Source organism: Aedes aegypti, chromosome 2, assembly GCF_002204515.2.
Source record: "Aedes aegypti strain LVP_AGWG chromosome 2, AaegL5.0 Primary Assembly, whole genome shotgun sequence".
NCBI classification, from domain to species: domain Eukaryota; kingdom Metazoa; phylum Arthropoda; class Insecta; order Diptera; family Culicidae; genus Aedes; species Aedes aegypti.
In genome coordinates, this window is record NC_035108.1 from 428583092 (window position 1) to 428871449 (window position 288358).

At 37.5% G+C, this 288358-nt stretch overlaps 10 protein-coding genes across 21 annotated transcripts; 5 read left to right on the plus strand and 5 right to left on the minus strand.

Moving 5' to 3' along the window:
* Nucleotides 1-946: 946 nt before the first annotated feature.
* On the minus strand, nt 947-129629 carry LOC5573900 (intracellular protein transport protein uso1). 6 transcript variants are annotated; one of them, XM_021847647.1, is made up of 6 exons: nt 129609-129629; nt 129496-129554; nt 36381-36531; nt 10380-10511; nt 1229-1939; nt 947-1168 (listed from the first exon to the last, which is right to left on the minus strand). In XM_021847647.1, exons 1-6 carry the CDS (start codon nt 129612-129614, stop codon nt 1085-1087), a joined length of 1143 nt encoding a protein of 380 aa, XP_021703339.1. In that variant the 5' UTR covers nt 129615-129629; the 3' UTR covers nt 947-1084. The 6 variants fall into 6 exon arrangements, with proteins under 6 accessions (XP_021703339.1, XP_021703334.1, XP_021703335.1 ...); XM_021847642.1 differs by lacking the exons at nt 129496-129554; nt 129609-129629 and adding exons at nt 94899-95207; nt 117144-117381; XM_021847643.1 differs by lacking the exons at nt 129496-129554; nt 129609-129629 and adding exons at nt 94899-95207; nt 113019-113050.
* Nucleotides 74579-85547, plus strand: LOC5573901 (cathepsin L1). Of its 5 annotated transcripts, none has more exons than XM_021847652.1 (5): nt 74579-75049; nt 75619-76047; nt 76118-76270; nt 84494-84916; nt 84968-85537. In XM_021847652.1, exons 2-5 carry the CDS (start codon nt 75943-75945, stop codon nt 85007-85009), a joined length of 723 nt encoding a protein of 240 aa, XP_021703344.1. In that variant the 5' UTR covers nt 74579-75049; nt 75619-75942; the 3' UTR covers nt 85010-85537. The 5 variants fall into 5 exon arrangements, 4 of the variants coding, with proteins under 4 accessions (XP_021703344.1, XP_021703343.1, XP_021703341.1 ...); XM_021847651.1 differs by having other exon boundaries at nt 74580-75049; nt 75619-75867; nt 75927-76047; nt 84494-85537; XR_002500931.1 differs by having other exon boundaries at nt 74581-75049; nt 84494-85411; nt 85485-85547.
* Nucleotides 129630-131861: 2232 nt separating the features above from the next.
* Nucleotides 131862-132849, minus strand: LOC110677059. The gene is made up of 2 exons (XM_021847653.1): nt 132725-132849; nt 131862-132660 (listed from the first exon to the last, which is right to left on the minus strand). Exons 1-2 carry the CDS (start codon nt 132728-132730, stop codon nt 131962-131964), a joined length of 705 nt encoding a protein of 234 aa, XP_021703345.1. The 5' UTR covers nt 132731-132849; the 3' UTR covers nt 131862-131961.
* A 23670-nt stretch (nt 132850-156519) lies between these two features.
* On the plus strand, nt 156520-157494 carry LOC5573902 (predicted GPI-anchored protein 58). The gene is made up of 2 exons (XM_001654888.2): nt 156520-156608; nt 156667-157494. The coding sequence occupies exons 1-2, from the start codon at nt 156603-156605 to the stop codon at nt 157402-157404; spliced, it is 744 nt and encodes a 247-aa protein (XP_001654938.2). The 5' UTR covers nt 156520-156602; the 3' UTR covers nt 157405-157494.
* Nucleotides 157495-200410: 42916 nt separating this feature from the next.
* Nucleotides 200411-201230, plus strand: LOC5573903 (adult cuticle protein 1). The gene is made up of 2 exons (XM_001654889.2): nt 200411-200565; nt 200638-201230. The coding sequence occupies exons 1-2, from the start codon at nt 200560-200562 to the stop codon at nt 201013-201015; spliced, it is 384 nt and encodes a 127-aa protein (XP_001654939.2). The 5' UTR covers nt 200411-200559; the 3' UTR covers nt 201016-201230.
* Nucleotides 201231-212446: 11216 nt separating this feature from the next.
* LOC110676047 lies at nt 212447-213072 on the plus strand. The gene is made up of 2 exons (XM_021842529.1): nt 212447-212567; nt 212627-213072. Exons 1-2 carry the CDS (start codon nt 212562-212564, stop codon nt 213008-213010), a joined length of 390 nt encoding a protein of 129 aa, XP_021698221.1. The 5' UTR covers nt 212447-212561; the 3' UTR covers nt 213011-213072.
* Nucleotides 213073-216217: 3145 nt separating this feature from the next.
* Nucleotides 216218-223226, minus strand: LOC110677060 (adult cuticle protein 1-like). Its single transcript, XM_021847654.1, has 2 exons — nt 223090-223226; nt 216218-216703 (listed from the first exon to the last, which is right to left on the minus strand). Exons 1-2 carry the CDS (start codon nt 223093-223095, stop codon nt 216404-216406), a joined length of 306 nt encoding a protein of 101 aa, XP_021703346.1. The 5' UTR covers nt 223096-223226; the 3' UTR covers nt 216218-216403.
* A 13498-nt stretch (nt 223227-236724) lies between these two features.
* Nucleotides 236725-250845, minus strand: LOC110677061. 2 transcript variants are annotated; one of them, XM_021847656.1, is made up of 2 exons: nt 250544-250845; nt 236725-236865 (listed from the first exon to the last, which is right to left on the minus strand). In XM_021847656.1, the coding sequence occupies exons 1-2, from the start codon at nt 250800-250802 to the stop codon at nt 236774-236776; spliced, it is 351 nt and encodes a 116-aa protein (XP_021703348.1). In that variant the 5' UTR covers nt 250803-250845; the 3' UTR covers nt 236725-236773. The 2 variants fall into 2 exon arrangements, with proteins under 2 accessions (XP_021703348.1, XP_021703349.1); XM_021847657.1 differs by lacking the exon at nt 236725-236865 and adding an exon at nt 250403-250537 and having other exon boundaries at nt 250568-250845.
* A 9833-nt stretch (nt 250846-260678) lies between these two features.
* Nucleotides 260679-265776, minus strand: LOC5573904 (adult cuticle protein 1). 2 transcript variants are annotated; one of them, XM_021842531.1, is made up of 3 exons: nt 265669-265776; nt 265225-265605; nt 260679-260952 (listed from the first exon to the last, which is right to left on the minus strand). In XM_021842531.1, exons 1-3 carry the CDS (start codon nt 265672-265674, stop codon nt 260938-260940), a joined length of 402 nt encoding a protein of 133 aa, XP_021698223.1. In that variant the 5' UTR covers nt 265675-265776; the 3' UTR covers nt 260679-260937. The 2 variants fall into 2 exon arrangements, with proteins under 2 accessions (XP_021698223.1, XP_021698222.1); XM_021842530.1 differs by having other exon boundaries at nt 260679-260948; nt 265221-265605.
* A 17110-nt stretch (nt 265777-282886) lies between these two features.
* LOC23687822 (adult cuticle protein 1) lies at nt 282887-284003 on the plus strand. The gene is made up of 2 exons (XM_011495263.2): nt 282887-283045; nt 283375-284003. Exons 1-2 carry the CDS (start codon nt 283040-283042, stop codon nt 283750-283752), a joined length of 384 nt encoding a protein of 127 aa, XP_011493565.1. The 5' UTR covers nt 282887-283039; the 3' UTR covers nt 283753-284003.
* Nucleotides 284004-288358: the final 4355 nt, after the last annotated feature.

Below are 288358 nucleotides of genomic sequence, written 5' to 3' on the forward strand. Positions count from 1 at the left end.
GGCGCGATAAAAATATTATAAAAATACTCATCAAAGCAGATATAACCTTGTGTCGGCGATTTTGGGTTAATTGGAAATTTTCAAATTTCGCTTCATTATCCTTCAATTGACTGTCTATACTTAAGCTGGAAATATTTGTATAAAGTTTTTGCTGCAGAGTTGACCAGCAGTTGGGGAAGCTTTTGCGACTTGAACAAATTTCATTCAGCTGAATGGTGACTGCTCCAAAACCATCTGCATTTGTTTTCTGATTTAAGCCAAATCGAAAGTCCATTTAAAAAATAATGTCAGTTATTTGTCCTACTTTCAATCAATGGTTATTGTTGTTTTACATTTTGCATGTTGATGAGTTGAATCTTAAATGCCCAAATAATTAGGGCTGAAGCTCTAGTTTTGGCCATACGCCAGTTGAAGCCATAGGGGATTATACACCGTTTTACAAAGCAAATCAGCATGAAACCTGTTGTGTTCAGTAGATCACATTCACGTGATAGAGCTACTTTTATTTACTCGTTCAAATTGATTCAAAACATAAGAAAAACAATTATTTTCCTTATAATTTTAATTCTCATACACCTAATTTGGCTAGGGTACTCCTAATTTGGCCACTCTCATAAGAAATCAATGTGATTGGCCAATTTAAGAACCGAAGTTAAGTCTCTTGCCAAAACTGGTTCTGGCGGTCTATATTGACCAACGATATTTTCGAAGCGAAACAATTGTTTTAGCTCAGTCTCGATATTTACAAACATAATATGGATTGAGGGCTTGACATATTTGTAGTATAAATACAGCTTCCCATATATTTTTTAAAGACATTTTCTGGCCAAAATTGACATTGACTGGCCAAAACCAGTGCTCTTACCCTATAGGATTATTTCTTATGTTGTTCCGATGTGAAGTGTTACAGTTCCAATGATTTTAGACATCATCAAATAACGCAATGTAAAAGATTCAACATAATATATTTGCTACAAACTGAACTATTCTACGTTGGGTCACTCGTTATCACAATCAATTTTTTATATGCGCCCACTGAGCACATAGACTAGAATTTTTCAAGGCCGTCAACTTGAACCCGCATTTACTTCATTCCGAACCCTTTCTTGCCCTTCTTCTTTTCCAGTATAATTATTTCATCGGCGATGCTGTAGATTTCGTTCACGGTCTGAAAGAAGAACTGAAATCAGTATGTTTCGATTGACATTAGATTCAATCAGATACTCACATCCGCTTCCTTCAATCTGGTAATTTTGGGATCCTCATTGCGAGCCTTAACCTTTTTCTTTTCCAGCGCCTTGTTCATCTCTTCCTTCATGGCTTCCGCTTCGGCCGCTTCCGACGGATCTACAGCTTCACTGTTATCGGCATCTTCCGCTTCCGATCCTCCGGCACCTTCCGAGACCTCAACCGTGCTTACATCGTCCAGCGCATCCGTGTCATCTCCGGAGTCCTTACTGTCTTTGTCAATCTTGATCATAATCGAAGTTTCCAAATCGCTAGCCAGCTCCGGTGGGTTCATCGAACTGTAACCCTCTTCCGGCGAGGAAAGTTGCGTATCCCCTCCCTTCTTCGCCATCTGCTTCTTACGGCGGCGCTTCTTCTCCTTACTCCGATCGGAGTCCATCCGTTTGTCATCGTTCAAATCGAAATCACGCTGCTGAATTTTCTCGCCCAATTCTTCCCGCTGTTGCATCAACAGAGTACGCAAATCCATGTCTCGACAGGGACCCTTTTTGGTTTTCATTCGTAGCAAATTCAACGCCCGCTCGTTGTCCTCTATCATGTAGAGCTTTTCCTTTTCGAGCAGAGCTTCCCGTCGGGATTTGCGTTCGATTTCCTTCTGACGGTTGTAGTCCTCCATCTGTAGGCGCTCCCGTTCCCAGCGGAGACCTTGCTTAATCAGCCGTTCGGCATTTTTCTCGCGGATGGTTTTGAGCTGCGGGATCAAGAAACGATGCATAAATTAGGAATCTGTTTGCTACATTATCAATGTTTTGCGATTGGGCTGAATTTTTTCGGTATTATTCTTCTACAGTGACGTAAAAGGAGCAACTCACTAATTATTGTCATATTTGCATGATTTATATAAGGTTTGCACATTACTATTGTAATTTAGCATCTATAATTTCCCAAATGCATTTGCAGAACATAACAGAAGTATAAGCATTTAACAGGAATTAACGGGAATTCTTGGCAGGATAATGTAAAATGAGACGAATTTCATACCAAATTGGTCAGTCACAGAATTTGATCATCATCGATTTGTAGTAAATTTTGCACATGTTTTCGGTATGGTAGAATAAGTGTTTTCCAAATAAAAATCAATCATTTTGACTCACGATTAACTTATGAATATGGCGTTTAAGTTTTTGCATACAATTTATTTGAAAAATTCTAACTTTGAAACTGTTCATTCTAGAGAAAAACGTTCTACGAAGAAAATGTAGTGAACCGCTTGGACTATAAGAAAAATATATAGGCTTAAAAAATATTTTATTTGTTTTCGTGAAAAAATAAAAAAAAACTTAAATTTCAAATTACACAAAAAGCTCATTTTAAATGTTTTTTTAAATTTCAACCATAGAATCTTGATAAGAAACAGATGCTTGATACAAACTTTTATGATAGAGAATTTTTTTTATAAAAAATTGTTTTTAATAACAACTTTCGGTTAATTTTCAAAGTTTTGGTTTTTGGTCAAAATAAATACGTTCTGAAGATACAATAAGAGTCCTAAAATTATTCTAAACCATAATGATTATCATGATCATTTTTCTAAAATTAGCCACTTATGAATTATGTATATCGAGCTCAATGCAAAAGCTTATTATTAAAATAAAAAAAAAGGACATTTTCATTAGTCATTCGCAATTCTCCATCAAGAACAATACGGTTTCAAGAGTATTGGCCATATATATCTCTTCTAACTTATTTTTCTTCACGGAGAATCACGAATAACTATTTAAAATGGCCTAGTTTTGTAAATCCACCAAAAGTTTGTTTGATTCTTTGGTGAACATTTGAAAAATATTCAAAAATTTTGTGGAATTTAAAATTTAAATTTTATTAATTTTTTTTTCATGAAAACAAATAAAATATTTTTCAGCGTATATTTTTTATATGTAGTCCAAGCGGTACACTAAAACTTCACATTTTTCTCTTAAATGAACAGTCTCGCAGTAAGAATTTTTCAAATAAATTGCCTGCAAAAACTTGTGGGCCATTTACAAAAAATATTCGAAATGATCGAGTTTTCTACGGAAAACACTTATCCTACCATACCAAAAACATGTGCAAAATTTAATCCAAATCGAAGATTATCTAGAATGGTTTTTACTTTTTTGACTCATTCTGGATGGAATTCGTCAGGACAGACTTTTCACGAAATTTTAAGATTCTGGTATAATTCTGAATATAAGTTCCAAAAATTACATGGGCAAGATTCTCACAGAAACTTTAATATTGTGAAATCACAGAAACTTTAACATTCTCAAATCTGTAAAGGTTGGATTTTAAAATAAAGATTGGACAAAATTCTGAAGGAAAGCTATGTACAATTCTTGAAAAAAAAACCGGTCTAGAATGTATTATGGCGAACAAAAGTTCTTGCTGGAGGAATCTCAGACAAAAGCCCTTGTGGAAAAATTGTTGTAGGGATTTCGATAGAGATAATCTTTAAGGAATTTCTGGTAAAATATTCGAAAGAATTCCTGGAGAAATCTCTAGAAGAGATCTCTCTCTCTCTGGAAATAGGAGTTTTTGGAGGAATCCGGATTGTGGCAAAACCCTTACCAAACTTTTGCGAAAAAATGCTCAGAATCAAATAAGAATTCTGTTCAATCATTAGAGTTTTGAACAGAATTCTTATTTGATTCTGAGCATTTTTTCGCAAAAGTTTGGTAAGGGTTTTGCCACAATCCGGATTCCTCCAAAAACTCCTATTTCCAGAGAGAGAGAGAGATCTCTTCTAGAGATTTCTCCAGGAATTCTTTCGAATATTTTACCAGAAATTCCTTAAAGATTATCTCTATCGAAATCCCTACAACAATTTTTCCACAAGGGCTTTTGTCTGAGATTCCTCCAGGAAGAACTTTTGTTCGCCATAATACATTCTAGACCGGTTTCGATAGGGTTCCAGGGATACCTCAGCAATTCTTCCAGGGATTTGACATGGAATTCCTCCAAGAATTCCTGCAAGAAAATATCTAGAGGGATTCTCTGAAGGATTTTGTAAGGAATTCCTGCAGGAATATCACCAGTGATTCTTTAATAGATATTCCCAGTAAAATCTGGAATTCTGCCAGGAGTTTCATCCAGGATTTCTCCAGAATCTGTTTCAGGAATTCTTCCAGGAATGATCTGGAATTTCTCCAGAGATTTCTCCAGGGATTTTTCTTCTAGTATTCCATTATAGAGATTCCGCTAGAAAATCTTCCAAATACTTCTCCAGGAAAATCTCTACAAGGATTTCTCCAGAACTTCCACCAGGAGTTACACCAGAACAATCTCTTCAAAGATTACTCAAGATATTTTTCTAGTGATTTCTTCCGAGGATTCTTCTACGGATACATACAACGATATCCCAGTAGTCCTCTCGAGATTCGCCTAGGAATTATAACGAAGATTTCTTTCGGGATTCCTCCACGGAACGCTGCAGGGATTCTGTCAGAATTCCGTCAGGAATTTCTCCAGGTATTCTACAACTCACGAATCCCTCAAGATTTTCCTCCAGGTTTTCTCGAATCGTGCTACATGGCTTACTACAAGAATTTTTCCAGATAATGCTTCAGGGATTCCCCAATTATTTCTCCAGGAACTCGTTTTTGGCCTCTCAAAACCCTGCGGAGATTTTTCCACGAGTTTCTCTTGAAACTTCTCCAGAGTTTCTTTCACGAATTGCATTGGAAATTGTCCTAAGAATTTATGCAGGGATTTCTTTCAAGATTCCTCCACGACTCCAGGGATTACATCAGGAATTCTTTCAGGTGTTCAACAACTCACAAATTCTTCATAAATTTCATCCAACAATTCTCTCAGAGTTGCCACCAAAAAATCGCTACATGACTTACTCCCAGGGTTTCTCCAGATAATGCTCCAGGAATTTCTCCAGGATTTCGTTCTTGGACCCAAAAAATCCTCCGGGGATTCCTCTAAGAAGAGTTCCTGATGAAATTCCTTCAGAGATTCTCCCATGAATTCCTGCAGGAATTTCATCAGAGTTTTTTTCAGGGAAACTTCTAGAGATGCCTTCAAGAGTCTTTCAGTAATTAACTTAGATAATCCTTCGGAGATTCCTATAGGAGTTTATCCAGAGACTCTTCCAGGGATTTGTACAGGATTACTGCAAAGATTTCTTTAGCTTTTTCATCAGGAATATCTTTAAACAAAAATATGTTTTTCGGCTACGTAGTCTTCATTATACAACAATCGGTTGGAAAAATAAAGACTGCGTAGCCAAAAATCATATTTGAAGTTCCAGGAATTCCTCCATAGGCTCCTCCAGAATTTCTCCAGGGATTCTTCCAGGAGCTTAACCGGGGATTCCTCTAGGGGTTAGTTTAGATTTTTTTTTCTATAGGTTCCTTCAGAGATTGCTCCAGGAATCACTCCAGGAACTTTTCCAGGGGTTTCTCAAAAAACTTCTTCCAGAAAGGATTTCCTGAAGAAATCTCTAAAAAAATCACGGAGGGAACTTTGGAGGAAATCTTATTCTTTTTTATGAAATCCCCAAAGGAATTATCGGGCAAATCACTGTAGGAATTTCTAGAGGAATCCCCGAAGGACTGTTTGGAGGCCCAGAACGAATCTTTGTAGAAATTTTAAGAAGAATCCCCAAGGAATCCTTAGAATAATTCATGTGGCGAATTCCCTGAAGAAAACTCTCGAGCAGTCCCTATAGGAATTCATGAAGTTATATCTTGTAGAAACCCTGATTGAATTTCTAGTGGAATCCGGAAGAATTCCTAGAGCGATCCCTGGAGAAAATGTCAGGAATAATTCCTTGAGGAATGTTCAGAGGAGCACCTGAAGAAAAGCTGGAGAAATATTTGAAGTAATCTTTAAAGAAATTGAATATCTGCAATAATTCCTGGAAAACTTCCCTGAGAAATCCTTGGAGAAATTCTAGTAAAGATTTACTGGAGTAACCTCTGCAGGAATTCCGGCATAACCTCCTGGCGAATCCCTGTAAAAATATCCCTGCAAAAAATCCTGGAATAATTCTTGGAAGAATCCCTGGAGAAACTCTTGAACGAATTTCTGAAAGTATTTATGAAGCCCTATTGAAACCGGTCTAGAAAATCTTGTAATGAACAAATGTTCTTCCCGGGGGAATCTCTGGCAAAACCACTAGAGGAATCTCTAAAGAAAATACTGTAGGAATTAAGGTTATCTTCGAGGAATTGTTGATAAAATTCCTTGAAGAATGACTAGCAGAGTGATGCCGATCTCCTATAATACCGTTTTTTTAAATTTGGCCATAACAGAAATGGTATTCGGATTTAATAATATTATCTTTAGGAGGCCCACATAGCCGTAGTGGTAGACGCGCAGTTTTTCAGCAAGACCATACTAAGAGGCATGAGTTCGAATCCCACCTGTCGAGGATCTGTTTGGATAGGAAATATTAACGACTCACCGAAACATAGAGTATCCTTGTATTTGCCATACGATATACACATGCAAAAATGGTTAATTAGTAAAAAACGCACTCAGTAAAGTTCTCAAAAGAACACTAAACTGAGAAGTTAGGCTCTATCCCAGTTGGGAGGTTACATCAGAAACAAGAAGAAGAACTTTATGTTTGACTTTTGGCATGGAGTCTACTGCCCTTCTATGCCTATTTGTCCCATGTTCTATGTAAACCTTATGGACCGCGGGACAAATATGCGTAGAACGGCAGTCTATTGGAATCTTGATGAAAAATCATGACTTTCGAGTTGTCGCACGATGGAACTATAATACCTCCACTATTAGTCTACCTTTCCTTTTAATAGAGATGGGAAAAACGGATTCGATCTGAATCACTCATTTTAGTGAACCGGATCTTTTGAAAGGTTCAATGGCTTAGCGGCTCGCAAAAGAACAGCGAATTGAACCGAGTGAACGGAAAAAGATCGGTTCACTCCTTGTTGCGCGACATGCGTCGTTCCTTTCGTATATTTCTCTCTCTCATTCTTCCCCGAAAACTGACGATACATTCGGCCGATGTATTTGCCATTCAAGTGGGCACTTTTTCTCTCTTTCTTACGTCTTCCTGTGCGCAAGTGGGTGGGACGAATTTGTCTGTCTATGCTGAGAGCCCAGAGAGCACGGTCTGGAGAAAACAATACTTGCATGAGATAATGATCATCGATTCGATCTGTCGAAAACAAGAATCCTTGACCAAGACAGCCGATTACAAGCGTTGCAAATCCTTGAAATGTGTCACATTTTCTGTGACACCAAAACGGTCAATTTTAGGACCGATACAAGTAATTTGAGCGTTGTGTATTCAGGTTTTCTGCACTCAATCGCAAATTGAGTGGACAACAGAATACTATTACTTTATGTTTAATGTGTTCTTGTCCTTTTCGTCTGTTCCACACAATCTCCCTGAGTTGGCCACTCATTGACATTCTGTTTTAAAACTGTTTAGATGTGCTCGGGTGAAAGCTGTGTAAGTTTGTGCTCCGTTAAAATGATACAAAGGTAATGTAAATTATATCATTATGTCCGAAATTTATTTGTAATTCCAGTGTAATGTTGTTAGCCGTTCGTTCCATGTTTGTTCATATCCACTTGACTTAAAAGCAATTGACGATGTAAGTAATTTTAATTATTGTTCGGACTTGACTTTAACAATAGCATAATTTTGTAAAATTGTAGTTTGCCCTGAAGATGAGCAAATAAATGCTCGAAACGTCGGCTTTAATCAAAACAATTGTTTTATTAAGAAACCCGAGGACCGAAAATACGCCAGGAAATCTCGAAAAGCAGTCTCGACGGTCGATATCCCACCAAAACTGTTTTTCTGATCCGTGCTGCTCAAATCAATCGGCTCTCGTTAAAAAAGAGCCACGGATCACTCGTTCTTTTGAGTGAATCGGATCTTTTGAACGGCTCCGATTTTTCTTGCCCATCTTTACTTTTAAGATTCTATCCCATTACCCCGAATGCCATTAACCCAAATTTCATTGCCCCGAATTCCGAAACCCCGAACGACTTATAACCCCAAATGACATTACCCAGAATTCCAATATCATGGGGGAAATGTTATCAATGTCATCATGTCAAGAGAACTGTAAATTCAGGGAAATAGCATTCGGGGTGATGGAATTAGGGGTAATGGTACTTTCGAGGTAATGGAATTCGGAGTGATGGCCTTCGGGAACATGGAATTCGGGGTAATGGGGTAGAATCGACCCTTTATGACGAGTACCACTTCTCCGGTAATGTAACTCTCTGTATCGACAGTGCATTAAATTACCGGTACTAGAAGATTTGATTTTCAATAAATGTAAAGCATACAGTATTAAACAAAGAAAAAGTATTCGTCAATAAACACTTGTATTCTGGAGATATCATCATGCTAATTATTTATATTTAAGAATTATAATAATAACAAAATAAGGTCTTAAAATACTAATCAGTAAACCGTTCTTATTTTATAGCTTCATACTCAGAAATTTGTGTTGAATTTTAAGTTTTGTTTGACGTGGTGGAGTAAATGATCCCATTGTTGTGGATGCTCCTATACTTGCGGTAGTGTCGTTTTCACTGATTTTATTACATTAACCACAGAACCGACACTGCCAATCGACGTATAGGCTTCTTGAGACACGGAGCAGTTGAAAAGAGTGTTCAAATTCCTTTAAAACTGATGAAATATCACTAAAATAGCTAAAACTTTTCTTGCTTGTACTAATAGTTGCGGTAAAGTGTTCCTATATTGGAGGATCCCATAAGAAATCAACGGATACCACAACTACCCGAGTAGATGAAAATAACTTCTGAATACCAAACTAAGGTATTCCATACCAGATAATTTCGAATACTTACAACCTGAATGAGGTATGAATGAGCCCTGCATATGAAGTAAAATACCTCAAATAATATCTCAAGCATATTCTATGAACATCAAACTGATAACTAGATCAGGTATTGTAATACCTCAATAATACTTGATGGATTTTCATATAAAATTGAAATTTTTCAGTAGTAGTTCAATACCTCCAGCAGACCTCAATAGCAGTTTAATACCTCAATGAAGTATTTTTGATTCTTTCGAAGATTTTTTTCAATACCATTAAAATACCAAATTGAGGTATTGACAACTGAACAATACCTAATTTTGGTATGATACCAAAATATGGTATGTATAAGTTATTGGGGAGTTATTTGTTCCTCCTCGGGTATAGAAACACAAATTAAAAATATACCGCAACTAAAGAAACAGTGTACAAATAGTGGAGGTATTATTTTCACTGACATGCCGTGGATTACTGCGATGAAATCATTTGTCTCTTTAAGTCAATGGTCGTTACTTCTCGTTACAACATTAACATGTACATTCATTAAGCATCATAAATTTGGGTGTTAAAATGAAGTTCAATCGTGCTTAGTACTTCCACTATTGGTACATCCACCCTAGTGCGGAAAATTGCTTCAGTATTCTGAAACCTTCCTTTTATGTGTATCTAGTTGTCTAGAGAGCTTGATATCCACCATCAGCCACTTCATTTGTATTCGATAATCGATAATTCGAGAATCCTGTTGAATATTTACCGTTCAACAAATTCGCTCTAGTTTTTTTATTTTATTCTTTTCTATTATAAGCGCTTGCATAGCCAATTTTGAAAAGCATCCAGGAAATATAAGATTTTTTTTTCTGGTATTTTCTTGTCAACTTTAATATTTGCAACACATCGATAATGTAACACAAATATTAAAATGGCCAGGCCTACTATCGAGACTTGGTGTTAAAGATAAATCGATTTTATTTTGATGTTCCAAAACATGTTTTTAACATAAATAATGTTCAATCAAGAGCATGTTTCTAACGTTTATACTTTGCGCTGAAAAGATAATAATTAGAATAAACCTTTATGCAAAACGGTATTTATCATAAAAAAATAGCAGTTCATTATAGCAGTTTTTGTGATTCTGCTTGTTTTGTGACATGACATTTTTAGAGTTTTTTGTCCCACTATCCCTTAATATATAAATTTGATTTTTTGCGAAATATTTTCTTTATATACGAGCAACCCCTGAAACTTTCAGCCTGCTCGAAGATCAATGATATTACATCCCTTGAAAAATGGACTGGCTCCTAATACGCAATTCCGCAATTAAAAGATTATCGATGGAACAAAAAATAAAATAAAATGAAAGCTAACCTTCTCGCGTTTGTTGCAGATGTGTTGGTTGGTTTTCTTGTTGACGGTGAAAACCGAGCTGCTCATGTCCTCCGGGATGGAGTCCCCGGCACCGGAAAGGATAAGGTTGCGTTCCCGTTCGAGCTCCTTAGCCTTTAATTAGAGGAAGAAACAGAGTAGGGAATGATTATTAGAAACTGTTCGACGGGGAACGTGAGAGTTTTCGGATGCACGGATAATTGGTGGAATTATAACGTGGAAGGTGTAATAAAAAGGCAAGTTGATAGATTCTATATTTATGCAAATATTTTCTGTTCAGTTGAGCTAAAAAATGTATTATAGAAGCTTATTCTCATATTTGATCTACTGGTCTTTAAATGATGGATATTTGAAAATTCAAGGTCTGTCCTGGGACGTTAAGGGTTAACTGTAACTGGTTTAAGCGAATTGTGAAAACTGATAACCGGCTTACAGTTACTAAAAAATCCCAAATTAATTTCGTTTTCGATGAATGTACTCTGCGTAGATAAAGCTCCCGAGCAACGTCGTCACTAGGTACCAATTGGGTAATTGAATTCTTACCAGAACGACACTATGCAGCGGAATCAGCGCCCGGGGACAATTGCGCAGGCTGTATTGCCCATTCAGGATCAGATACTTCTGCCGCTCGATTTCTTCGTACTTCAGTGCAGGACATCAGGAGGAGCGGTTTCATTCACCAGTGCGTCGTCCATTTGTCCCCGCATGGTGGGAGATAGGGGCCAATCCGAGCATATGGTTGATGGTGATGAGGTGAAGGTGGGTGATGGGTGCCGCCGGATGATGAAATGCCAGGTGAACGTGTATGAAAGTGAAAATGAATGGATAAGATTAAAGTAAATAAATAAAAATTGTTGTATAAATAATGATAGTGGGAAATGAGCTAAATAAATGAAAGGTAATCAGCTTTAGTCTCTGCAATGGGGGACTCTGGTCGCACATATGCTGTTCGTTACAGATGCCTGCCTTGTGACTTGTGCTGCAACGGCGGATATGTGTGTCTGGGGTAGTTTTGTGCAAACAATACGAGTTGCCATTGTCGTCGTCGACTTCGGTTCCTATCTGTGAGCATGGCAAGTGGCATCCGTCAGATGCCATAAGGTTGTTCTTTTGGTCGTTTGTTCATGGCCCTAACCTACGCAAACGCTAGACGACATCGATGAGGGTCTCGTGTGAGCTCTGCTTTAGCATTCAAGCTGGGTGATTGTTGGTGATTTTTGCTCCCTTTGTGGGCTAATATCGGTGCCATGACTGGGGTAATGGAAATGCATAGATGGAGTGAAATGTGTAAAAGTCTAGCATGGCATTTGGTTAGGAAAAAACTTTAATAAAGCTATTGAAACGATAATTTTAAATATGTAAATGCCTCTAATTAGTATGAGGTCTACAAAATTTTCAGGCTTATGAAATATTGGAAGTTAAGAAAAACATGGTTGGAACATCAAATCAAAGCAGCCTCCAGCCCAGGCTGTTTGATTCAAGCGAGGAAACGAAGAATGCCGCCTATCGTGGTCAGTTGTTCCGAATTTGGAGGATTTAGGCAGAAGATTTGAAACTCTATTAGGGAAATCAAGGTTTCCTTCCAATCAGCGAAGTCAGGAGACTGCACTTGCTACTCTTAAGCACATGATCCTTTACGTGCTTTCCAACCGCTTTAGGCTTCTGCTCGTTCTAAGCGCTTTGGACCAGATTGATCCTCCATACCTTAGTATGGATAGCGCCACGCTTGCCAGGAGCTTGCGTTTGTAGTGTAATTATTTAACCTTAACATCCCCACAACATTATTAAATCAAATCGCTTACGCTTAGCAACGCTCAACCATTTTTCATTAAATCAGCACTTTATCATTTCCATAGAATTCTACGTTTTGAAGCTTTCTCACGACCATAAGTCTTCAACGGAAAATGTCTCCAGTTTCACAGTCTACACGCGCCATTCTAGTTGCGCTAAGAATGCTTACGTAGTAGAAAACCATACGTGGGAATATAGTATTTTTCGAGTCTCACCTAATCCACATTCCATCAATATGTAACGACAGAACTAATGGATAAAATAAACGACACTTGTGTTTTAACTTCAAACCGAGACAGATGTGTATCATCCGAAATCCACGGAACAATTATTCGCGACGGTTCACCACATGGCGACCTGTGAGCAGTGATTTTTGTGATACGAACTTTGAACCAATCAATACTGAAAATGGGAAAGTCAAACTCCAAGATAGTGAACAACAGCGGTGATCCACAAAATGTGATAATTAACCAATTAGAAGAACACTCGGAACACCACACTGTGCACGACCTAAAACTGACAGTGATTCTGGTAGCGGTGGTACTTCAATGTCTGCTCATTTGCTACCTATTATTAAAAAAAACATTCCCGCAAGCAAGCGCTCAAAGCAGCGCGAAGTGTGGCCCAGTTGCAACATGTGTGAAAAATACTAAAATGGGCCGACGGAATGCGTTGTGTTTGGTTTCAGTCGGAATGAATAATGAGTGACAAAAACAGTTAAAATATCCAGCACAGAGAAAGCATCCATAATGTTTCGAACTGGTTCTGCGAAAGTTTTGAATGGCAAAACTAGTGACTTCTAACAGTGGCAATGATTTGCGAAAAAAAGCAGTGCCTAACTGAAAAAAAAACAACAGTGTGCATTCAACATGTTCAGAACTGAAGGTACGAATGTTGTGAATCAACAGCAGAAAATCCCTTCAATAGAGAATAGTTCAAGTTCAATTCAATGCTAATAAATTCAAACAGTGTTGAGTGAATTCGTTTTTAAAAATGATATTGACGCAGACTGTTGCTCCATCAGAAAATAAGTGAACCTTTTTATGAAACATTGAACAGCTGAAAACAGTGACATGTGAAAAAAAAAATACTTACTAAAAGATTCATGAGAGAAGCCGTACACCAGAAAGATGAACCCAGAAGAAGGATCCCAACCAGCATGTCGAGACGAATCATAATGTAAGTTACTTTAAGTTTTCTTATCTTTGTAAAAAGTATAATCGTATAATCATGACCTATCAATGGGTGTGACACAGAATAAGCTAATCATTGAAGAAGGAATAAAAGTGTTAAATTCAATCTTAAGAAATTTGAATAAAGCTCCAAATAGGAGATACAGAAGATTAACGCTAGAATTAAAATTGAATAAAGCTAAATTGACTTACAATAAAATTATAAACACTCTAGCTGAGGTAGAAGCTGATCTTGATGAATCAGAATTCAATTTTCTCAACAAATGCTCTCGACAAGTATACGGTAATATACATGTCTTAATATCGTCCAAGTTGGAATGGGCTGGAACACACAAAATTAGTTTGTTTTCGATAACATATGCAATTCTTTTTATAAACAAATTAAAACAAAAATCCAAACTTGTGAAGCCTGTAATACAACCAAAAATGGCAAAAATAGATATCAAAACGGGTACCTCACTCATTGAAATATATGAAGGTAACCCGGAAAAGTTGGACAATTTTCTTGATTCAGTAGCGCTTTTCGTTGACTTAGTCGACAGCACAAACGCAGAATCTACACCAGCGGCACAAGCAGCAGCTAAAGCTGTCGCGATTCGTTTTATCAAAACACGTCTCGCTGGTGCTGCAAGACAGGCAGTACCAGAAAACGCCACATTAAACGAACTTGTAGATGCCTTAAAGCAAAATTGCTCTTCAAGAAAAACCGCCGATAACATTTTAGCTAAGCTGAAAAATGTTAAGCAATCTTCAAACACAGAAGCATTCTGCAATGAGATTGAAAAACTTACTCAAGAACTAAAATCAGTTTACATAAACAACAAGATCCCGATTGATGTAGCGACAAATATGGCCACCAAAAGTGGTGTTGATGCACTAATTTCTGGGACTAAAAACCCAGACACTAGGATTATTTTGAAGGCTGGCACGTTTACCAAATTAAATGATGCCATCCAAAAACTGCAAGAAAATGAAGTGTCGACTTCTGCCGGCCCACAAGTGTTCTATCAACAAAAGAACTGGGGTCGTCCATCTAACAGAGGCCGTTCATCTTACAGAGGTCGTTCCTCTTACAGGGGAAATGATCGACAAAATTTCCGATCTTCACCACCACATCAGCATTCCCAACGCTATGCATACCCACAACAGAACTACAGCCGACCACAAAGAGGTTTTAACAGACCTTTTAATAGAAATACGGTTTACTATGCACAAAACAATCAGGCTCAACCAGGGCAGCAGAATAATAGTGCGAATCCGCATGCGCCTGAACAAAATAGAAATAATCATCATGCTCATCCCCAACAGCAACAAGTACCAATTGGACAAACACAACATTTTTTATAAATCCATCGAGGACAGTTTTTACTGTTAACTTGTCCTCGCCTAGTTATGTACATATAAATGCAGAGTTTTCAGATTCTCAATGTCAACTCATTGTTGATTCTGGCTCTGAAATTTCTCTAATTAAGTCTAATAAAATTAGAACAAATCAAATATACAATCCTTTTGATAAATGTAAAATATCTGGAATAGGAAGTGGTGTTACCGAAACTCTTGGAAACACTTCAACATATATTAATTATGATAACATTAGATTTAATCAATCATTCCACATTGTAAATGATAATTTCCCAATACCAGCAGACGGCATCCTAGGAAGAGATTTTCTAACCAGGTACCGGTGCTGTATAGATTATGACAGTTGGCTACTGTCGATTAATGGCAATGATGATATAATTACTATTCCAATCAATGACAGGAATAACAGAAACATTATTCCGCCACGGTGCGAAATAATAAAATTAATGCACTTACCACAAATCGTTGAAGACAGTGTAATAATAGCAGGTGAAATTCACCCTGGTGTATTTTACGCAAATTCAATTATCAGTAAAACTAGTTCGTTTGTCAAATTTTTAAATACAACGGACGATTCTGTCGCGGTTCCAAGTAATTTCAACCCGCAAATATTCCCACTAACCAAATATGATGTAAACGGCAATCTAAAGGCCAATAAGTCGACGAAAAATAGAAAACGAAAATTATTGAATGAATTAAAGCTTGATCATTTAGAACCCAGCTTAAAAGCCAATGTAGAACAGCTTTGTACGCAGTATAATGACATTTTTTCACTCGATGACGACAAATTGTCTACGAACAATTTTTACAAGCAAGAGATCAAACTAAATGAGCCAACTTCGGTATACATTAAAAATTACAGAATACCGGAGTGCCACAAGGCTGAAATTGAACAACAAGTAAAGAAAATGCTAGATGATGGTATAATCCGCAATTCATATTCTTCATTTAACTCTCCGGTTTTGCTAGTCCCTAAAAAAACATCGGAAGGAGATAAGAAATGGCGATTAGTAGTGGACTTCCGCCAATTGAATAAGAAAATCCTTCCGGACAAATTTCCATTACCACGAGTTGATGAAATCCTTGATAATTTAGGCCGAGCGAAATATTTTTCGACGCTTGACTTAATGTCAGGATTTCACCAAATCCCACTGGAAGACGAAAGCAAAAAGTTCACTGCCTTCTCAACTGGCACTGGACATTTTGAATTTAATAGACTGCCATTCGGTCTTAATATAAGTCCTAATAGCTTCCAACGCATGATGTCGATTGCGTTGAGTGGCCTTCCATCTGAATGTGCATTCCTTTACATTGATGATATCATCGTAGTAGGATGCTCGATAAAACACCATATATTGAATCTACAAAAAGTTTTTGACCAACTAAGAAAATTTAATCTGAAACTCAATCCTCAGAAATGTCATTTTTTCAAGAGTGATGTAACGTATTTGGGTCATCACATATCAGAACAGGGTATATTACCCGATAAATCTAAATTTTCAGTTATATTCAATTACCCGGTGCCCAAAACTGCAGACGAAACAAGAAGATTTGTTGCTTTTTGCAATTATTATCGACGTTTCATTCCTAAATTCGCAGAAATAGCTTGTCCACTTAACAAACTGCTTCGAAAAAATGTAATTTTTAAATGGGACGAAGACTGTCAAAATTCATTCAACATTCTAAAGAACGAATTACTTTCACCGCGTATTTTGAAATTTCCAGATTTTAAACGTGACTTCATACTGACAACAGATGCCTCCAAAATGGCTTGTGGAGCTGTCCTTGCTCAACGGTATGGTGATACGGAATTTCCTATCGCATTTGCCAGTAAGGCATTTACAAAAGGAGAATCTAATAAGTCCACACCTGAGCAAGAGCTTCTAGCCATTCATTGGGCTATTACACATTTTAGGCCGTATCTTTATGGTCGAAAGTTCTATGTTAAAACAGATCACAGACCGCTGATCCATTTATTTTCTATGAAAAATCCATCCTCGAGACTAACTCGCATCAGATTAGACTTAGAGGAATACGATTTCGAAGTTATTTATATAAAAGGAAAGACGAATGTAGTTTCCGATGCATTATCTCGAATACAAATTAATGCAGAGGGTCTTAAACAATTGTACGTTATAACACGTGCAATGAAAAAAAGGCAAAATGGTGCAACCCGTATCAGTACTCAAGCACAGGAACCTGATCAATTCCGAGTGTATGAGCCACTTGGTAGCCAGGAAGCATTCATGCTGCCAAAATTATCATTTGTGAGAAACAGTGATAATACTTTAGATGTTGTAATATACAAGAAAAATTACACCAAAGGAACAGCTTTAGGCATCAAGATTCCGATAAACGGAAATAAAGAAACAATATTAATGCATATGAACAATATTTTAAAAGAAATTGAAAATGGGGCGCCCACGATAAATGCTAGTTATACCAGAGAAAATACTGGACGGAACATACCCAATAAGATAGCCATGGCAAAAAGTGACATAATATTCAAATATCTAAGCATGGATCTATTTAAGAAAATCGGTAATTGTATTCTAAGGAATACTACCGTATTATTATTTAAAAAACCCAAGGTCTTGACAAGTCGAGACCAGGTAAATAATATACTACAACAATTTCATAACTTGCCAACAGGAGGACATTTAGGTATTAACCGGTTATACCGAAAGGTGAAATCTATGTATACATGGCCTAATATGAAAAAATGCATTGTTGAATTTGTCAATGCATGCACATTATGTAAACACAATAAACACTTTCCTAATGTGAAAACAAAACAAATAGTAACAACAACCCCAATGAAACCGTTTGACGTTGTGTCTATAGACACCGTTGGACCGTTTACAATGACCGAAAACGGAAACCGATATGCGATTACCATGCAATGCGATTTCACAAAATATGTGATAATTGCCCCAATACCAGATAAATCAGCGAATACCGTAGCTAGAACTGTCATAAATAATTGTATCCTTCAATTCGGTCCCATGAAAAGTATCAAAACGGATCAAGGTACCGAATATAAAGGAGTATTCGATGAAATTTGCGATCTTCTTAAAATTGACCACACATGCTCTACGGCATACCACCCACAGACTATTGGTGCATTGGAAAGAAACCATAGGTGTTTGAATGAATACCTTCGGATTTTTTCCAATGAAGCGAGAAATGACTGGGATACATGGATGCCTTATTATGCGTTCTCTTACAATACCACTCCTAACGTAGATCATGATTATACTCCCTTCGAATTAGTTTTTGGAAGGAAATGTAATACCTTACAATCAACTGATTCTAAAATTCAACCTTTATACAACTTTGACTCATACGAAAAGGAACTAAAATACAGAATGCAAGTAGCACATACAAGAGTCTTAGAGGAAATCCAGAAAACAAAGAGCAATAGAACAAAATTTTTAAACGAAAATTTACATACAACACCACTTCAAGTCAACGATACCGTTTACCTAAAATTGGAAAATAGCATAAGCATAAGCATAAGCATAGATGACCGTACAATTCGTAGTTGCTACTCCGTGATTGACCAGAACAATCGAAGTTGCACAGGGAATTAATGAATGGGGCTTGGGATTAGCTTACCATTCTTCAATGTGCACAAATCGAGAGCTCAAATTTAAAAGTCAATAACGGCGCCGGCCACGTCCTTACGGTCATCGGGGAAGGGAAGGAATGTTAGTGTGACTACCGTTGTTACTAGAGACCGAGATCACCTCTGCATCTCCACGGTTGTCATGGAGAGGATATTGGGTTAGTGGGATAAGGTAAAGATCTGGGAGTCACCAATGTTTGGTGATGCGATCCATGATATAATCACGCCTAACCGGATTCGCTTAATAATTCGATAATCGCATTAAACGCCGAACAAGTGTTCGTCACTCGCCCACGCAAGAGCCAGCGACGCGATCAATAGATCAAACACTACTAGCGATCCGCGGCGTTTTTTCATTTCTCTGAGCGAACGACGCGCGACATGTTTGATCCTGCCCCCATCGCCCGCCCCCGCAGGAGCAAGCGTCAAGGTCGAAGGATCAAACACTACTAACGAACCGATCACTTTTTCACCGCTTCACTACCGACGCGTGACAAGTTTGATCCTGCCCCCATCGCCCGCCCCCGCAGGAGCAAGCGTCAAGGTCGAAGGATCAAACACTACTAACGAACCGATCACTTTTTCACCGCTTCACTACCGACGCGCGACATGTTTGATCCTGCCCTCATCACCCGCCCCAGCAGGAGCAAGTGTCAAGGTCGAATGATCAAACACTACTAACGAACCGATCACTTTTCCACCGCTTCACTACCGACGCGCGACATGTTTGATCCTGCCCTCATCACCCGCCCCAGCAGGAGCAAGCGTCAAGGTCGAAGGATCAAACACTACTAACGAACCGATCACATTTCCACCGCTTCACTACCGACGCGCGACATGTTTGATCCTGCCCTCATCACCCGCCCCAGTAGGAGCAAGCGTCAAGGTCGAAGGATCAAACACTACTAACGAACCGATCACTTTTCCACCGCTTCGCTACCGACGCGCGACATGTTTGATCCTGCCCCCATCACCCGCCCCAGCAGGAGCAAGCGTCAAGGTCGAAGGATCAAACACTACTAACGAACCGATCACTTTTCCACCGCTTCACTACCGACGCGCGACATGTTTGATCCTGCCCTCATCACCCGCCCCAGTAGGAGCAAGCGTCAAGGTCGAAGGATCAAACACTACTAACGAACCGATCACTTTTCCACCGCTTCGCTACCGACGCGCGACATGTTTGATCCTGCCCCCATCACCCGCCCCAGCAGGAGCAAGCGTCAAGGTCGAAGGATCAAACACTACTCCGTTTACCTAAAATTGGAAAATAGACAAAAATTAGATTCACTAAATGCAGGTCCTTTCAAAATTTTAGATTTAACCGAGTCTAATGCAGTAATAAAAATTGGTAATAAAATATCTACAGTCCACAGATCAAGATTAATTAAACGTTAATTATTTCAAATATTTGACTCCAACGTTCCCGAGAGGGGGAAGGATAAGGTATGAATGAGAAATTTATACGAACAAACTAAAAAAAAATAAAAGAAAAAAAAAATAAAAAAAAAAATAGGAAAAGACAAAAATGTTAAATCACAACATCAGAAGCGAAAGATCATGTAAAGAATAAAAGTGTATTTTTTAAATTGTTTGTAAAGGCTCGAACTCATTGTATTACGTTGTTCTCCGCTAACGGGGAAGGTGTAGTGTAATTATTTAACCTTAACATCCCCACAACATTATTAAATCAAATCGCTTACGCTTAGCAACGCTCAACCATTTTTCATTAAATCAGCACTTTATCATTTCCATAGAATTCTACGTTTTGAAGCTTTCTCACGACCATAAGTCTTCAACGGAAAATGTCTCCAGTTTCACAGTCTACACGCGCCATTCTAGTTGCGCTAAGAATGCTTACGTAGTAGAAAACCATACGTGGGAATATAGTATTTTTCGAGTCTCACCTAATCCACATTCCATCAATATGTAACGACAGAACTAATGGATAAAATAAACGACACTTGTGTTTTAACTTCAAACCGAGACAGATGTGTATCATCCGAAATCCACGGAACAATTATTCGCGACGGTTCACCACACGTTTGCTGGCAATTACAGCAGAGCTGTTACACATCATCCTCGAAAGCGCCGCTATAGCCGGTATATTCAACGTGACTAGCGAAGCTAAGCCATTGTCCCAAGATGCCAAAAAGATCGCTTGGGAGTCCAAGCATGGTGCAATCACCTACCGAGATAAGCGCCCGTTGCTCGGACTTGCGATTATTGACCATCACCCTCAGTCTTGTGACGAACCAGTACTAGTTTTCTACACTTCATCCAATTCTCGACTGGATATATAGTGCGCTGCTGTTAACTCTACTTCCTCCATCGATTCGCCATAGATCACTATCGCCATCGTATATCGCATTCCATAACATCGGGCCCAGGATTGTACCTTGAGGTACTCCCGCGGTAATTCGAACGCTTTTCTGCCCCTCCTCTGTGTCATAGAGTAGACCCCTACCATCGAAATAGCTTTCTAGAAGCTTACACAACTGCACCGGTATCTTGAGTCGGTGAACGACCGACTGGATAGCGTCCAGAGGCGATTCACCTTTCCTGAACCTAAACTGGTTGTTGGACAGCCCATCCATACCTTCCGTATAAGGTATTAGCCTATAGAGGATCAACCTCTCCAACAACTTGCACGTCGAGTCAGCGGGGAAACCAACAGGGGACCCGTCGGCGTATAGACCTATCTGTCTACTAGATAGTAGACAGATAGGTCTATACGCCGACGGGTCACCTGTTGGTTTCCCCGCTTTTGATAGTAGCACCGATTTCTGTCGCTTCTATATATCCGGGAAGATTCCTTCATCAATGCAGCGTTGCATCGTGGTTCTAAGCATATATATGCGCCTTTACTGCAGTTAATTAAATGCTAGCAAGCCGTATGTGCGCCTTAAATGCTACCAAAATGCAGGTTTTGGCCCGATATACTGCTGCTTGGCTGCTAGGCCTTCAAAAATTTCGTATCAGGTTGTCAAAAATGATACCGTCCAGATACAGTGCCCGAAATTCCTATAAGCGCATGACCATTTTTCACCGGCACATGTAGTATGAAAGTCCAATACTTCAATAAATCATCTCTGCTTTTAGGTATTCGGATAATATGATATTTCTACCAACTACTAAGACTTTTCTTTCAAACAGTTTGGAATGAAGAGGAAAAAACGGGATTTGAGTATGGAAATTCTTATAAGCGCACCTTTATTTTCAGATCACAAAAAATCATATCACAAGAACACAACAACTTTAGTACTTGGTTTGTTTACCATTTTTCAGAATTGTTTCATAAATTCGTTTCAGCATTGAATCGACGAGGTTCTGCAGCATTGTCAAAGGAATTTTACGCCGCTCCTCTCTAACAGCTGCTTCCAGCTCTCGAACTGATCCGAACTGCCGTCCTCCACTGTAAACCCGTCTTGCGAGGATTCCCCAAAGATTTTCGATTGGGTTTAGGTCCGGACTCCGCGCTGGCCAATCCATAACTGGGATGTCCCGCTCCAAAAACCATTGTTTGGAGGCCTTGCTGACATGGATCGCAGCGTTATCTTGTTGAAAAACAAATTCGTTTTCCATCACATCCTCCGTAAATGGGATCAAAACACTGTCCAGAAGCTCAACATAGTTTTCGGACTTCATTCTGGTAGTAATTGTTGCAATCGGGGTTTTACCTCTACGTGAAAATGCAGCCCAGACCATCAAACTTCCTCCACCGAAATTTCTGCTCAGCTTCACTTGCGGATCCTTCCGAAGATCGTGCCAATAATACGCGCAGCAGTCAGGACCATCAAGATTAAACTTCTTCTCGTCGGAAAAAATCACGTTGTTCCATTCCCGCTTCCAAGACATATGGTTTCTGGCAAAATCCAGTCTTGCCTGAACATGCCTCGGAGTAAGGTTGGGTTTTTTGGCCTTTTTCGTGTACACCATGTGTACAGATCCACGTAGTATTTGAGATACTCGCCTTGTTGTGATGGAAAGACCCAATTCCTTCTTAATACCGGATGAATCCAGCTCCCCGGCTTCACCAAGCTGGATAATTCGGTTCCTCTCACGGTTGGTGATCTTGGAGTTGCCCTTGTTTTTCTTCCGGATGCCGTAATTCTCACCTTTCTTCAGGAAATTTCGCACGACCGTCTCTCCTCTACCGATCCTCTTGGCGATTGCATTCCTTCAATTCAAGGATTAATCTTCGCTCCGTTTCGTCCAAGAACTTTCCTTTCGGCATCTTGAAAACTGTCAACAAACAACACTGTGCACGAATCGCAAAACTTTCCGCACGCATCCATTTACATCGGCAGCAAAAGAAAATGACAAGTTTTTGTAGTGTGAGTGAAGCAAACACAAATGGCGTTAGCTTGGACACTGTGCGCTTATAGGAATTTCCTGGCCAAAAAATGATATTTTTATTTCACAAAATCGGAAAATTATTATTTTTGACTGTCTTTCATACAACCAAGTGGAAATATAGTAAATATCATTTTAGTAACAGATCGTCAATGTTTTATGTAATAACTAGTCGCAAATGTTGAAAAATGCGTGTGCGCTTATAGGAATTTCGGCCACTGTAGTAACGTCTCACGTAGAGCAAAACAAAAATATCCCTCTCTCACTCTCTTCCCGCCCTCCTTCCTTCTTTCGTACCTATCTGTCTTCTATTAACTCTTTGTCTTCGTCTCACATCGCTGCTGTTCTAACACTTGTTTTGTTGATATGTGTTGCTAATATTCGTTTTTTGTCAATCAACTGTGATTCGAACATACGATCCTACTGGTTGGTGACGCACCTACAGGATGTGCTATAGATGAAGCAGTAATGCGCGTAGATTTCTTGCAATCAGAGTTGCTCGCTGTCGCTATCAAGGCTTAAAATTCGCCGACTGCGATACAACTCAGATCATTCTGTATACCTTCAACATCATGCTGGTTATTCCATCAGCAGTGCATTGATGGTGGTAGAATATGGATATCACTGAAAGGTTAAATTTGGTCTTTAATTAAGTTGATTAAATGGCAACTTATCAGTTCGATATGTTTGACAGTACACTGGATGAATGGTAACTATTTGTTGGTCACCGAAAAACATTAATAGCTTGGATACTTACCACGTGATTACTCATTCTGCAGTGATTATGATCTAGAGGGCGGTATCGCTTTACTGCTGTTGGTTGTCAAATCAAAATGATATTGATAGCTCGAGAGTGATATTGATAGTTTTAGTCCATCAGCCATCAGTTGAGCTGACTGATATTCTGCAACTCTGCTTGCAATACTTAAACTTTGCTGCTACAGGACTTCATTTCTACTTCGGCAACATTTGCATTTTGGGCGATCGAATGATTTGTCTTCTTTTGGTTAGATCCATCATTAGTGGATAGTAGAAAAACAGAGAAGGAGCAAACAAATAAATCAGATAACATTGTGTTTCATTATTATAGTGTCCTCTCTTATATTTCAATGTTGATTTATTATCTATATTAAGATTAAGTTCTCATGAATTCTCTTAAAAGGCATGAATGGCTGTACTTTTGCCAGCGCAAATGATGACAGTTTGGTAGCGTACAAAACTATTCGCCTCTTTTGGCAGTATACAAGCAATTGAGATGCCTGGAAATCATAACATGTTGTGCATTCGAAATGCTGATTAACAGTTGCAAACTTTTAAATGGCAGTGTATTTGCTATTTTCAGGCAGCTGAGCAATCAGTCTGCTATATTAGGGCAGTGAGCATATAGAATGCAATACGAAGGCTGATGTATGTCTTATTCAAATGCTTATTGGTTACCTGGGTTGATTTCCTTTTTGAGAGCTAACTTTGTCTCTCTGAATGCTGCACCACGTTCCTTTCTTTGCGCTTCTGTGCGTGCGCTTGCATTCTTCGTCTAGCGGTCATTTCTGCGGAAAGTACTCACTGTACCCACTTTTGCCAGCTCTACATTCTCGCGATTTTTTTCAGCAACAGCGACAAAAGATCGCCGCGATTTCGACGTTGTGTCGCTGAGAGCGCTCTTTATTGAACTATCTAAATTGACGCGACGAAAATAGTTGCGATATTGCGTTACTCTGGTTAGACACGCTCATAAAACTCTACTGCATGTGAAATCGCGGCGGTTGATTGTCGCTGTCGCCGTAAAAAATCGCTTTGATTTGGGGAAGCATACACTTGAAGCAAACTTCAGGAGGCTATTGTTTGCTCAGACGGCAAAGCGACCAGCCAACTTTGAGTATGCCCAAGCTCTTTGCTTTGTTGGCATCTGCAACCGCGGGCCCTTTCTAAGATAGATGGCCTTACTGGCTACGTAGATGTCACACTGCTCTTTGAGGGCTTCGAGGTCTCCGCTGCAACGGTGATTTCATCCAGATTTATACACTGGAGAGTCGCTTCTGCAGTCAAGGATCTCACATCAACTTCGTCGCCAAGTACTTCTTGTGCTAGTTGCTTATAAGCTGCACCCTTTTGCTCGCCAATCCCAGTCCGCCTTATGCTCCTCACATCTGCGCCCAATGGCGACAACTTCTCCGTGCTTCGCATCGCCTTCAGAATCTTGTACACTCGCTTGTTGCTTTGGAAGCCAATTTGGTTCAGATTGAGAGACTGATTCCACAGATAACACGAGAAAAAGTCGTTGCGCTGGTTGGTTATAGCGAATAGCACCAAAATGAAATAGATATTGCCAGCTTTCAGCGGTGTCCTGGAAAGGTGTCGAGTATCCACGTATGGGACATTTCCATCAGCATCGGAAATAGTGTAGTAGATCTTCGTTCTCGGTGAAAGAAACTCCGCTAATGATCAAATTGTACAAAAGGTTCGATCGAGCAATCGCGTTGGCATTGTCGAACACATCTCGTCGCATACAGCATAATTTGGAATTGACTTCAACCAAATCTGCCTTAATCTCATCCATTCCTTTCGAAAACACTGCATGCAAATTGTTCACGAGTTTATTCACTTGGTCCTGCATTGTTTTGCCCTGGTTTGTAATCAATCGTGCCAGTTGAAGATCTTGTAACCGTGCACGATCTCCTTACGCTTGGAATCGAGTTTTGACATCTCGGTTGTTCGGATGCGTAACCACAGTTGAACTGTTATTAAGGGGACACGGGAGACCGTGTTATTTTCCCTATCTTTCGTCTCACTCTAACAATAATCATCAAAACTTTTTGGAAGCAAATCTCGAGTTTTAGTGAACCGATGAAGCTGAAACTTTATCGGGTTGTGCACTACATATATAGAATCATAGTGATACATTTTGGCATCGATATATGGAGTGGTTCTTGAGATTTGCTTCTTGAAATGGATAGGGTGATTATGATGACGTCCCGTGCGGCCTTAAACTGAAGCACACAACGACGAACAGTACTACACAAACAACAGCAATGGTCAGATGGAAGCAGCAATAGCATATAACATCAATACAGATAAAGCGCACAACACAGCAACAACACCAACTTGTAGACTTTATCTCGCGGAATGTCCAAGTGATGATATTAATCACTTTTCTTCCAAAGGACCTCCTCAATCGCTGAGATTATGGTTTAATGTACAGCAACACGATTATAATCAACGGTAGATCGCAGATAGCGAACACAACAAGATGGATATACGCGTTATTTTCGCTCTAGAATCTCAACGATATAACCATATCACCTCATTCTACCACTGTTGGCTTTTACCACATTCCGCTAGATGTTTGTTTTGATGAATCATCTTTTGGGTCCTTCTCAGAGCCGCTATCCATCTCCGATGGAATAGTTGCCTTTATGATCCCATGGTTTTCTATGCAAGCAGGGAGGGCGTGCTAGGGTTGACAGAGTCCTTTATGCGCTACTACGTTCAGAGACGGATCGGCGCAAGTCAGGTAATGGCATCTGACTCCCGTCTAGTTGGAACAACCAGGCGACGGATTTGGAACGTACTCTAAGACCTGCCACGGTTTTACGGAACCAGTGCAGCCTGCACCAGCACTGGGTTCAAATCAGTGTCACCCGACCTTACTAAGGAAGTAGAATGTCGCGCTGCCAGTATACATAATTGGGGCCGTACTGGCGTTAGTCTCAATATGCTCGAAGTACTCCTGCTCGTAGTTCCATGTCTTGTCCGTTTGTGTCGCGACCAGTATGCCATAATTGGGATCTTACTGGCATCGATCCTGATGTGCCGTTTGGCACTTCTATTAGTTGGGCTAGGATCCTTTGTTACTGTAAGCGGCACCGGTCGCTTTGGCAGAGTATCATTCGGATTTGTGTGGTTATTATGAAGGTTTATTAGAGCTCACTATGAACTCCACCACATTCTGGGCAACACCCCAACTCGCAGAGGTCCTGGGGGATGGCTCCTTTAAGCCCCTGGATTTTAGTCCCGATTGCCCCTAACGCAAACGAATCGTTGAGGTTAGAATCAGGCAGATTAATCGCAACGTATTTTGTATCCGATATTCCCCTGGCAGAACCTCCAACAATTCTCATTCTCGATCGTTTGCCTAATAATCATACCCATCAGGTAAATTATAACCATGCTCATTCCCAATCTAACTTTCTTCCGTCGGGTAAGTGAACATCTTTTGACTTGGAATACCACTATTGTCGCAGGAAATTTCAGTTCCTCCCCATCAAATTAGCTCCCTCCGGGTAACCATTCTAATTGTTTCAAATAAAAAAAAAATAAAAACACCCAAAATACCAACAGAAAATCACCAGAAAATGTACCTACTTCTAGTAGCATGTCTCCCTCTGATTTTGTTTCTGAAAGGACAATTGAATCAAATTATTGATGTTATGTTCAAAACCACCACTCTAGCTGAAGTAGTCTAAGTTGGTGTAAAATTTTCCAATACAATTGTTATTAGATAACGTTTCTCTAATGGATACAAAAAATGTTTCGTTCTTTGAATGGTAAAGAGGACATGCTGTTTCATTTTCTAACGGCTAATAACAAACATATAGCAGTTATAACTGAAACTTATTTAAAACTTGGATTTTTGTGTATCGTAATGATCGACTGGGTTAAGCATGTGGTGAAGTTGCTGTCATCATTCATAGGCGTATACAATTTTTTTCGTCATTTGAAACCAAACTTTGGGTGTTTCTGTTTTAACACAACTTAGTGAATATGCTTTCATAGCTGCCTATTTGCCTTCGGCAGTGCACTAGGCAGCTTTCAAGTTGCTTCAAACTGACTTGCAAAAATTGGCTCAATTTTTTTTATATTGGTGACTTTGATGCAAAACATCGCTCATGGAATAATTTGCAAAGCAATTCCAATCGTAGATTGTTTTTTTGATGAGTGTTCTTCAGGATATTTCTCAATTTAATACCCTGTTTTTCCTTTTCTAGAAACCCTTCTACGATTGATATGGTCTTAACCGACTCTAGTTTTTCTTTGTAGCCAACTGATAACGCTGATTTTCATTCAATTATTGTCGAAGCAACAGGAATACTCATGAAACATATTGATAGTAATCTTGATGTGATTTAATTAAAACCAAACAGTGTTTTCTAACACAAAACACTTAGATGTAAGAAATGCAAGTAATGTTTGGAATAATGTTAATAAAGAAATAAAATAGGCTCTCAATTGGCGAGGAACGTGCACCTGGAATCGGTATTTTGATACCTGGATGGTATTCCGTGTGGGTAAAACTTATTTGAAGCAGTTTAAACAATGTTATTGAAGATGTCAATGCCAGTATTTGTATTCAATTCTAAGCCCTACAGATCATAAGATTAAAAACAGCAAATCTAAGCCTTTATCGTTTATCCATCGTCATACATTCAACAAGTGCCTCGAGGCAGTAAAATGCATTCGGGAAAAACCTTAAAGCCAATCGTAACTGATCAATCCAGTCACGTCTTCGCCGAAGAATAAAACAAATTTATCCCCCCGAACAGCTAAACAACGCGACAACCATGGTAATACACGACATATACATTTGACGCCTCCTCGAAGAGCACTCAAACTTTACCCTGCACAAACATGACCGATGACTAGAATCCCCATTCGGGTCATACATAGAAGAACGTACACTCCCGTGCAAGAGTTTGGGGTCATACACTAAAAATATACAAAGGTATTTCGTACGTTACAAGTATAATTGAAACTCTTTATGGCGTTACGTAATTTGTGCATAGATATCTTCGCCCTCGCCCTGACCGCCCTCACTATTGAAAAACCACAGCATGGGAACAACAGCAGCGAGGACACCGTAACGCACCGACAGCAGACAGTAAACGCATCTTTACGGCCCAAACGTGTCCCATCTTGATAATGCGATTACCGAGTATGAATACATGTATGTGCTAACAATTTTACGAGGTCCACCTCCGAAGCACTTGTGGCACATAACCTCAATATTCGTCTTTCAAAAGCGCCCAGTGGAAAACGTGGAGCAGGATTTGCACAGCAGTGACGCACGTGATTGGCGTTTACAAGCAGTGAGAAGAGGACCTTCTGTACCAACCATGTGTTGCTGGAAAAAGTAGCTCTCGTTGTTGGCTCTAACGATAATCGTTAGCGATGAAAGCCTTTTCACATCTCTTTCAATTTATTTACACCTTTGCAACCTGTTGATTGTGGCCTACAACATGGTAGAAGTCTGGAGCAGTTTGTCTCTGTGGGATTTTACATCTTCGTTTGAGTGTATCATGAATAAGGACACAAGAGTGCCCTGTTATGGCTTCGAACTTTAATGAAAGAGGATCTGGAAACAATGTTGGATATGTTACTGAAGTTTTGTACTGGTGAAATCGAAAACAAGCTCTTGATGGCAGATGTGCTCTTTTCAACTTTTGCATCGAACCATAAGCATAAGAGACAACAAATGCTCATGGACATAAGAATCCATAAAGCTATGTCTCATATGAAATCTTTTCATTCCTGAAGCACAGACAGATGTAAAAAAGAAATTTATTTATTTCTTACTTGCAGCAACCATCCAACAGCAAGACTGTAGGCTAATTGGAAAGAGCTTAGGGGACATCCATTGGGAAGGTAAATTTAGGCCAAAAACCACGACCCATACAAAATCTCAAAATTTTATGTGAACGAAATACCACGATGAAGGAAAGGGAAGGTCCGAAAATCCAAAAAATGACCACGTGGTTAATGGACAACCCCTTATAGTTCTTTGCCTAACATTGAGATCTGCCGTGCGTCTCCATCTGTTTTATTAATTTGAAAGTTTATGAGAACGCATGATCAATTTCATCAATTCAACAACTGTGTGGATACGAGTTAAATTGATTCTCTGATTATCACTTCATCTAGGTATAGATTATCCACCACTCAACAAGCGTAAGGGTTTGAATCTCGTTGGATTGACGAGCATCATCAAAATGTGAGACGAAGATAAAAAAATAATAGGAGAGAGAGAGAGAAAGGTACGAAAGTTGTAGGGGAAATAAGTAGGATTTTTTTTTCTCAAAAATCGAGTGATTATAGAAAATTTGTTAGCAAAAGTCTCGACCTCCTATGTCGTATATGAAGAAACTTAGAAATTCATTGAAATTTTTATCTGAATTTTCTAGAGTTTTGTAAAATGGAATCTCAAAAATCTAGAATGTACCAGACAAATCTGGAAGCAGGAATGCAAAGTATTTTTTTTCAAAAATCTGGTAAACCAATAAAAAGTCTGGAAAAGTCTGGATCTCTTTTGTCGTATATGGAGAATCTTACAAGTTCAGTGAAATTTTTATCTGGATATTCATTTTTTTGTAAAATGGGGACATAAAACCTGAAATATTCCAGGCAAATCTGGAGAGTTGGCAACGCAGGAAATAGGAGTCCTCGTGAGACATTTCGTTATAGACGTCATCATTATTGAAAGCCGGATACGAAATTTCTGAAGGCCTAGCATTGAAAGTGAAGACGATTTGTGCTCTAGGAAATTTGAGTCAAGTCAAGTCAAGTCAAGTCAAGTCAAGTCAAGTCAAGTCAAGTCAAGTCAAGTCAAGTCAAGTCAAGTCAAGTCAAGTCAAGTCTCGCTCTAACAATTTTCATCAAAACTATGCAGAAGCAAATCTCGAGTGCTAGTGATCTGATGAAGCTGAAAATTTATGGGTTGTGCACTACATATATAGAATTATTTGATAATTTTTTCACATCGATAACTCTATATATTGGTCTTGAGATTTGCTTCTTCAAATGGATTGGTTGCTTATAATGACGCCCTGTGCGGCCTTAACAGTCTACTCAATTAGTTCCACATCAACTACAGCGCAAGCAACAAGTACGTCAAACACTTGTAGCACCAGGTCAAACGAATCATCGGCTCCGGAATGGAATTTCCGCTCCCATTGAACGGGATATGCGATAACATTTCCCCACCTAATTTGTATTCACAACAGTTCACAAAACACAAGCAGGACAAACAAAATGCCGCTCCTCAACCACATCCATCACTTTGCCACCGTTGGTACCCCCTTTTCATCCGCGCCTTGATTGATGGTTCAACCCCAAAAAAGTTAGCTCTAATTAGCGTTGACATCCCACGCCGTTGACAACGGCACGCAACCTAACGCGTGCCATCCAACAAATACCTACACCACATTACCTAACCCGAAACGGCTGGAAAAATTTCGCCAACCTTTGACAAAAGATGTCGTTTGCTCGCAGCATTACCAGGATTCCCAAATTAAACCACTCACTCAATTGATTAGGCAATCAGTGTCGGAAAATTCCTCTCACACACATTGCACAGTTGGCAAAACGGGATCCGTAATCGAACTTATTGGAAGTCCGTGATTTAGAATCTGAATTTCCTGAATTTCTGAATCTGAAACAATGCTCAATAAATCGATTGTGACAGAATTTTATGCTTCTACTAATCGAATTATTTTTCATAAATAGATATGCGTGGCTTTTAAATAAAACTTATTCAGACCGCTTTCTCACTTTTGTTTCATATTCTAAACATTTTTATGATTCAATCATTGCTTGAACTTATCAAGCTATTAGAGAATCGACAGTTGAACATTCTCAATTTTTGGTAGGTTCACACAAAAATAACTTCAATTTGAGCAGCATCTCAATAGAGAAAAAAAAAAGTTGATTGGAGTACCTTGTACCTTTCAATTCCGCCTTAATTGCTTATCTTCGGCTATGTTCCAGTTTAACACCAGATCGAAGAAGAAAAAGTCTTTCACCTGGGCGAAAATACCAAAACTATCATAGATAGCTAAGTTACTACACAATGGTGTCATGATAAACAATTTCGAAATTTATTAGGCTCCGTAATACAAAATGCTGCATGGGCTTGAAAAAAATAATAATGAAATGTTCATTTTTTCTTCTTTACATCCTTTCCTCTTTGTTTTTTTGTATCTCTTAGTCATACTTAATCTGATATGTCGACCGCCTAGAAGTTTTTCATTTAAAATAATAAAATTCAGGTTATCTTCTGCGTCCATGAGGCGTAGGGGTAACGCGCCCTAACTAGAGATCAGGGAGTCGTGAGTTCGATTCTCACTGAGAAGACGTGTAATTTTTTCGCGAAACTTCACATCAATTTGTCCATATAATCCAATTGCAAAGTATATGTTATGTTTAGCTTTTCGATAGTTGTTAATAAAATTTGATTTTATCCATTTTTCATCGACATAATATTTTGAGCCAAGGATTTTCCGAGAGGTTAGACCAGAAACTAAGGCCCTGTGAAAGAAAATTTTAGGTTCATCCATGTTAAATAACATCGTTGTTTCAGGTATGCGTGAAGTATCGATGTTCTAGGTCCTCCATAGAGTCCATGGAATATAGGCCAAAGGATCTGCAAACTGATGGTTTTTGATAATGGCATAGACGCTTAACCTTTCATTTAATGAAAATGGAGTATTGTATTGATTTATACCGATGTCTTAATCCTCTAGTGATTCCTCCGGGTAGAACTTTTGATCACATTGATTTTAAGGTACAAGTCTCGATTGGGCTCCAATAATACCTTCAGTAATTCCTCCATCCAGAAGTTTCTGCAAGGATCTCTCCAAGGATTATTGCAGGGATTTCTGCTTGGAAATCTCTACATAAATTTCTCTAGAAATTTCACCTGGAGTTTTCGCAGGAATATTTCCAGTGAATCCTTCATAGATTACTTAAGCAAATGTTTACTGGATTTCTTCCAACGATTCTTTCAGGAATGCTTCTAGATGTTTCTCCAGGATTTCTTCGAGCGATTTAAACTGATATTATTTCAGAGATTCCTTCAGACACTCCTTCAAGAATTCATCCTGGAAAAACTCCTTAGGGATCCTTGCAGTAATGTCTCCATCTCTTTCTCCAGGGGTTACACTAGAACAGTCTCTTCCAGAATTTCTGCAGATATTTCATCCGAAATTCCTCCATGGATTCCTCCAAGGATGTATGCAGGGATATCCCCAGGTAGTCGTCTTCAGGGCTCCATGGATTTCTCAAGGGATTCTACCAGGATATCCTCCAGGGATTCCACCAGGGATTCTACAATAAATAACTTCATGATTTTTTTGAGGGATTCCTCTAGGAATTTTTTAAAGAATACCTCCTGGAAAATCGATACGTGAATTATTCCAATGATTTTTATTCAGGTAATTTTCCATGGATGCCCACAAAAATTTAATCAGAGATTCGTCATGTCTTTCTAAAAATTCATCCGGGGAATCATTCAAGAATTTGTCTAGAAATATCTCCAAATGTTAAGCATTGAATCATCCTCCAGGAATTTAATCGGAAAATACTCTAAGTTTTTTTCAGGGATTACGTTAGGAAAATTTCTACTTAGATTCCACTAGGAAGATCCTTTTACAGATTCCTCTAGATATTTATCCAGAAATAACTGCATAGATTCTTCCCAATTTTATCCAGGTATTTCTTCCGTTTAATCTTAACAATGATTCTTCCAGGGATTACTCCAAAGTTTACCCCAGAAATATTGCCAGGGATTCCTCCTAAGATGCTTCCAGGGATTCCTTCAGCAATTTACATAGGTAATCCTTCAACGACCCCTTCATCATAAACCTAATTAACCTTTCATTGATCCATTCAGCATCTCACCCAGGTAAAGGGATTCTTTTACGAGTTTCTCCAGAGACTCCTCCAGGGATTCTTCCAGGAAAATCCCAACCAGAAGTTTCTTCACGAATTTCTCCAAGAAAATCTGCATAAAAATCTCAACATGCGTTCCTCTTATAGGTAGTTCTGCCAGAGATTTCTTCAGAAATTGCAGAAATTCCCTAGGGTTTTCATCCAGAGACTCTAGCAAGATTTTTTTTTCTAAGGATTCTCCAAGGAACCTTCCAGGGATTGGGCAAGGATTCCTCAAGGGATTCTCCTAGATATTCTACAGATATTTCTCCATATATTTTCAAGAGGAGATCATCTTGAGATCTCTAAGGATTACTCTAAAGATGTTTTCATGAAATTTTAGAGATTCATCCAGGGATAGCTCAACATATTCTCCAGCGATTCCTTCAGGAATTTATCCAGGGGCTCTTCAAAAACTTCTTTAGTAAAGGAGTTCCTCGATCAATTTCTGAAAAAAAATTCTTGGAGAAATCACTGGAGGCACTCTTAGGGTAATTTCTGATTAAATCCTTGGACGAATTCATGAGGGAGTCTCAAGTGGAATTTGTACAAGAAATCGGAGGCCAATAACAAATCGCTTGAAAATTTCTTGAGGAATTACTGGAGGATTACTTGGAAAAATCTTTGGAGTTCTTCATGTAGCGATTTTTTTGGATATATCCCTGGAAGAGTACTTGAAGGGAAATCTTGAAGATCCCTGAAGAAATTCTTGGTGGAAAAATCTCGGGAATAATTCTTGGAAGAATCCCGAGAGGTCTATCTGGGGAAATTTCGGCTAATATGCTTGGAGGAATTTCTGCAGAAATCATTGGAGAAATATTAGGACTAATTCATTAAGATCCATGTGAGAATTCCTATTTAAAGTCAAAACCTTTTGCAAAGATTTTTCTGGTGGAATCCTTGGAGCAGCCTCTAAGAAGATTTTTGGAGGAAGGATACAAACTCTAGTGGAATTAAATGGTATAGTACTAAATTCGGTTTTTTCATCTACTCATAGGTATTCTACTAAACAGCTCGAAGATTTATTATCTTATATATTTCCAAATGTAAATCACTGAAATAATTGTGGACAAATCAATGCAATCAATGCTGTTCAAAATATGATTTCTCGAAGATATCCATAGATAACGCTTAACATTATTAAGGATATGTCTTTGAAGCAGTAGTAGTTACCTTGGAAATCCCGCCTAGGTCAATGTTTTTAATCAAATTTCTGATCAAACCCATGAAAAAAGCTCTGAGATGAATGCTTCGATAACATTATTTTGAAACTGCATAGAATAATCTGGGAGAATTCAATTTGGTGTAATTTCTGTACGAGTTCTAGAAGGAAAAAAAGAGGAGTTTTCAGAGGATCCCAGAATTTTTTTTATTGTTCTCAGTTTTTTTTCAGCAAATATTTCTAGGGAGAATTTAAGAAAAAATGATTTTAGATGCATCCTAGATTAAATTTATTGTATTTATACTCACAATCCTCATATTTGCGTGTCTCAAGGATCAAATTATGTGGACGGGGTTGGTGGTCTAATGGCTATCGCTTCTGCTTTGCAAGCAGAAGGTCGTGGGTTCAATCCCAGGCCCGCCCTTTCACATATTTGTAACACTCTTCCTATTAGCTGTCTTTCTCTATCTCTCTCTCATGGCGCAAACATTATTAGTTCTATCTATCGCTAGAATTGAATATATCGACTTAACCGCTTACCACAGTGGTATCCATACGGTCGAATACCTCATCCACCATTAACAAAACACTCTTACTTCCAAGATAGCTGTGGAAAATGCAGTCACAACGGTTAACCAATTAACTTCCTTTTTCTCTCCGGTGGACATAAGGACGTGGCCGGCGCCGTTATCAATCGAAAAATATCAAGGGTAGTGTGATTAGAGATTGAAAATGGAAAAAAATTAAAACCCAAGCTTCATCTGAGTGGTTCTCTGTGCAATATCACTATCCTGATTGATCACGGAGTAGCAACTACGAAGTGTATGTTTTTTTATCGTTTTTATCGTCTCAAGGATCAAATTATGAGTCTCCAGTAGATTTGGGGTTGCTGAATCTGGTGCCGTTCTAGGAAATGTTTCAGCATGCTTTAGCTACAGGTCGCCAAAGTTGTATGAAACACTGGTTTCATTGATGTTTACATAAAATTTAAACAATGATTTATCAATAAAAAAAAGTGTGACCTAATCCACCAAGAAAGCAAAATAGAACTTTAACATAGTTTGGTTTAATTTGCTCGATTAAATTTAGATTAACGCAATTTTTTAAACATGCTTGCATTCTCCATAAAAATTCGTCGTTCCTCTAATGTAGAAAAATACAATACTTTTCTTAATCAACAAAAAAACAACTTTTAAGTATCGAAGGTATTATTAACATTGTTGATAAGTATTGTTATACACATGACGTTTGAGTTTTGAGGCGCTGCGCTGAGTAGCTGGCTTTGTCCCAGTGGGAACGGACGTAAATGCCAAGAAAAAGAAAATGTCTGATGATTCCTTAAAAACATAATTTCTGGAGCTGAATTTCTGAATCGTTTTGCCAGACGCAGACAATCTGACTTGAAACTGACCGAATTTCCATCGGTCAAGCTTTAATACGTTATTTCAAATATTATACTTTATACTTTTATACTTCCCAATCAGATAGTATGTTCTTTGATCGATTCCATAGAAAAGATGATGCAAAAAAACGAAACATATTAAATGTATCTGGATTTTTGACGAGAGAGCACACAATTTTGATAGAAAAATTGCACATATGTGTGATGTTATCCACAAAACTTCTGAAAAGGGGAATTAGAAGAAAAAGAGAAAAAATGGATCACTATCTGCATCATCTGCACAAGATGAAACTCAAACACAGCAGCTTCCAAATTAGTCAAATTATAAGTCCAATTCTTCCCACCGTGATTGTGTCTACGCCGACGTTTATTGTAGTCCAGAAACACTCACCTCACGTTCACTGATCCTTTTCTCCAGGGTGACATTGTAATCCTGCTGAATGCGGCGCTGCAGCTCCTGCATGTACTTCCGGTCCGTGAGGCGTACCACATTGGTTCCCATCAGTTTCTCCAACTGGGCGGTCACTCGTGGGAGGTTCACACTGTTCGGAAATGAAAGGACGTAAGGCAAAAGGTGAGAATACGATCATCAATCACTGGTGGCGATTATCACTTCTAACCAAACGGAGAGCGTGGTGGGAGGTTTCTATGTTACAGGTGAAAAGTGCAATCGTGGTGCATTCTCTACCTTGCAAAAGAGGTGCTCTGGGAATCGAAAACACAATTGCACTGTTGGGAACGGAGCTTGAGTTCGATTGGTTAAATATCACCACGAAGACTGGCAGAAATAGTACAACATTTAATCGATAGCATTTTGGGCACGTGCTCCTGTATCAAGTTCAGCAAGGGTAGGCATATTTTTATTTTTATTTTGGGGATTGTTATGTACTGGGGGTGGCTGCAATATGGAAGCTCTAAGTGGAATGACAATGAAACCGTTTCGATTTGTTTAGCTTCAATGTATGATATGATATATGTAGGGCAGAAAAGACGGCTACATGCATCGCGTGGCCAATGATTTGTGCGCTACATACGATGGATGCACGTTGGCGTGCCAAGGAATATGCGGGAGTATTCTCCTTTCTATGTTGTTTTACTTGTATTATACATGATGGAGGCATGATAAAAAAATATGTAGTGAAATTATTGTTCAGACAGCTCTCCATAACTTTCTAACTTGATAACGAGAAACGGAATATCGAGTAAGGGAGAGTTGACTGCATTTACAAAACTAAACCTTATTTCAAGAAAACCTGAAACACTTGTACTGCTGTATCAGCAGCTTTTATTCATCAGAGGACTCTGAAGGCGAAAAGCACTTCAACACAATGTCTTATGGCACAGAAAACAGATTACCGAGTATTTAAAGATGCATTAAGGACTATAAAATGGGACTGTCTTCCATGATTTTCTTTTTTATAATTATTCATTTCGTTGAATGAATAAAGATAGTATACATTCACATACAGATAGTATACATTTAAATAATGATAGTATACATTTACATACAGGTGTGTTTCGTTTTTATCACGTTCCGATTTTGTCAACAACTTATTTGTTTTTAGCAACACATAAAAATTGATTTTCGAAATTTTCTAAATGTTCAGAATATAAACTAATGACTTATTTTGAAGCAATTAAAATACTTTTTAATTGTTTCAGAATTTTCGACATTATGTTAAGGCTAAATAGCCCGTCATTCGTTTTGCTAGCAATGATGACTTTGCTACTTGCAATTTCAAAGTGATAAACTCAGTCTTGATAGTTTATATTGTCTTGAAAAAGTATCACTGTACGCGCTTACATGCATAAAGTATGCTGATACTTTTTCAGCTGTGTCAGTGCAAAACCAACTGATTTTATTTGATTCGAAATCGTGAGATGAATTAGCAATAATCATCAACGACAGGTACAAATTTCAATGACGGCCTACTTCGCCTTAATGTTGAGCATCTACGATACATGGTAGGTGTCAAGTCACATACCATACAATAAGGTTTGACTTCTTCTTATCCACTAATCAATTGGAGTTTTCAAACTTAAAATGAACTGTTGGACAAGATTGACCCATCCTTCAATAATCGAGAGTTGCCCTGGCCACGTCCTAGCAACAACTGGAATTTATGATTAGTTGAATACGTACTTAAGAAAGATGTAGAGACCTCTCCTCTTTCTCGTATAACATAGCATAACAGAATTTTCTATGTAAATTTGATAGACATAAGGGCTGTTCATTTATTACGTTAGACAATTTTGGCGGTTTTACGCCCCCTTCCCCCTATGGTATGATTTTTTGTATGAAGATAAAAAAAATAATTTGTATAACTCCCCCCATAAACATGACTAATGGGCGATCCCATACATGTTCAGTTTTTCTTCACTTAAGAATGAACTCAAGAATGTTTGGGCAACGGCAGGAGATATGATCAAGTTTATTTTTTATTGTTGATTAGACTGTCGACCCCGTCATATTTTGGACATTATGACATTTTGACGTTCCCACGTCACGCACATTGCCATCCCAAATTTGCTGGAATCTTGATCTTTGAGCAGACATGAACCCCTTCCACGCTTCCCAACATGGAGACTAATAGGTCAATGTTAAATAGGAAGCTCATACCACCAGCCCAACGCTTATTCAAAAAAGTTTACAAAAGTGTTTCTTACCAAACAGTTCTAATTTGGTGATGCTTATTCTATAGTTTGTACACATTTGCGGTTTGAAGAACTTCTATATAAATAGGAGAAGGTATCGACCGTGATTATTTTATATTTTTTATGGCTGTAGCGGTCATGCGACTCAAAGCAAGCTGTATAACACCGAAGCATAAATTGGCTTTTGAGTGAAATTTCAAGCCAGCGAACGTAGCAGACATTAGAAATAACTAGCCTTATAGTTATATTTATCAGGATCTTTGGAAAAACTGTTCCGTTGACGAAACTTTTAATAACAGTTTATTTTCAATGAAATACTTTTCTCTTTTTCAGCCATAAAAACGACGGGCTGTATTTGACGTTTCGTGACAGCGGAATCTGGGCTGCATATGACGTTGAATTTTTCCCACTTCGCGAGTCTCTCTAAGCTGAAAACTAATCTGTCGTTTTGTATGGGAGATTGCATGCCATTTTTCAGCAGCCTACTTGATGGCAAAACGAAGTTCGACAGGACCACTAGTGTTCAATATTATTTTTACTTAACAAAAAACTAGATCTTAAGGTTAGTTCATTGCCAGTCTATTTGTGATCTAACGTAAAGCTAAAAGGTTATGGTGGTGCTGTTCTAGATTTTAGTACATCCCTGTCGAAGTTAGTAGTAATAACTTGCCAAAAATGCAAAAAAACAAAAATACCTTGGCAAAAAAGCTCTCAGTTGATTATTGTTGAAGTGTTAATAAGAACACTAAGTCGTGAAGAAGCCTTTGTCTCAGTTAGGATGCAATGCCATAAAGAAGGATGAGGATAAACAGTTAAAAAAAGAAGTTGTTCCCACTTCCTAGTAGTTATCTTTACAAATGTGACGCACCTTATGATGCAAAGGACATTCATGAGATTATCGTTTTTATATGCTTTATTACATTTATTAAAATTCTATCCAAGAAAACTAAAACTATTAATTATTTATTACAACATCATATTGATTGATATGAGTCTGCAATCAACTTTCATTACAAACCAATAAGAGTGGCGGTCCTTACAACACGAATTCCGATATTAGCGGTCCCCTCGCCTCGCTATTAATATGTTAACAAGCAGTCCTCCCAACTCGCTATTACTTCACTATTAGTAAAAGGTGGCGGTCCTAACAACGCGCTCTTAACCTATTTACTGATTTCTGCGATCCTCTCAACTCGCTTCTAATCTTTTCACAAGCAGTTCTCCGAACTCACTTTACAATATAAATGAAAAATGGCGACCTTCACAATGCGCAGTTATCCTATTTTCCGATCTCAGCGGTCCTCTCAACTCGCTTTCAATCAAATTTCAAGTGATTTTTCCTTCGACTAAGTCACACAGATGGAATACTTAAGTAGTACAGACCTTGGATTACTTAACATAGGCAATCGCCCAACCTTCATGGTTTCTTATAGAGAAGAAGTGTTAGACACTGAGAGAGAGGAGACAGCTGGCTTAGATTGCGAACTCTCAAAAGTCACGAGAACCTGTCATCAACTGTCACTGGAAAACCGCACATTCGAAGGGCAGAGCGTGAAAAACCGTCAAAATTTGGCCAAACTAAAACTGGATATGACTGAAAATTCAGGTTGTTTTCCTGTGCTCTCGCATCTAAAATCTTTGATTATTTAAATATTGTCGATTGGACTCAAATTGATATTGAATTTTTTGAATTTTATGTTTTTATTTTAACAAATGGAATGTGAAAATGGTTTTGACCCAGTTTGCGCTCTCTGAACCATTGTGCACAACCCAAACATGAGAAAAAGAAATCAAAGAAGCCGAGAAAACAAGCCAGTTGTCAGTAAGCTGTCTCCTCTCTCTCAGGTTAGACATAACGCTCTGCTCGAATAGAATCAGTCACGAGTTGACGAATTGGCATGTATCAGATGAGGAATCATTATCTGATCATCGCTACATCTTCTTTGAACATTCAAATGTAACTGCGCAGACTTTGCGTTTCAGGAATCCCCGGTCAACAAACTGGGAACTCTATATTGAATTGGTTGCGACCAAATTTCATGGATATTCTCCGTCCATTGAAAATCCAAGTGATCTGGATGATGCCGTTGATACTACAACATCCTACATTATGGAAGCTTTTGAAGAAGCATGTCCTCTGCGGTCTGTAAAGACTACAAGAGGGACCCCATGGTGGAATTCCGATCTGACTAGACTCAGGAAACAATGTAGAAGGAGTTGGAACAGACGCCGTTCAGCTGGATCAGAGTCGTTCAAGTCGGCTCGCAAGGCTTACAAGAAGGCTCTTCGTTCTGCTGAACGATCCGGCTGGAAAAACCTTTGTACAAATGTTTCCAGTTTGAGTGAAGTCAGTCGGCTGAACAAAATCCTTGCAAAGTCTAAGGATTTCCAAGTGAACGAAATTCGCTTACCTAATGGTGACTTTACTTCTTCCGATGAAGAAGTTTTAGAATGTATATTCAATACACACTTCCCCGGATGTGTGGACATAGCATCTACGGATGAACCAAATGTCTTTTCATGTAGTTACGAGTCTCTGGCCTCGGCTCGCAGTATCGTAACTACTGAATCGATTCAATGGGCACTTAATAGTTTTGCTCCTTTCAAATCTCCAGGAGCGGATGGGATTTATCCTGTTCTGCTCCAAAAGGGGTTTGAGTTTATCAAACATGTTTTGAAAAAGCTACTTGTAAGCAGTTTAGCTACCGGGTACATTCCCAAATCCTGGCGTGATATTACTGTAAAGTTTATCCCAAAAGGAGGATGTGCGTCGTATGAGGAAGCGAAGAGTTTTAGACCAATCAGTCTGACCTCTTTTCTTCTGAAATGTCTGGAACGCATTATCGATCATCACATCCGTGATGTTTATTTGGCAAACATGCCTCTTCATGTGAATCAACATGCTTACCAATCTGGAAAGTCCACAGTGACTCTTTTACACAAAGTTGTATACGATATCGAGAAAGCATTCGCTCAGAAGCAATCCTGCTTGGGTGTTTTCTTGGATATTGAGGGAGCCTTTGATAACGTGTCTTTCGATGCCATATTGGAAGCAGCACGAAACCATGGGCTACCTACAATGATTACCAATTGGATTCATCAAATGCTCAAAAACCGACATCTCTTCTCGACATTGCGTCAAGCAGCGATTCGAAAATTGAGTATTTGCGGATGCCCCCAAGGGGGAGTCTTGTCACCACTTTTGTGGAATCTCGTAGCAGATACGCTATTGAGGCAACTCAATAATAGCGGTTTTCCAACATATGGATTTGCCGACGACTATCTAGCTCTGATAGTTGGTATGTGCATAAGCACCCTATTCGACCTGATGCAAAGTGCTCTTCAGGTAGTCGAGGGTTGGTGTCGCCAATATGGCCTTTCGGTTAACCCGAATAAAACATCTATTGTTCTGTTTACGGAAAGACGAAACCGCGATGGAATTCGACCTTTACGTCTTTTTGGCACTGAGATTAATGTGACTGATCAAGTAAAGTATGTCGGAGTCATTCTAGATTCCAAACTTTTATGGACAGCTCCAGTGTTGACCAGACTCATTTCCCCGAAATTCGAATTGTGAAGCCATGAACAGTTATAACTGTGCGTTGTATTCCTGAGATGGACATGGGATCCGACAGTTTCGATCTCGGTGGGCCGCAATTCAAGTTTCGGTGAAATGATTCGCACTCACTCACTCACTCATTTCATTTCACCGAAACTTGAATTGTGGCTCTCTGGAATCGAAATTGATCGATTTTGTGTGCAGTACTCAAGCTTAACCATCTGCTTTTCTATCTTAGGAGGATAGAGCATGGTTGTAGTAGATCGTGGCTTCGTAGTTCGGAAAATGTTATTTTCGGGGAAATGAGTCTGAACAACACTGGACAGCTCACATTGATTTCAGAGTCAAAAAAGCTTGCATGGCCTTCGGTCAATGCCGGCGAACCTTTGGTAAAACTTGGGGCCTCAAACCCAAATATATCAAATGGATTTACACAACAGTTGTTCGACCAATATTGGCATATGGATGTCTTGTGTGGTGGCAAAAGGGCGAAGTGAGAACAATCCAATCAAAATTGGGTCATCTCCAGAGGATGTGCTTGATGGCGATGTCTGGTGCGTTCTCTACAACTCCCACAGCAGCGCTTGAGGCCATTTTCGACGTTGCGCCACTACACATATATCTTAAACAAGAAGCACTTTCTTGCTCTTACCGTTTATGGGTACTGGATCTACTGGAGAAAAATCCAGTGAATCGTAGATCTACACACACTTCGTTGTTTCCACTTTTGGTGAATTGGGACAAAATTGTCCTTGCTCCAAGTGATCTCACAATTGCTTGTCACTTTCCTTACAGGACATTTATCACACAATTCCCTTCACGGGAAGAGTGGACGTCTGGCTATTTGAAAAGAAGTATATCAAACAATATAGTATGTTACACTGATAGCTCCCTTCTTGAAGGAAGAGCTGGTGCAGGAGTATATTCTCGTGAGCTAAGGCTGAATCAGTTTTACTCACTTGGTAGAAACTGCACCGTTTTTCAGGCGGAAATATTTGCTCTTATGTGTGGAGTGCAATCAGCACTTCAACAGCGCGTAATGGGTAAAGTCATATACTTCTGTTCAGATAGTCAGGCTGCTATAAAAGCTCTCGCTTCGGCCAGCTCAAGGTCGAAGCTTGTTATCGCATGTCGAACTCAAATTGAGGAACTGAATTCAGTCAACTCTGTAAACCTTGTATGGGTACCTGGCCATTCTTCCATCGCTGGAAATGAATTGGCTGATGAGCTAGCTCGCGATGGAGCATCGCATGACTTCATTGGCCCTGAGCCGGCTATTCCAATTTCGAAGTGCTGGGTGAAGCTTCAGATAAACTCTTGGGCGGCAACTCAGCACAAGCAATATTGGAATAGTTTGGAGTCATGTCGTCAAACAAAATTGTACATTACTGAGCCATCTCCAAGGGTGGCAAAGTATTTAACAAATCTGTCAAAGCAGAATTGCAGTCTCTTGGTCAGAGCGTTGACAGGCCACTGCCGACTCAACTATCACATGGCAAATATTCAGCGTGCTGACTCATTTGTGTGTGATAGTTGTGACTCTGATTATGGAACTTCGTATCACTTGATATGTAACTGTCCAGTTTTTTCGCAAATGCGATTCCAATTACTTGGTAAACACTTATTGAGTGAAACTGAATTCAGAAGCCTGAATCTTCAGGACATTCTGTTATTCTTAACCCGCTGTGGTAATGAGCTATAGGCTCTCTACGCTCATGCGTTTTGCAGTGCCCTTTTTAGGGCGCTGTTCGAACCCATTGTGGTATGGAGCTACATGCTCTCATTTCGCTTATGCGATTTTCCCTCTTCAAGGGACCCCACTCCTATTTCCTCCCATCTTTCCCTTCCCTTTCCTCTCCCATCGGGTAGATGATGAAATAGGCTCAAATATGGCGATGGCACAAATCTCCCAACTGGTGGGGAACGTGCCTTTGGAGCCGGCCTTCTGATATCCTATTTTCCGATCTCAGCGGTCCTCTCAACTCGCTTTCAATCAAATTTCAAGTGATTTTTCCTTCGACTAAGTCACACAGATTACTTTCTTATGTACTAATTTAACAAGACTTAACGTTCATTCACCAAATGATATACAACATCTTTGAAAAAAAAAAGAAGAATCAATACGACATTTCATTATATAACTACAGTCACTAACAGTTAGCAAATGAAAAAAAAAACCTCCACGCGATCATAAAACTGTTTATAAATTCACGGCATCTTATTCTTTCCGGCCAAATGGATCGCATGGCAGCAGTTTTCGGAATCTATAGTTGACGGTAAATTTATAAGACACGTAGTCTAGTTCGTGAATATTCGTTCCAGCAGCAACAAATCATTTGACACGTAGAACTTCAATTGCTCCCAAAGATTTACACACCATTAGGACAACTTCATCCTCGGGCCTGGCCATTTTAATATTTGTATCAAATCATTGATATGCTACAAATATTAATGCTGACCAGAAAATACTGGAAGATATTTAGGTGTTTCCAGGATGCTTTTCAATATTGGCTGTGCAAGCGCTTAGATTAGATTAGATTAGATATGTTTGCAACTTAGGGATGGTACACAAATTATTTCACGCAATTGTAAGGGACCTCAAAGAATAATCAGCCAGCATACTTGATGGCAAGACGAAGTTTTCCAGGACTACAAGTATACCATAGAAAGCGTTGTGTTGGGATGGGCATGTAATTCATACGAAAGAGGTGCGCTTTGCGAAAGAGGACCACGTTGTTATTGAGCTGAAGTCAAATTCAGGTTAACTTCTGTTCCAATGAGTCCTATCGTGGTGCAGGGGTAACCCGCCCTATCTAGTGAACAGGGCGTCGTGAGTTCGATTTTCACCGAGATGACGTATTACTTTTTCGTAAATTTTACATCAAATTGTCCATTGAATACAATTGCAAAGTATATGTAGCTTTACGGTATACCTACAGTTTAAGTTATTTTTCCAATCAAGTGTGCAAAAGTAATAACGATTTCAATTAAATGAAATTTTCGACGGTAAATTGAAAACGATTCATCTGAAAATATGAAAGCCTTATTTAAAAACTGTTTTTAGCAAACTTGCTAATCTGATTTAAATCTACAAATTTGCTGAAGATACAATTCCTTTAATTTTTTGAGCTATGTGGATTATGAACGATGATCAAAAAATCATTTAAGTCAAAACGTTACTGATTGTGAACCCGTAATTGCAAAAATCTCTGGAATATCTAAAGAATTTTTGAAATTTCTTTCAAATCGCACGATAAGTAACTCAGATCTACCATTTTGTATTGAAAATCAAAATAGTTGCAAATATATTGTTCAGTACTATAGGATACGAAAGAATTGACTGCATAATCAATTCGAATCATGAATTTTAGAGAAAGCCAACAACCAATAAAATATACAGTCATCTCTCCCTTACTCGATATTGAAGGGACCATCGAGTTAGGGAGATATCGAGTTACAAAACACAAAACCAGTGCAACTGCGATCCAAGGGACCATCGAGGTGGCCATGAAGACCAACTTTTACTATATCGAGATACAGAATATTGAGTAAGGGTTAACTGTAGTTGAACTAGTATATGCGAGAGGAAATTGTTTCCATATACGGTAGATGTGCCAATTATGGCGATAGTGAAATGAACTGAAATGCCATCAAGAATGAATGATACCAATGCTACGCTAATAAATAATGAAGTTGTATTTTATAAAAAAATTCCAGAAATGTTGTGTTAAATAGATAATTAATCAAATTAATGGGTTCATGGGCGTAAATAAATTATTGAAAAGAAGTAAAAATGTAGCGAAAATTTGAAATATGATACAAAACAGCATAAATGAACTTACATTGCTTTTCCATTACATAGGTACATGATTTTGGGAACAAAGTGACAATTAAAAAATCGAGCATCGTTGAAACTACCATGAAATTAGCAACTACCGTATGTAAACGTTTACGAAAGTATGATTGAAAAATTCTAGTATTCGAGGACAAAACATGAAGCTGATGCCTTACCGAACCGTCTCGGAACCTACTTGTTTTATTCCACTGCACAAAAAAGAAAGACAATCCGCCACCAAAGTATTGCAATAATTGAATTCTCATATACTTTTTGTACCAGTTATCGCCATAGTGGATTTCTTTCACCATTTCCAACTTAAAACGGGAAATTTGATTGCTACTCAGCTAAATTTGTTCTCACTAGGCAACATAAATTAATCGGTTGGAGTAGTTCGTAAGATCCGTTGGAGTACGTGCCGTTGACGAACTTGAAGCCGTTTTCCATGTAGCTACTGTAGCCGTAGATTTCGTCGATCATGTTCAGGACTACGCGGTGGGGATTGCCCGTATCGTACGATAAGGCTTCCCACTGGTTCTTCTTCTTCTTTCTGGCGTTACGTCCCCACTGGGACAGAGCCTGCTTCTCAGCTTAGTGTTCTTATGAGCACTTCCACAGTTATTAACTGAGAGCTTACTATGCCAATGACCATTTTTGCATGCGTATATCGTGTGGCAGGTACGAAGATACTCTATGCCCTGGGAAGTCGAGAAAATTTCCAACCCGAAAAGATCATTGACCGGTGGGATTCGAACCCACGACCCTCAGCTTGGTCTAGCTGAATAGCTGCGCGTTTACCGCTACGGCTATCTGGGCCCCACTGGTCCTGGCCGTCAATTTCCGAGTGGTCCTTGGAGAACGGGATGTCTATGCCTGCGGCCGAGGCCAGGGTTGGTAGCCAATCGGAGATGTGGATGAACTGGTTCGAAACCTTTTGCCTCTCTTGTTGGATAACTTCGACGAGTGCTGTAAAATTAGATTACTGCAACGAGTTGCGTACTAGTAGCTTACGGAACATGTTGCAGAATGATGATTTTTACAGCACGAGTCGAAAATTTATCCTACGAGGCTTGCCGACGACGAGTGCTGTAAAAATCGAGTTCTGCAACGAGTTACGTACAACATTTTTTGCAATTTCGTAGAAGACCACTAGAGGGTATCAGACATTATAACGGAATGCATTTACCATCATTTTAAATTCTGGAAAATTGTTGTGTAATGATTCATTACGCAACTTAAAACAGTTGCGTAATGAGAAAGCGTTGCCTAATGAATCATTACAGCACTGATTTCAGTTGCGTAGTGACTATTCCCGCACTGCATACTTCGGTGCAGGAAAGTAGGCCGTTTCATGACAGAATTGCTATATGAAAAACAGCCTACTACAATGAGAAATTGAAAAAAAAGTTTAGACATTCCTTCGAATATAAGACGTTATATTTCAGTGCAAAAATAGGAATAATCTCTTCTTGTTTCCAATATTGCATAATTGGGTACTTTCACGCTACCCTTCAAAAAAAAAAAAAAAAAAAAGATGTAACGAATAGGAGAGTTTTTGGTATAATGTACTGACTTTAGTGTGAAGTATCTCAACCATTAGATTTGAGATACTCCACAAACAAAACATTAAGTCACTTCTTCAAATCCTCACCAAGTACACCGATGAACAGAATCATTGATATATCATTTGTGTATCATATATCAACAACGAGCGGGAAAGCTAGCAATGATCATCGATTGAAGAAGAGCAACACGACACACAGTAGGGAAGCGTGCAGCGAAAAGATACATATGCATGCAAAGGACATAAAAATACAGCCATCATCTTGTAATTTATGTCCTGGCAGCAATCGGAAGTTTTATTTCGTCAGAATGTAATAGAAGTAGGTACAGATAGCGCATCATGTGAGTAAGATTTTGAGTTGCTTTGTAGTGTGAGCGGTCCCAGTTCAAGTCGAAAGGCTCTATTAAGATGAACTAGGTTTTAATTACATATCGAATCATACAAATGTTGTCACTTTCTGATAATAACTACAAATAAATGCATTAAACACAACAATAATTTCTGAATTCCACTTCACAGCTCTTAATAAGCATAAATGACATTAACTCCATTCTCCCAAACCTGTCGGAAACAATTACTTCCCACTCACCGTCGACAGCTTTTTCCACTTTATCAACTGAAACACCACGTGGCCACCGCCTTGCAGCCCGGTTCAAGTTCACCGATGCGAAGTGCAAACTTTTGCGGTTGTGCCAATTCCACCGACTTGACTACAACAACCGTCCGTCCGAATCAAATCCTCGACAAAAACTAAAACGGCCAAACGCGAGGGCGGTGCGCTATCTGATTTGCTAATCGAAGACAATTAAATCACCGGGGGGCTAGTTTGGGAAAGTGCTCGATGAAAGACACCAAACGGTTCACAAACACAAAACAAAACACCACTTTGCGGGAAACACGCGGGAAGACTTTTCCAGTGCATTTTCTTCCCTCAAATACACTAGCGCCTCCATTTGCGTAATAGGTTGTGATGCAAATACAATTCAGAAAATGATATAATTAACGTTAGTACAACGTTGTATTACAAGGCGCTTTCTTAGCCGAGTGGTTGAAATCCGCGGGTACAAAGCAAAGCCACCCAGACAACCAGAAATCGCATGAAAGTTCACGTTATAACTCGTTTATTCATACTAATTATATCAAACTCGCAAAACACCGTGGATAAACTCGTCAAATTGATGAGATTCCTCGCATAAAACACCTTTTTTTCTGAGTTTATTTGCACATTTTGTTTCGCCTCGTACACTCGTACAAAGTAAGTCGAATCAATTCGTAGCAGCTGTCAAATCAACATTTGTTATCATTAGTTAAGTCGCATAAGATCACAGGTTAGTTCGGTGGAATATTTAAACACTCGCATTGTATGTTATTATTCATCACATAATATATGCACGCATATCGCCTCCACTTTTGTACGTAGAAAGCCTTTTCGTGACATCTTATAAGTGAAATTTTGCACATATAAAGCCTCCAGGTGATTTCGTTATGCGTACATTTTGGTTGTCTGGGCATGCTGAAGGTGTCTGGGATCAACTTCCGGTCGGTCCAGTATCTTTTCGTACTTGCCACACGATATACGAATGAGAAAATAGCAACTTTGGCTAGGAAAGCTCTCAGTTAATAGCTGTGGAAGTGCTCATTGAACACTAAGCTGAGAAGCAGGCTCTGTCCCAGTGAGGACGTAATGCAAAGAAGATTATTATTATTATTATCTTTATTATCGAGACTTTCAGCCGGAGGCTTGTTCGTCTCCAAAGGCAAAGAAGATGAATGTAAATGAAATGACGCATCTGAAATTTAAGCACATAAAATATGCGTAAACGGAGGTTTTAGTGTACCGGCAAAGAGTATAGTCGAAACAATAACAGTTGCGATATTAATAATCGTGCAATGAGAAGTGGATCGAATAACGATAAATGGCAAATATGTGCCGCAGGTTCGTAGCATAGAATTGCTGGGCCCAACTAATACAACGAGGATAAGGATTTCGGGGCACTCAATTAGACTAGAGCATAGGACAGGTAACTTTGAATCCCGAGGGGTGGGTTCAAGATCCTTCCAATTGCTACTGAGCATTATTTTTTATCAAATGTCGAGAATTTAAGGTACAGTAATACAGCAAATTATTGATTGATTTTAATGAAAAAGATCTTTTAGTTGAAGACAGACCGTAGCTTCAGTGGGTACTCCACAATTTACGAATAAGTTAAAAAGACGGCACAAAGAAATTCCCTTTGCCAATGCCCAAAGGAAAAAATAAATAAAAGCGTCCGCGTGCACTTCGCGGGAAAATCACAATTCAAGGTAAGTCCATGAATTGTGTTTCCCTTTCGGCAGGGAACGTTTCCGACCGACGACGACGCGATGTAAAAGAGCCGTACGATTGTCTTTATGGTGTGAAGGTGAGTGTTTGCCATTGCACTTAGGGTGATAACCGACCTGGGACCGAAAGCCATGAAGACTGGTAGGCGGGTAAGGCTTGTGGCGGCTGACAGTGAAAGTGACAAAATAAGTCAAGTCAAGGAACGGCTGGCAACCTGAAGGAATTACAAGGATAGGAAGGTTCGGTTTCAGGGATGCGACCGGGGGACCCTTGATAAAAGCCTTTCGTTTGTTTGATATTGAATTTTGTAGCTTTTTGTTTAATTTCTTCATTAGTATTATTCCAAATATTATATATTAATATTTTTTTTTTTTTTTTTTTTTTTTGTCGGTAGCGATAGGGGTAGTACTGGCACTCTTAATCTGCCCTAAGCTCCTTCCCAGCATTTGCTTTTATAAGCCTCTATTGCGTTCATCACACAGACGTTCCTAAGCAATGTTGCTCAAATGGTCACTGTGTACGCTAGCAGCAATCAGCCCTTGCCGTAGTTTTGCAGTCTAGTAGTTCAGACTACTATCAAACTATGATAAGGCCTGAAATGCTACTAGAGTGGTTAAAGTGAAGAACGAAATAGTTTTATTAAAAGGTCTTCATTCCCCATTTCATTTCATCACTCACTATCGTCACTTTTATTTTCGACACTATCACGTATATCACCGATTATCACTCATCAACTTTCGTAATACACTTCAGATATACTTTCTATTATATCACTTTTCACATCACACCATTTTCATATAAATCTGTTAGCATTACCATCTGTTAGCATTACTAAGTAATTTAAAGATATTCAATTTAAATGTATCATTATTTTTGTTGCTGTAGAGTCATTACTATTCAAACTACGATTTAACACTATGACCAAGAAAGTTACATTAAAAAAAAAAAATCACTTCGATCCATTCTTCTGCACTCGCTGTCATTACATTAACACTTTTATCATGCACGTTTGAAGAACTAGGCAATTAAGTTTATATTCAAAAAAATGATTGCACAATGTATTATGGCCATTATTAAATTAGTAGAGTTCACATCATTATTATTATATTTTTACAAAACTATCAGAATCACTTCCACTTTCATTTTCAAATTTTCATCACCATAGATTTAATTATAAAATCACTATTAGCACCTTCACAATCACTAAATTTAATAACTACGAGTGTAACACACAGTTCCACCAAACACCCATTCTTATGTTGCATTATAAAACGATTGATCACACGTTGGCTTCGAAACTTAACCACCATTGCTGATTAGTACAAAGGATGCTACAACTCGTGTAAACGAATTGAAACATCAAACAACCAGCACTGGTTTATAAGTAACTAATGAGCCCTGGCGGTCCCTCCGTTCGAAGAGGACCTGATAATATGCCGAAACATATTAACAGATCCTCCGCCTGAATGCAGCCGTTTCATGATAAATCATGAACCGTTGGAGGTGTGCCAAAGTATTGGGAAGGTGATATGTTTCACAGACGGGTATTATTATGGTGCACCTTCTACTTTGGCACCGTCAAACCCTGTGATCGTGGCCAGGGAAATATTATATATTAATATTATATTAATATTATCAGAATTCTTCCTTCAATTTGTTATGCCTATTCATAATAACTTTAACTGAGAGTGTTTGATCCTTCGATCTACGATTAGTTCTTTTTGATCCTTCGACCTTGACGCTTGCTCCTGGGCAGGGCGTCAAGAAAGCCCGAGCAGCCGTCAGTTGTTTTCCCTCTCGGGTCGCTCGTCTATTTTCTCTGAGTGCTTTTACATACCCGAGCAAATGAGTGAAGCTGAAAGTGGTTTGTTGCTGCTCAGTCAAGGATGACGGATCAATTGGTGAGCTCGTTTCATGCTACTATTTCTAATCTATAAAATATGTATGACTGCACATTTAAACGTTACAACGGTGGGACGTAAATATGATTTTTTAACAAAATATGAAGGGTTCGTTATTGTGAGTGTCGACATAAACTCTGATTCATTAATTATTTATGTTTAATTTTTTTTTAAACACTCCTTTCTTTTTACCTTTATTCTTGTAATTAAAAAAAACTTTGAATGGTTTGACACATCAAGTGTAGACTTGCAAAAGGATCACTTTATTCAACAAACTTTGGATGGTTCGCCACTGTAAGTGTCGGCATAAGATTTAGAGTGTTCTATGAAGTTCCAGCCAATCGAGTTTTTTTGTTTCTTTTCAAATAAGTAAAATATAATAACACATGCTTTCATCCTGAATATTACATTTAGGTATTTGTTCAACAAACATTGATGTTTTTCAATTTCTTTATTAGTAATATTCCAAACATTACATTCATTTTTTATATCGAGGTGTTCTATGTTAGATAACACAATCATCTTAATTTGGTAAAACAAATTTAAGTTGTTTTTAAACATTTTATTAACAACATATTACATTTTATTTGACGTCGCAGTTCAGATTAATTTTACCCGTTTATAAAAGATTTCAATTAACTTAATATAACTTAACCTATACATGTAACGCATCAATCGTGGCAATAGAAATTTGTAACGAGTTTTGCCTGAAATTATTGATTATTTTATTTGACATTTGTTCCAATGTTTCAACATTGGATATTCTATGTAACTCATTGGTACTATACCAGGGAGAAAGCTTCAGAATCATTTTCAAAATTTTATTTTGAATTCTCTGCAGAGCTTTCTTTCTGGTATTACAACAGCTAGTCCATATTGGTACAGCATACAACATGGCTGGCCTGAAAATTTGTTTGATTATCAAAAGCATGTTCTTAATACAATGTTTTGATTTTCTATTTATTCGGGGATAGATACATTTTACATATATGTTACATTTGGCTTGAATGTCTTCTATGTGATTTTAAAAAGAAAAATTTAAATCTACAATGAGCCCTAGATACTTAACTTCATCTGACCAATTTATTGGAACCCCTCTCATCGTAACAACATGTGTACATGAAGGTTTCAAATAAAGGGCGTCTAGTTTATGTGGGAATATTAGCAGTTAAGTTTTGGAAGCATTAGGAGAAATCTTCCATTTTTGCAAGTATGAAGAAAATATATCCAAACTTTTTTGCAATCTACTACAGATGACACGCAGGCTTCATCCTTTGGCGGAGAGGCCTGTGTCATCCGCAAACAAGGATTTTTAACATCCCTGAGGTAACTCTGGTAAGGCAGATGTGAAAATATTGTATAATATTGATCCCAAAATGCTGCCTTGAGGAATACCAGCTCTTACAGGAAGTCTTTCAGATCTGGAATTCTGATAATTAACCTGAAGTGTACGATTTGACAGATAACTTTGGTTCAATCTAACAATGTATGTTGAAAAATTAAAGTTTTTTTAATTTTGCGATCAAGCCTCCATGCCAAACACTGTCGAATGCTTTTTCTATGTCTAGAAGAGCAAGACCAGTAGAATAGCCTTCAGATTTGTTGGAACGGATCAAATTTGTTACACGTAAAAGTTGATGAGTGGTCGAATGTCCATGGCGAAATTCGAACTGTTCATTGGCAAAAATTGAATTTTCGTTGATGTGGACCATCATTCTGTTCAAAATGACCTTTTCAAAAAGTTTACTGATAGAGGTAAGCAAACTGATTGGGCGATAGCTAGAAGATTCTGCAGGATTTTTGTCTGGTTTTTAAATTGGAACAACCTTAGCATTTTTCCATTTGCCAGGAAAATACGCTAATTAAAAACATTTGTTAAATATATCAACTAAAAATGAAAAGCTACTTTCTGGAAGTTTCTTGATGAGGATGTAGAAAATTCCATCATTGCTAGGAGCTTTCATATTTTTGTTTTTTTTTTTTTAATAATAGTTCTCATATCTTCCAAATCAGTCTCCCAGGAATTTTCGAAAACGTGCTCTTGATTTTCGAAGTCCTAAGTAACTTGATTTTCAATTGGACTGGTAAGTTCTAAATTAAAATTGTGCGCACTTTCAAACTGCATAGGAAGTTTTTGAGCTTTTTCGCATCGCTTCATGGGATATTTGAAATGTAACAGGGACATGATCAAAATCAAAATCAGCATGAGTAACTAATTGGCTACAAAGATGACTAGAGTCGGTTAAGACCAAGTCAATCGTAGATGGATTTCTAGAAGAGGAAAATCAAGTAGAGCTATCAGGGTATCGAATTGAGAAATATCCTGAAGAGCACTCATCAAATAAAATTCTGCCGTTGGAATTACTTTGAGAATTATTCCATGACCGATGTTTGGCACTAAAGTCACCAATGACACAAAAATTTGACTTAATGCGAGTCAATTTTCGCAAGTCAGTTTGGATCAAATTAACTTGCCGTTCAGAGCATTGAAAAGGCAAATAGGCAGCTATGAAAGTATATTTACCAAACTGTGTTTCAACAGAAACACCTAAAGTTCCAAAAACTTTAGTTTCAAATGACGAAAACAGTTGATGTTTTATACGCCTATGAATGATGATTGCAACTCCCCCACATGCCCCATCAAGTCGATCGTTACGATAAACAAAAAAGTTAGGAACGCTTTTGAGTTTAGATCCAGGTTGTAAATACGTTTCGGTAATAACTGCTATATGCACGTTATTAACCGTAAGAAAATTAAACAGCTCGTCCTCTTTACCATTCAGAGAACGAGCATTCCAATTTAAAATATTTAAATTATTATTTGGATCTATTAGAAATACGTAATCCAATAACAATTTGATTTGTAAATTTTACACCAACTTGGACTGCTTTGAACATTGCATCAATCTGATCTAATGTTCAATTGTTCAGTTAGAAAATTAAAATCAGAGGCAGACATGTCACTTGAAGTGGGTACATTATCTGATGAATTCCCATTATAATTTTCGGTAGACGAAGAAGCGGAGTTACCTGTGGCGGTAGGGTTTTTTTCCATTTGATTTGAAACTTTTAGAATGGGTACTCATAGTACGAACAAGGGAGGAGTTCAAATTACCTGCTACGATATCGGCAAAGGATTTACCGTGGGTAGATACATTCGAAATTGAAAGATTCGAACGGCTACCCGACGGATTAAAATTAGTTTGTGAATGAGCATGATTATGGTCTTCATGATGGGTATAATTCATGATCAAGCGATCGTTAACTGAAAAATTAATATTGTTCGATACTCTACCAGGCAAATTCCGTAAACGACCGTTATCGTAACGGATATTATCTTTCATCTGCCTGGCACGAGCCTCAATGACTCTTTTGCGTGAAGGGCAATTCCAAAAAATTGACTTATGATTAGCCCAGCAATTCGAGCATATAAACTTGGTGGTGTCTTCCTTCACTGGACAGACGTCCTTAGCGTGAGAAGAACCTCCGCAAATCATGCATTTAGCATCCATGCGACAATTTTTTGTACCATGACCCCACTTTTGGTACCGATGGCACTGAGTGGGGTTCTGGTAATTTCCTCCAGGTTTCTGGAAATATTCCCATGCCCACGGACATCGAACATAAGTTTAGCTTTTTCTAAAGCTTTAATATTATTTAAGTCTTTTTTGTTAAAGTGAACTAAGTAAAATTCTCGAGAAAACCCTTTCCGAACAATGCCAGATTGGGTTCTCTTTTTCATAATGATTACTTGGACTGGGGAAAAACCAAGTAAATCATTTATTCCATTTTTGATCTCTTCAGGTGATTTATAGTCACTTGAGAGACCTTTCAAGACAACTTTAAACAAACGTTCAGTTTTGTCGTCATAAGTGAAAAAATTGTGCTTCTTCTCTTCAAGATGTTTGAGAAGAAGTTCACGATCTTTAAGAGTTTCCGGCAAAACGCGACAGTCTCCTTTCTTTGCGATTTGGAAGGAAACCTTGATTCCCCTAATGGAGTTCAAGATCTCCTGTCTAAATCCCGCAAATTCGGAACAACTGACCACGATAGGCGGCACTCTTTGCTTCCTCACTTGAATCAAAGAGCCTGGGCTAGAGGCTGCTTCGATTTGGTGTTCGGAAAATTTGTCTAGAGCATCGAACTGATTGCTCATTTCGATACAATTATTCATTTCACCCTTGGAAGAAACTTCGCATTCCGGGGAAGCATCCTTTCTTCCATTCTTGCCACGTGTAGTGACAGTTTTAAAACCCACTTTTTTGGAAGGAAGTAGTGAATTCAGAGATTCACCCTTCCTTTTGTTAGTTGTTGATACCATGTTTAGTTAATAAACGAGAAAGACGTGACCTTCGAGAGGTTTTTTCCCTAGACGGTGTCCAAGAAGGATTACCACCGCTAGCTTTCGCCAACGGGTCCAACGAAAAATCGAAGGCACGGGTCCAAACAAGGATCGTAAAGGGATCAATAGTAGAAAAATAGTACTGAAAAGTACTGTTTTAGTCGCACTGAAAAGTACCGTTTTTAATTTTAGCGCTGAAACGTACTGTTTTATTGCATTAGGTAATTTTTAAGAAAACTTCCAAGAGCAGAGAGAATTCGTGTACGCAGAGCACGAAGGTAAAGTTGTTTAGAATTGTTTTCGCTGACAAAGAGTTATCGATAAATATTCCAATCAATAAGAGTTGTTTTGAGATAGTTCACTTTTAGCAGAATTTTCTTCGGAAAATTTATGGAATTCCTGCAGGGAACACGATTATTTCCGGCCAGGACCAGTCATGGAGGACAATCCATCCCGAGTATTTTACTTTGAAATCTGAAACTCTGAAAAAGCTTCCAAAACAAATGAGAGATCTCCTTTAAAACCATAACGTAATTGAATACTCACAATCACAGCACCTACCATCTATCATCAAACATCCTATCATCTGCAAAAAGCTACCGCACTGTTGTTAGAGTCTGACCCAGAATTGATCGAAGTTGTGTCCATAGTAGTTCTACCCCATAGTAGTTCTACCCCGCGGTAATGTAACAGACATTACCCACCCCAAATTTTTAGGAAGGAAGTTGTGAATTCAGAGATCCACCCTTCCTTTAGTTTGTAGTTGCAACCATGTTTAGTAAATAAACGAAAGATGACGAGACCTCCTAAGAGGTTTTTTCCTAAGACGGTGTCCAAGGAGGATTACCACCGCTAGCTTTCGCCAACGGGTCCAACGAAAAATCGAAGGCACGGGTCCAAACAAGGATCGTAAAGGGATCAATAGTAGAAAAAATAGTACTGAAAAGTGCTGTTTTTGTAGTACTGAAAAGTACTGTTTTATTGCTTTAGGAAGTTTAAAAAAAATCCAAGAGCAGAGAGAATTCGTGTACGCACAGCACGAAGGTACGATGCGCACTGTGGAGATGATAATCCTTTTCGTCTTTACTCGAAAGCTTTACAGTATGTACACACAAAACAAAATGCAGCATTAAACTTATCACCATGATAACACAGCGGTATGCTCCCGGTGATACCGTGATTGTTTGATTGCCACGTTCCCCACGATCCCCATCCTCAAAGCCAAGCCGCAAGAACTACGATTGTTCCAAATGCCACTGGTAGGACCTGGGTGACCTTGGCCATTTCTCGGACGATTTACCCTGTTTTTCATTTTGTCAGCTCCCCTCCCACGAAGAACCGCAAAAATGCTGAACGATTCGTGTGAACCAAACCAGCAGTGGTTGTCAACTTCCACCAACTGGCACAGATAGAGGATAGAAGATAGAACATAGAAGATAGAAGATAGAAGATAGAAGATAGAAGATAGAAGATAGAAGATAGAAGATACAAGATAGAAAATAGAAGATAGAAGATAGAAGATAGAAGATAGAAGCTAGAAGCTAGAAGCTAGAAGATAGAAACTAGAAGATAGAAGCTAGAAGATAGAAGCTAGAAGATAGAAGCTAGAAGATAGAAGCTTGAAGCCAGAAGCTAGAAGCTTGAAGCTAGAAGAAGACGCTAGAAGTTGGAAGCTAGAAGCTAGAAGCTAGAAACTAGAACTAGGAGCTAGAAGCTAAAAGCTAGAAACTAGAAACTAGGAGCTAGGACCTAGAAGCTAGACACTAGAAGCTAGAAGCTAGAAGTTTGGAAGCTAGAAGCTAGAAGCTAGGAACTACAAGCCAGAAGCCAAAAGCCAGAAGCTCAAAGCTAGAAGAAGAAGCTAGAAGTTGGAAGCGAGAAGCCAGAAGCTAGAAGCTAGAAGATAGAAGATAGAAACTTGAAGCTAGTTGGAAGCTACCCAAGTAACAATTCCACAGCAACTTGGCTTTCGTGTGGATTTATTAATGTTTTATGACAGTAACGTGGTTGCTATAATACTTAGAGGCGACATTTAACGTTGCCAAAAGATTATATTTTGTAATTCGGCTCTTGGCTGTTTTCAAAACCTTTTAGAGCCAAAACATAAGGTCAAAATTTAGTGGCTACAAACTCAGCTTTATTGCAGCATACACTACCTTATTTAAACTGCTTGCCATGGCTGAACGACTCTTAAATGTTACGGCTATGATAAAAGACTGATATAATACAGCTTGTTGTCATAAAAGCTGCTTTTAAGCTGCATGACTTCCACTTGGTTTCTGCTGACTTACCTTATTAATACCTCCCAAATCAGTATTGGGGCTCATAAGATGCGAAAACACTATAAGCATTGCAAATTTAATACATGCCCTTCAATATAATGTCAGTAATATTGCGTTATTACTAAGGAACACTTATTCCCAATGGGAAAATGCAAAACTGATATCCATTTTCATTATTTTCGCGTATTTTCTTCAAAACATCACGCCCGAACTGTCAAACTTTGTTAAATGCTGCTTAGTTACCATAAAAAGCGAAAAAAAGCTGAATCATCTTAAATCAGCATTTATTGCGGCAATTTTACATCCACAAATGCCGAATCATAACAGTGTGCCCTGATTCATGTATTTATGATAACAAAACAGCATTTGTCGATGACAATCTATCAATTATGGTTCCGGCATATTAATTTCACTCCGGTTGCCACAATTTCACTATTTTCAAATCAAGTTTTTCCATGAATTCACTAATAAAATGCTATGGTATGATGATTAAACTGACCAAATTTAATTTGAAGCTCAATTACTGCCCATACAAACCAATAAATGTTGAATGTGGTTTATTCTTCTCCTGGCGGTTTCTTTTAGCAAACGCTAAATAACTTGAAATATATCACTTTCAGAGGGGGGGACACGCAATTTAACTTCTTTTTCATCACACTTCACAGTAAATCTCATTCGGCACTAAAGATTTGCGCACTATATCAAAATAAATTTCTTCAAATATTTACCAAGCACTACGAGACAAATTATTATTTGATGTTTTCGATCTTATTTTGGTTTGTTTACGTTGGAATAAATCCGGCAAGATCAACGTTATAATAAAATCATTTTCAAGATGAAGCAACATTCATCTAGAACAGGTGGCCTCAAAATAGCTACCATAAATGCTATTTTGCTTTATTCGTGTGACATGATTATACACTTCATAGCCTCTTTTAGAGTGGGCCAACTAGTCACGTTCTAATCTACAAGAGGTTTTGGGGGATGCGATGAAAGCAACAGTGCCTTGACCATGGTTTTATGGGCGTTTATTTATAGCACCCTGGAAGTAATTCATAAAACTAAAATTGTTACTTGGGTAGGAGCTTGAAGCTAGGAGCTTGAAGCTAGGAGCTTAAAGCTAGACACTAGAAGCTAGAAGCTAGACGCTAGAAGGCAGAAGCCAGAAGCCAGAAGCTAGAAGCTTGAAGACGCTAGAAGTTGGAAGCTAGAGGCTAGACGTTAGAAGCGTTAGAAGCTAGAATCTAGAAGCTCGGAGCTAGAAGCTAGAAGGCAGAAGCCAGAAGCCAGAAGCTAGAAGCTAAAAGAAGAAGCTAGAAGTTGGAAGCTAGAAGCTAGAAGCTAGAAGCTAGAAGTTGGAAGCTAGAAACTAGAAGCTAGGAGCTAGATGCTAAAAGCTAGAAACTTGAAACTAGGAGCTAGAAGCTAGACACTAGAAGCTAGAAGCTAGAAGTTTAGAAGCTAGAAGCTAGAAGCTAGGAACTAGAAGCCAGAAGCCAAAAGCCAGAAGCTCAAAGCTAGAAGAAGAAGCTAGAAGTAAAAAGCCAGAAGCCAGAAGCCAGAAGCTAGAAGATATAATTGATACAAAGATTTAATATTCAAAATTGATCCGAAGCACATCGCTTGAGAAACACTGAACCAGACTATTTACCACCCTCGTGTGCCCCCGCAAGCTGTTGAAACAAAATGAAAATCGTTTTACTAGTTAGCGCCAAGGGAGCCTCGTGGCACGATCTAGGTGGCCTTTGGGAATAGCTTGGGGGTTAGTCGATGGGGGGAAAAGCTCTGATAAAATGAGCAACACCGACCAATTTGCCGTAGGAAAAATGAAAGCGCAAAACTAGCTAGGGCAAACGCTCCCTTAGTGGAGGTAGCTCCAATAGTGGAGGTAGTATGTTTTGGCATGTTTCGCGCTAATAAATGATTATGTGATATTTTTGTATTATGTACGATGCGAAAATGATACAAGTAATCGAATAAGATTCATGAAATTTAACCGTAAAACTATTTAAAACAATTATTTTGCTTAATTTTTTTGCTCCTTTGCACCTATAGTGGTGCATCAGTACCCATAGTGGAGGGTCCCATAAGAAATCAATGGTTTGCGCCACTAAAGGAACCATCCTTAAAATATACCTCCACTAAAGGAACAGTGTTCCTATTATTGGTGCAAGGCTTTTTGCAGGGAAATTTCAAATGAATCGTGATTTTTATACATTTGAATGATAGAATGATTTGAGATCTATCGAATGATACGTTAAAACCATATATTTCATGATCTTAACACCGTGTTTTAGCAGTTTTCCCTTAGGTGCACCACTAATGGTACACTTGCCCTAGTACAATTGTCATCCAACTGGAATACTAGGTATTGCATGTTAAACACCCAGAACGGGACGAGCTATGACGTGATTTGAACTGAAAGTAGTGTTGGAATGTGGCTGGTTATAGGGGAAGGCTGCTTTGAAGCATGTGGTGCCGAGCAGGTTGGACGACAATTCCAGAATCCAAAATTAATTTGAATTTTGGAACGATTTGTTTGACTGTTGGACGTTTGGACTCACTGTTTTGCTACATGTGTGGTACACATTTTCAAATTGTTCGGAAAACGGGTTCTGAATTAATTTAACTTGTTGATGTATATATTCAAGGATAAATGATTAGAATATTAGTTGTGGTGTCCTTATTTTTCAACCGACAGGACGGAACTATCGTCGGTGCCCGCTTCCGGATTTCAGAAAGTCGCCGGAAGCTGTTAGCATTATTATCGTTGTAAGACTGTGCGCAATCATTTGACGCCCCTATGCTGGAGATAATTTATTGTGCAGGAGTCAATCGTCAGGTAGGGTTCAATAGACTGATCCTTGGTTACCAGTTGGCGCCAGCGACGTATAGTACAGATAACAACCTTTCGAAATTCAGTTTCTCTCATTAGCCGCCGAGCGACGACACTGATGTTTGTGTTCCACTCACTATAATCGCGCTACGCACGGTTCTCAAATTTCTCAAACTTTCAATACAAGCGCATGGAAGAATAGTAGTCGAGAACTGTCAAAACGTATGGAAAATAATTATAACATAAATTACTTGGAATTAGAAGACTGGATCGAAAAACTAGTGATTAGAAATTGAAATTGAAGTTTGAAAAATCGCTCTATTGAGCATATTAAAATTTTGCAACAGCCTAATAGCTCATCCTTTGCCGCCTCACACGACACGGCAAGTGAACGGATGAAACGTTATATCGCTGTATGTAGATTGTAATACCTCCGGAAGACGAACATTAGCTTGAAAGATGGTGTCTTTGTCCTCTACCGGGGGTGTCACACATACCTACACTTCCAAGATGGATGACTGTTTTGCGAAAAATAAATAACCGTTGCATCATGTTGGTATCACAACAGCAGTTCCACTTTAAACGTAAGGCTTATACGTATCCAGGTTTGTAATTTTAACGCCGATGGAAGTTTTCAACATTTGAAGCAACAGTACCCGTAATTGCATTAAACTGCGTACTCATCGACCCGTTGTGATTGGTATTGTTAGGGATTAGAACGATATCTAAATAAATGTGGCATATGATGATGTCAAAGCTGGGAATCACCGTGGTGATTGGCTTTAGTAGTGTTTCAAATCGTTGTTTGACGTCCCACGAGTAGGCAGATATCAGCCACAAAGCAAATGCAATGATGGATAGCGCCAATCAACGGATTGTTGGAGCACACCTACCTATTTGAAGAAGACTTACAGTCCGAGATTAATTAAAATTTATGCGGATTGATTGGTCGATATATTTGTCGTGTAGTTTGCGATTGCATTGATTGGAAATGTGTGCACAAGAATGTTTCAATCATTTTTAGCTTTTGGAAACTTTAACTGGTAGCAATTGTGTTCTAGGAATCGGCACCGTCGATGGTTTAGAAGCACTTGAGCTCCTGTGATTTTTTAACATGTTGTTCAAAACATTTGAATTTATCACTGGATTATTACAAAATATTTTGATATGGTTTGTCATGCTTAATTGAGCTCGACTTTTGTTGGTTTCTTAAAGTTACATACATATAGCAGTTTTACTGAAACTTTTTTGAAACGTTAATCCAAACTCAAAAGAAATCCAAACTTTTTTGTTCATCGTAATGATCGACGGGATAGAGCATGTGGTGGAGTTGCAATTATCATTCATAGGCGCATAAAACTTCAACTTTTTTCGTCATTTGAAACCAAAGTTTTTGAAACTTTGTTAGGTTCTGCTGGTTGTTGATAAATATACTTTCATAGCTACCTATTTGCCTATTCAATGCATTGGGCCCCAAGTTCATTTGTTTCAAACTGACTTATGGAAATTGACTCGCAATAAGTCAATATTCTTGTCATAGGTGACTTTAATGACAAACATCACTCATGGAATAATTCTCAAAGCAATTCCAACGGTGGATTTTATTTGAACGATTAGGAATGGATTAAACATTTGATAATGTTGTTCCTTAAATGTAGGTATTTTTTGCTAATTAGGAGGGTTCTTATTCAGAAGAGCACAGAATCCTAAGGATTTGAGAAGTTTAGAAGCATAAGCCGCACCGTGTTATGCATTTCGTACAACCAATCACCCCAATGCTACTCACTCCTTCTTGCGCGCTTTTGGTTTGATGACAAAGTTACACTCGCAGATGGTGAACTCCTCCAGTTTAAGTTTCGTCATAGCCATTATTTCTTTGTATCCGATTATCTCGTTCATAATTCTTTTGGTACCCGCTGTTTTCCGCCTCATCATGATCTGTCAAAAATAGCGCGGACACTGTGTTTTTTAATCTACAAAAAAAAAAAACCGTTATAATCACCCACGTGGGTGCAAAAATCTTTTGAATTGGGAATGTCAAGTTACACGCCTCAACTACGGTTCGCATTGACTTTCGGCAAGTAACGTCCTAACCGGAGGATACCAACTATTTGACTGATTCTCCCATCGCCACTAATGGTGGTCCGGCTCCGAAATTCCCAAATAAATCCTTGGCAGTCAACACCATGTCAGGACAGATGATGGAAGCACCGTAGCAGTCAGCTGCTGCCGATTGGAGGCGCACAAGAGCCTTGCTACGAGAATCTACAGTATTGGACAATACATTTGCAACTTTTTCTGTTTTGCGTAAAAATGGTCAACTTTGGAGGACCGATTTGAATTAAATTTTTTACTTCAGACTTGAATTTAAGCATTTATTTCTCAACAAAAAATAAAAGATTTATTATGGCATATTTTTTATTACTACTGTTTTATATCTATTCAAAAGCAACAAAGGATCGTTTGAAGTGATTTTTCATCAAATTTCAATAATTGAGATAATATAGAAAACAATCGAAAGTGAAAATTCATGGTATAGTTGTTTATTGAGATGAATTGAACAAGTTTGCACACAAGTCAAATCACTATTTGTGTAAATCTTTCATATTTTGCGATGCAATCGAATGCAATTTTCCTTCAAAAATTTCACTTATTACTCAGACCGTTATTACTTTTCAACTTGTGAATAGAAAAATTACATAAGGTATATGTTGAAAATCATGTTATGTCAGATGTGTTGTAGAAATTTTATCCAAATCGGTCAATAGATAACTGAGATCTACCATATGCATTGTCCACTACTGTACATGTTGGTATCATCAGCCGTTGACGTGACAAGTCAGGGTGAAAAAAATAAACATGCTCTGAATGGGTTCTTGATGGCTGGAGCATTTTTCTTTTCGTTGTTTTCAATAGCGGTTTTGGTGTGAGTTTTTTGCATACTTTATTCACACTTCTTTGCGCTCGGGCAGTGTTGTCTGTCTAGAAATGATTTGTGGCGATTTCGGTACTGGATAGTGAGCCCTGTGAGGGAAAAATGGTGCCCATAATGGATCGTATCAATTTTTTTTTCAAAAATCATTTCGCTGGATGTATTCGCGATATCTACTGGCTACTGAACTGCCCATTATTGCATATTTGTAACATACAACAAAAGTAGGCATTGAGTAAATGGAATACCATTTGTGTTCATTTTATGGCAGTATGGGAGGAAACCAAAATTTCTAAAAATTACCAATAACTCAAAAATTCTCATTCTCATCCCATACTGGGAAAATAGTCAGAAAATAATTGTGATAGAAATGTTATTGCTACTGCATTACGAGGCTCATGTATAAACTCAATGTGACTGTTATGCGGTTACAATTACCAATGTGACAAAACAACTTGGAATTTTTTTCGAATTTTCTAGAACAATCTCACAGATTTTAGTTAGTTGATCGAAAGTATTTATCATTTGATGACTCTCCACGCTATTAACTCTAAATTGTCAACAATGTCGAATGTGACAATTAAGCAGTTATGGGCAGTGAACTAACCTTTTGGCGAAATGTACCGCTTCACCAAAAACTGTAAAACAATATGCAACATATCAGTATCACGAAACGACTGGTGGTTCAAACATCGATGCTATATATTTGGGTGTTTAATAATGATTAAACTTTATAAATCTCAAGTTACAGTCCCAAATTTATTCATTTGGACCCTAGAAGCTACTGTTAACTCGTATAGGCCTGAGTGAAAGCAAAAATACTAAAACGCTCACCGTTCAGCGAATTCTTAGCGGATTCAAATGATTTTTTTGTCAGTATACTGGCCCACATATCTAGTTTCTAGAAGTGGCCAGAGGAACTCGGAAATATTCCTGTGGCCGGAGTTATTCCGGTGAATCACTGGGTCAAGTCGGGTAAAAAAGAGCTATTTTTTGGGACATGCCACGTTATCTTTATTTATTTGCAATGACAATCATTTTAATTTGCATAAATCATTAAGATCTGATATTCTACATTTTAAATAAAGAGTTTTGCACCATTTAAAATATACCGGATGTGGCCCTTCGGACGAAATGCCTGGAAGAACCGGCTATAGATTTGTCGGATACTAAACCGTTTCAATTCTCGAAAAATAGAAATCAAACATAATTGTGCACTGAAATGCCTTCCCATAAGCTTAGCACAGATGTTCAGATACAAATTGACCACTTTATCATAAGTTTGAGGCGTCTTGGGACCTGAAAATAGTCATTTGTAGGATCAATCAAATGCAAAACTAATAGTTATCCAATTCAATCGTTTCTCAAAAGGTTTACAGTGATGCAATTTTCTTCAAATTCCGTCATGTAGTGACCGCATTATAGCCGATTCCGAAAATTATCTGTGACTTGAAATTTGCCTACCTCCAGGGGCACAAACGCACAGTACCCTTCTCACCCGACCTGACCCAGTGACCTACCGGAATAACTCCGGCCACTGGAATATTTCCGAGTTCCTCTGGCCACTTCTAGAAACTTGATATGTGTGCCAGTATACTGACAAAAAATCATTTGAATCCATCAAGAATTCGCTGAGCGGTGAGGATTTTAGGATTTTTGCTTTCACTCAGGCCTATACGGGTTAAAATTTGAGCAGAATGTGTCAACTATAGGGGTAAAGGGATGGGTTTAGCTTCTTAATGAGCTTGACGTCTATAAGTCGCTATTATCGATAAATTAGTGAATCGAACCTCCTATCAATAGAGAAGAGGCTGGAAAAAAACTGTGTATTTTTTTAAAAATCCAAAAAGTTAAACATAGGAAAATTTGATTTCGGACATTTTGATCTTTGTTATATGTAGAACAAAATTCCCCACATGCGTCTCGAACCTGTGACACCCGTAATGTTGAATTGTTGAAGTCCAGCTCCTTTGCTCTTTCGGCCACAGAAGATGAATATCGTTGTGGATCTTCTTCTTTCTGGCGTCCCAACTGGGAGAAAGCCTGCCTCTCAGATTAGTGTTCTTATGAGCACTTCCACAGTTATTAACTGAGAGCTTTCTTTGCCGATTGACCATTTTGCATGTGTATATCGTGTGGCAATCGAGAAAATTTCCTTTACGAAAAGATCCTCGACCAATGGGATTCGAACCCACGACCCTCAGCATGGTCATGCTGAATAGCTGCGCGTTTACCGCTACGGCTATCTGGGCCCCCGCTGTGGATATAAGAGACCAATTTAAACCATCACTTTTCCCAGTCATAAAATCTGCGTTTGTGGTAGTGAGATTTGTTTTGTTCCCTATTACCACTTCATGCAAACACTAAGCACATAGCCGTCAAATCACTGGGTAGCATATACATATGGCGCTATGTGCAAATATAGAGTCAATAAAGTGATTATTTGATACTTATGCAGGCTTGATAATACTTCTCAACATCATCAGAGCTAGGTGACATACTCTAGCGCAGCGTGCTGCCTATGCCTCTTTGCATGGCAGCGAAAAATTGCTTAGCAGAGAGGCAACGAAAATTGAGCGAGGAAGATGCAGCACAATACACACCAGAGTAAAATTACATAAAAAAAGAATGTTATCACAATTCCCCGAAGGCTGCCTTGTTCGGGCGGGACCGTAAAGAGTTCTTTTGAAGCGCGAGTAAAGGTGAGCATCGCAACAAGAGAGAGAAAGAGTTTCTGAAAAAATCCTCGCCATTTTTTGGACACTCTCACTTGAATCGTTTGAGGATCTGTGTTGAAAACTTTGAGTTCAATTCAGAGGCGTCGCGTCCACATGTGCAACATGTGCACTGCACAGGTGGCAACTTGTTCATCCTAATCACCTACAATATGTACTACTTTTGAAGTACAATAATTGTACTGAATTGAATTATTCAATAATTCTCTAAATAATATTAAATTTAGTCCATTTCGTTATCTCTATTATTGATAGCTTGTAACGCAATTTTCATCTGACAAAATATCTGTTGGTAAATTTTTGCTATGCAAATTAAATGCAAAAGCTGTTTGATGCGATGCGCGATTTGTGACCACATTTTCTCTACGCGCTCAGCATGCTGCATGCTACGCAACATTAAATGTTAAACAAAATTTTTGTTCCACGCTACACTTCGCTGCTGTGACGATGAAGACCAACGCGTGCACTCTCATCGGGAAACGCGCTGCCTTGTATCGTACACGCAATTCTGTATATGTGGTAGAAAGCTTTTTGAGCTACCAATGCGAGTGTGTAAGTTGCCAAGGCGTCAACTCTGGCCGGTGCACAGTTTTGCTACATTACCAATTCGATCGGTGCTAGCGTGCGAATGGGAGAGATAAGAGAGAAATCAGTCTACTGGAGAGATCTATTTTGCTTGCTCTCTTTTGACCTTGGCGCCTTCAGCATCACCAAGCTTGTGGTGTGAAGTCAGGTGGATTTTTCGGGTGGCTGACGGTAGGAACTTCCTACTAGGAAGTTTCTTCTCATTTGGCACTGGCGCTGCTGTTTTTTTAACTAAACTGGTTAAAAATCTCGCTTTTTACATACAGCGCGGGGGTACTTGCAATGGTCAGTTAGATGAAAAACAGAAAATAAACTCAAGAGGGGTATATTTTAGAAGCGAGCATTTTTAAAAAGGTGTGCATTATATGTAAAGATATGTAAGCTATGATTGTAGTATTGCAATTTTAGCTAGAATCCAGTGTTTTATAAGTCGTCACTGATGACCCACATAATTATAATATTCAATTTTACAATTTGCCCATAATGATGACTAATCATTAAAATTGAGAAAGTGTTGGTTGAGTTGATAAATCAAACAAAACAACCCGATTAGCACATAAAATCATAAATATTTTGAATCAACTGAGAGATAGCCAGTGGTTACAAATTTTTATTAACTTAAAAAAATGGTTTGAATCCAATAATGCAAAAATAATATGACACTAAATTTGAAGTGCACAGGTTGATAATTAGACCACGTGACGCCTCTGGTTCAATTTCTTCTCCTCAGAAAAACGGCAAAATCGCCTCCTCTTTGTATCGCAGAGAAGCTTCAATCAAGCCTGCTTGTATGCATCAAGCTTAGAAGCAGAGGGATGTCAACGACATATATCTTGTTTAGAAAAAAAATCGACTTTGAATTTTTTTTTTCAATATTTTTTTATTCCGTACTAGTGGTCCCGGCAAACTTCGTCTTGCCATCAGGCAGTAGGCTGTTGAAAAACGCTTTTGATCGTCCCATACAAAATGACAGTTCCATTCACACTCGGTTTTTCAACATTCTCGGTGAATATCCTGGGATTACACACAAACACGTTGGAACCCGTGACGAACAAAACGGAGAAATAATCATTTAAATCCGTTGACCCGTTGGTAAGTCATTTCGTGACATACAAACACCATTCCATTTTAATTTATATAGAAAAAGATAGATAGATAAACTGTGTGAAAGCCAAAAAAACAAGTCAATCTCTAACCAATTATTTTTTTTCAGATAGACGGAAAAACCAATTGATTTCGCTGCCTCCAAGAATATGACCATTCGTAGCATCTACTTCCAGCACAGCCTTCCATACCGATACACCTGGAGATCACTACAGCAGACAGAATCACAAAACGACCACGTTCTGATTGATGGACGGCACTTCTCCGACATTTTCGACGTCAGGACCTATCGTGGCGCTAACATCGACTCTGACCACTATCTGGTGATGGTTAAACGGCCAACCCGGTACGACCTAGAGCGGCTCAAGCAACCGGATGTCGCAGCGGCATACGCGCAGCACCTTGAGGCTGCATTACCGGAAGAGGGTGAGCTGGATGAAGCCCCTCTTGAGGACTGCTAGAGAATAGTGAAGGCAGCTATCAACAATACAGCTGAGAGCAACGTCGGGTACGTGGGACGGAGTCGACGGAACGATTGCTTCGACGAGGAATATAGGCAGATTCTGGAGGAGAAGTACGCAGCGCGCCGGTCAAGCTGCAGCAAGGGACCCGGCAAAACGTGGAGTGTTATAGACGGAAACGGCAACAGCAAACCCGCCTCTTTCGAAAAAAAAACGCCGCCTGAAAGAGACGGAGTGTGACGAGATGGAACAGCTGTGCCGGTCTCAAGAAACACGCAAATTCTATCAGAAGCTCAACGCATCCCGCAACGGCTTCGTGCCGCGAGCATGAGGTGATCGAAAGGTGGAAGCAGCACTTCGACGAACATCTGAATGGCGCTGAGAGCACAGGCAATGAAGGTCGGGACAACGGAGGAAATGCCTTCGTCAGTACTGCGGAAGATGGAAACCAACCAGCCCCCAGCTACTATTATTTTGAGCGATTTCACCTGGTGCTTAACTTTTTGGCCGGTAGTGTGAAAATTTCCAAATCTTGTGATAATGAAATTGAGTATATTTGTAGTTCACTGCCAAAATTTCATGCCGATTGTCCATATGGAAACAAAGTTACAGCATGCCAAAGTTGAGCATTTTGTATGAAAATCGGCGTTCACTACTATTATTCTGAACACAACTGTACATGCTAGCTAATGGGGCCGAGCGCGACAGGGCTCGCCTAGGTAGCAGTGTTACGATAAACGGGGATACGTTCGAGGTGGTCGACGAGTTCGTCTACCTTGGATCCTTGCTGACGGCTGAGAATAACGTTAGCCGTGAAATACGGAGGCGCATAATCAGTGGAAGTCGGGCCTACTATGGCCTCCGCAAGATGTACCATGAACAAAACGCTCATAAGGCCGGTAGTCCTCTACGGGCATGAAACGTGGACGATGCTTGAGGAGGACCTGCAAGCACTTGGAGTCTTCAAACGTCGGGTGCTTAGGTCGATCTTTGGCGGTGTGCAGGAGAACGGTGTGTGGCGGCGAAGGATGAACCACGAGCTAGCCCAACTCTACGGCGAACCCAGTATCCAGAAGGTGGCCAAAGCTGGAAGGATACGATGGGCAGGGCATGTTGCAAGAATGCCGGACAGCAACCCTGCAATGATGGTATTCGCTTCGGATCTGGTTGGTACAAGAAGGCGTGGAGCGCAGCGAGCTAGGTGGGCGGATCAAGTGCGTATCGATTTGGCGAGCGTGGGGCAGAACCGAGGATGGAGAGATGCGGCCACGAACCGAGTATTGTGGCGTGAAATTATTGATTTAGTGTTATTTGTTTAGATGTTAAATAAATAAATGAAAAATTAATACAATACAAATGTATACCGAAAAATTAATATAATACAAATGTATTAAAAAATAGTGTTACGTTAGCTTTTAGTACGTAGAGAAAAGGTTCGATCGCGAGCACGTGCAAGTTCAATCACTAGGCATAGTAAGTGAAACATATAGAACCAATGGATTCAGCACACTGTGATCCATCACTCAAGGGAATCTTTTTTTTTCTACCATAGCTATCGATCCCTCCAACCGCGCAAGAAATCTAGCTCTGCGAATCACGTGTGAAGCCAACATACGAAGGTGCAAACTCATCCGAAAACTAGAGAAGAACCCTGGCAAGGATGAGTTGATATGAAAGTGATCATTCACTCATGGTTTTAATGTTCACTGTCCATTAGGGCTCTTTTGCGTTGTTCATCATTCCAGAGAAAAACTGAGAGACGTAGTCTGATCCATTGCGACGCTTACGGTGCGTGCGCTTCGAGCCAGGAAGAGAGCGCAGCGCATTGATCTTGATCTGAGCAAACCGATTGCCAGTCGGCAGCCGCATCGTGCCCGAGTGTATTGTGGTTCCGTTACTCGAGGGGTATAGAAGCAATACGGAAAAATGTCAGCTGTGAAGAAGAGCCCATAGTGCAAGTGGCCGATCACCATTGAAGGCATGAAATGTTTTCTCACTCAGAAGAGGCAAGGGGAAAGCCTACGGTATCTAGTCGATCGTTGGTACACGGAGAGAAGTTGGTTGTGAGAGGAGGAACAGTTGCTTTCCATTCAGCACGCCGCTCCAACGTCGAGAGAAGTGAGTGGCACGGCGGTGACGTCGTTGAGAAGCAAATTAATAGGAGCGACGCCGCAAGGACGCGCCGAGGCATTGCGAGTTCGAGTGTTGCGTTCATCATCAGCGTGAGTTCCGGAGCCCGTGAGCACCAAGAGAAAATGAACTTGTACATTAAACCATAAGGCTCAAGAATCCATCATTCGATCATCAGCGATCATCGAAAATGAAAAACCAGCTTTTTCGTTCAAATTTAAAGAAATCTTCATGAAAATCTATCATTGCATTGAAGATAGCAAGAGTAATGCAATCATAGAATTTCCTGAACGTCGCATCGAATTTGAGCAAAACAACTGGTTTTGGAAATTTCTTAAAACGATGATGGTTATTTTCCTCTTAAGCACCCAGAGAGCTAGAAAGGGCCCTAAGGAGCAATCAGAGCAAGATAAACGAGATATTAAATTGTAGTAATTTATGCTGTTGCTTGCGTAATTTGTTGGTGTGAAATTTCCCGAATTGAGTTTTGTTCTGGTGGTCTAGCTTTGATTCCACCATTGGACACATTTCGTAACAATAGTATTCAGTTTTTATCAAAAATGTCAAAAGCGATAATTTTAAAAAATAATTCTATTTTTGCCAGGTAAACGTTAATACTTAAGCTGAAACTGTTTATCCTCATTTGGTATACCTTCAAAAGGACTTGACTTGAGGACCGATCCTCATGAATTTCATAACAAAATTGTATCTGCAATTAATAATGCGCTATTCAACTCGTTGTTATAAATAAGATGTCTTATAAACTGTAGTTAAGTAGTAAAAATACAATTCCCGGCGATAAATAGTACAATTCAGAGAAATTTGATGTTTTAACATTTGAAAACATGTTTTTGGGTAGTTTTTGTCGAATAACTAGGTCAAAAAATTTGAAATCGTAGGAGTATTCATGAAGTTACGGTCAAATGGTCCATCTTTTTTAGGCAAAAGGGGAAAATTTTGGAGAAAACTACTTTTAAGGACTAGTTTTGATTTTAAACAAAACTATATGTAGATGAAAAATCGAGTTAAGTACTATACCATATAATTCCACTTTTGTTTGTATCTTATGACCGATACGCGTATTTCGACCTCAACTATAAGGCCGTCTTCACAGTCGTGTATTAGACTCGACTTAGAAGTCATGGGATATTTTTAGAGTAAATTGAAAAAAAAAAACATTACTTTGCTCTCAATTAAGTATTTTGTAGTTATTTTAACATTGAATGAGCACATGTGGTAAACGTGACATCGAATTTTAAAAGATTTGAACGAAAAGATCTCATGCAAAATGTTCAAACTTTTGGTGAAAACTTTAATTTATGAATTAGCAACATGGCCTGCCTCGCAACAAAATGCCCTGTTGCAATTCAACTCATCTATGCGAAAATAGGCCTTTGCGAAAACCACCAAAGAGAAGTGGTCTTCTTCGACAGGCAATTGGTTTCGTTTTTGCGCTTTTACCTGACACGTCTTGTCCTAGCAGTACAGTAGTTCAAAAACGTGAATCTCATCAAGTAGCCTATATTGGGTGCTTGAATTGTCTAAATCATTAGTGTCATTGAAGGCTCTAAATGCGGGAAATGCAGCGTTGGCCTTAGCAACGGGTGTTTTGCTATTTTCAAGGCTTTTTGCCAATGGACCAATGCACGAGTTCATTATTTGACGTTTGAGCGGTACCGTGTTATTTACGTGACCATGGCAACGAGTGAATTTGGCACCGCTCAAATGTCAAATTAGTGAACTCGTGCATTGGTCCATAGCAGCGATGGGCGTGAATTTCAATGGCTTCGCTGGCTGTTATTTGCTTTGCTTGTCTACTGTAGAGTGAATTTCAAGGTTTTTCCCAAACCTTATTAAGGTTCAACGCTCCGTCATCGTAATCATTGTCATCATCGAAACTTCAAAAGCAGTTTTTCTGTTCAAAACTAAAAATTATTCCATGAAAATATGTTCACTGTCTTTCGGTTGGAGAACAGAATACTGTGAACATATTTTCCTGTAAATTTTGCTGTTTTTGAACGTAAAAACTGCCTTCGAAAATTCCAAAATCAATGACGGATCCTGCCCCCTTAACAGTTCTTACGCCAATAATAATTTTATCAGTATAAACTGCATTCATATTTCAGAAAGTTCACAAAAAAATAAAATTCAATTGATTCAGCTAGAAGTCATGAAATGTCATACCGTGAAATGGGTTTCTGTGAAATGATATACAAGGGGTCATTCAAAAATGAATTCCATCATTTGGAGGAGGGGAGGTTCTGCGAAATTGTAACAATACGTGTATAAGGTATTGGAAAAAGCGTGACAAAGGGAGGAGGGAGGTCTAGAAATCCCGAAAAACAATGGACGTCATTTTTGAATCGTCGCCAACCGGAGAAAAGTATGGATGAATAACACTGCGTAACACGATTTTGTCTCAAGCACAAAAATGCCACTATTAACTCAATTAAGGGTTGCTGAATCCAATGCCGTTTTCAGAAAGATCATAGCACGTCTAGTTTTGGAGATATTGGCTGTTGAAAATGCAAAATTTGACTATTTAAGCCAACTTGCATGCAAGTTTGCCATCTTGTGTGGCAATTTATTTGCCAAATTTGACACAGAATTCATACTACATGTGTTATTGTTTTATCAACAAAGTTTATAATAATTTCGATGCTTAAAAACTATTTTTTGATATTTTAGAAAAGTTTTGTATTTTGCCATATAAGAGAAACGAATAATCTTGTATGGAGACTGAAAGCATGTTGAAAAAATCGATTTAATTCAAATTCAATCCTGAAATTTCACCCAAATTATATCCGAAACGAAAGTTAAAGTCGTATTTTACATGCTTGGTGGATTATATCACAAAAAAACTGACAATCATACTTAAAATTTCATGTAAACATCAATAAAATCAGTGTTTTATACAACTTTGGCGACCTGTAGCTAAGAATTGTGACGTGCTGGAACATTTCTGAGAACGGAAACAGATTCAGCAACCCCAAATATACTCGAGACACATAATTTGATCCTTGAGACACGCAAAAATGTCATTTTTGTTACGCTGTGTAATTGATTTTGATTGAGTATGAATAGTATTTATATTTCAATTTTAATCTGAACATTCAAAAGTAAGGTTTACACCAATTTTAACGCATTTAAATTGCAGCTCTTCACGTTGTGCATCCTTGCATATCGGCACATCTTTTACTGACAAGTATAAAACAGCTTTAGGTGCTTGTTTTCGTCACACGAAACTTATCCGTTTTGTTGCTGGAGTTACTCGCTATCTATCTACAGATATCCCCCAAAATACAAAACATCGAAGCATTCGGTAGTAATCGTTGCCAAGTTCTAGGTTGCACGGGTTTTCCACCCTCATTCTGGACCTATCGCCGGGAACCTGTATCTAATAATAAAATCGCCAGATTTATGACAGCTTGGCAGACAAACTCCGAGCATGCTTCGGAGCTCGACAAGGTGCAAACAATGAATCACATTTTTAAATTATTGCGATTCTTTTGCTGTTTGGTGGCGTCTACAATGTCTGCCCCACTCTGTTAGATAGGATCGAAAAATACTTCGACTCATTGAACAACTTTTCAAGATCCTATTATTTCCGTTGTGGTGACATCGTTATGATGATGCCGATACAGTGCAAGGGGTGGCATAGTGTTGGCAATCACGAAGTGCAAACTTGGTTTATTGCAATCACTTTCGTCGTGGGAATGCGTTCTGTGATTCGATTGCAGTGTTGTGCCTCTAAGGAAGTGAAGGTTTACCGTCGCACAGCCTGCAGTCAAGGTCTTGGAAAAGTGTCATCAACCGGTAAGTCCGTAGCCGTGATTCTTTGGTTGGTTTCATGGCACACAACTTGATGTAGAGCGTTTTACTGTGGACCTATCTAGAGAGAGACCATAAAGGAAGGGATCCAAGATATGCATTTCTGAATTCCGAATGAAATTTATTTCAAAAACATACTGTCTCGCAACATTTTTTTTTTTCAATATTTTTAGAAATACTTCTATAATTTCCTGAAATAATTAAACGATACATCCAGTAATACGTTCAAACAATGCATTTCTTTAGAAAAAAAACTTCGAAAAATTATAGCTAGAAATCTTTTAGGATCCATTTGAAGATTTTTTCAAATAGATTTTCTTGAGTTACAACTTAATATGCTTGGAATTGAAAGTTCACCATTCATCCCAATTGCAATAAAAAGAGATATTTAAAAAGTTTTCTTAGAGAAACCCTAATTCAGAGGAACACATTAATAATTCCTCAAAGAGCACGTCACAAAGCTCTCGTAGATATTTGTAGAGAAAATCTTAGAGATTCCCCGATTTCAAACTGAATGTTTTTAAACTTCGGTTTCCCGTATGATCATTTCTTAGAAACTACAATTTGACATCCACACCTTCCAGTCAATATGAGGCTCAATCACTGAATGAACAAACTCCAATGCGAAATGCCGAGGATGCCGTTACACTTCCAGTCATCGAATCGTACTCGACTCTGTTATGATGACCCAAGCAACTGTTTTGTGTGGTGACACAATTAAAACCAAACACCAGCTAGAATCATAAGCCGCTGAAGTGCGTTGCCGTTCACCCACTGCATTCAGTTCGCGTAAGACGGTCTCGGTAGATAGTTTAATTACGTGTGAGTTCGCGGTGTTAATTGAAAGTTCCTCGTGTGACAGGGTTTACGGCAACAATATGAAGAAACAACTGCTGTGGATACTTTCTGCGCTGATAGTCGCTGCCGGAGATATTGGCGAACGAGTGGATGAGGGTGATGTTACCAATTTTGACACATTTTTGGTGCGTTTGCTTATGTCGCCGTTGAGTGCAAATTTTAACAGTTATGTCCTATGACTGGTTTTCATCACAGGGCGCGTACCAGAAGAAATACAAAGCCAAATACCGAATGGACCGAAGAAAGAGGGCTTTCAAGAAGAATATGCAGGAAATTGAAGAGCACAATGCTAATTACGAGCAAGGCAAAAGCACATTCCAGATGGGGGTCAACGAACTGGCTGATATGGTGAGTTTCGATGGGAGTAGTTTGGGGAAGTTAATTTGAATTTGAAGAAGACGGATTGTTATGGTATATTTTATGTCAAACAACTTCATCGAAGATTACAATTGAATTGAGTCTAGTAAAAATTAGTATATGCAATTATAAAGAAGTTGGCCACGTAAAGGAATGACAAAAATGAAACGTCATTTTCATCAAACATGGCTAGATATAATGCGTTGTTTTATCCGTTGAAGTCATTTGAAAACATTTAACTCAACTACTTAATACAAAAATATGGTTAAACTGATAAACACGCCCATAGCCTTAGGGGCCCAGATAGCCGTAGCGGTAAACGCGCAGTTATTCAACAAGTCCAAGCTGAGGGTCGTGGGTTCGAATCCCACCGGTCGAGGATCTTTTCGGGTTGGAAATGTTCTCAACTTCCCAGGGCATAAAGTATCATCGTACCTGCCACACGATATACGCATGCAAAAATGGTCATTGGCATAGTAAGTTCTCAGTTAATAACTGTGGAAGTGCTCATAAGAACACTTAGCTGAGAAGCAGGCTCTGTCCCAGAGGGGACGTAACGCCAGAAAGAAGAAGAACGCCCATAGCCAACGCCAACACAACGTTATGTTGTGTAAATGTAACAAGTGAACCTTTCAATGTTTCGTATATTCAGCACGATTCATCGGCTGTATGGTTATTGTGATACTTTTAAGGTTTAAAAGGTAGGAATTAAAATACAATAATGAACCAAAACTTTGAAAGTACATATCTCGCTCAAACTGCAGTGCAATTTATATTTTTGCTTTGTGCATTAGCAGAAAGTTCAAAATAAAATGATTGAATTTGTACATTCATTATTGCAGCAGATAAGTGCCTTTGAAATGGTTAGTAGGCACACAAGCCGGCCATTCTGCTAGCTATGTTTGAATTCCGACATGTGTCACCATTAAACTGGAATGGTTGATCTTCTTTGTCTGAGTTGATTTGAAAAGTGGGTTCCCTAGATGGTTTTCTGAACACTCGGTTTTTGTATAACGATTTTGTTGAAATATTTCGCTGAAATGTATTATCAAATAACCAAGAAATGGTATTCAATTGCAATTCAATTTAAACATATTCCAAATTATCGAAGACCTTGGGAAAGGTGATTCTCTAGTTCAAGGTCAATGAAACTAACTTAGATAAATTTATTTCCGAAAATATTCATTTGAATACGAATCATTCGTGCTGTTCGGAATTTGAATCAAAGTGTTCGGAATATAAGACAGAACGAACACAGTGTTCGGCATTTGAATCAAAATGTTGTTCCATACTTTTACATAAAATCAATATTAAACAAGTTTTAATGAACATTTTTATAAGTACACCCAACAGCTAACAGCCATATATTGCGAAGAAATTGAAATTTACACAAATATCGTCTAATGCATGCTTATGAGATGCATTTGAAGTCACTGTAGGCCTTAAGTGTTCGGAATATGAGTCAAAACGGCAATCTTTTAAAGTTTTCTTTTTCAAGTTAACCACTTTACCTAAAGATGTTCATGAACATACAAATAATTTTCAAACGTTAACAAATTTCAAAGTCTTGAGTTTTACAATTATGTAAATTTTAAAATAAAATCTTTCAACCTATTAATACTGCATCTTGCAATATCGAGTGTTATTTCAATAGCTTAAGTTAGAGATAGAAAATGGATAAATTATATCCATAAAATAATCAAAAAATTATCAAAAACAATGGTTATTTCTAATGAAAATACCAATTAATTGGTTTTGACATGCATTGTGCAAAATCATAAACATGTTTTTTAATCGAATAGGCATATTATGGATCTATTTTTTTTTTTTTTTTTGATTATTTTGATTTTCAATTTTCTTGGACGAAATGAAAGTTAAAGATTTTGACTTTTCAAGAAAAATATAAAAAATTTCACAAAAATTGTTTTATTTTTTACATGAAAAATAAATAAAAAATTTCCGTTTTTTCGTGTTTTGAAGGCCTTGGGACAATAGCCCCTTTTCGTTGTTCTCATTTTTTTTTCATAAAAGTTCAGAAAATTTTACGTTTACTGTCAAATTTTCAGCGATGTATGTTGTTTAGATTTTGAGATATGTATACTTTTTTGCAAATAAAAAAATCAGTCATATTTTATCGGCATACACTGTAGGTCTCAGCGCATTAGATTGTTTTATTTTTAAAAAAGCATAACTTTGGAACTGGGGCCCAGATAGCCGTAGCGGTAAACGCGCAGCTATTCAGTATGACCATGCTGAGGGTCGTGGGTTCGAATCCCGCTGGTCGAGGATCTTTTCGTAAAGGAAATTTTCTCGATTCCCAGAGCATAGAGTATCTTCGTACCTGCCACACGATATACACTAGACTGGCACAGCTCAGTATGGAAGAAAAATGAAATTGTATGATTCCACGGGGCACCCCACAGGATTTTTTCTTGGGGTTAGAGGAAGCCTTTCTGAAAAATTCAGCTCATTTGATCGTTCCATGAGCTGGCGCATTTGAATTCGAGTTAATATGGGATTTTCAGCTCAAACATATGAGCAACAGCACATCATCTACTGTTTGGTTCAGGAAAATTGATGATCGCATCCAATTGGACCCAGAATGTCAAAAACACTACTTGACATAATAGCGAAAAATATTGTAGAAGATTGTACCATGATCAAAACTAATAAAGTTGGTGTTTCAACCGTTTGAAGTATATCATCAATACTGCTTGTACTTCTTCAACATAGCTTGGAGGTAGCCACTAAGCGCATCATAGCCACCTATGACGCTGGGCGAGCTGAGGCACATGTCGTATGCATATAGTGACTGTACGGGAGTGCTGATCTAAGCCTAACTTTCAACAACTGAAAGAGTAATAAAAATGAGATTAAATCCAGATACAACCTTCTGCAATTATGTTCATTAGGGTATCAACTAATGTATTTGTCATTCTGGGATAATTTGAACGCAAACAACTAGTATACGGAACGAAACAGTGACATAGGATCAATTTTCAATATATTTGAGACGAATATCCCATACAAACTTCAAATCGAATGCGCCAGCTGGCGGAGCAACCAATTGAGTTGAAATTTTGAGAGAGCGTTTTTCTTACCCTAAGGCTCATATCTAGGGCGTGCTCCGTTGAGTTTTTTTGTTTAAGGGCCAGTCTAATATACACATGCAAAAAATGGTCAATCGACAAAGAAAGCTTTCAGTTAATAACTGTGGAAGTGCTCATAAAAACACTTATCTGAGGAAGCAGGCTTTGTCTCAGTTGGGACGTAACTCCAGAAAGAAGAAGAAAAACTTTGGAACAGCTCAACCGATTTCCATTCTTTTTGTATGGAATAAAAGCTTAAGATTTCAACTTTTCAGAAAAAATATAAAACTCAAAAAATAAATACATGAAAATATATAACAATTTCTGGCTGTTAGGCTTTTTTTAGATTTTTGGTTTATTTTCGGGTCAGCATATTACTTACAACAGCCAATGAACTTTATTTGTATCTTTTGAATTGATCAGCATTAAAAAGACAAAAATAAATTGTATATTATATCAAAAAATTACAGATGTGTTATTTTTGTAACGGTAATGAAACGCCCAGAAAATAAAGGATTTTTATCAAAAAAATATCAATAACTTTTGATCTAATATAGATATCAATCTATATAAATAAAAATGGAATGGTGTTTGTATGTCACGAAATGACTTACGAACGGGTCAGCGGATCTGAATGATTCTTTCTCCGTTTTGTTTAGCACGGGTTCCGACGTGTTCGTGTGTATAAAAATCCTAGGAAATTCACCGGGAAAGTCGGAAAAACAAGAATGCACGGAACTGTCATTTGGTATGGGACGATTCATAGCGTTTTTCAACAGCCTACTTGATGGCAAGACGAAGTTTGCCGGGACTATTAGTCATCAATATTTTTGCATGAAAATTTGCGTTTTGTTAAGTTCTAAAAGTCGTTCATAGGCAGCTTTTACGAAAAATTTGAAATAAGAAAGATTGGGCTATAAAACTATTTTGAAGATTTTCATCATATGTATTTCTTTGCATGAAAATTAAATTTTAGACAAAAATGATCTTGTCCAAATTCTTTTATAAAAATGTAAGCCTCCATGTTGTGTTATTCAAAACTAGGGTGTTCCACCGTATCACATAAATAATATAATCAACTTTTTTATTTGCAAAAAATGGTATATACTCTTAAGCAAAGTAGTAGAACTTCATTTTTTGATCAACTTTGCCAAAAGAAAGTTTTTCTGTGGCTCAAAATTTGACCAATCTATAGCATTTTTCGCCAATCATCGTAGGGTGGTCCAAACAAAAACAAGTTATTCAATTCTAGTTTTTATTAATATTGACTTTTCGTCAGAGGTTATCTACGAATGACTTTAAGAACTTAATAAAACGCAAATTTACATGCAAAAATATTGATGATATCTACTTTACTTCAAAAGTTATTAAATTTTTTGTGATAATAATCATTTAATTTTCAAGGCATTTTATTAGCGTTGCAAAAACAACACATCTGTAGTTTTTTGATTTAATATACATTGAAATTTTGTCTTTTGAATACCGTCAAAATATATTTTTTTATGCTTGCCCCAATCAGAGATATTCACAATCAAAGTAGGCATGTTTTTGTGAGAAAAAACAACAATAACTCTCAAACGGAATGAGATAGCGAGTTCCTTGACTCACCAAATTACGCATTTTTTAAAGCTCTTAAAGTGTTTCATAGACTACTTTGATGAGATTTTTGAATTGAAAACGCTAGAGCCAGAAAACCAGTTTTGTTCGGACCACCCTATGTCACTGTAGGAAAAAAGCTTTAAATCGATCAATTTGAGAAATACAAGAAATTTTTTTGGCAAAGTTGCTTGTAATTGAATGGTCTACAACTTTGCTGAAGCATGTATAATATAAATTCTACAAATAAGAATGTTAGTTAAACCATTTCTATGAAAATGTGGTCAACCATAATTTTCAATAACACCAAACAAAGGGCTTAACTATTACTAACAACTTTGTAGAAGACCACTTTCATCTAATGTTTCATTCTTAAGCTCAAAATACATCTTTCCGCGTAAAACTGATTCCTGGACCACTTTGCAATGTCTTCTGACGAAAATATAGAATTCGTCGATCTCGTTGTTTTGCTATGTGCAATTGTCGTATAATAGGGGAAGTGGTGGTAAAATGAACAGGGATGGTAAAATGAACACCGTAACTTATACCGAGAAAAAACAAATTTCGATGATTTTTCATCACACACGGACGATTTAGAGCATAAATCTAAGTGTTCGAGTTGATACGTAGGTCAATTAAAGTGAAAATATCAACGAAAACTAAGATTTTAGAAAATCACCCTTGAAAATTAGAACTGACGTAACTTTTAGCTCGGAAGACTTGAGGTTTTTCAGTGAGGTGAATATTGTTATAATATGATGTTGAATCTGATACCTTTAGAATTCTTTTTGAATGGGTTACCATCTTTAATGAATGTATTTTCGGTGTGGCAATGACACTTTTCAGAAATATTTGTTTTGCTCACGTTTTTTGCATGGTGTTCATTTTACCACACACAGCTGTTCATTTTACCCACATAGTGCAGGTAAAATGAACATTTGTATCGCTTTTTGATAGCGATGAAAATATGTGAAAATTTATCTATTTTAGTTTGAATCCATGTCGCTGCTGTAGATTACATCCCTATTTTTGATATTGTGCGAAAGAACTATACAAATTCCTCGTTTTTCTACCAGAAACAAGATGATTTCTTTAAGGTGTTCATTTTACCACCCCTTCCCCTAAGATTAAACCGTGTTGTTTGCCGCGGAGAAGAGGGGCCCGAAAATATCCACTGATGAAATGACAGCACTTGTGTCGAGTCTATTGTTGATATATTTACAAATGTCAAACCATAAACCTTAAGCATGCTGTCTGCCATGACATACGAGACTTGCTGACAGAAGAGTTTGTAGTTTTACGGTTTTTGAGATTTTGGCACACCCCTTGGTTTAAACTTACTGTGGTATTTTTGTCGACAAAGTGAACCTTAAACATGATCAAAAGTGTCAAGGTTCATATCTGGAACCATTTTTGAAATTTAAGTGTAAATACACTCCAATGCATAAGTTTGGGTTTACCCCGTAAAAAACAGTTCAGTTCAGTCAATATCTCTGGGACTACACGTACAATTGAAACTCTCTAAACCACATTCGAAAGGCAAAGTGTTATTCTTACTTCTTATGTATTTTCCAAAAACTTTTTTTTGAATTTTGTATACTGCATATATTTTTACTTAAAATTTTGACATTTTTCAAAAAACACACTGAAAAAACATAACTAATTTCCTCAGCATTGGATTGACCAAAATTTCAAAACAAGGTGTCATTAGAATCGAAATCTTATATTCTTTGAAGAACGCTCACAAATTTTTGCGGAAAAATCTGAAATCTATTCAAAATCAATGAAACAAAATCAAATCATCGTGCAAAAGTTTGGGTTCACCTAAACTTACTTGAAACACGAAAAATCTGTGAAATCTCAAGCCAATAATGTACGCGCCATTATTTGCGTTTGAAAAAGATAAGAATTATCAAAATCGGTTGAAAAATGTCAGAGATGTTCACAAAAATGATTTGCGTGCAGCTCAGGTGAACCCAAACATTTGCACGATTTGTATCTTACTGAGGGGTGAACCCAAACTTTTGCACGTGAGTGTATGTTATAGTCGTTATATGAACTAGAAAAAAGTAGTTGCAAGAACATGCTTTTTCGTATTATTAAATAAAACATGAATTAATTGAAACATTTTAGGACCCAATTGAAAGCTTTTACTACATAGTTTTTGTTTTCTAGAATATAGAGCGTACCGATCTTTCTAGATTAAAGAATGCGTGTCCATCAGCTTCTAGGTTGGTACATGAAAAAAAAACTTATGTGTGGCTGTATTCATAGACATTCGTCGAGAATGTTTCGGATGCAGACAGTTTTTTATCAGCGGAAACGCAAGCACTGGAATCACAAATCTCAATGACAACCTCAATGTTTAGAAACTTGGCTGTAGAACACAACTATAGTTTACCAACGATGATGTCGAACAAACAACACCTCGAAACATAACAGCTTAGTTGGTTGGAAAGTATGATTTGAATTTCTCTGAACGCCGCCACAAACAGTCGCGTTTTTTAGTTGTGGTGCCGGGAAATGTTGCTAAGCATTGTTTGTGCGTTCGTTATGCCCAAACTCTTCATTAGCTTTAGGCTCGACACCTTTTCACAGAATCTGCTAGGTTGTTGGAATGCATCTTTTTATCGAGTTGACCTCTCGCCACTTGCAAGACAATGTCAATTTTTTTTTGTTCGGGATGACACTCTGGGACCGTTTGGAATGGTAGAAAGCAGGGTCAACATGCGTTCTTTAACTGTTTTAGGGGTTTGTAAAAAGTTCTACAAGAATGAGAAACTGTTTTTGTCAATCAACATGTCTTCACATTTCTATAAAACTCACGTGTGATTCAAAACTGGTCAAAAAGTATTTAATACAATTTTTTTTAGATTATTTTATAATGTAATCCGATAAGATAAGTCAACGTTTTAAGGAGGTATTTTCCTTAAAACGTTGACGTTGAAAACGTCAAGAGAAATAACGTAATTAAGCTATTAGTAAAGGGTGTCAAAGATTCTGGCAGGGAATTGACAGCAGTCCAAACATTTGTTTGACAATTGAGAATTTCTAAAGTTTTAAGAAATTTAAACGCTGAATGTTTCGTTTTAATAACGAATTGATATGAAGCACACAGAAGTAACTAGAATTGGTTCGAGGCCGTAATATCAAATAGCGTTTATCCTAACATCAAAATGTATTTCCCTGGAATCCCTAAAAAAGTCAAATACCGAGATTTTTGTCCTGGGATGTGCTAGGATGGACACTCTAGAGTCTAGACTCTATTTGAATATGACAATACTCGGCAATAATGGAATTATTATGAAAATAAATATAGTTCCAAGCTGTTCAAGAGCCTAACAAATTAGAGGTCTGACAAATATTTGAAAATCAATCAACGGAGATCAAACCAGACAACTTCAGATTGAATCCTTAATTTCGAATATGGAAATAATCTCAAGACCAAATTTGAATCTGATCTACAAATCATTAAATCATCTGCAGAAATCAATATTTCAATAAATTTTCCCCGTTTTCCCCCCAATAGGACAAAAGCAGCTACCTGAAGAAGATGGTCCGAATGACGGACGCGATCGACCACCGGAAATTGGACGTGGACTTCAACGACGAAATGCTACAAGCCACGAATGCCTTCGGCGAAGAATTTGTGCAAGCCACACAGAACAGCATGCCGGACAGTTTGGATTGGCGCGATAAAGGATTCACCACGATGGCCGTCAACCAGAAGACGTGTGGTTCCTGCTATGCTTTCAGCATTGGACATGCCCTCAATGGACAGATTATGCGCCGTATTGGTCGGGTTGAGTATGTCAGTACCCAGCAGATGGTCGATTGTTCGACCAGTGCCGGCAATAAGGGATGTGCTGGAGGATCTCTAAGGTTTACGATGCAGTACTTGCAGAATAGCCAGGGTATCATGAGGAGTTCAGATTATCCGTACACTTCGTCGGTAAGTATCATTTTCAGGGTGTTGTTGGTTTTCCTTTCTCATTTCCTGCAGGCCAGAGCAGTAAGCAGTCGGAGTATTTCCAAGAAGAGGTAATCACTTCCGCAAACTTTAATCGACAAAACAAATTCCCAACACGGCGTGCAGGGACGAGTTGGACAGAAAGCTTGTAAGCAACAATTGGCATCATGCAAGGCACCAGCAACAAAGTTGGTGACTAGTTTAGTGTGTAGATCACACCCAATCAAGCAGTTCTCGGTTTCCGACTCGGTTCAAGAATGGGCCGTGTTGGACGTCGTCAGTGGTGTTTCCCCAAAGGAGCAACTTTGTCGTGTGACGGCGAGTCATACAGTTTCGTTGAAGAATGCTGAATGATGGTGGAAAATTTGTTTCTTTTTTTTCGGGTGCTTTGGAAGTCGGCACGGAACGAGGAGAAGTTCGTGTTAAAGAGTTGTTAAAATATCTGCCCTTTTAAGTCATAGTTTGAGGAGCAACATGGTTAGTATGAGTTGACTACTGTTGAAATAAACTGGGTCGACGCGTGATTTGATGTACTCTTTCTTTTTTATAGTCAAGCAGCTGGTGTTAATGTGAGCAAATAAACTTAAATTGACCTTCGTGTAAGAAAATTGCGTGTTTATTGCGGAAGAATGCATTTTAGCGGCAATGGTTAACGGTTGTTTATAATGGGGATGGTTAATGTGGATAGAATAACGATATCTGAACAGGGTGTTTTTGCATTTTTCTTGAATTTATTTTATAGATTGGTTATCCCTTTTATGTTGAACGATTGTTTGATGAGTGCTCTTCAGGATATTTCTCAATTCAATAGCCTGGTAGCCCTACTTGTTTTCCTCTTCTAGAAACCTTTCTACGATTGATTTGGCTTTAACCGACTCTAGCCAACTGGTTACTCGCGCTGATTTCGATTCTAGTCATGCCCTTGTTACATTTCAAATATCCCATGAAGCCATTCTCAATCTTATCAGCTCCACTTTCAATTATTTACGAACCGTCTGGAATACATATGAAACATACGTCGATAGTGATCATGATGTTAACATGTTTTTGCAAACAAAATATGATGTTGACAATACTCTCGAAACTTTAACAAATTGAATTTTTGAAACATGGGGCATTGCAACACAGAAATTTGAAATGAAATACGAATAGGGTAGATGTACCAATAGTGGAGGCACTAAGCACGATTGAACTTCATTTAACCGTCAAAATTTAAGAAGCGCTATTAATGTGCATGTTAATGTTGTAACGAGAAGTAGCGGCCATTGACTTAATGAGAAAAATGATTTCATCGCAGTAATCCACCTCATGTCAGTGAAAAATAATACCTCCACTATAGACTTCTGCACCGTTTTGATTTTGTATGGGATTTTGACGTTTACTGGCCTTTTTGTTAACAAAATCCAAAGTAGAGTGAAAGAGAGAGATAGATTTTTGTGCAGAGCCCAATCGGTACACTGTTCCTTTAGTTGAGGTATATTTTTAATTTGTGTTCCTATAGTTGCGGTATCCGTTGTTTTCTTATGGGATCCTCCACTATAGCAGTCAACACTTTACCGCAACTATCGGTACAAGTAAGAAACAGTTTTAGCAATTTTAGTGATATTCATCAGTTTTGAAGCAATTTGAACGCTCTTTTCAACTATTTCGTATACCAACAAGCCAATACGTCGATCGCCAGTGTCGGTTCTGTTGCTAATGTAATAAAATCAATGAAAACGGCACTACCGCAACTATAGGAACACCCACAACTAAGGGAACACTTACCCTATGTGATTATAGACGATAACTTTAAATTTGTAATCCGTCTTAAAAACGTGGATCAATTTTATTGGCAAATTTAGAACCGAAGTTTAGAATACGGGCAAAGCTACACTATTTTCAATGCGAAAATAAAAATTATTCTCGGTTGAAAGAATTTTGAATATAAATTACAAGCTTTGATTTGGCATATTTGCAATACAGTGCCACGGTTCGTTTTTGGCAATAAACCGTTCGATTCAGACATCACTGTGCCAATATTGAACGGGTTTAAAAAATTGTTACATTTTTGCTATCATTATTACCAAAAAAACGAGCTCTCAGGATGACTTTGTAATTCAATTCACAATAAACTGTTCGATTTTGGCACCACGAAATTTTCGTGCGTGTTCCGTTTCCTACTGAGCCCTTTATTCTGAATTGAACATATTGATATCTGGAGTCAAAACGCATTGAAATGCAGAAAAATATATTGGTTTGAATTTATTAAGTCTTAAATTGGTTGCCTGCTTAAAAAAAAAGTTTTGAAAGTGCGCACAATTTTAATTTAGGACTTACTAGTCCAATTGAAAATCAAGTTACTCAGGACTTCGAAAATATTCTCAATCAAGAGAACGTTTTCGAAAATGCCTGTGAGACTGATTCAGAAGAAGTGAGAACTATTATTAAAAAATTCGAAAATATGAAAGCTCCTGGCGATGATGGAATTTTTCTACATTCTCATCAAGAAACTTCCAGAAAGTAGCTTATCATTTTTAGTTGATATATTCAACAAATGTTTTCAGTTAGCATATTTTCCTGACAAATGGAAAAATGCTAAGGTTGTTCCAATTTTAAAACCAGACAATCCTGCAGAAGCTTCGAGCTATCGTCCAATCAGTTTGCTTTCCTCCATCAGTAAACTTTTTGAAAAGGTCATTTTGAACAAAATGATGACCCACATCAACGAAAGTTCAATTTTTGCCAATGAACAGTTTGGATTCCGTCATGGACATTCGACCACTCATCAACTCTTACGTGTAACAAATTTGATCCGTTCCAACAAATCTGAAGACTATTCTACTGGTCGTGCTCTTCTAGACATATAAAAAGCATTCGACAGTGTTTGGCATGAAGGTTTGATCGAAAAATTAAAAAAACTTTAATTTTCCAACATACATTGTTAGAATAATTCAAAGTTATCTGTCAAATCGTACACTTCTGGTTAATTATCAGAACTCCAGACCTGAAAGACTTCCTGTAAGAGCTGGTGTTGCCCAAGGCAGCATTTTGGGACCAATATTATACAATATTTTCACATCTGACTTACCTGAGTTACCTTAATGATGTCAAAAATCCTTGTTTGTGGATGACACAGGCCTCTCCGCCAAAGGACGAAGCCTGCGTATCATCTGTAGTCGATTGCAAAAAAGTTTGGATATTTTTTCTTCATATTTGCAGAAATAGAAGATTTCTCCTAATGCTTCCAAAACTCAACTAATAATATTCCCACATAAACCAAAAGCTCTTTATTTGAAACCTTCATGTACATATGTTGTCACGATGAGAGGGGTTCCAATAAATTGGTCAGATGAAGTTAAGTATTTAGGGCACATGCTAGATAAGAATTTAACTTTCAAAAATCACATTGAGGGCATTCAAGCCAAATGTAATAAATATGTGAAATGTCTCTATCCCTCTATTAATAGAAAATCAAAACTTTATATTAAGAACAAGCTTTTGATGTTCAAACAAATTTTCAGGCCAGCCATGTTGTATGCTGTACCAATATGGACTAGCAGTTGTAATACCAGGAAGAAAGCTCGTATAGTACCAATGAGCTACATAGAATATCCAATGCTGAAACATTGTTACAACTGTCAAAAAAAATAATTAAAAAATTCAGGCAAAAATCGTTACAATCTTCTATTGCCACGATTAATGCGTAATATGTTTAGGTTAAGTTAGGTAAAGTGCAGTAGCATTCCGTTTTTGGCATGCTCCGTTTTTGGCATGCCCCATTTTTGGCACCCCCTCGATTTTGGCAACAAAAGGGATCCGTTTTTGGCAACATTTTTGAATTTCATTGAAATCTGTAAATATTTGTGAATATTATTGTGTCTGCTGATTTAGTCATTTGAATGACAAGTCAACTACACACCGACTACATTCCAGAGCTCTATTGTCGCCGATATCCCTCAAATCCCACCAATTAATAAGGGATTTTGTACGCGCCTATTTACTTCGGGATGGTCATTGGTCATGCATTCGCAATGTTCCATGAGGCCATTAATCTCCATCAGTATCCAAACTAGAGAAAAACCTCTTTTTTAGGCATTTGTACTGAATGAACAGCCCACAATAGTCTGCCAGTAGGTGATACACTTAATGAATCCACTATTCTTCAGATTTGAAACACTTGAACAAAGCACAAGCACTGACACAAGAGCAACATGAAGTCTATGACTTCACAGAGTTTTAATCATTAATTTCATCTCACTATTTTGTATTTCATTTTTTATATTATTTCGAAAGGCCGTTTAATACCGCCACCATGACAAATGTGCGCACAGTCCTAACAACATTTTGTTGTCAATAACATCAGTGAAACGTGCGATAAATACGATTGAGAGTGTTTAAATGTTTTGTCTGTAGTATTAGTGTGTATATTGATCTTTCTGCGGCAACTATTTAGAGCTACATTTCATATTTGTAACAGATTAAGTAAGACGTTAAATTTGTTAAGAGACGATCCTACATTCTATAAAATATTTTTTTATCGAGAGTATGGGCCTCATAAAATAATCATTAGGATCTTTACAAACTGGGTCTATGAGTTTCCTAACTTACCCTGGAAAACCTTAGGGGATTCTTGGTTTTAGGGAACTTCTTAGAAATTTCAACGTATTTTTGAAGATGTCTGCATGTTCCTAATGGACACTGAGGGTTTTTGCGGAATCCTGAGAATGTATAATTGGTTATTGAAGATTATGTCCAATATCTGATGCATAATAAACTCCTACGATTTCTAGGGCGTACTGTGAAATCCTAGGATTTCTAGGGGTATTTTAAGTTCTGGCGAAATGTTGTAGATTTTGAGAAGGTGGTTTCCTGTGGCATTCGGTTAGTGATAATGGTAGCCTAAGAATAATGAATTTTTGAAAATTCTCATCGGAGACCTGAGAATTTTCAGCAATATCGAGGCGAAACCCTAAGCGAGATCTTGAGAATTTTAAGCGTGATTCTGCGGATTCTTACCAATATGCTTCAGAGTCCTAGCGTAGATTCCTTACAAACACCCGAAAATTCCTATCAGGCTCTTGAGATTTCAAAGCAGTATCCTGTAATGTGCTTGTTTATGTTTGTGCTTTTGACTGCTGTAAACCATTCCTTATGAGATGATTTGCTTTAACAGAAAAATAAATTTATTCTAAACTCACCCAAGTTTGTCAAATTTTACGCTAGAGCCCAAAAGTTGAACTGATTTTTAATTTTCATGCAGTTTTGTAAGTACGTCTTCGAAAGAATACGGTACAGTGATACCTCCATGAGTCGATGTTCCATGACTCGATATCGACTCATGGAACCATACTAAAAACAAAATTTCATGGTTACTATGATGGTCCCTAGAAGCAGCCTTCCAAAGGATTGCTGTTCCATGACTCGATATTTCCATGAGTCGATGATCCCTTCAATATAGACTCATGGAGGTTTCACTGTAATACATTTTTTCATGTTTGTATTCTCACAAAGTTTCAAGGAAAAGTCACTCATGCGATTATTGATTTTACATGACCAACATATACAAATAGCGTAGATAAAGCTTTTAAAAAATCATTGAAGCGATAAAAACTATGTAGAATGTTTGTCATAATCAACATTACGGGGTTATAGAATCATAGCATAATCCACCCCTCCGGAAATCTGCTTCGAGCAGAACCGTTCCGAAGTCCCGATGCCTTATGATTCCATAAGGATGATGCAATAACATTCTAATGATATTTTCAAAAATAATAGTTGAAAAATAATATTGAAAAAATGGGTTCCGATTTTGGTATGGTTCCGTTTTTGGCAACTGAAAATTTCGACTTTGTTGCCAAAAACGGAATCCCACTGTATATTCAAAGCGTTTTTTTTCTCTTATTAGCAGGTGAAATCAACTCACCTGTAAAAAATCTGAACTGCTACGGCAAATGAAATGTAATATGTTGTTAACAAAATGTTAATAAAATCCTCAATTTGTTTTACCAAGTTAGGATGATAGTGTTGTCTAATAACACAGAACACCTAGTTATAAGAAATGAATGAAATGTTTGAAATGATACTAATAAGGCTGATACAAATATTAGTTTTCTTTTATGTCACCCCCCCAAAAATCCGAAAATTTTGAAAGGGAGAAAAAAAAGGTTCTTATTTATTTTGACATTAGTTAGGTTGTTTTAATTTTAAGAGTTAAAACCAGGTAAAATAATGATACAGATGACGATTGGAAAAAGTTTAACAACTATTGTTAAAAGTAAAAATTCGAATAAATAACTTTTTTTCTCATTTTCATTTTTTGTTCTTTATTTATTTCCCTCGTGCCTTCCAAAGAAAATAAATATTTGTATCAGCCTTAAGAAAATATATAAAAAAACGAATCGAACCTTCAGCAGTGCTGTTAAACGTCAAAAAATTGGAAAAATTGAAATGTTCATAGCACTTCTCCATGTGTAATACCGTGGTGAATTAAAATCCGGACGGTATCAATATCCGGACACTCTGAATATATTAGTAAATCAAAGTTAGAATTAAGTGACACTATGTTTGGTTTTTATTCCCTCCTTTTAATATTAACCATTCTAATCATTTTACAATTAATTTTAATCTAGTAACCATCGTCAAATAATAAATAAAAATAAAAACAAATAATGTGTTCGAGTTGGACGTCTTTTCATCGCGGCCCAACTCTAACTCAAATTTGACTATCGGTGAACGCGCAAACATGGTTTGATTGGTGAAAAAGTTCATGAAGTGTATTTTTAGAGCAAGTTTCAATCATAAGTGTTTGAGAAAATATATTTTATATAGTTTGGAGAGTGTACTGTTGTTGAATAATCTGGAAATAAACATTTATTGGTGTGTGCAAAGACTGTCCGGGATTACGAGCCAGTGTTTCAAGATCCGGACATCGTCTAAAAGAGCCACGTTTAACTAGTGTAAGTGAGTTTCAAGCAAGAAAAAATAAGAGAAAACTTGAAAAATAACTATAGGAAGCATAGTGAGTTATCAAAATCCACTTGATAGTGAAATAAATAGTGTATAATTTTATTAATAACAGCTCGAGCCGCGTCGACTGCAGTTCCTGCCACATGCACTTCGGCTCAGGTAATCAAACCACTAATATTTCAGACGTGCTATTCTTTTTGATATTGTAGGGTAAACGGGAACTTCAAGCTTATTTAATATTTTTATTTGATTGTGTGTTGATATGGTTTTCATTAAAATTAAACGAATTTTACATGCTGCAATACAGATGTCCGGATTTCGATTCGAAAATGTCCGGATTTAAGGACATCGTTTGCATCAGGTGTCGGGATTTATAGACAAGACATGCTCTAATATTTTAATGATTTTCATGTTAAAATCTTTGTTTTTACTTAAAAATTAATCATTTTCGTGAAGATCTTATTTGAAATAATGTCTCAAACAATATTACACTGAGGCTTTTTTAAAAACAACAGACTCATATTCAAATTTGAAGATTTGTGTCCACTTAAGCGTCCGGGTATAGATGCATCACGGTATTATATCAGGAATAATATGATCACTAGACAGTTTCACAAAAATCAAAATGTCTGGGATTCAACCAGTCACCCCCTTGTCCTAGTTGCAATACTAAAACAAACTACCAGACAAATTTTCATCCAATTTGGAGAAGATTAGGAGGTGCCTCAAGTCGAATTTGTGTTTTTTGGCTATTTTTTACCTTCAAAAAATTCTAACGAGAATTTGGAAAAATGAAAATTAAAATAAATACCACTAGTTGAACGTATTATTAGTACTTTACAACTTTTGAGAACACTGTATGCCGATTAGAGATGGTTTTGACCTCATAAAATTGATTTCTGTTCATTAAAGTACCTGTAAAACATACATTTCTCTACAGTTTTTGTTCTACGAGATTCTTAACCTCATACCTAATCATAAAAGTTCAACCGTAGTATCATTCCTTTGTCATTTCTGAACATTATTGTAGTACATCATTTTTGTATCCAAATTACAGATAAATTGTAAAAAATCATCGGAAATACGATATTCCTCATTCCCCTGCATTTAGAGCTGCTGCCATATGGCGCAATTGCTGACATGTTACAAAATTGAACATAGTAGCTTTGCTTTTTCAATGATGGATGATGATTGAAGAAAACATCTAGCAAATATCATCAACGCAGTCGTGTTTCAAACAACATTCGCATTTGATGGAAAGCAATTACATATGAGATATAGCCCCGAGGTCAAGCTTCTCGACTACTGATCTTGAGGATCGGAGTTCAATTATGATTCTTTTTTCGAGTGAAACCAATGTTTATTATATGCAAGTATTGCAACTAGGGTAAGAGGGTGACTGGTTGAATCCCAGACATTTTGATTTTTGTGAAACTGTCTAATGATCACAGGTAAACATATTTTCCGATGGTATTTTCCACGAGGAAGGATGATAATAGCAATATTCAAATGTCAAGTTCACGCGATTTTCATGACATTTAACAGCATTGATCTTCAGATTTTTTTTTTGAGTATCATTTCCTTAACGCTACTCACGACACGTTTAGGACCTTTCTTTGCTTACTGTTAGGGTTATGATTCATGCAAAAAGGGTGCAGAGGCAGGGTATAAATATCGTTTCGGCATGAAAATTGCGAATGAAATTATGAGAACCGCACTGCCCATAACTGCATAACAGTCACATTCGACATGTTTGTTAAATTGGAGTTAATACCATGAAGAGTCATCAAATGATAGATACTTTCGATCAACTTACTGAAATCTGTGAGATTGTTCTAGAAAATTCGAAAAAAAAAATACCAAGTTGTTTTGTCACATTGGTAATAATAACCGCATAACAGTCACATTGAGATAATTAATGAGCCTCGTAATGTAATAGCAATGAAATTTCTATCAGAATTATTATTTGATTATTCACCTAGTATGCGACATGAGTTGTACAACATATCAGCCTCAAATAAGCACTTAAGAGTTCCTGGCAATTTTTAGAAATTTCAGTTTCCTCCCATACTGCCATGAAATACATACTTGGTATTCCATTTATTCATCAAGTTGCTTAAAAAATCGGGTCCTTACTGTAATATGTTTTGCATTGAACTTAATGTGATTCAAAAATGACTACTTCTAGAGAAGTGATCATAATAATCATTACGGTTGAGAATATTTTCAAAATTCTTATTGGCTCATCAGAACGTATAAGTACCAGTAGTAGTTAGTAAGTAGTTCTTAGAAAAAAAAAATCCAATTTCATGATCACTACTTCACTACTACTATCATAATACTTTGTCCCAAACATCTGTTTCATATCAAGATTCTATGGTGAACATTTAAAAACTGTTGAAAATGGGGTTTTTGTGTAATTTAAAATGTATGATTTTTCAATGATAAAAATATATAAAATCTTTTTTGATGTACGTATATTTTTCACTTGTAGTCCAAACCGTTCCCTACAATTTCTTCATGGAAAATATTTCTCTAAAATTAACACTTTCGAAGTTTTTCAAATAAAAACCATTAAAAACCATATATAAGTTTAACTATTGAACTTGTTCATTTTACCGTCCTTAGCTACAAAACGGACTTCTCCTCTATTCATCAAGCTTTTAACGAAAACTTTTTGAACGAACGTTCACGTTTCGATCTAATTTCCACCTAGCGTTGAGTGTCGCAAGCTAACCAAAACTAGAAGCTTATTCGTGCAGTTTGCTCCCCACCTCAAGCAACCTCCCTACAGAAAGCTTTTCGTCATTCCAACACACTGACAAAAATGTAGCTCTATAACTTCTTCACTCATCCATTCACCAGCATTCCACGTTGAAGAGCGGCCTTCTCATTCATCCAACATGCTTTTATATTGTATTGTGCACTCCGTGCCGTGCCAAGCTAAAGCTCTACCAAACAATCAGGGTGCATTGTGCTTTGCAACAGCTACCAATATTGATTCCGTCCTACATACGTATACTCAATCTTCGGTCCCATGTACTCCACTGGCAGCACTTCCATGTCGTACAGCTGTTTGAGCTTCGGTTTGAGCAGGCGTAGCTTTTTGCGGCCTTTGCTTTTGCCGTCCCCTCCGGTTATGCCGGGTCCCCCCGGAGCGCCATCGCCGCCGCCACCATTCAAGTCGCAGTTGTTCGGATCGGATCCAATCAGCTGATTTCCCCCGGTGGCACTCGATTGGTGGTAGATTGAAGGGAAGTTTAGCGAGCCGCTTCCACTGCCGGTGGTCGCGAGGGAGGTAAAATCGCTGCCGATGCTGTCGTCACTAAAATGAGGAGGGGAAGACGACAGCTTGAGGGGGGTGTCGAATTGTGGATGAGTGGTTGATGGGGGTATGGGCTATGTTTATGATGATTGATTGTTGAGGAGCAGTAATTATGCTGTTGAGCAGTAATTATGCATGGTTAATCGAAAGTTCAATGGTCTGAACTATGTTTGTCGTTTTTTGTAGGAAAAGATAATGGATAGATAATATATCTGCTTGCATATTTTTTGTTGATCAAAAATGATAATTCAGTTAGGGGTGTTGTATCAATAGTCGCACATCTAAGAACAAATATTTGTATATAATCGAAAATAAAGCCAGCAGCATCACTTTTGCTTCATCTGGAAGCTTTTTATGTTGGTTTTGTGGGAGAAATATGAAAACTACGAGAAATCATATTTTGTATTTACCATCTTTTGTGCCACTTTAAGGAGACATGTGCCTATAGTAGCACAATTTCTAATTTCTTTTTCTATAGAAGCTCTAGCTGCACGGCGTATTTTTTTTTTTTTACCAATTCATTTATTTAAGGCTCTATCGCGTTTAACGCTTTACGGAGCCGAGATTCATTTTTGTACTTTTTTTTACAATTGTTTAACTTCTTAAGTACCAAGTTTAGTCCGGGTTGGAGCCAGGGTACTCGTGGCAACTCGAGGTTAGTGGTCACAAATATTTTTAGGAAGGGCTAGGTTGGGATTGGGTTACAGGGTTCTTTGCAGCTCATCCGGGTGGTATTTCATGGTTGCTCGTTTGTCGTATCATGGCGTATACCAACTTCATGTGGGTTTTCGATTGCCGGATGGCCAGGAACATCAATCCAACACAAATGGACCATAACACAGAGAGAAAAAAAAAAAACTGGGGAAGAGAACACAAGAGAATTAAACTTTTATACAACACAAGCGAAGGTAATCGTAAATCGACAACATGTAGACGAGATCGCGGGAGCCCAACACATCTCTAACTGAAACATAGGGTTGTCTACCTCGGGCCACAAGGGTATCCATAAGTTGTGCTCTGGAGGCGTCCATATCCGGGCACTGCCAAACTACGTGATCGATGTCATCATAACCGGAACCACACCTATTACATATATTGCTCAGCGCGAGGTTGATCCTGTGCAAATGTGCGTCTAGCGAGTAATGGTTGGACATAAGTCTTGACATCACGCGAATGAAATCTCGACTTACATCCCAACCTTTCCACCACGCTCGCAAGGAAACTCTAGGGATTATGGAATGTAACCACCGTCCCAGTTGGTCATTTAGCCAGTCGCTTTGCCAACCGTGAAGAGAACTTTGACGTACTAAATGAAACAATTCATCGTGTGAAATTCTTCTATCATATATCTCACCTTCCTCAGCGCCCACCTTTGCGAGAGAGTCCGCCTTCTCATTGCCATAAATTAAGCAATGTGAGGGGACCCATACAAAGGTAATCTTATATGATCTTTCGACCAGTGCACACATCTGCTCTCTTATTTTTGTAAGAAAGTAAGATGCATGCTTTACAGGTTTCATCGATCGGAGTGCCTCAATAGAACTGAGACTATCCGAGAAGATGAAGAAGTGGTCTGCGGGTATGTTAGAGATCATCCCCAAAGCGAAGTTGATTGCTGCCAGCTCAGCAACATAAACCGTGCAAGGTTCCTGAAGTTTTCGGAAGGCGGAAGAGTTTTCATTGAAGACACCGAAGCCAGTGGATCCATTTATACGTGACCCGTCAGTGAAATATCTCCTGTAGGAATCGACATTCTGGAACTTTGCGTTGAAAATACGTGGAATAGTTATACATCGAAGTTGATCTGGAATTCCATGAATAGCTTGTTTCATGGACAGATCATATTCAACAGAGGAACTGTCATTGGTGAAGCGTACACGTGGAGGGTTATAACATGGAAGGCTAATGTCAGATGACATGTAGTAGAGATAAACTCTCATGAATTTTGACTGAGTGTTCAGTTTGAGCAATTCTTCGAAGTTTTCGATGACGAGTGTGTTGCTCACTCCACACTTAATAAGTATTCTTAGCGAGAGCTCCCAGAATCGGTTTTGTAGCGGTAAAACCCCTGCCAGAACCTCTAGGCTCGCATTATGTGTCGAGTGCATACACCCTAAGGCGATACGCAAACAACGATATTGAATTCGTTCCAATTTAATCAAGTGGCAGTTTGCTGCTGAGAGAAAACAGAAAGAGCCATACTCTAGAACAGAGAGAATGGTTGTTTTATAGAGTTTTATGAGGTCTTCCGGGTGAGCACCCCACCATGTTCCGGTAATTGTTCGTAGAAAATTGATCCTTTGTTGGCATTTTTCCGTTAAATACCTAATATGAGTTCGCCAAGTGCCTTTTGAATCAAACCAGACCCCAAGGTATTTTGAAGTCAAAGACTGGTCGATGTCTGTTCCCAAAAGCTTAAGCTTTAGTTGGGCAGGATTCCGCTTCCTAGAAAATACAACCAGTTGAGTTTTTTGCGGAGCAAACTCGATCCCTAAATTTCTAGCCCAAGTGGATAGATTATCAAGGGAATTTTGCAATGGTCTTTGCAAGATTTCCGCTCGTGGGCCCTTCATAGAAACCACAGCATCATCTGCAAGTTGTCTTAGCGTGCATGGTTCTTCCAAACAGTTGTCAATATCTTTAACATAAAAATTATAAAGCAAGGGACTCAGACATGAGCCTTGGGGAAGGCCCATATAACTAATTCTGGAAGTTGTCAGTTGACCGAGAGTGAAGCTCATGTGTTTTTCTGACAACAGATTGTACAAGAAATTATTCAATATTCCAGGTAATCCACTATTGTGCAGGCTTTCTGACAATATTTCTATGGAAACTGAATCAAAAGCGCCCTTAATATCCAAGAAAACCGAAGCCAATTGCTCCTTGTCCGCAAAGGCTAGTTGAATATCTGATGAAAGCAACGCTAGACAATCGTTTGTTCCTTTGCCCTTGCGAAAGCCAAATTGAGTACTGGAAAGCATGTTGTTTGATTCGACCCAGTGATCGAGTCGGGATAGGATCATTTTTTCTAACAATTTCCTTAAACATGATAACATAGCAATCGGGCGGTACGAATTATGATCAGACGCTGGTTTCCCAGGCTTTTGAATAGCTATTACTTTGACCTGTCTCCATTCAGGTGGAACAATGTTGTGCTCCATGAATAAGTTGAACAGGTCAAGCAACCGTCTTTTAGCGATATCAGGGAGATTTTTAAGAAGATTGAACTTAATCATATCGCGTCCCGGAGAGGAGTTGTTTGATGAAAGAAGAGCCATAGAAAATTCCAGCATAGTGAATGGTCTGTCCAACGCATCGTCTCTCTGGGTTTCCCAGAATGGCGGTTGAGCTGGAACTGAGTCTGGACAGACCTTTTTTGCGAAGTTGAATATCCAACGATTGGAGTATTCGTCACTCTCATTTGAGGATGAGCGGTTTCGCATGTTGCGAGCCACTCTCCAAAGCGTCGTCATTGAAGTTTCTCGTGAGAGGCCATCGATGAAACGTCGCCAATAGCTACGCTTCTTCGCTTTAATAAGATTCTTCAGTCTTTTTTCGAGCTTCGAGTACTCTAAATAAAGTTCTGAGGTACCATATCTACGAAAAGCTTTAAAGGCATTAGATTTTTCTCGATACAACTGAGTGCATTCATCATCCCAACCAGGTGTGGCTGGTCGTCTTTTGAAGGATGCACTTGGAACTCGTTGCTTTTGGGATTCTAATGCACTTTTATAAATCAATTCTGTTAGGAGTCGATACTCATCCAACGGTGGGAGAGTGTTGAATGATTCGATACCAAAGGTTACCGCTGATGCAAATTTTTGCCAATCGATATTCCTAGTGAGGTCAAAAGGAACCTGAATTGACTGTTCTGACCTTTCAAAATTATTTCTGATAGAAGTTATTATGGGCAAGTGATCACTACCATGGGGGTCATCGATCACCTTCCACATGCAATCGAATGATAGTGAACTTGATCCCAAAGACAGGTCAAGGCGGCTTTCTTTGCCGTCGGATGAAATACGTGTCACTTCACCTGTGTTCAAAATGTTCAAGTTGAAATCGTCGCATAAGTCATAGAAAATAGCCGCTCTATAATCGTCATAAGACTCGCCCCATCCAGTACCATGTGAGTTCATATCACCCAGTATTAAAACTGGAGATGAGAGCATGGAGACTGCATTCCAGAGATGACGGCGGTTTATTGAAACTCTTGGAGGAATATAAACAGAAGCTACGCAAAGGTCTTTACCCTTTACGCTTATTTGGCAAGCAACGATTTCTATGCCTGGATGAGTCGGGATGGGGATTCTGTAGAATGAGTGGCACTTTTTGATCCCTAAAAGCACACCCCCGTAATTATCATCTCGATCCTGGCGTATAATGTTAAAATCGTAGAAGTTAAGATCATCTTCAGAAGAAAGCCATGTTTCACAGAGTGCAAATATATCACAATCGGAATTGTGAAGCAAAAACTTAAATGTGTCTAATTTAGGTTTTAGACTATGACAGTTCCACTGTAGCACAGTGATCATATCTTGTACCTCACTCGATGAATTATCCATCGAAAGATATGATCGAAGCAAGGAGGGGCCACGAAATAGTCAATTCCCTGAGATACTCTTCTATTGCGGGGAGAAAAAGGTCGAGTATGCCTCTGAATGAGTCTGAAACTCCGAGGGCATTGCATATGCGATCCACAAGGGCCGTAAAAGTTATCAGTCCTCGCTTGGCCCCGGGGGTTTTCGAGGAAGAGCGAGGGACTTCAGTAGCTTTTTTCTTGCTATCTTGTCTAGAGCTTCTTTTTGAAGTATATTTAATAGGTGGAGGCGGGGGCGGCAGATCTTTGCTGCAACACGGAACGGAAGCATCAAAGACCTGTTTCTTCGGCAATTTCAAATTTGCCCCACCTCCTTTTGAATTAGGCAAACTTTTGAGGGAAGATTTCATTACCTTTCGGCGCAGTCCCGGAGAAGATTGAGACTTTCGTTTACCGGGTGCGTGTACCTCCGAAGAATCTCCCCCATCGGTTTCGTCGTCGTTCGCTTCATCGGAAGACAACTCTTGAAAAGAGTTACCAACTGGGATGGCTGATGAAGACTCTTTTGCGGACGGATTTAAAGATTTTACCATTTCCGCGTATGTCTTCTTGGAGCGCTTCACAATTGAGCGACTCTCATTTCGAATGCGTCTTTTATAAGCCGGGCATTTCTGCAGGTCATGAAGTTCCTCGCGACAGTAGCTACATTTTTCGGCTTCCTGTGTGCAAGCATCTTCCAAGTGAGCTTGGTTGCATTTGCCACAACGGGGCTTGTTGTCGCAATAGCTAGCACTGTGGCCAAGCTGCTTGCAGTTGGTACAATTGAATACCTTCGGCACGTAAAGACGCACTGGGTAAAAAGCACTGTCAATACAAACAAATTTCGGGAGGACGGAACCGGGGAAAGTCACTCGAAACGAGGCTGACGGCGAAAACACTTTCTTATTTCCTTCCATGGAAACTGATTGTAATTGTTTACAATCCAGTATAGCCACATCAGGAATGGACCGGTTCTCAAAGACGCCTTTGCCAGTCTTAATGTCTTCGCATGTTAGACTCGCGTCGATAATTTTCCCTTCCACCTCGACTTCTCGTGCCGGCACATAGACGCAATATTCCACAGTAAAAGCCTCATGCTGAGCAATTTCATTCGCTGCTTTGTAACTAGGTGCAGTTACACGCAGCTTGGATTCTTTCACTTGGTGAATAACGGTCCCAGGATATTTACGCGTCAGCTCCCGAGAAATCGAGAGCACGTTCAAAATCTTCTTTTTGCGCCGGAAATAGACAACCCAAGGCCCAGCCGAAGACGGTTGATAGAACCGCGTTCGAGCAACGAGATCTCTAGGAGGCGTATCGCCTCCATCCGATTCATCCATGCGGAAAAAAGCTTAACCGCAACCAAATGAAGAAAAAAAAATAATAATAAAAAAAAACAAAAACAAAAAAAAAATATGTGTAAAAAAATTATTAATCAGTGGACTATTTTGTACACACCTCCCCTAAATGGGTAAATCAAATTCACAAAAAAAAAAAGAAAAAAAAAATTAACCAGTTAGTGGGCTATTTTGTACCCAACTCCCCTATACAGGCAAAATTGCACCGGGAGAGAGACAGAGGAGAAGCGAAAAACAACCTTGAACTCAACACTGTTGTTCGGAGATGCGAAAGCAATTCAATAGATAATGTATACTTATCCGTTCTACAGCAGGAGAACGTCCACGCGCCGTAGGTAGTAGACCGACCGGGTCGGCCTTCTGCCTTGTTGTTGTTCTCGGTGCGGGAGAAAATCAATCACCGATAATTGATGATGGGCGATGATTTTATTGCGGTGGAACGATACTAGTTTCACTAGTTCGCTTCCTTCGCAAAGCGCAATCGTCTAAGCACTCACTTTGCACAAAACTGAAACTTGTTTAACTCACTAATTAAACCAAAAACCCACGCGGGCGGTGGGGAAAAAGGCCTAAATGAACTCTGCAAAAAGTGCCGTACGATGAGACCGGGATCCTGTCGACCGACTCGTTCAAGCGCTAAGCAAGGAATGAAGCTGCACGGCGTAGGCAAGGCACAAATCAACATTGTATTTTTACAAAACTTTTGATTTTTTTTTTCTTCAAAGAATCGATCAAGAGCTTTCGGTTGATGTAAAACAGTTCCTAACCCTCAAAAGACCGAGACGAACCTTGAATTTTCAAATGGCCACAAATCGGAGACCAGTAGATCAACAGGTTAACGACTGTTTATTTCGTTCATAACCGCTAACAGATGGCGCCAGCGGCAAAAAGTACAGACAACAACCTTTCGAACATTCAGTTTCTCTCACTGGCCGCCGAGCAGCGACACTGATGTTTCTATTCCACTCACTGATCGCGCTACGCTGGATTCTCAAATTTACCAAACTTCCAACACAAGCGCATGGAAGAATGATAGTCGAGAGCTGTCAAAACGTATGGAAAATAATGAAAAACTAGCAATTAGGAAACTGGATAAAAAGTAGTGATTAGAAATCAAGCGTAATGTGAATAGATATCTATTTGTTTTTAGTTATCTTTTGTTATCTTCCATTGTGGTTTCTTTGCTTCAGGATTTGATTTTTACCACCACTGAAAAAGAGCCATCTATTGCCTTTTCAGTTTTGAATATCGCCCTATTGATTTGAATTGAATTTAGAAATAAATGCGATTAGTTGGTCTTACAATTCTTGGATCCCCCCTGAACCCAAGTAACACAACATGTCTCATACAAATCACAATGACTCCAATATGACTACTAAAAATGTTTTGTTTCATGGCGGTAAAACTGTTATTTATACTTATATATAACTGGAAAAGCGCGGAAGGAGGAGTTTGTGCAACATTTTTGTTGTTGTCAAAATTATGTATCATATGAGTTAAGGTTTACATAAATATGTATTCTATTTTGTTCAATTAACCATAAACGTAACAAAATGCTGATAACATTTGGTATCGTAGATGTATTAGGATGTCGACAATGAAAAATGCAAAATTGCAAACATTGACAAGCCTTCAATTTTAATTACAGGATTACGGCTGAAGTAAACTTTTATTTAACAGTAAATTCATGTGCGAATCAAAATTTATGGTGAAACATGCACTTTTGATTTAAAAAAAAACAGCTCACCTTTAAAAATCGTTTGTTATACATTATATTACACCAGAACAAGTAAATATTTGAAAATAGAGATCATCGCAGTTAACAAATCAATTCATTACACTGCATGACGAGTGTATTGGAAAGAGATAAAAATTTCGTTGCATTTGTCATTTGTTCATCAAAAACAGGGACAACTAGTGTGTTGCCTTTTTGTTAACGAAAAGCTCGTATACCAAGTGACTATGAAGTGTATTCCAAGTTCAGTTTTTTCTACGTTCTTTTAAAAAACGAGTAAAACCTGCACGAACACAACTGTGGGTGAATTAAGTAATTCCGTTGAATCTTTTTCGTACTAAACAGTGGCATACAATCACCACACTATATGCATTTATCTAAATTGGTTGATCGATATTCAAAGCATACTATGAATATAATAACTTTCTTGAAACATTCGCTTAAAAGTATTCAGACTCCATATGGCGAATTTCTTGGTCAGCATTGTATTATCCATGCAATTGAAAGTATTAAATGTCACTTTTGTTTCATTTGTTGGATAGACTACTTATAAAATATACTTGACATAATTTGTTTATACAGAACATGATTGAAAATAATATTTATGTATTATAACATATAAGTGATAGGAATATGACAAATTGAGAGTGTTTGTTTTACGTACAAGTCTAAAACAACTGAAATAAGACATAAACTAAACATATGTTTTGGTAAACATGAGAAGACGGCTATAGAACATAATGTGGTTGAAGCATAGTAAAAATAATTAGACCATTTCCAGAAAAATGGCAGATTTGTATTGCAAAACAAATTACAAGCCTTAGTAGAACATCTTCATTCAAGTTCAGTTTTGAAAGGTTTAACAATACAAAACGACGACTTACGAGAGACATTACATGTTTCAAAAACATTATAGCAGCTATTGTAGAACAAATTGCATATTTTTTTTTTAATTTAGATTAATGCTTTCGGTGTTACTTGGGAACGGCAAAAACGTGGACACGAAGGGTCCAAAATTAGCCTCAAACCGATATCTCAACATCCAAATGAGCTAGAAGTTTCGTGTCTTCAGCATATCAAGGGCAATATGGAAATGAAAAATTAGCCCTTTTGGCGATTTTTATTCAATCATATTTACCTCAAAATCCTTATCAGCTAGAAGGTTGGTATTGTCGGCAAAGCTGTTCAGCAGATCTAAAGCTATCTGGCGGTAAAGAGTCTGATTGAAAAAAGAAATCTACAATCTTCACTAACTCAAGATCCTTAATAGCTGATAGGTTGGTGTACTAGTGAAAAATCTAATTGAGAAATTATCCGCTAGGTGGCACCTGTAACAAATTTTCATCATGAGATTCACTCAAGATCCTTATTAGTTAGAAGGTTGGTGTCTTCGGCAAAGCTGTTCCGCGGAATTAGGACTATATGGCGATGAAGAATCTGAATGAGAATGTATCCGCTATTTTTTTATTTGTCTGTATCTTGAGGTCTTTATTCACTAAAGGTTGGTGTCTTCGGCAAAGCTGTTCAGTAGATCAAGGGTTATCTATCGGTAAAAAGTCTGATTGAAAATTCATCCACTTAGTGGCGCTAGTCGAAATAAATATTTAATCTTTTCCACCTCTTTCTTATCCGCTAGAAGTCTTTTTAAAGAGTGAAAAGTATTGGCGCATAAAAAAAACAAAGTCTATGCAACTGCGCTCCAACAGGCTATAAGGGAAACTATGATAACTATCTTATAGTATAACTCAATAAAAAGATTCTGAATATAGCCGAATATTTTTGTCGAAGACTGAAACTTTCGGTGCTGGTCCCAGCTTATACTCAATCGCAGCCAGATTGAGTTCACCGGAAGATACACGTACGAGGTCGTATGCGGATCTGATTTATCTCCTCAAAAATCACCTCGACCCAACCACGAATATCGTCGCGGAAAGGTACAAATTCCGTCGATGTGAGCAAATGTCGTCACAGAGTGTTACCGAGTTTATTATATGTCACAAAGCTACTGCGCAGACCTGCAAGTTTGGTGATATTTTATCCGACGCGCTTAGAAATCAGTTTGTCGCGGGAATTAAAGATCTAAGTTTAAGGAAGAAGCTGCTAACGGAACCAGAGCTGAATTTCGAAAAAGCGTGTTCAATTGAGTAGATGAAAAAACTGAATTTAGTACTATACCATTTAATTCCACTAAATTTTGTATCCTTATCCGTTACCTCGGATAAACGACATTTTAGCTAAATTAGCGAACTGGAAAGTTTTTTGCAAGATTGATCTTTCAAGAGCATACTTACAAGTCACGCTCTCGAAAGCTTCGCAAGTGTTGTGTACTGTGAATACTCAACGAGGACTTTATCAGTACACTCGGATGCCTTTTGGCCTATGGTCCGCTCCGGCGATTTCACAAAAGGTCAATCACTTTGGGTATACTATCTCAACAGATGGTATACGCCCTGATGAGTCGAAGGTTAAAGTCATATTGGACGCTTACTTACTTTTGCTGGCTCTACGTCCTTCAAGACTTGACCTGCGCCTCAATGTTACGCCAACTAACTCGGTCCATGGCTGCTATCCTTCAATTTCTCGATCGCCCCACACTTCCAAGATCCTGCTCCACTTGGTCAAACCACCTAACTCGTTGCGCTCTCCTCCGACTTGTATCGGCCGGATTTGAGGTGAACACCATTTTTGCGGGATTGTTGTCCAGCATTCTCACAACGTGTCCCGCCCATCGTATCCTTCCAGCTTTGGCGACATTCTGGATAATGGGTTCACCGTAGAGTTGCGCAAGCTCGTGGTTCATTCTTCTCTTCCATACGCCGTTCTCGCATACTCCGCCGAAGATCGTCCTAAGCACACTCCTAGCGCTTGCAGGTCCTCTTCGAGCATTGTCTACGTCTCATGCTCGTAGAGAACTACCGGTCTTATCAGCGTCTTGTACATGGTACACTTAGTACGGAAGTGATCAGTGCGCATCGTACCTTCGTGCTGTGCGTACACGAATTCTCTCTGCTCTTGGAAGTTTTCTTAAAAACTACCTAAAGCAATAAAACAGTACTTTTCAGTGCTACAAAAACAGTACTTTTCAGTACTATTTTTTCTACTATTGATCCCTTTACGATCCTTGTTTGGACCCGTGCCTTCGATTTTTCGTTGGACCCGTTGGCGAAAGCTAGCGGTGGTAATCCTTCTTGGACACCGTCTTGGGAAAAAACCTTTCGAAGGTCACGTCTTCTTTCGTTTATTAATTAAACATGGTATCAACAACAAACAAAAGGAAGGGTGAATCTCTGAATTCACTACTTCCTTCCAAAAAAGTGGGTTTTAAAACTGTCATTACACGTGGCAAGAATGGAAAAAAGGACGCTTCCCCGGAATGCGAACTTTCTTCCAAGGGTGAAATGAATAATTGTATCGAAATGAGCAATCAGTTCGATGCTCTAGACAAATTTTCCGAACACCAAATCGAAGCAGCCTCTAGCACAGGCTCTTTGATTCAAGTGAGGAAGCAAAGAGTGCCGCCTATCGTGGTCAGTTGTTCCGAATTTAGGCAGGAGATCTTGAACTCCATTAGGGGAATCAAGGTTTCCTTCCAAATCGCAAAGAAAGGAGACTGTCGCGTTTTGCCGGAAACTCTTAAAGATCGTGAACTTCTTCTCAGACATCTTGAAGAGAAGAAGCACAAATTTTTTACTTATGACGACAAAACTGAACGTTTGTTCAAAGTTGTCTTGAAAGGTCTCTCAAGTGACTATAAATCACCTGAAGAGATCAGAAATGGAATAAATGATTTGCTTGGATTTTCCCCAGTCCAAGTAATCATTATGAAAAAGAGAACCCAATCTGGCATTGTTCGGAAAGGGCTTTCTCAAGAATTTTATTTAGTTCACTTTAACAAAAAAGAACTAAATAATATTAAAGCTTTAGAAAAAGCAAAACTTTTGTTTGATGTCCGTGTGACATGGGAACATTTCCAGAAACCTGGAGGAAATTACCAGAACCCCACTCAGTGCCGTCGGTGCCAAAAGTGGGGTCATGGTACAAAAAATTGTCGCATGGATGCTAAATGCATGATTTGCGGAGGTTCTTCTCACGCCAAAGACGTCTGTCCAGTGAAGGAAGATACCACCAAATTCATATGTTGTAATTGCGGGACTAACCATAAGTCCAATTTTTGGAATTGTCCTTCACGCAAAAAGGTCATTGAGGCTCGTGCCAGGCAGATGAAAGATAATATCCGTTACGATAACGGTCGTTTCCGGAATTTGCCTGGTAGAGTATCGAACAATGCTCATTTTTCAGTTAACGATCGCTTGATCATGAATCATACCCATCAGGAAGATCATAATCATGCTCATTCACAAACAAATTTTAATCCGTCGGGTAGCCGTTCGAATCTTTCTATTTCGAATGTATCTACCCACGGTAAATCCTTTGCCGATATCGTAGCAGGAAATTCGAACTCCTCCCCTGTTCGATCCATGGGTACCCATTCTACTTGTTTCAAATCAAATAAGAAAAACCCTACCGCCACAGGTAACTCCGCTTCTTCGTCTACCGGAAATTCCAATGGGAAATCACATGACATGTCTGCCTCTGATTTTAATTTTCTAACTGAACAATTGAATCTAATGATTGATGCAATGTTCAAAGCCACCACTATGACTGAAGCAGTCCAAGTAGGTGTAAAATTTACAAATAAAATTGTTATTGGATTACGTTTTTCTAATGGATCCAAATAATAATTTAAATATTTTAAATTGGAATGCTCGTTCTCTGAATGGTAAAGAGGACGAGCTGTTTAATTTTCTTACGGTTAATAACGTGCATATAGCAGTTATTACCGAAACGTATTTAAAACCTGGATCTAAACTCAAAAGAGATCCTAACTTTTTTGTTTATCGTAATGATCGACTTGATGGGGCTTGTGGGGGAGTTGCAATCATCATTCATAGGCGTATAAAACATCAACTGTTTTCATCATTTGAAACTAAATTTTTTGAAACTTTAGGTGTTTCTGTTGAAACACAGTTTGGTAAATATACTTTCATAGCTGCCTATTTGCCTTTTCAATGCTCTGGGCAGCAAGTTAATTTGCTCCAAACTGACTTGCGTAAATTGACTCGCAATAAGTCAAAATTTTTTGTCATTGGTGACTTTAATGCCAAACATCGGTCATGGAATAATTCTCAAAGTAATTCCAACGGCAGAATTTTATTTGAGTGCTCTTCAGGATATTTCTCAATTCAATACCCTGATAGCCCCACATGTTTTTCCTCTTCTAGAAATCCATCTACGATTGATTTGGTCTTAACCGACTCTAGTCATCTTTGTAGCCAACTGATTACTCATGCTGATTTTGATTCTGATCATGTCCCTGTTACATTTCAAATATCCCAAGAAGCGATTCTCAATCCTATCAGCTCCACTTTCAATTATTTACGAGCCGACTGGAATATATATAAAACGTATGTTGACTCCAATCTTGATGTTAACATTTCTTTAGAAACTAAACTTGATATTGACAATGCTCTTGAAACTTTAACAAATTCCATTGTTGAAGTCCGGAGCATTGCAATTCCAAAATGTGAAGTTAAATTTGAATCCGTGATTATAGACTCTTGATCCGTCTTAAAAACGTGAGGAGAAGGCAATTTCAACGCACTCGCGATCCTGCTATGAAAATTATATGGCAGGATTTGCAGAAAGAAATCAAGAAACGTTTTGCTCAATTAAGAAACAAAAATTTTGAAAATAAAATTTCTCAATTGGACCCTGGCTCTAATCCCTTTTGGAAATTATCGAAAATCTTGAAAAAACCTCAGAAGCCAATACCGGCATTGAAAGAGGAAAACAAATTATTACTAACTAATTGCGAAAAAGCTCAAAAACTTGCTATGCAGTTTGAAAGCGCGCACAATTTTAATTTAGGACTTACTAGTCCAATTGAAAATGAAGTTACTCAGGAGTTCGAAAATATTCTCAATCAAGAGAACGTTTTCGAAAATGCCTGGGAGACTGATTTGGAAGAAGTGAGAACTATTATTAAAAAATTCAAAAACATGAAAGCTCCTGACGATGATGGAATTTTCTACATCCTCATCAAGAAACTTCCAGAAAGTAGCTTATCATTTTTAGTTGATATATTTAACAAATGTTTTCAATTAGCATATTTTCCTGACAAATGGAAAAATGCTAAGGTTGTTCCAATTTTAAAACCAGACAAAAATCCTGCAGAAGCTTCTAGCTATCGTCCAATCAGTTTGCTTTCCTCCATCAGTAAACTTTTTGAAAAGGTTATTTTGAACAGAATGATGGCCCACATCAACGAAAATTCAATTTTTGCCAATGAACAGTTCGGATTCCGCCATGGACATTCGACCACTCATCAACTTTTACGTGTAACAAATTTGATCCGTTCCAACAAATCTGAAGGCTATTCTACTGGTCTTGCTCTTCTAGACATAGAAAAAGCATTCGACAGTGTTTGGCATGAAGGTTTGATCGTAAAATTAAAAAACTTTAATTTTCCAACATACATTGTTAGAATAATTCAAAGTTATCTGTCAAATCGTACACTTCAGGTAAATTATCAGAACTCCAGATCTGAAAGACTTCCTGTAAGAGCTGGTGTTCCTCAAGGCAGCATTTTGGGACCAATATTATACAATATTTTCATATCTGACTTACCTGAGCTACCTCAGGGATGTCAAAAATCTTTGTTTGCGGATGACACAGGCCTCTCCGCCAAAGGACGAAGCCTGCGTGTCATCTGTAGTCGATTGCAAAAAAGTTTGGATATTTTTTCTTCATACTTACAAAAATGGAAGATTTCTCCTAATGCTTCCAAAACTCAACTAATAATATTCCCACATAAACCAAAAGCTCTTTATTTGAAACCTTCAAGTAGACATGTTGTCACGATGAGAGGGATTCCAATAAATTGGTCAGATGAAGTTAAGTATCTAGGGCTCATGCTTGATAAGAATTTAACTTTCAAAAATCACATTGAGGGCATTCAAGCCAAATGTCATAAATATGTAAAATGTCTCTATCCCCTTATTAATAGAAAATCAAAACTTTGTCTTAAGAACAAGCTGTTGATATTCAAACAAATTTTCAGGCCAGCCATGTTGTATGCTGTACCAATATGGACTAGCTGTTGTAATACCAGGAAGAAAGCTCTGCAGAGAATTCAAAATAAAATTTTGAAAATGATTCTGAGGCTTCCTCCCTGGTATAGTACCAATGAGTTACATAGAATATCCAATGTTGAAACATTGGAACAAATGTCAAATACAATCATTAATAATTTCAGGCAAAAATCGTTACAATCTTCTATAGCCACGATTAATGCGTTATATGTTTAGGTTAAGTTAGGTTAAGTATATTAAAAACGTTTTTTTTCTCTTATAAGCAGGTGAAATCAACTCACCTGTAAAAAAACTGAATTGCTACGGCAAATGAAATGTAATATGTTGTTAACAAAATGTTAATAAAATCTTAAATTTGTTTTACCAAATTAGGATGATAGTGTTGTCAAATAACACAGAACACCTAGATATAAAAAATGAATGTAATGTTTGGAATAATACTAATAAAAAAAAAAAAGTACGGAAGTGAAGTTTACCAGACCGCAAGGTCTTGTGGAGTGCGTAGTAAGCACGACTTCCGGCAATGATACGTCTTTGAATTTCTCTGCTGCAGTTGTTATCCGACGTTATCAATGATCCGAGGTAGACAAACTCATCCACCACATCGAACTCATCCCCGTCGATCATCACGCGTCTGCCAATGCGAGCTCTATCGCGCTCGGTTCCTCCAGCCAGCAGATATTTCGTCTTCGACGTATTTACCTTCAATCCAACCCGATCTGCTTCACGGTTCAGCCTGGTATACTGTTCAGAAACCACCTGTAACGTTCTTCCGACAATATCCACGTCGTCAGCAAAGCAGATGAACTTGGTGGATTTATTGAAGATCGTGCCCCGCATGTTGAAGTCGCCCGTTTCATAACACCTTCTAGCGCAATATTGAACAGGAGGCAGGAAAGACCATCGCCTTGTCGAAGTCCTTTGCGCGTTTCAAACAGGTCCGATGATGCATCCGATATCTTCACACAGCACTGTACACTATCCATCGTTGCTTTGATCAGTCTAGTCAGTTTCCCTAGGAAACCATTCTCGTCCATAATCTTCCACACGGGTAGAAATCAGAATCCAAAAACAAGATAATGACTCATGATATCATGATTCCAGCGTGTTTTCGTCTTATGAAAATACACCATGATTTGGACTCATGATATCATGAGTCAGATTGCCGTAACGCAACACTTGCGTTAGGTTTTTGTAGCTGATTGCTCGGAATCATGATTCAAATTCCAAAAATGCTGAGTCACGCATCCGTTTATGATCGACAAAATAAAAAAAAAAGTTAAAAAAAAGCATACATTGAGATTCGATCCAAGAACCTTTCGATTGTTAGCCACGTTCTCTACCACTTAACCGCTTCGGCATCTTGAATAAAGAGTGATCGCTTAGTGTTTTCACACTGGATGTTACGCTTATGAGGAATCATGATTATGACTCCAGGAACCATGATTTGTGATCCTGATACTATGACCTATCCAATTTATGAATTTCATGATTTGTAAATCATGGTGTGCGGATCAGATTTTTATCCGTGCATAGCTCTTTGCGGTCGATGGTATCATAGGCCGCTTTGAAATCGATGAATAGGTGGTACGTAGGGACTTGATATTCGCGACACTTTTGGAGGTTCTGCCGCAACATAAAGATTTGGTCTGTCGTCGATCGCCCGTCCACAAAACCGGCTTGATAACTTCCCACAAATATGCTTGCCCGTGGCGATAGACGACGGAATATGATCTGGGAAAGCACTCTATAGGCTGCGTTAAGAATGCTGATTACTCGATAGTTCTCACATTCTAACTTGTCATCCTTTTTGTAAATTGGGTATATTACTTCCTCCTTCCACTCCTCCGGCAGCTGTTCTGTATCCCAGATCCTGTCTATCAATCGGTGCAGACAAGTGGCCAGACAAGTACATCTCCCTCATTTTCCGTACCAGTTAAACCATTCCTCCTGCTGCCTTGATCTTCCACCTTTGTGCCATTAAGGTGTTCATCGTAGTGCTGCTTCCACCTTTCAAGCACCTCACATTCGTCCGTCAAGATACCTCTATCCTTATCCCGGCACATTTCGGCTTGCGGCACAAAAGCTTTGCGGGATGCAATGAGTTCCTTGTAGAAATTACGGGTTTCTAGAGAACGATACAACTACTCCATCTCTCCGCACTCCAATTCTTCTAGGCTGCGCTTTTTATCTCGGAATAGATAGGTTTGTAGCCTTCGCTTCTGTGTGTCTTCGGGTAGCTTGAGTCGTTCCAGATTGTAACGTGGCGGGCGTCAGTACCAAATGTTGTTCACAACGGTAAACGCGCAGCTATTCAGCAAGACCAAGCTGAGGGTCGTGGGTTCGAATCCCACCGGTCGAGGATCTTTTCGGGTTGGAAATTTTCTCGACTTCCCAGGGCATAGAGTATCTTCGTACCTGCCACACGATATACGCATGCAAAAATGGTCATCGGCATAGTAAGCTCTCAGTTAATAACTGTGGAAGTGCTCATAAGAACACTAAGCTGAGAAGCAGGCTCTGTCCCAGTGGGGACGTAACGCCAGAAAAGAAGAAGAAGAACGGAAAGTCTTTGGCACAATTGAACTGTTACAAAGTAGTAGTTCGAATCGATGTTTGCATCGCGATAGGTTCTGATGACACTAGATACTTATTCGACAAGCTCTTTATCAAACTCAAACTTACTTTATTACTTTTTTGCTATGTTTAGAGTCGCGAGTTCGCATCCCGTCAGTTGAGGATCTTTTTGAATTGAAAATTTTCTTGATTTACAGGACGACGAGTATCTTCGTACCTGTCACATGATATAAAATACGAATCAATTGGCAATAAAGCTCTTTGTTTATAACTGTGGAATTGCTTCCAGTAGGGAAGTTAGACAAGCAAGAAGATAAATCACCAAAGAGAATATACCTATGTTTTTTTTGCAAATTGAAGCATCTGACTTGTTTTTACTGAATTATAACATGAGCTAAACGCAACACTAACCTCTCTAGATCCGTCATAATCCTAAATTAGCAACAACTTGCAAACTATTTTAATGTTTAGTTGCTGAATCTTCAATGCACGTTACTAGTTTCGACCAATCGGTCCTGAAGACTGAAGTGACAAGGCGCATCGCTGAAATCTTATGCCAAGTTATCACTGTTAATAATAACCTTCAATTGCAGACACCGATCGTTATCGATATGTTCACTATTTCTCGCATATGACATATCATCATAAAACGCAGTTATTGGAAAGTCCATGTGAAGAAAAACATTAAAGTCCGGATGACAGACGGTGGTTCAATGTCAATGTGGTTATCGATAAAATATCGAATCCCGAGGCTGAAGAGTGGGATAGTAATTTGAGTTGCTGGCTCAGAACATTTGTTTATGACAGACACCCATTCGTTCGTCGCCTCCCTCTTGACATCACGTCCCGACTGAGACAGAGCCTGTTTTTTTTAGCTTAGGAGCACTTTAATAGATATTAACTGAGAGCATACTTTTCCTGAGTTGCCATTTTCGCCTTCGTATATCTGGCAGGTTCGATGACACTCTATGCCCAAGGAAATCAAATAAATTTTCATTACGAAAAATTCTTGGACCGACCGGGGCTTGAACCCAGACACCTTCAGCATGGCTTTGCTTTGTAGCCGCGGACGTTACCACTAGGCCAAAGAACAGGCCCCTTTTTGTTCGTGTCCTCCGCCACATGTGCAAAGTTGATGGTGCAATAAACAACTTTTCAATTGTCTAAGGGGAAATAGATTTTCACATTGGTGTACGCATGCATTTATTGCTAGTCGATAATGTCGTTGACGTAGGTGAGGGAAATTTCGAAATAGGTTATTCATGTGTGATCTACATCCACTGTGTGTTACTTCCCAGGTCGATGTTTCAGACGAGGAAAAAATGTCTAAATCGATTTCGCAACATATGTAAACTACACGCTGGTGGCAGGACATAAAACCACTTCCTTCAGCCAATTGGCGTCGCATTGTTTGGGGGCGGGTAGCTCATGTGCTCCACTGATTTATGGCGGTCGCGTGCGCTTGAGACGTTCTGGCGACGAGACAAGACATGATAACAATCACTATACTGCACATATAGCGCTACCATGCATCACACATAACATAACCACAGTCTGCAAACCGCGGCCACCACCGCCAAACATTGCGAACTGATAGTCGCGCACCTGGCAATAGTTCCCATCTAATATGGGTGCCTTCGGGGGATTCATTGGGGGGCCTGGTTCAATGCACCGTCACTCTGCCACGTCGACAGCACACAGTGTTTTAATTTGTCGATTTCGTGTGCTCTTTGAATATCATCTAATCCGTTGAAATCAACTATATATATCAACTATAGTGGAAAACACTTGGTTCATTAAAACTCATATTTTGATGTAAATAAGTTTTGTGGATAAACTACCTAGCAATTAGATAGAATATAATATGTAACTAGAATTGTCATACATTACGGCTTAAACCAGCCGACGGTGTTTTGAAAAAAATTGATGTTCGTAGACCTTCCTTAGCCGAGTGGTTAGAGTCCGCGGCTACAAAGCAAAGCCTCGCTGAAGATGTCTGGGTTCGATTCCCGGTCGGTCCAGGATCTTTTCGTAATGGAAATTTCCTTGACTTCCCTGGGCATAGAGTAGAATCGTACCTGCCACACGATATACGAATGCGAAAATGGCAATTTGGCAAAGAAAACTCTCAGTTAATAACTGTTGAAGTGCCATAAGAACACTAAGCTGAGAAGCAGGCTCTGTCCCAGTGGTGACGTAATGTCAAGAAAAGAAAGAGAGTTTCGAAGACACTAGAATCAATTTGAGCAAATTGAGATGTAAAATTATGAAAAATAATGGCACCGTTCTGGTGGGCTTCGATCCCACGACTCCCAATACGCAAGACTAGACACGTTAGCCAACTACGCCACAGAACGTTACCCGTTCTGTGGCGTAGTTAGTTAACGCACCCAGTCTAGCGTATTGGGAGTCGTGAGATCGAAACCCGACAGAACGATTCCATTGTTTTTCACAATTTTACATCTCAATTTGTTAAAATTGGCTGTTATGTCTAGGAACTTCAGATATATATATATATATATATATATATATATATATATATATATATATATATATATATATATATATATATATATATATATATATATATATATATATATATATATATATATATATATATATATATATATATATATATATATATATATATATATGGTGTCTTCTACAAAGTTGTAGTTGTACATAATTTAGTCACTTTTCAAAAAAGCGCGCGAAATCGACAAATCAGAACACTGTGCAACAGCGATCCACGACAGCTTGTGACAAGTAAGATGGCCGGTATGGAAATAGCAATCCTGTGGAATGAATGGAATTCTCATTGTTTTAACTGATAGCAAGTGGCGTGTAATTTTCTATTCTTGCTGGAAGTTTCAGTTACTTCACTCAAAAGAATCTAGGTTGGCAATCGCAACCAGAGAAACCGAAGGTAATAACCAACCACAGCACCTTGCAGAAGCACGCTATTGCCGTTCCGAACGTTCGCAACTTTGAACAATGACACAGATGTGTCACTCATTAGGGGAAACTGCTCGCGCAATAGTATAGCTATTTATTTATTTCAATGATACGCGAGTCCGTATCAATTGGGAGCTGTTCGTGAAATTAAAACATGCATGTTGTCGGGTGCTAAGGCCAGCATTTGCGACGACGACCTACACCCAGGTGAAAGTTTATGCTAGGAAGAAACGAAGCAATGAATGCACCATTATCATTTTCATACACTTGAACGTATGATAGGTTTTCTGTATCGGTTGTCATTCGATTTAAACAAATCCAAGGTAGATTTCATGGTAGTGTTATATTCATTGACGGGCTCCAGCTAACTGAAAGGATAAACATGCAGCAAGTCTTCGCAGAGGGTCCTGAGTTCGAATCCCACCGGACGAGGATCTTTTCGTCATGGAATTTTTTTTCGACTTCCCAGGGCTTAGAGAATCTTCGTACCTGTCACACAATATGTTCTATAGCCGCAGATTACTGCAGACAGTTCACTAGTAATTTAAGGTAAAGTATCACAATTCCAAGTAAGCCAGACTTCGGATGTTCTAAAGCAACATTCTAGGACCTGTGAGGTACAGATTGTATTGTAATAAGTGAGAGTAGTCTGATACGTACATCTATGATGTTAACTATCAAGTTGTCAATATTGGCATCCCTGTTCGATGTTGAGAGCGATCGCACACGAGCCCGAAGCGTGTTGATACTTCCTCATTTGTGAACAAGCGATGGACTGAGTAAGTTGTATGCAGCACGCGAAGGCTGATTCCTTTCGGAGAGAAATCTGATTTTCACATTGGCGATCCAGACAGGTATTCGCGGATTCGCGAAGAAGGAACCTAGCGCATCTGTACCTCACAGGACCTATATTGTACAACATATATGACTAACCTTAGTAACCTAAGATGTATAAAAATCTTTGTTTGCGGATGATACAGGCCTCTCCATTAAAGACGAAGCCTGAGTGTCATCACTAGTAGATTGCAAAAACGTTTTGATATTCTTTCTTAATACTTGCAAAAATGGAATATTTCCCCTAATGCTTACAAAACTCTACTTATATTACCACATAAACTAAAAGCTCTTTATTTCAAACCTTCAAGTAGAACTGTTGTCGCGAATCGAGGGGTTCCAATAAATTGAGCAGGTAAAATTTAGTATACATATTGTTAATTTAAATTAAAAAAAAACTTTAACATTACCATTTCCTTTCACTGACAAAGCTCCTCCTCTAGCCTCCATCACAGCGGTCATTGCTCGGGGTGTCGTGTTTGCTTAATGGTCAAATAAACACGAAAGTTACCGCGAGAAATGGGTTAGGTACGATGAATAAATTATATCCAATCTTGTCATCAAACTGTCACCACCTCCAAACAACATGCTAAACAAATATGCTCACCCATCACCGTCGTGACTCACCGTCATTAGACAAAATAATTAATTAGGCAAACTAACTCGTGACAACTGGGTGAAACTATTAATCACTCAACAAAACTCCTCATAAAAATGGTGAAGCGATTAAAATCGGTTCGTCCTTACCCGTGGCCAATCTTTCGCACCCCGGCATACGCCGACATCCAAGTGCCGACCTTGAGCGCATCCTGGCCGCCATATTTCTGCGCCTCCCGACCCAGCAATAAATCGAACGTTCCCCAGAAGCTGCCGGCATTCATCGCTCGAAGTATTCGTCGTCTTTTGCTGCGTCCTCGGTGCCGTTATTGTCGAGGTACCTACACAATATTTGATGGCAATGATAACTACCGGTGTCACTGGTGGATTGTGTACACCGATAAAGTGCACTTGTTGGAGACGTCCTTGTCGAGGGTCGGAAGGGGTGGCGTCGAGGGCGTCGTATTCGGTATCGGTGGATGATGGATTTTATAGCTGGCGGTATAATGTGAGCAACATCCTCGTTTGTCGTTATTCTCCGGCCGTTTGTAGGATATAAGGTTAGGTATTACAATCTATTGCACTGTTGATGGACGGCATGAGCCACTTGTTCGAACAATTGTTTCTGGGTCCTGGCGCTTCCTTTGTGTTTGTGCGTGGGAATTTCACTTTTATTAATTTTTCGGTTCAGTGGATTTCTTGACCATGGTTGACGGTTATTGGAACACGCGTTGCCGGAGGAAATGTGTTACTGTCGCAATGAGAGTTGCACATGTTTATGATTGTTCATTTCCTGTATTCTATACAAAATGATCATGTTTGTAGGCTTGGATCTATGTATCTTGCGCTACGATTGACCTAAAATTTTAACGCATCTTGGAAATACAGCTAATCTTCTTTTTACGCCCCTAACTGGGGGAGCGTAAAAATCAGAGGGGGTTGTGTACAAGACACAACCGCATGACGTTAACTACGCCAAGTGATTTTTTGCATTTGAATTTTAGTCGATTTAGCCTTCCTTTAGTTCAAACTCTAACATAATTTCGTGACGGTCGCAACATTTTAGATTTTCAATTGACACCCAGTATATTGCCGTAAGACGTAGTTAACGTCAAAAGAATTGGAGCGTAAAAAGAATTAGAGCGTAAAAAGTTTACGTGAATGTAGTTTTCAGAAGAGTTGTAGAGGAAGAAATAATACACATTTTCGCTGAACATTGCCAGTTGCTAAGTTTTGTGATTTTGAACTTATGAGCTAATTTAAATGAAAAACTCTGAATTCTTTAGATATCCATAACTTGTGGAGTTGGTTCGATAAAATTATTCTTTTAGCGATATTTGAAAGACAATACATTAGGCAACTTTTGCTGCTAAAACTGTGAGTAAGTAATTTTTGTAAATTGAGAAAATTCACTTCAAAAATACACTTGGAAACTCGAAGTTCGCTTGTAATCCACAAGATTTTAAAGTTAACGGCATGCTGTCTTCAGGAAAGCTGTGGGTTTTAGCTAGATCTACAACTTTCCCTTATGCAACATTATGGAGGTATGTGAAACAAAAAAAATGTAGAACCTATAATACATTTCACATTAGATAATAAAAATTCCTTCAAGTAGTGGCAATATAATTTTGCTTTTATTCTGCCAATATTTTTTTAAAAAAATGGTCAGTAATTTGTCAATAAGTATGAGGAGGCGGCTAGTGATTCACTACAAAAAATAATTTTTCAAAGTAATAAATATAAAGTGGCCTGCATCTGAATCGTATCATCATTCTACATATTTTGTTTCACATTTATCCAAATAGTGGTGTATTGAAAAATTGATCTGGGTAAAACCTACAACTTTGCTGACGGCAGAAAAAAATGATCGAACCAACTCCATGGCTTATGGGCATCTAAATGTTTCATAGTTTTTCACTTAAATTTGCTTATAAGTTCAAAATCACAAGATATACAAACTTGCGATATTCAGCAAAAATGGATGTAATACTCTACCACTCTTCTTAAGACCATATTCACTTAAAATTGAAAACAAATTACCGTAATCCGGGGGCAAATTGATCACTTTTTCACAACTTTTTGTCATGTTTTCTATTGGAATTAAAAAATTATCAAACTTATTTCGGTAAAATCAGTACCACATTGATCTCTATCAGTTTATGTAATCGTTTTTTTTATTAAATAAAATTTCACATTTCATAAAATTAGTTTTAATACCAAAAATTTAAAATGACACGTTGGGGCGAAATTGATCACTTTATAATAGAGCATATTTTGGACTGTAAAATTTCCCTATCTACTAAAGTTGGGTCTCCTGAATTTGAAAATGATGTCAAAATTCTTACAAGTCGTATATATCATCATATTATAGCAAAATTAAACTTTGTAAATCTGCATAATACGCCTAAATGTATACAATTTTCCTTGAAATAAGCACGTTATTCAACAATAAACGGTTTTACGAGCAGAAAACTATTCTTGTAATGCTGTACGATTTTCAAAATGAGTACAGCAGTTCACACTGAAGCTAATACAAAATTTTTACCACTCAAAGTTTACATGCATGGTTAGTACCAGCGGATTGTTTAGCACCGACATTTCCAACAGTATTGCTGACACTTTCAAAAACTGTGAATATTTCTATGCAAACTGACCTTAATAAAAATGAAATAGTTTATAACCATCATTAGACATATATAAACCAGAAATCATGGAATGTCTATGATGGCAACGAAGTATTAAGCACCCTTGAAAGGAAATGCTATTTGGTACCGACCTGATCAAATTCACCCCAGTGATCAATTTGCCCCTGGATTACGGTATCTGTTTTTTGGGTTCATTGTACAGTGGTGAAAATTGCAGATCAATCTAAACACTAAAAGCCGAGATCTCAGCATCCAAACTTGATATGAAAAAAGGCCAATGCCTACATCATTTTGTCCAGCATTGTACATACGACATTACTAGCTCGTAGGTTCGGTCTAAGGCAAAGTAGGCCGTCATTGAAATTTGTACGCGTCGTTGATGATTGATGCTAATGCATCTCACGATTTCGAATCAAAGAAAATCAGTTGGTTTTGCACTGACACAGCTGAAAAAGTACCAGCATACTTTATGCATGTTAGCGCGTACAGTGATATTTTATCAAGACTGAGTTTTATCACTCTAAAATGCAAGCTGAAAAGTCATCATTGTTGCCAAAACGAATGACGGGCTACTTGGTCCTAAGGTGGCTTGTATTTTAGTAACAGAAATACTGAAAATTTACATTTTAAATTATCAACCAATCACAAACTAAGCCTATTTATTAGAGTTATATAGTGGTTTTGTTTTAAATTTAGAGGCAAGTTTCGACAGATAGTTTTGGTATAGTGGTTTTGTTCAAAACGTGAAAATCGATTAGAATAGCCAATAAAGGACAACTGCTTAGATAACACCCTTGAAAAAAGAATAATAAATGCATTTTAACGTATTTAAAAAGAAAACAAAAAATTTTGTTCAATAATTTTATGAAACTAGTCAAAATAAATCTTGCCGGATGCTTAGAGATGCATCAAATTTCATGAGTTTTCAAGAGAGTTATACATGTTTAAACTCCAATAATGTGTGATGAATATTTATATAGTATGTCATGCAATCCAAAGAAATACCGTCAGATTACATGACATATGCTTTCTTTTTTGGCATGCTCCATTTTTGGCGCCCCCCATTTTGGCAACAAAATGGATCCGTTTTCGGTAAAATTTTTAAAAACCATTCAAAAAGAAAAAACTACTCTCTCAATATCATCATGCTTTTACTTCAGACATTTAAAAACAGGTCAGTTTCACACCGCCCACATTCCAGAGCACCATCTCCGTCGATATTCTTCCCAGAAATTCCAGCAATTATTAGAGTAAATATAGTTCCAACTTCATTTTTCAGGCATCCATAATGTGTGACCAGCCCACTAGAGTCTACCATTAGGTACACCTAAAAAAAACACTTCTTTAAGATTTCAAACAACACGTTCGAACAAAACATAAGCATAACTTCTCGCCACAAAGTACAATTTCTCGGTTTTTCAGCTCACAGTTTTTAGCATTGCACTGCATATGTAAAAGTATACCGCAGTAGTAGAAACAAATTATGCTTTTCGATTAATTTCTCTATTGACTTTCATCGAAATTCGTGAAATAAATTGCGTTATTCAAGTAAATCCATAATTTTGCCAGAAGCTAGACAAATTGAAGTTCCAGCGGCTTATTTTTGGCCCATATGTTATGTCACTTAAAATTCATCATAAACATGAGCCTAATCAATGAATGTAAATTAAGTACGTTTTACTGCTTGTCTGTGCTATGAGTGTGTATTTTTTTGTGTTGTTTTAAACAATTCCCTTTTTGTTCAAGATTCTGTATGACGTTCGATTTTCTGAGAGACTATTCAACATTCTATACCAGTGTTTCTCTGGCCGTAGTATACTGCGTACCATATCAAGATTATTTTCAATCTAGGATACGAACCACATAAAATAATAAAATAGTAGTTTGCGGAAAATGTTGCAGAATGATATTTTTACAGCACGAATGATGTATTTCAGTCCTACGAGGCTTGCCGAGTAGGATAATTCCGACGAGTGCTGTAAAAATCGAATCACGTACAACATTTTTTGCAATTTCATAGAAGATCACTTGAGAGTATCAGAAATAATATCGGAAAGCATTCACCATCATTTTAACTCAAAACAGTTGCGTAATGAGAAAGCGTTGTGTAATGAATCTTTACAGCACTGGTTTCAGTTGCGAAATGACTATTCCCGCACTGCATTCTTTAGTGCAGGAAAGTAGGCTGTTTCATGACAGATTGGCGTGATGAAAATCAGCCTATTACGATGAGAAATTGCAAAAATATTCCTTACGAGATCCTGGCGATCTTTAGCTAGATCTAGGAGCTTCCTAACTGCATCCTGGAGAATCCTTTTGGTATTCCAGGTTTTTAAGTGGACTTCTGGGTCTTTCTAAAACTGTCCCTATGATGAGATTTTTGATTAATGGACAGCGCTTTACTGGGGATGCTGAATCCTAGGATGAAACCTAGAGATTCCACTGAACTACTGAGATTTATAGGCTGATCTGTGAATCCCTAGCGGGATACTGGGGATCTCTAGTTATATCTAGAGTATTTCTAGCACAATCTTGAAGATTCTGAATATTCATCCAGCAGAATTTGGGGATTGCAAGCTTGGCAATAGACTTCATTGGAGGCTCGAGATTTTTCAGCAATATCGCAGCAAAATCTTAAGAATCCAATCGATATCCTCAGAACTCCTAGTAGGCTTTTGGCTATATGTAATTTCCTATCGGAATACTAAGGGGTCATTCAAAAATGACGTCCATTATTTGTGGGAGGGGGGACCTACTAAAGTGTTACAGTACGTGTTTAAAGGTATAGGAAAATGCGTGACGGAGTGGGGAGGGGGGTCTAGAAATCCCGAAAAACGATGGACGTCATATTTGAATCGTCCCTAAACTGCGGATCGTAGGTCGCTGGTTGAGCATCACTATTCCATCGCATTTTAAAATCATTTCTCTATGAACTTCACATCCAAATTTTTATTAAAAATTTATAGTTCATAATTTTTGTGTAAGGTACACCGGGGCAAGTTGAAACGGGTGGGGCAAGATGAAATGCAAAGTTTTGAATATGATGCCAATATATTTTATCAGATTTTTCTTCCCCAAAAGTTTGTTCCATCTTTTAACTTTTTGTTGCTGCTGTCAAAATTTCGTAACATTACAAAAATTCAATATGATGCCGTTTCAAATTGCCCCGGTGTACCTTACAGCAATTGCAACACATAATTTTTAGGAGCCATTCACAACTTAATTTGGTCAAACTTGACGCTAAGGCTTGAAGGATTGTTGTAAATACGTGATTGTTGTATATACGTCTTTGTATGAATACAGAATTATTGTATTTCTGTATTCTTACATTTTCGAGAGAATGTGCAATTCTTGAATAAGGGTCGCTTAAGCGATTATTGTTCCATACATACAAATTGTGTATATTAAGCCTATAAAAATCATTGAAGACATTTAAGCGATTGAAAGTATGCATAACGTATGTCACATTTAAAACATGATGGGTCTAAAAATTTAAAGCTGCTTTACCGAAATTTGCTTCAAAGTGGACTGTTTCGAAATCTGGCTATATGGTTTCATATATATGATGTAAAAACATCCTAATGATACTAATGATTGAAAAATGAAATATAAAAAATGGATTGCGATTTTGGCACGGTTCCGTTTTTGGCCACTGAAATTTCCAACTTTGCTGCCAAAAGCGGAATTACACTGTAATGCATTCTACATGATTTCAAACTTATATTTACATGACATTATGAAGTTTGCATGGAGCGTAATCCTAATTGTTAAAAAAACCGTTTTGTCTCAAATTCCGAACATGACTCTTATTACAAAGAGTGCCGGTATCAAAGGTTAAAATTGATAATTTCATAACATTTAAATCTATAAATGTAATGTAAATGTAGAGAATTTGAATTACAGAAGGATTGATCATCCTGTGAAGATATTTGAGAGCTCCTCATGAAAAGTCGCTGTAAAATGTCGAGTGTTCGAAATATATTCTATAATGTATAAGTTATGTTCGGAATTTGCGACACAACGGTACAGTTAAAGTCCTCAATATTAAAAAGTATTGAACATATAAGTTTTATGTAATTTTCAAGATCGTCATTGTCCGGAATATGAGTCATGCTCGAAGAGGTAGCTCAGCATTGAAAGGTAGAAAGAAACATCGAATTATGGATACAAAAAAACATATATTGACTCTAATCTTGATGTTAACATTTCTTTCATCATTTTATTTATAAGATTTCTCAATTGCACCCTGGCTCTAAGCCCTTTTGGAAATTATCTAAAATTTTGAAAAAACCACAGAAGCCAATACCGGCATTGAAAGAGGAAAACAAATTATTACTAACTAATTGCGGAAAAGCTCAAAAATTGGCTATATAGTTTGAAAATGCGCACAATTTTAATTTAGGACTTACTAGTCCAAAAGAAAATCAAGTTATTCAGGACTTCGAAGATATTCTCAATCAGGAGAACATTTTCAAAAATTCCTGGGAGACTGATTTGGAAGGTGTGAGAACTATTATTGGGGCCCAAATAGCCGTAGCGGTAAACGCGCAGCTATTCAGCATGACCAAGCTGAGGGTCGTGGGTTCGAATCCCGCTGATCGAGGATCTTTTCGTAAAGGAAATTTTATCGATTCCCAGGGCATAGAGTATATTCGTACCTGCCACACGATATACACATGCAAAAATGGTCATTCGGCAAAGAAAGCTCTCAGTTGAAAACTGTGGAAGTGCTCATAAGAACACTAATCTGAGAAGCAGGCTTTGTCCCAGTTGGGACGTAACGCCATAAAGAAGAAGAAGAAGAGAACTATTATTAAAAAATTCAAAAATATGAAAGCTCCTGGCGATGATGGAATTTTCTACATCCTCATCGAGAAACTTCCTGGAAGTAGCTTACCATTTTTAGTAAATATATATAACAAATGTTTTCAATTAGAATATTTTCCTGACAAATGGAAAAATGCTAAGGTTGTTCCAATTTTAAAACCAGACAAAAATCCTGCAGAAGCTTCTAGCTATCGTCCAATCAGTTTGCTTTCCTCCATCAGTAAACTTTTTGAAAAGGTCATTTTGAACAGAATGATGGTCCACATCAACGAAAATTCAATTTTTGCCAATGAACAGTTCGGATTCCGCCATGGACATTCGACCACTCATCAACTTTTACGTGTAACAAATTTGATACATTCCAACAAATCTGAAGGCTATTCTACTGGTCTTGCTCTTCTAGACATAGAAAAAGCATTTGACAGTGTTTGGCATGAAGGTTTGATCGTAAAATTAAAAAAACTTCAATTTTTCAACATACATTGTTAGAATAATTCAAAGTTATCTGTCAAATAGTATACTTCAGTTTAATTATCATAACTACAGATCTGAAAGACTTCCTGTAAGAGCTGGTGTTCCTCAAGGCAGCAATATTATTCAATATTTTCACATCAGACTTACCTGAGTTACCTCAGAGATGTCAAAAATCCTTGATTGCGGATGACACAGGCCTCTCCGCCAAAGGACGAAGTCTGCCAGTCATCTGTAGTCGAATGCAAAAAAGTTTGGATATTTTTTCTTCATACTTGCAAAAATGGAAGATTTCTCCCAATGCTTCCAAAACTGAAAATTGTGATTAAAATAATATTTTTTCCAGCATATCTCGTTTGCATATGTGTTTGCAAATCAAAAATATGTTGAATATTGGCTGATTCTGAAGCACGTTTTGCTAGAATTGATAAAACAGCAAAATATAAAAATGACTGACGTTTAGCTTAACCAAATAATAAAATTAAAAACAGTATAAATATAAAGAACAGCCTATTTTTAAAAGAAGGCAAAATTTATGATAAGATCAATACAAGATTGGACGCCAAAAATTATTGCGGCACAATAAAACGAAAAGACATCAAAAATTGTGTTCAGAATAATCGAAGTGATTGTGCTACTTTTCCCCGAATGTCGGTTACCCGAATGTCAGTTCCCTGAATAACCCTGTTCTCCTAATGCCTTTTCCCGAATGACCCATTTCCCCAAAAAGTGGTGCAGTTTAAATTGGTGCTATAATAGTCTTCAAAAGAAGGAGGTATTCTGTCATTCTCGGCTATACACATGTTGGCTAAAATGCCGAAGACGGAAAAACTCGAAAGAACCACCAATCAACTAAAGAAGGGTGCATATCAGATAGCCAGTTCGTTCATTACCCTGAAATGTATAAAGTTACGACAATTATGAATGCCAAAAACTTTTCCGGGAAGCGGGATATTCGGGGAGCCGGCGTTCGGAGTAACGACATTCGGGGAAAAGTAGCACATTCCATCAAAGTTTCTGCAATAATCGATTTTTTTTTTGACTGATAACTTGAGCAAATAAATGTTATCGATTGCCGCCCTTTTGTCAGTTGAAAACAAAAAAAAATGTAAAAAATATAGCTTTTGTATAAAAGAAGGTGAAATTTATTTTATTAATAAATGTACAGTTTTCATACCAATAATTATGGTTACATACATTTAGAAAAAAAACAAAGAATGTTTGAAAGGAGGCTAAATTTGTACTAAATATACCAAAATCTTCAGCGCAAAAATTTATTCCAATAGCGGAACTCAATAGATGAATCAATATTTGAAAGGAGGGTAATTTCTGGATAAATAATAAAATAATATTGGCAACAACATTCCTTATATGCTTAAGTTTATTCAAAAGCAAATGATTGTTTAATAAAGTGACATTTTGTGTTAATTGACTCCACAAGTCTGATGTCATCAGAAAGATTCAATAGAAACGTAAGGACGAAAGTCATCTTAAGAAATTCTTGGTTTCAGACTCATTATGCCAAACGACCATTATGCCAAGCGACTTTATGCCAAATGACCATTATGCCAAATGACTTTATGCCAAACGGCTTTTTGCCAAACGACTAAGTCGAGCACTCGACACTGAAGAAGTCTGTAAGTCGCAGACGAAATAGGCCTATCTGTCAAGACAAGCAACACATATTAGAGTTTAAAGGTATTTGCTCACCTTAGTGATTTTAGTATTTTATTTTTTTTTGCAAAAAGTGAAGTGTTAAAGATCATTTGTAGTTTTAAACATACTCTAATAATCCCTCCCAAAGTTTAATATAAAAAAGTGTAGTGAAACGACTATATGCCAAATGACTTACCACCCCCTAGAACATATCAATCCATGATTAACTCATGGTATATTCTGTAACTCGATAATTCTATGAGTCGATGGTGCCTTGAACATCGAGTTTAAGAGATTTTACCTACTAGATTACGGTATTTTAATTGTTTCAATAGCTATCAAAATACGCATTTTCAAATGTTGGATCGATGTCAGTGAACTCGATTAATTTTGGAGTAAAAACTCCAATTAATGGGATCATCGACATTCATCGAGCAATATGTACTACGAGAGGATCACATGTATTACGCATCCTTCCAATGAACGAAATAAACCAAAATGATCAAGAATGGAATACAACTACCTAACTAACAATTATCCTATAATCTTACTGAGAAAGTTGAGTTTAACGGATATTCTGGTCCTAAAACAACCCCCGAACTAATTGGAATCTCCGTGGCCACTATCTCACAACCATGTTCAACCTGTGTAACACAACACATCATCAACCATAGAACAGCTCATTCGAAGCCATCCAAAATGACCGATGGCTACATCACACGGCAACAACCTTCATTGCTACTCGTAACCTTCCACTTGCATCTGGCAAACGCAGTAAATCACGTCAACCAGCAACAACTTTAACGGCAATCTCACTTTTCACGCATCGCAAATCCACTTGAAGGTTACTCGCCGGAATTAATTAAATGACACTAGCAACCGCAACCGAAAACCCACCAAACGAACTCCAAAAATGCGCGCCGAATGATGACCGAGAAGACGATCGCCACCCGTAATGAACTCGATTCGCTGCAATTGAGGCGTGGGCGAGCGAAGTTATCGTTGCAAGTTTTGGAGCGCGACTAACGTTAACTCGGTCCCGGCATGTGTAGGCTTATGCTCTCTTACCAAAAACGAGCCACGATGTGAAAGAGGTAAAACTATGGGAGGAAGGTAGCGTAGGAAAAAAAAACTATCATACACAATGCCAGCCGAAAAGGGTTCTACCCTTTCGGGATGCCCATCAATGAAATGGGTGTAGAACGCGAGGGCTCCGACCTTTGCCAACATAACTATCTCTACATGTATATCGGCGCATAGTCGGTTGAAGTAGCGAAGCGTCTGTTGTAATGAAGTTCGCTCCTGAGAACAGTGTGATGTTTTGTGATTTAAATTCATTCACTGAAAATATGATGATCACTGATTATCGATAGGAAAATTCCTTCCAAAATCGGTCTAAACAATCCAAACTCGTGGTCGATAATCATCGATTTAGATTATTTTAAAGCGTATCGTGGTGAGAAAAAATACGTGTTTTCCAAACATTAAGCGATCATCCTGAGTCAAGAGAAGTATTAAAAGAGCATACAAGTTTTCGCATGTAAACTATTTGAAACATTTTAGCTCCGAAGTCATTGAGAGAAAAACATTATGCAAAAAAATTGCACTCAAATAACATGTTTTTATGGATAGACAATAAAAATCTTAAAATTTAAATCAAACAAAATCCCTTTCCACAATATTTTTTTAGAGACAAATGCCCCTTTTACTTTGCTTTTGTATATTAAAGAGTGAAGAATTTGTAAGCTCATGATTCATGAATTTAAGGTGAAGATGAATATAAGCTAAACCTCAAATTCTCAAGAGCACAAATCTGGAGAACCGAATACCCATTTGAGCTGAAAACTTAATCGATTGGTCACTACCAGCTAGTGAGCAATCGATTAAGTTTTCAGCTCGAACAAATGTTTGGATCTCCAGATTTGTGCTCTTGAAAATTTGAGGTTTGGCTTCGATTTATCTTCACCTTAATAAAATTTCGACAACCCATGTCCACGTAGTGCCCCTCTGTGCACCGGGTCTTGCGTGACTTTGCGGCGAAGGATATGGCAGCGAATGTACGAAAATGAATAATACGATGACTGCCTCCGACCAGAGGCAGAGACACAACTGGATTGCTGTGGATGATGGTTCGACGGAAATGGCTTGACTACTGATGAAGATAGTACCACCGATGAGCAAATAGTGCAACACTACTAGTCAACTTCAACTAGGTACGTCTACCATCAACGGGGACGGGAGTTGAGAGTTCATTTGATGGATGCAGTAAAGGAACGGTTCGATGGTTCTCGTTTTTTCACTGATCGGGTGATAACAAACTTCGGTTGCTAGTTAATTGATTAAAATGTAAACACGAAGCCTGAAGTTCACCTCGATGGAAATGGGGATAGTAGGGCGTGTCGTTCCATGAAAGATAGTTACAATGTTCAGAGATGAAAATTTGAGATTGCAGTGCAACAGAATAGCAAATCTATGAATACTTCATGGCAAAGATAATGATGAAAGTTTTACAATATAAGTTCGTAGCTGATAAAGTTATAAACAGAAGAATTAATTAGGGAACTCTTAGATAAATTAATAGAGTAATACCGAAAATAGAATTTTTGATATTGATATGATATTTTTTTTTAATTTCTACGAAAACATCCTATCTTATAAAGCCCAAAGTTGAGTTCCAGAAGCAATTCTTTGAAAAGTTCCCTTAGAAAATTGATTTTTTTTTCTTAGATTTGTCTTGAATTTTTCCGGAATTTGTCAAACAAAATAAACATATAAGCATGCCGCCATTTATATTTAGTGAAACTTACATCAATTGAAGTTTCATTGCTCGAAATCGACTCATATAATAGAAAAAAAAAAGCATTCAATAGATCTAAAAAATGTAACAATCATAATGTACTTACGCATAGAGAACGCTGGGCTTCTCCCACCATTTGAGGACCTCTCCTCTGGGCACGAAGTCCTATAAAAATCCTAGTCAATCTCAATTATCTCATTTGTACTTTAAAGCACCCACCTTCATCTCAATAGCAATACGTTTGGCTACGAAAATAAATCAATCAGACTAGCACACAAGTTCCGTTATTTGTATCTTTTATTGTCACAACTCTTTCTCTCAGCTTTGCTGGACGCAGAGGCTCTTGACAGATATCGGTTTCAATAAATAAGACCAAACGCCTACTTTGCATAGGTGCGATTACTCATGTCTCGACTATGACGGATATTGGAAGCATGGACTCGTGTGAGAATCCAGGCTTTCAAAATCTATGAGAAAATAAAAATGTACATCTAGAACTCAGCGTAACATATTTTCGCGTGTCTCAAGGATAAAATCGTGTGTCTATAGCAAATTTGGGGTTTCTGAATCTGATATCGCTCTCAGAAACGTCCTACACACTTAATTTAGAATGCCGAATCTCGGCCCATGTTAACTCAGATTCGCACAGCCGAGTAGTCGGCGAACAAATTTCCTGGGATCTCAGGAAATAAAAGCCGAATATCAGCAAATCGTGCTTCGTTGTTAAGCAACCGGATAATTTGTTAGCTGAGTCTCGGTTGAAATTTGGAAAACAGATTTATACAGCCAAGCTATTGAAAAAAATCTAAGTGTGTAGCACGTCACTATTGTGTGCTACAGGTCGCCAAAAATATGTAAATGTTCACATGAAATTTAAACTATGACTTCTTAAACTTTTTCTTATTATTTAATCCATCGAGCATGCAGAATTGTACTTGAGCTTAAGTGTAGAATATAGTTTGGTTTTAGTCGAGTGGTGGTAATCCGCAAAGCCGTGTAATTTTGTAAATATGTAATTTTGTTAAAGTTATGTGAAAATCCTGCCTGTTCTCCGAATTATTTGAGAATCCTTTTGCACATTTTATGCTCGCCTATTTCTCATTTTTTCTTTGACAAACCAAAGCACTTCCATGAATTCTGTGAGACTATGGCTCAGTGATATAATGTTTGAAAATTTAGCCTTTTGGCAAAAACTTCTATTCAGGCCAGTGAATCAATTGTCAACCAACACGCAGCAACAAAGACATTGTCCTCTTTCATTTTTGATGCAACAATCTTATTCCGCAACAACCGCAACAACAGTTCATCACAATCGGAACAGAATACAGTCGACTCTCCATAACTCGATATTCAAGGGACCATCGACTTATAGAATTATCGAGTTATAGAACATACCAATAACAAAAATTTTAAAATCAAAGGCTCAAATTTCTACATTTCCTATACTTTTATGATCACTTCTGTAAGCAGACAATATCATTTTGTTGATAGCATTTTGAAAAACATCTTTGGACACTTTTTTCAAAATATTCGAAAAATCCCTTATTTTTGCTAAAAATAATATTTTTTTATTTTTATGTTTTTAAATTTTTATTACGACTTGCAAGTCCTTTATTCATTGCCAAACCAGAAAAGGTCCATGTCTCCCTGTATAAACATGGGTTTTTAGATGGATATCGAGTTATGGAGGGAAATTTTCCTCCCACGTGGCATCGACTAGTGGAGACATCGAGTTATAGAATCATCGACTTATGGAGAGCATGATGTATGGGAATTTGAAGGGACCGCAAAACCCATCGAGTTATAGAGTATATCGAGTTATAGAACATCGAGTTGTGGAGAGTCGACTGTATGACAATAATTACTCACCGCGTGCGCACTGTGTGGGATTGTGTAGATTTCATGCGCTTTTTGAATAGCGAATTCGACCGATAATTCCTTTACTTTAAGAGACAGAGAGGTGCAACGTTCAGCAAAAACACGCGTTTTAAAATATTCAACAACTTTGTAGAAGACATGAAAAATGTAAAAATCTTAGTTAACAGTTATGAACAAAAATGATTTTTTGACGAGATGCTTCATACAATTTGTGTACATTCTGTTAAAAAATTCATAACTCTTCCACAAGACTTTTTACATTTTTCATGTCTTCTACAAAGTTGTTAGATATCTCCAAACATGAGCATTTTGTATGTGACAACAGCATTTGGTTATTTACATTTGTCACTAACTGTGTCTATGCTAGTCAACGGATCGAATGTGAGAAGAGTCTTCAAAATCTTCGTGGGCCGCACAAGCAATCATTTTGAAAATGGTATTCATAATATCGGATGTGTAGTGTACAGCGATAGATGGAAAATTCATGACGAATAAAGTTCTTGATTCTACAAGTTTTCTAACTCAATTCAACAATTTAGTGATTCTATGACCCTTCACCTTTCACCTCAGTGCATGAGTAAACTCCAATTGAAATTCTATCTGCAGCGTAACAGTCTTGATTTATTACAAACTAATCAACATTGTTTGAGTTCTCGTACATTTCAATAGCACTCGGGATGGCGTATCGCTGTTTTTACCAGCTTCCAGCTGGGGCCACGTTCAGCACCTTGTGCGAAACGGTATGACCCGGCAGTGGAGCAATGTGCACCGATCCGGGAGTGATGGCCACGTACTTGGCAACCGACTGGGGGACCTTGACGATGTCGTAGACGGGCTGGTTGCTCCAAGTGTTCCATTTGGCTACATTGTGGTTGTAGACGGGCACCGGAGCAGAGGTTGGGGCATAGGATGGCTTGGCAAATGGGGCAGGAGTAGCCAAAACCGGGGCAGCTGGCACAAACTGGACAGGGGCTGGCCAGTAGTTGTTGTAACGGTTGACATTGGAGTAGGAAGTGGCCCAATCGGGATGGGTAACCTTCACTTCAACAGATGCTGGAGAGTTGTTGGCCTGATAGGCAGTTTGTTGTTCATACTGGTGATGTTGCTCCTGATGTTGGTAGTACTGTGGACTAACTTGTTGGTTATCTTGGTGGCAGTCCTCTTGATTGTGGTTACCATGATTAACTGGGGCATAGTAAGAAGAACTTTGCTGTACTACTTGAATTGGTTGGTGAGGATCAGCTACTGGGGCCCACGAGTTCTCCACTGGCCAAGGTGCGTTGAAGTCCTTGTTCTGATGGTGTTCAACCGGAGGTTGAAGAAACACAGTTGGTTGCTGAACTACTTCATCCGCTACCACAGCAGCTACCAGAGCCAGAACTGCTAGAAATGCCTGGATGAACGAAATCACGATAATAATAACACAATCCAGAATTTGTAATCCAGACACAACAAACCTTCATTTTCCCAAAACCAAACTACAGTCTGCCACAACCCTCGAACGAACCACTAGGTCTCTACAAAACTGCACTGAGCGTTGAAAGATCGAAATAGCTATAATTGTTGACACCCTCGGATACTACCTTTTATACCCATCTCTAAAGAAAACCATATCGGAGACAGCAGTGATAACATCGGACAACCGACAAAATTCGGCCTCAAACCTGGTGGGGACCAGAGCCAAAGACGGGCAGCCATGCGTTGAAGGATTCATCAGCGATTTTCCGGCGCGTGGACAACCAGTCATCAAATTATCTCCCTCATGGAATTTTAAAATATGCTGCTGCTGGTGGAACATCATCTTAGCTCAGTGTATGAAATTGTGAACGGGTAATGTAACTGAGCCGATAAAGGTGCAGTCAATTTCCCAGCTTAGGAAACGTGATTGCAGCTTTTTATGTTGATAAAAGGATTGATGTTGTTAATTATTTACTTAATTTTTTAATTATGCAATATAAATGGTAATAAATCTTCTAGCTGTTTAGTGGAATATCTATGAGTAGATGAAAAAACGAATTTAGTACTATACCATTTAATTCCACTAGAGTTTGTATCCTTTGACATATACGCGTATTTCGACCTCAACTATAAGGCCGTCTTCAGTGACGTGCACTAGACTAGAGAGCAGAGGCGCGGGAAGTGGGTAGGACAGGTAGGACATGTACTACGCACAAAAACACCTGGGTAGGACAGTCAAAGAATTGACCTACTCACGATCCAAAAAAAAAAAACAAAAACAAGATAAGCACGATGAGTTATTTCATGGTTTCCTGATGCCTAGTATAGAGTGACATGGTTTGTGCATGACCCCCAAAAGTTCTGAATCGCGAGAAGAACGATTGAAAATATCGACAGTGAGAATCCTTGAAAACTAACTGTAATAGTTACTACAGGAATCAAATGGAGCAATTCTGTATGGCATTTCTGAATGGATCAATTGGATGGTTTCTCAGTCCTGTATATGTTTTGGGACAAATTGCCGTAAGAAATCCTGGAAGTAATTCTTAAAAAGTTTCTGGTACATCCATACCGAATTATAAGAAGATTATTGATGGAAGTAAAGAATTAATCCAGTACCAGTCGCATCTTGTTATACACAGCACGAGTGTGATAGTGCTAGCGATTTCTGAACGTGTGATTACTTGTGATATAATCTATTAAAGCATTCCTGAATCTCTTGCCGATTTTGAGAGAAATCACAAAATTTTTGCTGTTCATATATTTGTTATGTAGAAATAGATGAGGAAATTAGAACAACCTCACTGGATGTAAAGGAAAGTAGTTTGATCTATTTTTGTTAAATTTCATCAATAAATTTGATTTAACTAGGATATAAATATAAAGGGCGTTCATATTTTAAATATGAATGATAACAAAAGTTGATCCAATAAATGATCTCAATCATAGGGTTTTCTTTTTAGAAAATTGGTCTCTTTTTTAATGCGAATTTCTAAGAAGCTTTTATTTTAAATGGAAGGTCTCTACTATATCATCCAAAATGATCTCTAAAATCTCTTTTTTCCTTATTCTGCTTGCATGGAATCCTGATGAAAAATTAAACAGACTCCAAACTAACCCTCAGTTTCAACAGACTTTTTAAGAATTTCGTCTCAGATTCCCCAATAATATTTTTAGGGGTTTCTCCAGAAATTCTTCTAAAGATTTCTCTATCAATTCACCCAGAATTTCTTGCAATGACCTGGATACGTTTGTGGAAGAATTACTGGAAAAAAATCAAGACTTACTTGAGAAAATCTCAAAGAATTACTGGAGGAATGTCTGTAGAAATCTCAGCAATTGGGAATCTTGGAGGATATCTCAGGGAAATCGATGGCTTAAACTGGATAAAACTTTGGAGGGGTTAGGACTTTCTTGAAAAATTTATTAAAGAATGTTTGGAGGAATTCAGATTATTTCTGAAATAATCTTTGAAGAAATTCTAGTCCTTCTCCTTGGGAAAATCCAGGTTGATTTCCTGAAAAAAATATTAAAAGTATTCCCTACAAACATTCGTGGAGAAATTCTTCGGGAAAAAAAATCACTGAATGAACATTTTTCTATGATTTAAGACTTTTTTTAGAAAATTCATAGTGTCATTATGATAAGTATTACTGTATAAGTTTTTCAAAAATTTTGAATTTGAAATTCTTAAAAAAAATCACGAAAAGCACATACAGTAATACTTACCTTAATGACACGAGGAATTTCCAAAAAAAACAAATGTCTCAGATCATAGAGAAATGTCATCTCTGATGCTATGAAGACTTGAACTCTTATCTCCTGGTCTCCTCTTGAGCTCCTTTCGGTCCCTTTTAGGTCTCTTTTTCCTGGCAAGAGGTCTTCAATGTCCTATTTTTAAGGCACTCAGTCGCTACCAGCCCTGTGAACACAAAAAAATTTCAAAGTCTTGTGGTAACCACTGGCATGAAAATGAGTTAGTCAGAAACAAAGGCTGTCAGTGATAAAAATTAGTTTTTTAGAAAATCTACTTTGAAGTTTTTCCAGCAATTTTTCATTCTATACACATTGTATAGAGGTCAAAAAAACAAGCTAGTCTTCTAAAAATTTATTTTCTGTTTAGCGAGCAAATCACCTAAAAATATCGTTAGAACGCTTCTAAATAGGTGAATTTTCTCATCTCATCTCATTTCACAACTGACCAGAATGTCATTTACACCTCTTTGCGTTTTAGCCTCTCAAATAGAGTAAATTTCAATTTACAGTCTAGGATTCAAATTTGTTTGCCAATATTTGTCCTACCCATGGTTTCAAACGTGAACGCGCCTCTGCTAGAGAGTCTAGTACACGACACTGAAGACGGCCTTACAGTTGAGGTCGAAATACGCGTATATGTCAAAAGATACAAACTCTAGTAGAATTAAATGGTTTAGTACTAAATTCGGGTTTTCATCTACTATTATAACGATTTAGTATTTTAAGCGATCTATATTTACCGATTGATATTCTTTTGACATAGAACAGTAGTAAAAACAAATTGAAAACAAATATTATTTTCAACCTCAATGGATCATTAAAATAACCAAAACGGCTGCTATGGAAGGCATAGACAGCGCCACGGTAGCCTTGTGTGTTTGACAGAACATCAATGCTGTCACAATAAATCCCATTTACAGTGGCGCCTTTGTTTCGATATGGTGAGCACTGACAAAAACTACCTTCAATGATCCATTGGAAAATTGGCAGAATCGCGACTGTAATATCGCATCAAGCGAAGAGGAACATTTGTAAAAAAAATCTCTTTTGCAAAAAGGGTTCTTTTGATTGTACCAAAGAATATTGAAGATTTTTCGAGCTTTGTACAGGAAATCAGAAGGATTAAAGATTCATAGAAACTTTCCATACAAATCCGCACAATGTTATCATTGCATGCACTTGACCTAAAAAAAATAACATAAGATTCTTGCTGAAACCAGGCCACCATCACTCTCAGGGGTCATCCAAAAATTACGTAAGGGATTATGGGAGGAGGTGGTGTTTGTGATTCCTTACCAGACATACCATTTAATTTTGATTTTCATACGTAAAATCTTACATGGGGGGAGAGGAGTTGAAGTAAACGTCAAAATGTTATACAAAATCAAAACAGTGCAGAGCGTCACTGAACCACTTCACAGTGATCCAGAAAGTAGTTCTACGCGGAGAGCTGCATTTTGAGCTTTAGAATGGAACATTAGACCAAAAAGTCTTCTACAAAATTGTTTGAAGGGGAAAAGTACCAATATTTGACTCATCACTAGTTTTTGACCCGTTCATACGATTTAGGCCTACTTTGTTATCCGAAAATTGGCTACGTAACCGTGCGGTCAGTGTCACCAAGCATTTAGCCGTGTCATGCTAAGGAGTGTGGGTTCGAGGCACCACACAGCGGACAACACCAGCAAACGAGAAACGAAGTCGAACGGAAATCGCGGACCGGGAAGAGCAAAGTAAAACACCGGTTTACTTATCTACATTCTCAACATAACATAAACATCAATAAGGCTATATCATGAGAACTTTCCGCGATATGACTGACAGCTAAAAGTGTACATGCAATCGAAAAGGCAGGGTAAACAAAGCATGAGAGTGTTATCCGAGCTTTACATTTTTCTTTGTAATTGAACGGTCACTCCGATCGCGAAACGTCAAAAGCTCATGGTAAACAAAAAAAAACTAGCTGATCGCAGCTGTCTCATGGATTGCTTTATAATCGACAACACACACAAGAATGTGGTATATCCATTACATAAAAGTTGTCTCGATACGAGGGGCGCTCGAGTTTGGACATTACACTCAACACTTTCCGTAAGGAATATTTTCCGTCTGTGCCACTGGGCGTTGCTAGTCCGTTGTCTAGTGCGGTGCTTCCTTCCAAAGGGCAAAATAGTGCTCCACATTTTCATATAAATGGTATAACTTACTTTCTTAATTGTAGAAATTATAGTATACATGCTTCAGCAAAGTTGTAAACCATTTAATAGCAAGCAACTTTGCAAAAATGTTTTTTGTTGTTCAAATTGACCGATTTAGAACTTTTTTTTTCTATGGTGACATAGACTGCCCATAAACGCATAATAGTCCCATGTGAATAGGAAATCCAGCAAACATGGGACTGACATTCGTTTATAGGCAGTAGAGTGGTCCAACGAAAACTAGGTTTCTACTTCCAACCTTTTCAATTCTAATAATCTCTCTACTAACTCGGTCCATAGCTGCTACCCTCCAGTTTCTCAATCGTCTCACATTTCCAAGATCGTACTCCACTTGGTTGAACCACCTAGTTCTTTGAGCCCCTCTTCTTCTTCGGCCGGATTCGAGGTGAACACCATTTTTGCGGGATTGTTGTCCGACATTCTCACAACATGCCTTGCCCATCGTACCCTTCCAGCTCTGGCGACTTTCTGGTTACTGGGTTCACCGTAGAGTTGCGCAGGCTCTTGGTTCATACTTCTTCTCCATATGTCGTTCTCACATACTCCGCAAAAGATCGTCCTAAGCACACGTTGTGCAGCAACTCTTAGCGCTTGCAGGTCCTCTTCGAGCATTGTCCACGTCTCATGCCCGTAGATCACTACCGGTTTTATCAGAGTCTTGTATCGAGGTGAAGTTTACCAAACCACAAGGTCTTGTGGAGTCCATAGTAAGCACGTCTTCCGGCAATGATACGTCTTCGAATCTTCAAATTATTCCACCACCTCGAACTCATCTCCGTAGATCATCACGTATCTGCCAATGCGAACTCTATTACGTTCGGTTTCTCCAGCCAGCAGATATTTCGTATTCGTCGTATCTATCTTCAATCCTATCCGGTCTGCTTCACGTTTCAAAACGTTATTCCGACAATTTCCGTATCGTCAGCAAAGCAGATGAACTGGCTGAATTTATTGAAGATCGTGCCTCGCAAGTTGTAGCCCGCTCATTTCCACCTTTTAGCGCAATATTGAACAGGAGGCAGGAAAGACCATCGCCTTGTCACAGTCCTTTGCGTGTTTTAAACGGGTCCGATAATGCACCCGATATCTTCACACAGCACTATACACTATCCATCGTTGCTTTGATCAGTCTAGTCAGTTTCCCGGGAAAACAATTCTCGTCCATGATCTTCCATAGCTCTTCGCCGCATAAGCCGCTTTGAAATCGACGAATAGGTGATGCGTAGGGACTTGATATTCGCGACACTTTTGGAGGATCTGCCGCAACATAAGGATTTGGTCTGTCGTCGATCGCCCGTCCACAAAACTGGCTTGATAACTTCCCACAAATCTACTTGCCAGTGGCGATAGACGGCGGAAGATAATGTGGGAAAGCACTTTATAAGCTGCACATTCTAACTTGTCACCCTTTTTGTATATTGGGTATATAATTCCTTCCTTCCACTACTCCGGTAGCTGTTCTGTATCCCAGATCCTGGCTATCGATCGGTGCAGTCAGGGTCCATTTTAATAAGTTCCGCTCCAATACCATCCTTTCCAGCTGCTTTGTTGTTCTTGAGCTGTTTGATCCTTAACTTCACCTATTGTGGGAGTTGGCACGTCTCCCTCATCCGCCGTACTGATGAAGCCATTCTTCCTGCTGTCTTGATCTTCCTCCTCTGCGCCGATTAGGTGTTCATCGTAGTGCTGATTCCACCTTTCAATCACCTCATGATCGTTCGTCAAGATACATCCATCCTTATCCGTGCACATTTCGGCTCGCGGCTTAAAGCCTTTGCGGGATGCATTGAGTTTCTGGTAGAACATACATGTTTCTTGAGAACAATACAGCTGCTCCATCTCTTCGCACTCCAACTTTGCTGTCTTCGCTTCTGTTTGTATCATTCCACGTTTTGACGAGTGCCTTGCTGCAGCATAATCACCCGCGCTGCATTCATCTCGTCCAAAACCGTCTGACGCTCCTCGTCGAACCAACCGTTCCGTCGATTTGCTTCCACAAACCCAATGGCACCTTTCGCTTCGTTGTTAATGGCTGCTTTGAGATTACTCCAGCAGTCCTCAAGAAGGTCTTCGGTGAGCTCTCCCACGTCCAGCAACGCTGCTTCAAGGCTTTGCGCGTAATCAGTTGCGACTTGAGTCGTTCTAGAGTGTATCGTGGTGGGCGTCGGTACCGAATTTTGTTCACAAAGGAAAGTCTTTGGCGCACCTTAATCATCTCAAGGAAGTGGTCCGAAACAATGTTTGCGTCGCGATAGGTTCCGACGTCGATAATTTCCGAAAAGTGTCTTCCATCAATCACAACGTGGTCGATTTGCGATTCAGTCTGTTGGGGTGATCTCCAGTTGTATCAATACGGGAGACTGTGCTGGAAGCCGATACTATGTATATGGCAATGTTCCTCCTGGCCAACATAAGCGTTGAGATCTCCGATAACGATTTTGACAACATGGCTTGAGCAGTCGTCGTATTCACGTTCCAGCTGCGCGTAGAAAGCGTTCTTATCGTCATTGTCACTTGCTAGGTGAGGACTTTGCATGTTGATTTTTTCTGATATGGAAGAATCTACCTTTGATCCTCAAATTGCACATTTGGTTGTCGGCAGAATATATGTGATATTTTTAGGCTGCATAAATATTGTGGAAAAAGATTATTGAAAACTATGTGAATTAAAGATTATTGAAAACTAAAACGAATTTTCCTACGCAGAGCTAAACAAGTTTGCATGACAGAATTCAAGGAATCGCATAAATTTAAATTAAAAAAGATACAAATACATCTATTAAACTGTATTTTTGGAATCATTCTTTTTCGCATGGAATCCATAATAATAATGATTTGGCGAACAAATATTTGTTTGGCGTTTTCCGTCTGGCAATTCGAATCAATACGTTATATTTTTAACAACAATCAAAAAATTATACAAAACCAAATTTATTTATTTTTTTTGAACATTGAAAAGGACTCTGGGAAATGCCCTAAAGCCAAATTAGCTGTCGCAATTTTCATTGAGATAATAAGGTTCATGTTTAGTTATTTTTCATATATAAGATCCATTTGATATTACATTTCTTTTCAACTGAAAACCTACTGCGTTAAAGCATTTTTGGCAAAAAAATTACCATGTAACAAGACATGCGATCACCTTACTTTTCAGATGCAAACATGGATTCAGTTATGATATTAGCAGTACATATTAGGCTTCTCATAAAGATTCTAAACATATTTTCTCTAAGGCTGGTCGAAACCGGTGCTTCTACCCTACCAAATCTACAACAGCGGTGGCGACAGAGAAGAAACAATGAGTTGGTTTAAGGTGAAGATGAATCGAAGCCAAACCTCAAATTTTCAAGAACACAAATCTAGATAACTAATCATCCGTTTAAGCTGAAAACCTAATCGATTGGCCACCACCAGCTAGTGACCAATCGATTAAGTTTTCAGCTTAAACGGATGTTTGGTTATCTAGATTTGCGTTCTTGAAAATTTGAGGTTTTGCTTCGATTCATCTTCACCTTAAGAATGAAGGGCAATTTCTTCAACTACAGCCTGATTAGCAAATATGGGCCAACGATCAATAAGCTCAATGATATGAAGAATGAGTTCTATGACAGTCTAGATAAGGTCCACAGAGAATACTTAAAACTACACACGTGAAGGCACAAATGAAGACATTTCTACGATATTCATGTGAGTATTTTACCAGGATTTGATGTAAGTTCTAGTAAGTTGTAGGCACCAAACTATATTTTTATCCAAATAAACGTGTTAAAATTATATTATTTTAAATAAAAACTATCAAACTCGATTGAATACTTCCTTCTCGCTCTGCTAACATTGCATATACGATCCCACACTTCATACATTCTGTGAAGTTTTGCACTTACTTACTAAGTGCCGACCCGCTCTTGCCAGTTCAACCAGAGAAGGAAGGTAATAACTGTATCAAGGTCAACCAGCTTCTCCCTGATCGCTCCCTTTCAATCACATTTGAATCGCAAACCTCCACACTTTGCGCTGACTGCAGCTACGATTCCACTAGATAGATACTTGTTATGCGGAGTCCACAAGTCGACAATTGTTTTTCCTCGCAAAGTCGCGAACCAACCAACCATTATCACTCAATGGCAATTTATGGTCATAATTCTTCGCTTCCGATAAATCTAATGTGTCACGCAAAGAGGCAAATGAAATTGATTCCTCAGACTGCGCTTTTTTCGCGAAGGTAGAGGCTCTCCTCCGCATAGTTTACGGAGCGGAATGGAATTCCTTGCGAGTGCTCGCGTCAAGCATCGGAATTGAATCTACCACGGACGTTGGCTCCGAAGGCGAGAAAGGCTTCGAGCCGTCGATAAGAATCTTATAGGGTACACAGCAAGAAATAATGAAATTTAAACGACGTGTAAATCTTGAATGCTGTGGGTTTACATTAGTTGAAATGAAAATATAATGTAAAATTGTGTTGAAATCAATGCACATAGTAAGAGCATGAAAAAACACACAATAATACGGCTTTTTCCACACAATATTATCATATGACGTATTTTTAATGCTTTCCACAAAATTAAACCGATATAAACTGGTTTCTCCATTGATATTACTTTAAATTTCAATCGTCGTGTAAAATTAATGCGCTCAACATCAGTTGAAAACAAACATGGCCGAAGTGTTGTTTGTCAGTTTGCTCATCACGGCGGATCAAAAGTTTTTTGTGATTCAGTACTGTTGTTGATAATTACAAGTTACCATTGGATATATTCGATACACCTTTGCACTTGCAGGTAAGATTCCTCCCAACATATTGTGCTAATCGAATGCCGAATTTATCTAGAATTTGATCATTTTCAGGTACCCGAAGTTTTACGAGCAGCAGACAGATGAATGGAGAGATGCATTGCGATAATTTACCCTCTTCAATCGAAGTTCCGATTAAAGGACACAATTAAATGTTTAAAATCATTCGCAATCAATTACCAATAAAGTTTTTCTTGTGATGGAGTGTTTAGTTTTTTTATTTGCAAGTGAAAATAAAATCGTGAGACTGTGAGACCCCGTAGGTACAAAACAAAACACAGCGAGCAAATCACGTGTAATCAAATCCAAGTAAAATTCAATGACGTTTAAATTTACATGTCTCGATATCTCTTTATAAAGTGTAAATTTGAAACGCGATGTAAATTTAGGTTTATTTTCGTGCTCCAAATATGTGCATGAAAACAAACTTAAATTTACATTATTGTTTTAACTGTGTAGGGTGCATCAAATTGCACTAGTGGACGAAATGGGGTAAAAGGTTTTGGACATCGATTTTCCTAATCTATTCATCGTTCCTGTTCCAAAAATATGATGAGAATCTATCGATGCATTCTACCCCATTTCAAACCATCTTCTCCTACTACTGCAGATTGGCATTCTAGGAGCTGAAGCCCTTTGAACCCTTCGGGCGCTCAATTCAGTAAGCGATCAATCAAACTCACGCTAATTATAGTGGTGGTTTCCAATCGCGCTGTTGGCTTCTGCCATATGCGCTATTCAGCTCGATAGTGGATGAGGTTGGAGGTAAATTAACGTTTCCGCGCGCTTTTTTTCTGCAGACCCTAGCACGAGGCCCTATGGTAGCTCAGTTCGTGTGGCAGAAAGCATGCTAAATTAAGACCACACCCAGCGGGGCTGATTGAATGGGGTGCCGTTGATGATAGTGTATGGTATCTATTGGCAGGTATCACAGCAGACAAACATAAAAGTGGCAGTTTTATGGGCACTGATGAATCGTTTATGATGCATTGATGATGATGATATGGAAATGGTGAGAGGTATGAAATTTTTGGAGAGACAAAGTTAAAGGTATACAGTTTTTGGTCTTATCCGGCTTTATCCAGCTGATAATCAACGCTGAATTTGATTCTGAGCATATTCCTGTTTCTATCCAAATTTCATATGAAGTGAATCATATAAGTTCTATTTTCAATGGGCACAGAATAACTGGGACGCATCTAAATCATACATCGATAGTTATCTTGATGATCACAATGCTTTGCCAACTTAATTTTTAAGTATTACATTTAAAAAAGTAGTGGCATCTATTGCCCGAGAATATTCTACTGTATTTTCTGTTATGTGGAGATCAATTTATCATTTCTGATGGGAAGAATATCTTACATTTCTGGACCTTGTATTGCATCTAAAAACTTTCTGTAATTATTGCCTTCAACCTACTGGTGTGATTAGCAATCTATTGACAGCGCATTGTATGGATAAGTACGAATGTTCTTAGTCCTCCAAGGACTCCATAAAATTTGGGCATCAGGATCTCTAAGAGTAACCAGTGGTCTATTCGTAGGTTTTGCTTTCGACACAAACCCTTAGCTCTTCACATAGGTGAACAGAGTATTGTGGTGTTTCATACCGATTACGCTGGTAGATCTTGTAGTAAAACCTGAGAAGCACAAATGTAAAAATGGAGGCATATCAATTGATATATGACCAATTCAGGTCATACAATAATCAGTCTGCCTCATTTATAACATGTGCGCTACTTGGATATGTCTTTCCGGAAGTTCAAGGATGACTTTGTATCATTGCAAAGATTAGATGATGTATTCATCAAGATTCGCGATTAAATTTTTCAAATATTTCAGAGCATTTATCAAAATAAAAATTCTTCACTATGCAACAAACTATGTTTGATGATATGAAGTACTGTGTTCAAGGAAGTTCATACACACTTCATTGAATTACTAATAGTGCATACTGCATCAATAATCGTCCACTATGCACTTTATTAAGTATGAAGATTTTCAGATCTATAACCCAAGAAGATCTTGGATGAATCAAAACATCTCTTTAATGAAATATGTACAACAATACAACAACAATATCAAAGCAACATTTTTCTCTAAACCTCTTAGCATAAGCGAAAATTTCAGAGGTGTATAAATCACGCTTGTAGATTTGAAGATATAACTAATAATATACGGAAGCCTCAACCTTAATAGTTTCTTCTCGCTTCAGAAAGCGAGTAACGGCGTTTTAGCCTAGGCTTCCGAGCCAGGACACAAGGGAGAAATACCTGTGTCCCATCCCTGAAAGAAGAGCACCCACAACCATGAAGTGTGCACAAACGCTACTCCTAACGATTTTGCCCATTTCCCTAAAAAGAGACGGTTGGTGCGGTTGTTCCCGTTTCTTCCTTAAAATAATTCACTTAGGGTTTTGTTCTTCTTCGTCGTAAGCGCTACTGTTCGTCGTATCAAACTTTAAATGTTCCACTACGGCGAATATTCAAACTTACCTGCAACATAGATTCATTATCCAAGTGTAATTTTGTGAAAGCTGTTAAGGTTTGTACACTTGTACACCAAAAATGCCATAAAACTACTGTATTTTGGTAAATAACTTCAGTTCAATTATCCACTTTGCACTTTTTCACCGAAATCGCATGGACGAACACGATTTGAGAGAAATGCTTAGCGATCGACTGAGCCACACCACTTTCCAACATAAGTTTCTTCACGCCCCCGTGGGTGACTTACTTCGCCGCGCACTTATTTTCACTATGGAAAACCTTCGTACTTCTTCACTGAAGGATTTCATTCCAATCACACGCCGCAAAACTTCAATAAATAACCAAATTTTACAAAATTTCCTCAACCGCCGCGTATAATTGAGAATGTAAACAAAGTTCAATCCGTCGTACTGAGAAAAAAAAAGCTTGTGTGCATCAATGTGTGCGCGATGCTCGACGTAAAAATACGATTCCTTTGATTGTGTTGTTTTCGCTGTACTGTGAGCAAATGCCATAATTGTACGGTCAAAAGAAATTGTGTTCATATGTTCGGGCTGAATTTTGATGACGAACAATTAATTTTAAAGGAAATTAGTATATTTCATCATGCTGAAGTAATGGAAGGAGATGCCCGTTGATCTATATATTCTAGTAAAATATTTTATCATAGCGTTAATATGTTGTGTTTTAACCACTCAATACACACAGTGAGCTGTAAGTTGTGAGACGAATCTGGAAACTGATTGCGACGGAGTTGAAAACTATACGACGGATTGAGAATACGGTAAGATGCATTTTCTTTGCATTATTTCCAAAAAGAGATCAAGATTTATCAAAATGTTATTGTACAATGCTAAAGCCGTTTTGAGAAAGAATTGTTTGGCATCGGTTTGTATCAGCATCATTAACTGCAATACTGGGAAAATTGCAGTTCTCACTGATCAATGCTTAATACGATGGATACTAGCACATCACCCTAGGTTCGATTTTATAAGAAAACTTTTAGCTCCCTTGTACGTTATTTCGATAAAGCGTTCCTCAATACGTCACCTCACATAATAAATCGTCGTAGATGGATAACCAACAGTGTTCTGATGGATTTAGATAAAAATAGTGTACCATTGGGTGGTGAATACTAATACACCTACTCTATTCAATATTCTCAAACTTTATGCGGTGTTCGAAAACTCATAACATTTCAGACAAAAAAAGTTTTTCATATTTATTTTCTGGATTTATGTTCCAAGTGATTTAGAGCCTGCTTCTCAGCTCGGTGTTTGATGGGCATAAGTGTGGGACAAAATTTAGATTCTCGCTTCAGTCCACTTTTTGGATTGCATTTAGGTCCCATAACAACTGTGCAAAATTTCAGCTCGATCGGAGAAACTATATTTTAGCGCCAGCCGTTCAAAGTTTGTATGGGATTTACTATGGGAAAACTTAATTTTGCAAAGAAAATTAGCCAGAGGTTGCCCATTGAACTCTATAAAAATTCTGAACACAGACCTCGATAGGTATTTTAACGATGAAGAATATTGCCGAAGACCGCGAAACAATTTCATTTCATTTTGTTGATTAACACGTAAAGGAATAAAAATGATAACAAAATCGGGCAAAATTTCCGAATAGTCTATGCTTAATAACTTTTTTTACAAGCATCGGATTGCTTTGCGGTCTTCGACAATGTTGTTTATCGTAGAAATACCTATCGAGATCTGCGTTCAGAATTATTATAGAGGTCAGTGGGCGACCTCTGGCGATTTTTCTTTGCAAAAGTAAGTTTTCCCATACTAAATCCCATACAAACTTTGAACGTCGGGCGCTAAAATATAGTTTCTCCGATCGAGCTGAAATTTCGCGCAATTGTTATGGAACCTAAATTATTATTATTATTATTTATTAAGGAGGTTTTAACTTTAAAGTCATTCGCCTCCATTATGGAACCTAAATGCAATCCAAAAAGTGAACTGAAGCGAGAATATAAATTTTTCATATAACCGTGTCCCAGTCTAATGGGCATATCCATGGCAAATACGAATGCTCCGGTAAGCGGAGAAAATTACCAATCCAAACTCGACTGGAACACATGATTCGACTCCACCTCCCATTCTGAATAGCTACGGGACGAGCCCTTTTGTCTTTTCTTCAGCTTTTAATTTCTTTAGCACGTTATCCAGAAAAAACCTTTACGAACTCTTTCAGTGATCCTTAAAGAAGTCCACCCAACAATACCTCAGTAGTTTATTCATAGGTTTTATTTAGCTGATATTTCTTCAGAAGTTCCTTACAAATTAATTTTATTGGTGCTGTAATAATTTTTCCTCGAATTCATCTAAAAACCCTTTCAAGATTTGCAACGATCATCAAAAAAAATATTTTGAATCCTCTATAGAATCTTCTTACTAGTATTACGACCACTAGGGTTTCGTTCTACTTCGTCGTAAGCGCTATTACTCGTCGTATCAAACTTGAAATGTTCCACTTCGGCGGAGATTCAAACTTACCTGCGCCATAGATTCATTTAACATGTGTAATTTTGTGCTAGCTTTTATGTTTCGTAAAATTATACACCAAAAATGCAACAAAACTACTGTATTTTGATAAATAATTTCAGTTCAATTATCCACTTTGCACTTTTTCACCGAAATCGCATGGACGAACACAATTTGAGAGAAACTCTTAGCGATCGACTGAGTCACACCACTTTACGATACAAGTTTCTTCCCGCCCCCTCTGTCACTTACTTCGCCGAGCCCTTTTTTCAGTATGGAAAACCTTCGTACGTCTTCACTGAAGGATTTCATTTCAATCACACGTCGTACAACTTCTATATTTCACGAAATTTTATGAAATTTCCCCAATGACCGCATATAATCTATATTCTCGATTATACAAAGTTCAATCCATCGCACTGAGAAAAACAGCTTTATCGCATCAATGTGTGCGCGATGCTCGGTGTAAAAATCGGCTCCTTTGATTGTGTTGTTTTCGCTGCACTGTGAGCAGCTGTCATGATTGTTAGGTCAAAATTAATTGTTTTTATATGTTCGGGCTAGATTTTGATGGTGAACAATGAATTTTGAAGGAAATTAATATATTTCATCATGCAGAATGAATGGAGTGAGATGCCCGTTGATCTATGTATTCTAGAAAAACTTTTTATTATAGTTGATATGTTGTATTTTGACCACTCATTATATCACAGTGAGCCGTTAGTGGTGAAACGAATCTCAAAACTGATTGCGACAGAAATGAAAACGATACGACTAATTGAGAATACGATGACATGCCATTTCATTGCATTATTTCCAAGAAGACGATGTAACATTTATCAAAATATCATTGTACAATGCGAAAGCCGTTTTGCGAAAGAATTGTTTGGTACCGGTGTGTATCAGCATCATTCACTGCAATACTGGAAAAATGGCAGGTTCTCATCGATCAAAGTTTAATACTATGGAACTAGCACATCACCCTAGTAGAGCGGTTCCACGCCAAATCGGTAAACGATGAAACTCGACTACCTTGGATTCAAATGGAATTTTGCACATAGTTTCGATATAATAGAATAAGTTTTTTTCCACTGGTGGAGAGACCATTTAAAATCAAGAGTAACTTCTGATATGGGAGTAAGTATTTTTAGCATCGCCATTTTAAAATAAATGTACCTCGGAAACCGTTTGTTATAGAGAAAAGTGTCTGAGGAGGGATGGTAGACAAACAAATAGGCTTTGTAAAAAAATATACACTGAAAAAAATATACTTTTATTTTCATGAAAAAATCGAAATTAAACCTTAAAACACAAATTGCAAAAAATAGGTATTTCAAATTTTTTCTGTAAAATTTCAATGTAAAACCAGATGTTTTAAGCACAGTTTCAACATGGTGCAATCTAAAATAAAAAAGTTTTTCTAAGAGCAACTTTTGGTGCATTTCTGAAAATTCAATTTCTGGCCGTAGAAAAGACGTTTTGATGCTGTAATATGATTCTTCACCCAAAAACAATTCAAAATGCTAATAACAATGATCTTCCTAAAACTAGCCGTTTTCAAGGTATTTAGGATTCAATTATATTAATATCATTTTTCACAAAATTCTCTCGACCACAAAAACTACCACCATCTAGTGAGCTTATTGAACGAAATAACTTTTTGTGCCACATGTCCAACAGGTGGCGGTAGTGTGAAATGTCAAACACGAAGGAAAGCGACGCGCGCGCCTCTGGTTGTGAACTTGACAACTGTTGTATTTTAAACTGATCGTTAAATTCGTGAGCGATGAAAATTTATCCAGTGTTACGTCTGTTTGTCTGTGGTAATACTAATATTAATTCTCAACAATATTCCAACAATCATCCTGTATCTTTTGAACAGTTCATCCAACCGTCTAAATGTCAAAGAAAAAGTAGATGGGATATTAATGTGGGAAGAGATTAACGTAACATTGTTGATGGAGCATCTGGAATAATGCAAGAAACGAGCGTATTTTCATAAGTTTTATGATATTAATATAATTCAATCCCAAATATCTTGAAGCGGTAACTTATAGGAAGATCATTAATATTAGAATTTTGAATTGTTTTTGGATAAAAAATCATATTGCAGCATCAAAACGCCTTTTCTATAACCAGAAATTGAATTTTCAGAAATACACCAAAAGTTGCCCTTAGAAAAAAAATTTTATTTTAAACTAGTGAGCCCGGCAAACTTCGTCTTGCCATCAAGTAGGCTGTTGAAAAACGCTATGGATCGTCCCATTCAAAATAACATTTTCGTTCACGCTCGTTTTATCCGCCTTTCCCGGTGAATATCCTGGGATTTTTATACACGCAAACACGTCGGAACACTTGACGAACAAAACGGAAAAATAATCATTCAAATCGGTTGACCCGTTCGGAAGCCATTTCGTGACATACAAACACCAATCCATTTTTATTTATATAGATTGCACCATGTTGAAACTGCCCTTAAAACATGGGATATTAATGTGGAAAGAGATAGACGTAACATTGTTGTTGGAGCATCTGGAGTAACTTATGACACGGGCGTATTTTCTTAAGTTTTATTTATTTATTTATTTATTTGTCACTGTCTCGAATTATTGAAATCCCACAGACTGTTTCTTAATCTAAATCCTTAATCCTATTCTTAAAAACATACTTAGACACATTAAAATCGAACAAAGCACTAACACTATTAAACAGACGAAGGCACTTGGACAGCGGGTTGTTGAATCCATAAGACGTTCTATGCCGCCTGATGAGTAGCAAGTCCCGTTCTCGCAAATTGCGATTGGGCGCGTAGAATGGAACATTGTCGAGAAGCGATGAACAATCTAAATTCCCCTTTAAAAGGTCGAATACGAAAAGTCGCTGTAAATTGTTGCGTCTGGAAGCAAGTGTCTCGATATCTATCAGTCTACAGCGGGCTGAGTATTCTGGCAGGTTTACGGGATCAGACCATGGCAGTTGACGAAGAGCATATCGAATAAAACTTCGCTGGACTCTCTCCAACCGGACGATTTGTGTCGTGTGATGCGGTGACCACACACAAACTGCGTATTCTAAAATACTACGAACTAAAGAACAGTAGAGCGACTTGAGTGCATAAACATCCTTAAAATAATTGGTGGTGCGACGAACGAATCCTAGAGCGGCAAAAGCCTTTGCGGTAGTGAGGGAGACATGCTCATTGAAACGTAGTTTGCTGTCGACAGTAACTCCAAGGTCACGTATTGAATCCACGCATTCGATCCGTTCCGATCCGACCATATACTCAAAATCAATTCGTGAGTGTCGACGAGAGAATGCAATAGATTTAAATTTTTTTATATTCAGCTCCATACCGTTCTCCTGGCACCAATTCACAAGCTCATCTATATCGTTCTGTAGCGCACAGCAATCCAAATGAGACATGATTACCCTGTAAATTTTCAAATCGTCCGCGTACAACAATTTTCCTGATTTTAGTCGGAAGCAGAGGTCGTTGATGAAGAGAATGAATATCAGCGGTCATAACACGCTACCCTGCGGCACGCCCGACGTGATTGAGATAACGCGAGAACGCGTGCCGTTGATACTGACGAACGCCTTACGCTGCGTTAGATAGGACTGCAACCATAGAGCTATCCAATTTGGAAAACCTAGGTGTCTAAGCTTTGCAATAGCGAGATCATGCGGGACTTTATCAAATGCTTTGGAAAAGTCGAAGTGGATGGCGTCTACCTGGTGCTTATTTTCGATTTCGGTCGAGAGAAAGTTTGTGAACGTCATGAGATTTGTCGTAGTTGAACGCTTTTTGACGAATCCGTGTTGAAATTCTGATATCAGAGGTTGACATGCAGTGTACAAAACGCTATGGATTAATTCTTCAAAGTCTTTCCCCAGGCAGCATAAAATCAAGATTCCTCGATAGTTTTCAACTGCACGAGTAGAACATATTAATATAATTGAATCCTAAATATCTAGAAAACGGCTAGTTTTATGAAGATCATTGTTACTAGCATTTTGAATTGTTTTTGGATGAAGAATCATATTACAGCATCAAAACGTCTTTTCTTTGGCCAGAAATTGAATTTTCAGAAATGCACCAAAAGTTGCTCTTAGAAAAACGTTTTTATTTTAGATTGCACCATGTTGAAACTGTGCTTAAAACATCTGGTTTTACATTGAAATTTTGAAAAAAATTTGAAAAAAATCGAAGATACCTATTTTTGCAATTTGTGTTTTAAGGTTTAATTTCGATTTTTTCATGAAAAAATAAGTATATTTTTTCAGTGTATATTTTTTTACAAAGCCTATTTGATTGTCTACCATCCCTCCCCAGACACTATTTCTCTATAACAAACGGTTTCCGAGGTACAATTTTTTTAAATGGTGGTGCCAAAAATACATACGTTCTTATCAGAAGTTACTCTCGATTCTAAACGATCCCCAATTATATGAGATAATTTTCGTCTCATATACTTAATACATCTGCACAGTTTCATCCAAATCGGAATGGTACATGTCAGATTTCAGCATTTTATGGACGATTTCACGTGGAACCGCTCAGTAAGGGAACATGGTCCATGACGCACTGATGGGGTAAAATGGCTCACCTCATTAAATCATTCCCAGAACGTTTCAATTTGTATTCTTTGCCAAACGATGTTAAAATATGTGTACTCAAGAGTTGCCGCCACAACCCTCCGACATAAACGCATAGATTTTCCAATATTTTCCAGTGAAATTCAACATTTTTCCCTGTTTTGCCTAAATATTAAGGTTTTCCGATGACTTCATTAAGGAATAAGCGTTTCCGTACCACAGAGCAAACTCATGGAGAAACATGGTTGCTAACTACTAGTTCTCCATACTAAATGGCATTCAACCCCGTCCATTTTTCAATCAACTTTTCTAAACGATTTAAACCCGTTTAAAATCTCAAATTTGGGAAATGTTTTCACGATGGTAGACGAATGGCGTTAGATGTGGATCTCATTAGGAGAAAACGACACAAATCCTTAAAGTGGCCCTTTTGGACCATTTGACCCTACTTTTTGAGGCATACAACTGCTGTCATGAAAATTTCTTTGTAGATAAAAAAAAGTTTCTTTTCAGAGGTGCTTAACATTCCAGTTGTCGAACGGTTTGCCACCGTCAGAATCACCTCGCTGCTGTTGTGCACGAAAAGCGAGGTTTTGTCAACAGTGTTGTACAAAATACAATACAATCCCGTCCCGAGAGGAAAATGGATTGGCATTAACTACCTTAGCAGAGTCACTCCAAATGATTATATACAGATTAGAAGGACCGTTTTTAGTCATTCAAAGAGAAAATGTTCAAAAACAAGCATACGGAATATGTACTGCTATACGCTGAATGAAAGGTTTCAATCCATATTATGTGTTATGAAATTGCGTTGGTCAATATCAATCAGTTTCGGTCACATTCTTAATCTCAGTTTCTGAATTGGCTAATCACATTGATTTATATGAGAGTGGCCAAATTATTTGTATTGGCTTTAATGTTACAGGGAAAATGAGTTCTCTTCTTGATTTTTTGGATCAATTTAGATGAATAAATGCAGCTCTAACACGTTCGAACCAAACTACAAAGCATGGAAACAAATAAGATTATTTCCGCGAAACTCTTCATTCTAATACATTATTAATCATTTAATTATCTCAATTAATTCCACATTTTACCCATGTTTCCAGTAATAACTTTTCAAAATAGGGTGATCAAAGTATTTTGGACAGACCGTTAAGGGTATATATTTTGGCCATTTACGGCAAAATCAAATGGAAGTTGCCAAATTATATACACGTAACGCACTGTCCAAAATACAAAGAACACCCTAGAATTGGAAGAAACTATCGAATACCTGTTGAAAACAACTGGGAGTCTCCTATCACTCCTTGATAGCCTCCAAGATCCAATTAGGAGCTTCCTCAAAATTCCTTGGCAACCACGCTACGGAAGCCGTTAGAAAACAAACAAACTACATAGGAAATTTTCAACCGATATTTGGATGAAAACAAATGGCTGAGCAAGGATTGCCTAAGGACTTGTTGGAAATACTACACATCTAATGCAGCCCACAGACACTCAGATGGTTGATGAACGTTGACTCCGTCCCTAAGTTAGTCAAATCGATTTATGTTGCTGCAGCCGTTTGACCGACTGTCAAAGTTAGTTGCAACAACACTGTATGGACCGATGCACGAGTTCACGAATTTGACGTTTGAGCGGTGCCGAATTCACTCGTTGCCATGGTCACGTAAATAACACGGCACTGCTCAAACGTCAACGAGTGAACTCGTGCATGGACCAATTTCTTCGCACGTTTTGAATGAACTCGGCAAGTCCAGTGAATATGTGATGTTATTTTTTCGAATTATGTGGCTTTTGGGAGGTGGGTTTCGAATTTTGAATTTCTGAAGTTTTTTGGCAATAATCGAAGTAAGGAAGAGTAGAACTTTCAAAATGTAAGTAACGGAAAAATGGATATTGATGAGGAATTCCAGTTACGATTTGCTCCAAGTATTCTGGAAAAATCTTAAATTATGAACCAGTTCAGGGATTATTCTGAACAGTCATCTATCTAGAATCTTAAGTGGTTTCCTCTAGTTATTCTTATCCATGAGTTATACTAGAGATTCCAAAATTCCTGGGATTCTACCAGGAATTTTATCAATGATTCCTGTAGAAATTTATCCACAGATTCAACAAGAATTCCTCCTGCGATAGCTATAACAACTTCATCAAAGATTCCTTCAGGAGTCCCTTTATAAGCTAGTTTCAAGGATCCCATCACGTATTTTCCGGAAATCACATCACGGATACTTGCAAGGGATTCCTCAAAAAATTCTTCACCACAACTTTTTTTAGGGCTTCCTCTAGGACTCCACCTTAAATTCCACCAGGAGTTGCTACAGAAATTCCGAAAGGAAAAAAACTTCCCAAGGGATTTCTTCAGTGATTCGTCCAATGCTTTCTTTCAATATTCCACCAATTTATTTATAAATTTCCCCAACGAAACTTAAGTAATTTCTAAAAAAAATATACATAAGGATTCTCTTCCTGCGATTCTACCAGGAATTCCTCTATAAATTTTTAAAGAGATTGCTTAATGAATCCCTCCCAAGAAAATAATACAGGAATTACATTAAAAATTCCACCAGGAATTGCTCTGATAAAACAATCTTCCAGTGATTCTTCTAGTGGTTCCCCTTGGGATTCCTCGAGAAAATTCTTCAGCAATTAATCCAAACATTCTTCCAGAGATTCTTACTCGTTTTCTCTAGAAATTTCCTTAAAAAATCATACAGAAAAACAAACAGATATTTACTCCAGGAACTCTTACAGTGATTCTATTTAGAAATTCTCCGACGATTCATTAAGGAGTTCCTCCAGGGATATCACCAGGAGGCTTTCAAGAATTCCACAAGAAATACTGCAAAATAATTCGCTGAAACTTACACAGGATTCCACCAGGTGTTCCTTGAGAGATTTCGCTTGCATTTTTTAAGGGTTATTCTCCGGGGATTCATCTAGGGAATCTTCAATAAATTATTTAATAAATTCTTCCAGCATTTCCTATTTCCTTCAAAGATTTATTCTTGTATCCCTGAAGGGACCCTTAAGGGCATTTGACCGGAGATTTCTAAAGGAATTACTTCAAGAATGTACAAGAAATTTCTCTGAGGATACCTAGACGAACCAACAATTCCTTCCAGTATTTGTTGGAGAAATTATTCCAAGGGATTCACCAGAAATTACCTTGGAGAACCCGGAAGGAACTCCTTCAGGGATTACTTTAAAAGCTCTTCTAGATATGTATAAAGGAATTTCTCCAGTGATTTCTTTGATGATTCCTCCAAAGATTTCTCAAGAAATTGCTCCACGGATTTTTCTAGAAACTTACCAAAAAAAACCTTCCAGATGTTACTTCAGGGATTCAACCTGAATACATTCAGAGAAAGGCTTTGCTTAATCCTTCGAATGAATATCAGTGGAATCCCTGGAGGAAGATTTTTCTGATTTTTGTAGATGCCTTCCTGATGGAAAACCTAGAGTAGAGAAAACAAGAATTTCTAGTTCAATCTTGTACGCAATCATTGGTCGACTATCTCACAGATATACTGGCGGTTTTCCAAAAAAAAAATCTTGTGGACTTGATGAACTTTTGTGGACTTGTGGATATTTTTATTTAATTCCCTGGAGAAATTTCTGTTAACCATGAATGAAAATCCTAGTAAAACCATTGAATTATTTTCTAGTAGAACTTCTGGCAGATTTTTCTGGTGGAAATTATAACTCTGGTTTGAATTGAAACTCTGGTCATATATCCGATGTTAACCCTATATGAACTCCTGGGGAAATTCCTCAAAAAATTCTCTCGAAAAATTACCTACCTTGATATTTTGATGGCTACAGCGTAGCGTCACGCCATCCACTGCGTACAGCCAGCGTATTCGTGGTCTTCCCCAAAGAAACTTGTGGTCAAATCCCATAAGAACTCCTGATAGAATCCCTGTACGAATACCAGGTGGAATTTCTGATGGAACTCTCTAGAAGAACATCTGATGGAATCCCCAGATGAACTCTCAATGTAATCCATAGAGAAACTTCAGATGAAATTCCTAGAGAAACTACTAATGGAAACCTTGAAAAACTCCTGATCGAATTCTTCATGGAAGTTATGGAAAATCAAACTCGTTTGATGTTGATCGATCGATTCACCAACGATCAAATTTGTTTCATAAACTGCTAAATTAGATCGTCAAGCAACATCACACACGGTCAAACATAGCACCAACATGATCACCAACCTGGGGGCTGACGCTCAAACCGTCTGAGCGTCTGAGTGTTCATAGCTCAAGACAGGGATATTAAATTGCCCTATTTTATTGTATCGTATTCCTTGTCAACAATTATAATCGGATTTAAATACTATCGATGATAATCTTCAATGTACTCAAGATCAACTTACTATTCACGAATATCTCAAATGGCTTATTTCTTAGTTACATTAGTTTCTCGGATGATTGATTGTAAAATAAATTAATTATTTTTATGTTTGGTCGCAAACAATTATCAACTTTTCTTTTTACTCATCAAAAGGTGTGAATGTTTGTGGTTAATCGCTAGCACGAAATACCCGGTTCACATAGCTTACCACGAAAAATATATACTAAGAGAATGACGCCACAGACGAACATGATTGGAGACGGCAACAGTTGGTTACGCTTAACTGATCTCAGATACTTGGAATTTGGAACCAAAACAATACAGCAGAATAATTGAATTAAGTTTATACCCAAACTCTTCAGCAACAGCATGTCGAATCAGTCATCACCAGAGCAAAGTTTTCCTACCAACACCAATACGAAAGGTATTTTAAATCGACGAAAAAATAAAGACGTATCAGTGACCTTGCGCTTCACTTCGAAATATAATATGCTGGGAAAAACGACACGATTGTCTCCGAAAATTGACCCGATAATCACTGACCGAAGCAAACCGAGTCAAGTTTTTGTTTTAATATCTATAAAAGTTGTGACGGGCTGGGTGAAATCAATCACATTCCATTCGAGCCTTCCACCGATAACAGTGTGGATTTACACAGAACACAATGAGGGTAAGCTTAGATCAATATTCACCAGAGTTTCAAATTAATTTTCCTTCTGTCTCTTCAGATCATAGCATCGATTTTGGCAATAGTGGCCACCGTGGCGTCACAAAATGTGGTCCCAGTTCCCCCTCCTGGCCCCATTCTACCACCAGTAGAACAGCAAGAGTACGCACCAGTCCAGCCATTGACACCGCCATTCAACGTCGCTCCGGACGGATTCTACGGCTACCAGCCCTACGCCAACGCAGTGCCGCAACAAACTCCGTTCAACAATTTCTCTCCTGTGCCATACCAGTACCCGATCGCTGCCTACCCCCATCCGGTTTATCCTAACCCAGCCTATCCGCAGTTCCCGGGCTTCCCTCAGTTTCCCCAATTCTTCCCTCAATTCCCTAGTCCTTTCCAGCCATCCGTTCATCCGGTTCTTCAACCGCAAGCTGCCCCACAAGCAGCTCCTCAACCGAATTCAGCTCCCGTGCCCTTCGTGAACTTCCAAATTCCCCAGGCGACACCACCTCAGCAGCTACTGAGACCTGCTTCCGTCCCACCTCAGAGAGTCAACGGCCTGACGAAGCCGGTGAACACTCCGCATGTGAACAGCAACGCCAACCAGGCCTACGGATCGGCGTACGGAATGTATGTGGCTGCTCCTGTAGCCACCAGTCCCAATACGGGTGCTCGATACGAAGCCGTGAGTGGCGATACGGTCCATACTGCGTCACTTCCGGGACACGGAAAGGACTACAAAGTTGTGAGTGGACAGACAGCCCCCGTCCGGGCTCCGGTCACGGGGAAGCAATGATGAGGGAAATGAACAAGTGGAGTTCTACCCGGTTAGTTTAGTTTGATAAGTTTAACGTGAAGGTACAATAAAAGGTAACATAAGTTACAAAGCTTGTTGTGTGAAAATGATGACAATAATTATCATTTCAATATCATAACGAATGAATTGAATTTAGGACCAAATCAGCCGCTCGATACTCATTCGAAAAGTGTAACAAATCGTAAATTACAACAATTCGTGGCACAAACAAACGAAGAGGCTCTATCCGGGAGAGCCCTTTAAATATTGATAATCACTATTTTCTCGCTTGATGCGTGAGGAGAGTGCGTTCAAGAGCAGCAAATTAAAATTCCTGGTTTCGGATATTCAAATTTACAATTTTAAAACTCAAATTACAAATTTAACTTCCAAATTCCAAATTGCAAAATCCAAATTCCAAATTCGAAAATGTCATGACATTGCTTAAATAGGTTTAAAATAGCAAAAAAAATGGCTTGAAACGGTTTCAAACGGCTTAAAATAGCTCAAAATGACAGAATTGTTACCTAAGTACGAAATGCTTAGCTAGCGGTCTTTGCCATCATTTGACCCGTGCAAGCGCGAGGTAAGAACTTGTGAGGACCAACACAGCTCTGGTCGCTTCTTCCTGATTGTCGACTCTCCATTTTGCAGCCCAAAAAAAATGACTGTCAACAGCTGAAAATGGCTTGAAATGGCTTAAAATTGCTTAAAATGCCCTACATTGGCTTTGCACAGATAAAAATGGCTTCAAACGATCTTAAATGACTTCAAATTTTTCAAAACGACTTTAAAAGGCTTAAAATGGATTCAAACGTCCTAAAATGGTCTAAAACGGCTTAAAACTGCCTAGAACAGCCTGAAAAGGCTAAAACTGGTACACAATGTATTAAAACGGTTTAACATGGCTTAAAATAGCTTTAATCGGCTTAAAATTAGTGAAAACGGCTAGAAATGACTTAAAACGGTTTAAAACTGCTTGATACTGCTTCAAATGGCCTGAAGCTGCTTAAAATTGGTTAAAATGGCCTATAACGGCTTAAAACAATTTAAAATGGCCTAAAATGGTTTAAGATGCAAACGAGTGGCTTAAATCGGCTGAAAACGGATTTTAACGGCTAAAAATGGGCTTAGCGTGGAGATGAATCGAAGCCAAACCTCAAATTTTCAAGAGCACGAATCTGGAGAACCGAACACTCGTTTGAGCTGAAATTCTAATCAATTGGTCACCACCAGCTCGTGCCCAGTGAACCACGTATCGTATAAGAATGTGCATCCAAAATCACATATTCGTACGTCAAAAATCAGAATCACACAAGATGCCAAATCAAACGCTATCAATGTCAACACAAGTTGTATATAAATCCCCAATACGATTCATAAACGACAATCTGTGTTGACAACAAAACATGTCGTAAATAGTGCAACATAGAATCGCGTTAAGTTGTATAAACTGACAGATCATATATCAATCCAGAAAGCATCGTATGAAATCGCAATAACTTAGCAAAAATTGCCACCCAAACTTGGTATTTGCTGACGATGGGCCTCAAAGAACAACACAGTATGTGTCGCTGTACATGAAACATGTATTGATATTGGCAAATAATTACCAGACCACCATGAAACTCTTGGTGGTGTAGTGGTAAGGTATCCGACTTCTAAACCTAAAGTCCAGAGTTCGAGACTTGTTAGAAACTTTTTTTTTATTTCCATCCAAATTTTGCGGCATCGTATATCTGATCGAAGAAAGTCTGAAAAAGTCGTGCCAAGTACGCATATAGCCTCCACTTTGGTAGGTATATAGGCTTTTCATGCATCTTTACGATTGAATTGATTCATATAGAAGGGTGTATAACAAAAGTTATACAAACCAAAATGTTTACTGGGTGACCAATCGATTAAGTCTTCAGCTTAAAAGGATGTTCGGTTCTCCAGATTCGTACTCTTGAAAATTTGAGGTCCGGCTTCGATTCATCTTCACCTTAAAATTGGCTTAAACTAATAAAAACTAAAAACTTAAAACTTAAGGCTTAAATTGCTTAAAACGACTTGATGCAACGGTAAACAGCTTAAAGTTGCTTAAAATGACTTACAGTGCCCTAAAATGGCTTATGCCGGATAAAAACAGCTTAAACGGCTTCAAACAGATCAAAACGTCTGAACACGGTTGTTGCGATAGTATTTAGCAACTAAATGCATTCTTTATTATTGAGAGAAACTGTTAAGTGGGATCAGAGTTCTAAATTGTTTCAGTGTAGAAATTGTCAGGAGAAAGACAAAAAGAGTAAGAATACTCTAAAGCCGTCACAGCGCTTCACACGAATAATTAATTTAGATTTAATTGTTTATATAAAAGCAGTAAGTAACAGTTGGAACTTGTGTGTTGATTTATTAATCTAGTGCTTCAATTTACCACAGTGATATCAAGAAGATCCAGCAAAGCCGATGCCAGGTAATGTTTGCTGAGTGGAAGATAGGGCACAGATAGTGGTAGCACTGAAAAATTGTAATGATAGGTAAGCGAGTCATGAGGACATTGAAATAATATAACGTTTATTTGAGCTTTAGCTTACCGACCAATTTGCGGAGTTCGATTGATTTGCTCAAAGATGCTCAGCTTCCAACCAGTCGCCCTACCTACCGGCAACAACGGATTTAAACAGCTTCAAATTGCTTTAAACGTCCTGAAATGGCCCTAAACGGCTTGAAATTACTTAAATGTTTTAAAGCGGCTTAAATCGGCTTCAAACGGTAGAACACGTCTCAACACGGCTTAAAATGGCTGTAAATGCCTTAAAACTGCTTAAAACGCCCTAAAACTAAGTGAAAGTGGCTCGAAATGGCTTGAAACGGTTAAAAATGGTTTATAACGTCTTTAAATGGCCTAAAATGGGTTAAAATGGCTAAAAACGGCTTCAATTTGCATAACAGGCCTAAAATGACTTGAAACGGCTTAAAGCGGCTCAAAAGGTCTTAAAACGGCTTTAAATGGTTTGGAACTACTTAAAACGGCCCAAAACAGTTAGAAATGGCTTGAAATGGCATACAATGGCCTAGAATGGTATAAATGGGCTTTAAAGGGCTTAAAGCGGCTTAAACGACTGTAAACAGCTTAACATTACTTAAAACGGCTTTAAACAGCTTACAATGTCTCAAAATGGCTTTAAACGGCTTAAAATGGCTTTAAATGGCTTAAAATGGCTTTAAACGGCTTAAAATGGCTTAAATGGCTTAAAATGGCTTTAAATGGCTTAAAATGGGTTAAATTGAATGAAATCGGCTTTAAACAGCTTGAAATGACTAAAAGCGGCTTCAAATTGCTTAAAACAGCTTAAAACGGCTTATAATGACTGAAAACGGCTTAAACGATTTTAAATGGTTTTAAAAAGCTTAAAATGGCTTTAAATGGCCTAGAATGGCTGAATCTGCAAAAATAGCGGCTTTAAATGATTTAAGGCGGCTTCCAATGTACTCATATACTGTAAACAGCTTTGAATGGCTTAAAACAACTTCAAGTGAGTAGATTAAAAAACCGAATTTAGTACTATACCATTTAATTCTACTAGAGTTTGTATCCTTTGACAGATACGCGTATTTCGACCTCAACTGTAATGCCGTGTAGAGTCGAGTCTAGTACATGACACTGAAGATAGCCTTACAGTTGAAGTCGAAATACGCGTATCTGTCAAAGGATACAAACTCTAGTGGAATTAAATGGTATAGTACTAAATTCGGTTTTTTAATCTACTTATAGGTATTCTACTAAACATTATGACTTCAAGTGGTTTAAAGTGGCCTAAAATAGCTTAAATTGCTTAAAATGGCTTAAAACGAATAAAAAAGACCTAAAACGGCTTTGAACGGCTCAAAACGTCTCAATGCGGCTATAAACAGCTTAAAATTACTTTAAACGTCCGAAAATCTACTACAACGATCTAAAATGGCCTAAAACAGTATAAAACAGCTTAAATGGCTAAAAATTGCTTACAATGCTTTAACCCTCTAATACCCAACCCCGCCTTTAGACGGGGTACTCTTTGGAATTTTGTGTATTTTTTCGTAGCTCGCAAATCAAAATGATTTTAATTTTAGCTTAAACCTTGACTTATGACACGCATATGAGAAAAGTATCTTATGACTTTTGAAACTTTTTTGGATTTTTAAAAATGTTTGAAAAATGGTATTCTTTTATAACCTACAAATGACTGAGGTTTATTTAACGTATTATATAAAAAATTGTGCCTTTTTTATTTTTCTACTATAAACCTATAACAGAGAATGAGCTTAGTGGTATTAAAATAATTTCAAACCTGTTTTTCCGTTAAATTCACGGAATATAAAAATAGTTTCAGAATTTAAAAAAATTTAATATTTTTAAAAGAACCGTAAAAACTTTAATTTTTATTTTTGCCAAAAATTAGTAACAAAAAATGGTTAAGGATAGGGATGTTTAAAAAAAATATAAAAATCTAAAACCAAAATTCATAGATTTGCGAATGAAAATAAATCATTGCCCAAAACGTGTTTAGAACGGTTTAAGATAACAAAAAATGTTTTTTAAATCGAGAATAAAAACTTGGGTATTATTGCTTAAAACGGCAGTCCATGACAAAAAATGGCTCTGAACGGCTTAACTCAACGGCTTAAATCAACCTAAAACGGTTAAAATATGACTTATAATAAATTAAATCGGCTTAAATTGGTTATAAACGGTTTAAAATGGCTTAAAAATGTTAAACGGTTCAAAATGGCTGAAAACGGGCTAAAATTGCTTGGAACGCTTGCTTGAAATTTTTCATTGTTGAAAAAGGCTAAATATGAATTCAAATGGCTAAAAACGACATAAAGTAGTTTAATGTAACTTAAAATGGCATAAAACGGCTTCTCATTTCTGTGAACGGCTAAAAATGGCTTAAAATTGCTTTGAGCAGAGCTGGTAACCATCGGTTTCGTCACTGACCGATGACGAAAAATTGAGAAAAATATTCAGTGCGTAAAAGATCGTCATTTTCTTTGTCTTCAATGACTGGCAAGGAGACCACGACGAAACAAAGCCGCAAAAAGTCCACGAGTAATATTTTTCGTCACTCTTCCCGTCACCCCTCCGCACTGAACCAACACAAGCTTCTAATCGTCACCGAGCGCACAATTGCAGAAAAAGAGAGTCTGAGCCACAAGCTACTAGTCAACAAGGTTTCTTGTGTTAGCAATTGGGCAAGCACATTTAAAGAAGTTGAGTTAGCTCTGTCGGTAGGCGCGTGCTACTGGTAATCTAAAGGGTTTTTGTTCAACTCCGGAAGCGCGCAGATTTTTTTTTGCGAGTTCCTGTTTTGGTCGGCCTTTCAATTGGCACCGATTAGTTGTCTGCCTTTCCATTCAAGCTGAACATGTTCAACGAAAACACATACAGAGAGAAACGGCAAAGATTTTTCTTCGCGACGAGGTGCTTGGTTGCTGGTAGTTGGGCGTCTAAGTTTGCGCTGAGCTGAGGTAGTGACGAAAACTTTTTATTTTTCGTCACCGTCACGCCAGTCTGTCGAATCCGGCGACTAATAACAACCCTGGCTTTGAGCTGCTTTAATGTTATAAAATGGCTTGAACGGTCAAAAATTGCTCAAAACGGCATAAAACGTTGTAAAATGGTATAAAGTGGCTAATATGGCTTAAACCGACTAAAAATGGCTTTAAATGGCTAAAAATGGTTTAACATAAAATTGCATCGCTTGCACTTTTAAATCGATCTTCGTAAGAAAAAAAATATAACTATATAATAATGCAATGGGCTTCCCAACTAACATTTAGTGCAAATGTAAACATTCTCTAGGCCCTCTTTATACGGCTTTATGCTGGGTAAAGGCGCTGTACATACGAACGAAAGCTTCTATGCGATCCTTTTACCAACAAATCTGGCGAATCTACTCAGTTACTTTTAAGCTGTGTTGGCAGCTCTTATTCATACCAATCATTGCTCTATCTCGACAGTTATACGACAAGTAGCTGTGTAACATCTTCGGAAGGCGCTTTCTCAACCATTTCGCTACTGTTGAATAATTATTATACAGCTTCGCTGTATTATCGATTAAATATTATTTTCAAGCTCACAGTTTCCGGAATTCATATCATAAGTAACTGAATTTAATGTTCCCAACCAGGCTTCCGAATTCTCACTCACTCTCACGATAATGGATTTATCCCTCACAGCAATTTTCAGCGATCAGCTGCCTTGGGATTTTATCCGTCCACAAAACAAAGCGAAAATAGATAATTGCACATTTCCGCAGCTGCGAGAAGTTTGTTTTCTCTTTCTCCGATCCATGGAGAATTTTTCCTGTATCCATCGCCACGAGCAGCAGTTGCTTTTATGCACCAAATTAACCACTCCTTTCGTCAAGTTGGTGTGGTAGCATGGTTAGCGTGCACGCATCGCGGTTGTTTTTAGCAATGTTCTAGGTTCGAATCCCATCGCCGGCACTAGTTTTTGTTTATCCACATAGTGATAATTCTCCGGAGCAGTTGGTGAGCGAAAATATGATGGAGTGAAAATCAAATTATCCACAGAGTGGAGTGATTTTCGGTTATCCACCATCGTAGCTCCAGGGAAAATTAGTGTGAGCGATAAAAGATGTTCACGCGAGGAAGCGAAAAAAGCATTCTCCTTACGTGCGAAAAATCGTAGATTTCGCATCATTGATACGAAAATTCAGAACCCTGTTCCCAACGTTACCTGCCACCGATTGGAATCGAACTCACGATCTCTGCATCCACAAGTCTCGACGCTGCCCTTGTTGCCACCACAGTCTATATCGAAAGGCAAAGAAAACACACCGTTTTGTTCTACATCGAAAACGGTTCACACAATATAATGATCGTAAAAGATGCCATAGCCGCGCTTACACCACTTCATCAGGCTGTAAAAGGGTGCGAAACGTCAAACGCAATGTTTACATCCAATAAGCTGAGTAGATGCGCCACAAGTTGTTGTTTTACAGCATACTGCTGTATGCTCGCTGTATAACTGACGACAAAGCGCTTCTCAAATATATATTGAGCAGCATAACAAATCATATTGTATAGAAGCAGCCGGATTGATGATGGCGAGTTTTATTCCACATCATTAGGTTGCTAGCTTTTACGGTGTTGAGTTACATCTTAGTGAAAGCAGCAAAAGCGATAACTGACGAAATTTATTCAGCTAAGATTTGTAGCTGCAAAACGTTTGCGTTACAGCTGTATTCCCCAAGGAACAATTGGTAGCTTTTAAGATACTTACGTGTTTAATACAAGCTGCATAGCAGCAACCATTGCTGAACAAATTTTTAGTTGAATCATTAATTGAATAAAATTAATTTCCGCTTATAAAAAGCTGGTATTCCACTTGAAGTTTGTGTTTTGAATACGAGCTGAATAAACCTCCGAAAATGTAAATATAGTAGCTTTTGTTCTACAACACATAAGAAGTTTAACAATTGACTGATTAAAAGCTTCTATAGGTTGTAGCCATCATTTTAGTAAAATATTGAACATTTGATTAACAACAAATCGTACAAAAGTTTCAGCGTCTTATACTTAAAATGTTGACCAACATGATTAGTAAAACTTAAAAACAATGCGAATAACAGTATATGAGTATGCTTTTATTCAAGCAAAACATATCATGTCTTTTTATGTTATTTTCAAATGTTTCAAATGTTTTTCAAATCAAATCTAAGACATGTAGGCGACTATGGATCAACGAGGGTAAAGGGTTATTGATATCGGAAAAAGTTACTAACCATAACATGTTTAATGATAATCAAAGTATACATAATAATTTAACAATAATTACATGAAAGTGGTTACCCAACTAACAATCCCGAGTCACAAATAAACATACATATTTAATTATTGTTGAATAATGGTGACAGCTGAAAAAATACCCTAAAAAGAGCTGAGAAGATGCTATTTAGATCCAAATTACAGACATTGTTCAACATTTGTCATTGGAATGAATAATAGTAGAATCAACACTTATTAAACTTCTCCAAAGAATCTCTGCCGACTTGTCAAGATTGTTTTACTAATTAGTTGAACAAGTCATTTTTCCTTCTATTAAAGAGCCAATATTCCACCAAACAAATATAATTGTGTGAACAGATGTACAGGAGACGAACTAACGTTTTGGTTGCTTCGCACTTCAGCTGTTTCCATGCTTAACATGAAGATGATTTAAAGCTGAATAGGTATTTTATAAAATCCTAATATAACATAGATATATCATCCGAACAGTTAATCCAAAGAAGGTCAAAATAACGATTAATAAACGCATTGTTCAGCAACAAATAAGCCTTACAAAAGAGGTTACACCATAGCAAAATTTTCGAAAATTGGACAAAATATTTAAAAATTGCGTTGTATTCCTAACCCAAGAAACAATTTTTACCTTAAGAAACGTTGTTTGGAACTATGTTATTAAGCTATTAGTTTCTTTATAACTGAAATAGTTAAAATGAAACTATTAAGCAAGCCTTGTTCGCCCAAAAGTGGAGAATCTATTCAACATAAACCATTTTATCAACGCAACACAATACACGTTTATTCAATAATAACACCATGACCGTTCAACAGTAGGAGCATTCTCAGTAGTGACGAAAATATGTATTTATTCAACTTTAATACCACTAATAACTTACCGAACGCCCAGAAATGCTTGTTCAGCGTTTCTTTAACAGAGTTGTATAGCATGTTATTGCTTAATTGTTGAAGAGAAGTTGTAGAAACCATGTTTTACCTATGATCCCAATAAACAATATAGCAAATTTTGTTCAGCAATAGTTCAATCACAAACCATGCTGAACAAGGTTTGCTTTGGTGTTCAGATATAGCTATGGTAGATGTCATATGTATTTATAGATGTGTTGAAATAAGCTGACAGAGTAGTTTCTTCAACATTTCTTCAACAATCAGTAGGAAATTAGAACAGTAAAAATATTATTATTTATATACGTGATTACCAACTCCATATTTGTACTTTGAGAATTATCATATATTGTATATCATGAATTGTGTTTTGTCAAATATTGTTGAATTTCCAGGTCTCGATCTCAGAACCTTCCGATTCATAGGCGCCTTCATCTGTACTGCTCCAACCAAGGTTATGTTAATGAGCAGGTTGAAAGCAATATTTAAAGATAGGATATGCTAATCGAATATGTTGTTGTACAAGTGTTGCTTAAACATCGTTTACGCATTTTTAAATACACACTTGTCTATATGTCGACAACATTGTTGATTATTACTTGTAAATAATCTGAAACGCAAGACTTATTCAAACTATCCCCTTTTAGAGATTGATAGTAGACGAATAATCTTCTATACCAATTAAGTCCAATTAATGAAAGGAACTAAAGTTGATTAAAACTTGTATTTGAGCTTCAGTGATTGTTCAGCAGATATGAGACTGCAAACACTCTTCTTCGATAGTTGAACAACGACATGTCTAAAACTGTGCTTAATAAACTTTGAAGAGAAACTTCTAAATTTTGGGCAATGATTGGTGGTAAAAATGTTGGATAAAATTGTTTACGCAATTTCAATAGAACTGCAGTTCTTCTACTCAATAATAACACCATTGCTTGAAATTTAGTGCGACGATTGCATTTTTGAACAATATTCTCGGTTTAAATCCTTCGAAATGTTTAGAAGCGAACATTAATTCATTGCCGTGTTGATCCATTTTAGTGTTGTGATTGCGTGTTGAGCTATATGGTGCTGCTTTTGCATTTTTGAGCATATTAAATGAATCAAAATATTTCGAGGTAAACATTATTTGGCTGTCGTGGTAAGCCTTATAAGTGCTATTTCAAGTGTTGTTAAACATTGTATAAGTTTGTTAATCAACTATGTGTCTCATATGGAACAACAACTTCTAATTTGTTTGTAACAACTCTTCTTCTATTAATATCAAGAGGCTGTAAGATAACCAAAATATTTATAATGTGTATTCATAACCAACGTTGTTTAAACTTTTATTCAATCAACTTTCAAAAACACATACAAATGAGGAACTGAAGCGATGTCAAGGTTATATGCAACGTTTGATCGCCACATTATACAACACATACTCTTATTCAACTGATGTGGCGATTATAAAACGCTAGTTAAGCGAACATGTTTATTTATTGCCCTGAATTGTTTCTTGGGAATGTATTACAATGTTCAACTTACTAATATTATTATTATTTATCTCTATTTGAGTGGCTTTTTGCCCTTGGCAAATTCGTCACTAACTAACTAATATATAAAAATATAATAGATACAATAATAACTGATGCTTTCTCAATACAATTATTCAATTATGTTTTGAAAATATTTTGAAATGAAATAAATGAATTTTAGTATAGTTGGATGAACAACTAAAATAAAGTTTTAAGGCTAGGTATGCTGTTCCGCTCAAGAAAAGTAAAAATTTTTGCCCAAGAAATGGTCAAGAAATATCCTACAGTGAGCTCCATTTGAATTGACATTTCTTTTTAACTGCGTACTGCAATCAAAGTAAAATGCTTTTCTTGAGCATTTCTTGCAAGAAATTTCCCACGCATCGAGAGAGGCGATTACTTTTCTGTTGAAGTGCATACTTCGCTTAACAAGTTAAAACTTTTTATGAAATTCGATTAATCATTTCATACTGTTTATACTTTGTGAATAAACTTTATTTTTGGCCAGCATTGACATAAATCTTCTCACTGTGCGCTATAAATAGCCGACTGAATTCAGCTCGCATCAGTACTGAACAGCAGCAGAAGTAATGCGCTTGTTCAGTTGTTGATCAGCATAGCACATGTTGATTAGACATTGTTGAACAGAAGCTCAAACATGATCAATGTTCAACCACAAGAGGTTTATATTGGGCACTGGAAGACTGATATATTAATTCAAGGATGGCGCAGATGGCAAGGTATACCGCTGACGATGGGAAGGTCTCGAGTTTGAATCCAGTATCCGGGTAATTATTCAAAGTGGTTATTAATTCATGGTAAAAGTGTACGCTGCATTTGATATATACGGTGTTAGCGATTTTTAGTCATTTATTTGTTTTCAATCAATTTTGTGGCAGTTGAATAAAAGCTGAGATAAATGCTTATAAAGCGATTTTGAAGTTTTAGAATAAAGTCAATATACAACGACACGCTTTATAACTTCTCCGAATTTGTGTGAACAACGCCTGAACGAAGGTTTCACATGGAAATAATTAAAATGTTGTTAAACATGGTGCTGAATTAAACTGCAATAATGTTGTTTGTTAAATTAGCGTTGTTAAATCAACAGTCCTTATTAGGCTGAGTGAAACCTGAATAAACATCATTACAAAATATGATTACAATCACTAAATGATAAGTAACCTAATAATTTCGCCAGATTTGCTTGAACAATGTGTGCGTAGCAGCTGCAAAGTAATATAATAAAGCAACTATTCAGTATGTAGTTGTGAAAAATTGCTTAATAAATGATTATAAAATAGGCAAATGTTTCTTGGGTCACGCTAATCGTTCTATTTTTGACAGCTTTCATATTTTGCTGCGTTCGCTGCTTCAATTCAACTGTTATACAGCACAAAGCAAATAATCTTGGCTTATAGCGCTAAAATTGTTAGTTGGGGTTTTTTCTACTTTGAGAAAAAGATAAATAAATAAATAAAAAAAATCATGTCCAAACAGGATAACAGAATGGTGTAGCGTTGAGTAGAGTAGAGTAGAATAGATTACCGAAAAACTAAACATTACATTTATTTTGAAATTTAATTATATGGACAAATTTATGTGAAATTTGCGAAAAAGTTACACGTCTTCTCGGTGAGAATTTTACTCACGACTCCCTGTTCACTAGGGCCGTACTAGTGAAAAGGGAGTCGTGAGTTTGATTCTCACCGAGAAAACGTGTAGCTTCTCCGCAAATTTCACATAAATTTGTCCATATAATCCAATTGAAAAATATATCGTCCTCTTGATGCTACAACTAGATAACTCAAAATTTGAAATTTTTAACTTAAATATATCAAAACATTGTTCTCAATTAGATCTGCAAAATATCACCAGCTTATAAACGTCTGATTTAAAATACATAAGTTGAAGTTTATTCTTCATTCATATTCTCTGCGATTAACCAGGACCATGTAAAACGATCAGATTTTCAAAGTTGCACATCTCAAAATTTTGATTTTTGAGTTATCTAGTTGTAGCATTAAGGGGACGATATGTAATGTTTAGTTTTTCGGTAATTGTTAAACTTCAACTCGGTTGGTTAGCCGTAAACCACGAATCGTAATTATTTAAACAAGTAGAATAGATTGATGCTTACTAGTTAGTGATTGTGCTCATATTCGTATGACATAAGGAAAATGTTTGATTCATTCAATCTTGGTTTATAAAAAGGCGTCCAAATGACCTACGGATATGATTTTAAACAGAAGCAAACACAAAAATTTCCGCGTGTCCCTACGAATGTTATTTGACATTGATCTTGAAGATATAAAACTATATCACACATTGATTGTACCTCCGACCACCACCAATTATAACTTCAGTCGGCTAGGCATCCAACTACGACCGAGTTCAAAGCTGTTATGGCTTTGTTTTCTCCACTGCACACGCCTTCCAGCAACAGCAACAGATCGTTTGCACAAGACGCAAGCTACGATCACGACCGTCGTCGTTCAACAACGAGCCCAGCAAGATTGTCGGTTGTCGTCGAATCGTGGACCAAGTGCGAAGTGTGCGCGTGCCGCCTTCAAGACCTTAACAGCTGACAGCAGCGCCAAGCGGTAGCGTTAAACCGTGGTGCGGTCTGAATAGTTACAACCTGTCTGCCTTTGTGGGTTCCGCTTTGTGATCGAGATCGCTGTTCGCAAACAGTCCGAGCGCACTTGTAGGGCCAACTTTAAGATGATAAATTACCATATAACAAGCCAAGTGCACCGCCAACAATCTGCTCGGTCGATGTTTAAGGTGGTTCTAAGAAAGAAACACCCGATGTCTCAAGTGTATTACATGAGGGAAGTGCTCTGACTTAAGCCCCATTTGGTGACAAATTTTGTATTAATGGATCTTTTGTGACACAAAGCCCACGAAAGGAGACTAATTGAAAACGAACAGCCGCTAGCTGCGGTAAGGTTATTCTGGAAAGCAAGTCGTGCCGCTGGACTTGACGTGTTAATAAAGAACAAATGACTTTAATTGCGAGCAAACAGAGCCCAGTTGAAGGAAGGCCTAATGAACGATAATAGGCTGCACTGAGCGATTCTTTGCCGAAGACAAGCGTCCACAGCTACAGGCTTGTTGCAGTCGACCCACATGTTCCATTCATTACGGCCAAGACCCTAAACAAGATCAAACACCAACATATCGGTAACCAAATGCAGTCCAATCTACTTGGTTCAACACAAGATTGACCAACAATGCTGCCGAGTAGATTTCCTTATGCCTACATATTGCACCATTTTGGAGTCCCGGCTCAAATTGCACCGTTTGTTCTGGGTGCCGTTCAAGTCGATCAACGTGTTGCAATTCAGATTTTTCGTACATGGTCTGCAGCGTGATCGGGGCAAACATGTGGGCGGATTTGGCGAAATATATATTAACAGGACGCGAGCACTTATCCCAACCAATGCTATGGTAAGTCTGTGAAATGTCTTTCGCAAGTACCTGTATGGCGAGATCTCATTGTCAGTCTATTTTTGTTGGTGAAACTGGCGTACAAGGAGAAAATTTCAGTTGATAAACGGTACTCAATTGAATCACTATCAATAGCAGAGCATATTTTGCTCTTGTTATATGAAACCAAAGATTTTGAAACTATGGGGGTTTCTTTTGAAACACAACTTGGTAAACATACAATCACAGCTGCCTATTTGCCTTTCAATAGCGTTTGATAGAAAAATCATCTTATTAAAACTTTTTTGATTATTTTTTTCACATTTTTTTAATTACTTTATTAGAGTTACTCCAAACATTACATTCTTTTCTTAAGCTTGTATAAATATTTTGTTCACAACATTTGACATTTGCTGCAGCAGTTCAGAAAATTTACAGGTGAGTGAATTTCACCTGCATATAAGAGAAAAAAGCTCTCAATTTACTTAACCTAACTTAAACTAGATGCATAACACATTTACGTAGCAAAAGAGGATTAAAATTATTGATAATCTCATTCGACATTCCTTCTTATGTTTCAACATTGGATATTTTATGTAACTTTTTAGTACTATATCAGAGAGGAAGCTTAAAAATAATTCTGAAAATTTTATATTGAATCCTCTGCAGAGCTTTCTTCCCGGTATAACAACTGCTTGTCCATGTTGGGGTAGCATACAACAAGGCTGGCCTGAATATTTGTTTTAAGAACTAATGTTTGCTCTTAAGATAAAGTTTAGATTTTCTGCTAATTAGTGAATAAAGATATTGTATATATTTGTTACATATGGCTCATGGGTGAACTAGAGGGGGAGCAGGGGAAAGCCGTTGTATCATAATAAGCTTTTCGAGTAATTGTTGGAGTGCAACTTTAAAACAAGACCTCTGCCGAAGATCTCACAAAACATCATTTTAAATTTTTTATTAATATTGCGTAGTGAATCTGGTGAGGACTCTGCCCAAAATCTGATGTGAAAATAAAAAAAACGCTTTTTAAATTATATTTTAAAGGAATCACTTCGAGATTATTTTTTTTTCTTTTGTTCCTTGTTGTTGTTTGTTGTAGATCGGGAGGATTTTTGCAAAATTCTTCCCTAGAGTAATTCATCAAGAGATTCTGTCAGAAGTTCATCTAGAGATTCTATCAAAAGTTTATCAAGGAATTCCATCAGGATTTCTCCTAGGGTTATCATAAGAAGTTCCTCAAGGAATTCTATCAGGAATTCCTCTTGGGATAACATGAGGAGTTCCTCTATAGATTCCATTAGAAGTTGTTTTCAGAAATTCCACATGGAATTCCTCAAGAGATTCTGTCAGGAGTTCTTCTAGAGATTATTGCAGGAGTTCCTTGAGGAATTCTATTAGGAATTCTTTAAGGGACAACTTCTTCTTCTTTCTGCCATTACGTCCCCACTGGGACTGAGAGCTTACTGTGCCAATGACCATTTTTGCATGCGTATATCGTGTGGCAGGTACGAAGATACTCTATGCCCTGGGAAGTCGAGAAAATTTCCAACCCGAAAAGATCCTCGACCGGTGGGATTCGAACTCACGACCCTCAGCTTGGTCTTGCTGAATAGCTGCGCGTTTTCCGCTACGGCTATCTGGGCTCCTAAGGGACATCATAAGCAGTTTTTATAGGGATTTTATCGGGACATCAGGTAGCTTATCAGGAATTCCTCCAATGATTCCATCAAGAGTTCCTTCAAATATTTTACTTGGAATTCCTCCAGATATCGTATCAAAAATTGTACATGAGTTCCTTGAGGAATTCCATCAGGATTTCTTCAAAGGTTTTATTTAGGAATTCCTCTAGGGTTTCTATCAAGAAGTTCCATTAGGAATCTTATCAAGAATTTCTTCAGGGATTTGATCTGGAGTTTCTATAGGGATTCCATCAAGAGTTTTTCAAAAGATTTGATCAGGAGTTCCTCCAATGATTCCATCTGGAGTTCCTACAATAATATCTTTAGGAATTTTTCCGAAGATTTCATCAGGAGTTCCTCCAGGGATTCCATCAGGAGTTTCTATAGGGATTCTATCAAGAGTACCTTCAAAGTTTACATCATAGTTCTTCCAGGGATTCCATCAAGGGTTCCTTCAGAGATTTTACCTTGAATTCCTCCAGGGATTCCACCTGGAACTCCTCTGGGGATTCCTTCAAAAGTTCCTCTAACAATTTCATCAAATGTTTCATCAGGAGTACCTTCAGAGATTTCCTCTATGAATTCCATCAAGAGTTCTTCTAGGGAATTCATCAGGAGTTCCTCCAATGATTTCATCAGGATTTCTTTTTGAGATTTCTATCAGGAGGAATTCCATCAGGATTTCATCTTGGGATATCATAAGGATTCCATCAAGAGGTCCACCAGGAATCTTATAAGGAATTCCTCCTGGGATTTTATCAGGCGTTCCTATAGGAGAATCTATCAGGAGTTCATTCAAGAATATCTGTAGGAATTCTTTCAAGGATTCTACCAGGTGTTCCTTTAATGATACTTTCAGGAGTACATTTTAGAACTCCTATCAGAGTTCTTCTGAGGATTTCATCAGGAGTTCTTTCAGGGATTCCATCAAGAGTTCCTTCAGAGATTCCACCTGGAATTCCTTCAGAGATTCTATCAAGAGTTCCTTAAGAGATTATATCAGGAGTTCCTCGAGGAATTTCATCAGGATTTCCTCTAGGGATGTTATAAGAATTTGCTTTAGGGATTCTATCAGGAACTTCATCGGGAGTTGCTATTGGGATTTCATCAGGAGTTCCACCAAAGATTTCGTCAGGAGTTCCTTCAAGAATATCTTTAGGTGGTTCCATCAGGAGTTCATATAGGAATTCTATCAGGAGTTCATTTATGGTTTCTGTCACAGTTCTCCTGAGGATTTCATTAGGCGTTCCTCCAGAGATTCCATCAAGAGTTTAATTAGATATTCCACCAGGAATTCCTTCATAGAGTACCATCAGGAATTCCTCCAGGCATTTCATCAGGAGTTTCTCTAGAGATTCCATCAGAAATTCCTTCAGAGATTCCACTTGGGATTTCTCCAGAGATTATATCAGGAATTCCTCCACGAAATGCATCAGGATTTATTTTGGGGATTGCATAAGTAGTTTCTCCAGGGAATATATCAGTAATTCCTTGAGAAATCTTATCAGTAATTTCTTCAGAATGTACTAGAGTAATTCCTATAGAAATTCCATCAGGAGTTCCTCAAGAGATAACATCAGAAATTTCTTCTAAGATTCAACTGGGACTCCTCCAGGGATCACATCAGAAATTTTTCTTGGATAACATCAGGAGTTCTTCTCGGTATTGCATCAGGGGTTCCATCAGGGATTTCATTAGCGATTCCTTTAGATATTCCACCTGGAATTCCTCCATGGATCCTGTCAAAAGTTTCTGTAGGAATTCCATCGCGAGTTCCTCTAAGTATTTTATCAGGAATTCCTGTAGGGATTCAACTAGCAATTCCTATAGGGATAACATCAGAAGTTCTTCAAGAGATCACATCAACAGTTCCTCCAGGGATTTCATCAGAAGTACCTTCAGAGATTCCAGCTTGAATTTCTACAGGGGGTTTTTCAGCAGTTTTTCTTGGTATTCCATCAGGAGCTCCTTTGCAGATTGCACCTAGAATTCTTCTAGAGATTATATCAGAGGTGTTCCTCAAGGAAATCCATAAGGATTTCTTCTTGAGATTTTATAAGGAGTTCCGCCAGGCATATTGCCAAGAATACCTCCAGGGGTTTCATCAGGAGTTCCTGTAGTGATCCCGTCAGAAGTTCCTCCAGAGATTTCGGTTGGAGCTCCTCCAGGGTTTTCGTAAGGAGTTCTTCCAGAGATTCTACCAGGAATTCTTACAAGAAATACAGGGGGTTGTCAAAATAACTGGGACAGGTAAAAATTGGACCAACTTCGGAATGCTACAACTTTGTCAAATTTTGGCCGATTTTAATTCTTTAAAAAGTACCGGACGGGTACCGGATGGTCCTAAAAGTGTCAACCCTAATTAAATGTCCACTTAAAGTCTGCGTTTGCCCTATTTTCAACAAGATTTGAAGAATGAACCATCGCAACATATGTTTTGATGTCAAAACCGAAATGTCCTCTATGCAAGGTTTCCCCGGGGCACTTGGCGGCGTCATGAGTGGCCAAATCTGTCCAAGAATCATTTTCAATTCATAAAAGGATTATTCATGATAAGCTATAAAAAAAAATGCTCGACATATTTTGAGCGGATAAATCATTTGATCCCAATTCGGAAAACTACCGGCACCTATTCCGGAGAAATGGCCATATCTTGGTTATTTCTGGACCGATCTTAATACTTGACGCACCAATCGCTTCAGAATTTCATCTTCTATCTCCATGTGTAGTAAAATTTTGTTCTTTTTTAACTGATGTCTTTGCTAAAAAAAACTTCATAATTTTACTGCATAAGACATTCCGTAAATCCGGACTTCCATCGGTATCTGGCGGTCATAGTTCATCTGGGTGCACCTTAAAACAAGATTAGTTGACCCGTCCGGTACTTCTCAAATAATTGAAATCGGTCAAGGTTTGACGAAGTTGCAGCAATTCGAAGCTGGCCCAATTTTCATCTCTCCGTGTTATTTTGACAACCCACATCAAGAATTTCTTTAGAAAATCTTACAGGAATTCCTCCATGGATTGCATCAGAAGTTCTTACAAGGAGCCCATCAGAAGTTTCCCTTTAAATTACATCAAGAATATTTCAAAAGATTTTTTTTGAATTTCTGCATGGATTCCATCCGCAGTTTTTCCATGGATTCCATTGGAAATTCTTCCAGGAAATTAACCAAAAAGTCCACAAGTTTTTTTTTTCAAAAACCACCAATATTTCCGCGAAGGATTTAACTAGAACTTCTTCCTTTCTCTACTCTAGATATTCCATCAGGAAGCTTCTACAAAATTCCAAAAGATTATTCCTCCAGGGATTCCACTGACATTCACTGGAAGAATTAAACAAAGCATTTCTTTGAGGTTGAATCCCTGAAGTAAGACCTGGGAGATTTTTTGGGAAATTTTCTGAATAAAACGATGCAGCATTTTTTTTTTAGGACGAATGCATCGTATACGATAGAGCCACTTCAGGGGTACAAGAAAGAATCTTTACAGGAAACACTGGAGGAATTTTTAAAGGAATTTACTGAATTCTTGTGGAATCCCTGAAGGCTTTCTGTTAGAATCCGTGGTTAAATTTTTGGTTTAATCCATGATGGAACTCCCCGATGTATAATTTGAGAAAAAATCATTGTGAAAGTTCCTGGATGTATTTGTTCCCCATGTATTTCTGTTGGGATTTTCGAAGGAATTTCTAGAGAAAATCGTATAGGGATCTCTGAAGCAATCGCTGGAAGAATGTTTATATTAATCGCTGAAGGATTTTCTGGAAGAATTCCTAGGGAAATCACTAAAAGAATTACTGGAAGATTTTTGATAGAAGCAATTCCTGGTAGAATTTATTATAGAATTTCGGTATCAATAACTTGGGAGGGATTGTTGAGCAATCTCTTTAAGAAATACTAGATGAATTTCTGATGGAATCTGTTTTGATATTTCTGAACTATCGCTGGAGGCGTTCTCAAATAAATCTTTGGAGAATGTTTTGGTGGAATTTTTGAAGATGATTGGATGAATCACTAATGAAATTCCTTGGAAAGTTTTTGAATAAGCCCCTGGATAAATCGGTAAAAAAAATACTAAAAAGAATCGTTCAAGAAATTCCTGGATGTATTTCGGAAGCGACTCCTGAGAATGAATCCTAGGAAAAAGCTCTGAAAAAAAATTCTGGTGAAATCTTTGGGGAATTTCTGGTGAGAAGTATCTTAAAAAATTATGATGTGATTCCTGGGTAATACGTTATGGAATCCTTGGAACTACAGTATCGGACATATAAAATGCACCAAAGCCGTTTTCCCATACAAAATGGTCAACTTCAGATAGTTATATCTCCGCCGTTTCTCAAGTGATTCTTTCCATTTTTGCTGTGATGAACTACAAATAACCTCAATTTTCGAAAACTTTTAAATAGTTGTGTTGAAGCTATTGATTCAAAAGTTACAAATAGGTTGATAAGAACCAAATGCGCTGAAGACACCGAAGGGATACGACGCATAGTTTATCTGATACATCATTTTTTGTCTTAGTGCATTTTTTATGTCAAAATTCAATCTATCTGTATCATCTTCGGTAAGTAGGCCTTGACCGGGTTAAAGGTTTTTTTTTCTGCGCTTGTCATTTTTTTTCTTTTCCAGGTGTATTTCCATTCCGAAGTATTGCAGTTTGAAGGCGATTGCTACTACGTTTTTGTGATTTGAAGAAAAGGAGAAACTAGTGGGTTGCGAAGTCGAAGATTCAAATTGCAAGACTTTTCACAAGTGTTCCCAGCCTTTGACGTTTTTTGTGATTGCTGTTGCTGTTGTCGCTGAGTTTGTATGGTGTTTTGTTAAGTATTAAATTTATTTTTTATTCGTTTAATATTGATTTTACTATTTCCTGGTGTTGATTTGGTTTTCGTTCACCCCGTCATTTTTCCATTATGGAAACTGACGGGGATGTAGTTTCTGTAGTAGATGGGGATTCGAAAGAGTCTTCATCTACAATCAAACCCATTCGAATAAAAACATATCCTTCTACATTTATGGGACCTTTTGTAGTGTTTTTTCGTAAAAAAGAAAAACCTATCAATGTCCTTTTAATATCATCTGAAATTTACAAAATTTACAAATCTGTTAAGGAAATCAAAAAGATTTCCTTAGACAAATTGCGTGTCATTTTTGGATCTCGAGAAGACGCTAATGCGCTATTAGAGTCCAAATTATTTTTGAATTCCTATCGAGTTTACGCTCCATGCGACTCATGTGAAATCAATGGTGTCATCTATGATGAATCATTGGAATGCGATGAGATTTTAAACCATGGTTCAGGAATTTTTAAAAATAAAGCAATTTTGCCAGTTAAAATATTGGAATGTGTTCGTTTGTCGAAATTATTATTTTCTGATAAAGGTTCCTCATACACACATTCAAATTGCATCAAAATCACATTTGAAGGCTCTGTTCTTCCAGATTTTGTTGTTGTTGACAATGTGAAATTTCACGTTCGGTTGTTCTATCCTAAAATTATGCATTGCGATCGTTGTCTTCTTTTTGGACACACGTCGCATTTTTGTTCCAACAAACAGAAATGTTCAAAATGTGGTGGAATTCATTCTCCATCAGATTGTTTAAAACTTTCTGATATTTGTATTCATTGTGGCAAAAAACATAATTTTTTGAAAGATTGTGCAGTTTTCATAGCTCATCAAAAGCAATTCAATTTGAAAATTAGGAATAAAAATAAATTATCTTATTCCGAAGTTGTTAAAACATCTCATGGATTTTCGTCCAATAATATTTTTGAACCATTAACTGAAAATATTGGTATTGAGGATTCAAATCAGGAACTCAATTTTGTGTATAAACCTCCTATCAAAAGGAAAAGAATTAATAAATCAATTAATCAAAACAATAATTTGAATCCTCAACCATCAACATCTTATGAAAAAAACTTTCCTCCGATTAATTTATCAAAATCTCAAAACATTCCTGGTTATCAGAAAATTAATCATGATTTTTTTGGAAATAATAGTGATGATATTAAAAAGACTAATAATAATTCTCAAAATCATGCTCATAATGATGCTGGGAGTACTATTTTGAATATTTTAGATAATAATAATAATAAGATATAATAGAATTTATGGGATTAAACGATTTTTGGAAACAATTGATTAAAAAATGTTTGCCATTTGTAGCAAGTCTACTTGAAAAATTGAATTCTTTCGGACCCCTCATTAGTACCTTGTTTTGTTCCTAATGGCTCAAATCAATAATAATAACTTGAATATTTTACAATGGAATTGTAGAAGTATCATTCCAAAAATTGATAGATTAAAAGCTTTAATAATCAATAATGATATTGATTTATTTTGTTTAAATGAAACATGGTTAGTGGACACTAATGTTTTTAGTATTCCATCTTTTAATATTATTCGAAAAGATCGTAATATAGCATATGGGGGTGTAATGATTGGAATTCGTCAGAACATCGAATTTAAATTTTTAAATTTTTCATTGGATTTATCTATTGAATATGTTGCTATATCTGTGAAACATAATGGATTGGAATTTTCGATTTTGTGTCTATATATTCCACCCCAAGCAAGGTTTCATTACAAGATTTAAAAACAATATTAAATAATATTCCTGCTCCATTTTACATACTTGGTGATCTTAATGCTCATCATTTAGCTTGGGGTAGTGACATATCTGATGGCAGAGGTTCATTAATTATGGACCTTATTGATGAATTGAATTTAAATATTCTGAATGATGGTTCATTCACTAGGATTGCAGTTCCTCCTGTTCGTCATTCTTACATTGATCTATCACTTTGTTCAAATAGTTTATCCATGAAATCAACTTGGAAAACTATCAATGATCCAAATGGCAGTGATCATTTACCTATAAAAATTATCGTTCATTTTGATCTAAATGAGCCGTTTCATCAAGAACCATTTGTTTCTGATTTAACAAAATATGTAGATTGGACAAAATTTTCAGATTTAGTTTCTACAGCTCTAATTAATTTCGATTATTCACTTTCTCCCCTTCAAAACTATGACAAATTTTCAGTCATTTTGATTCAATGTTTACATAGAGCTCAGACTAGAAAACTATGTTTGGAACCAACAAGAAGAAGACTTAATTCTTTTTGGTGGGATCATGATTGCACTGTTGCACTTAAAAATAAATCTGAGGCTTTCAAAAAATTTCGAAATTCAGGTACTAGGGACAATTATTTACTTTATCGTAAATCTGAAGCTCAGTTTACACGAGTTATCAAATATAAAAAACGAAACTATTGGAAAACTTTTATTGAAAATCTTGATTCTGAAACATCATTAACTAAATTATGGTCTGTTGCTCGAAATTTAAGGAATTTTAATATACCTTCTACATCTGTCTCGGAGTATTCGGATAATTGGATTGATCAATTTGCTTCAAAAATTTGCCCAGATTTTGCTCCTGCTTCGATCACATTCAAAACTCATCAATTATATAATTACTATCCTGATCTTTGTAGAGAATTTTCAATTGAGGAAATGAATTTGGCATTATCTATTACCAAAAATACTGCTCCAGGTATTGATAATATAAAATTTATTGTACTAAAAAATTTACCTATTGATGGTTAATAACATTTACTATCCCTATATAATTCATTTTTGTTTCAGAACATTTTTCCCTCAGAGTGGCGTTTCATAAAAGTAGTTAGTTTACTCAAACCTGTTAAAAATCCTTCACTAGTAGAAAGTAGAAGACCTATTAGTTTATTATCGTGTCTTCGCAAACTTATGGAAAGAATGATTCTTAATCGTCTTGAATTATGGGCTGAGAAAAATAACATATTTTCATCATCTCAATATGGATTTCGAAAAGGTCGTGGAACTAGAGATTGTGTAGCTCTTCTAGCTTCACATATTGAACTGTCGTTCAATAAAAAACAAGATGTTGTTAGTACTTTTCTTGATGTTTCTGGTGCGTATGACTCCGTCCTAATTGATTTGCTTTTTAAAAAAATGCATGATTGTAAAATTCCAATCATTATTTCAAATTTCTTGTGCAATTTGTTTTCCTTCAAAATAATGCATTTTTTTCATAATGGATCTTCCAGATTGGTCCGTTATAGTTACTTTGGTTTACCACAGGGTTCTTGTTTAAGTCCATTTTTATACAATTTATTCACCAGAGACATCATTTCCATTATTCCAAATGGATGTTATTTCATACAGTTTGCGGATGACAAGGTAATTTCTATTTCTGGTCGTAGTAGAGATGTAATTCGTCATTTTATGGAAATTTGTTTGGATAATATTTATACATGGGTTCATAACAATGGTTTCAGCTTTTCAGTTCAAAAAACAAAATTCGTATTATTTTCACGGAAACATTCTCCAATAAATATTGATTTGTATTTTAATAATCAACAAATTGAACAAGTTATTGATTATAAATATCTTGGTATATGGTTTGATTCGAAATTAAAGTGGAATAATCATATAATATATATCCAAAAAATTTGCTCAAAAAGGATAAATTTTCTTCGATTGATAACTGGGACATGGTGGGGTTCACATCCTAATGACATGATCACTCTTTACAAAACAACTATTCGTTCAGTAATGGAACATGGTTGTTTTGCTTTTGGTAGCGCTGCTCAAATTCATTTTTCTAAACTAGAAAAAATACAATATCGTTGTTTGAGAATTTGTCTAAATTTGATGAATTCCACCCATACTAAATCTATTGAAATTCTTGCTGGTATTATGCCCCTCAAGTATCGCTTTCAGGAATTAAATTGCAAATTTTTGATAAATTGTTTTTCAAATGGACATCCTTTAATTGATACATTAAAATCTTTGTTTGAAATTAATCCTACTAACAGAATATTGAATTCATTTATTTATTGTTCTGCAGAAAACATTATTCCAAATTTATCTGTACATTTTCATGAATATAGCATGGATGTTCATTCTTTTCAACCAATTGTTGATTTATCTTTACTTGAAGAACTAAAACAAATTCCTTGCCATGCTTATCCCCGTTATGCCCCATTGTTATTTAAACGTAAATTTATTGGGGTAGATAATGATCAGATTTTTTTCACCGATGGATCGTTAATTGAAAATGTGGCTGGGTTTGGTGTATATAACTTTCAATTGGCTCATTTTTATTAATTAGAATCTCCTTGTTCCATTTTCACAGCTGAGTTAACAGCTTTATATTTTACATGCAGTTTGATAAAACATTATACACCTAATATATTTGTGGTGTGTTCAGATAGCCTGAGCTGTATTCAAGCTTTAAATTTCATTAGCTTTAACATCAAAACCCATCATATAGTTTTATCAATAAAAGGGTTATTATATGATTTATACTCTAGAGGATTTGTTATTAAATTTGTTTGGATTCCAGCTCATTGCAATATTTATGGTAATGAACAGGCTGATTTATTGTCAAAACTGGGTGTTTTTCGTGGACCAATATATAAACGCGGTATTAACTATTCGGAATATTTTACTAATTTGAAAAAACATTCAATAAATGATTGGCAAATTTCTTGAAATACAAGTGACCAAGGTCGATATTGTTATTCCATTAATCCGAAAGTTAAAGTATTTCCCTGGTTCCGACATCTTCCTGTTGGACGTAATTTTATTTGTTCTTTTTCCAGATTAATGTCTAATCATTATATTTGTAGTAGTCATTTGTACCGCATGAATATCACAGATTCAAATATTTGTGAATGTAATAAGTCATATGAAGACATAGATCATATTGTTTTTGAATGTTGTCGTTTTGATGCACATAGAGAAAAATTACTGGAAAATATAATTAGTTTGGGTCTTGATATTCCTGTGTCAGTTCGAGATATTCTGGGATCTCATTCATTCCCTATCATGAAAATTCTATACAAATTTTTAAATGAAATTTCTTATCGTGCATGATATTGCTCGTTTGTTTTTTTTTCTGGTTTTACTTTCAGAGACAAAAATTTTGGCATTCATCCCATCTAATCGATTGGCTCTTTGGATACTTGCTTGTGAACATTCATACTTATTGAACATGGAAGACTTCGGCTCCGCTATGGATCGATTCCGGGAGAGCCTTTATTTATATTATAACGTTATTCGAAAAGATAAAGAGGTTTTGTGCCTTTTTGAGAAATACTTCACTTGAATATCACTCAAAGGGGCTTTTCCCTCTTTCAAAATTCATGAGTTAAAATAAATAAATAAATAAATAAATCTATCTGTAAGTTTCAAACCAACCGTTTTCACACAACTTTTCAATAGTTATTAAAAATTGAGGTAATTTGTAGTTCGTCACAGAAAAAATGAGAAGAATCGGTTGAGGAACGGCGGAGATATAGTTCTCCAAAGTTGACCATTTTGAATGGAAACACGGCTGTGGTGCATTTTTATGTCCGATACTGTCACTTCTAGAAGAATCTTTGAAGCAATCTGTGGAGGACTTCTTGGAGGCAGCTTTGTGGTAAGCCCTGAAGAATTTCTGAAGAAATTACTTGAGGAATTTTATGGATTGATCTTTGAAGGAATCAGTGGAGGAAATCTGTATAAATAAAAACGGAATGGTGTTTGTATGTCACGAAATGGCTTACGAACGGGTCAACGGATTTGAATGATTCTTTCTCAGTTTTGTTCGTCAAGGGCTCCGACGTGTTTTTGTGTATAAAAAACCCAGGATACTTACCGGGAAAGTTGACAAAACGAGCGCGAACGAAACTGTCATTTTATATGGGACGATCAAAATCGTTTTTCAACAGCCTACTTGATGGCAAGACGAAGTTTGCCGGGACCACTAGTAATGAATAATTTGTAGAAGAATCTTTGCAGGAATCTTAGAAAGAATGCCACTGAAAGGTATGCCTCGAAGGTTTTCCCTGGTAGAATTTCTGATTTTATCTGTGGATAAGTTTCTAGAGGAATACTTGATAAAATTCCTTATAGAATCCCAGAAATATTTGCTGATGGAATCCTTAGTGAGACCTTAAAACCTCAAGGTAGAACAACTAGAGGAAACCACCCAAAGATTCTGGATAGAAAGTTTGAAGAAATTTTCATAGCTAATCGAATATTGACTGTTCTGATTAATCCCCTCATAATTTTAGAATTTTGTGGGAAATTTCGTGTGAAGTATAACTGAAATTTCTCATCAATAACTATTTCTTTCAGTACTTAAATTTTGAAAGTTCTGCTCTTCCTTACTACGATTGTTGCCAAAAAATCGAAGATATGTTCCCTCCACATCCACGGAAAACGATTTCTTGATTAAGAATGCAGACCAATAGTTTAACTAATTTGCTGCGAAGTGCATTGAAAAGTCAAATAGGCAGATATGAAAGTATACAGTGAAACCTCCATGAGTCGATATCCAAGGGACCATCGACTCATGGAAATATCGAGTCATGGAACAGCAAACCTTTGGAAAGCTGTTTCTAGGGACCATCGTAGTAACCATGAAATTTTGTTTCTAGTATGGTTCCATTAGTCGATATCGAGTCATGGAACATCGACTCATGGAGGTATCACTGTATTTAGTTTCAATAGAAAAACCAAAAGTTTCAAATATTTTGGTTTCAAATGACGAAAACTGTAGCATGATAGACTTGCATTACAAAGTTAATATTCAAAAAACATAAATAATTCATCTCAAGCATTAGAACATGTTCATGTTCCGATGTTCATAAAGAATATCAAATTACAGAACGTTTCCTAGCTCTCACAAATCCTTAAGAGTGTGAAAAGCATAAAACAGTAAAACTAAATTTCACATCAACTGAAATGCTGAACCTTCCCACGATCATAAAAACCTTACTTCACAATTCCCAAGCATTCATATCATGCTAACATTCAAACCAAATTATTGCCAACCTTTTCCAAATTACAACATGATTGCACTGTTGCACTTAAAAATAAATCTGAGGCTTTCAAAAAATTTCGAAATTCAGGTACTAGGGACAATTATTTACTTTATCGTAAATCTGAAGCTCAGTTTACACGAGTTATCAAATATAAAAAACGAAACTATTGGAAAACTTTTATTGAAAATCTTGATTCTGAAACATCATTAACTAAATTATGGTCTGTTGCTCGAAATTTAAGGAATTTTAATATACCTTCTACATCTGTCTCGGAGTATTCGGATAATTGGATTGATCAATTTGCTTCAAAAATTTGCCCAGATTTTGCTCCTGCTTCGATCACATTCAAAACTCATCAATTATATAATTACTATCCTGATCTTTGTAGAGAATTTTCAATTGAGGAAATGAATTTGGCATTATCTATTACCAAAAATACTGCTCCAGGTATTGATAATATAAAATTTATTGTACTAAAAAATTTACCTATTGATGGTTAATAACATTTACTATCCCTATATAATTCATTTTTGTTTCAGAACATTTTTCCCTCAGAGTGGCGTTTCATAAAAGTAGTTAGTTTACTCAAACCTGTTAAAAATCCTTCACTAGTAGAAAGTAGAAGACCTATTAGTTTATTATCGTGTCTTCGCAAACTTATGGAAAGAATGATTCTTAATCGTCTTGAATTATGGGCTGAGAAAAATAACATATTTTCATCATCTCAATATGGATTTCGAAAAGGTCGTGGAACTAGAGATTGTGTAGCTCTTCTAGCTTCACATATTGAACTGTCGTTCAATAAAAAACAAGATGTTGTTAGTACTTTTCTTGATGTTTCTGGTGCGTATGACTCCGTCCTAATTGATTTGCTTTTTAAAAAAATGCATGATTGTAAAATTCCAATCATTATTTCAAATTTCTTGTGCAATTTGTTTTCCTTCAAAATAATGCATTTTTTTCATAATGGATCTTCCAGATTGGTCCGTTATAGTTACTTTGGTTTACCACAGGGTTCTTGTTTAAGTCCATTTTTATACAATTTATTCACCAGAGACATCATTTCCATTATTCCAAATGGATGTTATTTCATACAGTTTGCGGATGACAAGGTAATTTCTATTTCTGGTCGTAGTAGAGATGTAATTCGTCATTTTATGGAAATTTGTTTGGATAATATTTATACATGGGTTCATAACAATGGTTTCAGCTTTTCAGTTCAAAAAACAAAATTCGTATTATTTTCACGGAAACATTCTCCAATAAATATTGATTTGTATTTTAATAATCAACAAATTGAACAAGTTATTGATTATAAATATCTTGGTATATGGTTTGATTCGAAATTAAAGTGGAATAATCATATAATATATATCCAAAAAATTTGCTCAAAAAGGATAAATTTTCTTCGATTGATAACTGGGACATGGTGGGGTTCACATCCTAATGACATGATCACTCTTTACAAAACAACTATTCGTTCAGTAATGGAACATGGTTGTTTTGCTTTTGGTAGCGCTGCTCAAATTCATTTTTCTAAACTAGAAAAAATACAATATCGTTGTTTGAGAATTTGTCTAAATTTGATGAATTCCACCCATACTAAATCTATTGAAATTCTTGCTGGTATTATGCCCCTCAAGTATCGCTTTCAGGAATTAAATTGCAAATTTTTGATAAATTGTTTTTCAAATGGACATCCTTTAATTGATACATTAAAATCTTTGTTTGAAATTAATCCTACTAACAGAATATTGAATTCATTTATTTATTGTTCTGCAGAAAACATTATTCCAAATTTATCTGTACATTTTCATGAATATAGCATGGATGTTCATTCTTTTCAACCAATTGTTGATTTATCTTTACTTGAAGAACTAAAACAAATTCCTTGCCATGGTTATCCCCGTTATGCCCCATTGTTATTTAAACGTAAATTTATTGGGGTAGATAATGATCAGATTTTTTTCACCGATGGATCGTTAATTGAAAATGTGGCTGGGTTTGGTGTATATAACTTTCAATTGGCTCATTTTTATTAATTAGAATCTCCTTGTTCCATTTTCACAGCTGAGTTAACAGCTTTATATTTTACATGCAGTTTGATAAAACATTATACACCTAATATATTTGTGGTGTGTTCAGATAGCCTGAGCTGTATTCAAGCTTTAAATTTCATTAGCTTTAACATCAAAACCCATCATATAGTTTTATCAATAAAAGGGTTATTATATGATTTATACTCTAGAGGATTTGTTATTAAATTTGTTTGGATTCCAGCTCATTGCAATATTTATGGTAATGAACAGGCTGATTTATTGTCAAAACTGGGTGTTTTTCGTGGACCAATATATAAACGCGGTATTAACTATTCGGAATATTTTACTAATTTGAAAAAACATTCAATAAATGATTGGCAAATTTCTTGAAATACAAGTGACCAAGGTCGATATTGTTATTCCATTAATCCGAAAGTTAAAGTATTTCCCTGGTTCCGACATCTTCCTGTTGGACGTAATTTTATTTGTTCTTTTTCCAGATTAATGTCTAATCATTATATTTGTAGTAGTCATTTGTACCGCATGAATATCACAGATTCAAATATTTGTGAATGTAATAAGTCATATGAAGACATAGATCATATTGTTTTTGAATGTTGTCGTTTTGATGCACATAGAGAAAAATTACTGGAAAATATAATTAGTTTGGGTCTTGATATTCCTGTGTCAGTTCGAGATATTCTGGGATCTCATTCATTCCCTATCATGAAAATTCTATACAAATTTTTAAATGAAATTTCTTATCGTGCATGATATTGCTCGTTTGTTTTTTTTTCTGGTTTTACTTTCAGAGACAAAAATTTTGGCATTCATCCCATCTAATCGATTGGCTCTTTGGATACTTGCTTGTGAACATTCATACTTATTGAACATGGAAGACTTCGGCTCCGCTATGGATCGATTCCGGGAGAGCCTTTATTTATATTATAACGTTATTCGAAAAGATAAAGAGGTTTTGTGCCTTTTTGAGAAATACTTCACTTGAATATCACTCAAAGGGGCTTTTCCCTCTTTCAAAATTCATGAGTTAAAATAAATAAATAAATAAATAAATCTATCTGTAAGTTTCAAACCAACCGTTTTCACACAACTTTTCAATAGTTATTAAAAATTGAGGTAATTTGTAGTTCGTCACAGAAAAAATGAGAAGAATCGGTTGAGGAACGGCGGAGATATAGTTCTCCAAAGTTGACCATTTTGAATGGAAACACGGCTGTGGTGCATTTTTATGTCCGATACTGTCACTTCTAGAAGAATCTTTGAAGCAATCTGTGGAGGACTTCTTGGAGGCAGCTTTGTGGTAAGCCCTGAAGAATTTCTGAAGAAATTACTTGAGGAATTTTATGGATTGATCTTTGAAGGAATCAGTGGAGGAAATCTGTATAAATAAAAACGGAATGGTGTTTGTATGTCACGAAATGGCTTACGAACGGGTCAACGGATTTGAATGATTCTTTCTCAGTTTTGTTCGTCAAGGGCTCCGACGTGTTTTTGTGTATAAAAAACCCAGGATACTTACCGGGAAAGTTGACAAAACGAGCGCGAACGAAACTGTCATTTTATATGGGACGATCAAAATCGTTTTTCAACAGCCTACTTGATGGCAAGACGAAGTTTGCCGGGACCACTAGTAATGAATAATTTGTAGAAGAATCTTTGCAGGAATCTTAGAAAGAATGCCACTGAAAGGTATGCCTCGAAGGTTTTCCCTGGTAGAATTTCTGATTTTATCTGTGGATAAGTTTCTAGAGGAATACTTGATAAAATTCCTTATAGAATCCCAGAAATATTTGCTGATGGAATCCTTAGTGAGACCTTAAAACCTCAAGGTAGAACAACTAGAGGAAACCACCCAAAGATTCTGGATAGAAAGTTTGAAGAAATTTTCATAGCTAATCGAATATTGACTGTTCTGATTAATCCCCTCATAATTTTAGAATTTTGTGGGAAATTTCGTGTGAAGTATAACTGAAATTTCTCATCAATAACTATTTCTTTCAGTACTTAAATTTTGAAAGTTCTGCTCTTCCTTACTACGATTGTTGCCAAAAAATCGAAGATATGTTCCCTCCACATCCACGGAAAACGATTTCTTGATTAAGAATGCAGACCAATAGTTTAACTAATTTGCTGCGAAGTGCATTGAAAAGTCAAATAGGCAGATATGAAAGTATACAGTGAAACCTCCATGAGTCGATATCCAAGGGACCATCGACTCATGGAAATATCGAGTCATGGAACAGCAAACCTTTGGAAAGCTGTTTCTAGGGACCATCGTAGTAACCATGAAATTTTGTTTCTAGTATGGTTCCATTAGTCGATATCGAGTCATGGAACATCGACTCATGGAGGTATCACTGTATTTAGTTTCAATAGAAAAACCAAAAGTTTCAAATATTTTGGTTTCAAATGACGAAAACTGTAGCATGATAGACTTGCATTACAAAGTTAATATTCAAAAAACATAAATAATTCATCTCAAGCATTAGAACATGTTCATGTTCCGATGTTCATAAAGAATATCAAATTACAGAACGTTTCCTAGCTCTCACAAATCCTTAAGAGTGTGAAAAGCATAAAACAGTAAAACTAAATTTCACATCAACTGAAATGCTGAACCTTCCCACGATCATAAAAACCTTACTTCACAATTCCCAAGCATTCATATCATGCTAACATTCAAACCAAATTATTGCCAACCTTTTCCAAATTACAACTCAGGCAATGACCCATGTCATTGTCACTACACTCTGACGCCAACGATCATTCCAGACAATCGATATATGCAATAGCGTAATTCGATCTCCTTGCCTACGCCAAGTGCATCGTTCTCACGATGCAAGAGGCCAATGGTTATATTTCTTTTCGCTTATAATGCATAGTGCTAAATTCTGATTGGCTTATATTTACATACCAAAAGTTAACTCCAAGTACCGCCTCTTTTAGAACACTTTTAGAACATAAGCAATTCAATGATTGTAAGACTTCTTGTAAGTAAAAATGATTCTAAATAAATATAATCTTGTAGACAACGGAACAATCAACAAGTCTAAAATTTAATACGGTAAAATTTAATACGGTAAATGGCGACCGGTGACTTTCGAATCTTTCGGAGTCCGAAGTGGATTATTATTGATCACCAACTAGATGATCTAGTGATTGATTTTGCATGAAGCAAACAAGTGAAAAAACAAAACAAAAATCGGAAGTTTTTCAAACAGTGCTAGTGAGATTCAAGTGATAAGTGAGATTCAATTATGGGAAAAGGCGCATCAAAGTCGTCCAACGAAGGCGACGCAAATGTTCAAATAACTAATCTCCTAGAAAACCATCAACAGTTCCATGAGGAAAATGCATTAAAGTTGTGGCTAATTTTGGTGATGGTTGGTATCCAAACAGTGATAATGGTTTACAACATAATAAAGAAGAACACTCGAAAAAATGCACTCAAAGCAGCTAAGAGTATTGCTGTACTGGAAAAAGTTTGAATAAGAAATCAAGTGCAGTGAATAAAAATAAACATTTTAAATCATTCGATAAAAATAAACTGAACAATTGTAACGAGTAAGTGTACAAAATAATCTTCAAATAAGTGTAATTCTTGTAAGTGAACAAAATAATCTTCAAATTGTGCGGAAAATCAGAATCGCGTGACACAAGAAAATCCCGCGGTGCAGTGAATTGAAAACGAAAATTAATTATCCACGGGCGAACCGGCAACTTGGAGCCGCCCCAACAAAGGGCAAACCGGCAACATGGAGCTGCCCCTACGAAGATGAGAACGTACAGTTAGAACAACATCAACAAGCAGCAGCAGTGACCGAGGTGCAACGATCGTGCCAGAGCCAGGAACATGGCGATGAGCAGAATTACCCGTAGGAAGACAACTATTGGTGAGCGTATCAAATCCGTAATTGATTACTAACATTAATTAATAATTTTCATATGTGAATTGTGCATTGTAAATCTACTTTTATAATTATATTGGAAAATAACAGAAGAATGAATATTCCCCATTAAGAAATAATATGTTATGATTTATATGGTGAACATAAATGAAAGTTTATGCCTTTATTAGTAAATTTCATTTGGTATTGATATTTTTCTTAACTATATGAATTATAATTAAAATTTTAAAATGAATGACATTGAATGGGAAGATTTTCTCAAATTTTTAAATGAAGTTGAAAAGGGTAATGGTCCAGAACCATTTGCACCTTTTGAAAGAAACACAACCCCCCGTACGTGGGAAGAATTGATAGCAAGAATTGAAAATTTGCCAGGAGACGATCCAATCACATGGTTGCCCCTGAGCGAAAAACCATAAAAGAAAAATTTTATTTTTTTTTATTATGCAATTAACCTTATGATCAACTTTAAAAGTTTTCAATGAGTGGAATTGAATTAGAAATACAAAATTTAATTGGAAAACTACATAATATTAAAACAAACTTAAAAAAATCTCCTTTTAGAAGATACCTTAAAAGTACTCTAAAGGATAAAATTCTTTTAACTAAAACCATATACAATAAAGTCGTACAAACTCTTTTGAAATATGAAGATGTTTTAGATAATAGACATGTTGATTTCTTTATAAAAGCAGCACGTCTTGATTATGATGAAATAATTTATATACTAGAAACAAAACTTAAGAAATATTCAAAACCAATATCATTAAAATCACTTAGTTACGCAATAATATTCAATATTAGACTGATCAAGATTTCAAAAAAAGTTAAAATGGCATTGAACATAAAAACAGCATCTGAATTAGCATCACTGATTCCCTCTTACGATGGAAATCCAGGAGGTGTAAAATCATTTATTGATGCTATCAGATTGGTGCAAACTATAGTGCCAGCAGATCAGCAAGCCCCTGCCATTCAGCTCATTTTGACTAGGTTGACTGGTAAGGCCAGAGATTTGTTTACTGGCGTTCCGGCTAATTACCAAGAAATTGTGGATAAAATTTCTGCTGACTGTACTGACAAAAGCAGTTCAGAATTAGCTCTCGCTAACTTGAAAAATATTAAACCAAAAAAAGGCCAAGAAACTTCTGGGTTTACCAAGGAAGTAGACATACTAGCAGATAAATTGAAACAAGCTTACATTAGAGAAGAAGTACCTAATGAAGTAGCAAAAAAATTAGCAAACAAGGCTGCCATTCAATCCTTGATTATCGCATCACAGAAGCAGGAAACAAAAATGCTTTTGAAAGTTGGAAAATTTGATTCGCTTTCTGAGGCATTGAATATCGTTGTGGAAAACGAGAATTTTAACAACGAACCATCTGTGTCAATGTTACAGATGAGAAAGAAATTTCCTCAAAATAAGCCAAGTTATCAATCAAATTATCAAAATCGCAACAATGGCAACAACTCTAGAGGTAATTTTAGAGGTTTCACACGTAATAATACGCGTCAAACCACACCAAATTTTCCTCAACAATCATCAAACAGATTTTTAAGATACAATTACCAAAATACCAATCATCAACATCCAAGACAACAAAACTGGAACCATTCCGGTAATAGACGATTATATCATATGAATGAGGTAGATGGTTCAATGCTTTCCAGTCAATTTGCGCCAAACGATGCATTGCCTCAACCGGTGAGTATGGTGCCAAGTAACATGATGCCACCGCAAAGGCAACACCAACAACCTCAACAAGTTCCAAATCATTTTTTAGGAACAACAGGTCTGTTCCCGTACTCACGATGAATCTGAACGCGTCCAATTTCATATCGGTCAATGTTCAGATGACAAACACTACAAACACATTCATAATAGATTGTGGAGCAGACATATCTATTTTCAAACGTAGCAAAATACACCCCAACTATCTAATAAATATAACGGAGAAGATCAAGTTAACAGGTATCACTGATGACACGGTTGAAACCATCGCGTCAGCAGTAACTGACCTATATTTTGAAGGAGGACTGTGCATCAAGCATAAATTCCACCTTGTAAATGATGAATTCCCTATTATGACAGACGGCATTTTAGGCCGCGATTTCTTAAGTTCCCATAGATGCATAATTGATTATGAGTCTTGGTTACTTAAGTTTAATGTAAATAATGAAGAAATAACTATACCAATTCAAGACAACTTAAACAATGGCTTTATCTTACCGAAAAGAAGTGAAGTCATTAGGCGAATTATAAATATTCCATATACATACGATATGGTTGTGCATTCACAGGAAATATTGCCAGGCGTTTTCTGTGGAAATACTATCATATCATCTAATAACCCTTATGTTAAATTTATCAACACTACAGAAAATCCTGTACATATATTGTATTCACGATTCCAACCTATAATGGAACCACTCTATAATTACCATATAATGAAAATTAATAGTAGTATTAAAAATAAGAAGAATCGTCAGCAAGACATTCTGAATCAAATTAAAACTATTGGAATACCCTTAGATGCAGTAAAGGGTTTACAGAACCTCATTGCAGAATATCACGACATTTTTAGTTTACCTGATGATGTTTTAACCTTTAACAATTTTTATACTCAGGAAATTCCTCTGCAGGACAACTGTCCGATATATATTCCGAATTACAAAAACTTACATGCCCAAACCAATGAAATTCAGAGACAAGTGGATAAGATGCTGGGTGAAAACATTATCGAACACTCAGTATCCCCATACAATTCTCCAATTTTGTTGGTACCGAAAAAATCGGATACTAATGACAAGAAATGGCGTTTAGTTGTCGATTTTCGACAGCTTAACAAAAAAATCCTTGCTGATAAATTTCCTCTCCCCAGGATTGATACTATTTTGGATCAATTGGGAAGAGCTAAATATTTTTCCACGTTGGACTTGATGTCTGGTTTTCATCAAATCCCACTAGATGAGAACTCAAGAAAATTCACAGCGTTTTCAACACAGTCTGGACATTATCATTTTACGCGTTTACCATTTGGATTAAATATAAGTCCAAATAGTTTCCAGCGTATGATGACAATCGCCATGGCTGGATTGACACCCGAATTAGCTTTTATTTATATTGATGACATCATTGTGATTGGTTGTTCAGTAAACCACCATCTAATGAATCTTACACAAGTTTTTGACAGATTGAGACACTATAATTTAAAACTCAATCTAAGTAAATGTAAATTTTTTCAATCAGAAGTGACTTATCTAGGTCACAAAATAACTGATAAAGGAATATTACCTGATCCTTCTAAATTTGATACAATTAAAAATTATCCAGTTCCATCCAATGCGGATGATGTTAGACGATTTGTAGCTTTCTGCAATTACTACAGGAAATTTGTTCCAAACTTTGCAAAAATTGCTAGTCCTTTGAATAATTTACTTAAGAAAAATTCAAAATTTATGTGGACGGATGGATGTCAATATTCATTCGAATCATTACGCAATTATTTAATGTCACCAATGATTCTTCAATATCCTGATTTTAATAAACAATTTATCTTGACGACAGATGCTTCAGACATTGCTTGTGGAGCAGTACTGTCTCAACAATTTGAAAATAGCGAGCTACCGATAGCTTTCGCAAGTAAAACCTTTACGAAAGGAGAAAAAAATAAACCAGTAATCTTGAAAGAGTTAACAGCGATACACTGGGCTATTAACTACTTTAAACCTTATTTGTATGGAAAAAAGTTCGTTGTAAGAACAGACCATAGACCGTTAGTATTCCTGTTTGGAATGAAAAATCCAAACTCGAAACTCACAAATATGCGTTTAGACTTAGAAGAATTTGACTTTGTCGTAGAATACATACAAGGCAAAGCGAATGTAATCGCAGACGCACTGTCACGCATTGTCACAACGTCTGAAGAATTGAAAAATATAAATATTTTGAAGGTTAATACAAGAGCAATGACCCGAGAACAAAATCAAACTACAACACCCGCAGAAACACCAAAGGTTACTGTTAGTAAAGAGCCTGATCACCTCTCTACTTACGTAACTGAAAATCCAAGCATTACCAACAAATTGCATAAGTTAAGAATTAGTTATGATAACAATGTTCTTGAAATGATAATTTTTTCAAAGAACAGTAAAAAACATGTTGCATCAGTGCAACAACAGTTTATAAGAAACGGAAGTCAAACACTTGAGTTTGCTCTTCTGAAATTAGAGAAATTATTACTTACGATGAAAATTAAAAAGATTGCTTTATCTTCGGATAATGAACTTTTCAAGTTATGGCCTATAAATATTTTCAAAAAAATAACAAATGAAAAAGTTAGACACGTGCAAATAATAATTTACAATCCGCCAAAATTCATAACGGATAAAAATGAAATACATGAAATAATTAGAATTAACTATCATGAAAATTCTATACAAATTTTTAAATGAAATTTCTTATCGTGCATGATATTGCTCGTTTGTTTTTTTTTCTGGTTTTACTTTCAGAGACAAAAATTTTGGCATTCATCCCATCTAATCGATTGGCTCTTTGGATACTTGCTTGTGAACATTCATACTTATTGAACATGGAAGACTTCGGCTCCGCTATGGATCGATTCCGGGAGAGCCTTTATTTATATTATAACGTTATTCGAAAAGATAAAGAGGTTTTGTGCCTTTTTGAGAAATACTTCACTTGAATATCACTCAAAGGGGCTTTTCCCTCTTTCAAAATTCATGAGTTAAAATAAATAAATAAATAAATAAATCTATCTGTAAGTTTCAAACCAACCGTTTTCACACAACTTTTCAATAGTTATTAAAAATTGAGGTAATTTGTAGTTCGTCACAGAAAAAATGAGAAGAATCGGTTGAGGAACGGCGGAGATATAGTTCTCCAAAGTTGACCATTTTGAATGGAAACACGGCTGTGGTGCATTTTTATGTCCGATACTGTCACTTCTAGAAGAATCTTTGAAGCAATCTGTGGAGGACTTCTTGGAGGCAGCTTTGTGGTAAGCCCTGAAGAATTTCTGAAGAAATTACTTGAGGAATTTTATGGATTGATCTTTGAAGGAATCAGTGGAGGAAATCTGTATAAATAAAAACGGAATGGTGTTTGTATGTCACGAAATGGCTTACGAACGGGTCAACGGATTTGAATGATTCTTTCTCAGTTTTGTTCGTCAAGGGCTCCGACGTGTTTTTGTGTATAAAAAACCCAGGATACTTACCGGGAAAGTTGACAAAACGAGCGCGAACGAAACTGTCATTTTATATGGGACGATCAAAATCGTTTTTCAACAGCCTACTTGATGGCAAGACGAAGTTTGCCGGGACCACTAGTAATGAATAATTTGTAGAAGAATCTTTGCAGGAATCTTAGAAAGAATGCCACTGAAAGGTATGCCTCGAAGGTTTTCCCTGGTAGAATTTCTGATTTTATCTGTGGATAAGTTTCTAGAGGAATACTTGATAAAATTCCTTATAGAATCCCAGAAATATTTGCTGATGGAATCCTTAGTGAGACCTTAAAACCTCAAGGTAGAACAACTAGAGGAAACCACCCAAAGATTCTGGATAGAAAGTTTGAAGAAATTTTCATAGCTAATCGAATATTGACTGTTCTGATTAATCCCCTCATAATTTTAGAATTTTGTGGGAAATTTCGTGTGAAGTATAACTGAAATTTCTCATCAATAACTATTTCTTTCAGTACTTAAATTTTGAAAGTTCTGCTCTTCCTTACTACGATTGTTGCCAAAAAATCGAAGATATGTTCCCTCCACATCCACGGAAAACGATTTCTTGATTAAGAATGCAGACCAATAGTTTAACTAATTTGCTGCGAAGTGCATTGAAAAGTCAAATAGGCAGATATGAAAGTATACAGTGAAACCTCCATGAGTCGATATCCAAGGGACCATCGACTCATGGAAATATCGAGTCATGGAACAGCAAACCTTTGGAAAGCTGTTTCTAGGGACCATCGTAGTAACCATGAAATTTTGTTTCTAGTATGGTTCCATTAGTCGATATCGAGTCATGGAACATCGACTCATGGAGGTATCACTGTATTTAGTTTCAATAGAAAAACCAAAAGTTTCAAATATTTTGGTTTCAAATGACGAAAACAGATGATATTTCCTACGCCTATGAATGATGATAGCAACTCCACCAGGACAATCATACGATAAACAAAAAAGTTTGGATCTCGTTTAAGTTTGGATCCAGCTTTCAAATAAGTTTCAGTAATAACTGCTATACGTATGCTTTTAGCTGTTAGAAAATTAATCAGCTCGTCCTCTTTTCTATTCAAAGAACGAGCGTTCCAATTTAAAATATTTAAAAAAGGTGGATCCATTAGCGAAACGTGATCCAATAACTATTTTATGTATGAATTTTACACTAACTTGGACTGCTTCAGCCATAGGGGTGGTTTTGAACATTGTTTCAATCATTTGATTTAATTGTGTGGTTGAAAATTCAAACTCAGAGAGAGACATGTTACTAGAATTAGGAGCATTTTCTGTTGAGATTTTACTTTGATGAAAAGAAGGAATAGAAGATACCTGCGGTGGCAAAGGTATTTTCATTTGTTTTGAAACAATCAGAACGGTTACCCGTATGAAGACAATTTAAAGAAGAGGAACTGAAATTGCCTGCTTCAATTATATAATAGGTAAATACATTCAAAATTAAAAGATTCGAACGATTATTCGATGGAAAGAAATTAGTTTGTGAATGAGCATGATTATAATCTACTTGATGGGTAGGAGATTTGTTGGAGATTCTGCTTGGGGAATTCCTGCTATGAAAACATTGCTATTCATCTGCTTGGTACGATACGTTTGCGTGAAGGTCAGTCTCAAAAGTTTGACTTATGGTTGTCCTCGCAATTTGCGCATACAAATTTTATGGTCAGACGTCCTTGTCGTGAGAAGAGCCTCCGCAAATCATGCATTTAGCATCCATGCGGCAATGTTCGATACCTTGTCCCTACTTTTGGCACCGACGGTGCTGAGTGGGGCTCTGGAAGTTTTCTCAAGGTTTTTGGAAATGTCCCTATGTCACACGGACTGCTAACGTAAGTCCTGCTTTTTCTAAAGTTTCAATATTATTTAGATAAATTTTGTTGAAGTGAACTAAATAATATTCTTGAGAAAGTCCTTTCCGACGAATGCCAGATTGCGTTCTCTTTTCCATAATTATTACTTGGGCTGGGGAATATCCTAGTATATCATTTATTCCATTTTTGATCTCTTCAGTAGACTTATAGTCACTTGAAAGACCTTTCAAGATGAACTTGAATAAACGTTCAGTTTTGTCACCATAAGTAAAAAGGAAAGTGCTCCTTTTGTTCAAGATGGTCGAGAACAAGTTCGCGATCTTTGAGAGTTTTCGGCAAAACGTGACAGTCCCATTGGCGATTTGGAAATAATCCTTGATTGCTCTAATGAAGTTCAATACCTCTTGCCTAAATCTTCCAAATTCGGAACAACTGACCACGATTGGCGGCACTCTTTGTTTCCTTACTTGAATAAAAGAGTCTAGGCTAGAGGCTGCTTTGATTTGATTTTCGGAAAATTTGTCTTAAGTATCACTCTCGACTCACTTGTTTTCTTCCAACGTTTCAGACGAACGTCGATTGAAATATTGATTGTCGTAGACAAACCATCCTTGCTTTTATAAGGCGATCCAATTTGTCCAGTCCTATTGGCAAGCTGCATTTTGACAACCTGCTCTAATTTCAATCAGCTGACAAACGAGAACTTGAAATCATATCCACACCTTTCGACGCGATTTACGTCAATTGAAAGCTGCTTTGCGTAATGCATAACTTATGAAAATTTAATATGACTGTCTTTTTATGAGCGAGAGACGGTGAACCGAACCAAAAACATTTTCTTCTTCTTCTTTTTGGAATTACATCCTTACTGGGACAAAGCCTGCTCCTCAGCTTAGCGTTCAATGAGCACTTACACAGTTTTCAACTGAAAGCTTTCTTTGCCAAAGCTGCCATTTTCGCATTCGTATATCGTGTGGCAGGTACAATGATACTCTATGCCCAGGGTATGTGAAGGAAATTTCCACTACGAAAGGATCCTGGACCGACCGGGATTCGAACCCAGACACCTTCAGTATGGCTTTGCTTTGTAGCCGCGGATTCTAACCACTCGGCTAAGGAAGGCCCCAACCAAGACTATCCTTCTTTGCTGTTGCTCAAGTGCATTCAGATACCATTCCAATAAGATCATCTTATAACCTCTCTCTCTCATTCAGCAGTTTTGATCTCAATTAAATAGATGTATCAATTACCTCATTAATGTATTCGTCGCTTTGTGTCCCCTTCATTGATGAATGAGAGATGGCTTGCATCTAATCCGGTAATTTATGCAAAAATCTAACCCACATTAGCAATTTACCCGTTTGTTTCCTCCGGTGCATCTCCTCGCAGTGGAGGAGATATTGGGATCCCAACAGGTTGAATTGCTGATGAAATTCTGCTCCGTCTTGAACGATGGCGACAGAGTACACAGTGGTTCGAAGGCGGGCGAAATCTCAAAAATCGAAGTAGTTTTGTTCGAAATTATCGGCTCTATTTGAACAAGGATACTTACTTGATACTTGATGGGCTACAATTCGCTAAGATGAATCTACGCAGTAGAAGCATTAACCTAAGAATGCTAATGTCGCTGCTGTTCGTGTTACCAACATCTAGTTTGCCACGAACTGACAGCGTGAGCACCGGGCCTCAAAGTGTCAAATTAATTTTAAGAACCAAAACAACATCATGGTATAGAACAAACAATGAAAAACCATAATTAAAGGTAATAAAAATTGAAATCAGTTTTGTGACAATTACGCCATTAGCGTTCTACTACTAATGTTTCTATTATCTACGCTGAACGGATGAGTGTTCTTCATTTGACTCGGACTGGGGGCTATTCGCGATGACGGAGGCAATTACCACAGTTGACCCTATGCGTGAAGCTCCGGTATCTTTACATAGCAAAGCATAGGAAGTCAATTTTCAAATGCTTCTAAAAAAATCAAAACTAAATTTAATTAAATTCTGTTAAGTGCACGGGGTTAGATTTATGATAAGCTATAGAATCTGCATAATATTGAGGAAAAAATATAAAAATCAAAATAATGTGTCTATAATGAAGCTCATCAATAGTCTATCAACATGTACTGAAAATAATTTAAATAGCTATTGTAATTAATTTTATATAAGCATTTGAAATTTCACTTCCTATACCTTGCCGGGTTAAATTTTCGACGCTTCACGCATAGAGTAAACTTTTTCCAGATGGCAGCACCGTACCTTCGTTAGAGCGAATCGCTTCCAGTCGCCCTGAACAAAACCAGTTTTTTTTTGCTCAAAATTGAATCAATGCTCAGAAAATCTATCTTTACATTGTACTTGCTACCTGAAATACAATGATAGATTTTCATAAGGATTAATTGAAATTTGAACGAAAAACTGGTTTATAATTTTTGATGATTGCTGATGATTGAATAATGGATTCTTGAGCCTTAATATAGAATGTCGAATCACGGTTAATCTCAGTTTAAGTTGAAAAACCGAGATTTGCACAACCGAGCTCGTGGAAAAGTCTGAGTGTGCCCCTCTTTATGCACTTCGTACAACCAAGAACTAAGAATAATAATTATATCAAGTTAATCAAAACAGCAACAATATTCGTTATCTATATGAGAGTTTAAAATTTCAACCGACATATGCTCTAGACTGAACCACTGTGAAGCACACGGCCATATCAGCTGGAGAGGTCGGTAATTAATTCGAGTGGACCGTGCCCACACCAGATCAACCCGGGATTGGGACGGGTCGTCTCCCAGTAGAATCTCTGCCTTACGGGTCGTAGTGCATCAGCTGGACTATAAAAACGAATCGATCATCTTGAGTTAGTGCCACAGTTCAATCAGCTTCCGTGTTCAAATAGTCTCAGCCATTTCTGCCTACCAACAACCAAAGATGAAGGTGAGTTACGTCCTGAAGAACGCCACGGTGGATTATTAGGTATTCAAGGATATCATCTCGATTTTTCCACAGTGCTTCGTCGTGTTTGTCGTCGCTGCCATTTCACTGAGCGTAGAAGGATCCGTGATCCCGTGGTACTGGCCCGGACCAGTGGCCATCCCTGCTCCTGTAGGACTAGCGGTTCCCGGAGCCACGGTGATCCAATCGAATCCACCAGCAGTTGTGGTTCCAGCACTTCCCTCTCCAGTAGCTGCAGTGACGGTTGATGCCTCTGGAGTTCCCACGGTAGTCGTTTCTCCAGCTCCTGTACCAGCTGTTGTGGTAGCTGCTCCGGCTCCGGCTGCGACATCCGTTTCGGCCACCCGAGGATCCGTTCATGTTGCCCCTCTGCCAGGACATTCCGTTTCGCAGCAGCAGTTGAACCTGGCTCCGGCTCCGGGTTCGGAATAAGACAAACAGCAAATTTGCAGGGACAATGTGCAACCAAATACTCCAAACGGTCTCTCGCATGGTTTTGTTCAATCCTTCTTGGTGAGGGAGCTTGTTCCGATAGGTGGTTCGGAGCTCTCGAACCGTTTTGGATATTTTTTATTTTTTGTAAATTTGTTTCCAATTGTTTCCACAAGTACTCTCCAATAAATGGCAAGCTAAGAACACGACGACGACGAAAACGTTTGTTTTGAAGTTCTTATAGTAGTGGTAGTATGCAGTGCTGGGAATGGTAATGGACCGATGCACGAGTTCACTAATTTGACGTTTGAGCGGTGCCGAAGTCACTCGTTGCCATGGTCACGTAAATAACACGGCACCGCTCAAACGTCAGATAGTGAACTCGTGCATCGGTCCATAGTAGTAGGCTTGATTTTTCGCGAAAATCACGTGGCTCTCCCAGTACAGTAGTTCAAAAACGTGAATCTCATCAAGTAGCCTCTGTTGGGCGCACGAATTTTCTAAATCATGAGTGTCATTGAAGGCTCTAAATGCTGGAAATGCAGCGGGAAATAGAACATTTTTATACAGTAATTTCGGGTTGCCCTTAGCAATGGGTGTTTTGCAATTTTCAAGGCATTTGCCTACAGCAGCGATGGGCGTGAGTTTCACTGGCTTCGCTGACTGTGATTGGCTTTGTTTGGCTACTGTAGAGTGAGTTTCAGATTTTTTCCCAACCCTGGTAAGAACAGTGAACTGAATCTTCTCATGAAGTCCATCAAAATTCTCCAATGTCCAACGATATTATTAAGTACTGCGTTGATGCGTTTCTTCTTATCTTCATAATTCAACCACAGATAAATAGAAGTAACACTTAGAACAAATCGCGATCAAAATCATAGTCGAGAGAAAATGTACGCCCAATGCTAAAATCGGTGTCGGTAGTGAGTAAACGTCAAACGTGGACAAAAACGATGCGAGCGCTACGCGCAGTGGATTGATCACCTACGATATATTTAAATCGACCGTTTAAAAGGTGGTCTATGGACAATGATGAGAGTGTGACGTCTGTTTGTCTGTGGTTCAACGAATCACGACCATGGTGACAACGTTGACCAACTTGATAATTCCAGCTGCCCCGAACGTCAAGCAGTAGCGCAGCAAGGGGATGTGGTGGGTGCGGTCCGCACCGGTTCATAGGGGCCCCAAAATCATGGTGAATATTTCTAATAGCAGTAGAAATTCAGTTTTTTACAAATTCAAATGTATAAAGCAAGAGAAAATCAGGCTTGGAGGGAATGTTTAGGGGCCTCTGTAGCATTCAGTTATATTGATGAGTGTACCGGTCATTTAAACCTTATGGAACAATACTTTTAACCAGAACATGGTGTCATCAAATATACGGAGGCCTCTATAAATTGAGCCTGAGGAAGCCAGGAACTGCTTTGGGAACATTTCTTTTATGAGTCATATTCTACACAAAACCTTATCAAATGAATGTTTGTATTCCAAAGATTACTACGCAACAGTTCCATAGGTTTACATATTCATCATGGAAGAGCTTCAGGAATTCTAGAGCTTTCTTCAAGAATACATACAAAGGCACGCTCAGAGATGCGTTTAGAAATTATTGTAAAGATTTCTCTAGTGATTCTCTCTAGAATTCAAGTTGAAAATCTTTAAATGATTTGTAAACTCAAAAGAAATTTCTTTACAGTTTTTCACAGAAAATAGTTCACTTTACCAAAAATGGGATTATTCTGCTAATCCTACCAGAAACTCTAACAAGAAAGCTTAGGAAGTTTCTTTCAGTTCTACCGATTTCTTCAATAATGACCATCTCAGAGCACGTTCTGCCAGAAACCGTTATTAACAGAAAAAAATGTCCAAGAATTTGGCACCCACCATTCAAAAGATATATCACTCAAGCATTTTCTCTGTGAATTTGAATATATTTTAACGAGGGAATCGAAAGTTATCGTGATTTGAAAGTTTTGAGCTATTTTGGAAGGGAATTTTACATGCTCATAAACATTCCCCAACGGTGCATCATAATTAACTTGTAAACCAGCCAAGTTATCACCAGCTTTGCATTAAGCAATCAAAACATGTGATATCCAAGCACCTTCTCTGCAAATTTGAAATCATTTGGTCGAGAAAATCTGAAGTTACAGTGATTTGTATTTTTATGATTATTTATATGAAGTTTAAGGTGAATATGAATCGAAACCAAACTTAAAATTTTCGAGACCACAAATCTGGAAAACCGTGCTCGTTTGAGCTGAAAACTTAATCGATTGGTCACTACCAGCTAGTGACCAATCGATTAAGTTTTCAGCTTAAACGGATATTTGTGATTTGTGCTCTTGAAATTTTGAGGTTTAGCTTTGATTTATCTTCACCTTAAATTAGAGCTTATTTTTATGCCTTTATTATGAAAGTGTACATAATTTACAAATAAAAATGTCTATACGACTGACCCTCAGCATTCAAAAGATACAGTAGTCAATTATCTCGGCAGTTTGTTTGAGAATATTTTATAAAAATACAACATAACTAGAGTACTTTGAAGTTTTGGAGTCATTAAGATTTTTTTTCAATCGTCTAAAATAGTGTTTGTAATACGCATTTAATAATTGCGACACAAATTAACTTAACAGATTTGCATTCAACTTGTATCTTTCATTGAAGAAATCCAGTGCTTCGTTAAATCACAAGCAAATGGATTCGTTTTTGTAAATTTTGTTTCATTTCCAGCGTTTTGCGGGGCATTGTTTCGTTATGGCCCAAATAAGCATATTGGTGAAACTGAATAATTTGAAAGTGGCACCTTGTTGATCAGTCGAGTTTGGATTATCAACTGGTGAGATCATTATAGGCTAGTATTTTAAATAAGCTAAATATGATGGTTCACATATTATTCATGACAGCGAAGGGGATACGTTTATATATGTGTTTGTTTAATTAATAGTCAGAAGGATTTTATTGTATAAATTAACATTGTTTCACGTTTTGCAAAATATGTGAATGCAACAAGCCTTATATTCTGTTTGGTTCCTTGAATTATTCGATACTATGAGTGTCGACTTTTCCTTTAGATACTGATAGATTACTTTTTTGGATTGATGCTGCATGATTTGCATCATGAAAAATCTTTGAATGGTTCGTCATCAAAGGTATCGTTATATTGGTTCTTCAGTCTTGTTTTGTGCATATACATAAATATATATTGAAGAGGCTTTAAAATACAATTCATTCGCCTCCCAACTTTTTAGTTTATTTTATTCATTATGTTGATGACTTCATCTTGTTTTGAGGGAGGTATAACAAGGTATGACCAGTGAAAATGGTGTGAAGATCCCTAGGACTAAACTGTAATTAAGCGTTTTTTTTACCAAGACGAATCTGTAATATAAACCTTTCCAATTTTCCAAACTCCCATTGACTTCTCGTGGAAGTGCAGAGGAATCCAACGACTTCCTCAAAGATAGTAACACGTAAATAATTATTCCATAACCCCAATTGACCTGTATTCGGACGCAGCAGGACGCGGTATTGCTTAGTACAAGAAATGAGAACTCCATTACTTACACACTAAGAGTGCTGCGGTTAATCCTAAGTAGCATCAGTTGGTTCTTTGTGCATGTATTGCTTTTGTAATAACGGAGAGGCAACAGTAGGTGGTCAATCACGCTATTAAATTACATTGATCAACATATCGATAAAATCTGTTGCAATTAGTAGTGGTAAAAGCATTGAACATGGTAATTTAATAATCAAAATATACTTCCAAAACTTCAAAGTACTTTAGTTATGTTGTCTCTAGATAAAGTATTCTCGAATTAGCTGCGAAGATGATTGAATAATACATCTTTTGAATGCCGAGTGTCAGTCGTATGGACATTTTTATTTATAAAATCTGTGCATTAATATAACAAAGCTATAAAAAGGCTCTAATTAGAAATAATGGTAAATATACAAATCACTGTAACTTCTGATTTTCTCGACCAAATGATTTCAAATTTGCAAAGAAGGTGCTTGGATATCACATGTTTCTTGTCCGATGTTCTTGGACATTTTTTCTTGTCCATGTTCTTGGACATTTTTTTCTGTTAATAACGGTTTCTGGCACACCGTGAGAGAAATATTCCGAAAAATAACTTATTTTAGGGATGAAAAATTCGTTTTTTTGAAAAACCAAACAAGATTTTTTTTTTTTTTAAAAGCCGGATCCTATTCTTAACACTTTTTATTTACTTCGGCAGTGTTTTTTTTCAGAAAATTCGGTCGAGAAAACCCTTTATGCCAAAGTGAATCATGGAAGGTCCCAACTAGGTACAAGGCTACTTTTTTTATATTACTTTATGTCTTTTTAAAGCCACTTCTACAGAAATTACCTTACAGATTATCAGAGGAATTCCAAAGATTCTACTAATCCGTGGATTAGTCCACAAAATCTTATAAAATTTATTCCAGAAATTTTACTATAAATTCAACCTGGCATTCCTGATACATCTTTCCAAAAAAAAAATAGTGCTTTCAAATATTTTTTGATACAGCAATACTTCCGATGATTCCTTCAAGAGTTCCACTCAAGATTTTTTAGGGATTTTCTCTAGAAACTCTTGCAGGAAGGTATGAGTTTCGTTGGGTAAATTCTTTAATAATCACTTTATCAGTTTTTCGGAACCCTTACCCAAGGCATTCCCAAGAGTCTAGAAGAAATGTGGAGGCTTTTGAAAGACTTCTCACTTGTAGGAATTTATTGCCTATTTTACCAGAATCAGTGTTACTTGTTTGTTAAGGTTTAGAAAAATCCACCGGATTTTTTCCAGGAATTCCATCTGATTACACAGCGTAACAAAAATGACATTTTTGCGTGTCTCAAGGATTAAATTATGTGTCTCTAGTAGATTTGGGGTTGCTGAATGTGGTGCCATTCTCAGAAATGTTCCAGCACGTCACAATTTTTAGCTACAGGTCGCCAAAGTTGTATAAAACACTGGTTTTATTAATGTTTATATGAAATTTAAAGTACAATTTTCAAAACTTTTTAATAATCTAATCCACCAAACATGCAAAATAGAACTTGAACTTTCATTTCAGACATAATTTGATTGAAATTGCGCGATTAAATTTCGATTGAAACGATTTTTTCAACATGCTTGCAGTCTCCATACAAAATTCTTCGATTCTTCTATATGGCAAAATACAACAATTCTCTAAATCATCAAAAAATAACTTTTCCGCATCGAAAGTATTACAAACTTTGATGATAAGTATTGTTGTACACATAAAGTTTAAATTCTGTGGCAAATTAAGCCAATATATTACCTTACAAGCTGGCAAACTTGCATGCAAGTTGGCTGAAATAGTCATTTTTTGCATTTGCAATAGTCAATATCTCTAAAACTAGACGTGCTATGATATTTCTGAAAACGGCAATGGATTCAACAACCCTTAATTAAGTGAATAGCGGTATTTTGGTACTGGAGACAAAAACGTGTTCCGCAGTGTTATTTCTGGACAATTTCCTAAGCCTCTCCTTGGCGTCGTTCTTAGGGAAATACTGGATGAATTCTTCCAGATCTTTTTCTTGTTGCAATGTTAAAGGAACTCTGAATGAAAATAAAAGGAAATTCATAAAACTACCCAAAGGACCTTGGGAGTTGTTTATGAATTCTAAGGAAGAATTGCTGGCCAAAAACGATCATTTCCTTGAGAAACGAATCTTTGAAGAAATCTTTGGAGTGATTTCTGAAGGTATCTTTGGAGAAAAATCCTGGATGAATGCTTCATGGTATCCTGAAAGAAAATCTAGGTGGAATTCTTTGTGAACTTTGTGAAGGAACCGTTCAACTTTGTTAAGGAACCGTTCAACTCCTGAAGAAATCTTTGAATTATTTACTGAATGAAACTTTACGCAAACACACGAATCAGAAAATCATTGAATATATATGGCAGTATTTCTCGTACGTAATGTCACGAGAAATCCTCACAGATGTTTTTAGAAAGACCCTTTGAGAGATGGGTGGTGGGATTCTCTAAGGAATCTTTATTGAAAGTTGATTGTTTGATCACATTTTTCAGACATGAGGTCTCTTAGTTCATATTTTGGGATACTTAGCCGCTACCAGCCCTGTTGACTAGGCACACGTCCCCATCAAACACTACCTCAGAACCAACACCACTGGGCAAACCTTTATCTCAACCTGAAACCAGCAGAAAAAATGTAAGAACTGGTAGATATTTCGTTTTTGAATTAAATATTGCGGTGAAGAATGCTGAACAATTTGCACTCGTATTCACCATGTTTATAGCTTTTCTTCCTGAATTTAAAGAATTTGGTTTTTTCTCTTCTCTTACTTCTGAGCAAATTTTCAGATTTCTCATAATGTTTTCGTATATTTTCGAAACGATTTTACGAACACTAAATGATTTTTGTCAATTTGTATCGTAAAACGGTATATAATCTGCAGTGGTGATTACTGATACTATGGCGAATACCGGTACACCTACCCTTTATACAGCCATACCATGAAAAACCGATCTAGTGGTTCACCGAACTCCAAGAAAATTTGCTATTTAGTTCCTTATCCAAAATAAGGAAACACGTGTTTCTGGATTTTTTGATTAGGGTGACCATTTCCGAAATAAAGTGACCAGGAAAATCGAGATTTGGCAAAATTTTTATTTATTTTTAATCATAACTTTTGAACCGCTTGACCGATTTTCAGTTTTCTTGGACGAAATGAAAGCTAAAGATTTTAACCTTTCAAGAAAAAAATAATATTTCACAAAAATTGTTTTTGTGAAAAGACAATAATTTCGTGTTTTTTCGTGTTTTGAAAGCCTCGGGACAAAAGTGGCTATTGCTGTTCTCATTTTTACTTTAAAACTCAGTAAATTTAACGTTTACTGTAAAATTTTCAGCGATGTTTGTTCTTTATTTTATTAGATAATTTTTTTTTGAAATAAAAAAATCAGTCATTTTTCATAAGCATACACTGAAGGTATCAGCGTAATAGTTTTTTTTGTTTTTAAAAAAATCATAACTTTTGAACAGCTCAACCGATTTCCAATCGTTTTTTATGGAATGATTGCTTATGTTTTCATTTTTTCAGAAAACATACAACCCCAAATGAAAATATATAAAATTTCTAGTTTTTCAGGAAATTTTTATTCTTTTTCCTATTTTTTTTTCAGAGTTTTATATTTTTTCCTGAAAAGTTTAAATCTTTAGCTTTCATTCCATAAAAAAAAATAAAGATTAGGAATCGGTTGAGCTGTTCAAAAGCAATATTTTTTTTTAATAAAATTTTGCAAAATTGCAATTTTTCTGGTCACTTTTTTCAGAAATGGTCACCCTAATAAAAAAGAAAAAACGGTATCCTTATTTCGGATAAGGAACAAAATAACAAATTTACACGGAATTCGGTGACCCACTAGATCGATTTTTCGTGGAATGGCAGTATAAGCATATTAGTTCTGTTTGATTCTTCGACCTTGACGCTTGCTTCAACGGGGGGAGTGACGAACACTTGTTCGGCGTTCAATGCGTTTATCGAGTAATATCGCGAATCCGGTTAGGCGCATTCATTTCAAATTATATATTTATCGTTTACCAAAACAAATCCCTCCCCCATATCCAAACTCCCAGTGTTTACTTGTGGAAGTGCAGAGGATTACTCGGCTTCCATAAAGCAAGTAACTCATCAACATTTCCCTCCCGTCCCCAAATTGATCTGCATTCGGACGCAGCCGGCGCCGTTATTGTTTTTTTTTATAATAATGAGAGCACCAGTACTCACACATTAGACAGTTTCACAAAAATCAAAATTTCTGGGATTCAACCAGTCACCCCCTAGTCCTAGTTGCAATACTTAAACAAGCTACCAGACAAATTTTCATCCAATTTGGAGAAGATTAGGAGATGTCTCAAGTCGAATTTGTGTTTTTTGGCTTTTACTTACATTCAAAAAATTCTAACGAGAATTTGGAATAACAAAAATCAAAATAAATACCACTAGTTGAACGTATTATTAGTTCTTTACAATTTTTGATAACACTGTATGCCGATTGGAAATGGTTTTGACCTCATATAATGGATTTCTTTTCATTAAAGTACCTGTAAAACATACATTTCTCTACAGTTTTTGTTCTACGAGATTCTTAACCTCATGCCTAATCATAAAAGTTCAATCGTAGGATCATTCCTTTGTCATTTCTGAACATTAATGTAGTACATCATTTATGTATCCAAATTACAGATAAATTGTAAAAAATCGTCTGATGTCGTATTTCCTCATTCCCCTGCATTTAGAGCTGCAGCCAAATGGCGCAATTGCTGACATGTTACAAAATTGAACATAGTAGCTTTGCTTTTTCTATGATGGATGATGATTGAAGAAAACATCTAACAAATGTCATCAACGCAGTCGTGTTTCAAACAACATTCGCATTTGATGCCAAACAATTACATATGTAAGGGGTCATGCACAAATTACGTCACGGGGGGGAGGGGGTCAAGCCAAGCGGGACAAGCCTTTTAAAATTTTCGAAGGACTCATACAAAAAACCTGACAGGGGGGGGGGGGGGTCGAAAAAGACAAAATTTAGCGTGACATAATTTGTGTACCATCCCTAATATAGCCCCGAGGTCAAGTTTCTCGATTACCGATCTTGAGGATCAGAGTTTGATTACGGGAGTTCATTAAGAGTGTTGTTTTTTGCCATGGACCAAATGACTTGAGGCCAAAAAATGTCATCACGATTCATTGTTCAAAAGTGCATCTTGTGGCTGAGGCTTAATCAATGAACCGATGCACGAGTTCACTATTTTGACGTTTGAGCGGTGCTGTATTCACTCGTTGCCATGGTCACATAAATAACACGACACCGCTAAAACGTCAAATAATGAACCCGTGCATAGGTCCATAGGACTCACAAAAATCTCCCTCTCCTAAGTGAATGAAGGGAAATTCTCAAGTACTGATTTGCGCCTTTAGTCCTTTTTCTATGCTGCATATAATAAACATTGCATTGGTTTCACTCGAAAAAAAGAATCATAAATGAACTCCGATCCTCAAGATCGGTAGTCGAGAAACTTGACCTCGGGGCTATATCACATATGTAATTGCTTGGCATCAAATGCGAATGTTGTTTGAAACACGACTGCGTTGATGACATTTTTTAGATGTTTTCTACAATCATCATCCATCATTGAAAAAGCAAAGCTACTATGTTCAATTTTGTAACATGTCAGCAATTGCGCCATTTTTCAGCAATTCTAAATGCAGGGGAATGAGGAATGTCGTATTTCAGACGATTTTTTACAATTTATCTGTAATTCGGATACAAAAATGCTGTACTACATTAATGTCCAGAAATGACAAAGGAATGATCCTACGATTGAACTTTTATGATTAGGCATGAGGTTAAGAATCTCGTAGAACAAAAACTGTAGAAAAATGTATGTTTTACAGGTACTTTAATGAAAAGAAATCCATTTTATGAGGTCAAAACCATCTCTAATCGGCATACAGTGTTCTCAAAAGTTGTAAAGTTCTAATAATACGATCTGGTGGTATTTATTTTGATTTTCGTTTTTCCAAAATCTCGTTAGAATTTTTTGAATGTAAAAAATAGCCAAAAAACACAAATTCGACTTGAGGCACCTTGACTAATCTTCTCCAAATTGGATGAAAATTTGTCTGGTAGCTTGTTTTAGTATTGCAACTAGGACTAGGGGGTGACTGATTGAATCCCAGAAATTTTGATTTTTGTGAAACTGTCTATTACACATTGAGGATGCTACTGATCCCAATATCATATTCACATAATGTTTTAAAGCTTCATAAAATCTACGCAACTAGGGTTGTCATGTCTATTACGACTGACAGTGTTTTGAAAAAAAAAAACTTGAGTTGTGGACACAAAAGTCAATTTGTGTAGGGTTGTGAAGGAGAATATGGTTTATGGTTTCAGGTTGGCCGATGCGCTGCAGAACCGTTACCCGTTCTGTAGCGTAGTTGGTTAACGCGCCCAGTATAGCGTATTGGGTGTCGTGGTATCGAAGCCCACCAGAGCGATTCTATTATTTTTCACAATTTTACATCTCAATTTGTCCAAATTGACTTTTGTGTCTACGAACTCCAGGTTTTTTCTTACATGGTTGTTGAATTCACAACTTGAATTATAATTGTTATCTATGAACCTTTGTTACATAACTGGTAGAGTAGAAGATCTGTACTCTGAGGAGTTGTTGAATCGCATCAAATAAACGTTTCACACAAAACTTAGTAAAACTGAACCATATAAGCCTGTATCGCAACACTTGCAGATCTGACGACCTTTAAGATTTAACAGTCATTGTACCAAAACCTCCGGAGAATACATTTGATTGCTTTAGCTGTGCCTATACCTCACCCAGAACAATCACATAGCAAATGGAGCTATAATGCCTCGACCTGTTTTTGATTTACTATTATTTGGTTAAATATGAAACCTAATAGAGACCAACTTAAGGTATTATAACATAATTAGAGTGAAAACGCTTCACGACTTTATATTATACAAAAAAAAAACTCTGTTATTATACTAGTATTGTTTATAGAAATTCATCATATTGTTGTTTGTTGGAACTTTTGCTCTTATTACCACCTTATGAAAAGAATGGCTTTCAAGACATTATTGGTAACGCTCATAGATCTATATGTCTGTTTCCCACGGAGTTCATGGTTGACCTAGAACACCAAGGCAAATTAGCAAATGGGTGGCATAGCTTTGTACACAGTTTGTCACACTAGTCACATACTAACTGAAACTCGTGGAGAGAATATCATTTACGTAACACGAATTTTCTTTACGTAATGATTCAATTTACGACCCAAGGCTCATTGACGATTCACCGTACACTCAATTTTTTTGTTTATGTGTATTTGTCCAATAGTGTGGGAGCCCCTAAAATCTGGAGGTCCATGAAATGGAACACAAAAACTCTTCCTCACAAAAAATATCTGCTTTGCGTATAAAAAAAAAACTCTGTACCTAGCTATTTGTGGGTAATGTTTTGTGTTTGGAAAATAGAAGAAAAAAAAAACATTGTAATATGACTTGAGGATTTTTAAGCTAAAACAAAATGCTCTACCATTTTGAATTACACTCCAAGAAAAAAAAATATGAAGAAACAACCTATAGCGGATTAAATGGCGCCGTTTAACCCGCCCATTTTCTGAGAATTGACCACTTCATTGACCATTGACCTCCCTCGTTAAACCAAATTTGAAGCAATAAAACCATTCGAATAGACCCGATCTGCCAACAATCAAGACCAACTTGCCAGACACATAGTATCCGGTCTCCGGCGTAGCCTCAACAACAACTGTCGTGCGGTGCGTTTTCAGTTCCCACCTTTTAAATTGATTGACCTAGGCGCATCCGATTAGAGGTGCAAATTTCGGTTGAACCAATAAAAAGTGTTCACTGAGCGTCACAAGCCAACATAACTCAACAGGTCGCAATCGCGTCAAGTTCGGTGGCTCAGAAGAGGCAACTCACGTCACAGCATGAAAGTAACAAATACTTCTTATTAAAAACCAAATCATCACCATTTAAAATGATTTCGTTCTAGACATCATCAGTGTGGATCACCTTTGCCGTAGCCATAACAGCGATAGAAGGTCATTACTACACCGAGTTGGAATTGGATCCCCATCTGCACACGGATTTCCACCTCGCCGAAGGTGATTCCTATTATCCATTGGACGTGGAATCATATCAAAATCACCTTCCGTTTGAGCTATATCAGCCCAGCTCGACATTTTGGGACCATTTTCTGCAGAAACCAAAGTTCATGAACTATCAGGCTCAACCGAATTCACTGATCAATTACACACCCGTGGAGCCAAATTCGTGGATCAAGCCAAATGTGTTCGTCAATGGGCAGGGTTACATCACGGATCGGTACGTGGCGCCAACGATGCTGAAAAGGTTACTCGCGATGAGTCCTCGATAGGGTGGAAAGTTTCATTATTTTTATAAACAAAATAAAAAGGCTGACTTTTGCCATTTATTTATAGAGAAACAAAAAAAAGGGTTTATTGTTATTGATTTTTATAGACATTTCCCTATAGATTCCTCAAAAGTTCTTTGTGGTATTCAATCCAGATAGTTGATAACAATTTATGAAGGAATGTATCTTGAATGCTATTTTCAGATTACTTTGTTTAGTAGTCATAAAACGAAGTTTAAATTAGACGGAAGTTTAATGCAATTGACTGCCATTTCGTTATAATTTGATGACATATTTCAGCGAAATATTTCTTCCAAATCGTCATACAAAAAAAAACCAGTGTTCGGAATATGGGACTGTTCGGAATTCAGAACAAAGCGGTTAGAGAAAAAATGGTCATGTGTTCTGTAACTTGATGCCACCCTAACCCGATGGTCTATTCAATATCGAATTATAGAGAACTGACCGTAGTTAAACCACGACTAAACATATTTCTGTTAAATCCTTCTGATAAAATTCTATGATCCATTTCAGAAAAAAATGAGACCGGGTAAAGGAATGTCGAGTACTATAAAATAATTAGGAGAGTCTATGGCATTATATACCCCGCACCCTAGCGTTATTGTTCAAAAGTTCTGATAAATTGTGTTTCTAATTTCAAACCATACAACAAGAGAACCTCTTAGCTTAAACCTAACAATGTCAAGATTTGGAGTTTTTTTATGTTATAAAATAGAAACTTTTACTTAAATTTCCTAACTACATAATTTATAAACTAATTTCGATCCCTTTAGCTCGTCAAAAATTATGAGAAGTTTGTGGAATATCAAATTGTTCCAAGTATATATGTGGAAATGGAGGATTTTAACTCCTTTGGGACCATCTGAGGAATAAGACACACAAGTTTTTGGTTTCGAAACACAAACCTGAATCCAAACAATAATGTTTTGCTGAATTTTTCCGAGCCAATGTCCTTAGCAAAATAGTTGCTAAAAAATGCAGCAAGCATTTTTTTTTTAAGTGGATGTTGGATTGGCTTTTGAGTCTTGACAAAATAAAAAACTGCTAATTTATTTTATTTATTTTTTTCTAAAGATGGTTTCTGGGTTCGATTCCCGGTCGGTCAAGGATCTTTTCGTGACGTAAATTTCTTTGACTCCATTGGGCATAGAGTATCATCGTACCTGCCACACGATAGACGAATGCGAAAGTGGCAGCGTTGACATTGAAAGATCTCAGTAAACAACTGCGGAAGTGCTCGTTGAACATTAAGCTGAGAAGCAAGCTCACAGTGGGACGAAACTGAAAATTGACGGTCAAAACCTCTTAGAGGCGTTTTAGCTCATAGGTGTCTTCGGGACATTGTTTTGAATTAGCATCCCGAGTAATAATAAAAAATAATTTTTAAATTAGACTAAACAGAGCACCCGAGCAAAAAATATCTTCTTGAAAAAAATTTTTTAGGGCAATCATTGCTTTAGCAAAGTTTTAGATCTTTTTATTTTCAACAACTTTGCTGAACATACTTGATATTTTTGATTTCGTTTTCACGGTTAAATTTTTAAATTTAACCTATATTACCATAAATATCAGTTTTTTGACCATTTCTGTGTTCAATGTGTAATTTTTGAACATGGCATGTTCTACAACATTTTATATGTTACAAAAATGCACAACTTTGTCGAATATATCAAAGCTGTAACAATATCACATCAAAAGATATAATGAAATTATGATAAAATTTATATAATTTTTGACCATTTTTCTATGCAAGTTTCTACTGAATCGGCACTTTTCGGCAGCCACACTTAGCATACTTTGATACCTCACTATATCAGCTAAAGTCCTATGGCAAAAGAATGATCGGGTCTCACAGGGCACATTGATTTCAACCATTTTTGACGAGCATGGAATTTCGTTCTTAAATAGTATTTTGACCTTTTGTATGCACACAGTGCAATCAATAAATTAGGAATACTATGTATTCAACACCTTTGTTATACTAAAACTGCTCAATTTTAGCATCAAATCGTAGTAGCCGACAATAATTCGGCTTCGGGCATGAACACGTGAAAAATTTAAGAACAAATAATATTTTATGACAAAGAGCAAATAATAATAATATACAGTGAAACATAATTTCACCTGTTGAACCCAATTCCTCTCATTTTTCAACCATTAGGTTGTTGTGCCAGCAAAAGTTAACTTATGCTCGAAATTGCTGATACATGAGAATTCTACCAAGTAAATTCTCAAAAATAGTATATATTTTAATAAAACCATTATGTTTTTCGATGCAACGTTTTTACAGCTTGTCGGCTTATACAGATGCATTCGACACAGTTATTGACTTTTGTGATACAAAAAATAACAGAACATCAGAAGTTTATTGACTGCACTGTAAGCACACAAAAGGTCAAAAAACTATTTGATGTCAAAATAAAATTCCATGCTTGTCAAAAAATGGTCAAAATCAATGTGCCCTGTGAGACCCGATCATTCTTTTGCCATGGGGCTTTAGCTGATATAATGAGGCATCAAACTATTTTAAGTATGGCTGCCGAAAAGTGCCGATTCAGGAGAAACGTGCATAGAAAAATGGTCAAAAATTATATAAATTTTACCATAATTTCATTATATCTTTTGATGTGATGTTGTTACAGCTTTGATATATTCGGTAAAGTTGTGCATTTTTGTAACATATAAAATGTTGTAGAACTCATAAATTGCACATTGAGCATAGAAATGGTCAAAAAACTGATATTTATGGTAATATAGGTTAAATTTAAAAGTTTAACCGTGAGAACGAAGTCAGAAATATCAAGTATGTTCAGTAAAGTAGTTGAAAATAAAAAGATCTAAAACTTTGCTGAAGCAATGATCGCCCTAAAAAAATTTTTTTAAGAAAATATTTTTTGCTCGGGTGTTCTGTTTGGTCTAATTTAAAAATTATTTTTTATTATTACTCGGGATGCTAATTCAAAACAATGTCCCGAAGACACCTATGAGCAAAAACGCCTCTAAGAGGTTTTGACCGTCAATTTTCAGTTTCGTCCCACTGTGAGGCTCTTTCCTAGTGAGGGCATAATACCAAGAAGAAGAAGAATGATTTTGAGGTCATTCGAAACCCTCTCTTCCTATGGAATTCCTGGCTACGCCCATGATATGGTTGGATTTCTCAACATTATTGTTTGCATAATAAACAAAAACTGATTGTTTCCATTCATTTATAGAGAAATAAAATAAAAAGCATTTTTTATTCATAGATCCATCCGCATTAAAAGTTCAGAGTAGGCAAAAAGGATAAAGATGATACGGCGTGGACAGGAATAAATGGCATCGGGTACAGCGATTGACTTCTGAGTATCGTTTGGCGTCATTCGGGGGTCGACAGTTCTAGGCAGTTCCTGGAGCGGGAGCCAAATTCAGCTGCTGCTGGTTGATGGCATGACCGGGCAGAGGGGCAACGTGGACAGCTCCGCGGGTGGCCGTTACTGAGGTGGCGACCGGTTCCGGAGCGGCTGGGGCATCAACGGCTACCACTGGAGCCGGAGCTGGAGCGGCAGCTGGCCATGCCCACGGATAGGCGGCATGAGGCCAAGCAGCGGGCCACGCGGCAGGCCATGGAGCCCATGGCCACGCGGGTTGAGCTTCAGCCACGAGGGCCAGAGCGAACACAACGAACAGGGCAGCGACCTGGGGAGGAGAAGAGTAGGAAATGAGGATTTTGGTTGAGAATATGAAACATTAAAACAATTCGTAACGTTTAAACTGTGTCCCCAAGGACTTGATTTAGTACAAACTGTATGCCCATTTTGTATACACTTTGTGTCCAAATACCTGCAACCTTGTTAAAATTTCAACGGCAGAATTTTATTTAATGGGTGCTCTTCAAGATATTTCTCAATTCAATACCCTGATAGCTCTATATTTGTTTTTCCTCTTCTAGAAACCTTTCTACGAATGATTTGGTCCTAACCGACGCCAGTCACCTATGTAGCCAACTGGTTACGCATACTGATTTTGAATGCGACCATGTGTCTGTTACATTTCAAATATCCCATGGAGCGATTCACAATCCCATCAGCTCCACTTTCAATTGTTTTCGAGCCGACTGGAAAACATATGAAGAAACAAAAATTTTGAAAATAAAATTTCTCAATCTGAATTTTGAAAAAAAAAAACTTAGAAGCCAATACTGCCGTTGAAATAGAAAAATAAACTATATCTAACTAATTGCGAAAAAGCTCAAAAACTTGCTATGTAATTTGAATGCGCAATTTTAAAATAGGTTTCCCTAGTCCATTTGAAAATCAAGTAACTCAGGATTTCGAAAGCACTCAAGAGAACGTTTTCGAAAATTCCTGGGAGACTGAGAACTATTATTAATATGAAAGCCCCTGGCGATGATGGAATTTTCTACATCCTCATCAAGACACCTCCAGAGTGTAGGTTATCATTCCTGATTGATACATTTAGCAAATATTTTTAGAAAACCGCTAATTGAACTACGTGTTTACGTTCAATTAGCGGTTTCTTCACTTTATTTTTGCAAAAGAAAAAAATAAAATACTTAAAATCACTAGTAAGGCGAGCAAATACCTAATCAAATCAAACATGTTGTCTATCTACCTAGATAAGCTTATATCACCTGTGACTTACTGACTTCTTCAGTGTCGAGTGCTTGACTTTATAGTTTATTTTCAATATAACAAGCAACCGCACGATGGATTTAACAAGACGTTGACGCGACATCGACTTTACACATTTTTATAATCGACCCGACACTGAACCGACTTTAACCCGGTGTCAACCTGACCTGGCAACTCCCACTGCTTTTTAATGTTTTGATTTTTTATACTATTATGATGTTTGAAAAAAATAAAATTCTTGAGAGTCACACCTTAGATAAAAGTTAAAAGTTACTTTTCTGGCAGCACTGCCGCGTCGATGAGGCGTGAGAAGTGAGCACCCGTTGACATCGACAGATAAGAATGAAAGAGAAGAGATGACAGATGCAATAGAAACGTCATCGTGAAAGGTAAACAGAAAATAAATAAAGGTTAGAAGAGGTGCGAAAATTGCAGTTGAGCGGAAAGTTATTAGTGGAAATAACTTTTAAGTAGAATTTTGTAGAGAAAAAGATAGTATCGAGCAGGTTTGAACATTGCCGAAGCAGTCGTGAAGGTTGAGTTGCAGAAGGCAGTAAGTTTGCCAAATTTACTAGAAGGAGAATTTGCTAGGAGTTTATGCAAGTGACATAGCATTGGTCAGGAATAGCGAAAGAAAAACAAGAGTCAAGAAGTCGAACCAAAATTGTAAGTTGGATTCATTCGATCAAACATGTCACATCCTAAATCTGTATCAAAACTAAAACTGAACGTTTTTGAAAATGCATTTTGATCTACCAAATTAAAAAGGCTGATTAACAAAAATCGTTTGTGCTGTCGACTTTATCCGAATAGTTACTCAAACTAGTTTTCACTCGTAACTTTTTATGTCACTGATTGTGTTTTTTTTTCCTTATGTTTATTTGAAAGGCACTCTGTGCTCATGGCCGCCACTGTGCCGAAATCATAGTTCTTCTTTATCGATACAGATTCTACTTTTAACTATTCTATATTTACATCACTATCTTCTACTCTTTTTACTCTCACACTTAGCAGGTAAGAGAGTGCCCTGCTGTTGGTCCAATCAATTTCCATATAATCCATAGTCCATTGCTCCATTGTCTCAGTCACCATCTGATACTGACGGAGGATGGATGTCCTCCCCATCCTCCGTGCGGCGACTTCTGGTGGCTGGACGGGGTTTTGTTTTTTTGTGAAGGAGCTGGGAATCGAACCCATGACCTTCCGCTTATGAAGCGAAATGCGTAACCTCACGACTACGGACCCCTCCTTACTGATTGTGTTGCAATTTTGAAACAATGGTTTCATATTCGGTTACAGTCAGTATATATTTTGTATTATTTTTTCTTCTAACAGTTTATTTTTAATTTCTTTTTTATTTTTTATGTTTATAAAAAAATGGTAGGAAATTATGTTTATACCTAGTTTAAATATATAATGTGTGCATACGATGATTTTCTTCACGTCGAGTCTAGAACATGAAGACGGCCTTGAGGTCGAAATACGCGTATCTGTCAAAGGATACAAACTCTAGTGAAATTAAATGGTATAGTGCTAAATTCGGGTTTTTTCATTTAATTAAAACAATTGTTATATTAATGTCCCAATTAGTCGAAACCATTCAAACTTTTACAATTTACTTTTGAAATTGACAAGAATAACACTTTTAGGTAACATTTGTAATAAGATCTGCTTTAATTATCAATCATGTAAGAACCCCCGTATATTATAATCGGAATTTCACTTTATCAAACTTCAGTGGCCACACTGCTTAAAAAAGCTATTTAATACTCTCAAAAACACTAGAAATAATTTTAAGTCTACGGTTATTTTGGGGGAAAAACACCGTTTGAGTAAATCTATTAATTAATTTCAATAGCTTTGATGGCATGCAAATTTGAAGAAATATACTAGCTCTGTTATTTTATAAAATAGAGACTTTTACTTAAATTTCCTAACTACATAATTTATAAACTAATTTCGATGACTTTAGCTCGAAAAAATTATGAGAAGTTTGTGGAATATCAAATTGGTCCAAGTATATATGTGGAAATGGAGGATTTTAACTCCTTTGGGACCATCTGAGAAATAAGACAAGTTTTTGGTTTGAAGAATATTCGAAACACAAACCTGAATCCAAACAATAATGTTTTGCTGAATTTTGCCGAGCCAATGGCCTAAGCGAAATAGTTGCTAAATAATCCAGCAAGCAATGTTTTAAAGTTGATGTTGGATTGGATTTTCAGTCTTGACAAAATAAACTGCCATTTTATTTATATTTTTTTCTAAAGAAGGTTTCTGGGTTCAATTCTCGGACGGTCCAGAATCTTTTCGTAATGGAAATTTCCTTGACTTCCCTGGGCATAGAATATCATCGTACCTGCCACACGACACACAAAATGGCAACATTGGCAATGAAAGCTCTCAGTTAATAACTGTGGAAGTGCTCATTGAATGATTTAATAACACCATAAAACCAGATCAAGTAAATTATTAGAGCAAAACATAGAATGAATTCTGACAAACTACAAATTAATATTGAAGTTAAACTAGTGATGACAATAAAAAAAAATCGTGTAAATTTATGTCTTCTTTTTCTTTTTGGCATAACGTCCATAGGTCAGAGCCTGCTCACAGTTATTAACTGAGAGCTTTCTTTGTCAAAGTAGACATTTTTCGCATTCGTATATCGTGTGGCAAGTACGATGATACTTTATGTCCAGGGAAGTCAAAGACAATTTCATTACGAAAAAATCCTGGACCAACCGGGAATCAAACCCAGACACCTTCAGCATGGCTTTGCTTTGTAGCCGTGTACCCTAACCACTCGGCTAAGCAAGGCCCACTTACGTCATGTTCGACATATTGAAGCAAGTAAAATGACTTAAATTAAAGCGACAAATTACTAAATATTCAGTCCTTTTAAACTTAATATTGTTTAGATCCCTTTTCGTCAAATTTGACAGACATTTACAAGATTAAGGCATTGTTGAGTGCATATATTATTGAATGCATGTCATTCAATTTCAAAAATAATAAATGAAAAATAATTTAAAGCAAAAATTCTAAAAACAATTTTTGGCCGATTCCGGAGACTCGATTATCCGGTTACTCAATTATCCGGAATTCGATTATCCGGAATTTTTGACTCGATTATCCGGAGTTTGTTTTTAAATACTCTTGTTTTTCAGTTTTATGCATACATTTGGAATAATTTGGTATTGCAATAAACAATATGAATGGTTTTGCAGTTTTGGACGTAGGTAAGAAAAGGGGAGTTTGAAAAAGTTTTTCTTTTTGTGTATGCTGGTCAATTTTTTTTTCTTCTCAAGACCCCTATTGTTCCTAGAAATACTTTCTGGCTACATCACTGCATCATACATGTAAATAAAAGGAAAGACCATATTTCTTTCCACTTTCTTATTTTCCTTGATGGAGAATCGCGAATAACTGATGAAAAGGACCTATTATAATATTTAAATAATATTTTTTGCACTGAACTCGATATAATTCGAAAATGGCTACTTTCAGAGAAATTATCCATAAAATCATTATGGTTTATAATCATTTCAAGATTCTTATTGTATTATTAGAACGTATTTATTTTGACAAAAAATCAAAATTTTTAAAATTTGCCAATAGTTGTTCTTATTTATAAAAAAATCTCCATCATGAAACTTTGTCTCAAGCATCGGTTTACTGTCAAGATTCCATGGTGAAAATTTAAAAATGTTAAGGTTGGGTTTTTGTGTAATTTTGAATTTAAATTTTATTTTTGATTTTTTAGGGAAGTAAATAAAATATATTTTCAGTGTATATTTTTTCTTGTAGTTCAAACGGTTCACTACAACTTCTTCTCAGAACACTTATTCTACCATACCAAAAACATATAGTTCAAATCGAATCCAAATTAATCCAAATCGAAGACTATCGAGCAGGATTTTATTTTTTTCGACCCATTCTGGATGGAGTTTGTCTAAAAAAGGAACTTTTCATTGATTATGTAAGGATTTATGGGAGGATGGAGGGTCTGAGATTTCCAACGCGTTATACAATTGATTTTTAATTTTGATACAAAAATCTTACTTTAGAGAATAGGTGCAGAAGTCCTTAGAAAAATTCAAAAAAATGTCTTACGTAATTAATGGACAGCTCGCAACCCTCAATACAGAACTGAAAACTTGTAGATACTTTTTAGCACCGTTGGAAGGAAAATTAGGCCCTAATGTTGTTCATAGGTGAAAAGTAGGCTGATAAATTATTTATCTGTAGGGCCTATGTCAATAGATTTAATTCAAATAAATTGTGCATATAAGAAGGTAGTTGAAATTTTATTAATTTTTGTAGAAAAACGAATGTAATGCCTAATGTTCTAAAACCATTCAATTGAAAAAAAAAAAAATGTTTCTTCATAGCTTTTTCGAAAAATAAAACATTCTGCTTGTATTCTCCGACAAGATCAAAATTTTCAAATAATTGTATTTGATAATATTGCTACTGATTACAACATTGAGTCTTTATTGGAGAAATGCTGAATATCTTCTTATCAATTCATTCAAATGATAATTAAATTGAATAAATGTTGAAAAAGATTAACTTTGTACATTTTCGGAAAAAGACTTGAACGGAAACAAAACATCCTCTCAATATATTCATGAAGATGGCGCATTTCAGTATACACAAAATCATATAGTACAAAACTGGTTGTGGTGTATGTAAATGTGGCATAAGGCTGTATGCTTATTCGATCGCGTGGTTACTGGGGTTCATATGTATAGTTTTCATTTCGGAGAGCTCAGGATTTTTGGATAGCTACGACCAAGAAATGTGGTGCTTTTCATAGCCTTGCAGAGTTTTTAAAATACATAGTTCTGTCAGAAACACTTCTGTTGCTTATATCAATTTTATTGTTGTCAAAATCTGCACTGTTGGTACAAATATATTTTGTTATGTTTTCAAATGTTTAGTTAAACTATGACAGAAGACCAAACATTTCTTTGAAACTAATAAAATTTTATTAGCGTCAAATAAAAGTTAATCTTTTAATCCATTACTGTCGGATATTTGACCATCTTAGCTCCAGCAAAAACTCAGCAGTTGAACTGCATGCTCCAAGTTTGATGGGTTCGTTTTATAATTCGGACAAAATGTTTGATCACTTCCATTAGCTATATTTCAGTTTTTTTTTTTGTTCAAACTTTTCCGACAGCTCTGAATTTTTTAACTCAAAGCAACATCTTCATTTTGTTCAATTTGGTACTCTTCACTATTATTGTTCTTTTGTTTTTCTTGGGAAGTGGTTTAATGTACATTTCCACAGATAATACTGACACATTCACTCATAGTCCTTCATAACACTTTAGTTTTCTTGTCCAATATGCTTCATCCCTCGATATTCCACAACAGTTCTTCTTATCTCCCAATTCACTGCCCAACATCCCTTTGACTCACTTTCATTTTTGGTTCTTCTAGCGGAAATATTTGGCTTCCTTGCAAACTTCTAAACACACCAACTAACTGTGACGCCGATACTGAATCGGAGCCGCCTTTTTATACACAAATCCAGGAACTACATCACCCAGAACCAGACCCTGGCCCATTTCTTTTCCTTATCCGAGAGCTCGTAGAAATCAGCAGTTCTTGTCTACCGATACAGGGACCTAGAATGCAAGTCTCGAGACGGCTTGTTCCGCATACTCCCCTGCTATCGGTACCACTCGAGTATGGCAACCGCCCACCTAACCGGACCCTGGTTCTAACTTGTTCTAAATCGGTTACGCATAGAAACCACCTCAACCATGTGACCAATGATAATGAAATGTAAATATCAATCTCGACAATTAGAATTTTCACGCGCGCGCGCTTAGTCACAGTCAGCGAGCGCGCGGATCAAAAACCGGTGTGGCACAATCCATTGATAACGGCCTCGACGGATGTTTGCTACCAAGCGAGAGCTCATGCCTATATTCTAACTGGATCGATTATGATCAGCTGGTGGTTCGGTTATTACTCATTGATTGCTAGGAGAAAAACGGTAATTCCATTAATTGAGAGAACAAAGTTGATGATCCTCATGATAAAATATAGGGATTGATCCAGAAAATAACTAGAATTGTTTCCACGCAAAGGTGTTGCTACGCATTCTTCCTTCGGCTTCGGAGGGTATGAATATTCAATGCCAACAGAATGCTCCCTTCACTAATTTCTAATGCAAATAAAAGCATTAAAATACAAAGCTTACAGCAGCTTAAGATGGTTCTGGATCGTGAATAAATCGTGCAAGTGGGGAAAGACACAAAACTTGAGTTTGCTGTTAAGGGAAGATTCAAAAATGATGTCCAGCGATTTTTGGGATTTTTAGACTCCTTCTCCTCCCTCTGTCATGATTTTTCCAATACCTAATACACGCAATGTCAATCTTTTGTAGACCCCCGCCATTTCCCGAATGATAGACGTCATATTTGAATGTTCCCTAATACCTATTGGCAAATGATATCCGTTTGTAGATATAGAGATTGAATTCGCTTTTTGAAGTTTTCGAATGTCTAGACCCTTCTCCCCCCTCGTGGTTTTATGTCCAAACAAAAGAAAAGAATCCACAAGAACGCACTGAAAGTTTGGACATTTATTATTTCACCGTCTGCAGTTCAACTGTACAGACTGTTTAACTTATTTGTCTAACACTAAAATTCAATACAGCAAATACATAAGAATTAAATTGTTTTGACATGGGAAAGGGTTGTTTAATTGCAGCATTTGTCTTAGTTTAATACAGGGGAGACTGAGTAGAACACATCAAAAACAGTTTTTTTCAAAGCAATGGGATCGTCCATAGTCATTTTTTTTAGTTTTTCAAATTCCAACATGATTTTTGTAAAGATTTATTCGTGTTTACTTACATTTTTCAGAAACTTCTCTGAGAAGTTTACATTACGATTTCGTGGGCACTTTCACAGTTCAAGGGTCATTCACCAATTTCATAACGCCAAAAATTGCCATTATTGACACTTACACCCCTCGTACCATTTTTTGTATGGCAATTCTACATATTGTGTATGGTTTGTAACATTTTGAGGACAACCACATTTTTTGCCCCCCTCAACATTACAAAATTTGTAAATGGGCTTCTAATGAAATAAGCCTTTCAGTGACTGAGAGCTTGATCACCGGTATTTGGACTTATTGGTGGTGTTCATATTTCAATTTTGTGTTTTAATAAATATTTTCCATTCTTATGAATAGGGGAAGTGGTGGTAAAATGAACAGGGGTTGTAAAACGAACACCATGCCTTTTACCGAGAAAAAACAAATTTCGATGAATTTTTATCACGCACGGACAATTTAGATCAAAAATCTTAGTGTTCGAGTTGATACTCAGGTCAATTGAAGTGAAAATACCAACAAAAACTAATGTTTTAGAAAACCACGTTTGAAAATTAGAATTGACCTAACTTTTAGCTCCGAAGACTTGAGGTTTTTCAGTGAGGTGAATATCGTTATGATATGATGTCAAATCTGATACCTTTAGAATTCTTTTTGAATGGATTACAATCATTATTGAATGTATTTTCGGTGGAGCAATGAAAATTTTCAGAAATAATTGTTTTGCTCACGTTTTTTGCATGGTGTTAATTTTACCACCAACCGCTGTTCATTTTACCCACATAGTGCAGGTAAAATGAACATTTGCATCGCTATTTGATTGCGATGAAAATATGTGAAAATTTAACTATTTTAGTATGAATTCATGTAGCTGCTATAGATTACATCCCTATTTTTGATGTTGTGCGATTGAACTTTACAAATTCTTAATTTTTCTATCAGAAACAAGATGATTTCCTTAAGGTGTTCATTTCACCACCCCTTCCCCTATAGCTTGTGCCATAGCATCACGTTTTTACAGTGATTATTCACGACATAGCTGCAAACATTTTACCAGAAATTTTCCCTTCTTTCTTAAGGACTGTTCATTAAATCTAAATATTAGCATTTTGGTGTAAATAAAATTCCATAAAAACAAATAAAATTTTGTTTCAGTGTGATCTCAAGTGTTTATTTTGACAGCAGACAAAAGTTGACATAAAAAAATTATAAATTCTAAACGATGGGTCGAATTGAAATGGCGACTCTCAATTTTTTTCTGCACAAATGGTGTACAGAAAAACTGCCGTTCCGAGATTTGGCTTAAATCGCGAAGTGTCCAAATTGAGTTTTTTCAACGCTGTGGCCAAAACAGATATTCCTGACGACGTACGATACATCCCGACAGAAAAATTTGGGAAAAATGATTACAGAACTGAATGCATTAAAAAATGGCTTCTGCCCATCTACTGAAAGCATACCATGCCTCCATTGTTTTTGCCAGACCTAGCATCGCACTATGGGCGGTTTCCATACAGACTGGCGGCCAAAAATATTTTATCCATCTCATGTTGTATTTATGAGTTTTGTGATACAAATTTGATGTTTTATTTTCAAAAACAAGTTTTCGAGACTAATTTTTGAAAAGGACCTATAGCAAAATAATAAGTTTTGTAACTAATGATGCTTATAAGCAATTTATGCGAATAACGTTGTGCAAACCATCATAAATGTTAGAACTTACATAGAAATGATGATATGAATGATTTAGATATATTAATTTATTCTCTGAATTATTTTTTGGCTGATTTTAATAGGAAATGGTTAAAAATATTGGAAAAATTCAAAAAGCCCTAAATTAAAAAGGTGCCAATTTGTGCAGCTAAATTCTTCACGATCCTTTAGTTTACATCTCAATGCACCCTTGGAAATAAATTTGAGCTTGGGACAACTTGGGACAAAAAAGTATGGGATGTGTAAAGTTTCGATATAAAATAAAAAAAAAATTTCAGTGCACTCCCCGCATTTTTCCGACCTAAAGTACGAAATTTTATTTCTTTTTTTTCTTAGATTTCTTTTTGAATGAGCTTTCGTACAGTGTATAAAGATCTATATAAAATATTACGATTATGCAGTATATTGTATTCAATGTGAATATTGCATTGAATTCTTATTTTTTCTTAAAAACTCTAACTTTGACATACTGTATCAATTAAAATACAGTCGAAGCTCGTTATAACGACAACTTTTATAGCGACAAAAGCTCTCTATAGCGACATTTTTCGGTCCCTTGAAAAATATTTCAATGTTATAACTATTCTCTATAGTGACATTTCCCTATAACGACGGTCCCTTGCGATGTCGTTATAACAAGCTTCGACTGTATAAAATATCTTGCCCTGATATTCCAGGAATGACTTAATAGAAGTGTTTACTATGGAATTATGTACAAGAAAAACCTATCAGAACAAGTCATTTTTTCGATTATTGGCCACCTGATCGCCCATAGTGCATCGGCTCACTATGCTTCAGCTAATTTGGAGATGCTTAAGAAGGAATAAGTCGAATTTGTAGAAAAATGATCGAATCCATCAAATTGCTCAGAACTACGCCTCATTGAAACATATTGGGCAATAATCAAACGGCATCTTAAGAAGGATGGAAGAGAAGCAAGCTCCATCGATTTTTTTCAAGAAAATGTGGTCAGCAGTTCAAAAAGCAGTTCGAAAAGTTTCGAAAAAAGTTGTGCAGAATTTTATGGGAGGTATCAAAAGAAAAGTAAGAGCATTCTCCAGCAATGCTCAATAAATGTTCAAATTTATGTGAATTTGATCGAAATTACGTTGATTTCCATGTATTTTAGGTAAACTCATGAATTTGTTCGAAAATAAACAGTTTACTGTAAAAAACACGTGTCCACTTTCTTAAATGAACAGTCCTTAAATAGGCTGTTCTTTCAAGTTTTCGTTGGGTAAGCTAATAACTTTTATTTCCATTTAGAACTGCTTGTTTTTCAAGGAATATATCCTGAAGGCATTCATCAAAGTGAATCCTGCTATAATTCTAATCAGAAACTTTCCCTTTATTTTATCTTCTTGTGTTCTAACAGACAGGTCTCTTTTGGATTTGCACACCACTTCTCTGCCATCGTCGTTTCTTCATTGTCTTGAATTAAAAAAAATATTTTTTTTTTGAGGTTATCTCATCTAAATTCAAATTAGTGATCCCACCAGCCGACGAAAGTCTTACTGTAGCGGCAATCAGAGGCCGCCGTTTTTCTAACATGTACAAGTATCTTAACGTTTCCTTGTTACAGCGGAACGGTTGCCTATAAAGTTGGTCTTGAAGTGGGTTACATGGAACAACACTTGTAGTGACTATCTCAGGGTGATCTTCCATCACCAACGTTTACGAAACAAAATCTTTAAGATCTCAATGCTAGTAGCCCTACTCCTACAAAGTGAGTAAGGGAAGAATACAGACGTCCAATCAGAGACTTTACTACATCCTAATTTTGTACATATTAAAGCTACCCTTTTCATAATAAAATCACCCTTCTTTTCGAAATAGGCTGTTCTTCAGAGCATTGCATTGTGGCTGTTTGAATCTCCCCAAAATTAGAGGAGAAATCCGAACAAAACTTAGTACGTAAAAATGATTTGCTGAAAAACTAGCTGCTTTTTTTCTTCTAATATTTGAAAAACACATTTTTGAGCCAAACTCGTTAAATACTCATAAGGAATCGTACAATTATCTCCTCACTCTGTAACTAGAATAGGCCCGAGAATGTTATGCATTCGGGGTAATGGCGTTCGGGGTAGTGGCTTTCGGGGTAGTGGCGTTTGGGGTAGTGTCATAGAGTCCTTAGATCATCTTCCGTCGTCTGTTGCCTGTAGTAAACGAGTTCGTGGGAAGTTATCAAGCCGGCTTCGTTGACGGCCGATCGACAACGGACCAGATCTTTACTGTACGGAAAATCCTGCAAAAATGTCGTGAATACCACGCATCACCTTTTCATCGATTTCAAGGCGGCATACGACAGTATCGACCGCGTAGAGCTATGGAAAATCATGGACGAGAACAGCTTTCTCGGGAAGCTCACGAGACTGATACGAGCGACGATGGAAGGTGAGCAAAATTGTGTGAAGGTTTCAGGCTAACACTCCAGTTCGTTTGGATCCCGCCGGGGACTACGACAAGGTAATGGACTTTCGTGCTTGTTGTTCAATATTGCGCTAGAAGGTGTTATGCGGAGAGCTGGGCTTAACAGCCGGGGTACGATTTTTACGAGATCCAGTCATTTGTTTTGCTTCGCGGATGATATGGACATTGTCGGCCGAACATTTGAAAAGGTGGCAGACCTGTACACCCGCCTGAAACGCGAGGCAGCAAAAGTTGGACTGATGGTGAATGCGTCCAAAACAAAGTACATGCTAGTAGGTTGGGCCGAGCGCGACACGGCTCGCCTAGGTAGCAGTGTTACGATAGACGGGGATACGTTCGAGTTGGTCGACGAGTTCGTCTACTTTGGATCCTTTCTGACGGCTGACAATAACGGTAGCCGTGAAATACGGTGGCGCATCATCAGTGGTAGTCGGGCCTAGTATGGCCTCCACAAGAAGCTGCGGTCAAAAAAGATTCACGTCCATACCAAATGTACCATGTACAAAACGCTCATAAGGCCGGTAGTCCTCTACGGGCATGAAACGTGGACGATGCTCGAGGAGGACCTGCAAGCACTTGGAGTCTTCGAACGTCGGGTGCTTAGGACGATCTTTGGTGGTGTGCAGGAAAACGTTGTGTGAGCACGCCCAACTCTACGGTGAACCCAGTATCCAGAAGGTGGCCAAAGCTGGAAGGATAAGATGGGCAGGGCATGTTGCAAGAATGCCGAACAGCAACCCTGCAAAGATGATGATCGCTTCGGATCCGGTTGGTATAAGAAGGCGTGGACCGCAGCGAGCTAGGTGGGCGGATCAAGTGCTTATCGATTTGGCGAGCGTGGGGTAAAACCGAGGATGGAGAGATGCTGCCATGAACCCAGTATTATGCCGTAAAATTGTTGATTTAGTGTTATCTGTTTAGATGCTATCTAAACATATGAAAATGAATGTGGAGAGTCCACTGTACAACGATTACTAAAATTACCCTTGCTTATATTTTCATATGTGATTTTTTTTTTTCTTTTTACTATAGACTGTTCTCTTATTATGATTGGCATAAGGGCGTGACGAACGTTGTATTTACGTTTATAAACAGTCATTTTCAAAACAGGACAAGGGTTATTAGAGATGTTATTCTCTTCCAAAACAAGGAATTCTTGAGGAATCTAAGTAAACCGATTTTGAAAAACTTACTCGTCAGTCGTAAACCGTTTTAGTCACAATCAAAAGTTGATTACAAACGCAATGAGGAAAACCTCTTCTGGCAGCTAGTAAAGAAGTGAAGTGCTTACATTTAGGACGTCTGTCAGCTCTTACTGTTTCTTGAACTGAAGAGCTCATTATGGTGATTTATTTTTCTTTGAAAATTCGCTTTTCTTCGAAATTCAACCTCGAATGCATTCCAAATGCATGCTAACTGTACTGCCCATATTTGCATAGTAGTCCCATGTATATAAGAAATGTCATAGAAAATGGAACTGTTATGCGAATATGGGCAGTATAGTTCCCTATTGTTTTCATTTACGTCCAGATGGCATACGGACAAATGGCATTCGGCCAAATGACCCTTTCGGCCAAACGGCATTCTGCCAAATGTGGCCCGGAACCCAATCGCCCAATCTTCATGGTATCTAATAAAGAAGAAACGTTAGACATAACGCTCTGCTCGAACAAAATTATTCACGATTTGATGAATAAGCATGTATCAGATGATGAGACATTATCTGATCATCGCTTTAAGCATTTGAATAAGTTCACAGACTTTGTGTTGTAATAAATTAAATATAATAAAAAATAATTAAATTCGCAGACTTTGTATTGTATGCATCCCTGGTCATCAAATTGAATTGGAAACTCTATCTTGGTTAGTTCCGTCCAAATTTCATGGATACTTTTCGTCTATTAAAAATCAAAGTAATTTGGATATTTCCACTTCTGGTGAATGGGGCCTCCATACTACGAGTGATCTCATTATCGCTTGTCACTTTTTTATAGAGAATTTCCCACATAACTCTGGTCGACATCTATAGCACAGTAGCACCTTTCTATCAAATATTGAACGTCCTAATCTCATGCCATATTGTGGAGCAGAATTCATCATGACGTTTTTTGTATATTTTATGATGAGTTGTGTTTCAATTTGGATTTATTATAAGTTCTCACATGCACCTATCAAGAAATCAGTGATCCGTAACAATTCAAGAAACGACCAATTCGTTAATATGGTTTGTTACCGTTCATCTACTTCCGTATTGAATAGTAGCCAACGATGTATAAAATAGAGCGTCCATCTACCAATTCGATACAGTTAGTCTTCAGTGTTTCATCCAACAAAGTCATACAACAATCAAAATGAAATCCATCATTGCATTAGTGATCGCCACCCTGGCTGTTTCAGCTGAAGGATCATATCTTCCTGCAACCACAGCTGTCGTCACCGGAGCCACTGCTTGGCCTTACAACGCTGGCGCTGGATTGAACTCCTGGAACGGATGGAACAACTGGAACAAGTGGGACAACCATTATGATGGGCACCATGGTCTGGTAGCTTATCCATACGCTCAGGATTGGTCCCCGGCTTATGGTCTGTATGGGCACAAGACTGTTGTCCAGACGAACCTTGGAGGTCATGCTTCTTATCCATGGGGACAGCCATGGGGAACTTACGGTGCTGGTTACGCTGGTAACTATGGATGGGGCAAGAAGTACGTGTACTGATTGAAGCATTATAGAAGAAATAAATTGGATTGGTTTATCGATATACGAATAATATGGGTTTTATTGAATACACTGGGAATTATGATAGAAACAAAAAAAAAAACAATCTAAGAGATAACTTTCTGAAGAATTCCAACATTGTTGTTTAAAATATTAATGATTTGTATATGGGTCATTCCAGGTCAAGCACATGTATCGGGGCCCAGATAGCCGTAGCGGTAAACGCGCAGCTATTCAGCAAGACCAAGCTGAGGGTCGTGGGTTCGAATCCCACCGGTCGAGGATCTTTTCGGGTTGGAAATTTTCTCGACTTCCCAGGGCATAGAGTATCTTCGTACCTGCCACACGATATACACATGCAAAAATGGTCATTGGCATAGTAAGCTCTCAGTTAATAACTGTGGAAGTGCTCATAAGAACACTAAGCTGAGAAGCAGGCTCTGTCCCAGTGGAGACGTAACGCTAGAAAGAAGAACATGTATCGATCATCATCGATTTTGACCAAATTCTGGTCAAACGTTCATTTATTTCAAACAAGCAAATAGCACTTTTTATGCCTATCGGATTACCCTCGGTACATGGGATCCTCCCGCCTCCATGATTGCAAATTTGACATAAATCCATAATTTCGCTCATCTTCTGATATTTCTTTAATGACTTTTACTTATTAGACATGGTCAAAAACGATCTCCTGCATTTTTGAAGTATTTGATACAGTTTTGCCAGATACATTTTATTTAATTTCAAAAACTTGGAATTAAAAACTGTGTTTTATTTAAAATACATAATTGATAACACTGTCAAATATTAGCAGAGCACTGATTTTGTCGAAATAGTTTGACAATATCTGGAATACCTGAACCATAATTTATTAGTCGAAAATAAATTTTTCTTGTGACGTTAAACGGTGAACTCTGACATTGTTATTTTAAAACTTCATTTCCTGGGATTGGCTTAAAACACCTCGAGGAGTTGAGTGTTTTCAACAAGAAAATTTCTGACAAACACAATGAAATTGAACTCAAGAATAAAATTAATACTGATTTCTCAAACATTCTAAGTTTTAGAAATGAAAAATGTACGTGGCAAAACTATAACATAACTTTTTTTTTGTCTGTATTCGTTCGAAAATTTGCTAACGAAAAGCTGAAGGTGATAAAATTCACATAAAGACGTTTACCATAAGGATACTTACGATTGTTGTAATTGAAGTAGGTAAACAAAATTATGGAATTTTTAAAATTTGCAATCATGGAGAGTTGTCCCATGGATAAAGAGGTTGTTTTCTTTTTTTTAGCGGTACATTCCAAGTGGGACAAAGCCTGCCTGTCAGCTTAGTGATCTCGAGCGCTTCCACAGATATCTTCCAGTTTATTTACCGATTGACCATTTTTGCATGTATATATCGTGTAACTAGGAGGAATGCTATCGACTGAGGGAACTGGCAGTAATCTGTTATTGGCGTTGCAGTCAGTGTAAATCAAAAGCTGGTTCGTTTCAATTGTCCGACGTTTCGATGTATTTAACACCTTTTTCAAGGATTAGAAACAATAGCTTTATCGTCAGGTGGCTCTAACTGTCGAGCAGTGGTCATTACACATCTTAGTTGTAAAACACTGATTCTAATTTAGTTTTCTTTGTCGTAAATCTACTTGTCTGAGTTTATTGTGCCAGAAGTTTTGTTTGAATGTTTAAATGTGTAATGACCACTGCTCGACAGTTAGAGCCACCTGACGATAAAGCTATTGTTTCTAATCCTTGAAAAAGGTGTTAAATACATCGAAACGTCGGACAATTGAAACGAATCAGCTTTTGATTTACACTGACTGCAACGCCAATAACAGATTACTATCGTGTGGCTAGTAATAAGATACTGCATGCCCTGGTAAGGCGAGTTAATTGCCAACACGAAAAGATCCTCAGCCGGTGGGATTTGAACCCACCACTCTCAGCTTGGTCTTGCTGAATAGCTGCGCCTATTTCGCTACGGCTATCTAGGTATAGAGTTGGTCTTCTTCGTTTTGGCGTTACGTCCCCACTGGGACAGAGCCTGCTTCTCAGCTTAGTGTTCTTATGAGCACTTCCACAGTTATTAACTGAGAGCTTACTTTGCCAATGACCATTTTTGCATGCGTATATCGTGTGGCAGGTACGAGGATACTCTATGCCCTGGGAAGTCGAGAAAATTTCCAACCCGAAAAGATCCTCGACCGGTGGGATTCGAACCCCCTCAGCTTGGTCTTGCTGAATAGCTGCGCGTTTATCGCTACGGCTATCTGGGCCCCAGGGGTATAGGGTTGGTCCAATACGCATAAAAAGAGGGATTTTTTTCTTTTTTCGAATTAACAATCATTTGAACAATATTAGGTGACTGACAATACATGTACGGCAGACACTTGACGTGGATTGACCCATAAATTAATAGATAGTATTCTAAACTACAAGGTTAGAATTCATCGTGATTTAATCCTTACCTATCCATTTCGTTTATAAAATAATTGAACAAATCCAATGCATTCAATAAAACTCATATTATTCGTATGTCGATAAACCAATCCAATCATTTATTTCACCATTATTGCTTCATTCAGTACACATACTTCTTGCCCCATCCATAGTTTCCTGCGTAACCAGCTCCGTATGTTCCCCATGGCTGACCCCAGGGGTAAGAAGCATGACCTCCAAGGTTCGCCTGGACGACAGTCTTGTGCCCATACAAACCATAAGCCGGGGACCAATCCTGAGCGTATGGGTAAGCTGCCAATCCATGATGCCCATCATAATGGTTGTTCCACTTGTTCCAGTTATTCCATCCGTTCCAGGAGTTCCATTCAGCGTTGTAAGGCCAAGCAGTGGCTCCGGTAACGACAGCAGTAGTGGCAGGAAGATATGATCCTTGAGCTGCAACAGCCAGAGTGGCGATCACCAAAGCTACGATGGCTTTCATTTTGATTGTTGTATGACTTTTTTGGATGAAGCGCTGAGGGCGAACTGTATCGAATTGGTGGATGGATGCTTTATTTTATACATTATTGGCATCTACTCAATGCGGAAGTAGATGATTGGTAACAAACTATACCTACTAGTAGTCGCTTCTTGACATGTGACGGATCACTGATTTTTTCATTGGTGCATGTGTGAATACAAATCGAAACACAAGTCATCATAAAAAATACAAGAACTTTATGATGAGTTCTGCTCAAGAATGTGGAATAAGTTAAGGACGAATCAGTTTCCTAACACTATTGAATTAGTGCATCATTGAACCATTTGAGGGAATGGTGCTTCTGTGCTCTAGATCTCGACCAGTGAACCATGAAACATATATCGTAGATTGCTACTGCATAACACCAATTCAGTTCCTGTAAAGCGAGGGAATCAAATATTGAATCATAACCTTATAAATTGGACAACTATTATCTTCTTCTGGTACAGTGTGTCTTCAGCTTCGGATTTGTTACAACCAAATTAACCACCAAAATCATAATGAAATCCTTCATCGCTCTTCTCATTGTCTCATTGGCTGTTGCAGCTAAAGGATCGTATCTTCCTGCTGTGACCACCAATGTATTTACTAGCCCAAGTGCTTGGCCCTACTCAGCCGCATTGAACTCGTGGAATGGATGGAACAACTGGAACTATCAGAATCATTATCAACACGGATTGGTCACATATCCTTACGCTCAGGATTGGTCCCCAGCTTATGGTCTGTATGGGCACAAGACTGTTGTTCAGGCCAATCTTGGAGGTCATGCTTCTTATCCATGGGGTCTTCCATGGGGAACCTATGGAGCTGGTAACGCAGGAAATTTTGGATGGGGTAAGAAAGTGGTGTACAAGTGATCGATGATGGAATAAAGGATATGATATTTGAAGAAACAAAAACTGAAAATCAGAATCAGTCAGTCAAGCCCAAATGAACATAAATGTCCCACTGAAATTAAATCAGTAGGAAGTCTTTTCCATTGGTGTCCCAGTGAGCACATTCGCAATATGTTACAAATCTATTGATAGACACCAACGCACTCAACAGCACGATCAGTAGTAAGGTAGACAGACCAGCCCTTTTGCCTCCCACGCATGATCGCATGACTAGTTTTGTGCAATCAATCAACACATCCGTCTGTTGGTTGGGTTTATATCCTGAATATATCTGATGCACGTTTCTCGCAGATTACGCAGAAAACAGACCTACAAACCTCAGATTTGGTCATCCCTGAGAACCTCTTACGACAATCTCCACTTTGAAGGATTAAATCCATTCATTCCTTATCTTTGATCTTACTTGATGTCTAACACGGAAGAATTAGGAATCTCAAATCTAATAATAACCAGTAGAAGATTCTACCGTTTCCATAACTTCATAAGCAAGCTTTTTATGTGTTTTTTTTGAACTCTGAGATAAACAGTTATTCTAAAAATTATATACATAATCACTCACGCGGAATACGCAATTAATCAAAATGGCTCCAAGCTTTTCATAATGTTTTATGCTTATAGTGGAGGGCAAAAAAGTTTTGACTGTTACTTGTTATAACTTATTAGTTGAATTTTTCCAATACTAGATTATATGCTAGATTGTCAGGTTCCAAATCATCACATTTCTTGAGAGAAAACTTTACTATTGGTAAACCTTTGATGAGTTTCTTTTACGTGTGCTGAAATACACACAATGCAAATTTTTGCCCCGATTTACTGTGAAGAAATTTAAGGAACCATGAACCTTAAAAATGATAGTAAATCTTCGAGCTGTTTAGTGCAATACCTAGTCTAGTACACAGCACTGAAGACGGCCTTACAGTTGAGGTCGAAGTTCGCGTATTCATCGAAGGATACAAACTCTAGTGGAATTGAATGGTATAGTACTAAATTCGGTTTTTCATCTCCTTACAATAACACCGCCGTTCAGCTGCCAAAACCAAAACCGAAAGGACCAACCTTTATTTTTACCATATACTAGCGATTAGTGACATAAAATGGGTGCCGATGGCGGAAATTTCAAGAATTTCAAAATAAATAAAGTAAGTTACTTGTAAGAGTACGATCTTTGACCTTCATATTCAACTTCAGGGACCATAGAAGCATAGAGTATAATCGTACTTGCCACACGATGCACCAATGTGAAAATGGCAACCATGGCGAATAAAGTTCTCAGTTGGTGGAAATGCTCATTCAACACCAAGATGAGAAGCAAACTTTGTCCCAGTAGTCAGAAGAAGAAAAAGAAAAAAAAATCATCCAATGCGAAATAAAATAACACAAAATATTATTATTGCAAAAAACTGGAAGAGTTTCATTTCAATGGTTAAATTGGCCTTTTAAGCATTTTTTTGTTCAATAAAACTTAAACTTGGTAAACAATCCAATCATTTATTTCATCATTATTGCTCCATTCAGTACCCGTACTTCTTGCCCCATCCATAGTTTCCTGCGTAGCCAGCTCCGTAGGTTCCCCATGGCTGTCCCCACGGATATGAAGCGTGACCTTCAAGGTTGACAACAGTCTTGTGCCCATACAGACCATAAGCCGGGGACCAATCCTGAGCGTATGGGTAAGCCGTCAATCCATGATGGCCATCATAATGGTTGTTCCACTTGTTCCAGTTATTCCATCCATTCCAGGAGTTCAATCCAGCATTGTAAGGCCAAGCAGTGGTTCCGGAGACTACAGCAGTGGTGGCAGGAAGATATGATCCTTGAGCTGCAACAGTCAGGGTGGCGATCAGCAAAGCAAAAATGGCTTTCATTTTGATTGTTGTTTGACTTCGTTGGATGGAGTGCTGAAGACTAACTGTATCGAATTGGTGGATTGATGTGCCATTTTATACATCTGAGAACAATAAATGCCGCTCCATCAATTGTCACGGATCCTTGATATTGTTTGCTTTGGAAAAAGAAACGTTAGAACTCAAATCAAGTAAATCCCACATCGATCAAAATATGTCATGGCTAATACTGGTACTATGGCGAATGCATATATCCTACCAGTATTAAACTAGTTCTTATAAAAATATAGAAATGGTTTTGAATGACTTAACCAATATGAACCTATCGTTATTTAACATACATGCATTATAAGGCCTTAATTGAAAATATAATTTAATTATTAAAAAACATACAAGTGTTAGTCATCGTTAAAGATGAATCGAAGCCAAAATTCAAATTTTCATGAGCACGGATCTGGAAAACCAAACATCCGTTTGAGCTGAAAACCTAATCGATTGGTCAGCACCAGCTAGTGGCCAATCGATAAAGTTTTCAGCTTAAACGAATGTTTGGTTCTCCAGATCCGTGGTCTTGAAAATTTGAAGTTTGGCTTCGATTCATCTTCACCTTAATAATGTCGCAGTTTGAAGCCAACGAACCATTAAATGGCTGTCTACCAGAACTGCCAGTATCGTCAGTGAACCGTAAATTGTACCATTCACAATCATACACCGATAGTCACATTGTAAGGAAGTCATAGCTGTATAAAATGTGACACCTGGACCTGAGGTAGACACAGTTCGTTTTCAGTTTTTCATTTATATCAATCAAATCACACAACTGCCAAACAATCAAAATGAAATTCTTTATCGCACTCCTCATTGCCTCGTTGGCTGTTGCCGCTCAAGGATCGTATCTTCCTGCTGTGACCACCAAAGTCGTTACTAGCCCAAGTGCTTGGCCCTACTCGGCCGCACTGAACTCGTGGAATGGCTGGAACAACTGGAACGACTACCAGAACCATTATCAACGCGGATTGGTCGCTTATCCATACGCTCAGGATTGGTCCCCAGCTTATGGTCTGTATGGGCACAAGACTGTTGTCCAGGCGAACCTTGGAGGACACGCTGCTTATCCATGGGGTCTTCCATGGGGAACATATGGCGCCAGTTATGCAGGAAACTTTGGATTGGGCAAGAAAGTTGTATACTAAATTGAAATTATTGACGGAATAAAGAAACTGAATTTAATTGATGTATTAAAGAAGAATTGAATTATTATTTTATCAAAAACAATGACTCAGCATTATGAATGTCTATAGGTGTTCATTGTTGTCTGTGACACTGTCTGTTAGGAACCATCCATAAATGACGTAGCATTTTTTGGCCAATTTTTAGCACCCCCCTTACCCATCGTAGCCTATTTTCCCATGGTAAGTAGCATAGTCGTAGACTTTCCCCTCCTCTCTAAAATGCTACGTCATTTATAGACGGTCCCTTACAATTCTGACAACTGTTCCGCCTACGTATATATTATTTGAACTCAACTATACGATCAGCGATATGCAGAGAAAATGGATGGCTACGAGGTAGACAGATCAACCTTTCTTACGCCCACTAATGCTCACATTGTTATGTTTGCACTGAAAGGCACCACATCCGTGTCTGTTCGTAGCGGGTTCGTATCCTGGATGTTTTAATTATCGTCTGGATCGACTATACGCACGCATGTACAGTCAGGATTCCTATAGAACGTTTGATAACATCTGATAGTATCAGCAATACCTAAATCCACGCTTTTTCAACAATGCAATGGTTTTTCGTAAGATATGAGTAGTTACACAATGTTATTCAAGTAAACGTAATTAAAATTTCTAAATGTTTTTCGGTGATTTCATTTTGTTTCATAGTCAACAATAAGAAGTGAATTGATTTAGACCAAAATAAGATCATCTGACCGTTGTGCACAACCCAAGAACTAACAAAACAAGTCAGATAAGGCTAGAAAACATGCCAACTGCTGTCTGCTCTCTCTCAAGGTGCTCCTATTCAGAACGTTCACCAAACGTATCAATAAAATGTAGCTATGCAATCCACTTTTGAATTTATTTCACGATTTGACACTTCTAGTATAGATCTTCAATATAAAAATACTAAACATGGTCGTAGCTAGGAAAAACAGAACAAGGGGCCTGCATTAAAAAATTGCTCACTATTTTCAAAAAATCATAACTTTATGATGAGCAAACCGATTTTTGATTTTATTTTACCATTGGTCAAAATTATGTCTTTCAGAGAAAAAATATTGCACTAGGTCGTAGTAATAGTAGTAAACATATCACGCAGACCCTTTTCATAACCTATATCCATCCATCTCATGTCACTACTGACGCGCGCAGAATGAGTGCGATTTATTTAGTGTTGAAACTGTTTGCTCTAGTATCAGTGCTTGAACTTTGTTGAAACTGGTTGTTCCAAATCTGAAAGAATGATATATCAATTGCCGACAGACTCAAGTGGGCAGGTTACACAGTATGAATGCCTGAGAAAGGAAGTTGGAACCCTTGTTGAGATACTAATAGAGATAAATGACTTCATGATATATTGCGATCACAAGACCATCCCGAAGTAAATAATTGCATACGGGATCCCTAGTGATTGGTAGGATTTGATGAAATATCGACTGCGATTGAGCCCTCGAATGCGATCAACGTGAAGCTGACCTGCTGTTCAAATGATTAAAACAAAGAAACACGATGATGTTCACAAAAATTTACTAATTTTGATGGATTTTAAAAATGTTGCCAAAAGCGGATCATTCCAAAAATGAAATCCAACTGTAGTTGAAGTCAAACTTTATGACTTTTCACAACTACCAAAAGACTAACATTACATGTACTTTGAAATTGGTTTAAATGAACAACTTGAGGTGAATTTTGTGAATGCAGAAGTTAACATGAATTCAATTTCAACTCAACGTTAACTGTCAAGAACTATTAGAAATCGATGATGTGATTCCAACTATTTTATATCACATCGAGAGGTTGATTGAAGGTGATAAGACACATCACAAATGCTCGAAACGATTCGAAACTATACCGAAGATTTACAAATTTTAAAACTAACTCAAAGCAAAAACACTCAAATAAAATGTTCCGATATCGATTGATGGAGTTTAAACGACGATTCACTTCCAAATGAAAGTTAAAAGCTTAAAGATTCTTAAAGGAGTTTAGTTTGGAAAAACTTTAACTACAATTTCATCCCTACCCAGGATCGTGCAAAAGTTTTTTATTTTGTAAATGACTTAATACCAAACAACAGTAAATTGTGCGCCTACGGCATTCGTAGCGATGATATTTGTAAAAGATGTGGTCACCGTGATAGCAATAACACTGTTCGACAAAAAAAAGTCAATCTCAATCAGAGACCGGACAACCCGGGCTTGACAGTATAAAAATAAACAAAAATAATGGCGTTTTCAGAATGTTCGTGTCTGCCCCAGGTCATTTTTAAAATATATTTGAACTTTTTGCATTTTTTATTTAAAAATCTAATCTAATCAACAAACCGACACAGTGTTTTATATTCAGGACAGCGGAATTCATGTGCCATATAATGTTTAAAACGTTAAGTCCAATATGAAGAGTTATAATAAGATTTGCAGGAAGCCCTCCCCCCTTTTTTTGCACCCTCCCCATTTTTAAAGTATCGCAAATGATGGAATATTTGATGTACAGGGGGTTGTCAAAATAACTGCCCGACTAGAGGCTTGTAACAGAAATATAATAAAATTTTATCAGAATATGATTTGCATATCATATTATGATATAATTTTGTTAGGCTCCGTCATCCATAGAACATAATAAAACAGAAATATAACATAATGTGTTTTATTTCCCTTTAAGATATTTTTTTGTTCATTTTTAACAACTTTATAACAAAATAAATAGATAGTTATGCATTTCAATAATGTACAATATTATCGTATATCGAACAGTATTATAATTTTGATTCTTTGTATTAAACATTATAACTTGGTTTGATATGTTTTTGATAGAATTAAAACACATTTTGTTATGTTTATGTTACTATTCATACACTTTTTGTTATAATTTTAGTTATTTTAACAACATCCTGCATCAAGTTTGTAACAACCTATGTTCGAAAAAAACTTATAACATAATAACATATGATGATATAATTTTATTATGTACCCTTAGTCGGGTGGGACAGGCAAAAATTGGGCCAACTTTGGAATGCTGTAACTTTGACAAAAATTGACCGATTTCAATTCTTTAAGAAGTAATGGACGGGTCAACTAATCTAGTTTTGAGGTGCATCCACGGAGATGAACTATGACCACCGGATACCGGTGATAATCCGGATTTCCGGAAGCATGTCTTATGCAGTAAAATTATGACGTGTTTTTAGCAAAGGTCTCGGCTAAAAAATCAAAATTTTACTACACATGAAGATAGAAGATCTAATTCTGAAGCGATTGGTGCGCCAAGTATTAATATTGGTCCAGAAACAACCAATATATGGCCATTTCCCCGGAATCGGTGCCGGTAATGGATCCGAATTGGGATCAAACAATTTATTCACTCAAAATATGTCGCGCAATATTGTTTTCTCCCTAGCTTATCATAAAATACCCTATTATAAGTTGAAAATGAGTCTTGTACAGATTTGGCCACTCATGGCGCCGCCCAGTGCCCCGGGGGAACCTTGCATAGAGGACATTTCGATTTTGACACCAAAGCATATCATGCGACGGCTCATTCTTCATGTCTTGTCGTAAATAGGGCAACTGTCAGGGTCACAAAAGTGGCCACTGTAGTCAAATATCCACTGTGCATTCAGATCGACTTTTTTTGTCGAACAGTGTAAGCATAGGCTAAAAGATTGCCCAGCCTCAAAAAAGTTTGGGAATGGTGCAGCCAGATCGATCGAGGTCGCCTTGATATAAAGTGTAGAGATATTGAACAACTGTTATCATGCAATATAAATTTGAACTCTAAAAAAAAATCTGCGCTCTGGCTGACAATTCGGGTTGTATCTCACAATCTAGAAATTTCAGAACCTAATTTGTATGTGTTTAAAAAAGAGTTAAGAGAAATGAGATGGAATAATGGAAAAGTGTTTGCTAAGCTTTTCGGTAGTTTTTTGAATATAGCTTAAAAATGCATAAATGACAGTTGTGAACTGCACTAATTGCTTAGAGATAAATGCAAAAAGAAATAGATTAAGGACCTACACAAACATTGTATTTCTAAAACTAAACTCAATAAAATAAGAAAAAAAAAGCTATATCATCAAACATTGAAAAAGAATTCTCTCGTTTAAATTCAAAGCATCCATCATGAGAATCATTTCAATGCATTCTAAATAGTAAAGGCGGTACAATGACACACTTTTTTTTAAATTTGTAAGGTTTCAAACAAAAATAAAAGCCCAGAAAGCGTGCAAAACGATAACGGCTATTTTTCTTTTAAATCAGTAAAAACTGATATCTGGTTACAAGAAGTTTTGAGGAAATTTCCTCCTACTCCATTCAATAGTATCGAGAAAAAAGTTTTTAGGTAATAAGGACCACACAAAAAATGACCGAAGAGCCTCCACATTTGAGTATCCAGCCTTGGAAGAGCTATTCTGATTCATCATATCTACAAACTCAAACCGCCTCCACCAACCCCGAGCAGCTTCGCTGCGAGTTTCTGGCCAAACGGTAGTGCAGGAGCAGCCGTGTGGGCCAACGCGAAGAAGAAGTACATATTCAGTAACTGCAGCAGTGAGTACAGCATGTCCCAATTAGTCTCGCTTACACGTTACACGAATATTAGACCCAGCTTAGTTACTGAGCTAGTTTACCGGGAGTGGTTGGAAGCAACTCTCTCTTCAGGGATTCCCAAGGGAGTCTCGGGGGAGTTATGCATGATTGAAAGATTGATGTAATCAATCTCCAGTTATGTTGCGTTAAACATCAATTCTTTTATTTGTCCATTGAGCCGAATTTAATACACAACTTTCTTACCCCATCCAAAATTTCCTGCATAACCGGCTCCGTATGTTCCCCATGGTAGACCCCATGGATAAGAAGCATGACCTCCTAGATTTGCCTGGACGACAGTCTTGTGCCCATACAGACCATAAGCCGGAGACCAATCCTGAGCGTATGGATAAGCAACCAATCCGTGCTGATAATGGTTCTGGAAGTCGTTCCAGTTGTTCCAACCGTTCCACGAGTTCAATCCAGTTGAATAAGGCCAAGCACTTGGGCTAGTAACGACTTTGGTGGTCACAGCAGGAAGATACAATCCTTGAGCGGCAACAGCCAACGAAGCGATGAGGAGTGCGATGAAGGATTTCATTTTGATTATTTGGGAGTTATTTGGTTTGATCGATACAAATGAAGAGCTGAAGACGAACCAGGCTTTATTCTGCTCATCTTGATCTGATAGATGAAGCGACCTCGTACGCTCACAACAATACTCCACTGCACTGTGACGTCACGCATCAATTTTGACAGGTACTGGTCCTGTTGTTTACAGTTTGGACTTAGTACTTTTTTCGAATCATTCTTAATTTCGTGAAAGTTTGCTGCGAGGAGAGGTCAAATCCACTTCAGATACCCACGGATCGTATTATTCTATCTTCCTACCGTGGAAAATCGTCACCATCAGCATGCTGGTGATAGAAATGCGAAGATGAAAAAATGATGGAAAAAACGACTAAGTCCGAAACGTAAACAACAGGACCAGCAGCTGTCAAATAAGTGAGGTTAGGCTCGTCATATGCAGCGCTCTATTATGAACCAGCATTCGCTGTTGGTTGAATAATCCGTGGCTGAGAGAGTGGAGAGAAACGTTGGCTCTATCCAAACGCACATCTTCCATTTGACAGCTCTAGCTTACTGCGAGGCTCTGCAAACACATCATCATTGCTTTTGGGATGAACTGAGGTTGGTTTCTCCGTCAACACAAGAGCATGATTTCGCTGTCCTCTTTGCCCTTTTGGGCAAAGAGCTACAAAGAGACAACGAAGAGCTGTCTGGAAATGCTCTTCCCCGAACTGAGAAATGGGAAAACATGCTCTCCCCCTAACTGAGAAAGGGAGAAAATAATCTCCTTCTCTTTTAAGCACTGAGGTTGTCAAAACAAGCTCTTAACCACTGTGGGAATGAAAATAACAAAACACAAACGTGTGAACTCTTCATCCCGCAGAGCTCGTACGCTCAGTTTGTGTGTGGGTAAAATCGCTTCTCTTTTGTAGTTGATCATTAAAAGGGGGAGAAAGAGGATAAGTCAAGAGCAAGGAAGAAGCCTGAGACGAACTATGCCTTACTCAGGTTTAGGTGTCACATTTTATACAGCTATGACTTCCTTAACCACTAGTGGTCATTTGTGTATGATTGTGAACTGTATAGTTTACGGTTCACTGACGATAGTTTCAGCTCAGGTAGACAATTATTTAATGGTTCGTTAGCTTCAAACTTTTATCAAACTAACGATGATTCACAATAGTATGTGTTATTAAAATTTGATAAAATATATCTATTATTGAATTCAATAATGCATAAGTGTTTAGTGTTGAATTTACTTCGACAGTTTAAATAGAACAGGAACATACTTTTTATTGCTTTATGTGTGTGTGAATCGATCCTGAGTATTAATGATGCTTTTCCTTAAGCAAACAGAATCACTGATCCGTAACATAAAATGGAACGGCACATTTTTTTTTTTTTTTTTTTTTTTTTTTTTTTTTTTTCTAAGGCACTCCGTGCTCATGGCCACTACTGTGCCGGAATCAGTTTTTATCTGTATCTTCCTTACCGATACAGTTCTATTTTTAACTAATCTATATTTACATCTGCTTTCACTCTCTTCCGCTCTTTTTTGCTCTCACACCGAACAGGTAGGAGAGTGAGAGCTGTTGGTCCAATCGATTTCCATAAGCCATAGTCCATTGCTCTCGCGGTGGTTCGTTTTGCCGTGTTCCTGAGTCGTTTGAGGCTAGCTGCCTGCGAAGTGGGTCAAGTTTGTCTCAGTCACCATCTGAAACTGACGGAGAATGGATGTGCTCCCCTTCTAAGCACAGTCCTCCGTGCGGCGTCTTCTGGTGGCTGGACGGGTTATTTTTTGGAGGGGCTGGGAATTGAATCCATGACCTTCCGCTTATGAAGCGGAAGCGTAAAGAACGGCACATGTTATCGCTCAAAAGCCACTATGGATAGAAGTAACAGATGTATAAAACGGTTCATCAATCCACCAATTCGATACAGTTCGTTTTCAGCACTTCATCCAACAAAGTCAAACAACAATCAAAATGAAAGCCATCATTGCTTTGCTGATCGCCACCCTGGCTGTTGCCGCTCAAGGATCATACCTTCCTGCCACCACAGCTGTCGTAACCGGAACCACTGCTTGGCCTTACAATGCTGGATTGAACTCCTGGAACGGATGGAACAACTGGAACAAGTGGGACAACCATTATGATGGCCATCATGGATTGGCGACTTACCCATACGCTCAGGATTGGTCCCCGGCTTATGGTCTGTATGGGCACAAGACTGTTGTCCAGGCGAACCTTGGAGGTCACGCTTCATATCCGTGGGGACAGCCATGGGGAACCTACGGAGCTGGTTACGCAGGAAACTATGCATGGGGCAAGAAGTACGTGTACTGAATGAAGCACTAATGATAATGGGAAGAATTCGACGGCAAAGTTACAAATAAACAATAATATTTTTTAATTTGAAAGCTACTTTTGAACAACGTTTTGAAAGAAAATCCATACTTTTAAGCTAACTTTTCGCGATGATATTTTTTCTTATGTCTCATGGCCAAATGTAAAATTATTCTAAATAATGGCGTTAGTCTTTTTCTTCAAAAACAAGTTTTATTTTTCTCAACCATCGACTACTATATTTCCAGACTTTAAGTGACACACGAGCTAGTGCCATTCAGTCTTACGTTATAGCAACACTTCCGGTATATTAACTTGTAGACGCCGCGGCGAACGTTCTGATATTTGTTCAGTAGAAAAGTTTACACCTTTTGCAATATGTAGGATCCCTGGTATGCTTGCATGTCTCTCTGAACGGCGGAATAGAGGGCATCGATTATTGACCTAATGAATGTTAAACAGAACTGGTTCCAGTTGTTCCTACTTGAATTGACCATAGATACGAAGAAAAACAAAGATTATTTTTTGGAAATTATCTTACATTTTGGAAAATCCTTAGAAGCCGATTCTGGCATGGCGAGTGAAAAAAAATATTAAAGTAATGAAAAAGGGTCGAAAATTTGGTTCTTCTTCTTGGCATTAACGTCCCCACTGATACAGCCGGCTACTCAGCTTAGGTTCTTGTGCTCCACAGTTTTCAACTGAGAGCTTACTTTGCCTAAGTTGCCATTTTTGCATTCGTATATCGTGTGACAGGTACGATGATACTCTTTGCCCAGGGAAGTCAAGGAAATGCCCATAACGAAAAGATCCTGGACCGACTGGGAATCGAACCCAGACAGCTTTAGCATGGCTTTGCCTTGTATTTCAATGCAATTCTTACCAGTCCAACGAAATATCAAGTTACTCAAAATTTCTAAAGCATTCTCAATCAAGAAAACGTTTTCGAAAATTCCTGGGAGACTGATTTGGACGAAGTGGGAACTATTATAAAAAAAAAAACATAAATATGAAAGCTCCTGGTGATGACGTATCTTTTAACATCCCCAATAAGAAACTTCCAGAGCGTAGCGTGTCATTCTTGGTTGATATATTTTACAAACGTTTTCAGTTGGCATACTCTCCTGACAAATAAACAAATACTTAGGTTCGAATTTTAAAACCAAACAAAAATCCTGCAGCAGCTTCTAGCTGTCGTCCAATCAGCTTACTTCCCTCCATCAGTAGTTTTTTTAGACGGTCATTTTGAACAGAATGATAGTCCGCCATGGACATTTGACCACTCATCATTTTTTACGTGTAACAAATATAATTCGTTTCAACAAACCTGTAGGCTATTCTAAACATTGCTCATGAGCGGTTCCATTTGAATTAGAATGTCGGTTTGCTTTTGTATTTTTTGATTTGGCTGAAATTTGGCATATGCTTTTTTTATACCCAAAAATGCCTTTTTGCATCATCGGTTCGCCATTTTTAACCTAGCGTTACTTTTGAGAAGGGCCTAAGAAAAAAGCCTTAACAATTTTCAAAAAATTAAAACTCAAATACTATTTGTCTGATCGGTTTGGTGTCTTCCGCAAAGTTTTAGGTTATTGTTGGAACTATCTGGAAAAAATATACACAGTAAAAAAAATTGTATTTTTTTTATATCGAAAATAGAGCTTAAAAATCCATTTTCACAAAAATCGTTTTCTTGATTTTTTTTATTTTTTTATATGTTAAAGTAGACAAAAAATGAAGTCTTTTGCACAGTGGGTCAAAATGGAGAAATCATGGACAAAAAAGTTATGATTTTTTGAAAAAAGGTGAATTTTTGAAAATGGTCATACAGTGAAACCTCCATGAGTCGATATCTGAAGGGACCATCGACTCATGGAAATATCGAGTCGTGGAAACAAATCCCTTGGAAAGCTGTTTGAGGGGACCATCATAGTAACCATGAAATTTTATTTTTAGTATGGTTCCATGAGTCGATATCGAGTCATGGAACATCGACTCATGGAAGTTTAACTGTAATAAACTTTTTAAATATTTTTCAACTCGATTTAATGAAAGAACGCAAAAAAACTTAGAAACGGTTTGTCCGATCAGTTTGGTGTCTTCCGCAAAGTTTTAGGCTATTGTTGGGACTATCTGGAAAAAATATACACTGTAAAAATATGTTGTAATTTTTTATATATCGAAAATAAAGCTTAAAAATCAAATTTCTCAAAAATCGTATTTTTATTATTTTTAATATATGTTGAAGTAGACAAAAAATGAAGTCTTCTGCACAGTGGGTCAAGATGGAGAAATCATGGACAAAAAAGTTATGATTTTTAAAAATAAGGTGAATTTGTTGAAAATGGTCATGATAAACTTTTCAGATGTTTCGGTAGCAATTAGCAAAATTTTCTCATATACCTTTTTTGTTGAAAATTTTGCGTACTTTCATAAAAGGGCTTTTTCACAAATTTCATAACGCTGAAGGGGGTGGGTGGGTGTCCTCACGGTGTTATGGCCCATACATAATTTGTAGAATATTCATACAAAAAGCGTTACGAAGGGGTGGGTGGGTGTCCAAAATGGTCATTTTCAGCGTTTTGAAATAAATGAATGAGCCCAAATCGGGTCAAAAAGCATTCAAAAAGTTTATTTAGACCATATTGAAAAATCAACCTTTTTTTAAACAATCATAACTTTTTTGTCCATGATTTCTCCATCTTGACCCACTGTGCAAAAGACTTCATTTTTTGTCTACTTTAACATATAAAAAATAAAAAAATCGTAAATACAATTTTTGAGAAAATTGATTTTTAAGCTTTATTTTCGATATATAAAAAATTATAACATTTTTTTTACAGTGTATATTTTTTTTCCAGATAGTCCCAACAATAACCTAAAACTTTGCGGAAGACTCCAAACTGATCGGACAAACCGTTTTTAAGTTATATTATAATAACCGAAAATTGAAAATTATATCATAATTTTGTATTAAAATCGCTGTATCTTTAAAACGGTAAAAGTAAGCCTTTTTTGTTGTAAATTTTGCGTACTTTCATAATATCGAGTTTAAAAATATTTAAAAAGTTTATTATGACCATTTTCAAAAATTCACCTATTTTCAAAAAATCATAACTTTTTGTCCATGATTTCTCCATCTTGATCCACTGTGCAAAAGACTTCATTTTTCGTCTACTTCGTCTAACATATAAAAAAAAAATCAAAAATACGATTTTTAAGAAAATGGATTTTTAAGCTCTATTTTCGATATACAAAAAATTACAACATTTTTTTTACAGTGTATATTTTTTCCAGATAGTCCCAACAATAACCTAAAACTTTGCGGAAGGCACCAAACTGATCGAACAAACCGTTTCTAAGTTATAATTTTTAGAAAATTATTAAGGATTTTTTTCTTAGGCCCTTCTCAAAAGTAAGGCTAGAGTCAAAATGGCGAGCCGATGATGCAAAAAGGCATTTTTGGGCATAAAGAAAGCATGTGCAAAATTTCATCCAAATCAAAAAATATAAAAATGAAATTTGGGAAAAAAAGTCGTCATTTTCTGTGGAACCGCTCTCATCTAAACATAGAAAACTCATTCGACAATGCTTGGTATGGAAATTTGATTGTGAAAAAACACTTTAATTATTTACAACTTATTGTAAGTACAATCCGAATCTATCTATAAAATCATACACTGCAGATAAATTATCAGAACTCCATGTCTGAAAGACTTCCTTTAAGAGGTTGGTGTTCCTCAAGGCAGCATTTTGGGACTAATGTTAAACATTATTTTCGCATCTGACTTACCTGAGTTACATCAGGAATATCAGAAATCTTTGTCTGCGGATGACACAGGCCTTTCCGCCAAAGGACGAAGCTTGCGTATCATCCGTAGTCGATTGCAAACCAAAAGCTCTTCTTTTGAAACCTTCAAGTAGGTAGAAACTTGAGTTCGTAAGTTCATTGACACATAAAAATTACGCTCTATGATGTTATTTCAAAAATTTCTTTTACATTATTTATTTATTTATTTGTAATAATTATTGCGACGTAAGACATTGTCTTTTAAATTGCCACAAACTGACTTCAAATTGGAGTTTATGATTTAATTCACTTATCTAATACAACTCTATTTTTCCTAGTTCCTGAAGGTTCCGTACTACCTAATTCATGTTGCTGAATTTGATAAGATCCTGCCTAAATCCAATAACAGAAGAACATAATTTAATACTGATGGGTAACGCATTCCAGTGTACGACGCTTCGCACAAAGAAAGATTGGCCGTAATAAACAGAATAATGTTGAGGGATGCTAAAATTCATTGTACGAGGCTGTCGCATACGAGTTATTTTTGAAAATAGATAATTCGGGGTTCTAGATTTAATTATTTTATGAAGATTTAAACATAATCTGTATACAAAGAAACGTCGGAAAGAGCATCCAAGTAATGATTCATGCAAATGTGAAACTCTGGAACATCTGGGAAGGCAATGGACATATCGCACACAAGCATTAAGGGCAAGACGCATTTTATTCATGGCAGCCATGGACGCATTACTGTATATGAAATCACAGTAGATAAAATGCGGTATGTTCGATAATTTTAGAATGAGGATGAAGTAAATCTTAATAAAACACTTATCTACATATTGCTAGACCATCAAATCATTTATTTCATTAATAATGTTTCATTCAGTACACGTACTTCTTGCCCCATCCATAGTTTCCTGCGTAGCCAGCACCGTAAGTTCCCCATGGCTGTCCCCATGGATAAGAAGCATGACCTCCAAGGTTTGCCTGTACAACAGTCTTGTGTCCATACAAACCATAAGCGGGGGACCAACCCTGAGCGTAAGGGTAAGCCGCCAATCCATGATGGCCATTATAATGGTTGTCCCAGTTGTTCCATCCATTCCAGGAGTTCCATCCAGCGTTGTAAGGCCAAGCAGTGGCTCCGGAGACGACAGCGGTAGTGGCAGGAAGATATGATCCTTGAGCTGCAACAGCCAGAGTGCCGATCACCAAAGCAATGATGGCTTTCATTTTGATTGTTGTTTGACTTTGTTGGATGGAGTGCTGAAGACGAACTGTATCGAATTGGTTAATTGATGTACCGTTTTATATATTTGAGACTTTTCTACGTAAGAGGAACAATGAATGGGTAGTTAGTGCCATTCCATCAATTGTCACGGATCACTGAAAAAACCATGGAAGCTTAAAAATATATAGATACACCCGATACTGTTTTTGCACGGATTTTTTTTACACGGCCGTGCAAAAAAAGTTTTCATACATTTTTTTTCGCCAAAACCACGGTTTTTGAAATTTTGAACTGAAAACTTTTTTTACACGGTACGCATCCCCCGTGCAAAAACAGAATAGGGTGTATTACCATCAAGAACAAAATTGTTGTAGGCATTTATTGCATATTGATAATAAACTAAAATAGAGTATAATCAACCATTGGTAAAGATGTTAGTGTTCCGATTCCGGTCACGGTATAGGATGTTAATTGTCAAATTGTGAATTTCCTACTTTTCCTTTCTTTTGTGATTTTAAAATCACAATAAGTAAGCAAAATAAAAAAGGATAAGAATGGCCTCATCAAGAAACCTTCATCATATTTAAGCTTTCTAACCTATTTTATTAACAATAACTCAAAGATGGAATTTCTCGTAATTTATTGTTATTTATATCATAAAACTTCCAATGAATCATAAAAATGTACGAAAAATTGTCCACCAGAACTGACGCTCTCGTTAATGAACCGTAAACAATACAATTCACAATCGGTAAAGTAAGGAAGTAATAACTGTATAAAACGTGATCCCAAACCTGAGTAAGGCACAGTTCGTCTTTAGTGTTTCATTTGTGTCGATCGAACCAAACAAAACTGCCAAACAACCAAAATGAAATCATTTATCGCCCTGCTCATTGCCTCGTTGGCTGTTGCCGCTCAAGGATCGTATCTTCCTGCTGTGACCACAAAAGTTGTTACCAGCGCAAATACTTGGCCCTACTCAACCGCACTGAACTCGTGGAACGGCTGGAACACCTGGAACGACTACCAGAACCATTATCAGCATGGATTAGTCGTTCATCCTTACGCTCAGGATTGGTCCCCAGCTTATGGTCAGTATGGATACAACACTGTTGTCCAGGCGAACCTTGGAGGACATGCTTCTTATCCATGGGGAACATACGGCGTCGGATACACAGGAAACTTTGGATGGGGAAAGAAAGTTGTGTATTGAGTTAATATCGATGATGGAATAAATAATATGATATTTAAATCAAGCACTTAAATAAATAATTGATCCCATTTGATTGTCCGACATTTCCCCGAAAACCATTTCCTCGAATGCAATTTCCTCGAATGACGTTTTCCTTAATGAACTATTTTCCCGAAAATAATTTTCACGAATGTACCATTTCCCCGAAAAAATCTTAATGACATACTGGAAGCTATTAATGGTTTTTGCTGCCAAAAAGTATTTGACGTGTTAGATGATGTAAGACTAGATGAAAATTGATTAATTTGTTATAAAATCCATGTGTTTGAAGTAACAGATGTTCAAAATAATGTGCCAAGTGCATTTGACTCAACACAAGTTATATTTTTTATGATTGCGTGATGAAAAAAGCGAGCACATGATAGGCAGTTTAGTTGGAAGCGCTATCTTTGGAGTATGGATCTTTGGCTTATGGACATTTGGCTGAATGAGCATTCGGCTTTGTTTAGCCTTCTTAGAATAATTGGTTGTTACTTATATTTATACTGTTCCAATATTTAGTGGCACTTAGCTGATAATATTCCAATTTGAATTTTCCCTTCTTTCAATAACAGACTGTTCTTTTATATTGTTTCGATTACGCAAAGATGTCTTATTTGGCCAAACGTCTTCATACCATATGTCTACTAGGTTAAACGTAATATCATTATACTTAGTGGCAGAAGCTACAGTGAGTCCATTGATCCTTAGAATCTATTATATCTTGCACCACATAATTAAACCTCGAGTCTTCCTTCTACATATTTTCAAAAGACAACATGCTTCTTTATTGATTTACTGACAATCAATATCAATTTCCCAGGTATAAATCTTTTTATGTCTTGGATTGGATTGGATTGGGGCCCAGATAGCCGTTGCGGTAAACGCGCAGCTGTTCAGCATGACCATGCTGAGGGTCGTGGGTTCGAATCCCGCTGGTCGAGGATCTTTTCGTAAAGGAAATTTTCGCGATTCCCAGGGCATAGAGTATCCTCGTACCTGCCACACGATATACACATGCAAAAATGGTCAATCGGCAAAGAAAGCTCTCAGTTAATAACTGTGGAAGTGCTCATAAGAACACTAATCTGAGAAGCAGGCTTTGTCCCAGTTGGGACGTAACGCCAGAAAGAAGAAGAAGATGTCTTGGATTAAAGCCGAACGTATTTTTTCCGAAACGTTCCTAAATAGTCGAAAACGTCAAATACAGAGATCATGTAAGTAATGAAAACTAAAATTGCTTATAATCATTACTGCCCATACTCGCATAACAGTCCTATTTTCTATGGGATTTCCTATATAAATGGGACTGTTATGCGAATATTAATATCTGTAGTATTCGTTCTTACAATGACGTTTGTAGTAATACCATAGAATTACCACATATAAAATTAATTAAAGTATCAGTAATTCAGTGTATTTTTATTGATATATTTATGTATGAAGAACCGTATTCTTATATAAGAAGGGCATATTTCTGATGAAATCAGTACTGCCGTGAATCGCAAATCATTCCCATATGCATTTTCATTAATATTGAGTTGAGTTCAGTTTTCAATTTATATTCCGATACTCTTTCAGCTGCACTAATGAGATAATATGATTTGTTCTGTAAAATTAGAAAAAAAAAACTAAATGGGTTGTCCAATAATGAACAGTATCCACAAAGCAGTCCCACTTAGATGTTCGCACCGCGTAAAACAAAAATAAGAACCGTGTTTTGATCATCTCTAGATTTTTTCGGAAAGATATCGTGATGAAAAGCAAATTGTAAAAGTTTTATTGAGATTTGATCAGGTTCCAATCCTCTGGAATTTATTGAATATTTGTATGGAAAACGAGTTTGGAAACTTCACAACCCATTTTCTCAATGCTCACTTTGCAGATGGGACAGACTTGCAATTCACGGCAGAGTAGCAGTTGCAAGCAGAACAATATTAGTACAGCAAACCTTTAAAGAACTGCTTACGATGATAATAAGGCGAGACTAGCTTTAAAATTATCAACTATTTTGGTTTCAACGATTATTAGACCAGTAATATAAAGAAGAACAACCTATGTTCTAAAGAAGGGATAATTATAAAATTGAAAACAGGCATTTTTTATGTTATAAATTTCAGTTAAAAAAATAAACATCTGCTTATGTTTAAAGAAACAGAAACTACTAACGCGGAAGTAATGATCGAATGATAGCCTGAACCCGGTGTGCTGAGCTGTCAGATGCGTCTCAAATCAACTTAGTGACTCATTTTTTATTTTTATGTTTTCATGCAGTCTTAACTGTATCTTATTTGTGTCACGTCTTTGAATCCTGCAAACTGTTTTCAACCAGTCTAACTTTGTTTCATAATTCTTCCGTTGCCTGATCGGCCACATGTCATTTAGATGAATTTTGTTCGGACAAACGACATTAAGCATCAGATTTGTTCATCTCTTGAATATTCTTTCAAAACCTACATTTTTACATTTTATTTAGATTCTTAGCATAATAAAATTTGAATACCGAACTTCATTTTTAACATGTTTTTGAAAGCAGAAATGCCAGACATGTAATCGATTTCCAATCCAAAATCGAAAAACATTTTTTCCATTCAATTCGTTCATAAGAGCATCATTTGTATGAAACGATTATCAAACTTGCTGAATATAGTCAACTACAACGATAATTAGAAAAAAAAAGTCTTTGGAAAAAGCTAAAGGGGAAACAGTTCATTTGGAGAAATTGTTTTCGGGAGAAAATCCATCGGGAAAATTTTCATTCGGAGAATTGTCGGACAATCTCCCATTTATGACCTTGCAAATATTCTTCAATATTTGTGATTCTCCAGAGCTATGGCCATTTAAACAATTCTATCTTATTACCCGAATGTTTTCCCGACTGGAGGATTGTAACAGAAAAAATAATGATAATATAAGAAAACTTGAAATGATGAGTCATGAATCATGAAATGAAGTTTATTTTCACTTTTGAAAAAAAAAAAACTTAACATGATCTATACTAGACTTCATAACTTATGATTCTTTTTTTTCATGAGTTTGACTTTAATCAATTTGCGTTTTCAATTTGCAATTTGCAAGGAACTTTCATCTTCCCTATAAGCCATTGAGCTTGAGCTTAAGCTTGATTGGCCGCCCGTGGATGCTACTCCAGTATCGCCAGATCAGCTGCACTTACACAAGGAACCAACCGAATGACTGCTTGGGACTAACAGGCATCCTAAGTGTATAATTGCTGGTGATCTTCTATTTTTAGCGATAATGGTGCCTGCCACGTCAGAATGCAGACCAATGTGGGGAAGGGGGAGAAATTGATGATGCATTATACTGGCTCCCACGTAGACCGTATATACTACTGCATCTACGCCAGTTCATGCGGGAGTGTATGGATTGGAGGAAAGGCATGGCAGAGAGGTTTGCTTTTGTGGTTAGCAGACTGCCTATGAATCAGGCGTAAAGGAAAGGCATGCGCGTGGAAGAATGGAAGCGTTAGGGAAACGGTTTCTTGTCCGTCTCTGGTTCTAGCGTTTGCTATGAACGAATAGTTTGAGTGCGATAGATTTAGAATGGATGATAGAAGCAAGTGAGAGATATACAACTACAAAGTACGAGGAAAGGGACGGGCCTGGGATTGAACCCATGACCTTCTGCTTATGAAGCAGAAGCGATAACCACCAGACCACCTACCCCGTCTGTCATCTTCCCTATAAGCCATTTCTACATCAAATTCTCCTTAAACATAACTTTTCTTATTTGAGTCTATCAGCAACCGATGTATGCTTATAAATTGTTCATCATTGGAAATAAAATAATCATAGAGTAGCATGTTTCAGATTCCTCCCGAAGCATGTTTTAGAGTACCCGAAAAATTCTCGCATTTCGATGCACTCTCACATGAATCGTATGAGGATTCGTGTTGTGAATTTTAAGTTCAACTTTTACTCTTCAGGAAAACCTCGAAATAGTCTCATTTTTCCATCCTATGAGCATGATATTTCCAATTTCATATGGGTGTAATAAGAAGCTCCAAGCTTTCGAACGGTTTGCACTAATTGATTGATGAGATGCACGTTGTACATCATATTTTACGATCAATAATGTGTTTTGTAGACCTCTACGAGCTTATTCAAGTATTTTTTCTTAAGTGGAAATTTTAATTCTAGATCAGAGTTTTTCAACCACCGCGGATCCCCAAGAAGCCATTGAGAATACGTGTCGTTTCTCTTGACTGATGAATAAATGTGAGGTATGTTTTACCTTGTTTTTTTTTTATGAACGCTTTTTTACCGCTTTGCAACTTTTCATTTTTCAAATATTTTCAAACGGCTGCATTTTGCTTCATCCAACTGTGAAAATACCTTCAATGTCATTCAGTCAGTTAAAGATTGTAAGCCAGATATAATGACGCGCATCTCTTCGAATTCAATCTTTTGTAACCTTGCACATTAAAACTGTGATCACTGATCATCACCTTCTTCTTCTTCTTCTTGGCATTACGTCCTCACTGGGACAGAGCCTGCTTTTCAGCGTAGTGTTCTTATAAGTACTTCCACAGTTATTAACTGAGAGCTTTCTTTGCCAAAGTTGCCATTTTTGCATTCGTATATCGTGTGGGCAAGTACAAAGATACTCTATGCCCAGGGAAGTCAAGGAAATTTCCTTTACGAAAAGATCCTGGACTTACCGGGATTCGAACACAGACAACTTCAGCATGGCTTTGCTTTGTAGCCGCGGACTCTAACCACTCGGCTGAGGAAGGCCCCCAAAACTGTGATCATATCATAAGTTATTCATAGGAAATTGCTGGAATATTTGCGGCTTCATACTTGACAAACTTTGTCAGCTGCCTGGTGGGATTCTTCGCAAATTCTTCAGAACTTTGGTGGTTATTGGGAGGATGGAACAAAGTAAAATTTGTAACTGATTCTAACAAAACCATTATTGGCAATAGTTCAAATATATCATTGAGATTGTATGTGAAATTTTTGACCTATGTTTAAACAGTTATCTTTGGTAGATAAATTCTCGAAGATTTTTCAAACAAATCTTCCCACGACAGATACTTTGTTCCTAAGAAATCCTTAAGCAAGCTTCTAAAAATATTCACAGCAGTTTCTAATGCTGATGATTTCTGGTGAAATCCTTGAGGATAAAATATGGTATGGATGATAAAATCCTAAATAAACTCCTAAGAATATTCTTATCGAAATTCTAGCGGAATTTGTAATGTAGGGCCAAGTACCTTACTCTTCGCACTTTTGACTCATTTTGGCACAGAGATTCCTTAAAAGCTACTGAGCTCATATTTGGACACAAATTGCGTCGTTTTGCGACATGCTTTTTATTGCAAAGTTTTAGATAGTTCAGCCGAGAAAAAATCCCCATGCCAAAGTGAATCGTGAAAATGCTCAAGCAGTTCTTTATTCTGTTTTGGAACTGTACATAAGTGCGGTTTTACTGTAAAGCTTCAGACAATTGGATGGAGAAAAAACTCCGATGCACTATGTTTTATTTCGTCGATTTGATGTGCTTTTTGAATAGCGCCCAAACCGTTGATTTTAGCGATATAGTTTGTTCGGAGAAGTTTCTTGGTATATTAAAGCGCATCTTCTGATGAAAAAAGTTTTGTGATCAATCCACCCAGCAGTGAGATAGAAAAAATATTTTCTCTAAACATTCAGATAGACATATGGTGTCTTCAGCAAAGTTGTACAATTGGTAATTTGAAATAACTTTGTTGAAGACATGATTTTTCTATCTCTTATACTTTTTGAGAAATAAAAATCATATTTTTAATCAAATTTTTTTTCCAAGAATTTCGACATTTTTAGTGCTTTCTACAAAGTTATTTGTCATGAAAAAACCCGTGTTTTTGCTGAACACATCATCACGCTATCTTTTGAAGTAACAAAGTTGCTTATGAATTACTGTTTTTTTCAAGGGGTAGTTTAAGCCCCTATTACTGCCTTCGGCGCAAAATGGCGCAGACAACTCTTACAAATCATAAAAAAAAATCATATCTTCCCTTTCAACAGATGATAAAAACAATAGTCTATAAGAATCTATTTATGGATTATAACTTTTGAACAAAAAAGTCTTATTGAAACGATTTCTACCGATAATTCCTTTACTTTAAGAGATAGAGAGATGCGATGTTCAGCAAAAACACGCGTTTTAAGATATCAAACAACTTTGTGGAAGACAACTTCAAAGTTGAAGAAAGCTTCAACTCAAATTTGGCTTATTGGACCAAACTACCCCCATTAGGTAGGTGCAGCTCTCTCTATTTTTGATAACATTGGTGGGGAAGAGAGAGAATACCGAGAGATTTTGGGTTGAGAGAATAATCGATATACTTAATTTTGGATAAAGTCAACTCAAAAATTAGGTAAACTGCTTCGTTATTCAATTAGGTATAGTTCAATTAGGTAATGAGGTATATTCAATTAGGTAACCCTCTTCAGGTAATACAGCCTGGAGGTGCTGCGCGTACGCAGTTGCGACATCCGGTTGCTTAAGCCGCAATAGGTCATACCGGGGTGGCCGTCGGTACCGTATGTTGTTAACGACTGAGAGTTTTGGGCGCAGTTACACCATCACCAGATAGTGGTCAGAGTCAATGTTAGCGCCACGATGGGTGCTGATGTCGATTTTGTTGGAGAAGGCTGAGCTGGAAGTAGGTGCTACGAATGGTCATATTCTTGAACGCGATGAAGTCAGTTATTCGTAACAATTTTCCAAGAATTTCTCTAAGAATCAATCTAGACATTTATTTAAAAATTCAATGAAGTTTTCATTTAAGGCATCTTTGAAGGGTCTTTAAGAATAATGCACATTTTTCATCCTGCAATTTCTACGACAATGTGTACAATAGTATCCTCCTGAGGATAGAAATATTTTTCTTGGATTTCACTAGGAGGCCCTTAGGATATTGCTCTGTGTATTCCGTCAGGGATTCTTTGGGAATTTTTTCCTATTAAGTACCCTCTTAAGAATTCTTCTGGAATATTTTAAACGGAGTACAAGAACTCATTCAGAGTTTCCTCTAGAAATTCTAAGGGTTGCTGGAAGCATTCTTCAAAAATTCCCATGATGGGTACAAGATTGCAGGAGCTTAAAAATCTACAAATACTTCTTTTGAAACTCTTGCAAGTATTCCAGTAGGTATTTCTGGGAATTTTATAGCTTTGTTTAAATGTTTTCAAAGATGTCAAGAAGATTTTCTTTAAAGTTGAGCATATTTTATTATATATGTAGCTTCTGGGGGCCCAGATAGCCGTAGCGGTAAACGCGCAGCTATTCAGCAAGACCAAGCTGAGGGTCGTGGGTTCGAATCCCGCCGGTCGAGGATCTTTTCGGGTAGGAAATTTTCTCGACTTCCCAGGGCATAGAGTATCTTCGTACCTGCCACACGATATACACATGCAAACATGGTCAATTGGCATAGAAAGCTCTCAGTTAATAACTGTGGAAGTGCTCATAAGAACACTAAGCTGAGAAGCAGGCTTTGTCCCAGTTGGGACGTAACGCCAGAAGGAAGGAAGGAAGCTTATTTGTCTTCACTGAATCCTACGTTGCCTTGAATTTTGCTAACAGATAGTGATTCTGTAAGCTGACACTCAGAATTTATGTATAATGCAACTTGCATAATGAACATCTGGTTCGTAGATGATCAGTTTGCACTAAAACCATCAAGATATACGTTGATGAAGAATTTATCTAGCAGTATTAATCTGAAAATTTTATTTTTAAAGACATATTCATAAATAGACGTATGGGGCGTACTCCAGTTTCCATGTTTAAACTTGAAAATCTTCCCAATACCATATAGCTGTTTGAAATTAATGAAATAAAATATATTGTGATTTTTCTCTGAGAATAATAACATCAGTTACACAGCGCAACAAAAATGACATTTTTGCGTGTCTCAAGGATCAAATTATGTGTCTCTAGTAGATTTGGGGTTGCTGAATCTGATGCCGTTTTCCAAAACTTTCCAGCACGTCATAATTTTTAGCTACAGGTCGCCAAAGTTTTGTAAAACATTGGTATTATTGATGTTTTCCTAAAATTTGAAGTATATTTTATCAAACTTTTATGTGATCTTATCCACCGAGCATGCAAAAGAGGACTTTCGTTTTAGATATATTTTGGTTGAAATTTCACGATTAAATTTAGACTAAACCGATCTTTTTCAACATGCTTGCAGTCTCCATACAAAATTCATCGTTTTTCTTATATGGCAAAACACAATACTTTTCTAAACCATCAAAAAAATACTTTCCCGCATCAAAAATATCATAAATTTGGATGATAAGTATTGTTATACACATAAAGTTTGAATTCTGTGGCAAATTAAGCAAATAAATTGCCTTACAAGCTGGCAAACTTGCATGCAAGTAGGCTGAAATAGTCAATTTTTGCAATTTCAACAACCAATATTTCGAAAACTAGAAGTGCTACGATATTTCTGTAACCGGCAATGCATTCAGCAACCCTTAATTAAGAAAATAGAGGTATTTTTCTGCTGGAGACAAAAACGCGTTCCGCAGTGTTATCGAAATGAAGGAACTGTCTGATATCTAGGTCAAAGTCTAGTACCCCCTTGAGTTTTCCTTGTTCTTTCAAATCCATAATTAAAACTATTCAGTTTATGAAGAAACAATGAAAACAATTTTATTCACTTGTTGGTCCAAAACTTGCATTCATTCGAGATGGACTTAACTAGGATGCGATAGAGTGCACTTTTGAACGACAGAGTGATAGACAGTGGGGGGAGAAGAAAAGAACATGAAAATCCAATCCAGCTTCAGTTGAACGGTTCCTCATTTTTGTTGTTGTTGAAGAATGGAATCCTGCTCTGATCCGGTGACTAGCATTACGTCAGGTGTTCCGAAGGAGTTCACATTTTAGATGGTTCCCGGTGTTGTATATGTGATTGTAGCCTTTACTTCCCATTTGTATTCTGTATACCCGATGTCTATAATAAACTAGTCTATACTGTGCAAGCAAACTGTCTACACGTTTTCTTTAGACGATCCGTAATAGATCACAACATGGCGCAGCCGGTAATAAAGTGATGAAAATCAAAAAGCATCCATCGGCTCCGGATAAACCGAACCTACGAATTTCGCTTAAGCGAAAAAAGTGGCCGCCCAGGAGTAATTTGGCAAAATTTACGGCTGAACAGATTGAACGAATAGCTACATTGCGGCCAATTGGAAGACCCCGCGGAACAGTCAGTTCGCAACAGTACATCGGAGAGACATTCAGGATGGATAGCTTCAAGCGACCGGATACATTGGAGTTATCAGGAAATGTGGCGGAGCATTGGAAAAAGTTTAAGCAGCAGTTGGAATTTTTCATGATAGCTATTGGATATGACACGAAGGCTGATAAAGTGAAAGTTGCGACTCTTCTGAACCTGATTGGTGATGATGCTGTTGAAGTGTATAATACGTTCGTTTTTGATGATGAAGAAGGTCGTACGTATGCAAAAGTGGTGGAAAAATTTGATGCATACTGCAATCCACGGAACAACGAGATATATTCACGCTGGAAGTTCTATTCCCGTTGTCAGGCAGAAAATGAACCGTTTGAACATTTTCTGACCGATCTCCGCACTTTGGTGAAAGACTGTTGTACTCTGGAGGAAGACAAAATGATACGGGATCGCATTATCTTTGGCTGCCATAGTACTGAACTGAGGGACAAGCTTATCACCAAGGACTGCACGAAAGACGTCACATTGAATGCAGCGATCGAGGCGGCGAGGCTGGACGAGGTAAAGAGGAAACAACTAAGGCTTATCAACCGTGGGTCCTCGAGCAACGTAAGGGTGGAAGCGGTTGATAGAAGTGCGGTACCACCTAATGTGATGCCCAACCGTTCTATACAGAGTGGAAGCCGTGACAATAGAAGCATCAAACAATGTGAGTATTGCCTAACAAGCCATGCTAAAGGGAGATGTCCCGCATATGGACAGCAGTGTAGGAGATGCCAGAAAATGCACCACTACCAGCGAGCTTGCCGAAGTAGACCAGTGCTGAACCAAGAAATTCGCGTGGAGAGCTCCGACGGTTCAACGAGAGCGAGAGATTGGGGTGATGCTGATGAGTGCAATGACGTCATCGTTAGTTCAGTGGTACGAGAAATGCCGCCACTCAGTTTGGTAAATATTAAAAAAGAGAGGTGGTATGCCGATGTGAAGGTAGAAAATACTGTGCTGAGGTTTAAGCTAGATACTGGATCGGACGTAAATTTTATTCCGTGTGATGTTTTTAACAAAATGTGTTTGAACGTTAAATCTAAGCCCATAATAACTTTTCGTGCATATGGAGGTGTAGTTTATAAACCCAAAGCTATTGTTGAGTTGAAGGTATGTCACAACGAACTTGAACTAATTGACGAATTTTGGGTTACAGATGTAAGCACACAACCGATACTAGGGCTCACAACATGCGTTCGGCTAGGACTATTGAAGCGTTGTTCTCCTAATATTGACTCAGTTCACTGTGAAAGCACCCATGATCTTGTAGAAAAACATCGAGACGTTTTTGAAGGAGTAGGTAAATTTAGTGAAAAGTGTCATCTTTCTCTAAAATCTGATGCTATTCCAGTGCAACATCCTCCCCGCCGTATTGCGCTAGCGTTAAAAGAAAAGCTAAAAAGGAAGCTACAGGAGATGGAAAAGTCGAGTATCATTAGTCGAGTAGATACACCAACGGGGTGGGTTCATCATGTCACTGTCGTCGAGAAACCTAATGGAGATATTAGGGTGTGCCTGGACCCTGCTGAATTGAATGCTGCGTTGAGGAGGGATTTTTATCAAATTCCTACCCTGGAGGATTTGGCTTCAGCGTTAAGTGGCGCGGAGTACTACACCGTGTTGGACCTTAAAGATGGCTTTTATCATATGGAACTCGATGATGCTTCTAGTGACATTTGCAGTTTCAGTACACCGTTCGGTATTTTCAAGTTCCTGCGACTACCATTTGGGCTAAATGTATCTGCCGAAATGTTTCAAAAATGGAATGAACACTTTTTCGGAGATCTCGAGGGCGTCATCATTTATATCGATGACATATTGATTTATGGGCGAACCCGAGAAGAACACGACCGTCGGTTAAGTGCCGTTTTACGTCGAGCTGCAGAAATCAACGCCAAATTCAACCCGAAGAAGATTCAACTGCGAGTGCGAAGAGTGAAATATATGGGCCACCTGTTTTCGGCGAAAGGAATGGAACCGGATCCAGAACGTACGAAAGCGATCATCGAAATGGATATGCCAAACAATACGAAAGCATTGCAACGATTTTTGGGAACAGTGAACTACCTTAGAAGCTTTCTTCCACGTTTAGCAGAAATGACTGCCCCACTCAGAGAGCTGCTGAAAAAAGATACGGTTTTCAAGTGGCTGCCAATTCATTCGGACGCGGTCAACAATATCAAAAAATCCATCACCACTGCACCAGTTTTGAGCATTTTTGACGAACATAAGGGTTTAGTAATCCAATCGGATGCGTCAAAATGTGGACTAGGAGCGTGTTTGCTCCAAGATGGAAAGCCGCTGGCGTACAGTTCAAGAAGCCTTTCAACTAGTGAACAGAATTATGCCCAAGTGGAAAAGGAGTTTTTGGCCATTCTTTTTGCGTGCAAGAAGTACCATCACTACATTTATGGAAGAGAAGTTAAAGTGCAAACCGACCATAAACCTCTAGTAGCGCTGATGGAGAAACCGGTATCAAAAATTCACGCCTCAAGGTTGCAACGGATTAGGATGAAACTTTCAAAGTACAACCTAAAACTTCATTATGTGCCCGGCAAATACATGTACTTAGCTGATTTTCTTTCTAGAGCGTTCATCCAGTCAGAAGAAAAAATATCAACCAGTCTGGACTATGTAGTACACACAATAAACGTTTCGAGTGACAAATTAGAGGAGTTCAGGAAGGAAACAAGTAATGATCCGATTCTCTCAAAGTTGCTACAGGTCTACAGAGATGGTTGGCCTAATGATCGTTCCAAACTACCTGATGATCTTCGATATTACTGGCAGTTTAGAGACAAGTTATATGAAGACGGTGGGCTGTTATTCATGGAAGAAAAGCTATTCGTGCCTAGCTGTATGAGACGACAAATGTTACAACTGCTTCATGAAACGCATGGTGGAATTACAAAAACGAAGAAGCGAGCAGCAACAATTTTTTTCTGGCCGAGAATGAACCAGGACATCGAAGATACTGTAGCAAAGTGCGCTGTTTGTGAGCAGTTCCACAGATCAAATGTAAAGGAACCTCTTCTATCACTCCCAATTCCACAACGATGTTTCGAGCAGCTGGGTAGTGATTTTTTCGAATTTGGAGGAAAATCATTTTTGATGATAGCCGATTACTTTTCCAAGTGGATTCATGTAGCGGAAACTAAGGGTAAATCGGCAAAGGATGTTTGCGAGGTGTTCAGACGCACATTTTGCATCTTTGGTGTACCAAAAACCATTGTTTGCGATAATAACCCTTTCAACTCTGTAGCAGTTAAAGATTTTTGCTCGAACTGGGGATGTCGAGTTCTTACGAGTAGCCCAAACTATCCACAATCCAATGGATTTAGTGAACGGTGTGTTCAAACAGTAAAAAGAATAATGCGAAAGTGTACTGAAGATAACGTGGATTTCTACTACGCGTTGTTGGAGTATAATAACACTCCAGCAGCTGGCCTAAGTGTATCACCAGCAGAGATTTTAATGAGCAGGAGTTTAAGGTCGAAGTTGCCGGTGGCCGAGAATCGGCTCAAAGGAATGAAGGATGATGTCATCAGAGAACAATTGAAGGAGAATCAGCAAAGATATAAGCAAGACTACGATAAGTCAGCACATCCAAGATCAGAATTTGAAGAAGGCGACTTAATACTCGCACAAGATCAAGCAACCAAAAAGTGGGTAAGGGGGGAAATATTGCGAAAATTAGATGAACCTAGATCGTATGTTGTGAAAACGAATTTAGCAAATTATAGGCGAAACTCTAGATTTATAAGAAAAAGAAATACTTGAAAAAGGGAGATGTTGTATATGTGATTGTAGCCTTTACTTCCCATTTGTATTCTGTATACCCGATGTCTATAATAAACTAGTCTATACTGTGCAAGCAAACTGTCTACACGTTTTCTTTAGACGATCCGTAATAGATCACAACACCCGGAGCTGGAGCAAGGTTCAGCTGTTGCTGAGAGACGGCGTGTCCTGGAAGTGGAGCAACATGGACGGCACCTCGGGTAGCGGTAACAGAGGTGGCTCCTGGAACGACTCCAGCGTGGTGGGCAACGGAAGCAGCTGGAACATGAGGAGCGGTTATGAGCGGGGCAGCATAGACAGCTGGAGCAACGTGAGCCACATGAGCATGAACTGCTGGATAGGCAGCATGGATGGCAGCGTGGGACAGAGCTCCGTAAGGATGGGCCAAAACGTTGGACTGGATCACAGTTGAAGCTCCCCAATGGGCGGCCACTCCATAAGGCCAGGCTGGGACGATTCCGGCTTCCGAGACAACGGCCAAGGCCAAGATGACTGCAGCTACCATGCACTGTTGGAATAATATAATTAATTATGCTGAACTGATCGATTCAATCGATAATAAATCTACTACCTTCATGATTGGTCTGTGATTTGGATTGGTTCGTCCTCCAAGGAACTAGTTTGCCTTAGAACACCTGAATTAATTATGATCAGAACGCCGACCCGAACACCCGCTTATATAGAGCTAGAAGGAAATTGATCGTTAGCGCATTGCATTCGATAGGATTTAGAATTGGCGTTTCTCTCGGGTTCATTTCACCCTTCCCTGCGCAAACTCGATCGATCCAGTGGCGTAGCAAGAGGGGTGCAATGTGGGTGCGGTCTGCATCGGGCTCAGGGTACTCTGTTTCTCTTTCTGGCGTAACGCCCCAATTGGTACAGAGCCTGCTTCTCAGCTCTACCTGTTATTTCCTAGTGATAGTCGAGAGCCTCAAGTTGATGCCCTCAACTTGCAAAATTAAGAGGCTAAATTATGTTCACAATGTAAGAATTATTATTGGGGCCCAGACAGCCATAGCGGGAAACACGCAGCTATTCAAGAATACCAAACTGATGGTCGTGGGTTCGAATTCCACAAGTCAAGGATCTTTCGTTAGGGAAATGCTCTCGACTTCCCAGGGCATTAAGTATCTTCATGCTTGCCTCACATAAATGGATACAGGGTCGTTCACTTCAATACAAAATTTATGAAAAACTACTTTGTAAATGGTTTCTTGCCGCTTTTAACGCTTCATTGGCGTTTAACGTTTACGTGGCACCCACATTAATATTGGGCCCCCAAATTCAACTCAGCATCGGGCATTGAAACCTCTAGCTACGTCACTGGTTCGATCCCTTGAAAGAAAAACGACGATCGACGACGGAAGGGTGTCTTGAGCGATCACGCTTAGAATGCGGTAATACTTACTATGCACCTATGCACCTACTGACTGACTGACTCCCGAGTAGTGTTGTAAACAGAAGAGAACAACAACAGCAACAGCAAACGCCAAATGGACTACAAGAGTATGTCTTGGCCAGCCGGTTTCAAGCTCAACCATATGGGACTCTTGGTCGGTGGGTAGAATTGCGCTAGCGGTTGGTCCATTACAACGATCTGCTGGAAATAGATCAGTGAACTTGAAATCTTTTATTTACATACCTTTGAAAGGTACATTTGCACATGTTCCAATTAGGAGTTGGTACAAGTACAATTAAATCTCCATTTACGTAATGGGTCGTGGGTACGTAAAAAATCTCATTACGAAAATTTTATTTTCGTTACTCCCTCGAATCTACTTTATATGAAATTTCAAGGATTGATATAATAATATCCGAAAATAAGACTAGTGTGTTGTATGAAAGGTATACAAGTGAATCAGTGTTTTTTTTTTTCGAAGGAATGTCCGGGTCAATAATTTAAAATATTTATCAAAAATGCGCAAATGTTGTAAGTTTTATCTAAGGACCCCTGGCTCGTGATTATTTGCTGTATTTTGTTTTCTGAATGTTTTATGCATGTTTAAAGAAATGATATCGGGTTTTTTAACTCAACTCTCTTGGGGTACCATTGATCTGCCATGTAAAAAATGTTCTGCCAAACTAAAAACACAGTTATTTGGTAACTCTGAGGCCGATTATGAGGCCTAACTTCAACAAGCCATGTACTGTTTGAGAAATCTATATAAATAAAAATAAAACCTTTTGTACCGCGAAATATAGCTGAAAGTTAGCTATTTTCCAAGGAATTATTACATTATTTAAGTAGTTCTATAATTTTCCAGAATTGAAAATATTCATTATAATTTTGACAACTGAATTGTTTTGGAAAGTTCATGGCTCATTTAAAACAACATTTATTTGAGTTGCAACATTTACTATGTGTTAAGGTGCCGATTAAAATTATCCAAATGCAACAAAGCTCAATATTCACAAATACCTTCTTTTCAATATTCTCAATAATATAAGAAAGGGAGCAGAATAATTAAATTTAAAGTATTTAAGAAAATTTTTGATTCGAGCTCGTTTAAAAATGAATCAATTTGATCAATGTAAATCCCATTAATCAATGTTTAGTGGTCCCGGCAAACTGCATCTTGCCATCAAGTAGGCTGTTGAAAAACGCTTTGAATCGTCCCATACAAAATGACAGTTCCGTGCACTCTCGTTTTTCCAACTTTCCCGGTGAATATCCTGGAATTTTTATACACACAAACACGTCGGAACCCTTGACGAACAAAACGGAGAAGGAAAAATTCAAATCCGTTGATCCGTTCGTAAGCCATTTCGTGACATACAAACACCATTCCATTTTTATTTATATAGATAGATAGATAGATACCTCGTTGTACGGTAATGTGATCTTCTGCCGTAAATAGTGGTCTTTTGAAGGATTTTGAACAAAATTGAACATAACGGATTATTATCTTTTGACAGATACGCGTAAATATCCCTAGTAGCATACATGTTATAATAGAGGCAGAATAACTAATATATAACCAGATCTGGTCATATAAGAGTTATTCTGCTTCAATTATAACATGTGTGCTACTCGGGTATCGACTACCACATGTAATATTCTTCAGTTTCAGTTACTCGCATGCATCTACCAATCTAGATCTAGATATAATCACACACCTCTTTTTATGATCGTTCCTTTTAGACAGTTCTATTTACAACCACTTTTTTACGACCAATATTCAGATTTACGACCGTTTTTATCTATATAAATAAAAATGGAATGATGTTTGTATGTCACGAAATGGCTTACGAACGGGTCGACGGATATGAATGATTCTTTCTCCGTTATCTTCGTGAAGGGCTCCGACGTGTTTGTGTGTATAAAAATCCCAGGATAATTACCGGGAAATTTTGAAAAACGAAAGTGCACGGAACTGCCATTTTGTACGGGACGATCCATAGCGTTTTTCAACAGCCTACTTGATGACAAGACGAAGTTTGCCGGGACCACTAGTATCTTAAAAGGTAATCAAAATAGACGGTTCTCAGTAAATACAGGGCAAGCATGCAGTGGTCACAACGGGAAGTGCTAGTGAATGAAAAACTTATGTTTTGCAAGTATCTCAGGATCCTTACTACCTACTTAGAACGATGAAAACTTTGGCAAAGTTATTCAGTAAGCCAAGAGTTATCGAGCCATACGATTAATAATTTTGCCACTAAGCGGCACTGGTGAGTATGAAACTTTTGTTTTAAGGCCAATTAGCCCGTCATTCATTTTGGCAGCAATGATGATTTAGCAGCTTGCTATTCCAAAGTGATAGAACTCAGTCATCTTATGTAATATTGATTCAGAAAAGTATCATGACTTGCGCTTACATGCAGAAAGTATGCTGATATTTTTTCAACAATGTCAGTTCAAAACCAAGTAAATTTCTTTAATTCGCAATCGTAAGAGAAATTAGCCACAGTCATCGATGCCCAGTACAAATTTCAATGACTGCCTACTTCGCCTTAAGAATACCTCTGGATAATGGCCTCAAGTTATTTGGCTTTACATCAATTATCTTGATAAAGCCTCGCCAACAATAATTCGCCAATTCACTCGATTCATGGCCGCTTTTCTCCATCCTCGACTGTGACCCACGCTCTCCAGATCCTGGTGCACCTGATCAATCCACCTAGCTCGCTCCACGCCTTCTTGTTCCGAACGGATTCGTAGCGAAAACCATCTTTACAGGGTTGTTGTCCGGCATTTTTGCAACATGCCCTGCCCAGCGTATCCTTCCAGCTTTAGCTACCTTCACGATAGTGAAACGCCGTAGAGTTAAGCGAGCTCGTGGTTCATCCTTCGCCGTCACACGCCGTTCTCCTGTACGCCGCCGAAGATCGTCCTTAGCACTCGGCGTTCGAAAACCCCAAGAGCTTGCAAGTGCTCCTCGAGCATAGTCCACGCCTCATGCCCATAGAGGACTACAACAAGGATCCGAGGTAGACGAACTCGTCCACCACCTCGAAGGTATCTCCGTCTTTCGTAACACTGCTTCCTAGGCGGGTCCTATCACGCTCAGTTCCGCCAACCAGCATGTACTTTGTGTTCGATGCATTCACCATTAGCCCGACTCTTGTTGCTTCGCGTTCAAGGCGGGTAAACAAATCTGCCACCGTTTCAAATTTTCTCCCAATAATATCCATGTCGTCCGCGAAGCAAACAAATTGTCCGGATCTCGTGAAAATCGTGCCTCGACTGTAAAGTCCGGCTCTCCGCATAACACCTTCAAGCGCAATATTGAACAACAGGCACGAAAGTCCATCGCCCTGTCGTAGTCCCCGCCGAGACTCGAACGAACTGGAGTGTTCGCCCGAGATCTTCACGCAGTTTTGCACACCGTCCATCGTTGCTCTGATCAATCTTGTGAGCTTCCCGGGAAAGCTGTTCTCGTCCATGATTTTCCATAGCTCTACGCGGTCGATACTATACTGGATAATGACCACTTAAAGATATATAGGGTCCTAAGCTCTATTGGGAAGAGCGGTATTAATCGTGAAGTGAAACATATCTCTCCGTATAATTATTTCCGTACCGGATCGTATCCGCGGGAACATGGGAGCTTCGGTGAAGTTACTCGGTAGAAAAATGGCGTATACTGAAAAGATCTTACGTAAGTAAAGCGCTGTTTATAATCGGTACAGTAGATTCATTTTTTTCCTCCAGACGGCGCTAGTAATCATGAAACTTTCAAATTAATTAACTCATTACGCGTTGTAAAGATGGACAAATTATGGGTGAAATTATAAAAAAAATCCACGTGCTCGGCTTTTTCACCCATAATTTGTCCATCTTTACCACGCGTAATGAGTTAATTAATTTAATAACCATGCGGATTGGATTACCGAACAGCTCAATATAAGTGTCAATTTATGAAATTTTTGTTTGACAGATTTCTCGGCATTGTTCAGTAGCTCAGGGACAATCTTTATATGAGCCAAAAGACTCGAAATTTAGCCAGCAGGTTGTGCTAGCCAGTTTAAAATGTTTGTTTTTCAGATATCGCAGGATCCTTACTATATGAAAAGAAGGCGCCTTTTGTAGAGTTAGTGACGTAGTGACGACAATAATCTAACTAAAAATATCGAATTTTACATTTAAAAACCTCAAAATGTCCCTATTTTCTTCACAAAAAGCAAGAAATAATCATAAATTTTCCACAAAAAAGCCAAAATTTGCAATAAATAAATAATAATTCGCCGACAATAAATCAAAAATGTCCATTCAAAAAATCAAAAAGAGCAATAGCAGTAAATGCAAAGTTGCAATAAACAAACCCAATTGAGCAATTCAAAATGACAATCAATACATAAAAATGTTGTAGAAAATTCCAATGTTTAAGTAAAACTTTCCATAAAAATAACGTAATTTTCCAATAATGAGTAATAATGTGTGTTATGGATTTCATAAATTTTCAGTCAAACTGCAGCATTGTTTTCACAATTGGAGCTAATTAGTCGTCGTATGTAGATGTAGTAATTGCATTTTAGAGTTCGATAATTAATTACGTAAGAATTTAGGGGAGGGGAGAGCGCGAAGATTGGCCGGGTTTGAAAAAATATTTCTTGCCATATAGAAAAAAATAATGTTTCATACAAAAAATCATACATGAAAGGGAGGCGAGGTTTCGAAAAATCACAAAAAAAATGTTTTTTAATACACCCCATCGTTAGGCGCTACAATTTTAATTATTACGGCAAAATTGAAATGAAACATGGAACATGGGATAACCCTGGCTGGTGGGGCATGAGAGCATAAGCTTCTACCATCAATGTAGTTGGACATAACCCAAGCAGTGACATAAGTGTTCCTAATATTGGAAGATTAGATATCGTAGATTACGTATTTTATGGAAAGTTTTACTTAAATATTGGAATTTTCTATAACATTTTTATGTATTGATTGTCATTTTGAATTGCTCAATTGGGTTTGTTTATTGCAACTTTCCATTTACTGCTATTGCTCTTTTTGATTTTTTGAATGGACATTTTTGATTTATTGTGGGCGAATTATTATTTATTTATTGCAAATTTTGGCTTTTTTGTGGAAAATTTATAATTATTTCTTGCTTTTTGTGAAGAAAATAGGAACATTTTGAGGTTTTTAAATGTAAAATTTGATATTTTTTAGTGAGATTATTGCCGATTCTACTGCACTTTTGAATCTATTTATTGCTCAATTTTTTTTTATTTATGGAAAATTTTGTTTTTTCTATGCACTTCTTTATTTTTTTATGTAAATTTTCAACTTTTCTGTTGATTTTTTTTTTAGTTTCGTATTGACTATTCCCGCACTACATACTTCAGTGCAGGAAAGTAGGCCGTTTCATGACAGATTGGCGTGATAAAAAACAGCCTTATACCGTAAACCGGGGGCAAATTGATCACTGGGGCGGATTTGATCAGGTTGGTACTGAATAGTATTTACTTTCGAGGATGCCTAATACTTCGTTGGCATCACAGACATTTCATGTTTTCTAGTTTATAGATGTCTAATGATGATATTAAACTATTTCATTTTTATTAGGGCTGGTTTTGCATAGAATTATTCACACTTTTTGAAGGTGTTAATAATAATGTTGGAAATGACGGTAAACAATCCGCTGGTGCGAAGACTGCATGCAAACTTTGAGTATCAAAAATGTTGTGTAAGCTTCATTATGAACTGCTGAACTTATTTTTGAAATCGTACAGCATTACAAAAATAGTGTTTTGCTTATAAAACCGTTTATTGTTGAATAATGGGAATGTGCTTATTTCAAGGAAAATTGCATACATTTAGGCGTATTATGCAGATCTACATAGTTTAATTTTGCAATAAAATGTATATCATCATGAGTTGTAAGAATTTTGACATCTTTTTTAGATTCAGGAGATCCAAATTTAGTAGATAGGGAAATTTTACTTTTCAAAATATGCTTTATTATATAGTGATCAATTTCACCCCAATGTGTCATTTTCAATTTTTGATATTAAAACTAATATTATGAAATGTTAAATTTAATGTCATAAAAAATCGATTACATAAACTGATAGAGATCAATGAAGTACTGATTTTACCGAAATAATTTTGGCAATATTTGAATTCTATAGGATAACGTGACAAAAAATTGTAAAAAAGTGATCAATTTGCCCCCGGATTACGGTACGATGAGAAATTACAAAATAGTATTTTCACATGGTGCCCACAGACTTTCAGCCATTTTGATATTCGTAGGATGCTGATCCATGATTGCCCAAACTCGCATGAGTTTATAAGTATCCTACCACCTGTATTCATAAATATAATCAAATGGTTATTTTTTGATATGAGCAGGGCAGGCAATCGTCAGATTCGTCACAGTGCGATGACGAAATAAAAAAAGACATCGTCATCCAGTATAATAACTCTGGCAGGTCGTCGTCTCGTCATCGAAGAAAGAATGCACGACGAACGTCAATCCAAAATCGTCAACGAACCACTTTGTCTTCATTCTGTTCGCTCCCCTTTCTGAAACGAAAGAGGCGTTTATTGTATATTCGCTTGCTATGCACAAAACGGCGAATGCCATCCCAGAATTGCTTGTATTGGCAATTTAACCCGTACTCCTCAAGCTTCAATAATAGCTCTGTTGGTAAGCGCGTGACGTTAGCGATTCAGAGCTCGTTTGTTCAATTCCGGACACGCTTTGTTGTTTTGTTTTTGTTTTATTTTTTCCAAAAAGGCTCATAACACAGCGTAACAAAAATGACATTTTTGCGTGTCTCAAGGATCAAATTATGTGTCTCTAGTAGATTTGGAGTTGCTGAACCTGATGCCATTCTCAGAAATGTTCCAGCACGTCACAATTTTTAGCTACAGGTCGCCAAAGTTGTATAAAACACTCGTTTAATTAATGTTTAAATGAAATTTTAAGTACAATTTATCTTAGTTTTTTGTAATCTAATACACCTAACATGCAAAATAGAACTTGAACTTTCATTTCGGATATAATTTAATTGGAATTGCACGAATAAATTTCAATTAAACCGATTTTTTCAACATGCTTGCAGTCTCCATCATTGGCGTAAAAAGGGAGGGGCCAGAGGGGGCCTGGCCCCCCCGAATCATGGACTTGGACCCCCCCAAAAAAATGGAGAATAAATGACAATATAGTTTTCATGCACTTAATCGTGTTAAATGCATTTTTAATATAAATTTCTGGATGATCATTGTTTGACAGGCAATAGCAATATGTCATTTTAAAACGTCACATTGTGCCATACTATTTCCTTTTTGTCCTTTCCCGATATTAAAATTCATTGAAGCATATTTTAGAATTAGCAGAACTAGCTTGATCCATTTGTAGTGGTATTATTAATTAGAAAACCAAAGTCTCTTCATATTTTTGAACAAGCTGCGATATTTTTTTTTTTTTGTGATCACTGTTTGCTAAGAAGAAATCGTTGTTACTAGAAAATGTTTGTGTATGGGAAGCTATGGTAAAGTAGGGTAAGGGCTAGTTGATCTCGAGACCAACAGCTTTACTTCCCTTCCACATGAAGTCGCCACTATAATTTTTCCAAGCAACTTTAGGATTTAAAGTTTTAAACTCTAACAAAAAAGGTATTATTCAATCCTTTGTTGAGATTTTGGTTCCGTGAGGTTCAGAGAAATGAATCGTTCACTACAGAAATGCTGAGCAATAATAATCCATTTTCTTTTTTATTTTATTTTTTCAAAGGCTTGGTTTTTTTAAGTGTCGGCTTCAAGAGGTTAGAATTTCATATTGATCTTGAACCTTAATTGAACTGATACATTTATATCTATATATTGTTATATAACTTTGCAAAAAATCTAGTTCAAATCGAATTGAAAAGGTAAATCCTAATTATAGTCTGCTTTTAAATACTTGTACGGCATCTTGGAAATATAAAACGAAAAAAAAAATGGATTTTTAAATACATTTACTATTTCTCCATAAAAGTGACATTTGGTATCTAAGAAAGTTGATCTATCGGTTTTGAACGATTTTTCGGTTTTTATCTACCTCTGTATGAAAATGCGCCACTATAATCGGTTCACAAATATTATCGAAACAAGCATTGTTAAGTTATCTAAATCCTTTACAACTTTTATCTCTCATGAGAAGGGGCCGTGGCCCCCCTCAAGGCTGATGGCCATTTACGCCCATGGTCTCCATAGAAAATTCTTCGTTTCTCTTATATGGCAAAATACAATAATATTCTAAACCACCAAAAAATAACTCCTCTGCATCGAAAGTATAATCAACTTTGATGAAAAGTATTGTTATACTCATAAATTATGAATTCTATGGCAAATTAAGCAAATAATTTCCTTACAAGCTGGCAAACTTGCATGCAAGTTGGCTGAAATAGTCAATTTTTGCATTTTCAACAGTCAATATCTCAAAAACTAGACGTGCTATGATATTTCTGAAAACGACAATGGATTCAGGAACTCTTAATTAAGTGAATAGCGGTATTTTGGTGCTGGAGACAAAAACGTGTTCCGCAGTGTAATCTATCGACGCCGCGGTTCATATTTTTAGTCGGCTCAGAGCTCCCGAACGAAGATTCGACCATAACGAAGGAAGCTTCTTTGTTCGTCATGACGCCGAGCCTTTGTGGCGGACAACTTCAGCAAATCGTCATCCAACGTTGGTTGAGTGACGGTGACGATTCTTTTTTTAGTTTCGTCGACGACTTTTTCCATTTGACGGTGACGATTGCCTGCCCTGGATATGAGTAAGTAAGATAATTGTACCTGTTAGGCCAGTAAACGTCAAAATCGCATGCAAAATCAGAACAGTGCAAAGCCCTTCACTTACATAACATCTTTGCCGAAAACGTTATCTTTCTAAGTAGTTAGGCTCCTGATGTCTACGAAAAAAAAAGTTACATGCTCACTAGAGCTGTCCGGTGGCAAAATCTCGAATCTACCTACCTTGATGGCTACAGCGTAGCGTCACGCCATTGCCGGGCGTATTGTAGAGCTCCATCTTCGTCAATCTTGGGCGAAACTTCTCCAGTTGCCCCGAACGTTTAGGGTCACCAGGTCCTCTTCCACTGCGTACAGCCAGCGTATTCCCGGTCTTCCCCGAAGCCGCCGACCTCTACCTGGTTCCCTGCTGAATATTATTTTCGCAATTCTTTCTTCCGACATTCGCACTAAGTGACTAGCCCACTGAAGTCTGCCGTATTTTACAAGATTGATAATATTCGCATCTTTGTACACTTGATACAACTCGTGATCCATGCGTCTGCGCCACACACCATTTTCGAGTTTCCCATCGAGTATTGTCCGCAGCACTTTACGCTCGAAAACACCGAGAGCTTTCCGGTCTGACTCTTTCAACGTCCACGCTTCGTGCCCATAGAATCAATGTTTTATACAGGGCGAATTTTGTTTCCGTTTGCAAGCTGCTGGACCTAAGCTGGTTACGTAGTCCGTAAAAATCCCTATTCGCAGCCGCAACACGTCTTCTCCCTTCGCGGGAAACGTCGTTGTCACATGTCACAAGTGTTCCAAGATAAACAAATTCTTCAACAACTTCAAACACATCCCCATCAAACACAACCTCAGCACCTACACCACCATGCATGACTCTATCTCTACCTGCAACCATGTACTTCGTTTTGGTAGAAATAATAGTCAGGCCTATCCTCGCTGTCTCCCTCTTCAGAGGCACGTAGGCCTCTTCCACTGACCTGCGATCAATTCCAATTAGATCTATATCGTCCGCAAAGCCATGTGCGACCCAAGCATGGGAAACACTCACTCAGCTTTTGCGTTTCCCTCACTCGCTTCCACACACAGTCGGGAGCGAGAAAGCCTTTTCTTTTCTTTAACCAAGTCGAACGTTTCAATTTCCAGTGCTCTTTCTGCTTCTTCGGCGAGCGCCAAGCAAAACAAAACACGGCAACTGATTAGTCGCTACCAATTCTGAAAGCCGAAGGCAACCGAATGCATACCGAATGATTGTTTATATTCTGATGCCGTTGGAGTGGTTTGAGTGCTGATGAGTGTTCACTGACTGGCAATCCACACCGCGGAATAATTCAGTGAGTGGGAATCCGCTCAATCAGTTCAATGCATTCGGCGAATGGATGCTTAATGTGTTCACTCGTGCCTCGTAGATACAAGTGTACTGGTAATCACTTCTCTTCATGTTCCTTCCGATTCTCGCTTTTACACAATCGGTTTCGACGCTTTCATGCTACACTCCACCCAGTACGGTTCAGCCATCACTGAATGTTCGGTAGCAGCAGATTTTTTGCTATTTTTAATCGGTGGCGTTCGGGTGAGTGAGTGAATTTTCCCATGCTTGGTGCGACCTTGTGATAATAGTGCCGTTTCTCTGCACGCCTGATCTCCTAATAGCACCCTCGAGTGCAATGTTGAACAGTAAATTCAAAAGTGCGTCTCCCTCCTTCAATCCGTCTAACGTCACGAACGAGATTGACACCTCGTCTGCGATCCGAACACTTGATTTCGAACCATCCAGCTTAGCACGTATCAGCCTTATTAGTTTCGCCGGAAAACCATTTTCAGACATTATCTGCCAAAGCTCATTTCTTTTCACTGAGTCGTACGCCGCCATGAAATCAATAAACAGATGGTGAGTCTGCAAGTTATACTCCCAGAATTTGTCTAGGATCATTCGCAAGGTAAACATCTAGTCCGTAGTCGAACGGCCCTCACGAAAACCAGGTAGTCTGCTAAACAGGATGCGCGACAGAATTTTGTAAGCCGAATTCAGCAGGGTAATTCCTCTGTAATTGGCACACTCCAGTCTGTGCCCTTTCTTGTAGATAGAACGGATGAGGCCATCCAGCCAGCCGGCGGGAAATTCTTCGTCCTCCCATACCTTCAGATGTACTCGGTGGATCGACTGGTAAAGCTGCTCGCTTTCGTGCTTGAGAAGCTCGACCGGGATCTCGTATTTTCCAGCAGCCTTACAGTTCTTCAGCTCGCTGATAGCCTTTCTTAACCTCTCCTATGGTCGGTGGGTCCACAGCTTGATCGTCGTCATCTATGTTCATCCTGTTTCTTGCTACATTTCCATTTCCACCGTTCAACAATTGCTGAAAGTGCTCCTTCCACCTGGCAGCCACCACCGTTTTATCGGTCAACAAATTCCCTTCTCGATCATTGCACATGGCGGGCATTGGTACGGTATTGTGCCGCGCACCATTGACAGTTGCATAGAATCTCCGCATATCATTCCGGTTCATGCTTTCTTGAGCGTCAGCTACCACATTTTCTTCGTGCTGCCTTTTCTTTCTGCGGTGGATTCGCTTTTCTTCGGCTCTCGCTGCACAGTGCCGCTCTCTGTTCTGTCGGGTACCGGCCACGAGCATGCGGCTTCTGGCGACATTCTTCATGTCTGTCACTCAGTGGCACTCTTCATCGAACCAGTCGTTCCGTCTTCGTTGTTGACCAGTGCCGATCACTTCCCGTGCCGTTGTTGTCACAGCTTCGTGGATAGGGTCCCACAGGCTGTCGACGTCTCCAGCAACGTTGATTCTTCCCAACTGCTCGTCTAGTTGCTGACGGTACTGCGCAGCTACCCCATCAGTCGACAAGTGTTGAAAATTGAAGCGCATCGTTCTGTTTGTTGTGGAACTCGTGACGCTGTATAACCGCGCCCGAATTTTAGCTACAACTAGATAATGATCTTCTTCTTCTTGGCATTAACGTCCCCACTGGGACAGAGCCGGCTACTCAGCTTAGTGTTCTTATGAGCACTTCCGCAGTTATTAACTGAGAGCTTTCTTTGCCAAAGTTGCGATTTTTGCATTCGTATATCGTGTGGCAGGCACTCTGATACTCTATGCCCAGGGAAGTCAAGGAAATTTCCAGTACGAAAAGATTCCTGGACCGACCGGGAATCGAACCCAGACACCTTCAGCATGGCTTTGCTTTGTAGCCGCGGACTCTAACCACTCGGCTAAGGAAGGCCCCGAGATAATGATCCGAGTCGATATTAGGGCCTCGGAAGGTCCTGATATCAATGAAATCTGAGAAATGTCGCCCATCAACCAGCACGTGGTCTGGGGTCCACCGCTCGGAATTCGCGTTCTCCGGTTCTCGGCCAGCGTATTTCTTGGATAGCTGCCACGTTTACGCCAACATTCCACAGTTCACGAGCCAGGAGCCCAACACGCGGTTTATGGACAAAAGGTCGAAAGACAAAAGGTCGAAAGGACAAAAGGTCGAAATACAAAAGGTCGAAAATGATTTGCATGGTGGGAAATTTTTCCTTCTTTGATAATAGTATTTCGACCTTTTGTATCTCCTGTTTTGTTCTTCGACCTTTTGTCCTTTCGACCTTTTGTCTTTCGACCTTCTGTCCTTTCGACCTTTTGTCTTTCGACCTTTAGTCATAGATTCTAACCAGGGTTGCGCTACCTACATCGTGCTAGAGAAGCTGCCTCCTCCGTGCTGACACGATACAGCAATGTCCGTTTGTTCTTTACATGATGACCACGGTAATAGCCATCACAACCATCGACCTTTATCAGGGCTTTGGACCTGTAGCTCTGGTTCTCAATAGTTTCAAGTTCTTTCGGACATGCTACTATGGTGAGCCGTCATGCGCTAGCGGTGTTAAATCTCGAATCTCTTGGCCTAATTAATGATAATCATTTAGCTACTGAAAAACTTTGCCGAAGACGCCATCTGCAAAACAAAACATTTCAGGCTCACTTATGCCACCTGGTGGCGAAGTTTTGAATTAACTAGCTAGAACAATGATAACTCTTGACAAACTGAGCAAATTTACCGAAGACGGCATATTATAATAATGTAATTTTAACGCGGTTTTGCACTCTGCGTTTAGTGGCTGGGTTCGAACGTATACCGAAATAATAGAAATAATAGACAGAATAAGACAGAACATACAGATTTTAGAGGGCGAAACACATGATATACAAATGGTGCTTAGGCATTGTGTGGGAATATAAATAACTTTTGCTGCAAAGCACAAGATTTGTATTCGTCTGTTCAGTTTCAGTCTTTGACGCCATCCGCTCCATACAAAAATGGACCACAATAAGTATTTTCGCCTAATCCGTCGTCAAGTGGCTTCAACCCATCTCGGACAATGCTAGCTTTTTCTTCGGTAGCATTGTCCACAAGGTTCTGGGCATCCATCCTTATGACGAGGTTTTTTCCTCCTCGACGCTGCATGTGCGTGCGTTGATTGTGGACCATCTGCAAAAATCTTTGCGCGGTATTTCCATTACTTGATACCGTTCACTGAGGATTTTGTTAAGCACGGATTCGTGGACGAATACGATCGTGTTTGGCAGTATTTAGAAATGTTGTATGATAACATATTCTGGGGAGGTGAAGAGTGTCTATGCGTTGCATGTGAACTGTTCAACTGTACAACTTCCAACTCCTGTTGGAAAGAAAGTCTCTATATTGTGCACCGGCTCGCACTACGACAGTGTCATGTTTTTATCTAGTTGCGATAACAAAAAACCTTTCGGATCTCTCGATATTCCCATGACTCAACATGTGCTTGAGGTGATCAAATAAAACATTGTGTTATCGTTTGCGTTACGCTTCGGCCTACCAATCTGTCCTCCATCAGTTGGAAATAAGCCAGGATGACGCCATTGTCGTCACTCTTTGCACTGCAGTTGTTCTTTGTCATTCAGTAGCAAATTTCGGTGAGAAATAATCAAATATTGAAATCTAGGAAGCAGTAATGTAGACATTCGACATCACTCGTGAAGTTTGTTTGTTTTTTTATTCCTCTAGCAACACGATCTACATGAAAGATCAACTGTAGGATGCTGACCATTCTCACTGTGTTATTTGGTGTCCTGATTGTGGCGTACAATAGAGAAGCAGCAGAGCTTGTCATATCCCCAAAGGTTTTGCTGACGCCATATCTCCAGTGAGGGTTTATGTGGGTGAGAGCCATTCTTTCATGATCGGCAGTGTTGTACACATCTCCTACACGTCATCTCCAGCGAAAATGATCAAGTTACAAGAAGCTTCAAAAGTAGATTCCTATTCTACGGGATCTGAAGTCAATCTCACTAGTCCTCAACCCATTCCTCCGTTCGCATCATCCAGTCCAATGATTTTGAACTTAACTTAATTCTTCTTGAACAGTGTTGCCAGCCACATGAACATATGTGCTTCGGCCGACTGTATGTCATGAAACAATTCCTTCAACTGTGATGAAAGTTCGGTTTTGTTATCTTTAAAATTTGTCGGTATCGGCACTTTCGATAACAATCGAGCAGTTTTGCCATTTTTTATCAGAATATAAAAACATGTATGGCTATTTTGAAAAGTTTTCTATCCAACTTTTTCGAACATCTCAGATAAATATTTCCACATCTAGACTTAAAAAATACATAATTATAGCCCTAATTTTTTTTTGACCGATTTTCCTAACGACTCTCCAATATGTAATTATATGTAACTATCAAATATATAAAATGTTTCAACATTGAAACTTGTCAAGAACATACCCGTTGACATAACACAGATGTCATGGAGTAGAATTTCCAATCCCTGGAATAATTTCTTGGGATATAAGATTTTCGGGTAAATTACTTTGAAGAATCGCTTGAGCAATTTTTAGGAGTCCTTGCCTAAGGCAATGTTTCCTAATTTCTAGTGGGATTCGTGATAAAATATTTCAAAAGTTTCTGGATTAACTACTGTTGGATTATTTCGAGTATCTCAGCACTTTCTGAAGGAATTTCTCAGAAATGAATCCAGAAGAAAAAATAGTGAAATCTTACTCTTATCAGTCTATTAAAAAGTTCATGGAGAAATGCTCAAAGATCAAAATAACATCCGGCAAGCTAATTTGGTGGTTAATACAAATCAATATCAAAATTTGATCTGACAGATGGTGAGGAATAAAAATAATCAAAAAGTCGACAATCATTATCGAACCCTCGACCTTCTAATTTATACGCAGATATTCTTACCATTCAGCCAGGTCCGTCCCACTCGGGCTCAGATTGGGTACCACTTCTAGTACTGCATTTGGTCCCTCGGTAGTGCAAAAGGTACCCAAGTTTTACAGATCGCAGTACACTTTTCACGGCATTCTAGATTAACTTATGAGCCATAAAATTTTGGGCAACTTCAAGGGACATGGAGGTCTTTAATTTGTCTCTGATTCAGCTATGCCTTGATGCCACAGTTGGAGGACCAAGGAAATTAGAAGAAATCCTCGCTTTCTGAGACTACTTTTGCTCTTAGAGGTTGTCCCGACGACACACTGTTCAGTTCGGCTATTTTGATGTTTAATGTGTTTTGTTTCATGACAGAGAACTAATTTTGATCTTGTTAACATATTTGAAAATTTCGAGCTATCGTGCTGAGATTTATAAAAATTTCGAACATCTTTTCAATATCAAATTGAAATTATAATTTATTTAGTTGGTGTTATATCAATTAATTTGATAAAAACTCGTTAACGATGTTACGCCAATTTCCTCGTCCATGGCTGTGTCCCTCCAACATCGATTTTGGCTCACGCTCTCCAGATCTTGGTGCACCTGATCAAGCCACCTCACTCGCTGGGCTCCACCAAATTGAGATATGCGATAAAAATTTGTTCATTTTGAGATGTGATTTAGATTTTTCCGTCTGCCCAGGTTATTATGTCCCACTCGTTAAGCATCAATTTTCCAAATTCACAAAAAAAAATCATTAATATGTGCTAATCCAACTCTGCGTATCCTAAAATGCTTACAAATACCAATTTTGTGGTATAGCGCAAATACGTGAATTAAATTTTCGTAATTGGAGGTTTTAGTGTAGTTCGAGATAATTGTTTGTTAAATGATTCTGAATATTTTCTAATTTAAACTCCAACCCCAACGCAATTGAGCAATTTTCCGACAAATGCGAAAGCAATCACATATTGTTACTGCAAATTGGAATCCGTGTTTCAAACTGCCGGTCATTACTAAATGATAGTAAACTGTAACACTACAAAAAAATCCAACTGTGGAAACTCCTTCTTTTTTAGCTTCGATTCTAGCGCTGCATAGTCTGGACCTGCACTCTGCCCCCGTGTGCAACAAATGCTGCAACCAACAAACGAGAGTGAGAGTTCACCCCGGCAGCGAAGGTGTTCCTACCCCTCCGTATGTGAATGTGCGCAAATCGTGGCCGATTAATTACGGGCCAGGAACACACATCAAATGGAGGAATGTTTATTACATGATTATTGTTAGATAATTTTTTTTCTTTCGTCGCTTTGGCAAAATAGAACGAGAGCACCGGATTGAGATACTCTCGGCGATCGTCGCCTTTCGTGGGCCGATTTGCTGCTGGGGCAATATGGGAAAGCTAGAACGTGGACAGAAGTTGCGATTGTTACCCCCTCTTTGGTATAAAAGGGAACTGTTTCGATTGTATCGATATCAAATTTAGTACCAGCGTTCAGCCGAGCAGTTCCAAGCCTCAACCACAAAATCCAACCATGAAGGTACGTACTCATGTAATAGGAATTCGTAGGGGTGACCCATTTATCATAGAGATGTTTCACATGAAGTCGTTTGTCATAATGGACCTTTCGTATAAAGCAGTTTTATACAGAAACTAGTCCATCTTATTTGCAATTTTAGGCTAATAGGAGGCATATCAGCTGTAAATTAGCACTAAGAATTAAAATTCTATTTGGTTTCTTGGGACGTCATCCCAAGATAATTGCCAAATGTCCTTATGCGAAACGTCTCTGTGAGAAACGTTCCGTTTCCGGATTCCTTAAATAAAATCCGTTCTTGATTAAAAAATTCTACTAATTTCCTAAACCAGTGCATCATCGCTGCAGTCATCTTGGCCATGGCCGCCGTTTCCGAAGCTGGAGTGATCCCATGGGGATGGCCACATGCCGCTGCTTTGCCAGCTGCCGTTCCGGTTGCTGCTTGGCCCCATGCTGGATGGCCTTATGGTGCTGCTGCTTGGCCAGCTGCTGCTCCCTGGGCTGCTGCTCCTTGGGCCGCTGCCGCCCACTGGCCAGCTGCCGTTCCAGCCATCCATGGTCCAGCTGCTTCGGTAGCTCACCACGCTGGAGTCGTTCCCGGAGCCACTTCTGTCACCGCTACCCGTGGAGCCGTTCATGTTGCCCCACTGGCCGGACATGCCGTGTCCCAGCAGCAACTGAACCTTGCTCCAGCTCCAGGAACCATCTAAATTTGATACACTTCTAGTCAGGAATCGAATTGGCCACCGACAAACTATGCAATGGATACCGGGTGTGTGCGCGTTCCCCACGGGAAATGACTTGAACGGCGGTTCACACACACCGGAACCAAACCAAGTGATATACTCATTAGATGATAAGGAGGGCACCAAGTGCCATCGAAGCTTACACCGAGAGATTCGTATGTACAACTGAGCAATATTTTCAAATAAAAATGTGACTCATTTTTATGACAGATGAATTGAAAACGGTCTTTTTTCTTTATTATTAGTCCTAGAAAATTGCTTTATTTTTGATATTCTGAAGTCTACTTGAAATTAAAACATCGATTTGTCGGACCTTATCTATTTTAACAACTAGTTGAAAGTAGAGGTGTGTCCCAAAGCAATTTTTCACCGATGGCGTTGACGCTTGCGGTCGTCTTAAATGGGTAGAGGATAATTGGAAATGAATATCAAATTTTACCATTAAAATATATAGGGTGTCCCAGAAAGTATGGGCACGACTTTGATAATGAAAAACATAGTATCGTAATTTCGGGTGAAGTTGATCATTTTTCACGGTTTTTCTAGTCTGTTTTCTATAATTTTAACAATGCCAAACAACTAAAAGCAGGAAAACAAGTACGAAGGTGAGCCTCATCGACTTATGTACCGAAATTTTCTAACAAATTAGTGTTTACAAATACCTCTAAAATAAAAAATCAGAGGATCTCATTTTGGGGTGAAATTGATCACTTGTCAATTCCATTATTGTTAAGGTACAGTGGGGGAAGTGTATCAGTGGGGTAAGTGGATCATTTGTCCATATTAAGCTTAAATACTTGAATATGTTGAATGTTTTTGCACCATTGCTTCGTTTTAGGTTATATTCTTACGTCCACACTAATACTATTGCAAAACTGGTAGTACACGTACACTAACACAAGCAAACTTGTGAGCCGCAAAAATTGATTTATTTTGAAATTGTTTTCTATCAATCAAAAATCCATTGTATCTCTGTCTAAAATCGAATACTATTAGTTTTTTCAATACATGGTGAGCATTTCAGTTCTAATTGAATGAATCACAATGAAAAATATGAGATTTTTATAAATAAATACAAATATATTGGACATGGTACACTTACCCCTAGTTTTGAATGGGGTGGGGTAAGTGGATCAAGTATTATTATCATTTGTTGACACACTGTTTATGAGAATTTGAATAAGTTTCAATATCCGCAAATGTTGTTTTCCTTTAACTTTTTTCATTCCTAGCTTAAATTTGTCAAATTGACTATAAAAAAAATTGAATTAATCCACCTTACAGTTTATTTTTAATCTTTCTGGTATAAAACATACAAAAGAATGAATATTGCAATATTTAAACCAAAACTTTACGTGGTTTATCTAAGCTGAGTTGCAAAAGACCAAAATATTTGTTTCTTTCAATTGAATGCCCAATGTCGCACCTTATTTGACCATATAAATTGTTCTAGACATATGATACAATTATATTCATCAATAGAATAAAAATATTTCAGTTTTTAATCAAAAATATGTAACTGTTATGTAACTTATGTTTTTAAACAATAAGTGTTTTTCAAAACATCGTTTGGAATACCCCTGCAATACTTCTGTATAGCTTATGTGTATAAATGGAATTTCCTCCAAATTATACTAGCCACAATGTTTTTATTTTGTTCGAATTAGTGTGAACTAATGTAAAATATTTTAAATATTATTTTGATAAAATAAAGATGTTTTTTTTAATTTTTAAACCATCAAAATGTTATATTACTAGCACTATTAACAAGAACGAAAGTAATATCATTCATACTATACATAATTATGCCATACTAGTTTTGAGAATAGATTTTTTCGTTTGGTTATCCACTTACCCCACCATGGTGGGGCAAGTGGATCATTTGGTGCAAATTTTCAAGTCGCTCATACTCAATACATAACAATCTGAAAAATCGGAACAAGAAACGATTTGAAGCACATTAGTCCCTCATTTGTTATCCACAGAAAAAAATTTGAATTACATTATTCACGTTAGCTGTACATAACAATGAAGTTGACTGTTGATTTTTCTGTATCCACTTACCCCACGGTACCTTAGTTTCCAAAACATATTTATATGATAAATTTGAGCTCCCTGAATCCGAATATGCTTGTAAAATTCTAAACAATGCAATATTTATATAAATAACGAATAGTTAAATTTCAAGAATGACGCGGAAAACGCCTAAATGTATGCAATTTCCTAAGAAATTCAATGATATCTAACAGAAATTCAATTATTTCAACCATATGAGCTAATTGGTACGAGTTTTGGTGATGAAATCTGGTTTGGGAGTATATCTCAAACATCCTCACAAAATTTCAGGTTTATACCATGTTCAAATCCTTGCTTATAAATAGAAGTTCATAGCTGTTTGTCAATACTGCACCGTGCATGGTTTCGAAATTTTACGTTATTTTCATAGTAATAAACATTTTTTAACGCAAAAAAAAACTTCACAACACACAATTTTACAATAGTTACGACAAGCAACGTTCATTTACTGCAGCTTACATTGATATTTGTACTCCATTACGAATAAATAAAATCGTGTGATACGATGATCAATTTCATCCTTCTGATCAACGGTACTTTTCAAAAAACATTAGAATATTTTTTTAATTTTGTATTTTGCTTTAGGCTATTTCAACTAGCATCCGTGATAAATTTGTTTGATTTAATTATTGTTCACATTGAAAATTTTGATTTCAGAAAATCAATTCTTATCTGGTCAGCGCAGACCCTACATTTTGTTTTGTTGAAAAATAACTAGTAATATATGATTTTATCAAAATCTTTCGTCGTGGTGAGCTCGAGTACATTGTATCATGGATGTTTTACATAATATTATGTTTGAAATTTTGGCTTTGTTAGAGAACACTTGATATTTTGTTCCAATACAAATTTTACATGCTTAAGTTTAAAATTTCAATTTGGATAGTCTGAGTGATAGTCTGATCAGTTATCATATCGTCGCTGATAAATGCATTTTTTTTTTTCAGATTTTTGTTATACGAACTTAAAACAATTTTTGTAAATCAAAGTCGCTTGAATATAATGCGATTTGTGCAAGACTGATAAGAGATGCTTCAAAGAAATGTTACGTAATCAACACATTAATAATTAAATTATTCATTTAAAATCGCAATCTTTTCTTGTAGGGTACATTCATCAAATGTGTAAAAACCAGATTTTTATCTGCACTTATCTTGAAACGGCAGTATGGTGAAGTCGTGCCCATTGTAAGATATTGACTAAAATAATATGAATGCATCTCACTTATGCATACATCATACTGAAGGGTGAACCCAAACTTTCCCACGATGACTTGACTGACTATTTGAATGATTTTGGTTAGTTTTTAGATTTTTTTGTCAATTTGTTTATGTGCTCTTCATAGGTTATGAGACTACGGTTCTAATGCCGTACCGGACTAAAATTTTGACCTATCCAATGCGGAAAAAATGGGCCGTGTTGTTTCAGTGTAATTTCCAGAAAATGTCACAACTTTAAGTAAAAAATTAGTAAACAAACTCAAAAAATGATGTTTTAAAAATACTTGCGAAGTAAAATTTGCCGTTTGAGTGAGCCATAGAAAATTTCAATTGTAGGTGCAATCTCAGAGCTATGGACAAAACATTTTTACATGTCTTTAAAGCAGTGAACCTACACTTTGCACGGGAGTGTATAATATCAAATTTGAATTCACGGCCAAATTTGTAATTTCAGCAAAAACAAACTGGATAACGATAATAAATCTTCGAGCTGTTTAGTAGAATACCTATAAGTAGATGAAAAAACCGAATTTAGTACTATACCATTTAATTCCACTAGAGTTTGTATCCTTTGACAGATACGCGTATTTCGACCTCAACTGTAAGGCCGTCTTCAGTGTCGTGTACTAGACTCGACACTGAAGACGGCCTTACAGTTGAGGTCGAAATACGCGTATCTGTCAAATGATACAAACTCTAGTGGAATTAAATGATATAGTACTAAATTCGGGTTTATCATCTACTTAAACTGAATAACATTTATTATCATAAGAATGAACAACATCGCCATCAAAGTAAAATATGTTATTATTTTGATATTTATCACTTACGAAGAAAAAGCATTTAAAAAAACCCATATCAATCTTACATCAAATTTGCCATTATGGATAATTGAAATACCTTAAGAGCCACTACATAGCAAAAGTAGAATGAGTTTTAAATATTCTATCAGAAACAAAAATTTGATGCTCAAAATTTGTTGTACATCTGTTTGAAATAGGAATAAAAATAACAAAAATAGTATACTTGATTCCACACACAAAAACAATTTAAAAAATATTTTATTACGCCATTGCAATAACAAAGTACAGTAATATCTCGATATAACGTAACTCGATTTTTATTTTCGCTACGTTATATCGAGGTTACGTTATATCGAAGCATACTTTTTTTTCTAAGTTTCGTTCAACATGTATTGTTTGGTGAGAAAATGGGTCTTCAATTATTATTGATCAAGTACTGCTAGTCTAGCAGGCAGTGTATCTTACATATTT

Excerpts from the sequence above, each read along its gene's own strand:
- LOC110677061 (XM_021847656.1), bottom strand. The coding sequence starts at position 250,802 with ATGAAAGCCATCATTGCTTTGGTGATCGGCACTCTGGCTGTTGCAGCT. Across the intron at positions 236,866-250,543 it reads TGTACAGGCAAACCTTGGAG|GTCACGCTTCATATCCGTGG; the intron begins GTCATGCTTCTT and ends TCAACCTTGAAG.
- LOC5573900 (XM_021847642.1), bottom strand. The coding sequence starts at position 117,277 with ATGAATGCCGGCAGCTTCTGGGGAACGTTCGATTTATTGCTGGGTCGG. Across the intron at positions 36,532-94,898 it reads GGACCGAAGATTGAGTATAC|TGTGAACCTCCCACGAGTGA; the intron begins GTATGTAGGACG and ends ATTTCCGAACAG. Across the intron at positions 1,940-10,379 it reads TCTGCAACAAACGCGAGAAG|CTCAAAACCATCCGCGAGAA; the intron begins GTTAGCTTTCAT and ends TTGATCCCGCAG.
- LOC5573901 (XM_021847651.1), top strand. The coding sequence starts at position 75,943 with ATGAAGAAACAACTGCTGTGGATACTTTCTGCGCTGATAGTCGCTGCC. Across the intron at positions 76,048-76,117 it reads CCAATTTTGACACATTTTTG|GGCGCGTACCAGAAGAAATA; the intron begins GTGCGTTTGCTT and ends TTTTCATCACAG. Across the intron at positions 76,271-84,493 it reads TCAACGAACTGGCTGATATG|GACAAAAGCAGCTACCTGAA; the intron begins GTGAGTTTCGAT and ends TCCCCCCAATAG.